Source organism: Dromaius novaehollandiae, chromosome W (genome assembly GCF_036370855.1).
Source record: "Dromaius novaehollandiae isolate bDroNov1 chromosome W, bDroNov1.hap1, whole genome shotgun sequence".
In the NCBI taxonomy this organism is placed as follows: domain Eukaryota; kingdom Metazoa; phylum Chordata; class Aves; order Casuariiformes; family Dromaiidae; genus Dromaius; species Dromaius novaehollandiae.
The window spans coordinates 22,407,064-22,695,421 of NC_088130.1; the positions used below are offsets into that span (position 1 = coordinate 22,407,064).

The 288,358-nt window shown below is 37.9% G+C and overlaps 2 protein-coding genes across 3 annotated transcripts; one reads left to right on the forward strand and one right to left on the reverse strand.

Moving 5' to 3' along the window:
* Positions 1–8,626: 8,626 nt before the first annotated feature.
* On the forward strand, positions 8,627–188,655 carry LOC135324501 (fibrillin-2-like). Its single transcript, XM_064501037.1, has 65 exons — positions 8,627–9,557; positions 10,605–10,687; positions 14,451–14,549; positions 14,814–14,909; positions 17,443–17,538; positions 48,929–49,126; positions 57,863–57,988; positions 69,894–70,019; positions 73,937–74,089; positions 74,857–75,090; positions 77,147–77,284; positions 84,708–84,827; positions 85,418–85,543; positions 86,208–86,330; positions 87,387–87,509; positions 93,756–93,908; positions 94,761–94,814; positions 98,086–98,211; positions 101,095–101,220; positions 110,230–110,349; positions 115,620–115,757; positions 117,091–117,141; positions 117,623–117,748; positions 121,781–122,008; positions 123,446–123,571; positions 125,755–125,883; positions 129,665–129,790; positions 130,530–130,655; positions 131,471–131,593; positions 131,728–131,853; positions 135,835–135,960; positions 136,832–136,954; positions 138,288–138,410; positions 140,171–140,296; positions 143,190–143,312; positions 143,700–143,822; positions 148,108–148,269; positions 149,316–149,384; positions 149,974–150,099; positions 151,299–151,424; positions 152,089–152,241; positions 156,525–156,593; positions 157,135–157,260; positions 158,213–158,338; positions 158,766–158,891; positions 160,551–160,667; positions 162,692–162,820; positions 163,110–163,229; positions 166,569–166,694; positions 167,083–167,235; positions 167,893–167,958; positions 168,247–168,372; positions 168,472–168,591; positions 169,440–169,562; positions 169,987–170,118; positions 171,506–171,631; positions 174,887–175,093; positions 175,877–176,002; positions 176,611–176,733; positions 176,884–177,000; positions 177,666–177,794; positions 179,496–179,615; positions 183,977–184,208; positions 184,900–185,071; positions 187,742–188,655. The coding sequence occupies exons 1-65, from the start codon at positions 9,331–9,333 to the stop codon at positions 188,114–188,116; spliced, it is 8,712 nt and encodes a 2,903-aa protein (XP_064357107.1). The 5' UTR covers positions 8,627–9,330; the 3' UTR covers positions 188,117–188,655.
* Positions 188,656–217,177: 28,522 nt separating this feature from the next.
* On the reverse strand, positions 217,178–284,086 carry LOC112992374 (solute carrier family 12 member 2). Of its 2 annotated transcripts, XM_064500498.1 has the most exons (27): positions 283,310–284,086; positions 261,573–261,692; positions 260,155–260,230; positions 259,473–259,568; positions 257,329–257,468; positions 256,321–256,431; positions 253,972–254,080; positions 253,357–253,484; positions 253,189–253,273; positions 248,469–248,617; positions 243,093–243,200; positions 242,243–242,366; positions 240,694–240,795; positions 239,226–239,381; positions 238,138–238,237; positions 235,145–235,256; positions 232,156–232,296; positions 231,848–231,954; positions 229,793–229,872; positions 228,506–228,646; positions 227,697–227,744; positions 225,964–226,086; positions 225,665–225,776; positions 225,059–225,145; positions 222,665–222,800; positions 221,064–221,131; positions 217,178–220,129 (listed from the first exon to the last, which is right to left on the reverse strand). In XM_064500498.1, exons 1-27 carry the CDS (start codon positions 283,928–283,930, stop codon positions 219,994–219,996), a joined length of 3,516 nt encoding a protein of 1,171 aa, XP_064356568.1. In that variant the 5' UTR covers positions 283,931–284,086; the 3' UTR covers positions 217,178–219,993. The 2 variants fall into 2 exon arrangements, with proteins under 2 accessions (XP_064356568.1, XP_064356569.1); XM_064500499.1 differs by lacking the exon at positions 227,697–227,744.
* Positions 284,087–288,358: the final 4,272 nt, after the last annotated feature.

Consider the following 288,358-nt stretch of genomic DNA (forward strand, 5'->3'; position numbering starts at 1 on the left):
TATCAAAGTTTACTTTTATTTATATTCCATAAACCTATTTGAATTTAGTAAAAATAAAGTAAAATTTGCTTTTAACATGCAAAAACAATGATCTCATGTCCATCAGAAAAGAGAAATGCACAAAAAATACAACAGAGAACCTACTGTCTTTTTTTTTGTTGTTGTTTAGAACAATTTTTGTTTCTCTAACACTACTGCTTAGTTTGGGGCTTACCAGAGATCCTTGAGACTGATGCCAAGATTGCTTCACTTTTGTGATTCCTCAGATGCAGTAACATTTATTAAAAAGAGAGAACATAGGGTTTAAGGAGTAATACAGCTACAATAACAGTTAGTACAAAATGGCATTATTTACAAGAACAGTGGAATTCAGATGGACTGTATCTAGGCTGCACTCTTCAGCATTCTCCCAATTCATTTAACATCAGGTATACAGAATTTCATGTGTTGTCTTCAGTTAAAATTTTCTTTGCCTTTATAAGGGCATGCAGATGCCCTGAAGTGTAGACTGGATCCCATTAGACAAGATCTGTCTTTTCAGATTCCTAATTTGTGGTGCAATAGTCATGCTTGTAGCAACAACTCCTAGAACTTTACCACTGATTGAAAGGAAGAAAACTGTGCCTCAGTGCACAAAATAACTGTGGAGCAGGTCTTAAAATGCTGCGTATGTATGTATGTATACTTTTAGGTAGATAAACAGCGAGAAGAATGTAGATTAGAATATATGGCGTCATTTCAGTGAGATTTAGAATACTCAAATCTTTCCTTTTTGAAGACATTAAAGAGAAGCTGAGTCAGAAAATAGTGCTTAAAGAAACCTATAAAAGAACAGCTATTTTAAATCATAGAGCTATAAGATTATTAAAGTATTTAAATAATTAAAACCATGCAGTCCAGGGTTTAGTGCCAGATGAAACTTCTCTTGAATAACTGAGCCCTTTTATGTGCTCCACCTACAGACTCCCCAGGGTAGAGGAGTTTCTAGAATGAAGACAAATCAAAATAACTAGAACTATAGACCCCTTCCTGGATTCTGGGAAGTACTGCATCAGCTATGAGCTTTTCTCTAGACAAAACAGAATATCCAAGAATATCCTTTGTTTCTTTAGATTTTATTTAACTGGACTCATTTTAAAACAGTCACCAAAATGTTTGAGCTCTAGGAAGGGATGACTTCAACCTCCTGCTTCATTTAAGACATACGTAAAGATCTTATTTCCACTGCTTATTTTTTTGCACATAAAATCTGGTTAACTTTTTCTGCATCCAGAGAAAAAGAAGAACTGCTTCACTTTATTTTTTTCCCCCTCCCTCAGATGGATTTCAGAGTTTAAAGTAGGATTTCATTTCTGATAGCTGAGATTTCTAAATTAGGAACACTTCACTTTTCTTTTTCACTTAAAAATAAGTGCTGAGAGAGTCACCTCACACCTTCCCTTCTAAAAAAGAAATAGAATGGGATTTCATAGGCAAAACTATCTAGTTGGTCTGTGCTGAAGGGATATGCTAAGATATTCTCCCTTGTTTACATTCTCATCTGTATTGTAAAGGTAAAATGGCTGCCATGTTAAAGTTACGAATAATGTTCTCAAGAATCAGAGACTGCAAAACTAGATTTTCTTTTTGTAGCACGGAATCATTTCTTGTTTATTTGCATGGAACAGTTCTCTTTCTGAAGCACTTCATTCCTTAGTACAGTTATGACTTTTTGGTTTGGTTCAAGTTGATATCTTTTCTCTTAAATATCTTCCTGTTTTTATTTTATCCCCATTTAGTGTTTTGATTTAACCTTTTCAATAAGCTTTAGATAATATATACTACTTTTTTTGTTTTGGTTTGGTTTTTTTACATCTGCAGTGAAAGCATTAGCTCAAAACCACTGCTGAAACCATTTTTAATTTTATGAATAGTTAACCCTGCAGTTCTGCAGGATGACTGACGTATATGTGAGGGACATCTTCCTTTTGACTAACACTGTCAGAGTCCTAACTATAGAGCAACTATAAGCAAATTAATCATAAATGTGAATCAGAATTACATCTTAGATGGCAATAATATCCTTTATATGCAGTGAAATTTTATGGATGAACATAGCTATGGAAGAGATCATTACTACTTACTAGACTTTTGTTTTTCATTGAGAGTAAATTCAGATTTAGAATTACTTAGTATTCTCTCTTTTCTTCCTGGGCTTTTGTTGTTTACCAAATTACAGGCAAATCTAGTGATCGTATTTAAAAGAGGAAAAAAAGTTAGGCTGACCAGGCTGTAATCCCCTGGCTTCTCAATTCCTGGACAAAAATGCTGAAAAAGAAATTATTTAACTCTGAGCAAGTTTTTATGTGAAAACAAGATCAAAAACAACTGAGATGGACTTGTCAGGACCAGTTTGCTCAAAAACCAAACTAATTTTATGTTTTAGATACCAGGGCAGACATATACAAAAAGAAAGACTTAATCTTCCTGATTCTAGTAATGTTTTTGATACTCTTTTATCTAACGTTCTCCCAAGAAAGCAAAAAAATCAGTCTAGATTAAATTATCATACAGCAGGTATATAACTGGTTAAAGAAAACCTATTGGAGTAGCAATTGATAGTTCATTGCCAAGAAGGAAATATATGTGTGCGTTTTCAGACAGATGCCTTCAACCCACTACTTTTCTATATATATATATATTTATATCTTTTTTTAAAGAGTGGATGATAGACAATGTATTCCATTTGCAAACTAATGCCAACCTGGAGGGAGTACAACTATCCTGAAGAACAGGATTAGAATACAAAATGGTTTGATAAGTTAGATAAGTGGCCTTTTTAAAAAAAGAAAAAAAGGGGGGTGAGTAGAATACAGTTCAATAAAGGGAAATGCAGGTTTTTGGTAGCAGTTTTATAGCAAATGATCTAAGTATTATGGAATACTATAAGCTAAAGTGATGCAATAACATCAGTACTGTTTTGGGGGTGAGAGGGAAGACAAGCACCCCGTATAGGTTTTAGAGTGGAAGATAAATGTATTGATTCCCTCCTTTGTGATCAACTTTGGCACAGTCTCAGCTAGAGAACTGTGAGCTTTAAGCACTTCCCTTGACTAAAGAGGTAGGCCCAAGAGAAGGATAAGAACAGCAAGAATGAGTAAAGATCTAGAAAAGCCTGGAAAAAGGAAAGGACTGGTTTAGTCTAGAGAAGTCCAAAAAGAGACAAACGGATAATCTTCAAATATGTAAAAAGATGCTGGAAAGAGAAAGCGAATCAAAGGGATGGGAGGTGGAGGTTAAAATATAGAAAGTCAGATTCAGATTGAATGTTAGTGTGTTTTTCTGGTATTTTTTGTGGTTTTTTTGTGTTGTTGTTAGGCAGCGGAACACTGGGACAGATTGCCCACAGCATTGTGGACTTCCCATACCTGAAGCACAGGTTAGATCTAGATGGCCTATTTGTATGAAATGGATCAAGTTGGTTGGGTTTTTTTTGGTTTTTTGGGTTTTTTTGTTTTGTTTTGTTTTTTTGCTTTACAGCAGAGAGGACTGATTAGAGGACTCTTCAAGGTCTTTTCCAGAAATCATTTAATTGTTTCTATGGTAAGGATACCAAAGAAAGACACCAGTTGAAGATTTGCTCCTGCCTGAAAAAAATGACTTGTCTTCCCCTTATTTTCATGTTTGTTTGCTTCATAGTTTTCAGTTCTTTTCTCAACTTCTGTTTCTTTACTTGTCTTCTGCCAATACATTCTTTCCTCTTTCTATTTTTATAATTTTTATTTGAGTCTTACAAGACCATTGCAGAAGAACAAAATTTGAGAAAGGTGAGAGGGATAAATAGCACACATTGGATGTGGTGGGGAAGAGGGAACAGCTGAAAGGAGTCAAATGGAAGGCTTCTGTAGTTAGAGATAATGTCAGTAGTGTTTTGAACAGATGTATGTAAAGTAAGGCCAGAAAGAATGAGATTGCAATAATGTAGATGTGAAATTATACCTGCAGAATCAGTTTTATCTTTGTAGATACTACAGCTTGAATATGAGATTCTGAAGGGAGAGAGGGAGCTAAGTCAAAGATGATATGGTCACAGAAGTGAGAACAGAAAGTTTACAAGAAGCTTTTTGTTTTGTTTTGGGCTTTTTCCATTGAAAAAGAGGAGGACAGTCTGCGCAGAACAATTTCAAAAACTCAGTACTCTATTTTGGCAATGTTTATTTTAATATGACAACTAAATGTTCACAGGGAAATGTCATAAAGGCAGAATGATATGTTAGACTGATTGGTGAGGGGAGGGGGGGGAAAAAACACGTCATCAGAAATGAGCAGTGTTTGTGAGTCAACAGCATACAAATAGTAGTCCAAAGGCCTGTCTTGTATACTTAGGTGTCTTAGTTCTTCCAGAATTTGAGTACCACTATGAAACATTTTCAGTGTGTTGTAGAACCTGGGAGCCTAGAATTTATTGAGAATCAATAGATATTTCATAATTTGCTTTATTTAAAAGTGGACACAGACCAACAGAAAGAGGAAAGAATATTTCACAGGCATTCCGCTCATCATGTTTATGATTTTACGATTTACTGTTTTCCAGTGTTTTCCTATTTCTCAATGTGCTCTGCCATGTTTAAAAAATGTTTGGTTAGAATAGTCCAAAACACCAGTGGTAAGAAGTAAGGTAAGAATATTTGCACTTCCGTCAAAATAAGGTATACTGAAATACTATTGAAAAGATTAATTTGTTTCACATGCAAGGAATCTGTTTTACACATCAAGTCAGTTATGTAGGTGGAACTTGAGATGTAATTAGAAAAGGAGGAAGAAAAAGCAAAATACTTGCATGTTCTTGAATGACTTGAATTTCTTAGTTGATGCTGGTCCCTTCCATCCAATTTTTATCATTTGAACCAATTTTTTATCTAGAACAAAAACAGACCATCTTGAAAGAGTAATTTGAGCACTTTTTCCTTGGAGGAAGTAGGAATGATTGCTTATGATGCCTAAAAATGAATGCCTCCAATTGTGTGTGATACGGCCAGGCACTCAGATCTGTCAGTTGCTACCAGTATATCCATGTGGAAGTACAGGCTGAACCAATCCTGCACCTTCACATACCGAAGTGCTTAGATCTGTAGGCTGGTGACTGTACCATACCACATGCTAAGGTCCTAAAACTAGTGTCCGGCCCTTAGCTGCTATAATATACAGAGCTTGTTATATCACTTTTACTGTAATGTCTTACCCATGCAAAAAGATGCTGTATTTTTTATCCTGTTGAAAAATCCTGTTAGTGAAGTAAATTCTTTCATGTGAAATATGTATTGTAATTTATATGACTTACACTTCCAATATACGGTCTTGGACAAAAAGATGGGCCCAATGCTGTAGTCTTTCCTTCGTTGATTTAAGAGAAACTTTTCTGTAGGATATGGCCAATCTACATTAATTCAGCTCTGTGAAAATAACATCACAGTAGTTTGGTTAGCAGCACGTAGAAGCAAAATTTGTTTCCTTAATCCTTACAGTCTATCACTGTAATTTTAGTACTTGTACCGATCTATTTAGGCATTTGTCATTGTTTGCTTTTAATGATTCAGGGGGATGAACAGGAGAGAATGTTTTTAACTGACAAATCAAATGTGGCCATTGAGAGACATCTACTTTTAAGACTGAAAGAAATGATTGTACAGCCAAGGAGTCTAGTTTACTTGGATCCTGTTTTAGCAAAGTGAAGTGTGACAATCCACATTTTTACTTTGTTTCCAAATACCAAAATAGTAGGAGTGCCCTCACTTAAAAATAACTCCCGCCCTTCTTTGAGAAGAAAAAAAGCCAACTACATGGGAAAAATGTGGATTCTAAAATAATCAGCATTAAAATAATAATTTTTCTCTGGGAATATTTTCTGTATGTAAATGTACACTTACATGTTACACTAAATATAACATTAGGAACTATTTTTATCAGAATTGGTGAGACTTGAAGTAGAACTTCAGCTAGAGCAAGTTAGATATCATTCATCTTTCTGTATCAGTTACAGTGTCAATATATTATGAAAGAATGAAAGAAAGAAGCTTCCATGAAAGCCTCCATGAAAGCAGCTTTTCTTTCTTAGCTGGGATGTAGGATGGGTGGAAAGTTCTGGGATCATCAAAATCAAACCCTTATTAACACTTGGCAAACACACGCTATGAGAACTTTTCTAAAGTAATCCAATTTCATCTTAGAAGTACTTTCAGTTTTACATTCTGCTGTTTCTAATGAAGAGCTGTATCCCTGTCTTATCCAAGAAACTATTTTAATTGTAGCACTAATCTATACTTGTAATATTTATTTTCCCTTGCTAATCCTTTTTTTTCTTGAGAACTGCTGCTAGTTAAAGAAGCCAAACTCTTTCACCAGTAGTTCTCTTCCCTTGACTACTAATGCCCTTTATCTGCAACTGTTCCAATTTTAATACATCTTATTCTAACATGGATGATCAGAGCATAAGCACTGTTTCAGATGCTGTCTCATTAGTGTCTTGCATTTATAAAAAATATTAATGCTTTCCTTTCTGATGAAAACAGCTCTCTTGGTAAGTATTTGATTTCTACCTATATTTACATGGTCCTTTTATATCACAACCTTACCAGAATTATTAAGACTCCTTGCAATTGAATATTGTGTAGTTCCATGTGCTAGTTCCTCTCAAATTTTGAGAAAGGTGTCATCTAGTCCTCCTCTGGTTTGACTGCACGCAGGTCTTTGAGTCTCATTTGCACCTCAATTGTGGTAGTTTCTGTTTTGATACCTTCAATCCTACTGACCAGCTGCCTTTATTCCTCTGCTCAATATCTTCAGTTTCATACTACAAACTAAAATACCCTAACTTTGGACCGTACTTATTTTTTCCCTAATTGCTAACTCATCCGTACTGCGTAACTGGTTCAAATTTTTTCCTCCATTGTTCTCTCCTCATTTTTTTGCTAAAGGTCTTTTGTGTGTGTGTTGGTTTCCTTTTCAAGGCTCTGTTTAACTTGTGGGAATTCTTTAATTTCTGTGCTTCCTGATACCTAAGGCCCTAAGCTTATCTCTGATCAGTCCTTTCTTTTTTTATTCTTTGTAGGCTGTCTGCTTATTCATTGTGTTCTTGTTGAGATAGTTATTCATCCAAATATGCTCGGAATCCTTCTGCCTCTCCCTATCTCTGTTAGGAGCATCTTGTTCACAACAGCTTTTATGGCTTCTGATCTGAAGAAATGCCAGACCTCACAGATATTCATGAGTTTCCTGAACTCTTCAATCCAGTTGTCTTCGTTAAATAGTTCCTTCATTATAGAGTTCCCTTAATTTCTCAGGGTTTTATGTTTAAAGATTGAGATCCTCATGTCCAGTCTTGCTTTTGTTCATCCTTCCAAATTTAAACAAAATCAAATTCTGATCAGTTGGAATAGAGATATCTAAAGAGAGCCTCTGCTAGGGCCACTGGACCATCAAAGTAGGACAGTGAATTAAATAAGAGAATGGTTTCCTGACCTCTTAGCTAGTGGGGTTTATTACAGAGATGATAAAACTTGGCTCTTGCTTCTCATTCCAAAATTAGAAGTGCCAGATAATATGCATGCAAAGCTTTAAAATTTTTTTTTTAATTTTTTTAAGCTACTTGAAAAAAAAGTCTCATGGTTGCCACAGTACAGTGAGATGCTCAACAGTACGGTTGTAATTCAAAGTGATAAATCTTCTTAGATGATGCAAACAGATTGTAGTTCCACGGTGTTATCAGAATGACTGCAGAGAGCACTCTGGGACTTTCAGTTACTGAGGTGTCTTCATTGCTTTCGTTTTGCTTTGGTACCAGTACCTAATTATTCCTCACATCCAGGTAAATGCATTGGATTGAATTGGAGCCAAAAAAGTAAGGATGAAATTAGCCAAACTACTTTACTTTTTTTTTTCATTGATTCTTAAGATATGTATAGTCAGAGAGAAAAGGCAAAACAAAAACAAGCAAAACTTTTAAGGGTATGAACTGTTTAAAACAACCTGGTTAGCGGGCTGCAACCAACTACAGTTCAAATTCTGAGCTCTTGGTGTTACCTAGGTGTTTTGAAGAAAGTGGCCACTGTGCTGATAAATATCAGTGCAGGGGGTGAAATGATTAAAGAAAAAAAAACGCAAACCAACCCCCCCCCCCCCCCCAAACAGCACTGACTTTCTGCTTTACGCGCCCCAGCTTGGCGTTGGCGTGTGGGTCCGCAGTGAGGACCCGCGTCCCTCCTGCCTGCCCCGAGCCCCAGCAAGGGCGGCCGCGGGGCCCCGCCGCCCCTCACCCTCGGCGCGGGCCAGGCTGCCTCCGCGGGGCGGCAGCCCGCCGGCCGGGCCTCGCTCCCGGCCTTTTCTTCTGAACCCCAGCTGCCTCCGTGCGCCTTTCGCGGGAGGGGCGGCATGGGGCAGGCGGGCTGAAAAGGCGGGTCTTTCCTGTCGGTCATTGCACGGCTCCAAAGCGCGGCGAGAGCGGGCAGGAAAGGGCCGCCCTCCCCCTGGGGCCAGCTCTACCTGCGTGTGCTCCGCGCCCCCCGGCCCGCCGCCGCCGTCTCCCCCGGCAGCCGCCCGCCCGCGCGCCTCGCCTCGCCTCGCCTCGCCTCGCCTCCACCGCCCCCTCCTCCCGCCCCACGTGTGCGGCGGCAGCGGCGCCCGCTCCGCTGCGCCCGGCTCGGCTCGGCTCGGCGCGGCCCCGCGGTGACAGAAGCGGCGGCGGCGCCGCCTCGCGTCCTTCGCCCCCTCCCCCCGACTCCCGGGGCGGCCGCGGCACCGGCCAGGAGGCACCGGCCCACCTCCGCCTGCTCGCTTCTCCCGCACGGCGAGCCAGCTGTAAAACCGCCGCCTCGTACTTGGCAGGAATTTTTGCTCTCCTCTTAGTCTATCTCGGCACGTTTCGTTTTTTGGCCTTAGTTATTGTTAATTAGTAATTATTTTATTCTTATTTTATTTTTTATCGGGAAATTCAACGTGGTCCTGTTGGATTTCCTTTTTCGGAAGGGGGAGAAAATCCCAGACCAACTTTTCTTTTCTTTTTTTCTCCCCTCTTTGGCGAGAGAGGAGGGGGGGATGCAACGTGGACCCCGCTGTTGGTATCACCGTGTCCTGCTGAAGGCTTTCGCGGCAGGGCCGGCTGGGGAAGAGAGAAGAAAGAGTTTCGTCTGCTGAAGCCTTCCCAAGAAGAGGGAGCGGAGCAGAGGGACGGCCGCCCCCAGCCCCCGGCCGCTGAGCGTTGCTTGCAGAAGGCGGTGCAGGAGTGGCAGCCCTTTTCCCTTCTCCCCGTCCACCTCCCCCTCCTCGTCCTCCGTTTTCCATCTGGCCAGCTGCAGGATGGGGAGACGGCGGTGGCTTTGCGTGCAGCCCTATTTCCTATGGCTGGGCTGCGTAGCGCTCTGGGCGCAGGGAGCAGCCGGGCAACAAAAGCAGCAGCAGCAGGTCCGCCCTGCGGGAGGAGCGGGCGGCATCTACCCTGCCGCGGAGTACCGGGAGGAAGGGGCAGGCAGCCCCGCCGCCGCCGGCCGCGTCCGCCGGCGAGGACAGCAGGATGTGCTCCGGGGGTAGGAACGCACCGCGCTGCGCTCACACCCCCACGCAGCCCGCAGCCGCCTCCCGGCGCGCTCCGCGGAGGCACCGCCGCCGGCCGTAGCACCCTCTGTGCCATTCCCAGTCAGCTTTAAACCACGTTAACTCTGCCCACGGCTACTTCCACGCAGCCCTTCCAGGCTGGCGGTCCCCAGGCACCCATCCTGGGCACCTCCGCCGAGTGCGCTCCCCAGCCATGCAATCTCTTGGCAGCAACTTTCGTGCAACCACGTAACGTCTCCACCCCAAAACTGTACCCGTGGTTTTCAGTTTTGTCTTGTGTATATGTTGTCTTTTCAGGCAGTTTATGATGAAGGAAATGTAATCGGTTAAATTCTATGTTTTGTCCGCAGCTATGAAACACAGTCTTATAGATAGTGTGACTATAGTAAAAGCAGTCATTTGTTTGCATATAGCAGAGTATGGGCATAAATTGCAAATAACAAATACTGCACATCAGTTTCTTATTCGAGGATATTAGAATATGAAGAGTTTGATGTAGACTTTACTTTGCATTTTAAGTGTTGTGCTGAATTGTTTTGTGCTGAGAAACTATGCAGAAAACTTGTTTTCCTAATGGTTTGGCGAGTTCTGGGTGATTTAAGTTAGTTTATTCATCTCTATGGCCAGTCATCCCTCTTGTCCTGTGTCACAGCAGCATAAAGCTAATTTTTATAGTAAGACTTTTAAGACTATATATGAATGTGGAGCCAAACTCAACCCTTGTGAATCTTCATTAGTTCCACCAGGGATGAATGTGGCCTATTGTTGCCTATTCTGCCTCCCCTCGTTATACTAAACATTTGAACTAATATAAAATAAAAGGGCTTAGAACTTCTTATAGTAGAGGAAGATTTTGTTCCTTTGGGGAGGAGAGTTTTTTTAGGCATCTTTGCAATACCATTTTTGTTTGTTTCATGTGGCCAGTAGATTTCTTCCCTTGTGTCTACTTAAAACTTTGGATTCTGTTTACATTGATTTATGTTTTTGTATACGTATTTATTCATGTGTCTGTGTGACAGGCCAAATGTGTGTGGCTCTAGATTCCATTCGTACTGTTGCCCTGGATGGAAAACGCTCCCTGGAGGAAATCAGTGTATTGTTCGTAAGTGTCTGACTTTAAGTTTTTACTGCCCTGGGCGTTATAATAAAAGTAAATATTCTTCTTTGAGTTCCTGCTCTGTTTAGGATGAGAAAAGAGAATTCATCTTGTAATTAATTTGGCCAGTTCAGTCTTTTGGCTTATGTTATTTTTTTAAAAAAAAAAGAAAAGAAAGAAAAAAGTGATAGATTTACTGGGCCACATTTCCTGTAATTGAAAGATTGGCAAATTGTTGTATTTTGTTCGGTGTGTTCACAAGAGGCATGTTTCCATTTAGTTAAAAAGGGGGGGGGGGAATAAAAAACCTTCCATAAATCAAATAATCAACACCAATAACAGGAAAAAAAGCTAAAACATCCTCATATAAAGCAAATGAGATCTGAAGTTTCATAAAACTTCTGTGGTAGGCTTGGAACTACAATCAAATGGAAAACTTTTCTACATCTGGGGTGCTTATTATCTTGCCTGTCATTTTTAGTTGTATTTTAATAGGTATAAAGCATGTAGATTGTTGATTACTGCCTGGTCATAATAAATACTGTGCTGACAGATCTGGCTGTTGACATGGCTTGGCAAGAAAGGGAAATCTACTGAATACCCTGCTTAGGAAACTTTGTCTACCTAGAAAGGAAATAGAAAATTAAGTAAGAGTTTCTGCCTGTTAGATAAAAGCTGTTATCAGATGCATGCTTTTTATATTCTTTGAATTTTAGTGCAAAACTGTACCTATTTATCTTACCATCTCCTCATTTGTTTTCTAGTAAGTATGTTCAATTTGGGAATTTAGATTCTAGGTTATGTTGCCCTTCGCGTAAGCAGTTAAGTTCTTTGCAGTTTGTTTGATGGAGTATTACTGACGTCCAGGACTAAACTAGGGAAGGAACGGGAGAAAAAACAAGATTTATTTAACCTAAAGGTGCTTATTGGCCTGTTTTTATCTCTTCCTTTTACATGGCAAAATAAGTCTTGCTAATATTCCTTTTAACTGTGTTAGGTATCACTGATTTTCATCTAAGATTGACCTTAGTATTTCCATGCAAAGTTTAGCTATGTAATTTGGAGTGAGGAAAATGGCAATATCAGACCTACTGTGGACTAGTAGGAAATCCTCAGAATGTTCAACTTGGTATTTAACATCTTTTACATATTGACTGACTTTAATGTAAAGCTGAGTTTTTAAATGGATTTATGTTGCCTAAATATGCCATTAGCATGTAATGGGATTTTCAAATTCAGCGGATATCTAACTTGACTGAAATCAGGGAGAGAGAGTGATTTAGGTACTTTTGAAAATCCTATTTATCATCTTTAAATAGTGTCTCATAATGCTTATTAAAGATCTTGGGCTCAGGTTGCTTCTCATCCAGAATAACCTTTGACTTGCTATTAGTTTGTATGCCCAAAGGACACCATCTAGCTCCCTTTTGACACAGTGGAGTTTAATAGTGGTTCTCTAAACTGCTTGAAGGGTGAGTAATTTGGCCAGGCCAGCAGTGAGATTGGCTTAGGCACTTTTGAATTTGTGTTTCTGGTGAAGGTTTAAGAGCATGAAATTCTACACTCATGTGAAACTTTTTTTTGTGATGATGGTTCCTCTAGCTAGAGCCATTTCACTAGATAAAGCCTCCTGCGCAGGGGGAGGGACAAGTTAGGAAACTTCTTAGTGGAGATGAGTTGATTTTAATTAGTACAGATTGTAACTGGTGATTTTGAAGTAGTATTTTGTGGAGTGAGGTCTAAGAACTAGTAGTAAGTCAACAGGGAGCTATTCTGACTTCACAGTGTTTTCAGTTGATAAGGTGATAATGATTGCAGGTGGTCTGTGAGATGTTTATGATTAAAAGTAATCAGTTATGTAAAAAACCAAGGTCTGTCTGGATTTACTTTTTCCTTAAACAAAGTAAATTGTATTGAAGGAAGCATGTTTTAAGTGTACATCTGTTGTAGGACTTTCCGTTGATAAAGAGTTATGCCCCAACAGATAATAAACTGACAAAAGTGTCTAATGTAGACCTTGCATAAATCAGGAGATTGAGCAATCTTAAGATGGTCTGAATAGTGATTTAGGGAAAAAACCACTGATTCCTTGTGCTTGTCTAGTGCTCTAAATCAGATTCCAGCTTCTCGCTTTTAAGTCAACTAATGGAAAAAGCATTTCACATCAGTCAGTGTTATGTCTCTAATTCCAGCTAAATAGTGAAGCCACGCAAACTTTCACCTCTCTTGCCTTCACGTTTAGGACGTAGTTGTAGAGAAATTTAATGACAAATGTAGGTGATCCACATTGCATCTTTTTGATGCCCATTAGAATTCCCAGAAGAGTGATGTCAGTGGACCGCTAACACAGGTTTGTCTGCTTCTCTTTGGTAAAGAAAATGTGACACTCAGTTTCAGGGAGGACACAAGTTTACAAAATTTTGTCTAGTTTTATCATGTTCATCGTCGATACAGAGCTTCTGGTTTGGTGAGAAAAGGGTAAAAGGGAGCATGTAAATTTTTCAGGAAGCATATTTAAACTTCTGTAATGGAGCAATAGAATGGTTGTTTCCCTGTGAGAAGTGGATCTCATTTACTTATGTTTTACTAAATCAGAAGTGGGGTGCAGGCATTATGGGAATGGTGTTGTCTCTGCTTGTTTAATGTACATGGACAAATATTTTAGGCACTCAGCATTTTCTTGGCAACTTTTCTACAGGAGGAATTTGTTCCTCTTGTGACCCCCCCCCCCAGAACTTGAGATGTGCTTCAAGATTATTTAATTCTCTCAAAACTCCAGAGTTATTTACAAAGGAACTGTGCTTCTTGCTTGCCCGTTTGCTTTTCAAGGTGTCTCCTGCAAGATGCATACCTTAAAGACTCCCCTGTGCTGTACTGGCTCTTAATGTTCTCAGGCTCTCTTTCTGTGTGTTTGCTAATCCACCAGATTACTTAGACGTGTTCATTTGGATCTCATTCAAAATCTGGATTTAGCCCTTAACTCTTTCCTGGTCCTGTAGTTGCTTTGTGCAATGGAACTCCCTTGGCAGGTGAGCAGGTAGGGAAGGTGCGACTGATGCATCAGAGGGGTAGCAAAACGGCAGGCACATTGTGCACACGTTACACAGTGTAGAGAGGCTTCCCTGAGAACTTGATAAAATTAGCATCTAAATTATAACGTGGAAATATTTGAGTACAGACAACCGTTTTTAGGGAAACTACACAAAATCTGGCAAACCCTGCATTTGGACATTGACTTAACACAAGAAAGCTTTATGTAAAAGATGGATAATCTTACAAAAAAGAGACCTTAAAATGCTTCTAAAATAGCAATTAAAAAAAGGCTATGCTGTAAACTGGGATTTATGAGCCATGCTGTTTATATGCATTCAAAACTCATATTTTTGCTAATTTTTTCTACGGGTCTTGTGGTCTAAAATCTGTAATTTTAATGCTTTTACATTGCCTGTTTAATAGCTGACGTTTCTAATCAGGAATGAAGTTGATTATCTGTTTTTAGTGGTCAGACCACCATTTGAATAGGCCGTATTCTGTTTGTCCTTAAATGTATCACAGATAACTGAACTTTGGTACAATTGGTTTCCTTTACCTAACTTAATACTTCTGCATGTATCTATTAGATGGCTCGGTGAACTGAGAATTGTTTTGTTTTGAGTTGTATATTCTTTTTTTCAAAGAGAAGCTGTTAACGTGTTTTGGTATTTTTTTCCTGTAAATTATGATTAAGGTCATTGTTAATCACTGTGTTTTTAAATGTGTTCTTCCTCAGCGATTTGTAGAAATAGCTGTGGTGACGGATTTTGTTCCCGGCCTAACATGTGCACTTGTGCAAGTGGACAAATATCACCTACTTGCGGATCAAAATCTAGTAAGGCTTACTATGTTCATTTTCATGGGAGATTTCTTTTTAAGTAACTTTCCTTACGTTGCCACTTAAAAATAACTACTATGTAAAAACCTTCAAAAATAACTTGTCATTATTGCATACATATATGTAATCTATAAGGAAATAAGCGTGTTTAAATATAAATATGTATGGTAATAACTTATGTATGGTTTTTATCCCTATTTGTTTCCTGGTATGTTATTAACACTTTAACACGTGTATCTGTCTCTCTGGGTTCCACCATAGTGCAGCAGTGCAGTATCAGGTGCATGAATGGTGGTACTTGCTCAGATGATCAGTGTCAGTGCCAGAAGGGCTACATTGGAACTTACTGTGGACAGCGTAAGTAACTTCCTTGTTGCATGTCAAGTTAATAAATGTGTAAATCCTGCAAGTTAGCTTTGTTATTTTAGATAGGGTAGAAAGGTAAAAAAGCTAATATGCAGAAACATAATAAAATGAGAGAGATTTAGTGCTATTTTGGGGCACTGTGTTTAGCTGAAAGTCAGTTCATGTAAAAAGTGCATTTGGATTCTTCAAAATTCAAGTTAGGGATTGAATTCACCAAATAACTTTGGCTGGAAAAATCCTTTGGGGGCAATGGCAGTATACATCCCACTCTGTTTTTTCCCAGAAGCTCAGTAATTTTTCATTTGCTTTGCGGAATAGCTTTTTCATGTCAGAAGAGCAGCCTAACGACTAGCTCATAGCATGTTTTTGTTTTCTATTTGAATGAAGAAAAAAATGCGGTTCAGTTCAAGCTTTTGGATGCTTTTTTGGTATGGCAAGCAAGCTAAGAAGTCAGTTATTTGCACAGCTCTGCCTATCACAGGACAGTGTTGACAAGGTATGCAAATTTAGTGACCAATAACAATGACTAAAAGTTATGGAGATGAAGAAAGACTCAAAGACCTAGTGTATTCTGAGGGCAGCTGATTACTAATTAGCACACAAAGAGCACCTACGGAATAGACTGTGTAGAACATCCTTTCGTCTGAGTCATTTTCACAGACATTGGAGAGAGAGCAGTCTTGTTTGGGCTTTATTGCTGTCTGGATGAAATTCTCTGAAATTTTAAGTAATAATTGTAATCCTAAAATGTGGCTCCAGTGACAATCAGATTTACTTTTAAGTGTTGCTAGCCTCTTCCTGCTCATTTTAAAGTGTAAGGTCAAAACCGGAATGTTCTCAGCCAGGGCATACTTCCAGTGAATAAATGAACAGAGGTTTGAATCTTTAAACATTGACTCTAAAGTGATCCTGAAAATCTGCTCAAACTGTGGTGATTGGTCTCAGTGTATAGGATAGTTAAAATTTCAAGTAAGATTGAGAGTTTTACTTCTAGACACAGTATGGATTTGAACATCTGAAAAAATGTAAATATATTTTTATTGATTTTACTAAAATGTATTCTTTTGTTAAATCTACTGTTGCTAATGCTTTAAAAAATTTAAGTGTCACTGTGCATTAATTCAGTAATGTAACGCATGCACAGAAGTATTTTCATTTTTCATATATAAGACTTGCATTCTTGGAAAAAAGTAGTTCAGTCTTATAGTTCTTGATAAGAAGTGAAGCTTTATTGTGTTTCCAGATAACAGTACATTTTTATGTTTCCCATTGCCCTTTGTGGAGGCATGTGTGCATTTTTTTCCAGGTTGAAAGATTTGCTGTCTCTAGATTCCTGAGTTTCTTTCACACTGGGTACTCAAATACTTTATAAACCCCATCTTTAATCTGAGGAGACCTGAGCAGGAAGGCCTAGAAACTTTTAGACCAAAATCTCTCTTTGCTGTTGTTCAGGCCCACTTAAAGACAGTGGAACCATCTTTTAGGTGAAACATGTTGATTTGGAATGTGTGCTAATTCTGAACAAAGTTATGTATCCTGGAAGCAAAGAGCCCGAAAATAGATAGAATTGATTAAAGAACTTTTAATGATATTTTTCGAAGTAGCTGATGAAATGTCTTCCTCTGTCTTTCCTGGAGGCTCCGTGAAAGTACTTTTTGAAATAAAAAGTGAAATTTTGCTTAAAGAAATAGCTACATGCCTGCAATATCATCTCAATTTTGCAAGGAAAGTAGGAATCCTGTTAATAGTATATAAATTCAGAAGATTTCAGTGGTTTGGAAGGAGACTTCGTGCTTAATTCACACCACTGATAAATAGTGTGTGTTGGTGCACAGAACCATAAGAGACAAGGATATTCTTCCATGTGTATATATTGTGCATTTTTACCAAGAAAAAAGTAGTTTTAGTTTTGGTTGGTATCTTTTAGGAACGATGGTTCTTGAAGGTCCTTAAAGATATGTTAAACTGGTGATTCTTTTCCCTTGCTCTAAGCACCCTTTCTTCTGACCAGCAGTATCTATTCTGAGAGCTGAATTGTGTCTTCCTGCCTGTTGTTTGTAAGGGAATTCCTGTACCTTATGCCATTTTCATTCTCCCTTCTTGAATGGTTTGACGCTGTTGTGACTGAGTAGCTTTGACATAAATTAATGTATGCCAGGCACGAAATACTTGAGTTTATATTTGCTGACTTCAGTGATAGTACAAGTGCTTATGATTGTGAGCAGTGGCATACAACTGTCTAATCTTTATTGCAAGCAGCTGTTTCATTCATCATATACACCAAAGCCTCTTAGCAGATGCTTAACTTAAGTGTATTTTTAAACAGGTGCAAATGCTACTGGAATTTGACCTGAAGAATCATTTCTATTGCTGATGGGTATTGGTGCTGGATAAGGAGATCAGTTTAGTCTTAAGGTCCAGAAAGAGTTAGAGCAGTTGAGGAAAAAAATTGATTTGTGAATACCACATGTGGGAATCTTTGAAATGTCATTAATTCCTTCTCCCCCCCCACCCCGCCCTCCAGCTGTCTGTGAAAATGGCTGCCAGAATGGAGGACGGTGTATTGGACCTAATCGCTGTGCATGTGTCTACGGATTTACCGGTCCTCAGTGTGAAAGAGGTAAGAGAAATATAAAGAAAGGAAATTATAAATAGGTATATGGTACAATAGTGCGTATTCCACATAGGTATTTTGTGTAGTGTATTTTCCAGCTGGGCCAGTAAGCTTCCAGCAAGCCATTTATTATTTAAAATTTTAGATAGTGTCTTCCTTTGGAGCCTGGCAGCAATGGTTCAGATTGACAAGTAAAGAGATGTCACAGTTGATAGGAACTTGAACTAATTTAGGCTGTGTATTCTGTTCGTATGATAGGTAATGTGTGTAAAAATGAGCTACATTTTGCTCTCAGCTATGTGAAATAATGTTAGGGCAAAATTACCAATTGTGCCAGAATTGCATAAGTGTAACTAAATGAAGAATTGTTTTTTCACATAATGCTGCTTCCTCAGGAGAATCTTGAGAAGTTATTTGTTCTGGTTAATTGTATCATAGGGGGAGGAGGTAAGGGGGGGAGGGGGAACCCAATTACCATAATATCTGAGATCAGTTCCTAAAACCGTTCCTATTAATGAAAAAATCTTAAACATGGCCTAACTTAAACTGCTTTTATGAACTGGGGGCTAAGGTAGTATATGATTTTAAAATTGTATTGAGAAATCTGTCAGCCGCCTTTATTATGGGCATAGAGATACTGACAGGGCCAGTTTTAATGATTCTAAACAATTTTTTTTTTTTGATAGTGATATGTGGCTAGCATACCAATATTTAAGGTACTAAGTCCGTATGTAATCATTTAGAATAAATCTGATTTCACTCTCAAAAAATGTTTTTGCTTGTTGCTTTCTAATAAATGGGAACACTGTTCATAGTTTGAAACCAAGAAGACTTCAGAAAAATAGTAATGTGGAACTGGTTAACTTTAGATATAATTACAGAATATATTCTATGTGCATCAGACAAACAAATATAACCCAAATTACTGTCTAATTAGAATGGATTTTTAATGAATGGATATACTATGGTTTGCTTTTCAAAACAATAATAAGAATTGTACCTCCTTTAATGTGAAGCTGTCAACCATAATCAAAGCTGATTCTGAAGAGTTTAGCAGAAATAGTGCTCTTTGTCTCTCTCCAGCTTGGCATGTTTGCAAGTATGAATTCTCATCAAAAGGGATTCTGAAGAACTGAGTGACAGGGGTGTGAAATGCAGAATACAAGAATATATTGTTATCTTACTGCATTAAAATATTCAAAAGATTGTCAAAATTTAGAAAATGTGGCTCATTTACATTAATAGAAGATAGAAAATGTAGGATCCTCATCTAACATCACATTCTTATTCACATCAGCGGTAGAAAAGATATCCACTCAGAGCAGAGAGAGACTTGTTAGAATCATAGAATAATTTAGGAAGGGACCTCCAGAGACCATCTAGTCCAACCCCTGCTCAAAGCAGGTCTAGTCAGATCAGGTTGCTCAGGGCCGTCTGCAGTTGAGTCTTGAACCACTCCACGGATGGAGATTCCACAACCTCCCTGGGCAACGTGTTCCAGCATTTGACCACCCTCACAGTAAAACTTTTTCCCTGATATCTAATCAGAATCTTGCATGTTCAAACTTGTGTCTGTTGTCTCTTGTCCTGTTGTTGTGAACCTCCAAGAAGAATCTGTCTCCATTTTCCATAGTTGTAGAGAGCAAAAAGGTCACCTCTTCTTAAGGCCAGACAAACCCAGTTCCGTCAGCTTCTCATAGGTCAACTGCTCTAGTCCCCTGACCAGCCCGGTGGCCCTCCCCTAGACTTATTTCAGTATGTCCATGTCTTTTTTTTGACCGGGGAGTCCAAAACTGGACACTGTACTCAAGATGTAGTCTTGAAAGTGCCAATTGGAGAGGAAGGATTATTTCTCTGGACCTGCTGCCTGCACTCTTCCGATTCAGTTCAGGGTGCAGTTGGCTGCCTTTGCTGCCAGGGCGCACTGCTGAGTTGTGTTCAGCTTGTTGTCTCTGAAGACCACCGTAATCCTTTCCTGCAGAACTGCTTCCTAGGTGGTAGGCTCCCAGCCTATATTGTTGCATGGGGTTATCCCATTCCAGATGCAAGACTTTGCATTTGCTTTTGTTAAACCTTATGAGGGTCCTGTCAGCCCATTTCTGTAACTTACCTCGGTTCCTCTGAATAGCAGCCCTGCCTTCCAGTGTATTGACTGCTACCCCCAATTTGGTGTCCTCTTGCTGAGAGTGCACTCTGTCCCATCATCCAGATTGTTAATGAAGACAAACAGTCATTGGCACTGGTCTTAATCTCTGAGGGACTGCACTAGCTGGACTTCGCACCGCTGCTCACGACTCTTTGAGCCCAGCAGTCTAGCCGATTTTCCACCCACCTTATTGTTCACTTATCCAGCCCATATTTCACCAATCACAGTCTCTCTATGTGAGACTGTGTCAAAAGCCTTGTTAAAGTCAAGGTATTTGACATCCACTGCTCTCTCCTTGTTAACCTCGCTGCTTTCTATCCTGAGGTGACTTGTGCTGTGGACAAGGCATGATTTGCTGTTGGTAATCCCATGGTGGCTGCTCCCAAACACTTTCTTGTCCTTATGTGTTTAGAAATGGCTTCTGAAGTGAATCCCATGTAATTTCTGTGTTTCAAATTCAGCTCAGAGACAGTGTTCAAAATAACATACAAATTGTGAAAGTATCTTGCACCATTTTAGACATTTGTTGACTGTGAAAATGGAAACAGATTTCCATGGTGATGAAGGAACTAAGTAAGTTAACCAACCCCTGGGAAAGCAGGAATTCCTATTTGCTATTTCAGGCTTGTTTTGCATACCCACTAGATGTCACAAGCAACAGAGAAATGTAAAAGATGAATTTGATTCTTTGTCTCTAATTGCTTGTTGCTTTCATTCTTAAAGCCAGATTTAAATTTCTATTCATGACTATTAGGTTAGTTATTGTTGTTATATCATCCAGCCTATCCTTTGTAGTACCTTCTTGTAAGCTGAACTCAGGGGTCAATTCTGGTATGTTTTGGTTAGTGTGGAAAGTAAGAAATATCAGTCTGTTAAGAACTTCAGTAATATTTGCAGCTGTTTTGAGAAATCTCTGTCTTCTTGGTAAAATGTGTATCTGCCTTCTAACTGAAATATAACACCACCAGGTCTGTGTATCTAGGATGGATTTTTAGAGGATTCTGAAGGGGTTGGATAGTGTTAGGCTGCTTTACAGCTTGAACCTTAGTTCAGATGGAGACAGACTCTGGCTGTGATGGTGGTTCAGAGTTTTTAGTAAGGATGGTTATACTTGAAATATTTCTCTTTCTTTAAAAGATTCTAGTACTTGTGGGTACTGCAGCTGCATTTGTGCTGTGTTACAGCATTGCAGTCTTTCTTGCAATTCATTGTGAAACTTCAGGCAGGAGAATTCAAACCACATAACGGATTTGAACACCTGTATTTTGACATCCATATTTCTTAGTACTCTTTGAAAGTCTTAGACTTAGTTTACAGAAACGTGATGTATAAAGTCTTATAGTAATATGAGATTTAAGTTACATTATATGATTATTTGGAAATTGAATTATTTTAATTAGAAGTCTCAAGTTCAGTTCTTGAAAATGGAGGTAGTAGGCCAGATTTGCTTCTGTTACCATCACAGAAATACAGCTGCTCTTACATCAGTGGACGGAACTAAGTAAAGTTTTGCCTAGTCTTTTATGCTACATGTTGTATAGACTCTCTCAGCTTGATCCTGATATCAGGATAATAAAGCTGTATCAAATGAATGAAGAAGGATGTATGAGGTCAGTAAAGTTCTGGCTTTGTGATCCTTATACAGCTTCAGTTACATGGTCATAATTCTTGCCTGCTCTGCAATAAAACATCATGACATGAATTGGTAATGTACAGTGGCAAATTGTTCATGTGTGGTTTTAGCTCATTAGACATTTTTAAAATAATGAAGAAGCCAATTGTGGGTAAGGTTTTATGATTTATTTTGAATAATGCATGCATATTAAATAGTGTGCTTGTCAGGTTAAATGGAAAAAGTGTACCTCATTGGGACATTGGTGCTACAATATGATAATCTAGTAGTGAGGGATTAACTTCTCCACTAACGAAAATATTTTCAAAACAAATAAGCAGCTTCTCTGTTTTTTACAGATCCCTAAGTCCCAGGTTTTTTTGTTGTGGAAATTGCTCAGTAGACAGATTCTAACCCATCAGATTACAAGAATTTATAAGGCTTCACTTTATTTTCCTTATGGCTAGTCTCTGTTGCTTCAATTTGCTTACTGCCTTTTTATGGAGGTGACTGCCAGCTTGAATGTTTTCTATATCTTTCCAAATATAAATGGCAAGCCATAAATATTCAAGAAAAAAAAAGTTATGAGTTCATATATATCTTTGTAAAACATTTCTTTTATAATGATTGGGAATGTTAATTTTATATGCTTTACATGAGCTGAAGTACATGAAAAATCTGTAAAAACAAACAAACAAACTAAAAAACTTAAAAGCCTGTTCTGTTCAATAGTAGTTTGTAATTTACACTTTTAGCCTAGTAAGATTGTTTTACAACAAGATGCAAAAGGCATTGATTTCTTCATCTATGGATAGCAATAGATGCCTCATTATACTTGACAGTAAAAAGGGCCTCTATAGTTCAATTTTAAAGTGAGTTTAGCAACGGCTCATAACTTTTTAACTAAAATTTTATAGTTAAAGGTTACATGAACTTCCCTTGCAAGCCACATAACAGTTATAAGAGATTTTGTTTTGTTTTGTTTTGTTTTTTTACATTGCTGTGTTTTAAATGCATACTTTTTATTGTTCTGTAAATTAAGTTCTTTTAAATTAGGTATTTTCTCCCTAATATAGAACATATGTAGCTTTCCTTCAGATTGGCCTCCCAGACTCAGTTATATGATAAAACGTGACTGCTTGTTCAGCTATCTGGGCTCCTAGCAGACTAATTTCCGGGCTGGAGACAGGAGGCTGAGCAGTAACTAATGACTGGCATGATTACAGTATTTAACTTGAGACTTGCTGCTGCTTTAACAAGAAAGCAGAACCTGTTTTGGAATGCTTGCCTTACTTTTTGTTTTTTATATATATATATAGAATTTATAGAATATATAAAGAATATATATTTTTTTATATATATATAAAAATATAAAAAAGACCTCTTATATTTCTTATCAAAACCTGGTCTTGTGGTCAGCTTCTCATCTTTGATTTGTAAACACACAAGATGCAAGCATTTGATTTTGTCTATTTTGTTTAAAAGAAGGAAAATTTAAATGCTGAAATGTTTCCCTCTTATGCACTAAAAAATAATTGTTAAAAAAAAGAAAAAGATTGATTGTAAAGAGCCCTCATCCTCTACCTGTGTGTAAAGGTAGTCTTTTCTAACATGACCTGTTCCTTTGACTTTCTCAAGACTGTCTGTATGAGCAAATTATGTTTGTATTTCTGCACACGGCCTGTCGTTTTTCTTTTTTAACTGATGATCTGTAGAGCTATGTAGCAGGAACAGAGTTTGTGGGGAAAAGCAAAGGTGTTTGCTTCACTCTTTATCATGGGTTAAAGGGAGGAAGAAGCAGGGGGTAAGGAGAATCCTACCACTATTTTAAATTTGCCTTCATCCCATGTAGGAGGAGGAGGAACAGTGCTGCTTGCTCTATGCCAGAGCATTTGGTGGGCTCGCTTATAATATGGTGGGAAGCAAAGGGTTTGGACTGAGTAGAAATGCATGCAGAGTTCGGGAGGAGCATCCTTTAGAAGAAGGGAAAAGACTAATGTACAAGTTTGGGCAGGTAAGAAAAGAGGAAGAAATAGAAATACAATAGTTGAGTAAAAGGCAAGAATTTTTGAAAGGGGGGAGCTTTTAGGCTGTTCTCAGGAAAACAGCTGTTAATCTATCTTGCCCCAACATTTTTGTCGGTATTCCCAGTAAAAGAGTTTGGATGTTTTCTCTGGGCTGTCAGAATTTTGGCATTTCTGTCTATCAAAGGAGCTGAGCGCCTCTACCTCATAATAGATGAAGAAAATCAGTGGTCGGGGTAACTGCCTCTCTATGGGTTCTCGCTGGGTTGATAGGTAAGAATCTCTGCAGGTGCAGTTAACTACTCAGTAGTGACCCTTCTCTGTACAAGGCAGTATTTCTTGTGCCTGCTCTGCAGTGCCTGCAGGAACTCGGCCTGTGCAATTTAAACGTTCCTAGGAGAGACCCCGACAGAGTAAGTGGAGGGGCCCTGTGGCTGGAGGAACAGGATGTTGTAGAGGATAGTGAATGTGGAGAGAATCCTGACATGACAAGGTGAGGGGCAGAGGACGTAACTGAAATAGAGGTTCATTATGTGGCGTAGAAAAATATACACGCGGCATCACCTTACATTCAAGATCAGTTGCCTTCATCTGACCCTCCCCTTACAGGCAAAATATCAGTGATCCTATGTCTAAGTTCAATAGAGGAGAAAAGAAAAAAAAAGATTTTCTTCAAGACTATAAGAGGATGGAGAAGTTAATCAGTGGAAAAGAGAAAGAGCTAGGAGAAGCAAAAAGCATATTCATGATAAGTGTTAAGATGTACAGTAGGTGAGGTAAAACAGAAAATAAAGAAATAGAACACTGTAGTAGAGGTTTGTTATGTGGGATTGGATGAGTGTGTGCGGGGGGGTGTATGTGCATGTGGGTCCCTGCTCTGAAGAGCTAACTAGACAAAGGAAGTATTATTACTCTCTTTTCCCTGGCCCCTGAAAGGCTGAGGCACAGCAAGATTGTTGCTTGTTGAAGGCTGAGCAGGAAAGCTTCTGCAGACTTAGCAGTCACCCAAATTTCCTGAGTCTCAGTCTGATGTTTTAACTAGGGGGTCATCCTTCTCGCTTTATTTAGGTAGTGTAAGACTGTGAAGATTTGCGTACTTCAAGAGTAAGGATAACTGAAAATATATGACATTTTATGAGAAGGCAGGAAGAAAAGTAAGTCAATAGGAAAAGTTTTTTTTTAATTTTTGCTGAACACTGCCGTCACATTATCCATCCAAGCCAAATATCAACCAGCATTGCTCTTTCCTTCTTGCCACAGGGCCATAATAAATTTTGATGTCCTGGTGTTTTGTTTGTTTGTTTGGAAGTACAGTGCATTTCAGTGCACAATAAGTGGAATATTTACCTGCTGAACATGATTTTCATTCATTTTCAGTCTGCTTTTAAGCACTGGGAAGTGGAACATGTGATGTTGAGTTTCTGCAAATCTGTGAAGCTGTCGCTGGGGATCTGTTGATTAAAGAAAAGAATATTAGTTCACTGGCATAGCATGACTACAGAAGTCTGTGCAGGTCACAGGAGGTGTTGGTCACTGCTAAGATAAACACAGAGTTACACTGTCAACTTGAAATCTAGTCAACTATAAACATAAGTTAAAGGTGGTTTAAAGCGCAACAAAAATGCAAGTTTTCCATCAATTTCTGATTTTTAACTAAGTTTTCCTACCTCATTTTCTAAATTTTAAAAAACATGTTTGTCAGCTTTTCCCACACAGAATCGAAGGTTGATTGTAAGCAAAATGCCACAATGGTTGTGTTATAAAAAAGCTTCAATTTAAGAGAAAAATTAAAAACAACAACAACAAAACCCTCTAATTTCCTTTGGAGAGAGTAATAGAGAATACATTACAAACACTTGTGGTAATGAGAGGTTAAAACATTTTCTGACAGAAACATGACAATTATATATATCTTTTGAAGTTGTCCCCATGCCTGGAAGAGCAGAAAGATAGGTATCTGAATCAAGGAAATAGGTCAGACTGTCTGTGTTATAAGAACCTGCTAGTTACTTTAATTATTTGTTTGGGACTAAAGGTATCCTCAGAGCTTTAGAATACATGCAATTAAGTACAATCCCTGTTCAGAAAACTTGTTTTCATTCTGCAGGTTCAATCCTGAAGATAAATGCATACATGAAAAGTTTCTAGTGTTATATCACCTGGTTTAGCCATCCATTTTTATCTCCAATTTTATTTCCTTCTCTCCCATTTCACAAGTTGACAAATAGCTGCCTAAAGCAGTAAAATCCCCATAAGATGTCTACAGAGTATGTCTTTATTTCTTGTTGGCAGGTAGCTGAAAATTTCTCTCTTTTGGCTATGCAGAAGATTGAACGTTTTGCAGTTTTAAAAAAAGAGGTGGGCAATGCTGAACATAGTGTTAGCAGTAATGATTAAGAAAGTAGCATAAGCCCAGTATCTTCCTCCTGCTTCCCTCTTTTCCTTTCTTTGGTGACATCAAACTTTGATAGCTGGTATTTCTTCCCTCTCCCTACTCCCTTCTCCTCTGGTTATATTATCACTAATACTTTTGATCACAGTCAGCAATCTGTTAGATAAGTATCTGGAGCAATGGGTACAGCAGACAAAGTCACTTTGTCCCCTAATGCCGTTAATATTTAGCATATACTTTTAAGTTGCATTATAATTCTCATAGTGAGTTTAATGCATGTTGTCTCTGAATGCAAAAGACCAAAGCTGGTTATGCCGTTGTGGATCAAAAATGGTAGCAGACTCAGTGAGTCTGAACTCACAGTTCTCCCAGATGTAATGTGAGCACAGTCCCTTAAATAAGAGCTAAAGTTACTAGGAATGAGAGGAGGGATGCTTAAATTGATTATGAGCCTTCAAGGGAAGATAACAGTAGAGGAGCTGTACCTTTTAAAAGGATGTGCTGTGAGCCAGGAAGGAGTTCCTGCCTGCGTTTTGCAGAGAACTCAGATATTTAAGAAAGCATATTGCTGTGGATCTCCTTAGTTCTGAATGAAATGACTTATGAACAAAATTTTTCAGAAGTAACCACTGCCTACCTTCTCATTCAAAAATCCCTGAGAAACTGTTGTGAGCAGTTACAAGTTCCTCCAAAGCTGAAATGGCGGGGAGGAATACCTAAAACTTGAATTACTGTGTATCTATCTACAAGTAAAAAGGACAAAAATCCTTCGATAAAGCAGATTTTTGTTTGTTGTGGGTATCTTTTTTTCCATAGCTGGTTTTGAAGCACTTGATATCTTTAATAGTTTTCTTCTAGTTTACACATATGACAGGTTACTATTTAAGTGTTATAGATGTAGGGTTATTGCACTTCATTAGAAATAAGGCTGGAAATCATATACCTTTAATCTGGGTCTACAAAAGGAAGATGAAAACATAGATTTGAATAACCTCTTCCAGATAATAGGAGAATTTTCACCGGAGAGTAATATAGAGCTCTTCTGCAACTTGAACCCCAGGAAAATTTTGTCACTTGAAGTCCAGGATCTAAAGGGGAAATGCCGTAGCCATACTGCTTCAAATTATGAAATAAATGAGTGAAAGAACTAGCAGAGTTGTTATACCCTGTGCTTATGGTGAAAAGGTACAATATTTTGATCTTAGGTAGTTTTTATGTGTGTTTGTATATATATGTATATATATAAAATAAATATATGAAAATTAGCATTTTCCATTACCCGTAAGAGGAACAAGTCTAGGAGAGTACAAAATATTTTTTGTTTGATGCGTCAGTGGGACTTTGGCAGATGCACTTTAAAATAGACTACCATGTTCAGCATCTAGAGATGTTTCACTGAAACATAAAATGAAGGGCTGGTAGTAGAGAGCAACAGTCCAAAAAAAAAAAAAAAAAGGGCAGGGAATGTGCTGTGGAGGAGAGGGAAGGTGACGACTTAGGAAAATTCTGTCATGTCTTTCATTCCTCTTCGTCAGATGCGTTAGATTATGAGTTTTCTTTTGAGTTAGTTGGAGCATGGGACTACAGGAGCTCAGCATAGCTGCAGATTGCTTTTTTGGAGCATCAGAAAAAAATCTTCAGAAAAATTTGAGGAAAAATTATTAATTCTAATAAAATATTTATTTAAAAATATCTCCAGAAAGTCAATCTTATTGGAGTTAGAGACTGCAGTTTCTAATTTTAGTTGAGACTGGGACGAGTGATAAGAAAAATGTATGCAAAATGTGGATGTGAAAGGCATTGTCTGGGAGTAGAGTGTGGGAAAGGCAATGTAAAATGTTTGGAAACTGCTGTTACAGAGGATATGAAGGGCTCTAAGTAGATCAGTTTGGGAGGTAGGGAAGAACGTCAGTTCCTAAGCAGCTTTGTAAGGAGAACTTTCCAACTGAAAAAAGAAACTAATTCATCTAACGGCAACTGCGTACCTAGGAGAGAGAGAAAATGAACATGTACAGCTAGATCACTACAAAATTGAGGCAATTGCCAACAGGGACAGTCTGTAACAGAAAAGGCGCAAAACCCCTTGAAATACTCAAGTGAACAGAAAAACTTTCATCTAATCTAGCAAGTGCTACGGTTTAGTATTGTTTATATGGACAGTGTATGCAGATTTAAGAACAGGAAAAACTGCAATATTTAATTTAAAGAACCCAGTTCTGAAGTACTGCAAAAATGAATACAAAAATAAGTTCTTAGCAGTTTTGTGTGTAGGATGTATTAGGACAAATTAAGACAAAGGGATGTACTGATAAATTTACAAATAGTGTGTCAGAGGAGGCTTGAGAGATCCACTGGGGAACCTGGGAACCTTGGAAGTTGCTTATTTATTTGCTATAGTGGTTACAAATGTTTGGAATTGATGTTTATATTGCCTATCAGTAGTTATGTTTAGCTTGGGAGAAAAACGAGAAAAACCCTACTTTTAGAGAGTTCCAGTTGAGAAATAATCTGAAACACTTTTTATGTTGTATACAGGTTTATGTTATGTAAGAACATCAGATGAGTGAAAAGAAGCTCTTGAAGATGACTGGACAGGAAGACATAGCAGGCGTGAGAATTGTCAGACAGAGTCAGACCAAAGCGCAGTCTAGCCTCGGATCCTGTTACTGGCAGCAGCCAACAGTAGGTGTTTAGCAGGAGAAGTAGTTAGTGATATTTCCCCAGAATGCTTTCCCAGAGTCAGTTAGTTTTGTGTTTCAGGATCTTTTGGAGCAAGTGGTAGTTTACTTGTTTTTAATACTTTGTTATTCATTTTTCTCCCGTGATTGCCATGAGCCTGGTTTGTCCCTTGCCCCATTTTCTAAGCCATTAAGGAAGATGTTAAACAGCATGGGTTCCCACACAGATTGCCATAGAACTCCATTCAATTCCTTCCAATGTGAAAACTAATCATAGACTCCTTATTCTTGTTTCCGGTTACTTACCCACAGAAGGAACTTCCTTCTTGTTTCACGTGGCTGTGTTCTCTTGAAGAACCTTGGCTGAGATCCATTTGGAATCCAGGTAGACTGTGTCAGCCTCCTTCTTTATAGGCTTGTTGATTCATTAAAGGACTTCAGTAGGTATGTAGGGTGTGATTTTCTTTTACAAGGGATATTATAGTCCTGCATCAGGTAAAAACCTGGCTGTTGAAAAAAGCAGACTTAGGGCTGGCTTCTTGACTCTGACTTTTTTTTTTTTTTGTTTTTAATACAAATGGGTGTATGGGGGGAATAAAAGGGAAGGTACAGGAATTCTGTATTTTCTTGCATATCTTTTGCATATCAAATATATGAATTTTGGTGAACTCAATGTGATCTGACTTGGGGGGGGGGAGGGGGAGCAGGCTATGTCTTCCTGTAACCTTCTGACTTCATCTGCTTTGTCAGGCTGTATTAATCTTCTTGTTTGTAAATTGCAGTAATGGAGTGTTTATATAGAAATAAATAATATTGGGGGGGGGGAAGTGGCACCTCCTACAGCTCTTCTCAATGAACATGCTTTTACTGTTATTTTTATTGTTAATACCACATTTTTAAGGGATGTTTTTGTTTTTAGATGGAAACCTTTTATTTCTCCTTAGAATACAGCATGGAACTACCAGAAGATGATTTTCAGTATTTTCCAATCTATGTTTTATTAGAAGTCTTGACTGGATAAATCAAAAAGTAATTTATTCTCCCATCCTTAATTAGTCATTGACCTATATGCTGGGAGTATCCTCAAAAAGCAACTGTTGCAAATACGGAAACTGGACAGAGGCCATCAGTCCAAAGATCCATTGGACTGTAGCCTCAGAACATACAAATCATGAAAACAAACCAAATAGTTCCTAAAAAGTTCCCCAGACGATATATATTTATAGGGGACTTTTTATTTAAAAAAGGAAAGAAAAGGATATAAATTTCACTTACAACAACAAACTGAAAAGCAAATCAATTAATTTAAATTCAAATTAATAAAATTAAAAATGTAATTGAATTATTGGTGCAGCATAGCAAATTGAAAACAGATTATAATTTCATCACTATCAGATGTATCTAATCTAAAGTTTTATACAGCAGTTTCATACGACTCCAACAATGGTTAAGCATTGGTGTCCTGAGTTTGTTCTGTAGTCACAGTTTCAGATTGTTTCATAACTACAAATCTTGCAGTGTTTGACATACATTTGTATGCCTAATGAACCACTGAAGGGGGAGTTAAGCTTTGTTATTTCAGTTGTAACCACACGATAGTTCATATATAATCGAGCATCTGAATTCTTATATAAAACCAAGAAGTTTCAGCAGTGACAAATACTGCTATTCTGATAATAGTGAAGTAATGGTGTTCTCCTAATTATTACACCTTTTGAAGGTTGTGTGAGGTGATGTTGGGCCTGTTCTCTTTCCTCTAACTGCCAGAGACCTGTAACGTTCTGCCTGGACTTTGCCATACCCAGGATGTTTTCATAGAAGGAGGTCTAAATGATTCTTTTAAATGATTGGGTGAACATTTATTATAACACTATTCATCTTATACAGTTAAATAGTTGATTTCTCTATGATCTGTGTAGTACAATGTCAATTCATTTATCTGTTGCTTTAGATATTGATGAACAACTACCCAGAAGTATTGTAAGCCTTCTTACTGCTCTTTTGCAGCAATATGAAATATATTGGTTCAATATTGAATGTATGTCTTGTGTAGTTACGACTTTTCGTTGTCTATTAAAGCTAGAAGAAAAAAATGATATTTTTGGACAAATATCTCTTTTAAAAAAGTTGATTAGCAAAAGCCTTTTGCTGAACTTTCCACTCTTCATAGAGAGGATTTTTCATTCTGAAATCACTACCTTAAATTAGCCACCTAATAGCTAATGATATGCGAAACGTTCAAAGGATGAAAAGCCCAAAAGAACAAGAAAGGAACGGTCAAAGGTAGTAATAAAGTGGGAGTTGATATATTCACTGTGAAGCAAAGAGCTGTTGAAAAGAGAGGAAGCAAAACAGTCAAGAATGAAACTGAATAGAATAGAAGCAGTATGGATAAAGGATAAAACCTGTGCCGGACAGGAATTGAGAGAAAGCATCTTGTCAAGTCCCATGGAAAATGAAGACATTAGTGTGTAAGATCAGTTCATAATCAAGTGTCAGCACCATGTCATTTCACAGTGGTAGGGCACTACAAGTCTGCTGTAACACTATTGGCATGTGTGAAAAAGCTGTAGTAAAAGAATTGGCTGGAAATCTTCACATGCTGCTAAACTCACTGAGGCGTTAAAAGCAGTGCAGTAACATTTTTAGATAAACTTCAGAGAAAGCAGAAGGGAGGTTAATAAAATCAGTTCTTGATAGTTTTAAATTGAAAGTGGAAAAAAAGAATAGGTAATAATCATCCTTAATAGAAACGTAGTGGCACAGGCCTGCCTGCTCCGCTCTGAACCTTTAGCTGTTGTGTGTGCACCATTAAGGACATGTACAACCTTCAGCATGCAGCTTACTGGTACTGTGATATTCTTGCATTCTTTTTATTTTTTTTCTCCTTTGTGTTTCTTTTACTACAAGTTTTCCAGCATGCTCAGTTAATATGCTGTAGCGTGAAGAATGAGTTAGCTTTTGAGCCTAAAAGTAAGATCAGACTTCTAAAGAAAATGATGATGTGAAAGGTTAGATATCACTTTAACTTGCAGATATGGCTACTGTACATTTGCAAGGTAAGGGCAAGCCTCACTGAGGATCAGAGCAATTTTACCATTAGCACCACAGCCACCTGCTCTAGAGGAGCAGGCTGTAAGAGGCAGTGGGCTTATTCAGCAGTTTCACAACTGAGGTATGGACTTTATTTTCTGAAAAAGAAGCTGTTGACTATTTGTGTTGTAGGTTACCAGGCAAATTGGTACTATGGCTACTTCATCATCTTCACATTCAAGTAAATCTTTCCTTATGATTGTATTTTTACTGTGCAGCTGAATACATGATATGGACTTTTCCAACATGTTTACAGCTTTGTATTTTATGTTAGCTTTCAGCTGATTTTCAAATAGGATATGGTATACATTATGTGTCCTAAACAAATGTTTGATGACAAAAATTGCCTTGCTGCAGTCAGTGGCTTAATAAATACGGTCCGCTACTCTTCCTCAGGATTGAGGAAAGATGGAGAATTTAGTGATCTGTAACAATGTGGTCTCTTCTCTGCTTGTTTTTTTTCTCTTGGGAAGCAGGTATGTAATGCCATTTTAATATGAGTACAGCATTAGAGTAGCTAACATTGTCTGCCTAGAAAAACTATTTCTCATCTGTCTCACATTTTATGGATTCTTAGCCTGTCAGAATCAAGTAAGATTAAGCATCCTGATTTTTAAAAGGTGATGAACATCCACATCTCTTACTGACTTTAATAGGAGCTCCAGGTGCTTCTTAAAATTCAGACTCTAATATAACTAGCAGGCTTGCAGAGTATATCCAATTCATTGTGCTTTCAAAGAGTGCAAGTCAACAAGGAAAAATATATGTGCAGCTGGTGTCCAGACCTTCCCTTCATACCTTAAAACTACCAAATGAAACTAACACTTTTCCTCGTGTAGGAATCTTTGCTCTCTTTCTCCCTTCTAGATAGCTGTAATCCTCTGGGTTCTGAGAAACCCATACCTTCCATGCCTAAAAAGAAGCATCTTCCTACTGGCAAGATAATGCAGCCCTGTAGCCTGCTTTTTCCTTTCTGCTCTGCCATTTCCTCCCTGATGTTTTCCCTCATGTTGGGGTGGGGCACAGTAGGCTGTTTCTGTTCTTCTTTCTTTACTTTCTGTGCAGCTGAATAGTTCCAGGATGAGTGTGCCATTCCTCAGTTCCCCCTGCATTACTCTGAAGCTGTAGTTTTGTTCATTTTGTTCTTAGGACTGACAGTAGGTGATCTTTGCCTTTGAGCTAAAATTTTGCTCTTTATCTGCTTCAAGACTTTGAACTGTGTCTACTCTTGATATGTTTGAAACCTAGCTTATATACTAGATATAGGGAGTATTTTTAGATTTTTTTTCAGCCGTTATTCTTTGCAGCATGAAATACAGGAAAAATAGACAAAGAGAGTCGTTGTTAATTTTTGACCTCATTTCTGCTATTTTAAGTGATGGATCATAGTGTAATGTAGCTTTCTAGACATTGTACTAACTGACACATCATGTACCTTCCTCACACTTAGCAGTCTGGTGCCCAAGAAAGTTCATTGCTTCTGAGTATTTGTATAATGCAAGTTTAATCTGAAGTATCTACAGTAAATGGAAAATTTAAGAAAGGCCTCCCAACTAAACCAAAAACATCTGAAAATAATAAAATGTAACAATGGAAGAGCCTTTTTCCAGTATAAAAATTAGATCATTTGAAACTATAAAATGTTTTCTTTTCTGAGAAACAAGTCTGTTTGAAACCCTGGCTGATTGAAAAGTTGGAGGTCAGTGACATTTTAGGCATGTGCATAAAAAGGTGTTCCTTCTCCATTTTGGAGTTAAGATATATAATGCAAAGTTCTTGATAGATTAGATATAATTTCCATGTATTTACCTAAGATTTTCACTTTTTTATGGTTCTATAGAGCTTTGGTTTCTGCTTTTAATCCCCTTTTCCAGACCCTTTCATTTGCTTATTGTAAATTCAGATTGTGCTGTGCTACTTTGTACTGCTCTAGAGCTATAATGATCCCTAAGGCCCTTGGAATCTTGCCAGTGGAAGAATTTTCACAACAAGCTGCAATTACTGTTTTATTACTGTAAAGCGACTTAAATTGCTATATATCCCTACCTCTTGCCCACAAAAAGGCATTTTGATTAAGACAGAAGAAGAGGCTTGAGTAAGTGATGTTTATGATTTCTGACAGTTGCTGGAGCAACCTTTCACAATCATAAACAGGTGTAGGTAAAATGATTAATGCTGTTTTAAATTTGCTAGACATTAGCTTGCTCACAGATGAACCAGGATCATAAACAATATAAAGCTATCTTTTTATGTCCCCTTGGCAAGGTATCGAAACACAGTTCAAGTATGGCACTGTGAATAGCTGGAGTTCTTTGTTCTTTTCTGCCTAGAGGATCATTTAACTTCATTTCTATTAGTGTATCTTAGATGATGAGAACTTTTATAATTTGATGAGTATCTTACAACGTGTAAAACACTATAAAAGTCTTTAAACTACAGATCTTCTCATTAGGTAAGCAAAAATTTTGCTAAGCAAAGAACTTTGTTTTGTTTCATTTTCTGAGCCAGCAGCTTTTTAAATTGATAGGGTAGTTTTCTTCTCATGGAATTGTATTTCAATACATTTCTGATTTATTAGTGTCAGAAAATGTGCTCCAGAGATGTCCTTCTATTCCTGTATTGTGTACATTTCAGAATTCCCTATTCTCTATTGCCAGTCCTCTGCTGAAGTTAGTCTGCTTTTTGTCTAAATTGAATACATAAAGTTCAAAATTATAATGAACAGAGCCATAAGCACAGATATTGAAATGATAACTGCCTATTTGTGAGGTATTTAACATCATAATAAGCAGTATGTTTTTAATACTTTCTTACATTTCATGGGTGCTTTAAAAATAGAACTGTGCCATGTTTCGATCTTTATCTCTCCTCATGCTTTACACATTAATAAGAAAAAAACAAATACAAGAAAATGCACGGAATGGATTAAGAGAGGAAACATGTAGTGACTACCTATAAAAGATATGGAAGAAACTTGATACACAAACTTGGACCCAGTCTAGCTATATTGAAGTCTAATGGGCAGATTTCTGATAATTTCAGTAGGGTTAATTAAGCGTCCTGAGGAGGAAAGGAAAAACCTTTGAACATAGGAGATAAGACTTTTCTTCTGCATTGTTTTCTAACATCATTTGACAATATACTGACATATAGACGCTGATTTAAGCATACTTAGAGGTGCTTTCTGAAGGAAGAGCTGGGGAGAATGATACTTCTTACTAGACTGGTTTATGTAATTAGACAAGACATGCAAGGCCTGAGCCTTTTTAGATGTGATAAGGGGACCCAGATCCCAACTGCTTTTCCATTTTTCTTCAACCATGTCGGCTTTGTCTAATGACTTATTCTACTAATTCTTTACTAATTCTTATTTACTAATTAAATAATTACTGATTGAGAAGTAATTATTTAAAGATACTCTTCTGATCAAACCAACCAGCCAGCCAACCAGCTCATCCCCATCAACAGTGCTAATTCTGCTTTAAAAGTTGGAAACATGAAGTGATAGAAATCTCAAAACGACTAAAGAGGTGTGAAGGGTGCGTGTTTGTCCCTTGAATTTTATAGTTTTAAGTGAGGGCTTAATTTATGCTTTGTAGTCATATTTATTGTTAATGTTAAAAAAAAAAACAGGAAATTTTGAACCATATTACATAGATGAATAGTTAAGCTGAAGTTGCTTCATAGCAGAAGAGGTCATACAGGAAAAATTGAATCTAAAAAAGCAAACACAGGCCTTTATTGTTAGTGTGCAGGCAATTAAAATTTCAAATAATACAGCAGTAGATAACTTCACGCTTTGGGTAGGCTTTGGAATTCTCATTTTGTTTTTTCTAATATTGGTAGCAAGTTTCTTGTAATGTACAAAGTTCGATTGTCTGTCTCATACTGAAAAAATTATCCTGCCAGACTTTGGAACAGATGGGAAATTTAGACTTAGAGCCAAAAGAAAAAGTGACACATTGTCAGTAGATTTGGAGAGAATTTTATTGTCAGACTGTTCAGACTTGCAGGGTGTGTTGGTAACATTAATTATGTAATTGTTCTGGGTGTTTTCAGGACTGTAGTTTCTGTATAATTATTCCCAAAGCCTTACGCAAGACTGTTCAAGCAAGAATGTTATAGATATGCTAATACAGTTGACAGTTGCATGTGTAACTATATGTTTACACACATATATATGAAAAATATATTTTATATATATTTATATATAAATATGTATATTCATATATGCTTTTACTCAGAGACAGGCAGACACATATTCTATGTCACTGCCATCACACAGAGTGGTCTCAATTACTCTTTTAGAGACCATGAAGAAGGTCACCATACAACCCAATTGTAGAATTGTTGTTTTACTTAGAGTATGTGTGTGCATATTCTATGTATGCACGGATGCCAAATCAAGAAGGTTAAAAGAGGACGTTGAATATTCCTTTGTTTTCTTTTGAAATATTGTACTGGGGTTCAACACTTGAGCAAGAGGTAAAGGTGAAAAATATGAATACAGTTTAATAATGCCTGAACACCTTTCGAAAGTAGGAAATAACAAGGGAAATTTGAGTTTGAGAAGTAAGAATTGGGAAGATATTTTTCAATTTTTTTACTTTTCCCCTACAGGGCATAGTCATTCAATATAAACCTCATATTTGTTTTGAGTAAATAATAAAATAATATAAAAATGTCTAAAATGTCTTTTTTAAATAAAAATGTCTAAATGTTGAGCCCGCAGGATCAGTGTGGAGGACATAAAACTGTGTGTGACTCTGGTGAATTTCTGTAGTTGGGGCTAGACAGTGTTTTGCATCCAGAACCTGCAGATTGCCTTAGATCTGCCAGATGTCAGATACTCAGAAATAATTTTCTTTTCTCTTTTCTCCTGTGTGTTCTGCACTCTCTCGTATTTCTCACTATGTGTATTGTGCTAACAAATTGTACTCTGCCTGGCAAATTTTCTCTTAAAGATGAGATTTTACAAAATGCAGGAGCTTGTAGCAGCCAGTTGATCTAGTCTGAGGAAATACTAACTTTGGAGTATCTTTACCACTTACTTCTGGTGAGGATGAAACGTGTAGTGCATATGTCCTTCCTCTTTGCCATGACTTAATCGCCTGTCTCTCTGTACAGCTTTCCCCCTCCATGGAGTGCCCTTCACGAGGCAGATAGTGTTGCAGTCATTCGTTGCGGTTGTGCTGGCGGAGAGATGAGGGTCTTCTGTCTCTGCAGGTTCCCAGGGAGTAGTTGCAGCCAATGAAAACAGACTTTTTGGGTTCAGTCCTGCACTACTAAATCTGGCAGAAATCCCAGGGAAGCTACTGGGAGTTTTGATTAAGAACAGAATGCAGATTTAGGGTCACTGTTTTGAATTTAAATATAGATCTTCCGCTTTTGCTACCTAAACGCTGTAGCACTGCCCCAGTGTATGAAAACCCTAAAGGGAAACTGAAAAGTAGAGGCTAGGAGATCATCTTGAAACAGTCAAAAAGTAAGCGTTGTGTGACTGGTGAAAAGTATGTTGGATTTTAGAATTTAAGTTTTAATGATTTTGACAGTGAAGTATGGCACAGCAATTACGCATTAGAAAGAAAACTTTTAATTTGAAACTATTCTTAAATTCAAAATGAATTAAATATGAAGGTTTAAAATTCTTTAAGCTTTATCTGCTTTAAATTCTCAACCATATCTGTCCTCATTAGCATTGGCTGGGCAGTGTCTTAAAGGCTATGAATACTCTAGTAAAATTGTGGAGAAGAGTTATCCAAGTATCATCAGGGCTATAGTTTTTTCAAGCCAATCAGTAGAACATAGCTCCCAGGCTTGAAAGATGCTGGAGTACTGTAAGAAATCTGGTTTCTTCCACTTGAAAGTAATAGGTTAGTATATGAGAAATGTATAAGGTATTTCTTAATCGAGATCAGAGCTGAATCCTCTGAATTAACTTTTATCGTATTTTTTGGTTGTTAAAAGATACACTGTTTTATGGTGTCCCCTTGAAAATATTGTATACTCCAAAGAGGTAGATCTGTGGTGGGAGTTTCTTTGGTTTTAGTTCAGCAAAACAAGAGATCTGAAGAACAGGGAACTATGCTTATGGCAGTCCTCTGAAGGAACCATAGTAAATAGTAACTGGCTGGGTTTTTAATGTATTATCAACTGCAGCAAAGTATCAGGATAGTCTAGACAGTCATCTGGGGAAATGTGTCTTGCAAGGTAAATATGATGTTTTAAGAGCCATGTATGAAACAGTTATTTTTTTCTTTTTTTTTCATTACATTAGCCAAAGAATTCAGCTGCATGTCTGTGGTTTTTATAGAGCTTCTGATCTGCTAGGGCTTTTTTGATCTTGCGTGCTTTTCTTAATTTACACAGGAATTGCTTCTGAAATAATTTCCCTCTGCTTCTTTGAATATGGATACATTTTGAAGGCCTTCTTAATGGCTTAGTGAAAAGAATACATTCAAGGGAAGAGATTCTGTGGCTGCATTAGATCACTTTTAGTCCTTCTATTTCTGTCTTACACCCAGCTTGAATAGAGGCTGCACTATGCATAATGGCATGTAACATCATTCTGCCTCTGGATTATGGCTGACTGGAGGCTAGCATGTAAACATCGTCTCCCTTTTTGTCCCTATTTTCTGACCTGACAGAGTAGTATGCTGGTTGCCAGAGGTTTAAAAAAAAATAAGCCACTTTGCCACTTACTACAAAAGTTTAAGTTATGTTTAGCTGCTTCTAAGTTTCACCAGTGTAGGAAAAAAATGTACATTTGCAGCCGTAAATTGTCCCGATTGCTATTTTGCATTTAGCTAACTGAAAAATGTCCCAATATGCCATGGTGAGATCAGAGTTACTGAGAATAATTAAATATTCACTGTGGACCTTTTCTGCAGACCTTTCTCCATGTGGGTAGTCTTAACTGGTATAAAGTGCTTCATTTTCATTAGTGGGATTGATTATTGGCATGAATAATGACACTGAACTCCAAAGTGACGGTTTTACACTACTTATTCAATGCTCCTAAAAGTTTATCACATCTGCAAACGTGAATATTTAAATTTCCTCTTTGCTGACAAGGGATTCTGTTCCTTTGAGGTTGAACTGTACTGAATAGCACTGATTTCCTGAAAAAAGACTGTAGAAGGTGTTCAATTCAAGTTTAAAGATTATGATCCGGAAAAGTCGCTTACTTTCTTTACAGGGATATAGCCAAGGCATTGGCTTCTTCGGTTGTTGAGATATGAAGGAATTCAAGGGTATGATATGCATTTCCTTGGCTTTTCAGAGTCCATGTTTTAACAAATACTATCTTTTTGTCATATGGGAAAATCTTGGCTTGTCGATGAAAACTGAATGCAGGGTTTTGTGCACAGGGCAGAGTTTCAGCAGAGGTGAAGATACTCCTTTGTGTCGTAGACGATAAGATGTCCAGCTATCAATCAGGCTGTAATGAAGAATCTTTCTGCCCTCCCATTGTCTACCTATGAAACTGTTGGTAGTATAGCACACTCTTCCAGTGAAATAAATCTGGATTTATTCTAGCTAAATTACCGAACCTGAGCCAGAATTTTACCTAAATATACTGATGGGCATTTTCCTTTCCAGCTTGCAGGAAAGAAATGGTGATAAAGGTGAAAATTGTTTGGGGAAAAAACAAAGTCTTGGATTGCTTTCTCTCTGCTGTGGAGGTATCTTTAGAAAGACCCTGATGTTAAAAACAGCCAGGAAGGTTCTGGTTTTGTTGTAGTTTTGTTGTCAAGGCAGCAAGGTACTGCTGGCATTTGCTCCAGTACAGATACAAAATTGACATAAGTGGTCTTACCCTCACTTGAGGTTTTTTTTAGTATTTTCTGGACTGAAGTCTTACCCTGTAGACTGCATGTTAGATAGGAAAATCTCTGGTCTCCCTTCCATTAGAATTGTATTTGTTTTCTTTTTGTTTTGCTTGGGGTGGGGGTGGAGGTTGGGAAATGGAACAGAAGAATTAGTTATTATTGGTCATGCAGTAGCTCTGAAGGACCTTCTGTTGTGGACCAGAGTGTCAGTATTCTGGGAATTTCTCTAACTCAAGGGAGAAACAGAAGAAAAGGAGGGAGAGTAGTAGGCAGCATGATGCACAGAATTCCTTAGCTGCTTTGAATTTGACAGACATCTCTGCTAAGTAAAGATTTGAGATTAATATTAGGATAGTAAATAAGAATTGCAGAATAGGGAACCTTACAAAAAGTTATTCTTTCAATTTCTTACTTCTGTGTACATCTTGCCCAGGGGGTAATTCAGTCTATAACTTGTTGTAATGGCGGGTGATGAGTATTTCTTTGTGTGTCAGCTTGAGTATCAAGTATTTGCTCATAGAGGTATTGTGTTAGAGTCCAAGATTCAAACTCAAATGCAAACTTTATATAGTAACAGTGGTTGTAGAATTGTAATGAAATATATAGACATATATATTTCATTATAAGTATATACAAAAAGCTCCAAACAAACCCAAAGTGAAGTCTTTGCTAGAATCAAGATTGAGATTGTTATTTCCCAATTTTTATTCTACACAGTAACAGTCAGTGTGCAGTACTGCAGTTGCATATGGCAAAAAGCTTCTTCTAATTTCTCCCACCATTATTTTTTTTATTTATGGGTTTTATTTGCTCTCAGAAGCAAAATATTTCCATGTATCTATCTTTCTCTGCTTTTTGTGTGTAGATTTATAAAACACTTTCTGAACTGTGAGTTTCTTATCTAAGATACTAGAAATATTTTCTTTAATGTTCATGTTAATTAGAGAAAATTGCACTTTATTTCAGAAGTAAAGTTGAGTACTTGGTGCTTTTGCTGTCTTTTCCCATGTGCTTAGATGTATTATTTTTAATTCAAAAAATGAGCTTTCTGATCTGCAGATGATAGGAGACTTCTACTATCCTTTGTCTGCTTAAGCTGACATAATATCAATTATGTTAAAATGGGTGTGCAAACCCTGGAATGTTGTTTTTGGAAAACAGTTGCTTTCTCTGTTCCAGCAAGAGGAAAATGAGAATGTGCTTAGAATGGACATGACAGCGGTAGTGGTGGAAACTGGAATTTAGCTGAAAGCGACAAAGCCCACATGGACTGCTGCATTAAACATGTTTTCTTCTTTAATTTAAAGCTGCCTTCCACCCCCTTTTTAATTGCCATGTGTATATTAAGTTGCCTAATCAATCACAGGAGTTTGTGTGATGGAAAGTATTGCATCACAGGAGTCGGTCAGAAATGGTCGTGTGGGACCAGTAGAATAGCAGTAAAAATTCAATCTGAAAATTAAAGCTGTCAGTTGTACAAAAATGTTCAAGCCTTCAGAACATATTTAGCATGCATATTCAACAACTTTTTCAGCTAAGCCACTTTTCTCAAATATTACATATCAAATAAATTTTATAAAAATTCCTGTTTCAGAAGATGACCAAAGAACCTTTAGGGATCCTCTTAGGGATCTGTCTCAACTTTGTTGCATTATCCACAGTTTAAAATGTTTAAAAGACTTTTGTGTTAATTGTTGTATCTTTTATGTGGATTATAAACTTAATTGTATTAAATGCTTAATTAAGGGCTTGACACAAATTTTCTTTAAAAAGAGTGGAGGGTAGGGTGGCCAGACTTTACTATTCAGGCTTTGGTTTATGTGAACTGCTTAGTCTAAATAGCTGTACTGCCCAGAGACTATTTTTTCCAAGAGAAATTAATAGCCCTGCCAAGTCTCTTTCATTTTCCAAGAGACTAGCTCTCATTTTCAGCCAACAATCTTTTCTCCACAACTTGTTGGATGTCACCTTTTAAAAAAATGCTTTTTATTTATATCAAGCCTGAATCAGTATGATCCATCTAACTTCTTGTTCTAAAAGTTTGAAAAATCCCTTATGGCGGACCCTCAGTGTTGGCAGCTAAGCATTACTGCAAAAAGAGTAATTTTCCGTATTAGCATGATTAAAATATTGAAGGAAAAACAATTTTAGATAATCTTTAATAAAACAAACACATGTACCTTTGTAATGTTTAAATTTCTTTTTGCGTACTGTGGCTTATGATCTGCAGATGGTGAACAAGAAGGATAATATTTGCATATGCATACATTTCAGGTTTCTGGTCTGAACTCAAGTACAACTGTGAGTATTATCAACCCTTTCTTTCATACAGAGATAAAAATTAATCCAGGAAAAGCCCAGATTTCCCATTTTTCAGAAGCATAAAGTTTTTGGCGGGGCTGTCATGCAGAATGCAGAATCAGTGGGAGAATGGGGTGTGCCTTACTCTGCCGATCTTGCTGATTGTGCTGTGAGTCGCCGTTGTAGGAAGACAGAGCATGATGATGCTTTCAAATATCAACGCATCTCGGTTCCCATTGCAAAGTGTTTAACTGAGATCCTGTCTCAGAAGAATCAGTAATCAGGGACAAGGTTTTGCAGCAAGCAGCAAAAGTAGACTTAAGACTCCTGGAGCTATTTGAATGTTAGTGGAAAGTATTGGGAAATTTGCCACTGCACCCTATCAAAGGTGTAATAAAGACAGTTGCTGCTCCAGCATATTTCCTGTTGGAGCATCTTCTAGCAGGGTGTATTTTAACTTCAGACCTTTTCCAGCACAGACTTAATCGTTCTACCTTGGAGGTTCCCTTACACAAAGTCCAGTTTCTTGGACTTTCTGGATTTCATCAGGTGTGATCATTTTTCTTTTGGAAATGAGTAAATTTCCTTGTGAACTCTAATGACAGATACTGCTTTTCCAGCCTTCAGGTTCGAGATTTGCCATATATTAAATTGGTTACCTAGTAATGCTGATGTATGAAATGGATTTTTGAGGTATCAGTAATAAAAAGCTGTTTACTATACTTCAGCCAACACAAAGAAGGGAGGGTGAGGTTGAAATGAGTTATTTTCTTATCTCTTCCTTAATTATTGCATGATCATACCTGTGAGAGAGAGGCTCTGTAAAAAGTCCTTTCAAAGGGCAAATTTGTTTGATATCAAAGTGAAACAGATTTACCAAATGTTAGGTTTTGTTCTTTAATTGCTGGGAAGGGAGGACGTGTTAGACGTCTTCATTAAGTCCATTACTCACTCCCCATGTGACTCAGATTGATCAACATGCTTAATGTTTTCAGTATGTGATTTTTAGGAAGAAAAGTATCAATATTCCAAATAGTTTATGGTTAAAAATATTTACTTGCAAAGACACAGTGCTTCCTTATTTTGTTATGGTTATGTGGAGTTTTGTTTAAACGAAAAAGATGGACAAGACTTCCTACTTCCTTCCTGCTAATTTTTCTAGCACTCATAGACACGAAATAGAGGATTTCTCAAAATATGTTGCTTCAACACGGCAGACTGTGTTCTTTTAGCCTTGTGGAACTTTTATCTAGGCTTTATGTAGGCACAGGAAAACTCCCACTGCACAGCCAAAAGTATTTCTGTGTGCGTAGCCAACAGGGCTTTATGCAGAAACAGTATTTTGGTTTTAGGAGCCTTTAGCTAAAATTTTAGTCTGTGCTTTCCTGTGAAAAGAAACTTCACAGTTTAATATTCTTCAAGATAACTTGTAATGGACGTTCCAAAATGTCTAGGTACCTTTTTCCTTTCCTTTTTCCTTCTGTTTCTTGTTTTCACTTTTTAGTTACCTGAGAAGAGGTAAGGATGTCCTGGTCAAGAATAGCGAAGTAGTTTTCACCATATGAAACTGTGGAAGCTAAGACGACAAAATCCAGATAGAAGTTGAATCTGTATATGTGTATCCAGATATCTAAACATTTTGTCCTTAATAAATATAAATTGGGATGTTAAACATTGTGTTTCAGGGCTTGAGCTAGTGCGTGTTAGACATCAGGGGGAAACTTAATGTGGCAGACAGATTATCCTATGTCTACTTACAGCAAGCTTTTTACACCTTCAACTGAATCATCTGATTTTGGCCAGAGGTACAGGAAGAAAAACAAAGTAGGTGGATCTTGGGTCATATCCAATACTAGAATGCTTATGTTTCTAATCCTTGTGGCAGACTCCTTGTAAAGCAGCCTTTTTAAAATTACAGTTAGAAATAGAATTAACTTACAATTTTTTAAAAAGGAATTAAAAAAGATCCTGAGAACACTGATACATCTCCCATGTAGTCTATGTGAATACAGAATGCACACTTCTATGAAAGGATAGAATGCTGGAGTGTAGTTCAAAATTAATTTACAAGTGTAGTATGCTATTTCTAGTTTTTATGTCAAAGCCAAGAAAAATTAACTCTCTTAAAAATTAATTATACTAACAATTGTGATTGCTGATAAAGGTTGCTATTCTTTAAGTCATAGTGCATGTTGAATATTGTTTTCTGAAGTTTGAAAAAAAAATGCATAACACGTGTGTGCTGAAAATCACTTTCTTTCACCAAAGCAGTTACCCTTTCTAAGCAACAAATGATTTATAACATATGTTCTAGCATATATTCTTTTTGGCAAAATTATTCCGCAAGGCAGCAATGCTTGGGAAGGAGCAAATGAAGATTATTGATACAGAAAGGATGATTGATTCATAAACTCAGGGATTTTACGGTGATTTAAAGTTTTTAAGATGAACCATTATGATAATTATGATAGTCTGATTAATTATATAGAAGAGACTGTAGAATCTCACTCAGTAATTGCTGAATCAAATCCACAGCTTCATTTAAAACTACAGAGTATTTTCTAGAACGGCATCTAGTCTTGATATACTTGCTTCGCATAAGCAAAAATATATTATGTGACTAATTGCTTTTATGTAAACAGTTATAGTTTGCTTTTAGTCTGGATATGCCTTCCTACAGCTTCTATTTTAAAATCTCATTTATGGTTTCCTCTTAGTTTGGAAAACTAACCACTACTGGGACTCTTTCATACTTAGAGTGTAGTCAAGTCACCTTTAGACTTCATTCTGGATAGAGTGGATGGATAAGGTTTTTTTTTAATGGATGCAAATTTTTAATTATTATATTGTTTTTAGTATTATAAGCCATGTTTCTGAGACCTTAAATTATTTGTCTGCTGCTTTTATAATTTTTCCAGTTTTCCAACATTCCTTTTGATGTGCAGGTGCCAGAATTGGGCAAAGAATTATTATTGCCCTGTGCAGAGATCGAGTTACTTTCCTGTTGTGAACTGCAAGTGGTCTGCTTCTGAATCTCCGCTTCTGTAGCCCAAGGTCATGAGCCACACATTCTGCTAGGAGATAGGATTGTTGATTATATGTCATTATCCAAAAGTAATGGGGATCACTGCATTTTGGGTTGAATTAATTTTTATTTATAAACCTAACTGAAAGTTAAATAGTAGTTCAATTTGCTATTCTACAATTCCAGTTGCAATAGTCAGACTTTCAAATGCCATCCTGCAGATTTCTACTGATGGAAGTTGCTTGGTTATAGAACTTGAATGTTAGTGCTTTTGCCTTCTCTCTTTATTAAGGCACAAGTAAGTACATACATGTAGGTGTCTAGAGCATGTATTTCCTACTTAATAGGAAATACTAAGCAATCAGGGTATTGGTATCCTCCTTCCTTGCTTCTAACTCATTGCTTGTTCTCCTGAACAGGCACTTTTTCCTCTGTGGTCTGGTTATATTCTCTAATGTTTCTCTCAGTCACATCTTCCAAACTGGACTTTTCATTATCAGGGTAGATAGAATACACACATAATCATTTGAAGTCTTACAGGAAGGTAGTGGAGGTCAAGTATACTTCACACCTCAGACTTAAGCTCCAGGTTGAGTCTTGTCTGCTAGAATTCCAAACTTCTTAGCATGGATGGTCTTCGTCCAAAATACCTCTATGGAACACGAACCTTTAAACAGACATGCACAATTTGTATTTCTATTCCAGTTGTTCCATGTTATCCAGGACTGGTTGTATATAAAAGTGTGCCTCAAAGAACAGATGATATAAAAATGCAGGACTGTCCAGAAGAACTGTTTTTTTCTGAATAGGAATTTCAAAGTCAGCTAGGATGTTAAGTTTAGCAGACTTGGTGAATACAAGTTTTGGAAATTTTAGAGATACATAATAAATCACTACTTGAGTTCATTATAGTTGGCATTCACCCATGAAGACGGCACTCTGTTTTTAGTGCATGGATCCATGTTTTTAGTGCCTGACTAGCCACTGCACGTAAGTCCCGCAGACAGACTGTACATTGAGTAGCCCTCCAGGAGTAGACCCATGCATATATACTGATGCAGAATACCGCTTCAGTTGTAGGACAGGGCTTGGTGTCCCCATGAAGATCTGTATGGATCCTGAGATGGTGGTGCCTTGCACAGCTGGAAGCCTTACTTCCCTTTTGATAGTACTTATATTTTATCATGGGACCCTTAGTGTTGCTAATGACTGGTAAATAGTCTTTTAAGGTTTTCCCATGCACATCCCTTTTGTCTTTTTCACCTTCATGTTTTTGAGAGTCTTACTGATGAGGGGTCTAAAATCAATCTAAAATTTCAGGGAAGAATTCAACCTTTATTGATCTGACTGCAATCATCACTTGGGCAAAAATAACCTGCAGTAGGCAGGTTATGGACAAACAGTTTTCAATACATAGAGTAGACTGTGGAGTTTTCCAGAATCTGTGCATTATTTGTACTTCAGTCATTAATGAAAAACTGAAATAACTGAAGTCTTTTTAATCATTTGTATTACTGTAATGTTAGCAGTGTATGTAGCTTATTTGACGTTAGAATGGGAATCTGCTCATTGAACAGTTGGTGGTAAAAGCTTTTTCTGTGCATATGAAGATCATTATTTTTTCAGTGCAACATAGAGAATATTTTTACAGATGATAGTAAGTAATAAATTATAATACAACTATTTGTGAAAGGGTGCAATACTGTTTTCCAAGGATGAAATACTGTTGTCATTGAATTCAATAGTCAGATTCCTATTTGCTTTTACTGGGCTCAGGATTTAATTCTATTTCTTTCAGCTCTTAAAATCTGAACAGTTCTGTTTTTCTTCTGGTAGCAGTCTGACTACTGATGATGATTTGCAGGTCAAATGCTATATATCACATATTTCCCTCAATCTTTGTGACACCTGAGTAAACTTAATATGAAAGAAGTATACAGTCATAATCTATGATGGAGTTTTTTCCTAACCCTCACCACTTAACTAAAATCCAGATGAGATTACTGTGAGCTCTTGGAATTTAAACCTCTTATGGATGGATTTTTTTTTTTTTGGTTATTTCAAATATTTGTCATTCTTACATGAGGCTATAGCGTGATGAGATTGCTGTCTTCTGCTATCAATTGTCGGGATCTATATTTTATGCTAAAAGTTTAGCTTTCTCGGATTTGGCAAGGCCCTTGGAGTTGGTTAAACTGAGATCACTGTGAAGCTGCTTGTGTTCGAGTATCTTGGAGGAAAGATCACTGAAGCCTTTTTTAATGTACAGGACTTCCTTTTTAAAATGTATGTGTTTTACCAAAAGAACTGTTTCAGTGATCTCACGAGCACGGGGGAAACTCAGAGGTGTAACCCTGAAGATTATTTGCTAATGAAAGTCTAGCAAGATTAAAATACACAATCTTTACAAAGCATTTGAAAACTTTCAATCTCCTTTTTTTCCTGTAGATACTTACATGCATGCTTAACTTTACGTAATGCAAACAGTACTGTTGCAGTTAACTCACAATGTGTTTAAATAACTGTGTGCAAAAGTCTTTCCAGGACTGCTATCTGAATGAAACTCATTAAAAATGGGGAGCAGAACACTTACTTCTCTTTGAGTTAATTTTAAGAGTGTTATCTCTTAGTGCAAAGAAAACTTAAAGTTGTTGTAAGTGGACAAATAGTAAGATTGTAAGAGAGTGGTAAAAATACTGGGCTGTGAGGAATATGCCACTTGCTGAATTGCAGTTCTGGCTCCAATATAGCTTATGACAATTTTGTCTATGGCAATGTGGGGTGATAGTGTTAGTGATAAATTTTTTGGAAAATATAAATCACATAACAGTGTTTTTCATGATATCTGTTATGTATTGGAATTCAGATATATTTATTGCATAAAATTACTGTAAATAATTATTTTCAAATTTCAAAAGCTTGAAATTTGGACTTTACTGAAGCGGATGGAAATTTTGCCCTTGACTGCAGAACATAAAAAATTTCACTACAGGAGGCTTAAGTTAGCTGAAATGGAGCTCTATTAAAGGGGACTATTGATGACCTGCAACAATTATCTTAAATAGCTTCTTGCCACACAAAATGTTCCGGTTTCAAAATGATCTGCATTCAGGCCTTTTTTACAGGTTTGGAAGTTAAAAAGAGGTGTCATTGGAAAGACAATTTTCTCCCTTTCTAAATGTGTCAAAGCTCTTATTTTTGCTTTTTTAGGATAAAAGTATCAGATTATTGAAAGCATCTATTGTCCCATTTATAAGTCAGTTGTGAGCCCAACTGCACACTCATGAAGGGGCAGAGGGCAGAATGTGAGGCAGCATTGAAATCTGTTTTCAGTAGGAAAAAGAAGGGAAAATAGGCAAGGACAACAGGAAGAGCAGCTATAACCCCACTGTTATGCCTTCTTTCACATGACTGAGTCTGAGTGGAAGCTTTGCACTTTCTTCTTTTCTCCCCTCCTAAAGTTTCCATAAGGATATGAAATCTGGCTCAGAGCAGCCATCTGTTTCTCATTTGTTCCTAGAGAATTTCAGCTAATTGTTGTCTCCTGTTTGTGTTGCCTCATAAGGTCAAAATCTCCCTCTCTTTATACAGATTGAACCTCAATGAATTAACCATTTACAGAAGTTTAGTTTTTCTTTATTTATATATATAAAATATATATATATATGAATATATATATGTATACTATATTCAGTACATTCAATACAGCTTGAATAGGCTGTATTATTTCATGTTATTCCTCTTTGAAAATAAATGATACACCAATTAGTCCTAAGTAGTATTAATTTTTCAGTAAGCATTCCAGCAGGAACGTTGTTTCTGTGGCAGTTTTTGGCATGGACCTGATTAATGTGAAGTGAACAACATGTGACTTCAGTGGTCTGGAGTTCCCTCTCATGAACTGCCATAAATTTGTGTAGAAACAAGTAACCCCAGTTCCCTGCCCTGGTTTGCTTAATCTGCCTTTTTTTTTCTTTTTTTTTTTTTTTTTTACTCTTTCAGTAATGGATTTTACTATGTGTACTGTCACTGCACAGATCAGTTTTGGGGTGCAGCTGCCTTTCACTGCTTGCATTTATCAGAAAGAAATAAACTGAAAGACTGTGATACCCTTGCAAAAATGGTTACCTTCAGTGGAAGGTGTCATGCTGTTTCTGTAAGCAGTAACATAACTTGCATTTCCAGGTCCTCTTGGTATTTTATTAGTACTGATATATACTGGATTAAAAATGGAGTCCTTCTGTAGTTATTAGTGTAGTGACTCATAATACAGTGATCTTTCCTCTTTTCCAGATTATAGAACAGGCCCATGTTTCACACAAGTTAACAACCAAATGTGCCAGGGCCAGCTAACTGGAATTGTTTGCACGAAAACCCTCTGTTGTGCAACCATTGGACGTGCATGGGGTCACCCCTGTGAAATGTGCCCTGCTCAGCCTCAGCCGTGTCGTCGTGGTTTCATCCCTAATATTCGTACTGGAGCATGTCAAGGTAAGCCTTCTGGTTTAAGTTGTGCATACATGTTGTGTTGCTGATACGCATCTTGAAAGCCTCACGTCCACTTAAAAAAAATTGCTGTTTTCCTTGCGTGCATTCTATATTTAACTTTTCATAAAATTCTGATGCTTCTAAATTTTAGCTAGCGTACATATAGAATAAATCTGAAGTGCCTAGAAAAAATGAATGCCAATCAAGAAGTCATAAATACAGAGCACAAAAGGGACAGAATGTCTGTTGAGCAGAGCCGTTGGCTAGTGCAGTAGAGCACCAGTAAGACAACTGGATTGTGTTGTTCTAGCCTTTAGCTAGGAAAAGAACTACATACTTGACTGTAAGGAGAAATTTGCTGTTTCTTGTTACTTGGTAATGTTCCTTGTGAAAGGCATTGGCACTTATTACATAGAATTTTTTTAAACCCAGAGTTTTGATGAAGCACTCAATGAACCTTCTGTTGGATACTCTGGATTATTTAAACAGGGCTAGAAAAGTGAATGAAATAGGAAGGGCTGCTGTTTTCTCTATTTGAATTCATAAAATGTAGCTTGAGAAAAGGGAAAACCTTCTTGCCTTATTCATTATCTCCTGCTATGGTGATAAGAGACTTGCTACTCCTCCCTTGTGTCGTTACTCCAATATGGCTATCCTGAAAAATAGATACCTGTTCTACTATTGCTGTTTGGCTAAATTTTAGAACAAACTGCATAAAGAATGCAATAACACTGGATAGCAGAAATTCCAAAGGAGAGCGTACTACTTCTCTTGTTACAAATTGGGGCACGACGTCAGTTCATAGGCTGTTTTGCCTTAGAACCTCCCCTACGAGCAATAGAAACCAAGTAGGCAAAACGCTAGAATGCATTTGCATTTTCTATAATTTGGCCCTAAGACACTGTTGGCAATCAGTTTCTTGACTGAGTTCTCAGACCTCAAGACACTTTTGTGAGACACCTATCGACAGTGCAGAGTAAGTTTAGTATTAGGGCTGAAATCAGGCATTGTAAATCAGCACGGTTCTTTGAGTTCCGATTATAATCAGTATAATGATACAAATTAATAAAGAGGACCAGATTGTTAATTTTGGAATAAATTATTAGAAGTTCAAATAATTTTGGGGGGATGTATTTTTTGTTTGTTTGTTTTTTGCAGAATCACACAGAATAGTTGGGTTTGGAAGGGACCTCTGGAGTTTTCGGTTTTCAGTTTAACAAATCATATATATACTGCTCTGTCTCTGTATCAGTAGCTTATGCCTTCCAAAATCTGTTTGAGGAAGCAGATCCAGGTTATTGTAGGCATTATATGCATAAACAGATCTCTATAATATAGCTGAGATAATTCTTAACGTAATGCAAGGGAAGTAATGAAGCTGACTAGAATGCTTTGCTCTAAATATTTATGAAACTTATTATCTTGTACAGCGCTGCAGAACTTTGAGATTCTGTATTTACAAAATAATAAAAAGCATACCGTATCAGGCTTTGTGTGTGTTTATGTATGTGTGTATCACCAAGGATTGCTATCATGTAATTCAGAAAAATGTCCTGATTCAAGCAGATTTTGTAACTCATAGTGGTGTAACAGGTTTCAGGAGAACTGATCTTTTATTGCCTCAAGAGAGGACAAGTAACTTCCTTCTTTTCTCACCTTTATTTCCCCATACCTTCTCTTTCAGTGGTTTTTTTTTTCCCCCTTGTGTATTGCAGCATTACTCTTAATGCTACTTTCCCCTACATCACATGTGGCTTAAAATTGCACAAATCGAACAAAATCAATGCTTTGTCTGGAATTCTACTTCAGGGCTCCTGCTTAAGAGTTCCTGGTAAGAGTTCTGTGCTAACCTGAGTTGAAAAATGGAGAGAAAATTGGGATGATGTAAGATTTTTAATTCTTCCGAATTAAAACAAGAAAAAATTACCCATTTTGATTCTTCCTTCAATTTCATTCACACAGTGTTATGGTTGACCCGAAACTGCAATTGAAGCTACAATTGAAGCCAGTTCAGTTCTATAGAACTTCAGTATTATTTTAGAAAAGGCATCTATTTTATTTAAAATACATAATTGCCTTAAAACAACCATAAATTCCTTCATTTTTCATCATTTCATGTTTGCATTCCTGTTTCTCTGACCGTGCTGCTTTAAACATCCAATTTGTACTAGGGAGGAAGAATGCACTTTTCCTTATATGTCAGAAATAGGCCTCTGTCTGCTTTTAACATCTTATGCCTTGCTGTTCATCTTGAAATGATTAATGTGTTTCAAAAGTTCTTTTCCTAACACTGTCATAAATAGGAACAGCGTATCGAAGGCATGGATGTTGGCTACAGTGTCACAATTAAACTCCTTTGGCTGGTGAAAACCTTGGCCAGATATAATGAACTCTTAAAACTTCTGTGCCAAACTGGGCCTGGCATAGCTTCTGGGACTTCATTGCAATTACATGAGAGATCAAAAGAGCTCTTCAGCATCCATGCCCTCAAGAATGTTTTTAATACTGTTTTCTTTTTCTGCCAGCTTATTTTGTGTAGCAAATATTTTTAAGTTATGCAGTTGACATCATTGCCGAATTCCACTGAGAAGCATAAAAACAACGTGGTAGTCTACTTTATATTGTGGATGAGCAAAAGAAGTTTGAACAGCCATTGTTTTTACCACTTTTTTGGCATGTTACTACTATCTAAGAAGATTTCATTGTATTTAAGTCAGCAGGAGTTAGTGTGATGTTACCAGATGATGATATGGCACGAACAGATGAATAAAAGTTAAATCTTCTGGGGAGAAGAGAGAGGAAGAGTTTCTTTGTTCCAAGAAATTGTTACTTTTACTTCCAACAGTCAAGACAATTTCTTGGAAGCTCTGAGTACCTGTAGTTCCCACTGACAAAATCTGTAGTATTTGCAGGTTGACAGTATGCTATATACTCCGTCTTGATTTGTCAGAGCACTCTAGTGGAGGTGGCACTTGACACTCTAGAGGCTGTTTACCATTCCAAACTCCTTGTTAGGATGTATAGTCTGTAGAAATAAGCTGAAAGATTTAGCTGCAGTTAGGTATGAGAATTTAAAGAGAGGCGATACAGCAGTGTTGTTCACAGGGGGTCCAAAAAAATACAAGCTACAATAGCTGGGTGAGGTAGAATCTTGAGGGAGTTAAAGGATATGCCAAAGAGCCAAACTGGGCCTGAGGCACTTGCTACCTTATGGCAAGGAAATGGTCAGAAAGGCAAGCAAAGAGATTGATCTGAATAGAAGGAGAAATGGGGGTAGATCTGTGACTTGTGCATAGACGGAAGCTTCAGTAATGTTCACAGGTGAGATTACATGGAGATCAACTGCGAAGAAGAAAAAAGAGATGTCAAGAATGGAACTCTGGGGAGTATTACAAACATTTTTACAAATGTGGAGTATCAGCAATTCAGGAAACTGTTTCTCCAAATGTGAAAACTGCTATCTGAGGAGGCTTCATTCAGTGAGATAGAAAAGTCAGAAGAGTGTGGTATTAATTAATTTCTCTAAGGACTGTAGAAACAAATACAGGGATCTGGTTAATATCGTCAGTACATCAGCAGAATGAAAGGCACTGACATAACATCAGACTTACAGAGACTTCTATTGAAGGACCACAAAAAAACTCAGCATTCAGTAAAACTGTCTCTTTGATGCATATTGATTAGACCAGACCTGTTCAGGACGTAGTTTGACTGTACAATTCCCTGGCGTATTTGAAGTGAATGCTCACATCTGCACAGAGCCGAGTTTGGGAGTCAGTATGAACAAGCTGAAATCAATAGAACTTGCAAGCCTTATTATTGGAGAAAAGAGCATAATTTCAGTATCCGTAAAATAGCAGAGGTTTGACAAGGTTTAACTACAGATTATGAAGTTGCTCCTATTCTTCACTGAATACGTATGTTGCATGTTGCTATCCTGGTGTATTTTACATGGCTCTTTTAACAGGAAAATAGTTGAAAAGGTGGATGATAAACCAGCTTCCCTTTCTCTGTAGTCAGGTCATTTCATTTCTAGCTTCCCATTCATAAATCACAATCTGAAACTTCCCAAATTAATTAATTTTTTTCAGAATTAATTATGTTTGCTGAGTACTGTGCTTGTATAGAACGTTATTACTGTTATTTTGCTATTACTCCAAACAACTAATAAATTAAAGAAGCAAAATCAAACAAAATTCAGGTTTTCTTTTCAACAGTTTCTATTCATCCATTGCTTAAAAAACAGGATTTGTAACTGTTCAGACATCCCTCTTCCCATGAATTCAGGCAAGAGGAACTTAAGTGTTCCACTTTAAAATGCTTTATTGCCATTGCTACACGCCTGTAGGAATAGCGTAATGGCAGAAATCCTATGTGGGACATTTTCTCAGTTCCTCCCTGCATTCCTCAACAGTCCATTTCTCAGCTACACCCTTTCCCTTCAGACAGCTAATTTTTTGCACTAAGGAGAGAAAAATAGTCCACAGCTGAATAGCTTTTGAAAATATGAAGGTGGTTCTTCCCGTTAGCATTGCTGACACTATTAAGAAAATAAAGCTATTACAGGAGATAATATCCCCCAAAACGTGTACTATAGTAAGAGCAGTGTGCACTGGATGCTGTAGGCCCTGAAATAGACTGAACAGAAGTGAGAAGACAGGTAAAATTTCAAATTCATAATTCAGAGCAATAGATAATAATTCTTAGCCTAGTGTTTGGAATTAATATGCCTAATTTAGTGACGATATTGACAGTCGTCTCTAGGATGCCATTCCGCTGTCGTGAAGATCAATATTACGATAGAGGGATATCAAGTAAGCTTATTATTTCTGTGGTATGTTTATATTTGTGGTATTTCTCTTCCTAGGATGTAGAGGGAGAAGCAACACTTTTACACTATATTGGTGACCATTTTGATTTTGAGTTCCCACATGCTGCCAAATCCATTGCAGAAAATCTCCCCATACATATTTATAGGTAGAATTCAAGGAAACATTGGTATTGGGGATGTTGTTATTATTTTGAATAAAGTAGGCCATCTCGCCTAAATTTGGGTATAAAACCTGTCAGGATTTGTTTTTCCTAAGCTTTTTTGTTCTTCACAGTTTTCTGAGAAACTGTCCACTCATCAGAAAGGGAAGCTGAATTTGGCTGTGTTTTCAAAGGTACATGTTTAAAGTTAGCTGTGCAAATCCTGCAGGCAGTTACCATTTACGGAGAAAAGTCTTTGCAAAAGCAAAGAACCTTTTTTCACTTGCCAGATAATATCAAGCCCATGAACACATGGAAACATTCTACCTAATCTGTAGCATATTGAACCTCTTGGTGTTACAGAACTGTATCTAAAGAGTTATTCATCTTATTTTGTGCTTTTGGCAAAAAGTTTATTGTTTTAATTTGGCTGGGATTTAAAAGTGTGAGTAAATGGGTAATTAATAATTCTAAAACTGCTGCATGGCTAAGCCTGGCTGTCAAAGATGTAAAACAGTAAATAAAAAAAAGTTTGATTTCAAATTTGTTGTATTTTCAGGCAAATTATTCTTGTGTCTTAAAATAACATTTAGGAAGCAATTCATAAAATATGCCTTTTTAAGAGAATGTTTTGTCCTTTCTAGATTTTCTCAATTCCAAAAGGCTAGGTATGTTACAACAAACTTGGATTAACATGGGAAGGCATCGTGCTTGTTGTTATATTTATTTTGTAAGCTAACATTGCATTTGAATGTATTAATTCCCTTTCCATTTAAATATGACTTATAAAATTTTCCATTTAAGTTAAAATATAAGTCGCTGCAAACTAAGACTGAATTTAGCACAGAAGAGCAAGATAGCTAATGTGATTCAAGGATTTGCAAGATCTCACCTTATATAGTGAGACCATTTGTGTTTTCTTCGCTGGACAAGCAACGCACTGTGTTGCCTCAGTGCGATTGGCATTTCAGGCTTCAGCAGAGCTTGGTATTTATTTGTTCTTTTAAAACCATAGGATTTTAAATAGAAGTGAATGAAATCATTAAATCTCAAGAATTTAACTTCAAGGCTTCACTGACACCTTTTCTGTTTCTGGAAAAATTCATTTCCTGCTGTTATTCCAATTAATTTATTATTATTTGATATCTTCGACTTACGGAACAGTGAAAGATACACGTGAGAGAGTCAAACAGATCCTTCTTTGTTGAAGTAAAGGCCACAAGTGAACTCGGATATTGCTGTTTCAGATAGTTGCTGCTATTGGCAACATCAGTAAGTTATTTTTAACCACTGATCTCCTGACACAGTTGGCTTAATTTAAATAAGCATTAATAAATGACACAAGGCAGAGCCATGCTGAATATCTTGAATGTGTTTTGATGTCCAAGGGTCAAAAGACAAAAATGCCATATTAGCTGTACAAAAAGGAAGTTACTGGTTGGGCTGGGTGTGATTAAATGATGAAACTCATCTTCTATCTAGATATTGCTAAATCATGTCCAAATTCATTAAAGTACTTCAGGACAGAAAGGCTTGCTTTCCAAGTAAATTAATCACACCAAACACTAGTTATTTAAAAGAAAAATGGTTCCAGAAAGTTTATGCCTCCAATAAAGTTCTTAATTCATTCACATCTAACTGATGCGTTTGGACACTGTGCTGTGCTAACTAGATCAGCACAGCTTCAGGAACAAAATGTGAGCATTTCCAGCAAATGTACTTAATAAGTCCAGTGATTTTAAAAAAAGAAAAAAAAAAGTTGCATTCTTCCTTCCTATAAGAAATTATGTCTGCTTAAATGGGAAACCTGGTGACTGAGCAAGCATATATTGTATGCTTTATCTATAGTACAAACACCAGGAGTAACAAGGCTGAGGAAATGCCAACGTCCACTAGCACAGGTGGAATTTCAGTGTCTTTAAGAGCTTCGGATAATGAATATCGTTCTGAAAAGGGTACTGTGTTCTACTATTAATACATTGCCCTACCCCATCTGTATCTTTATTTTTCCTACTTTCACAGTGACAAAGAGCTGGCTGTGGGCAGGGAAAAGGGTAGACAAAGCAAACATGAAAGCAAAGAGGAAAAGGATACTTTCTTCTGCATTTTAAACAATGCTTTACCAGCTACTTCATTTAGTAGTGCAGGCAAGCCAACAGGAAAACTGACTGAAAATGAAAAATAGGATAACAGTTAAAATTCTTCATTCATTTGGTACCTAAATGCTTTAAATGCATATGTAAAACAGAAAAAATGATAAAAGCATTTAGGAAAAATATTTTTCAAAGTATAATAATCCTAAACAGGTGTTTTAATCAAAGTACAGGAAGGCATGAAATAAAAGTGTGTCTTTTAAAAAGGCAGGGTATTGCTTTAACATTATAATTAAATTCCATATTTAATTGTAATCTGAGAAGAGAAAATGCTAGAAAATTGACCTCAACACAGAAGGAAGTTGTGTTTGGAAGCTCTGTGACCTCTTTTTCTATGGCTTATAAAGGACATTCTCTTTATTTCTGTTTCATACTGTGGACAGCTAGCAGAAGATGATGATTTTTGCCTCTTCTGTGAAAGGGTAAACTGTTTGACAAGAAAAATTACTAAAAATCTTTCTCACGAAAGAGCTTCTGCAGTTTTTGGAACAAAACTTTCAAGCTTCCACTTCCGTATGTGTATTTAGAAGCATGTTAAATTTTGTTGTGAAGGAATTACTACAGATGTTTAGTTCTGAGCTCTCTGATAGCTGTAGATTAACTAAACTTTTAAAAGACTAGCAGCTAGGGCTATTGAGAAGCTAGATATCCAGTTATAAATAAGTATGCATGTATGTATGTATGTGAAAGCTACATTAGTCAGAGGCCTATTCTCCCTTTCTTTTTGTACGAAGAGTTTCATTGTCTGCTTTAGCACTGGTTATTTCACAGAGTACTCTTAGATGCTCTGTATTATTTTAACTGCCCATTAGCACTTACACATTGAGTCATGTGATAGTTTTGTATAAAAAACTACAGAAATACAGGATGTTTTATGTATAAACAAATGAGAGTGGGGAAGAAACACAATTTGAAGTGGAAATAGCACATATTAAAATACAACTGGAAATTACTGAAAGTAAGCTGTAAAGCAAGACTGGCAACTGTATTTTTCCAAGAGCATTTATTGAAAGTCAGTTGAAAGTCCAGCCTGAAAAATATCTGTCTAATTCTAGTCATTCTTATTACTTCAGTAAATATGGTCTATGCAGATTTTTTGCAGTACAACTTATTCTGGTTGAATGGCACGTATTTTGTATTTACTTCCATAGTTTGATTTTTGTCCAGAAAGAATATCTTGCAAGAATTATCACATATAGTTAAGGTGGATATTAGGGTAGTCCATATGTATGGATAGAGGTGCTTTCAAAATAAGAATCTGCATATGTTGATGACCATACATAAGGAACAATCTGAGGGCAAAGGATACCAAGAGTAAGCAGTATAAATTTGACTTAAATGAACTTCTTAAATATTTAAAACTATGGGAGATGTAAGTCATTACATGGAAAATTTAAAGCGTATTTGGAATGGAGTAGTACATGTATGAAGGTCAAAGTCATATTAGTGCTGTTACTGTCACATCATATGGTGGTGGTGAATTGGAGAAATGTGCTGAGGCTTGTTCTGGTTATTTTTAAGAATAATTTCAGATATACAGCTGTTTATCTATCAGTAGGAGGCCTGTCGAGATTTTGTATTTTATGTCAAATAATCTTCTTTTTTGTCTTTGTAGATGTTGATGAATGCCAAGCTATCCCAGGAGTCTGCCAAGGAGGAAATTGTGTTAATACAGTTGGTTCTTATGAGTGCAAGTGTCCTGCTGGTCACAAACAGAATGAAGCAACTCAGAAATGTGATGGTAAGTGAACATTATTAGAGCACTTACACAAAATGTGATCAAGTAAAGCATCACTCAGTAGTATTTTAGAGTTATCATTAAAGCTCTTTGGTAATGAAAGAAAAATTTCTGAACAGTTGCAATGGCTGATCTGGATAGCCATAACAACATTGTTCTGCGCTTTGCATTCCTTCATGTTCATCATCTGTTTCTGTTTTGTTGTTCATACTTTTCATTAGAGATTTTTCTGTCCGACTTGTCAGATTGGGTAAACACAATGTTTATCCTGTTTCTAAATTTAAAAGTATAGATAAAGTGAATCTGCAAACAGCATATTACAGTAACCGGGCTATTAGGATTTTGTTCTTTCAGAAGTGTCCAAAATATTCTAATATGGGTAGATAGCATCAGCCTACTGACCACAGTATGAAAAGCAAATATGGCTGATTTGGTGACAGGTTTAAGAAACTACTCCTATGTACAATTTGTGTTGAAGAAGAGCTTGGGTAAATAAAAAATACCTAGTAAATGTCCTTTTTGAGATGCAAGCAGGGAGTTGTGCTTTATTTTACAGATCAGATTGAGACTGAAACACTACAAGTAGGGGAGGTTTATTCAGTAAATACATTGATTTAACGAACAGCAAAATCCTGTGTAGTTTAAAGCAATGTAACAGAAAAATGGTGAGTTCTTGTGGTTTTGATAAAGACTTCACTGTTATAATTTGAGCTGTTCATCTGAGAGATACTGCAGTAGTTTGCATAGGTTAGATATTTATGGCAGTGAAATTTGCAAGAATTACATATTACCTTCTGATGTAAATCATTGTTTCATGATTTGAGTCAACTTGCCGTGCCTTCAAAAGAAACTAGAACCATGGAAGTTTATCCAAACCAATCAGTGAAGATCCTTTCATATTTAAATTACATAGGTAAGAAGACTGCTTGTTCAGGGCTTTGGCTTCTGGATGGGCAGCAATTTAAATATGCTACCAAACTGTATTATACTTGGATTCAGTTTCAAACAAACACATGGTTTCTAGCTTATTTCTGAAGTTGCCTCGGAGTTTTCTTTAGTTTTGCCTACAGTGCAGACTTCTGTCATGTTTTAGGGGAAGCATGTGTATGTCCTCTTCTAAAAACTCTGCAAGAAACTGTTTACAAAAAATAGATCTACTGTCATAGAAATAGAGCTGTGAAGGCTTTTCTTATCATGGCTGAGGAGAAATAGAAGCAGCTCATGTGCGTGCCTATGCGTGGGCACATGTATTTATGCATGAGTGTGCTGATAGATTTGAAGCATATGCACAGAGGTTGAGGGCACTGCAACCAGAATAAAGAGGGTACAAGAGGGATGCAGCAGGGTATGTGCAGGTCCATTTGAACCATTTTGGAAGTCAGGGAATACCAGGAGCTTTTTTGAGACTCTGGGAGAAAGAATCTCTCCTATCTTGAAGAACTGTGTAGAGCAGTAGAACAGTATGGCCCCATCTCCATAACCTTTTGTATGGTCTAGGGAGAAACCAGAAGGCACCAAGTGGGAGGAAGAATCCTCCAAAAGAAGATGCCTAAAATGGGAAGCTGTAATTAGACCCACTTCCATTGGTGGAATTAGATCCAGGACATCTTACCAACCTGGTGCTAAATGACAACCTGTGAGGAAAAGGGCTAAACATAGAGTGGATGGCACATCTTAGAAAAATCTTTCATTTTTCTGTGGCAGACAGAATGGGAATGGAATCATAGGCAAGATGTAATGGGATTTTCCTTGCCAGGGAACAGAACAGGAATAAGTACCTGGGTAGGATACAAGAGACTGTAGGCCCTCCCTGAGGCATCAGCATACAGGAAGGAGAACTGTAATTAGAGAAGAAGGAGGAGGGAAGGGGACTTTGTTTTTCCCTCACAATCCCTCCTTTGGGATTGCATGTGTTGGGAAAAGCAGAAAAGAGGTAACTGAAACAGTCTCAGCTGCTGCTGCTGGTTCCAGAAAAGAACATCATGCTTATGAGCCTGTGACTTGAAATGGCTGCTTTCTCCTCTCCAGCTATGTGGAAAGAAGTCAAAGGACCAAGCATCCCTTTCCATCCTTCTCTAACTGCTAAAATCTCAGTTGCTGGTTAGTTGCCTGCACCTGGGTTACTGGCTCTTTAAATTCACAGTTTCCTTTTTGCTTTCTTGTTGGGTGGTACTGGCCGGGGTAGCAGCTGCCATTTCTGTGTCTGCATATCACTTGCCATCCATGATATGTTTAACTCCAGGAGAACTGGTGAAGCTTGCAGGACAGAAAATAGAGAAGCCCTGAACTGTGATTACTGCTCTTATGTGGTAGTTGGAAACTTAGGTGAGGGGAAAGGATAAGAACCACTGTTCTTGAGAAACTGTTGCCTGCTATTCAGCTGGAGGGTCTCTTCAGTGCCATCAGTTGGTAGATGCTCTGTATTGTCTTGCTCCTGTTTCATGTGATCAGGGCAGGGTGGCTTTAAAAGCTATTGCGTATCAACACATGAAAGAATTCTGTCAAGGCTGGAGCTGAGCAACTTGTCGCGACAAATTCTCCTTCTTTTCAAGGTGGATTGTCAAAAGTTTCACAGTGTTTTAAGTCAATGTTCTCATTGCTCAGGATGTCGTAGAATGTATTTAGAGGAAACATTAGTAATAGCTGAATCAGAATACAAAGTAGTAATAATCCAACGCTTGTTTCTATGTACTTTTTTCTGATAATGGGCTCTAATCATTTGTTAAGGTAAATTGGTAATTATTTTTTTAACTATTACGTGTGACTTAGTTTATGGCTTTAAAGATTTATAACAATATTTCTGCACAGGCATTACGTATTAATTCAGACATGGTGCTGTACTAATATGGATATGCAACTTACAGACCAGAACTAAGTTGTATCCCACCAGCTCAAAGCACAGGCAGAGTGAGCTTAGGGGCTATCTATAGCCACCTTAAATCCGTCATGTATTTGACATAATTCATTTAGTTAGTATCTTAATGCTGTCATTAGCTCCTAAGCAGTTCACTTCTGTAACAGTGGCTACACAGCATTTAGCAAGTGAATAAACATCCACTGCTTTATATTTTCTTTGCATAACTGGCTGTTTTTACCATCATTTTTGTGTTATATGGGATATGCAACTACAAATACTGTTATCATGGTTTTGAAAAATTCTGGCAGTACAGTTTATCTTTCAGTACAGTTCAAGCCTAGGTTTGATGAATATCAGAACATAAACTCCACAAAACTCAGAAACATTTGCTTGTAATCATACCACCAAAGGTAAACAACTATGGGGAGGGTGGGAGGGAAGGAGGGAGGGAAGCAAGTATTGAGTATTTTCCAAAGTGCAACTGTAATGTCTGTAATTCCAGAGAGAGGATTTGAAATTATTAGAACAAACTATAATCAACTCCTCATTTCAAAGTGGAAGCAAAGATAGCTGCAACTGCTAAACAAATTTGTAGTGTATTTGATTGTGTTGGCAATGTATACCTTAGAAATGTATGCTTTGTTGCTGTTGCTCATCTTGGCTCCATGTTTTTTGCAGTACAACTTTTCCTGGTTGAATGGCACGTATTTTGTAACCAAAAAATGTAGGTCCTCCATGATGCGTGTCAGGTCCATACACTATTCTAAAGTGATAACTTTAATATGGCATGTCAGCTGGATCTTAGATTTATTGTGCTAAAAAAAATTCATCAGCAAAATAAATCAATATTAGAATAAATAATACATGCAAATACTGAATATTTTCCAAAGTAGGTAAATCTGCAACAAGATTTATTGGTTTGAAAAACTCATATGGTAAATCAAGTCTGACCAGCCTCGTTGCCTTTTATGACGAAACCTAATAGCCTTATAGCCTTCTCTGATGAAAGCACAGATGTCATCTACCTTGACTTTGAGGCTTTTGACGTGGTATCCCACAGCATCCTTGTGTGTGAGCTGGGATGTTATAGTCTAGATGCATGGACTGCTTGAAGGATGAAAAACTGGCTGGATTGTCAGGCTCAAAGACTAGTGATTAAGGGTTTGTCCTCTTCCTAGAGGTTGCTAGTGGAGTTTCTCAAGGGTCTATCCCTGGATCTAGCCTGTTTTAACATCTTTATTAATGACCTGGAGGAGGAGGTAGATTGCACTGTCATCAGTTTTGCTGATGACGCGAAACTGTGCGTGGGGAAACAGTCAATACGCTCTTGGACAGGACTGCCATTGAGAGGGACCTAGGCAGGCTGGAGAAATGGGCTCATGGGAACCTCAAGAAGTTCAACTGGACAAATGCCAGGTCCTGCACCTGGGACAGTCTTGATCCCCTGCAGTGGGATGCTGGGCTGGGGAAAGTGGTTATTCCGCTTAGCTCAGCACTCATTTCACCACATCTGGAATGCAGCAACAAGTTTGGGGCCCCCAGTAGGAGAAAGATGTCAATAAACTAGAGCAAATTCAGTGCAGGGCCACCAAGATGGTCAGTGGGCTGGAGCACTTGCCCTGTGAGGAGAAGCTGAGGGAACAGGCTTGTTCAGCTGGGCAAAGAGATGGCTTTGGGTGGTCTTAACAGCAGCTTTCCAGTCCTTGCAAGGAGGTCATCAAGAAGATGGAGCCAGGCATTTCTAAGTGGTGCATGGTAGGACGAATGAGAAACAAGGGGCATAAGTTGAAACCAGAAAACTTCTGACCGGTTATAAGGAAAAAAATGCAGTATATCAATAATTAAGCACTGGAATAGGTCACCCAGAAAGGCTGTGGAGGTTTTCAAAGCCTGAACAGACAAAGCCATAAGCAACTTGATCTGAATTCAGGATTGACCCTGCTTTAAGCAGGATCTTTGGTTAGAGGGCCTCCTAAGGTCCCTTCCAAACTTTCTGGTTTTGTGGTTTAAGATAGATTGTATGGTAATGCTTGAGGCTATATTTTTAATTAAAGATATTTATTATTTTTCTTTCTTTTTGCATGGTATGTATAATGGAAATGGAAATGAACTTAACTGTGAGTTCAGCCTTTGAGGACTATGGATTTGGACTCAGAAGGATTATGTGGTAGTAAACTTCTGGAATTGATTCTGATAAGATCCAAATTGTAAGGACAACCATATTGTACTCTTCTCCCCCTCAAAGTTAGGAAACTAAAATAATTAATATGTTCATAGAAAATAATAATTCAAAAGTTCTCTGTTGAAAATGCATTTAAAGCAGCTTTTTTCCAAAAGAGACTAAATTAAATCCATCCATTCTCAACATATAAAACATTTAAAAACAAATTAGATAATTTTTATCTGTTTAATCTTTTTAAAATACAAATTTGGGGGGGGGAGTTGCTTTTTTTTTTTTTTTTTTTTAACTGATGTTTTAGGCAGGTTTTTCAGCCTAGTTTGGTCTGTGTGGCTTGGTGTTGGCATATTATTAGTTACTCTGGATGGCACTGCATACAAGTAATTGCATGTGTTTATATTGGCTGGTTGTAGATCAGAATTCTGTACACGTTACGTTTCTGCCTGGCATCAGCTGCAGTGTTTTGATGCCAGAAGGAGAACTTACTCCATGATATGCCTCCTTCTAGAATGGGTAGTTAAAGCATTCTTTGCATTCCGCTTTCTTAACCCATCTCCCTGAGAGCATCCACAGGGAAAGGCAAATATACCTTTAACACATATCTGGTTAAAAATTTGTGATGCTTAAGGGACAGTAAGTGGTAGAAGTGAAACATCATCTGCAGTCTGAAACATTTGCTGTTATTCCATAGTTGGGTAATCAGTGGTGGTGGATTTCCTGCTTGGCTGGCATCTTACTGCAGAACAGGTCATATGCCTTGGCTTTATTCCACGTAAGCCCCTGCCGCTTCACTCAGTGGCAGAAGTTAGATACTAATTAGTCCCTGGGCACAGCTTCCCCACAGAGGATTAAGTGGAGGAAGAAAAAAAAAACCCCAAAACACAGTATCCAGATTGTACTGTTTTTTAAATAACACTAGTGAAACTGTTACTTGTCCATTTCCCAGTGCTTCACAGCCGAGATGGTAATGCCAGGATAATACCATGATAATACCAGGGTAATGCCATGTGTAGATATTTCCAAGAGTGCTGCAGCAGAGAGTAAAAGCCAAGCCATAGTTCTGTTTGGCCTTTTTTAAAAAAAAGGCTTTGATAGTTTATAATCTTTTTTTTTTTTTTTTAACATATATATATAAAGGCTTTGACAGTTCATAATATCTCAGTGTGAGATTTATATGATAAAACAATACCCAGTCATTCAAACGATTACACTTTAAATTAGTGAGACTGGTAAAGTTAGTGAAGTTACTCAAGGGTTTTGTATATGTGCATTAGGCCTTTGGGAAAGATGCAAAGAATTGGTCTGCTATGAGTTAGAACCTGCATACCGAAAACTGGTTTAATAGAAACTTCATTGTTTTAATCATGATTTTGATGTAAAATACTATACAGAACTGGTTGTACTACTGAGTATTTTGCCCACTCCTTTCCCTTCCTTAAGTCTGGAAAACAAGATCAAATACGATTTGCTTGTTACAAAGGACAAAATCCAAGCTGGAGTCAGTAACCAGGCAAGGCTCCAGTTCTTAGAGGGAGAGATTGGAATCTTACATTGACTCTGCAGGCCTTTTTTGTTTAACAGTAAGTCTTCTGCTTAATAGGGAGGGATTTCAGATTCCCTGCTATAGCCTTTGGCCTTAAACATCCAGATGTACTTTTGTGGCTTAGTTTTTTTCTCTTATTTTTTTTCTTCCTGGAAACAATAACTAGAATAAGCAGGAATGTTCGTGTCATGCTTTTTGTGCCATAATGGATATTGTTAGGACTATGCCAAGCAATAAATAATTATTGTTTTGCTAGACTATTTGCTTGCATTATATTCCCATATTTCAGTAGAGATCAGTTAAAAGAGATGTATTGTGCTTACCAGATAAATTTTGAGCCTCTGATTACAGTTTACTGACACTAGAATTGCAGAACTTAATGGCAATTTTACATCAGTTAAAAATGTTTAAAGGATTTCCAAAACTTATGAGACCAACTTGTGTGTGCAAACGTGCATATATGCCCTCATAGGTAGAAATGTAAGTAGATAGCTTAGGATATTTGGGAAAATATGACCTTTAAAATTAACCCACCTCAGGGTTCTGACATTACTGCTTTTATTTATAAGTTTTTCTATATTCCTGATTTATAGACTTTCCACAGTATTAAGGACAAGTCTTTCCACTACTGGGCAAGTCAGGGAAGGATCCAAGGAACAGACACAGAATGAAAAATTTTGGAAAAGACTGTGACAAGGCTTGTACCAGATTCCAGATCTCCCAAGCATTAGACATGTCTTAATTAGCAAAAATACCTCTTTCTCTCTCTTTTTTTTCCTAGAAGTTTTGATCTACAATGTATTGAGTTCTCATTTTCTTTTTAGGACTGGAATACTGCCTATTTTTAGTATGTTGCCTTCCAATATTAGTGGAACTTGTGTGGAGAGGTTGCTCTGAGATGGATTTTACACAGAGGAACAGAGAGGAGAAACAGGCTTTCCACTGCGTTTGTCTGGTTTACATATGAGGTGGTCTATTGCTTATTTGTACCTCAAAGGTTTAATAAATGTGTCCTAATTATTCCTCTCAAATTGAAAATATGCCATGCTCCTTGACTAATTAGGTGTGATACCATTTGTAGTCAACAGCACTCTAGGAGGTCGGATCCCTCTCATTCTCTCCGGTAGAGGTGTGGTGCTGTGCTGGAGACACCAAAGGGCTCAGACTCTATGACACAGGCTGACTCTTTTTGCAGGGAAGCTTTTTAAAAAATACCATTCTATTTCTAGTTTTTCTCCTTTAACAAAATTTAATTGTACTGCGTACGTGTAATTCGGACTCTGTACTACAAGGTATTAGTATAGACTGAGAACATTTTCAAGGAACGCTTTTTCAGAATTCAGAAGTTGAGACCCCCTTTTCTGGTACTTCTAATTCAGTTATTCATAAAATCTTGCTTACTGTTGCAGTAAAAATCATGAATTCTGGCTGACAAGTAGCCAGGCTAGGTTTTTTGGCAGACAGCTCATTTATTAATACTCACACCTGCAAAATTTATTCCACACATTTTAAATTAATCCACACACTGAATGTGACCAGCTTTCCCATCTTAAGTGCGACATCAGATCTTTGGAGCATTTCCCCCAAGACTATTAATTTGCCTATTTTGGAGGGGGGAGGGGAGGAAATTGAGTAATTTTTTCAATCAGCTGTCCTAAAAATAGCTCTTTCTGAGGCAAAGTCTCAGAATTTCCAGGCAGAGTTGACGAAGATCTTGTTAAAAGAATTGCATATGCAAGAGCTAGGGAGGGGAAAGAGACAGAGGTTTAGGTCAAAAAACTAGTGAAACAAAAAAATCCACTAACTCGATATTGCTCCAGTAAATGAGAAGATTATTCTTTCACAAGGGTTCTCCATATTAATTGGTTACAAAAATGTTTTCCTCATCAAAAGGAGAAGACTGGAATCAGTCTTCTAGTCTGACTAACTGCCCAGATTTCAAGAAGGTACTTCCTCCGTTTCCAGCTCCCTGTCGTTCTTGGACAGTATTTGCGGGAGAGAGCCCTAGACTGCACTAAACCTCTGTGCCTGTAGCCAGGTGAGAGGGATGACCTACGTTCTGCAGCCCTGCAGAAATGGCTAACTGCCTCCTTCCTATGTCTTTCACTTGCCAGTGCTACGAACTCCACCTGCTCGTTACCTGAATAGGCTTTGTACTCTATGACCAACTAGTTTGGGATTCAGTTTTCTTTGATAGAAGATCAAGTGTTGTATTCTTGTAATAAAGTTAACTGCCTTTAAAATAGCAAGTACCTGTGCCAGAGTGAAAATGAATGAGAAACATAGTTTTCAAGAGCCCGCTATTTGGAGTGGTCAGATTTTTATAGCTCTGTTTTTTGCTATTTGCAAAGTATTTTGCTATTCTTTTGTATAAGAGCTACTGTTGCATCTCAATTATAAAAAAAATTAAACAAACGCTATTAAAACTGCAAGATTAAGACACACTCTCTGGGGAGGTGAGTGAGTGAAACATGCTTTCAAAATGTGACATGGCTAGTTGCTAGCACAGATATTCTTGCATTTCATTTGCTCAGGTATCACTGGTGGCAGTTGCTACCAGCTTTGTGCCATCCCGTTCATTCAGACAGCATTTCCATGCTGGTTAATATCTTTATCAAAGTTTGGGTGCCTCTGAACTTTACAATTGGTCTTGAATATATTTTTGGAACCGCTACAGTAGTAAGGAAGAAGAGTAGTGTAACATTTCCTTTAGATGGAAGGCATACTTCAAGAGATGGCAGAATAAGGGAGATTTCTTGCAAGAGCAGCCAGGGTGTCTGCCAACATGAAGGTGTTGCTTTCCAGAAAGAGTAAGCTCTCCCTACAGAATCCTCCTTTAGTCCAGTTTTCTTGCCCTTCTGACAAGATGTTTCAGACTTTCTGTGCGTGTGTGTACAGAAGATGATGTTCTTGTTTAAAAGAGTTATAGCTTGTGAAAAATATGCACTACATGAAAGATCTCAACAAGGCATGCACCAGGTTCCGGTTTGGTTTTGATTTACACACATGGTTTCATTTCATTGGATTAAATCAGATGGTAAGCAGTTCACCACATTATATATATTGTCTTTAATATAGTAAAATTATTGCAAGATTTCAGAGATTTCCTGGGGGATTATTTGGTTTTGATTTATACCATCATTTGGAATTCTGGAATCTCTGCAGCAGTTAGCTATGAAGTCTTATGTGAAAACGTTATTTGCTTTGATTTACCAAAAATGACCCTTTCTTTCGTACATGCCTAAAAAGTACAGATATCTAGAATGTGGGGAATAATTATCATAATTTCTTAACTATTTTAATGTAAAATTCTAAACTTTTGGAGTCCTCCAAAATGCTTAAATAGTCTCATTAAAAAGATACAGTTTTCACTTCCTCAGATTGCTCTTCATGGTGTAAGACAAACAACAAAGGCCACAGGGTACTTAAATTTATAAACTACTTTAACAATTTGAAGCAATGTTATGTGTAAGACAAATGGTCTTTGCTACAATGACACTCAAAATGACATGACAATTTTCATGGTTTTTTTTTTTAGTGTGTGTTCTATTCATACCTTTGCTTTAATAACAAAATGTACTTTTTCACACAAAGTGGCATTGTGCAAAACTTTGTTTTCCTTCCTGGTACTTGAATGTCATCTGTGGATTTATATCTAAAGGGAGTTCTTCATGTGTGGATCTTCCCATGGTGGGGCGTTACCTTTTAATACAGTCCCTGTGCATGCCAGATCTCTTCAGTGTCCTTCCTTTGTTTTAATTTTCCAGTGTGGAGAGTGTAGTGGGAGTAGAAGCACAGTATTCATCACGTAGAAGACCCCTAAGAAGCAGCATAGGCTGGATTTCCTCGGGTAGTCATTCATCTCAAGGGCTTTTCTAGAGTAACAGGGCTAAGGAAATGATAGGTCTCTGTAAAAGTGCAGTGAATGGTCTGTGGGATCTCAGGACTTCCTTTTAGGGAACAGAAGGACCTTCTCAGTGTCATCACAAGAATATTTCTGATGCTTTTTCTGATGCTTCTCCTGCATTATTTGCCATGAGACAGATAATCTGGGTTCAAAAAGCTGACTTTTTTTTAACCTTGTTTCGCAGAATAAAAGAGTCTTAAATTGATTTTGCACCCAGAAGTTTAGAAACAAGTTGAGGCAAAATTATCTGTCTATGACAACCTTTGGGATTAAACCGAACAAAACCTATGTTATCATACATTCCAACTGGAAAACATAATTCATCTCAAGCTAGTTGGAAAGTTGGCCCATGCTTTTCTGTGTTTTCTCAGAATTCCTCCCAGGTTAAACCTGGGCCACACTTCACATTTATTGAAAGTCACTCAAAAAGCAAGTGTACAGAGGTCACTTAAAAACAAAATTAGGTTCCTAAAATGACTCTAAAAATATTCAAATATCTAAAGATTGTTACAGCAGTATAATCAAATGGTTACTTAAAATAGTTCCTTTTTATATATGATTATGACACTTATAATAATTCCCATTGGCATTTCTTCCATTCTGGCTTGCTCCACTGTGCTTCACACCTTTAACATTATAGTCAGACTGCCTCCTCCTATTACTTCTTATTGCCTCAGCACCTCCCTGTGATTCAAATGGGTGCTGAGCACCACCCCGTGCTCTCAGTTCTGTTACAGAGTGCCCTAGCAGCTTCTCGTTACATACAGCAGCTCATTTATGAACTTGATGACATCTAAGTTTATATATATTTATATGCAAAATGGAGTGTTCAGATGAGACCACTGCTTTCAGTTGGCGGAAACATTTGAATGGATTAAAAATAACTGAAAAAAGTACAAAAAAGACATTTGATCTGTACTTCTGAAGAGACTGGCCAAAATAATATCTACACTCAGAGTGTTACAAGAAGGCCAGAAAGTAGTTAGATCTGATGAGCAAAATCTTTGTGGTCACAGAAGCTCTGAGCAGATGCAGAGCTGTCATGCTTGGCTGCTATACCATCTCCCTTCATTCAGCTCAAAAGCACGGTGGATATTTTGGTATCACGTTGTAGCTGTTGCAGGTTTCCTGGTGATCATGCTCAATATGTGTCATTCAGAGTAAGTCCCAGACTGCTCTAACATGCTCTAGGACTTGGAGCGGTGTGCAGCTCGAACATGCAAGGAAAGCCTCCATTAGCTGGCTTCAAACTAAATGGCTTGCAAATGCTTCATTGACAGCAGCTTCCAAACAACTGCAATGCATTATTAAATCTGAGCTGAATAAAAATTTCATTTCAAAAAAACCTTTTCCCTTCTTATTTTTAAAGCAATATAGGCAGGTGTTTTATAATTATCCTATCTTTTTTCCTTTTTTGGATAGATATTGATGAATGCAGCATCATCCCAGGAATCTGTGAAGGTGGTGAATGTTCCAACACCGTGGGAAGTTATTTCTGCATTTGCCCACGAGGATATGTCACATCCCCAGATGGCTCCCGCTGTATTGGTAAGAATTCCATCTGGTAGGCTTCTAAGGCTCTCAAGATTCATAGGGCAATTTTATAGGCAGCAGCAGAACTTCTGTCCCAATCGTCTGCCATTTCCCCAGGACGTCATTATGTTCTGACTGCCTGGCATCTCTGCCCCAACTACTTAACATTCATAACATCCTCCTCTGGTGATTGCCCCTGCAGAGACCTTTATCTGGCTTGTAGATGCCTATATGTAGACTGTATTGTAGCCTGCAAATTCCTGCCTTAGATCTGGATTTTTGTAGAGAAGAAGCAATGAGTATCTCTGTTGTATGGGCAAGCATGAGAAATGTTAATCACATTTCTTTCTCAGATCTGCATTTGATGAAATCAAAGGTTAAGCTCACTTTCATTCTAAAGGAGTAAATATCTGCCCTTACTTGTTATTTCAAGTTCCATCTCACATAGTTTAAATTAAAGACCAGCATTGGGCATGTGTATAAACTTAGAAGTCATTGAACAGAGTATATTGTGTTGCTGATAATTTGGATAGAGTGGATAATATAACAAAGCAAATAATAAATTTCAATAGACTGCAGCTTTTACAAAACAATTTATTTAAAACCCATTTCTATCTTACAAAAAAAGCTGTGTGCTTATTTTTACATGCGGTAATGCATGTTACAGATCTTTTCAGTATGCTTCTTTTTTACAGCTGCATGTGTGATGGTATAAACCATGTTGATGAGTTAACTAAAAATACTGTGTGCCTGGTTTAAGAAACCATTAACGATTGTTTTAATAATAGTGTTTTTGTAGCTCTCATATGGTTCTTCCTATTTCAGATTTCTCAAAGCACTTTGTTCTCATGTTATAGAATGGAAAATCTGAATTATAGGTAACTAATATGATTTGCCAAAACATCCAGCAAGCTAAAAGCAATACAAGACTTGCAAGTGATTTCACATGGATAATTTTTTGCACAGTGTAGTCAGTTTTTGTTATCCATGTTCATTTTAGGAGTGCCAAGCTTCAAATATATTGTGGCTGGTCTCAGAGATACTGAGAACCTATTGTTTCCAATATCTTCAAAATCTGTGGGGGCTTTGGCATGTTTTACAATACAGTTTCTAAAATTAGCTCACAAAATCAATTGCGCACAAATCACATGCCCTAGTCTGCTGAGGGAGACCCTTATATCACAGAGATGCATTCCCTTAAATGAACATGTGTATGAAGGTTCCTGTGCTCTCAAGTGTTTACACTATTGGAATAAAATTTGTTTGCATTACTTAGGAAGAAAAAGGCAGAATGAAATCCTTATTCATATGGATTACTTTCTTCTTCCCTCTTTAAGACAAATATTTGCTTTTAATCAAAATATTGAGATATACGTAGTTATTGTAATTAGTCTCATGTCTTTCTAAATTTGTTGAAGATTTTTTCCTAGTCAGCACTGAGGAGTATGACAGTAGAAGATGTAGCATATGCCCTTGGAGGAACTAGGGTATGATAAATACTGACATGTTAATAAAGAATAATTTTCACATTGCACAAATAAAATTTTGGTTGTACATTCAGTCTACCCTTTGCACATACATGGTTCCACTGAAACTTATTAGAGCTGGAGACACATTCAAAGGCAAATCTAAGTGGGCTGAATTCTTTCTGGCTTATTAAAATTCCGCATTCCTTTGTTTAGTTGTGAAGATTACCATGTAAACATACAATCCCTTATATTCTCTCTCTATGAATAATAGTTATCCACTTCCAAGCACTCACTAGAGCTTATACCAATACTGAAAATATTCTGCTAGGAATAGGTTTTTAAGAGAAGACTGGATGCCGTTTCTTCAGTCAGACGCAGGTACACCAAGGAAAAATAGATTAAATGAGAAAGTTACTGATGTTCATGTTATGTTAAATGTCTCAATTTTTGTTGTAGTAGGCTTTTTATATATTTGCATGTATGTTCTATTTGTGTTTATTTGTGTTTTTTGTATCAGCCCTATTTCCCATTAGCTTGAGCGGTCTCGAGATGTTATGTGTATTGCTAATACACTGAAGGTCCGACTTGAGGGAAGTCATTGATCTGTCTGCAGCTCAGTTGTTTACATCTGCAGAAGGGGGATTAATGGTTTTTTGCCCTAGCTCTGTCCTAGGAAGGTGGCTTGAATGGAAGAAGCCTGTTAAAGTGAGCACAGGTATTGCAGGGGGACCCCTGGGCCTCTTGTCCTGAAGTTTAAGATGTGTGCCTCACTGGCAACGCCTGCTGCTGCTTCTTGGCCCACCCAGCCCCTGCTATTGAAGCATTCATGTTAAGCACTGTCATATCTCTTTAACCTTCTAAGATTAGACAGTCAGAGCACTTTTCAAATCTTAATGGTTAAAAAGTTTGCAATTGAATGAATAATCCCTTAACTTTCTGAAATAAGAAGCTGGAAAGGAATTTTTTGCTGTCCCCCATGCCTTTCACAACACACATTTTGTAGTGCTGAGCTCCTTGTCTTACATTCTAGAGCCTTTTTCAGTAAAATCTTTTGGTCTTTACTTTTTTTCCCCCTTTTTTAAAGCTGAATAAAACTTCCTCTTTTCAGCTGAATTGTTCAAAAGACATCTTAGACATAGTTCTTAGAGTGAAGTGAGGGCCCATGATCTCAAGAATATTAGTCTTTAAGATTTACATTCTTGACCTTAATGATTGTTTGTCCATGTTGCTTATGTGGATTTAGGTCATATTTCAGGTTTCTTATCTTCTACTTCTTCTGTACTATGTTGTTCTTATTAAACTTTGAAAAGACTTTGAAAATGAATAGCTGATTTCTGTTGTGCTTACACATTTTTTTTCTTCAAATACTGTTCATTTCAGTGAAATGACTCATGGGAAAAGGTTACACTTGATATGAATTTCACAGAAATGAAGTGCATGGTTTTATTTTCTTTCTTGTATACAATTGCCTGTATATATTTGTCTTGTATGCCAAGTTGATTTTGTTAAACTGTTCAGTTTGGAGCTTTGAAGTGAACGAAGCAAAGGGGACTTAACACATTTTTTCCAGGTGCCTAGTTCTGGATACTTGCTATAGCCATTCTGAGATATATTTTTTAAGCTATAATGTGAGCAAAAAATTACAAATGGATCAATTCAGTATTTTTCCTTTAAAAAAAAAAAGAGCAGAAGTTTATTATAGTATAACACTGGTGACCAACATGATTTTTTTCAAGTATTTTGTTTAGCCAACTGAAAATATACTAATTGTTTTATTGTCATCACACTGAAACATGTACTTTCCACCCATTTTTGATTGTTCAGTAGCAGAGTGGGCTATGGCATACAATATTTAGTTGCTGATCTTTTTTTTCTTATTTTTATTTTTATTGGCTTAGCCTTGTTCTTACACAAGCGGAATAATTTTGTGCTCATTCCAGTGATGCTATTAGCAGGTGCTATCCACTATGATTAAGGATAGATGTGAACTAGATTGAATCGGAGTTTCCTTACTCAGCAGTTTCTCTGAAGAAGGGGCTATTTGCTTTCTTCTAAATACTAATCCACAAAGTCTGAAATATCTCTGTGTGGCATCCAAGGGATTTTTATTCCTTCCAGTGTTGCTGCACTGGTCTTTTACCAGGCCACTAGAGGTAAAAATATGTAGTCCATTCCACAAAGTAGTTTATGAAGGGAATTAAGAGTTTGTTATTACTGGAAGGAAAGATGAGTTTGACAGCTACATTCTGGATTAATGCAAGATTAATGCCACTGAAAATATGTGGTCCTGCAGTAAACCAAATGTGGAATGGGTTGGTGCTGATCAACTCTCATAGTTGTTGGTGTTTTCTTTTTTTAATACAACTTTTTAAACACTTTAGCGCTTACGTGAAATGAGTAAGGGAAAGACATACAGAGACTTCATTTTATTGCTTTTGGTTTTCTTTTTAAATTAACGTCCAGATCAGAGGGCAAGTACATGTTTCTCCAGCTTGATAAATGGTCGCTGTGCACAGGAACTTCCTGGGAGGTTCACCAAAATGCAGTGCTGCTGTGAATCTGGCCGGTGCTGGGCCATTGGATCTGTTCCAGAGATGTGTCCTGTTAGAGGATCTGGTGAGTGCCTTGTTTTGTTTTGCTGCTTCTTGCCGCCCATTCTAGTTGGGATGGAGGTCACTGGAATATTTTAGATGGCTTTAAAATGTAGGCTAAAAGTAAAAAGAAAGTCAAGAATTACATTATCATTCATTCTTGTGTTTTTAATGCGGATGTTTCCATCTGTGAACCATTTTTTTTCCAGGTCCGTTATTATTTGGGACTAGTTTCTTTAACCTCCTTTTGTTGACGTTGGAAATAGTTCTTGGGAAATGGGGAAGATTTTGTGGTCAAGCTTGAAGAGGAAATGACTTTGAGGGTCCATAGTTCATTTCGATTTAAAGGAACAGCTGCTCTCTCCATAAAATTTCATGCTACTTTGAACTGGAAATGCATCAGTATTTCATTTATTCTTTCAACACTTTGCTCACATAACAATGTTCCACATCCCTGGTGAAATGCATTTTCAGTCTATCTATCCCAAGATCTCTGAGGGACCCGGGGGTTGCAGTGCTCTTGGCAGTGCACCAACAAAAAGGTTTCAGCAAATAGCTAAGCGTAAATTATAGTATTTCCTATTGTTATTGTGAATGTTCTTCCTTAAATAACACCTGTCACAAGTGTGGAATCCCCTTGAGTGTAGGAGTGGAAGAGGGAATATACAACATTAAAGAAATGAGAAGCCAGTATTGTGTTTTTGCAGTACAAAGATTTATATGTTCCTTATAAGCTGACTTTGGTGAAGGGTTGATTTACTTTATGCCTTTCTGTGCTTTGTTGTTTAATAGATGAACACCGCAGACTTTGCATAGATGGAGTTCCTGCTGGAGGTGGTTCCAGGGGTGGCGGGACTGGAGGAAACGGATTCCTTCCCGGTGGCAATGGAAATGGCTACGGCCCAGGAGGAGCAGGATTCATTCCCATCCCTGGTAGCAACGGTTTCTCCCCAGGTGTAGGGGGAGCAGGGGTAGGAGCAGGTGGTCAGAGTCCCACTGGAAATGGTCCAATAATTACTGGGCTAAGTAAGTATTCATGTTTTTGAGACTTGTTTTCTTCTTTTTTTGGTTCCTCCTACTTTTTCCTTTTTTTTTCCTGCTCAGTTTCTAGTCTGGAAATGATACAGTGTCCTTACTACATAAAAATGTCTTTGTATTCAAACACATATAAGGTACTTCATATACTTTTAAGAAGTCGATGCTTTAGGAAGGTTGGGAACCCCTCCCTGCTTTTTGTTCTTCTTCATTTTGGTTGTAGAGTAATTTTCTTGAGCCTTTAGCAGCTTTCAGGATCTCTTTTTTATGAATTAATTTCACTTACCAGTCATGTTTGCCACTATTTAGTGATTTTCCCATGAAATTGTATGCCTGTGTGACCTCAATCTTGCATGACTGCTCTAAAGACTGACTGAAAGTCTGTAATTCTGTAAAAGTTTCTAAAAAACTGACTGAAAGTCTGTAATTCCCTTCATTCAGTAAAGGATATACATTCAGTTAGTGTTCATGTAGTACAACAGCCAAGAATGTAGTATGTATTTACCACATCCACTTCTGTAACATATGTATTCTATGTACTTGTACACATAGGTTTTATTTTAATGCTTCAAACCTAAAGCAGCTTTGGCTACCAGGCATTAAAAATAGTAAAAAGATTCAAATCAAAGATTTTATTTATTTTTTTAGGATCATCCCCTTCTCTTCCTGCCCATACGTGGGTGTTCCTTCCTTCCCTTGTCAGCCAAAGGTCAATCTACCTATTCATTTTTAATCTGGGATTCTTAATAGAGCAGTATCTTAGCGTATTTCTTACTGTCTTAGTTTATATCTTCATTTCATTCACATCATTAAGGTGTGTGATCTTAAAACCTGTCAGTTCTATAGGAAGGCATTTCCTGCTGTGAGGAAAGGGAGTTGTTTTGCTTCCCAGTATATATGTAACACTTACTTCCAAGACCTGGAAAGTCTAGCATAGAAGACTTTGAAACTTCTCTGCGTGTGTGTGTGTGTGCGCGCGCACGTGCACATTTTTACATAGGGGAGTTACATAGGGTAGTATGTGTATATGTATCATATTTAAATATTTTAACTTGGAAAACATGCTTTATTTTTGGATTTAATACTTGTTTTAAACTTTTACTGCCTTTAATTTTGTTTTCCCCTCAGCCTTGCAAAATTGTGGTGGCTCATGTTCTTCAGAGAACTAGTCCCACTTCTCTTAAGTGAAGCCTTACAGTATAGTTTTCAGTTACTTAGAGACAATATTCATGAAGGTAGCATGATTTAAATGTTTTTGTTGATCCTCCTGCATTCGACACCTTTAAATTTTGTTTTTAGCAGTCTCCTAATGGTAAGATTTTTATATCGAACTATCATACATTACCTTTATGTCGGTTTATCTACTGGTAATATCCACACCACACATTGCTTTCCTACTTCACCATGAACCTTTGAATTTTTGCTTGTGCTGTGCCTTCTGATCTGTCTTAGTTAGCACTAGTAAAACTCCAGATTTTGAAGTATTTTCAAAAAGCCAACAGCATTTAAAATAAACTATTTGCTTTCCTTGTTCTTCCAAGGATAAAACATACCCCTTCTGCAGACATACTGCCTTGGCTCAAAGCCCAAGATGAATAATATTCAGAAGGATGTCTCACATGTATAAAGTTATTTATAACATGTGTAAGTGCCTGCAGGATCAGAACCATTTTCAATAAAATACAAGGAGTATTAAGACAGGTATACCAAAAATAATAAACTCATAGGAACAGATTGCTTCAGCTTACATCCAAATGGTGGTCTATTCATGAGACCACTAATGATCTCATCAATCTAAAAGCATAAATGGTAAACTATAATCAAGACTGTTCTGTCTCATGTGTTTTTTTTTGTTTCTGATAGCTACTTGCATATGTTAGTTTACTGTAAAGTCAATGGATAGTGCTTGGAAAAATGCTTGATTTCATGGATTTATTTTTGCACCTGAGAACATACTTTTTGAAGTCTAATGTAATCTTCATATTTACTTCTATTTGAACATATGAATATTTTTCTCATCTTCTGCTTTTTTCTTTTTTTGCACTAGCAATACTCAATCAGACAATAGACATCTGTAAGCACCATCCCAATCTTTGTTTAAATGGGCGCTGTATACCAACCATTTCCAGTTACCGATGTGAGTGCAACATGGGATATAAGCAGGACGCAAATGGGGATTGTATTGGTAAGTGCACATTTCTAAAATGGTTTATTCACTTTTTGAATACTAATATTCTTCAGTTTTATACCTTTCATCCAGAAAAAATTTATGTGCATATTATTCTTCCTCCCTATATATTATTTTTAATAATATTGGTCTTGTGAAGGAGAGTCCAGGGATCATGATGAGATTACTTATACTGGAATAATGTAAAACCTTCATAAAAGAGCTTTTCCTGTTTGTCTGCTGCTTTAAAAATCTTCACTCACAGATATGGGTATTGAGTATTACTGTACTTCATGAGTATGGTACATTTTTGTCTTTACCTTTAGTGAGTTAAATTCTGCTCTCATTTACTCATATGTTATGCTTGTGTAACTCCCTTGCTGTCAGGGGAGTTAGTCTCAAGTTTATCCTAGATAACAAAGGACAGAATTTATGTTTTACCTACTTGTAAATATGAATGACTTATAAAACACGTCAAATCAATAATAGAATGTATTAATTCACTTTTGGTTACCTTTGTATTGCTTATTAAAATACTGAATACTAACTTCTTATAACAAGAGCTGAATTTGGGATTCTGTGCTTTTGTTCAGTTACTATGGACTTCAGTCTTACAGTGTCAAAGGGTCATCAAGGATTTCAGAGAAAAAAACAAATGTGGGAGTGTTTGGGAGTTGTGTGGTGAAGAATTTTGTTTGCAGGATATATTTTTGTAACCATCTAGGATCCTAAATAGAAAGCTCTGGTTCTATTTCTGATTGAACATTAGCCTACTGATTCTTTATAAAGAGATTTGAGATCTGTGAATGAAAAATATCATACAAGAGCTTATTAGCTATAGACTTTTCTGGCTGAAAATGTGCATTTAGAACTTGTTTTCTAGCATGCCTGTGGATTAAGGGAAAGCACAGAAAAAAAAGGAGCACAGAAAATTACAGCTAGAAGAGACCTTAAAAAATCTTCTGGTCCAAGATGAGGCAACATATAATGTGTAAGTGAGGATAGAGGCAAATTTTGAATTGCGTGCAGCAGAGCGGGTATCAACCAGCAGCTGGAACCTCAATGAGTTGCAAATTCTTCCACTTCCCACTGTATTGCAAGCCTGGCATCAGGGCCTCCCCGGCTAGGCACCCTGCCTTCTGCAGAAGTGAAATGTGACAGCTGCTGCCTAGTGCTTTTCTTTGGATGCCACTGTTTATTACCGCCTTTAACCTCTCTGTTTTCCTTTCTCAAGTCAACTAGATACACCACTCCTGAAAGTTTGCTGTCCCCTTAGCTAGTCCATTGTGCCACAGGGTGATCAATTATACTTACATCATTTCTGACAACTGTTTGTATAACTTGTTCTTAAAAACCATCGGTGATGGAGACTCCACCGCTTACTTGGGCAGTTGCACGGCCAGTTTCAGTGCTCCACTAGCCACGTTGTCAGATAGCTTTTTCAAACTTCCAGTCTAGTTTGAATACAATTTTGCAAAAACATCAGCTCATTTTTTGTTCTATCCACAGTGTATGAGGAAAGCAGCTTATTAGCCTATCTCTTTGTATATATCTTTTGTGCATTCGAAGACTGGTATGGCTCCTTTTCTGCGTGTCCTCTTTAGTATAACAAGCCTAACTTTTTCAGCCTTTTTTCTTTAGGTCTCTGACCCCTGGCTGGGAAAATCAGGAGCTTTATTCTTGTTCTGCATCCTTGGGCCTCAGGCAATATTGTCAGTGAGGAGTGGGAGTTTTACTATAAGTCTGCCTTGCTAAGAGTATGGGTATTCTTTGTTTGTAGTATATGGAAAATCCTGGCACTTTTGTTCCCAGCACTACATTTTGCATCACTGAAATTAATATTCTTAACCATGGCAGACCTCAACTTTTGGGGAACTGTCTTGAAATATGCTGAGCATCTTCTGAAAGCTGGTACCTTGAAATAATGTATTTTAAGACCTCAGAAAACCTTGGGAGACTATCTAGTTTGATCTTTTGTCTAACAAAGTTTCACCAATTTATTCTAGATCTAGTTTACAACCTCTCTTCATATTCTGTATTCATATTACTTGGGGGCGAGTTGAAAATACGAAGCATACTGCTGAAGCGTACAGATGTTTGTTAACTATTTGTTAACATGCATTATATTTATTACATTTTTATAATTTTTGTTTTCTAACTTTAAATGAAGGAACAAAGGTGATTACTGGCAAAAATATGAAACTACAGCTTTTACAAAGGTAGCAACTGAACAAAATGAAAGGCCTTTCTAAACTATACTCTTTTAGGCAACCATCCTGTGTTCAGATCATTAAAGAGTTGTGATAAATAGCACTGCAGTAGAGTGTGGTTGTGATAAACACTTTGTGCCTCTAACAAACTACTCTGCATGAAGAAATACACCAAAATAACAAGAGAAGTGGTGGTAAAAACCGAGGCTGAATACCATGAAGAGCCAAAGTTTCACCTGTCTTTAAAATCCTTTCCTCCTAAGGTGAGACAAACTTTTGACTGAGCTACTTTGTACTTCATATCAGCAGTTAGTATAAAGGTGACATGATGCAAATAGTGATTGATTGACTAATACTTGACTGTGGCATATTAGATATGAATGCTGTTAAACTTGCAGAGCCCTTTTTTAATTTGCAAGGCATGGAATATAAATGGGAATAATAAACCAAATGCACATATTGATAATGCAGTATATGTAAGTTAAGTGTCCAGGAAGAAATAAATTGGGGAAAACAAACCAAAGGAAATCTTGGCACAGGAAGTAAGGGTAACCCTCAAAGACTTAGAGGTAACTCGAAATTAAATACAACCTAATAATCCTAGGAAATTTTAGGTCAGGGAATGGCTCTTTGGCCCTAGGTTTTAATGAATACCAGCTTCTATAACCAGTAGCACAAATTACATGATACAGTCCATTTTGGCTTCCCAACCTGAACAGCCAGATATTCATTTACTAATGTAATCTGGGAGTGGGTTTTGGTTTTAGTCCAGAATAGAATTTAAACTCTGTGGTTGGGTTTACTGTGGAATGCTTTACTTGCTCTGTCTTTGTGCCCCTTGATAGGTTGCAGCAAGTAAAGCTACGTGGATTTCTTCTTTAATATAAGCTCTTTAAGCTGGAAGAAATTGTGCAGGAAAAAAATCAGTAGGGTGGCCATCTGTGATTTGGGAGGCCTATCGAATCTACATGCCTGGCTGATAAAGATGATTGACAAAAGAATGTAACGTGTTTAACAGCCAGCTGGCCATTCTGTCCCTCTCTCTTCCGTAGAGTCACGCTGTAGGTTACTAGCCTGCCATTCACCTTCCACTCCAGACCACTGAGAATAGTGAAGTTATATCTGATTTTCAGTTGAGGTAAAAATTCATAAAAGCTGTGAAAATAGATGGATGAGTTTGTGGAAATAAAAATTGTCGTCCTGCTTGATTCTCTAATGCGTAGTTACAGTGCTGAGGAAAAAGTGTGTTTGCTTAGGGAACTTAGTCTAGGCTTCATAATGCAGGACGAAAATAAAGACTTCAGCTGTCTTAACAGAAGCAGAAGGTGCTGTGCCACCTATAGCGATGTCCTAGATTGAAAGGAGGAAAAAACACAAAAGAATGGCTTCCAGGTAGTTTGAGTGTTACTTTGCCTATTTTTTCCTGGGTGAAACAAATCTCTCATGAGTAATTATTTTGACTCTGAAGTCGTTTGCATTTTGAGTAGCTATTCGCATTCAGGAGACATTTTGTAAGATATGTTGCTATTGTCATCACAAAGTAAACTTTTGCCAATACTTATCTTAGATAACTCAGCCTTGTTTCACAGTTATTACCTAATTGAATTCTAGAGAAATAGTTGGAATATCTTAAATGCCACATTGAACTGCTGATTTGTGAATGGTAGTTGCTATAAATCACAAAAAAATTTGCCTTGGGACTTTAAGCAGAAACTTAACTGTGAAATTTCTGCATGTAATGATATATATTACATTAAAGGCTTGCTCAAATCTAACTTGGATACTCATTTATGGAAGAACAGGCATGGGGCATTGGAAACAGTTACATCTCACCGTATGGGATAAGGTTAATGATAGAGGAATGAACACTCCTTCCATGCTACTCTATCTCTCTCGCTCCCTATGTCCCAAGGAGAAAGCTAGAAATTATTAATGATTCTTTAATGCAGTTAAAGAAAAGTCTTATTTCAGAATGATCCTACCAAAACAAAAAAGAACAGAGTTACGTACTGCTTTCTGACTTCACCTTGTATTCTGCTGCTTTCGTGATGGAACATCGCCTAGTGCAAGAACCGTAGGCAGTCGTAAGTGATCTGATGCAGATTGGTCAGTCCCTCTTCCCAAATTGATAGGCAACTGTATTATTATTATTATTACCTTTCCTTATTTGATTCTATTCCTAAAAACTCTGGATAAAACTGTAGAGACTTTGAAAGTGGCAGCAAGCCCATAGCTGTGTTGTTTTGGGTTTTGTATTTGCAAAACAACTAGAATTCTGTATTTCAGCTTCTGATACTTGTCTTCGAACTCAGCACAGTCAGTCTTAAGGGGGCTTTTGAAAGTTCCATACTGTGTCTAGTGAAATTTTGACGTGTTGCAGATGAAACATTGAAAAGTGGAGATATGTGTGATGTAAGTGGTGAAAGGGAAATATTTGATGCCAAAGAGGGGTGTAGTGTGAGACAATGAAATGGGTTAAATATATCTGTCTCAGATGTTTCCTGTTTACCCTGCTGGGATATGCATGCTTGCAACACCAATTCAAAGCCAACAACTTCTTTATATTAACACATATTTATCATTTCCCTCTTTTATCAACAGCTTATAAAAAAAAAGAAAAAGAACATCTTAGGGTTCATATTTTAAATAGAAATTGTCTGATGCACATGGCTTTGAGGATTTTCTAGGCTTAAATCGGCTATTTCATAGAGGAATGTTGCATTCCTACTGTAGAATTTATAAATTAATTTGTAGTGAGATCTATTTCTAGCATGAACAGATTTTCCTTAACAGTTTAAGCAAGTTGAAGCCCATATCCCTATCCTAAAGAAGTCATAAATGTCATCCTCTGTAGGAAAACTAAACAAAATTGAGGAGTGACATATGTATTATTTATAAGTTCCTTCTGTCCTCCCTTGTATTAAAGCAAGATAAATGTACAATAGTAGCCACTGGGATTAAGACACTTAATGAAATGTTCCTGCAGAAATGTGATTTAGAGATCTACAGTTGAGGACTTTGTTCCGAAGGAATTATGTGTGATTCTTTTCAGCTCCATATACTGGCTGAGCACAGAGCCACAGTGTCCAGTCTAGCACCCAGGAGAACAAAGCATCTCAGTGGCTGGGAACTGCAGAGAAGTGTGACAGCAAGAAGCTATTTATAAATGCATACAATCTCCTGCAGTATAAAGAGTAGTAAAGCTTACTCAAATATATGCAGGTAGCCAGGATGAAAAACAGATACGGTTACTGTTTTCTTCCTTATATTTAACACTCTGCATTTCTCTTTTCTTTATCTTGCTTCATTCTTGTGGTTTTACTGGAGTGGTGTTATCAGCTGCCAATGCAAATGTGAGTGAGCCGAATAGGTTTTTGCATTAGAGGAGGTACTGGATTCTTCCATTTCGCTTGCCTTTATTCATTTAACTGTTTACCCAAAAAGGTCTGATTGTATCTAGGCTGGTACAACACAGTATTGCTGTACAACACAGTAGTGTTGTAAATCAGCTCACTAAATGATTGATTTGGGTAACTCCAGATCTCTTTGACATGTATATGAACGCTGTGCGTTTTAACTGTGTGTGCATTCACACATTAAATCCTGTGAAATGTGCGGTCTTGTTTATGCTTTAATTAGAACAAAACTAACCTTTCGCCATTAGCTTTTGCCATTTTTAGATTCAAGTCATCCATGGTGTATAACGCTTTTGGTACACATTTATTTAACAGATAAATCTGCTTATAGGTGTAATTTCTCATTCTATTCAGTTATTTTGAAGATCTAATGAAATAAATTTTCAAACTAGACCTGATAAGGGTTGAATACAAATGATCAGCAAAGCTAAGCCAGGGGAAAACCACCCTGCTGGTTTTCCTGAATTTTTGATGGCTTACACTGCAAAATGCAGGGTAAACTTGTCATTACTGAGAACTGATCAGGTGTGGCCTGACTTAGACCTCGCTTCCTATGTCAGCTTGTCAGTAGAATGGTTTCCAAGAACCCACACAAATCAGCCTCGGCTTTGTGATATTAAAGCCCATGTAAATGAAGAGACAAGGCCATTTCGGACCTATACATGAAATGGAGGGCCTAGTTGGGGGAAGAGGTCGAATTAGCACAGGTGAGTGGCAGAGAAAGTGCAAAAATATGTACAGGGGGATTTCATCATGGGATCTATTCAGTTTGGAAGCTGTGAGTGTATCTGTAACAGAGAAGCTGCTCAGGCCGTCCTCTGGTAGCTGCAGGACAGACTGCTGAGCAGGCGGTCCCCCCTGCCAGAACAGAGGGCTGCATTTACTCTGCTCCCAGAGAGGCAGTTAGGATTAAGGAAGGCAGGGAACAGGGACCTCCAAGAGCTTTACAGATGGATTTAGGGGAATATAATTGGAAGTAACAATCATTGTTATTTTAGGGTTGGGAATAGCCAGGCCAGGCCAAAGTAACAGCTGACTCATTGCAAGCCAGTGGGGATCAAATCTGGGAAGGGTTCTTGAAAAGATTTCAGAGCTATGTGTCAAATGGATGAAGTTTCTGAGCAGTTACGTAAGACTTAAAGGGGTTAAAGTGTGTTTAGTTATACCCAAATACTAAAAACATTTGGAAAGCAGAATCAGGTACATTATAGGGAAAGGCTAGGTTAAATCTGGCATGACTCAAATGCAAGGGCTAGGGTTGAGGATGCAATGGGGCATAAATAACTGAGATGTGTTATACAGTCTGTGGTCTCATTAAGAATCCCTCCTGCTGGTTTGTGGGCCCTCCTCACATTTCTACAATAAACTCTCAATTTAGTAGTGTTTTTTTTGTTTCTAAGTGCCATGACATCTGCTTTTAAATGCCAGTTTTTTCTTGTATTGGTGTTATTTCAAAGCAGAATGATTGATTATTCAGTTAGATGAATATCATATTGAATAAAGAATTGTTTTGTTCTACTAGGCAACTGTCAGATTTCATGCCTCAAAACCCTCACTGGTATTTTTTCTTCTATCTTTCAAGATACCTATAAGTGATGCAGTAGGATTTCATTTCTTTAAAATATGGCTGCCTATTTATACTAAGAACAACTGTGTGCTAATAAGAAAGTAGTGATTTTGCACCAAGAGTGAGTTTTAAGATTTAGCATTTGACTGTTAATTGCTGTCTCTTTCAATTAGGAAATTCTAGTTGAAAATGAAAAAAAAAAATTGTTGCATACATTGTGAAGTCTCTAACATCTGTGCTTCCAACAGATGTTGATGAATGCACATCGAACCCGTGCTCTAATGGAGACTGTGTCAACACACCTGGTTCCTATTACTGCAAATGCCATGCAGGTTTCCAGAGAACTCCTACCAAGCAAGCTTGCATTGGTAAGAAAATTTGCTTCGTGTTTACTGATTTTACAAATGGTCTGACCTCTTATGTCAGATTCTGTTGGAATTCAAAAATAGTTAGTAATGTTATTTCAGTAAATCTCAACAGTTATATTAATGAAGTTCTAGTTCTGGGCTACCATTGCATTTGTTTTGTTGATAAAATAGTCATTTAATTTGTTGTCTTTGACAATTTGTTGTCCCTTCCATTCTGGAATATCTCTTACTTGCCAGTGTGTTCCAGTTGGGAATTCTACAAAAATTAAGGAAATACAAACCTGTCATACTAATAGGCTATTTATATCTATATATATATGCAGATGAATATGTGGGTAGGTTTTTAGAGGTATCTATCATGTAATTGTTGAGCATCATTAAAAAGTAGCATTTATTGTACAAGTCTAAAATAATGTTTATTACATCTCTCATGGAATAAGAGTGATTTCTTACCATCTTTGGGAAGGTTTTTTTCTAAGTAATATTTAGATAATGTGCCAGCATTTTTCAAAGCAGTAATTGTCACTGTATGATATTTTATCTTATCAGTGGTAATTATCTGATTATGTGATTTCTTTTTTTTAATTTAGATATAGACGAATGCATCCAGAATGGTGTTCTTTGTAAAAATGGCCGGTGTGTAAACACTGATGGAAGTTTCCAGTGTATTTGCAATGCTGGCTTTGAACTAACTACAGATGGAAAAAATTGTGTGGGTAAGAATTCTTCTTAATACTGGCAGGGACTAGCTTTGTGATTCTAGAAATTGTACTTCATAGTGCTTTTGATCATTAAGGATTACATTTAGTGAAATAAGATCTGGCATGAGGTGAACTTACAGCCTCTGCAGTCAAATAGACACTATGCGGAACTTCATGATTCCAAAGACAACTTGAAGTGATTTCTGTTTCTGAAGCTACATCTCTCATCAAGAGACCCAGGTAACGACCTGTCCCAGGAATAGCATTTTTCCCTAATGCTTCATAGGGAGTGTTTTGTATGTCAGCACTGCTGAAGAAATTCATGCTTTTGATTTGGCTGTACTATGTCACAGAAGCTTCCTAGATAAACAGTCTGTTGCAACAAGTTCTGAAATCCTTCATGTGATTGAAGCTTCTTATCCTTTCAGCTAAGAAAGAAAAATGCACCTGGTTCTTCCATACCCAGTCTTGAAATATGCACAGTAATCGATTGAGATTAATTGATCAGATTGAGTAATCTGATTGAGACGGGTGAAGAATGTTGCTGCTTTGTCTGTAGACTGAGAGCTTGTCAAATACTTGATCAGAGTTACTAGAAATTAATCTTCAGATGAGAGAATCTTTGCCACATCTGTCCAGTGTGTGTTTATACTGTGTCTTATGCTGTGTCTTTTTGCAGACCATGATGAGTGTACCACTACCAACATGTGTTTAAATGGGATGTGCATAAATGAGGATGGGAGTTTTAAATGCATCTGCAAACCAGGATTTGTTCTGGCTCCAAATGGGCGTTACTGTACTGGTATGTAGAATTGTGGGGTAACACATTAAGACAACTTTGATTGAAACCAGCTTTTCCTGTCCATTCATTCATGCAAGAATGGCAATCTTTTGTCATATGGATTTAATATCATACTAATACTTTTCTAGGTTATTACAGTAGATATTTTAAACTGCATAGAAATAAGTCTTTGAATTCCAGAACAAAATAACTGAATTATTTAGTAGTAGTGTGAAAGCAGCAATAGATGATAAATTGGCTTTTGAAACATCTTGGAGTCATCGAAGGTTCGGCAAAATCTGAATGCCTTCATGAAATGGTAAAGCGAGCAGCAATGTCAGAGGTTTAAAAGGTTTGAAAGATACTACATTGATAAGCATACACAAATACTTTTTCCACATCGCTATTCTAGCAGTCCAGAGTCCATAACATTTAAGACAATGTATCTGCCATACAACATTACAAACTTTTTAAAGCGAAGTCATTAAAATGTTGCATTAAACATTTTAAGAGTGGAGTCTGATTTTGCTTCAGCTAAAGTGACCTGATAGAAGATACCTATTTGCCACCACTAGAAGTAGGTTTGGGCTTCAGTCATTTCTGATAGGTGCAAAATCATCTAAGTCCATTGGATTTTTGCTTTGAAGTTGAACGATTTGTATTAATTGTGAATATCTTAATGTGCAGTCACTTAGATAAAAATTGACCATTAAAAAGGTCTTTGAAATGAAAATTTACCATTGTAAAGTTATGCTGTGATTAATGCTTCCTTAACCAGACTTTAAAGCAAAGTTGTAGTATCGTGAGATGGAGGAAGACAAGGGAGAAAATTTGTCACTTATTTTGCTTATTGTGGAGTATGAAATGTCCATATAGTTTTTCTGAAAATTGTCTTAATGCACAGCTGGAATTTTATTTAGTTTAATTTTAAGGTAAAAATTCATTAGAAATAAAACAAGGATACATTAATGATTCCTCAGGTATCACAAAGATATTAAGCAATGCTTTAAAAACATTAATTGTAAACTTAAGCTTAAAAGCTGTGAACAGATTGTTGAGTTGTGTTTCTCCTGACAGATATTGATGAATGCCAGACATCAGGAATTTGCATGAATGGTCATTGCATAAATACTGAAGGATCCTTTCGGTGTGAATGTCCACCTGGCCTGGCCGTTGGAGTCGATGGTCGTGTGTGTGTAGGTAAGGGAGACTCTTTTCTCATTGAAAAGCAAGTGTTGTCAAATTAAAGCATCAGGTTATTGAATGAAAGAAACACATTAAATGGCATCCTTTTCATTTATGCTAACATCAGTCGTAGAATTAAAGTGATTAATCACAGAGGAACTGTTCTCCCATAAAACTGGTGTGTTTGGCTTTCATTCATGTGTGTATATATATGTGTGTGTGTGTGTATTCACTTCTGCATCATTCATTGCAAGTCACTAAAGCAAGTATATTTTTTGGTTGAAACACTGATATTTTTGCACTCCCTTTTTCTTTTTTTCTAATATGAAAACATTTTATTCTTTCTGTACTGTAGTGTTCAAAACTCTAGGAGGAAAAATAGTAAAAACTAGATAGTCTTGTTTCTGTGAGCTCAAATATCATTATTAATAACTATTAGAAAATCTTGCATTATGATATGCTCTAAGCTTAATGTTAAAAGGCAAGAAGCTTAAATTTTTCTGTGAAATCAGACTGGCACTACTTCTTGCTTACTTGTTTTTTCTACAAATTAAACTTACAATATGTCGCTTCACTCTTCCTGGCATTCCTCTTTGTTGAGAGAATTGTTTTGTGAGTCTCTTCCTCGCTAGTCTACTGATTAGCTGCAGCCTCTTATCCCCTCACAAATTACTAGTTGACAGTTAACAGGTTCTTCACCCAAATCTCACCAGGAGTGTTTGCAAGCTATAGCATAGCTTCTGTGCTGGAACTCCCCCAAGAAAAACGGAGCATTTTGAACCTGATGAAAAATAAAGACGGCTAGAGGGCAAGAGGTATTCAACCCATTATTTTGTGCTGATTGCTATTGATGAGGGTACAGAGTGATGTGCATGTTAAAAACATCTCTGAGAGCAATGGATATGTGCTAGGGATTGTGATACTGCAATGTTTTTAAACTAACTTTGGTTTATCCACAGGGTATTCCATCTTCCCTTTCTCCTGTATATCAGAAGATCACTTCTACTATGTCTCTTAAGTTTCTTTTCTTTTTGCGTATGAACCTATCTGTCATCTCATCATTTTGGTGACCCAAGACTGAGTCCATGGATAAGCATGGTGTGCTGGTGTTCAGTTTCAGTAGAGGAACATGCTTGTAATGGGGCATCCTCGAGTGAAGGGTGCACGTCTAACAGCAGCACAGCACGTTAGCTTCTCTTTTGGTACTGACCTTGTGTGCTAGATGCTGCTGGTAACTGAGTAATGCGGGCTGGTACTGGATCAGGCCAGCTGGATATGTCATGATGTCCAACAGGTTCCTGGAGCAGTAAAGAAGTCCCATGCAGCACTGCAAGTGAGCAAACCATTTGCCTAGCTGTGCAGTAGTCAGATATGTTAACCAGTTATATGACTGTTACTGCTCATACATGAGACTTAGCACGTATGTCCTATCTGCCTGTGTCTAGGTCAAGAAAAGTCATACTTCATCCTAATATTTGGAGATCATCTCACAAGAAGGGAACGCAGGATACTATGTCCTTGTGTTACTGTATCATTCCATTTAAAATAAAATCTTAAATGCTGCAGAAGTTCATCACTCTTTAAATTAAAATCTAGTACAGAAGTAACTATGTAAGCTGACCCTTTCTGTTATCAGTTCGGTTTAATAAGCGCATTACTAAAGCTTTAACTCACGGCTTAAAAAAAAAAAAAGTTTTAGCCAAGCACCTTTGTAGACTCTCAACTGTAACCCAAATATCTGGTGGTGTTTTTGTTGTTTTAAATAAATGTGTTTTTTTCAGTAAGCAAAACTGTACTAAGGGTTGAACCAACAAAAACAAGGATTGCTCTCTCAGATGTAGTAGCCACATTGTTTGGGTTTTTTTTCTGATTTATTAAATGTTTGGAGAATAGTAGTGAAAAAATCATACACAGCGTGGAAAGCCTTGGTGTACTGTTTTTAATAGAGGAATTTCACTCCTTAGTGGCACAGCAGGAAAACCAGGTTTGAGTACAAGCTGTTCAGTACCTTTTGTGGTCCAAGTTGGCCTCATCTTTACCTCTGTCAGTGATACAGCTGTAAAGAATCAGTTCAGTGCTCCATTTTCTGTGTTCCCATTTACCTATTGCTTCCACAGTTGTAGCAGCTAAGGACTTCAATAGTTTGCTGTCAGCTGTGAAGAGTGTTTTCATTTGAAAATGTTCAACTCCACATGTCACATAGCTTTAAGATTTACCATAAATCCTTACATTTTCAATAGGAAATATCCTTAATATGGCAAAAATCATGAGACAGAATCATGATTTATTTGGAAAATTCATTTTAAAATGATGATGTAGTTATTCCAGGCATAAAGTAACATAGGAAATTTCAAATACTGCATAACAAAAATGTCCTCATATATGACCTTCAAAACACGATTTCAGAGCCAATCTGCTGTTCAGAATTCTTTTTTATATATGCTGTGTTAGCTACAGGAATTCTCTGTCTGGCTATTCTGTCTCATACATTGCATGAGCTAAATAATATTTTTCAGACACTCTCCTGCTAGAAATGTCTGTAGTCTGAAAGTTAATAAGTTACATGGGGCTTCATTTTAATAGCATTCCCACAAATATGCTAGGCAATTAGCAAAAACATAAAATGACAGAACCTACAGTCCAATTCTGTCACTCTCACTTTGAACAATAATTTATTTCATGAATAGTGCCGTTGATTCTGGTGGGACTATTCATAGAATAAACTGCTTTTTTATTTAACATTAATAAGTATGGCAAAATCAGGCACAAGACATCATACAAGTTTGGAAAAAAAATATGTACAGCAAAGGGGAATATATGCTTGGAGAAGGCCAGCTAGATAAATGCTTAGAGCCAAGCTAGTATTTGCAGGCATTTCAGGTTTGCCTATACCTCTGTCTGTAGCTTCATGCTCAGATACCTCAGCTGTGTGTGTGTGTGTGTGTGTGTGTGTGTGTGTGTGTGTGTGTGTGTGTGTGTGTGTGTATCTATCACCTCAGAACTTCAACTGAGCTATTGCTGTAGCTCTGTGTAATGTTGTTTATTCTCTACTGAGGTATTTTTAATTACGATTTAGTCTGCACTTCTTATCTCTGCTCAGAGCCATAGCCATCCAGGACAAAATAGCTGAGTCTTCTGCTACTCTGATTTTTTTGCAGAACCATGCCCCAAAGTACTGTCTTGAGCATTGCACAATTCTTCTAAAGCATCTTGAAGGATGCAGTGGCTCTCACTGAGTATAGGTCAAACACTTTGCAGCCTTACAGACCTTGGCCACAAAATACTGTGCTGACAGAGTTGCTTATGCTGAAGTACTACACTACAAAATTTAAGAGTCTGGAAACACATGACCAGAGGATGCTCCAGGAAACAGTGGAGTAGAAGCCCAGGAATGGGCATGCTGTTACACCAGCACCAGTGCTAAATCCTGGCCCACAGCACGAAATAAGATCTCTAGCATTCTGAAATTGGTAGGCCAGGACAGATCAAACCCTATACGGAGAGCAACGCAGGTCCATCAGTGCATGCTGAGAAGCATCAAGACACAGGGAAACTGAGCATGGCCAAGGTGCCTTCAGTAACTTAGCCATGGACTGAGCAATGGCTGTCTTTCTCATCCTTGATATCAGCAGAGGGAGTGCAGCCCAGGGAGGACTTCTGTGCTATCCTGCTCAGGTTCTGGAGGAACCAGTTTTTCATCCTGCGTGGGCTTTGCAAATCACTGCCATTCATAACATGGCAGTTGCTGTGATGATAGCGAGGCTGTGGAGGAGACTTGTGGCTATGGCCCTTTTTGTAGGGCTGCTTGATGGGTCATTGGATGCACACTGAAGCATGTGAGTTGGCAGAGGTCTAGATGGGGATTTATCAGGGCTCATGGGGCTGAAGATACCTACCAGTGTTAATTTGATTACACCATCGAGCGTTGTTTGGTGCTGGAGTAACAGCATGCCTGATCTGGGCTTTTACTTCTGCAAGATGGTGTTCCTAGATCCTTGTTTTTTGTGGTTGTAGCACTTCAACGTGAGCAAATCTGTCAGCACTATAATTTCCGGTTAAGATCTGTAAGGCCATGCTGTGGTTGACCTCTTCTCAGTAAAAGCCACTGCAATGCTTCAAAATACCTTAAAATGCTGAACTGCAAAGATCACAAATAGGCCCGTTCTGTGCCCTCTGAAAACAGTGTGCTCCAGCACAGAGGGGAGCCAGTCTGAGAGCCAGACAAATCTCTACTTCTCTTCATCACAAACAAATCCTTCCCTCCCTCTTGCCCCCCATCCTTCTTCCCCATGATAATCACCTCATTTTATGCCACTGATCTGTGTACTCTTTTTCCATTAGTCAGGCAACCCTACCTAAACTCCCTACACTTCTTTTTGATATAAAATGCTTTTTTAAAAAGCACTTGCTACCTTCTTATATTTAGTGCATCTGTGGCTTCCTCCAGCTGCTTCCCAAACTTTGCATCTTTAAAGGCTGCCTTTCATGCTTTCCACTCTTTTCTTCCCTGGTGCCAGATCCTTCACTTGAATTCCTTCTCCGTTCTCTCTCAGGCATGTAGATAGGGGAATGTCTTCTCTTCTGTGAGAGGATAGTGAGCCAAGCCCCTTTATTGATGGCAGAGTGGTATCTGGATTTTCTAGAGGTGGAGGGAAAGGGTGTGGTACAACTAATGATTTTGCAGGGTACTTGAACAGGCATTACTTGTGCAAAAATAATTGATTGTTGTCGAGCATAAAAATCCTTTCCTGCTGTCAAGTGAAAGCAAATTGCATTGGCTTCACAAAAGCTCTTGGCAAGAAACGAGCCTTGAAATCTGGGCCCCATTTAACCATACTCCAGAGCTGTCTGTTCCATGGGAGACCAAATGCAAGAGAAAATATTTATATACAGGCTATTCTGTTTTATAGGAGCCAGCTTATAGTGGTCAAAGAGCAGGCAGAACACAAGGAATTGCCAGTTCTTATTGGGATTGGCACAGGATATTCATCCACTGTAATAAGCTTTTTCATGCAACCTCTCCTCATTGTTTTGGGGCCAATTTTAAGTAGGCATCTATCTGGATTCTGTCAGAGCCCTCTCCGTTTAAGTGCACCCAGGCTCATATTCAGGCCACAGTGCATGGTTTTACTGGGAGATGGACAGGGATCATAAAGACAAGCCATGTTCTGGCCTGGTCCTTAAAGATACCTGAAACACAGGGCATTTCTGTAGTTCTCACAAGTGCCTGTAGAAGTACAGGAACCAAAACTAAGGCTGTTTGCCTCCTCTGTATCCAGCAGTTCTCAAACACAATTTTAGGTGGAGTACCAACTCGCATATTAAAAGTTGTCCAATATTAGTCTGTGAACAAAAAGGCGTCTAACCCTGGAATGACAAAAAGAAAAACACCTAAAAACAGTCTAAGAGAGATTCTTGTAAGTCCTAGAGTAACTATAACACAGCAGCAGATGGTGATAACCTTTAAAGGTAGGGCTAAAAGCCTACCTTAGGAGGAGGCATCTCACTGCTACTTGGTGGTGAAGCCAGCCAGTTTGATTTACCTGACTCAGTCATGGGATGAGAATTGCAGAATTGCTGTTGCTGAGCAGGTGGTGGGACTTTTTTGATATCCTACCCCTAATCCAGTGTTAGTGCCAGATTACCTTTAACTCTTTTAGGACTAACAATCTCATATAAATGTATAAACGCTGGTCTCAAGAGCCTGTCAAGATTGCATTTCTGTTCATGGTCTGTGCATATAGTAAGAGGCTATAGTCCTGCTTTTAGAAATAGATAGCATTCCAAATTACCAGCACCTGGTTGCTGGTGATTTATTCTATATGAAGAAGCATTTTGGAAGTAATTAAGAGTTCTGCGTGTCCACGTTATGATTGCAGGGCTTCCCAAAGGGAATGCGGAGTCATGGCATGGTGATACAATACATTCTTTGTTTCTTATTGAGATGCATGTTGATGGATTTACAGAGTTGCTCTAGAGTTGTGGATCACCTGTGACAGGTCCCATGGGATGCTCTTAAGTTTGCCCACAGTATCCTAGTTTAGGTGGTTTTAAAGTGCTCTGGAGAGTGCTCCAAGAGCTAACCTTTGTGAGAACTGGCCTTGAGGATGCCATCAGAATTGTAGTAAAGTAATGCAGATGTAGCCAATATAACCCTTTTATTGAACAGGATCTTGCTTTTTAGCTCCCTTTGCAATAGTATGCATTTATTTCACTTGGAGCCTAAGGACAAAAATTATTTCTTTGCTTGCTCTTTCTTAGATACTCATATGCGCAGCACATGCTATGGAGGCATCAAAAAAGGAGTATGTGTCCGTCCTTTTCCTGGTGCTGTGACAAAGTCTGAATGTTGCTGTGCCAATCCTGACTATGGTTTTGGGGAGCCATGTCACCCCTGCCCTGCCAAAAACTCAGGTAAAATTTCGTGTTTCTTCTAATAAAACAGTGAGCATAGCTTAAAAAAAAAGCAGGTTGCTTATTTATTTAATGCCTTTAAGAGAAATGAAACTGCCCATTCTTTCTGGAAATGTTTTTTTTTAAAAGAAAATCTCTGGTGTCTGATATTGAGCGTTTATGTATTTTTGTATATTGTAACATTTGAGGTGAAACAAGTTCCAGAGCTGGCCAAACTGTGACAAAAGTTAAGATGAAAGCACATGACTATGACATGGATGAAGCTGGGTCCCTGAATTAAGTTTTGGCTATAACTAAAAAGTACAGATTTACTGGCAAAGGTATCTGTAGATTTCCTAATCAAATCAGTCCAGTTTAAAAGCGCAGGCCATTTTCACTTTAGAAATCTCTATTTTGTCTTATAAGAATCAGTTCTCCAAACAAACCTAGGGATCAATTTAAAAAAAAAATGACTTGTAAATAGAACTCAGATCACATTTTGGGTGATAGTTCTATTCAGTTTCACTTTCTGATATTGTAGAAGCTGTTTTGAATTAAGTGAAGTAGAACTGGTATTGGGGTTGAAAACAATAACTTGAGACAGTACAGTCAAGACTAGAATGGAATTACGCTAGTGCTTCATTCTTATTATCAAATTTCATTTTTGTGTGTATGTGAAATTTCAGGATAGAATGGTACTAGACATATAGCTGTATTGTCTACAAATAGTTACCTATTTCATGTGAATGTTGGCGTTTCATTAGTTACATTGTTCAAAAATCATTTTAGAAAAAAAGATCAAGTGGATTTGGTCAAGCACTGCAAATAACATGTTTTTCTCTTTTTCCTACCTCTCTTTCTTCAACTGAGTAGCTGAATTCCATGGCCTGTGTAGCAGTGGAATAGGTATTACCGTGGATGGACGAGGTATGTTGCATTTTTTCTTTTAGTGTAGATGAGTCAAGGTTAAAAAAAAAAAAAAAAAGAACGCTCAGAATTAAATTTTTCTGTAAGATGCTAGAGACAAACTTTTCCCTCAAGATTAACCTGTTGCTTTTAACACTTTCATTGCTTTCTTAAAATAAAATAATTAAATGATGTCCAAAGGAAAAGCTAGAATTAATTCTCTACAACATTTTTTCTGACTCCAAAAAGAAAACGTGTCATGTCTGTTTTAAATGTCTGAGCCACATGTTTGTTTCGAGTAGGCACAAGTCAGGTCTCTCTTACTTTCGGAATGACAGAAGTCACTTACATTGCAACTGTTCTTCTGTCAGCTGGGATAATAATGGAGCCTTTTTTTCACTCCATACCCAGTATTCAGTACATGGACTCTTTCCATTGAGGTATAATTTCTCTGGTGAACTGGAGTTGGAAGGGAGCTTAATACTACTAGTAACAAAAAAAAAAAAGATACTCCTAAAAAAAATCCTGAAAGTCATTTAGTTTTAGGAACTAATTAGTATTTAGTAATAATTGTATTTAGCACGATTGTAGTATTGGGAACTCTGAAGCACCAACTCCTTTTTCTGGCTGCACAAAGAGGAGGATTTTGCAAATACTAGCTGAGCCATGTCTGAAATAGTTGGCTGCGCATGTGGCAGCTGCCAAATAAGTAGAGTGGGTTGAAGAAGGAATGGTGACACACAATGTTATGATTTATTGCTAGCTAGTACTCTGATGAGTTAATAAAGTGGCAGCTAAATTAAAGTGCATACTGTATTTTTGCATGCATTTAATGTGTATAGCTTTTTCTTAACACAATTGTTCTTATCCACATTAACATTAAGACTTCTATTCAGTCCAGCAGGAACTGAATGAGACCCTCTGCTGCTATGCTTAGTAGCAGCCTACATAACTTTTAAAAATAGTGCTGTAACCAAAGAAATTCTGTTTCTATTCAGTATGGTAAGTGCGTAGGCATAGTTTTATCTTTTTGGATGAGCTCATTCTTTCATGTCTTGCTAAGCTCGTAAGTAATTTGAAGTGTATAGAGTTTGTAAATTCTCTCAACTTTTGCTTCAGTGCAAGGTCCACTAGATTCTTTTTGGAGAGTCTCTACATCTCACGGAGAACTAATGGCAGTGCACCATAATATCATTTTACCAACAGTGTCTGACTAAGAGAATTTGTATGAAGTCTGGTAGGGAGGTTATGCGTTCTGTTGGGTACCTCAAAAATATAATTCCTCACTAAGAACATAAAACCAGTTTTTGATCTCCATAAAGTGGATGATGAAGACTATAATCTCTCTGGGGTTCATGTCTAAACTAAGCCCCCCTTTTTTTAGGTTTCTAAAGGAAACTAGTATTCTCTGTGGGTCTTGCACAGCAGTCTTGCAGAGGATTTTCTTGCTGCTGCTTCTACCTCTACTTATGGCCAGAGACCTTGTTTACCAGTTCCATTTCCTACAGGAGAGGGATAATGATCCCACATCAGATGCCTAATAATAATTCTGTTGTTTTTCTCATGTTTTCTGATTATCAAGGGTGAGTGAGAATACACTTTGTCAATGGAGGTCTTGTCACAGACTTGTTAATTTAACTGCAGGGCAAGTCACCAGATACCTACTCCTCTCACTCAGCTTGTGACTAACAAGCCCAACACCTTCGTGTCTTCACATGAGAGGAATCTGGACATAGATAAGGACAGAGATCTCACTCTCTGCTTCAATATGAAAAGTAAAGAGAAGGGCTAGACTTTCTTGAAGCACTGAAGTGATAAGTGCCTGATTTGTCCCCAGGATACAAACGAGCTTTGTAAACTACAGAAAACTTTGTGCTTAAAGGAAAACTTAAAGCTGAAAATATTACACTAATTTATATTTTCTTATGAAATTTTCAGATGTCTCATAGCTTTTCAGCTTAATCCAGAGATAGCGTGATTTTTCCAAATATGTTTCTGAGTAAATGTAAATCATAGGGAAGATCCTGATCTAAACTGCACCATGATTAAAGAGGACCATGATTAAGTCCTTTATAAAAAGTTGAGCAGTACAAGTGTAAAATAAGCACTTTACGAAGTCAAAACTAGGTCAGCCCCCCTACTGGTCTTTCCAGTGTTTGTGAAGGGAACTGTTTAAAGTAATGGGCCTACCATATTGGAAAAAATAACTGAATATTGAAAAACCCTCTTTTCCTCGGAGGCAAAAAAATTATTAAGAATAGTATGTTCCTGTTCTTATATGCATATTTTGGAATTTTCCAACTATAGCAGAAGTTCTATATGGGACTGTATATTTAGGGAATGTATCTCATTCATCATCCTATTCTGTCCATCCAAGAGAAATTTCAAATTTCCACTGAGCACTATAATTTCTATAATACTGGACTGAATATTTTGTGGTATTGACCTATGCATCAGCAAATATTTGTATCACCTAGTAAATTCTAACTTCTTACCTAGACCATTAAACCGTGGGCACTAAGTGCAAAACTAGATATTTTGCATGCTGGTTTTCTTACGTACACGTAGTGTCCTATAGATTTAGTTTGGAAAGTGTGTCTGGAGGTCACCCAGACCAGCCTCCTGCTCAGAGCAGGGCTAACTTCAAAGTTCAGTCAGGTTTCTCAAGGTCTTGTCCCACTGAGCTGGGAAAATCTTCAAGATTGGGAGCTCCCACAACCCCTTCAGGCAACCTACTCAAGTGCTTAACTGCTCTCACGGGGAAGAATTTTTTCCTATGTCCAGAGAGAATTTCCCTGTTGTAACTCCTAATTTGTCTTCTGCCCTGTCATTGTGTACCTCAAAGAAGAATCTGACTCCACCTTCTCTGTGACCACCTGTTAAATATCAGAGAACTGCTATTACAGCTCCCTCTAATCTTCTCCTTTGCAGGCTAAACAAGCCCAATTCCCTCAGTCTCTTCTCACATATCATGTGCTCCAGCCCCCTAATCATCTTAGTGAACCTTTGCTGGACTCTTTCCAATCTGTTGGTATCTTTCTTGGATTGAGTGGCCCAAAACTGGACACAGTGTTCCAGGTGTGGCCTCGCTGGTGTCAAGTGGAGAGGAATAACCACTTCCGTCATCCTTCTGGCTATACCACTGCTATAACCGTGCTCTGAATAGCAGTCCCGACCTCCAACATGTCAGATGCTCCACTCTGTTTGTCCACGTCTATCACAGAATCATACTTTTCATACCTTTTGGTATATGGTTATTTATCCTTTTGTCTTCTGTGTTGTATTAATACAGATATTAATGAGTGTGCATTGGATCCTGATATTTGCTCCAATGGAATTTGTGAAAACTTACGTGGCAGTTATCGTTGTAACTGTAACAGTGGCTACGAACCTGATCCTTCTGGAAGGAACTGTGTGGGTAAGTTGCTTGATTAGTTTATTATTGTCAAATAGCTCATTGCTAGACTCATACTAATTTGAATGGGTAGAATGTTAGGTTGCAAGGAAGACATCTACTTCTTACAGCTATAATGAAAACGCACAAAATCTTTGGTGAAACTACTTTTCTCAGTCATTGCACAGCCAATATTTTTACTGGTATATCTCCCAGTTATTTTGTTTTTGTTTTTAATTACTGTTTGTCTGGAAAGTGTAGGCAGGAGATATCACTGCAAGTTAGAAATTAATTTTCTCATATGCATGAATGCATTTGTGTACATTTTAATGCATACTGATTGTTAAGAGCTCCTAATGTGTGTCCTTTTCAGGGTTGGATGATAATTTGCCAAGATCTGAGGGTCACAACTTAGCTTAATAAAATGTAATAGGTGACTACCATTATCATAATTAATGACAGCTAGTGGCCTATGTACACAGTCTTTGCGGTAGGCAGTAATTCATAATTGTCCCCAAGTTCCATGAGTATAGTGGAATGGATTGCTGTGTGCCGAATCCTGTAATTTCTTAATGTTTCAGCTTGCGAAGAAAGCAATGACCCACTCTTTGAATTTCCCAAGTCATGGCTGAACAGTGGGCTCAAGCCCACTCTTTTGTTCCTCAGAATGCTCCCTCAGGTCGCCAGTGTATAGGAGCCATTCACTTAAAAGCCTTTTAGTTGTCAAGTTGTTTATAGTTTGGGTTAGGTTCACACCAGACTTCATTATAATATCTAGATACATTTTCTGTAAGTGTTTAGGAACACCCAGCAGAAGATGCGCACATTATACATTTCACTCTTTATATAATTAACTTTATTATTCACCTATTTCATATCATATGTGAAATTCAGTATTTTATTTCATTTGGGAATTCTTATATCAGAACAGTAAGTATGTAATACCATAGGCACATTGTACAATAATACAGCTTATAGAATCAATATAATTTTTAGCAGAAAACTGAAGTATGAATGTATTTGCATAAGTAACTAATAGAAATATATCCGAACCCATTAGAAAGTTTTAAGTATCGTCATGCCACCTGACCTGTTTATTTTGGGGAATTATTGCTCTTGACACTTGAAGGTTTACTGACTTACCATTGGTCTTTGTGGTCAACAAAACCGCACCATTCTTGGTAGGGAAAACCTGGGCTATTAATTGTGGTATAATTTTAATACCAAACATTCCTACCTCGTGATGCAAAGAAAACATAAAGTAATAGAAGTGTTTCTTTTCATCTGCTTGACTTAAGGAATTTTACAGCTAATTACTTTATAAAGGCCCTAAATATGACCTTTTGGCAGGAAATGCACTCCTGCAGAAAACTATCAGTGGTTTTTTTAAATAGTTTGTATAATATTCCCTTTTCAAGTTGATTTTTATGGCATGGCATTTTATTTATCTAGTTACACTTGGGATTATGTAAGTGCTAGTATGGGTATAGGTTTATTTAATTATATAACTAAAAATACAGTATACTGACTGTGAGGATACATTTATTCTTATATATGAGAATTTTACTCAAAAGAATTTTATTGTTACCACTCAGATAAAAGTACCTTAATTGTTTTGAAAACAAGCATTGAACAAGTGTCATGTTAATTTTAATAGTGTTTGGGGGTAGAGGGCTGAAATATTTTAATTAAAGATAGAGGTAAAGAGCTGCTAAGAAATAAAATTGGTCATAGACAATGCGGATAATATTTTCTCCCTTTTAAGTGTTTTTGGAGCACAAATGGCATCATTCTATGTTCTCATCATGCTATGCATATCACAACAGATTACAGTCCAAATCTGAAGTTTAACTGCAACTCTGTAAGGGAATAATATCTTTGTAATACCATTAGTTTGAGTCAAAGGATCGCATGACAGCACGCTGAAAATAAACATTAATCTATTTTTCTTCAAAACATCAAATTCCAAGTCTATTCCCCTTTATTTATTTAAAATTAGATGAGGTTAGATTAAGGACAGCTCAATTGAGAAGAGCTCCATTACAGCTGCCAAACTTAAATTTCAGAGTCATTGTATGTCATTCATCATCTGAATCTTAAAGAAATTTATAAACATAGCTTGCAAAATCTAGCAGGGTTGGTAAACTCTTCTCACACCAAAAGCCTTCAAACTGTAATAATACTACTTTCTTATTTTTCTTTTTTTATTTTTAAACTTAAACTCTCATAAAAAATTACTTTGAAGAGAACAATTTCAGGTGTGATGTTCAGTTTGGAGAATCAAACAGTCAAAAGATAGGAGAAACTGTGAAGCAGGATAAAACATTTTTGTCCTGTCAGTATTATTGTATAGCCGTAAGTATTTGTGATGTGGTAGGAATCAAAGGAAAGACAGTTAAAATCATGATTTTATATTTTCATTTTCCTTTAAAAAAAAAAAAAAAAAAGAACTGTGATAATGAACAATATTGAAAGCTTTCTGTTACCCGCATTTACAGCTAGTCTAAAAGAATTTCAGGGAATGGTGTTAATTTCTGAGTTTTTCCTGTTCAGTCTGCTTGATATCCTAGTCTTAATCCTAGCTTTTTTTTTAGTTTAATATACCTCTGGAGGGTAGGTATATGTGTATACTCTGGAGACGTTTGCAGTATATGGAGTATATAATTTAGATTTTAGCACAGCCATATTCCTTTCATGGATTATGAAACCCATTTTTGCACAGAAAACAGGTTGCTGGTTTCAAAAGAAGATAGACCTTAGTGAAATAGTGTTGCTGATAAAGCAACTATAGAAAACAATATCTGGCAACATGATTGTTGCTGCTGAAAGCAACAGAGGCTACTTGGGGAAGAGAAGGCAGCTCAGGGTATTCGCTTTCATTGATGCCTCCAACTGATCTTTTTCCAGACATTGATGAATGTTCAGTGAACGGACTGCTGTGTGATAATGGGCTCTGTCGAAACATGCCTGGAAGTTATAGCTGCACTTGTCCAAAGGGTTACGTGTTCAGCACTGAGACAGACACGTGTGAAGGTGAGAAATTTGTGAGTTGCAACTTGCAAGAGCAATTTTATTGCTCATTATATAAGATTAAAATTAAATGGTCAAGAAAGGATCAGGATAATGGTAAAAGCCAGAGAAGAAGACTGGGCTAAAATAAAGCATAAGTCATTGCATTTCTCTGTAGTGTTTTTTTTTAGTATGCTGAGTCTTGACAATGAATTTCTACCCAAGCAATGAGTTCATTTTTATGTGAAATATTTTGCTTTCTTTAGACAAGACATTTTGAAGTGAATATAAAAGAGAATATGAGCTTACCTTTGATCATGAAATGGAGAGACCTGGTTTATCATTTAGGGAAGTATGTCTGTTTTGATCAGAGTCTCTGCTTTCTAGTCTCCTTTCACTATGCAGTGATAGTTAACTCTAGATCAATTTCTAGTACTTGTGATGTTTAGGAGATGTTTGAGTTCTGGGATCTGGATATTACTGCCTACTGATATTAAAATTGTCCTTTATTTTCACAATATATATTCTCTAAGGAGAGTTACTTTCCTAATTTGCTAGAGGACACAGATGCTAGCTCAAAGAAAATGTTACACTACAGAAACTAATGGGAAGTTTGGGTTATGAAACAATTTTAAGAAAGGCCAGGACAAAAAAGAAGTTGAAATAGATGCATTAGCTTTTGTCTCATTTTTTGAATAGCATTCAGAGTAGTAGGATTTTGCTAGTCTTCTGCATTATTTGTGATTTTGTTCCATGATATGTAAGTCTCAATATTACTATGGAAAGAAAGTTTCCATAGTCAGTAGTCTTGTGCTGAGTGAATGATCTGGAAGTTATAATTCTTGGTTTTGGAATACCTATTATATGAACAAATGTCATCTTCCAGATTTGTCTGGAGCAGCAGAAGACCTTAGTATCTTCAGCTGCTTGCAATTACTGATCAGCCAGAAGTTATTGCTGCACAGCTAAACAAACAAAATGGAAAGTGGAAGCACTCTTTAAACCATTCTTACTGTGTAAGATCAGTCAGGTTAATGTAAGCCATCTTCAATAGCAGCGTATGCTGAGCGAGCTAACTTTGCACTGAAGCAGGTGAGGAATGCTCATGTGTTCTTCGCCGGTTTTCAGCAGAGGAGTGGAAGCAAGCAACATGGGGGCAATAGTGTTTTGAATGTCTCCAACTGTTTGGAAAGTGAACATGTGCTTACACTCAAAACATCTCACGAAATGGTTCAAATTCTGGACGGATCAAATCATTCACCTCTTCACCCCTTCCTTTCAAAAGGAATTATGTTCCTTTATATTTTAGAGCATGTGTGTTTCAGAGGCCACTTGTAAAAGTTAAAATGTCTTCTCTGCATATATATTAAAGATTACAGATTAGTAGCACTTTCTCAGGGCTTTTCTTATGTCACAACCCATGGATTTGTAGTGTTCTTTTTGCTATGTTGTCTCAATGCCTAGTATCTCTGCACAGTGCTCAGACGAAATGCTTTCTTCAGAATGTGTCTGTAGATTTGTAGCTGTGAAGATGGCTTACTGTGTTTCTTCAATGTGCAAGTGTTTTAAGGAATCTTCTAGCTATAGAAACTGGAATAAAATTACAAAGGGGAATTTTAATTATCAAGATGAACAGGCCATCAACTTCAAAGCAGGACACTGACCAAAAGTTAAATGAATGTGATGCCAGAATGCAAACACTCTAGCCCAAATCATAGGAATAATAGTGCATGCAGTTTCAAGGTGAGCAAGTAAATTTATATTTTAATAATAATAGTAATAAAGGGGCTCAAAATGAGGATTTGATCAAAACTTTGTGGTTTCATGATCACATTAAGCCACCGGTGTGACACCGGTGAGGAAAAAAGTGATCTCCTGGACCATTGCATATGTTTTCCCTTGTGCTAGCACAGATGCTTGGATCATGATGTAGTGAACCAGCTTGGGGAGCCCATTATTTTTTTGTCTCTTTTTTGTGAGGAGGTGACTTGGGATGAGCATGAGGGAGGGTTATTCTGGAGTGGAAATGAATTCACTAGTTCGTCTGAATGACTGGTTCACTAAGGAGAGGGTGATTTCTTTAGATGGCATTGCCAGCTGAAAATGGCTGCAAAGCCAAGGAAGCCACAGTACTCCCCACCACCCCCAATATTTTTTTTACAGTTGGGGTAAAATAGAATTTACAGGAAAGTATAGATACAAGAAGAGAAGATATTAGTAGAAGTCTCAATAGCATCTCCTCTCTTAATGGCACCTTAGATCATTTTTCTAAGGAATGTGGCCACTTTTATGTTTTATCTAAGTGAATCAGGTACGTTCCCAATATTACCAGTTTATTATCATGTGTGAAAATATGATTAGTGAACTAGTACAATTTGTTTAGACTGACACAGTACAAAGCTTGTGACAGTTGGCTTGTAAAACAGGTACCCCAGTTTTTCATAACTGGAACAGACCTGAACTGAAGGTAGAAAATGCACACAAAACCTTCTTTAAGTGGGTTGTTACATAAATTTAAATATATTCTATCATGAAAGATTAGTTACTAGAATGGCCATTCAAGCTCGTAAGTAAGGCTATTCGGATTTTTGTTTGTTCTTTTGGGGAGATTTTAATGCATGCATTTAATCTCATTTTCTTTTTTAACTAGAAATGTTCACATTTTTTAGATATTCTTAAAAGAACATGTATCTGTACATATTTGCAATATTTGTACTGTGACTAGTGCAAAGACTAATGAAATAATATAATTTAGTATTCCAAAAGATGCTAGAACAGTATAGCTCTGGCCTTGCCTCAGCTCCCTTTCATGGTGGTCATCAGGTTTAGTTTGTTACTGAAAAGGAGGACACTTTGCTCTCTCCTTCACAGAACAACAGTTTTGCTTTTCTGAGCAGCATTTCTGAATCCCGTATGTCTGCTGAACACTGAGTGATGATAATATGAAAGGGCATGAATGCTGCAGTAATATTTAAAATAATAAAACTGTGTTCTGTTAATTTTAAGAAAAATCTGTTTTTTCATTTCCAGAAAAAAACAAAATTGATCATTAACTAAAATTTCAGATTTGTAAGAATATTTTCTTTCTGAACATTAATATTTAAATGTCATCAGCGTAAAATACTTTTTGTTTGTTGTCTCTCTGCAACAGAATCTGAACGATTTTCAGTTACTTTAGCTGTTGCTACGTGTATTAACTTACATACTTGGGTTGTGAAGGATCTGTCATCTCCATCTTGAATCTAGCAGTTAGATTGAAATGTAGATTTAGCTGATCAGGCAAAAAAAAAAGATTCAGGAATGGTTTGGCATAAAACTGTCCGTAAAAACTATAAAATCTATTACACTTTTTCTAAAGTTGAGTGGCTTGGCAGTTTGAGGAAGAAATTCATCTCTTTCCATCCAAATTCTGTTTTCAAAGAAACACTAAGTAATTCACTTTGGAGTTACAGGCTCACTAGTTGTGAAAGATTGCTCTAGACAGTAGCTTTGTGTTGTGTTCTGAAATTGCTCTGATATGTATTACTCACCAGTATATTTTTAATTAATGTGACTGTCATCAGTAACCATGAAGAAACAACAAAACCCTTTGCTGTTTTCATTTATAGTTCAATTGAAAAATTTTATCAATTCAGTGCTGGGGGGTACAAGGGGGAGTTGTTTGAGCCTTCAGAGTCTGTGAAAGTTGAAATTTTTACAACAAGCTCTGTGGTTTAGATTGTGTTTCCAGTGACATAACTAGTTAAACGTAAACCAGATGTGCTTTGAAGTTTATTTCCAGGAATGTACAGTGGACTGTTTCAATTTTTGTTCCTATAGCATTTATAACGTACACTCACTTTACTTTAGAAAAAAAGTGTTAAGAAAAATCTCTGGTAAATATTTTCATATATAGTTGCTTTTTATTTTGAATATAAAGCAGTACTTAAAATCAATTTATTTTCTTGCTCACTGTTGTTAAAATTAGCATTTAATATTGTTATAAGAGGATGTATGGAAACAATTTTTGGAGTTTGTTTACATTGTGCATATGATACTCTTTTGCCCTGATTCAGCAAAGCGCTGTTGGTGGAGTGCATTCATCCTTAAATATTTTTTTCTGAATGAGGGTTTTGGGGAGTAGTCAGTGCAGTGTTACAAATATGTTAATACCCGAAAGTATGGGGCTTTTTTGTTTTTGGGGGGTTGGTGTTTTTTTCTTCTTTTCTTTCTTTTTTTTGGCTAAGATAGTGCCAAAGCATGTCAAATGCAGAAGGTAATAAACTGTTTTTTTTCAGGGTTGGGGGCCTAGAGCATAGTCACACAATCATTTTAGAAACAACCATACTGATTCAAGAAGTTAATGCGTCCAGATGTGCATATCCCAATCCTCAGTGAAAGCTCTCCCTGTTTCTAATGCATAGAAAGAAATTGGATGAGCGTTTCTTCATCTGTGTCAGGGCAAAGTGAGATGAGGAAGAGTATGGTTCGGTGATGCAGCTTCCCCCTTGCCCCATTCTTGGCTATATGCTTCTGCTGTTCTCATCCCAGAAAATGAATAGTGAATATTTTTCTGTAGGATCCATGAAGGGTTGGCACTGGCAATTAGGGAAGGGTTGGAACTGAGACTGGGAGACAAAGGAAGAGGAAGGGATGGGAGGGGAATGTCCTTGGTGGATGGCAGCAACCTTATAGACTGACTCAGCTGTATTGTCAAGGTACGTATTCAGTTCAACCTTTAGCTAGGATTTAGACTAAGTCATCTGACTTGTTTTGAAATGGAAGTTCTCCTGGTGTAAAAAGCAGAAGGGTCAGGTCTGACTACAGTGTATTATGATTCTGTTCTTCACCATTTTTGCTGGATGCTCGATTTGAGTCTTTTTTCCTCCTTTTATTTGCCTTTTGCCAGAGAATGAAAAGCATATATATAGCCCATTAAGTCAGGAGATCAGCTTCTCTCTTCATAGAGTGTTGTACTTTAGATGCTTTGGTCCTTCCATCTCTGTATATTCACTTATCATTAGTCTCAATTTTGGGGACTTCCAGCTGTGGGATTGTAGTGAATGGTGAGAAGAATGGTTTAAATTATTCTACATAGAGTTATAGAAGGATATTTGACTGCGTCCTGAAGTATTTTTTGTTAGGTTCAGGTCTCTTGTTAACTCTGAAAACCAAAATACAAGATGTGCTTTACTAGAAGAAAATTGCAATTATAAACTTAGTGAAAGGATCAGGGAGAGTTAAAAGTAGGCATAATAATCTAAAATATTTTACCATTATAAGTACAAAATATTATAAGTTTTATGCATTTTTGATCTTCTGAATATGATTGGAGTGATGTTTGGGATGGTGGTAGCTATCTGCTTACATAATGTTTGGTCTTGCACACTGGTTGTGTACATGCACATGTGTCTTGTTGGGCTACCAGTTAATATCATGTGACACTTTCCGTGAAAATCTCTTACTTTCCGTGAAAATCTCTTACTTTCAGTTTTAAATATCTTTGCTGGACTTTAACCATTCGACCTGTAAAAAAACATTTTGTTCACTTTTAAGAATGGGTGGCTAGCAAGAAAATGTTTTGTGTATTTAAAAATGTGTAAAACCTGTGACCTTTTCTTTAAAAAGCTGCAGCCTCTCTGTACTGTTGCAGCTTGAAATTTCTTGGGGTAGTTTTTGTGTTGGGACGATGTCTCTTTATTCATCCGAAAATCTGCTCATATTTGGCCAAGTTATAAGTCTGAGTTCACATGTGCTCCATGGAGACTTACTGAGCCCCAAAGATTCTGTGCCAGTGATCACACTCTGTTCAGCATGGGGATTTCCCTGTAGTTACCCCTTAGCTGAAAGTAGAAATCCTGCTTTTCTGTGTTGTATATGGGTCCTCTGATGGACTAAAGCTGATGCTATGACAAGTAAAAAGTTGTACTTAACAAGAAAAGGCAATAATAGGACAAGCTGACTGACCTATGCTTGCAAATAGTTTCAGATGATCTAAACTGATGGTGCTGCAACCATCTCTTCATCTGATTCAGCATGGAGCTTGTTCGAGAACCTCTACTTATCCAAAACAATCCTCTAAAAAATAATTGGTTTTCAGCTGGTTTAGTTGACTGAATTGATTTGCTGTGGGATCAAATGGGTATTGATAATCAATGTGAGGAAGTGGCAGGTGTGCATCTGGACCGACAGACAGTTAGAGTTAAAGGGATGGAAGATGGACCATGGTAACCCTTTATCTGCCTTAAGCTGTTGTGGAGTTTCTCACCTTGATGCAAGAAGTTGGAGGAGAAAATCAAGGCAGATATTTGTGGGGAATAAATGTAGTAATGCGTTGGACTTCATCCTTTGCAGAAATTGTGAAGTGTGCAGGTAGAGGAAACTTTGGCCATCTTTTTTATATGCTAGAGTGTAGCTGTTGAAGGTAGACTTCACTATGGCCAAATGCTGGAGTCTATGGCTATGACTGATGACTGAGGAAAGCGAGGAGGAGCACTTGCTGTTGGCTGGACAGAGCATCATGCTGTACAGAAAAGCAGCAATACAGGATCTGATCAAAGATCCCTTGTGTCCTGGTGTTAAGTATAACAACAGAGCAGGCATACAATATTATTTTCCACAAATACTTTTTGAATCTCGGTTTGTGGTTCAAGGACTTCCTGAGCCTGAAATAGGATCTTTGCATTTACTAAATCTCAGTGGATTTCTCTTACATGAACTTGTCCAGTCTACTATTGACTCATGCAGGGTTTTAGCATTCTAGGGCAAGGATTTCCAGTTTCCCTACACGTTATGTGAAGAACCGTTTCTTTAGTTGTTTTGTTACCAACGTGCTTCATTTGATGTCCCTTTGTTGTTGTGTCATAAGAGACAGTGAACATTTGATGCCTTTGACAGGGAGAAGCTACGTATAGCCTTAATGTAGTTCACCTATCCTTTTCATTTTTTGTCTCATTTTTTAAAGCTAGTCAAACTGCTGAAAGCAAGATGGCAGATGGAAAAGAAGAAAAAATGTATCTTTCTCCAAAATCATTTCTATACTGAGACTTATTCAACATATAGTACATATTTAAGATGACTTCTGTGCCTCAGTGTGATCTGTTTCTAATCGTGGGAACAAGATATATGATTTCTCTGTAAAAGCAGCACAGACTACTCTCCGTTACCAGGTATTGCTGGCTAGGGAAAGACAGGCTAGGAAGTCAGGGTGCATACCCTGAATAATAAAGCTTTGGGTGATACAAGTGTGAAATGTACTTATGGGGAGGAGAAGGGACGCAGAGCAGAGAAACATTGGCAAGCTCTCCAGAGGGCCAGCTTGGATAGACAGGGGCTTATTTACTGAGGTTTAGAGCAGGCTCTGCCAAAACTAAGATGGCTTTTGTAGATCTACTTGAATACCTCTGTGCTGCGCTTCTCAGCACATCAGGTTAGTACGTGAGCGGTGCCAGACCCATTCTGGCCCTATACAGCCCTATTCAGTGCTGCACTTGACTTAGTAAGCTCACTTTGGCTGTGGTGGGCAAGGACTGAACCTGAGATAATACGACCAACTGCCCAGTACAGGCAGCCCTGGACGCTGTGTATGTGTGTTCATATAATGCTCTGCCTTGTTGTAATAAGCTCTTACAGTTTTGATGTTTCTGCATCTGTGGTATGATTAATGTGTAACCTGGATAATCTACAAGTTTAGAGTTGACTTCACTAACATAAAACTCTGTCACTATTCAAAAACCTGCTGGCATCCAAGGACAAGTCCTAATCACACTATGTAGGTAAGTAAACCCATTAACTAGTGGGACTGTGAAATTTGGCCCTTGAATTAAGTGCTTGCTTTTGGGATGAAGAGAGAAATCAGTTTCCTAAGTTTTCTGATTTCTAGGTATTTTCCATCTTTTTTTTTATAATACATACGTGATTTGATGAGTAATTTAAACACACATTTTTTCCTATGACCTCAAAATTCCATGAAAGAATAAATGTCTAGTGAAATGCAGGCTTGATGCAACATAATGTACCAGATAGCAAATTGTACCTTTTGTGTGATTTATTCAGAATGAGGAGGGTATTTTGGTTTATCTTGAAAATGATCCATTGATGCTGTTAGTGTTTCCCATGATTAACTAGATGCTGCATTAATCTGTAGTTAATTTACATCAGGCTATTTTAGTTTATGGATCTGGCATTATTGCTTAAGCACTGCTAGAGAACATAAGCATGCACTTAAACAGTTTCATTTCTGGCCCGCCGAAGGAACTGTCTGGTTGGATTAGAATGTATGACTCTAATTTAGGATCCAAATCAAAAAATGAAATTGGTTGAGTTCAAGAAGTGGTGGATATGCATCCGCAATTGTTCTTTGAAAGAATTTGCTAGTATTGTTTTAATTTTAAAACTAATTTTACTTTAAAAAAACAAAATCAGAAAATAATACTGTGAGTAGGGGTCCTATTCTTGCATGTGAACAGTCTTAGAAAACTCACAGGAGCAAAAAGTAGGAGGAGTTAGTGGCTAGAGAGAAGTACCATTTACAGTATTCCAGTTTCAACTCATTTCTTGAACACTTTCCAGGACTAGAGAATCGCAGCCAGCTTTGTAATATTTTGTTTCTGACAGGGTTTTCTTAATTCTTCCAAAGCCTCCTGGAGCCATAAATGACAGAAACAATAAGGCCTTTGTTTGTGCACAGCATATTGTGGCTGCAGTACATTGCTTTCCATGAAAGAAGAGTTTTGATTCCTCGCAGGGCGGTTATAATTGATGCTGGAAAACTTTGTAGTCCAAGTTCTTGGAAGTTACTGTCTTTGTAGAAAAGAGACATTTAGTTAACGCTTTCAAAATATGTGCTCCCATACACGTGCGCATACATGCTAACTAGCTGTCCCAACATCCTTTGTATGTCATGCTTAAAAAAAAAAAAGGAAGAAAGGAAAGAAAAAAGCCAAGTATACCAGACATTCTGGCAAATCCTGGTCCACAGCAGCATTTATACTGTATAATATTTTCCAGAAGTACATTGCAGTCCTAAAACTATCTTTCCTTTCTGGATTATAGATATAAACGAATGCGAAAGCAGCCCGTGTGTCAATGGTGCCTGCAGGAACAATCTTGGTTCTTTCAATTGTGAGTGTTCGCCTGGCAGCAAGCTGGACTCCACTGGACTAATCTGCATCGGTGAGTCTTCTATTTTTTTCTTTTTCTTTCTAACTTGAAAAACATTGATCACATTGGTTAAATAAGCAAGAAAATAATGTGTTCTGGTAATTTCCCCTTTGTAGAAGACTACAACATGTCTAGTCACATAGTTAAGACTGAAGAACGGTTTGGTTGTTTCCATGAGAGACAAACATAACGCGTGTGGATGTCCTAATTATGGTGAAAGTGGTGAATTGCTAGTATTGATTCATGGGAACCATTGGGGAGATTTTATTATTAATAACAATTATTGTCATTCTCCCAGAAAACAGGGCGTGAGTAAAAGCACAGGTGATTAGTCCGATACTTGAGAATTTGCAATTGTAAAGGAGAAATGCCCATTCAGTTCTTGGGCACTGAGCGACTTTTAAATCTGAGATGAGAAAGCGAGTGAAACTGGAGGAGCATCTACTCAGATGAAGCAGGTGATATGAAAGCATGTGGCTTCCGGGATTCAGGATGTTCTTCATAAACTGTGAAGACTGGCCTTCCCAGCTATAAGGAAATGACTGTGGCTTCTGCATTACAGCACAATTTCACACTAACTCTTTTGTAGAAAGATGATAAATAAGGGAGAGTAAAACAGGTCTGGATTTATCAGGATCCCTGTTTCTAGAGCAGTGACATGAGTATGTATATATATTTGTGTGTGTGTATTTATCTATCTATATATAAATAAAAAATGTCTGTGTATATACATACATACATATATACATATAAAAAAATATTAGCATCCTTTACTAAGAATTCTATAGCACTGAAGAAAAGCGGAGCACCACAGATTTTATTAGAGCTAGCAACAGCAGTTGTATGCAAGATGTCATTGGCATTATCTTTGGCAGGAAAAATGAGGATGTTGACAAATGGCTTCTTTTTCTGGCCTTTCCAAGAGATCTTAAAGGGCTGAAGACAACTGCCCTCGTCAAGTGCTCACAAGCTGCCGTTGTTTCATCTCATTTATATAGCATAATTTAAGTCATTGTGGGATAAGTTGGATTGGAGTGCCACTGGTGTCTAGATGATGCTGATTTCTAAATCTTGGTTTTATTTGATGTTGGTTTTGTCTGGTGTCCTTGGTTCAACTTCCTTGCCTTGCCAAAATTTCCTTAAGATAGGAGATTGCATGTAAAGACTCATGTTTCCATCTAATGGTAGAGTGTGCCCACACCTTGTTAGCATGGTTTATAAGTGAATGTTACTTCTGTACCTAAGTCTTCTCTTAAATTTCCGATAGCATCACTGGCTTGTACAGTTTAGCATTGTTTTTGTGCTGTTTTACATCAGTATGTTTTCTCGATATAACCATACTAACTTAGGCTTTTTTTTGTACTGTTTATTTTTAATCTTTGTCCTGTTATCACATCCAAAGATGTTATAAGTTCATTAAAGGCCTAATTGTAGCTATGGTCTAGATTTACTTTATAGAGCAATTCCACTGGAATGATTACAGAGTGAGGTCTTACTCAGCCTGAGTAGGAGTGGTGCATAAAACAAAATGTAAACAAAATAAGCGTTTGAACAGTCAGAGTAAAACATTAAGGACAGGAGCCACCGTGAGCCTAATCATGTAATCATTCATGTTGACCAGCATTCTCTCAGAATGAGTTTTCTGTGCTACAAGTGAGAGTATGCTAGGACAGAAAGATTCAAAGTACAGATAAAGTTAAAAATAGGGATCTATACAGTTAGAGTCCCATTGTATGATGTTTTACCTTGGCAAAATTCCCATTGGAATTGGTAGTGATGAAAGAAGGGCAGAGTGACGTATTAAATCATTAGTAAGAGGTTGGAGGTTATAAGTAGTTTATTATGTGAAAAATTTACAAAAACTCTTTTCAAAGGTATGCTGTTAAATCTCTACGATAGAGAAAGTTGTGTCCCCATATTACCTCTGCAAAGGCTTGTATACTGAGTGTATTTGCCCTAATTTTCTTAGCTGCTTGCTCCTGTAAAGCACTATTCTAGCATCAGATATGAAGAGAGTGTGCCAACGTAACAATTATACAACTAAAATGGTTTTCTGGTATGGAAACAACATGAAAATGCATTCTGTTCTTCATAGGAATGATGAATCAGAATAAGGTAATATAAAAACACAAATGTATCAGCTTGATTCTGACCCCTGTGTAGTTTTACTTTGATTCCTAATTTGCTTTGATGTCAGAGATCAGAATCAGTCCTACATTATAAGAGTAGTTTTTCCTCTTTCTGTCATGGTGATGATCTAAGTTATTTAACTTTAATACAAATTTTATCAGTAAAATCATATGGCAACAGTAGCGTAATAAAAAAGATTAACATAGCATGACTATTAATTGTCAATTACAATTTATTGCTCATGTGTTTGCTTTGCTAGTTAGCCTTATTGCTGATTTGCACTGTTGTCTTGCGGATTCAAGTCATGTCTGAGGCACATTAGACTTATTTTGTATAAAGAAGTTGCATGGCTGATGGACTTTATTTACTCGGTTTGTGGACAGAGGACTTCGGTCTGCCAGTACCTCTGATTCCTTTGCTCGGTCTGCTCAGCCTCAGGGTTGTGGAACTGAGTGGTTTGAGCCATTTGCATCCATACAGCATGTAGAAACTAAGCATAGATGTACGCCGTTTGTCCCTTTCTGTGAACTTCAATAGGTAGAGGAAAAAATGACTTGTTCCAATTACGGCAGGAGTTCAAGTCACAACATTTGGGCTCAGAACCGAGCTCAGACCTCCAGCGGATATATGAGTTTAAGTTCAGCAGTTACTGCAAAAGCATTCAACAAAAATCTTGATTTATGTTGCATTCCTTTTGCTTTTACATCGACATGTTTGCAATACTGAGGTTGCACTCTGCTTACGTGTGAGGAGTGGAATTGTTTTTGAATCACACCTATTGGTGGTACAAGTGCTACATTGCCATTTTGAGAATTGCACATACATAGTGCATTTATATAACGTACGTAGTGATCCTGCCAATATTTTTTTTTGAGATATATATACATAATGTTTGCTTTGTATGCACTTTTCAGTCAATATTTGTGGAATTCATACAGTAGGCAGTAGGACAAAGCAGTAGGCTGCCATCTGCCTGTAGTATGCATATGTTCTTCAAGTCAGAATCAAAGGGATGGGAGCAGCAGAAAGAATGCTTTGATGCTGGATAATAAATAACTTTCTCACCAAAGAAAAAGTCACAGTGACTGCCCTTTGTAAATTTTGTCTGGACAAGAAGAGATTGTGTAAAATAAAGGAAATTAACTCATAGCCTGAACAAAGATAAGACAAGTGGACTTTGGCAGGATAATCTAGATGCAGCTGGTGTGAGGAAAGTCACCTGCTAATTTGTATAGTTTAAATCATTTTTGAGATATTATTTTGACTTTTTGGACCTATAAAGTTGGCTACCAAAAATGAATAACATTGTGTTCAAGGCATTTCTAGTGAATGAAGCAATGGAAGCATTTACATTTTGATAACATAAAGCAGAACCATTCAGTGTATGGACAACAGCCCACATTCAGCTTAAAAGAGCAGTTGAAGGGCCTTTACTCCCTGTCCCCCTGCAGGTCCCCCAAATGTGAGACATCTGACAAGAGGGCACATGCCTGTTCCATGACTAGCCAAGAGCAGATGCTGTCAGTCACTTTCCGCGTTACGTCTTCCTTTAGTCTTATAATAGTGGTCCTCTGGGGATGTTAATGCTCATCTAGACTATTAGCTAAAGGCAGATTGAGGACTGGGAAAAATGCCTTTTGCACTCTTCCCTGCCCCTCGTTGGTTTGTGCACTTGTTTAGTTGTGGTGTTCTGCTCCACATGTCTGAGACCAACATTAATAATAAATAAATACAACTGTTCTACACTTCACTATTCACAAAGTACATTGCCCAGTTTCTAGGACTGGTTCCAGTCACATTCTTGGGCCACATTCTCCTGTTACTTAGCCAGAGAATGGTTGTACTGTCTGTGATCTAAAGAATTTTATAACATGCCAGTTTTGAAGACAAGTTCAAGTTGTTTGAAAAAAGTACACTGAAATGGTTCCATCTTAAGCTCAGTGCTCTTAAACATAAGGTATCAGTAATGCCAATCAACAGTACATTATAGATGGTCTGACTTTTTTTTTGCATATATTATACTTAAATCTTAAAAGCCAAATCCTGTTCATCTTGCATTAGTCATCTCATTAAATTCATCTGGGCCATTTGCTTAGCTTTGAACTCTGAGCATGCACATGCGTTTAAGCCTTTTCCAAGCTGACCTCCAAATCTGGGTTAGATCTTTACAGACTGCTTTTGCTATGTGGTCACAAAGATTGTTCCCTGCTTCAAGGTACATTTTACCATTTGAATGTGTGAAATCACTAAAGGTACTGAGCATAAGTGCTGTAGACAGAACTTTCAAAAGTGCCCACCTGATTTAGGACCTAACTTCCGTTTTGAAAAGTGGCTTAGGCACTGGAAGTATAACTTTTAAGACTTCAAGATTTAGGTACCTAAAAGAGAATTTCAGAGGATGTCAGGCAGCAGAGCCAATGTGCAACTGAAAATCTCTCCTCTGCTCAGCGGCTATTTAGCCTGGGCAGCAGTCAGGAAGTGCTGCTTGATTCGGTTGGACGCTGATGGTAATTAACTTGTCTTGAGCTGCTGTGGACTCGCAGCCTGGGAAGCCGTTTCATGATTCGGGAATTTGGTGTGCTGTGGCTGAGTCCCCAGGAGCAAAGAGCGGAAGATAATCCACTAGGCACGTTCAAAGCACACCTAATACACCAGCAGGGCTGGACCCCTAAAAGAATATAGCTCTCCCCTGTCCCCCATTTTTTCTTTTTTCTTTCTGACAAACTTGCAAGGTTCACTGACTCAGACAGAGGTAAGGGCACCTGTATTTCATAACCTAGTGGTTTAGCCAGTCAGCTGTGAGGGGGAGTCCCAGGTTCTGATCCCTGCTTTCATTGATATTCATGTATTTTAGGTTGAATGACTGCTAGATGAAAAGAAAAAAAAATCCGTGGTATTTGCTGTAGGACCTCTGCTACCTGTGGAACCTGGAGTATAAAATGCCTCTAGCAGTGCTCTCTGTTGATCACTTTTAAGTGATCGTGCTCTTCCTTTCTTCCCCTTCTAAAATAAAATGTGTATAAAATGATCCTGATGGATGTCTTACTTTAAAAGGTGGGCTGTGTTCCCTTGGTACTCTGGCTACCATTGGGTATGAGGAGATGCCAGTTCTTTGCTGTGACAGTTCCATACTGTTTTCTGTTCTGCTGCAGATAGCCTGAAGGGGACATGCTGGCTTAATGTCCAGGACAGTCGTTGTGAAGTCAACATCAATGGTGCTACACTGAAATCTGAATGCTGTGCTACCTTAGGAGCAGCATGGGGCAGCCCCTGTGAGCGGTGTGAATTAGGTATGGTGCTGTGCTTTCATATCCTGCATCTTTTGGGAGAAGAGTGGATGTATCAGTAGGTAGATTCTCATCAGTGTATTTTTTGTAAAAAAAAAAAAATATATATATATATATATATGTACACACATATATATACATATATATATACACATATATATACATATATATATAAAAGGATGTCTTACTTAGCATGTCTTGTAATCTCCACCATCTGTGGAGCTATTTTCAAAAACATAGTTTGTGTACAATTATGTGCAGTTACTCGTTACAGAGTAGCGCTACTGTTTGATCATGGGGATAGGGCTAGAGATTGGGAGCAGGAATGCTAAATGTGCACAGTAGTTTTTGGAAGAGAAATTTTTTGGAAGAGACACCGTAAGGGCTGAATAATGCCACTTGAACCAGCGTCGGGATATTTTAACCTTTGGTTTTTAATTGGAACAACTGCAGGCATGTGTATGCTATCTTAACAGACATGATGCAAAGAACATTCAGCAGAGCTCTAACTGTGCAGTGCAGCACCAAGCAAAAGACACAAGTTTGGACTCCAGGAAGCAGCATGGTCAGAGTAGGCTGCTACACTTAATAAAGAACTAATTAGCTCAGACTGGGTATATTCAGCTATAAATTTTTCTATTCTAGAATTGGCCGAATTTCAGCAAGCTTTCATATCCCTACAGCATGCTACACTTTACATTTCAGGCATGCCCTAAGATAATGTCATTGCTCAGATCCTTTATGAAGTGAGAGTGGAAAAATTGCCTTTAGTGATAACTGGCATCACTAAAGCTCTAAATCTTCAGGGAACTCTACAGGAACTTCATCTTTCAGAAACATTTGAGTACAGATTTTCGGGTAGATGTCTGCATATCTTACTGGAAATTATTTTGCCTTGCAGAAGTTTGCATATGCTGGCAACTGAGATGGCACTCTTATTGCTACACAAATTGTAAGAAACATAACAGGCTAGAGTGAATACAGAGAGAGCAAAGCATTCATCCTGCATGAGTGGTATTTGTATAAAATAAAAAGTTGTCATAATCTCCTTATCTGCCTTACAGATTGACCTGATTAGATGCTGAGCATTCTGGTCTCTATCCAAGAAAGCACATAAGAAAGTAATTGATAAAGATCTAATTTCTTCAGCTATTCACTTGTTTCAAGTAACACGTATGAGTCAGTAGTTTTCTTGACTGAGGTTAGGGCACTTACCACCATGTACAAGATATTAAAGAGTGTAGGAAAACTGCAATGGTGCATTTATTTTTAAATTATTTACTCTTATGTTTCTATAATTCTGAAGCAATGATAAATCTTTTTGGCTTGATTCCAGACGCAGCTTGCGCAAGAGGATTTGCCAGAGTTAAAGGTGTTACTTGTGAAGGTGAAGTTGTTGCTTCTTACTCAAGATGTCATTTTTTTCCTTCTGGAAATGGGATAAAGGGAATTATGTTCTTTATTTTTCTGTTGGGCATAATCATATTGACCTGTGGTAACTGCCATCACAATTATTGACTGTTAGGAAGTGTTGAATGTTACACTGTTTCTTGGAGGATATCAAGAGAATACAAAGCAGATGGAACTGCTCCTTCAAAATGTATTTAATCCTTCCTCTGAACCATTTCCAACATCATGCAAGAAGTCTTACTTAGAAAAGAAATGTGTCATTTTTATGCCCAGTGGCTTGCAGATCTTGAAATTGTCCCTTGAGATCACTGGGAGCCAGACACTTGTCCTAACACAGTATGCATGAGAGTGTCTTGCTTTCTTTCACATAATTTAAATTCTCAGTAAAGTTGTAGCTCTCTGCTCAGTAGAGGTAGCATGCATCCTGAAACTTCTTTCCACTCTTCATTTCCCAACAGATGTAAATGAGTGTGATGTTTTTCCGGGGGTCTGTCCCAATGGGCGATGTGTTAACAGCAGAGGCTCCTTTCACTGTGAGTGCCCTGAAGGCTTGACGCTGGATGGAACAGGGCGGGTGTGTTTAGGTAAGAGCCCAGTCACCTCTGCCAACTCTTTAGTTGTGTAAAACAATTGTCTAATACCATTTTACGTGTGAAAGGATGTTTTGTTTGTTTCTGAATTGCACTGTTTCTTTAAGTGGTTTGTGAAGTGTATATGTTTTAATTTATGCCTGCTTAAATGTCAAACTCTTTCTGCCAGTTCAGGAAAGAGTTGTTAATCACTTGATGGAATACGAATGTTTGTGTTCCAGCTCGTTTTCACTGCAGTGCGAGCTATAGGTACTGTTGGAGTCCTGCCCTTACTCTGACTCCCATTCACAAACAGAAATGCGTAGCTCACTGGGAACTAGTTAATAAGCAGTTGGCTGGGCAGCCAGGAGCTTATAATGTAGTGTAAATTGTGCTCTTCTCTACTGCTAACCCAGGCATTTTTGTGAAACTCGGATGCTGTTTGGTAGCATGACTGTTCTGGCACAAACAGTTCTGTTCGAGGAAAATCAACTTGAGTGTAGATAAAGATAAGATTTCATCTTGTTGTACAATGTTGTACAGTGCATTAGTGTCTTACACCCACAGAAGGTGATGTCTGCAAAGACAGTAGTGTTCTTTACCAGGAAGACTTCAGGTATAAAAATACCAAAAACCTATGTAAATTAAAGAAAACAAAAATATCCTGTAGCAAGTGTAGTTAGTGTTATTGATCTGTTAAGCTTTTTGTGTTGGCATGGAAATAAGGAAAGAGCTAAGACTTAATTATTGAGGTTGTAAGATGAAGGCAATCAGTAGAAGAGATTCCCCACAATTCCTACACTGTAACTTAGCAGAGTGTGTTCCCCTTGGCAATTTTGTATCTTTTCTGCAACTGTTTTTTTTTTTTTTGGGGGGGGGGGGGAGTGCAGGAGTAAATGTGTCCTAGTGCTTATTGCAATATTGGGTATTATAAAAAGCCATATTGCTGTAAATTGGAGCAGTATGTGAGTTATTCTAATAAAATGACAGTGTTTGTCAGTGAATATGCTGATTTGCTTTTTCTTTTTTTTAAGGTGCAATTCTGCCCTGGTGCCCTCCTAGAGAACCTGTATATATTTTTAAAGCTGAGAAGCTATAAAACCCATATTCAGATGCCACAAATTGTTTATATGGTATTAAATATGGCACACTTAGTTTAGAATGACGTTTCTTTATAAAATTATGGGAAAAACCCTAACCATGGATTTATTATGATTTGTAATATGTTACATAAAAGTGTGTGTGTGCTTTAACTGAAATTATTTTGTGCCATGCTCAGCTTCTTCCTCTAGGAGTTCATTGTTTTGCAGTACATCTTTCAGACTGCCTTTTTCAAATCTTTAGAAAATGATAGTCAGAGGTGAAGAAAGATACAGACAAGGAAGTGAATTTTTACAATAGATTCTGGAATTCATGTTATTTTGTTAATCAGTTCTGAGGAGTGTAAATATGTGAATACTGGCAACATTTGATTTCTTTTGAGAAAGCAGAACAACAGAGCAATTAAAGTTTTTCAGCCCTTGCTTCATGTCAACCAAGAATTTGCCTGCTCTCTCTTTTGTTTTATTGCCACAATGGTCACATTCCTCAAGCAAATTCAAGTTCAAGCCAGCAGTTTTCATTTAATTGCACTATGCCTAAGCAGTAGATGATACAAACAGTTACTAGGTTTTTCAATTTTTTTAATGTTAAGTCTAATTTTAATGTATAATTATAGAGACTTTTTTAAAAATAACCAGAACTTTGAAGAGGAGCAGATGTGTGTAATAGGTATAAATGTCTAATAGAAAAGAGAAATAATTCGAAACCAAGTCTGCCAGTATGCATGTGTCTGTTTATGTATGCACATATCATAAGCCATTGTGCAGATTAGGTTTTACTTGCATATTTTTTCCCATACTTAGTAATACCCTTGCCAGCCATTGTTGTCTGTGGTCATCAGCCCTGCATTGCTTCTCAGTGAGAAATTTGATAAGAAGTGTGAATTTAGGTGTGCTTGGTATAGATAAGGAAAGGCTGAAACAAAGGAGCCATTTTCAAGCAACATACACAATTCCGTCACTCTCAAACTCATGTTCCACTTTCAGATTTTAATAAAAAACTGTCCTTTTATATTACAAGACATATGCCTTCCCTTATGCTACATGAGCACTTTAGACTATGTGATGTATTTCTCAAATATGTTTATTTCCTGCAGAGTCCACTACAGTGGTTTAGTGAAAACAAATATTTATTAGCAGTGTATTTGCTGAATCTCTTGAAATGAAAATAAATATGATCTTAATGTGGAATGGTTTACAGGAAACCATGAGTATTCTTTAAACAATTTCCACTTCTTATACTTGTTTCTAAATTGTTTAACTTAAGATGTGCATAGAGTAAATTTATATTGTAAATCTGTACAACTTTGAAGGACTTGTATGGAAAACAGTTCAGCAGCTCATCTGTGTTATTTTTAGATCTTGCCTCTCCTCCAAAGCTTTTTGTGCGAAGCATTTCAAAGAGTTCTGTTAGGTTCGCTAAAACCTAACTTCCAGTCCAGTATATCATATGAAAAATGAATGCCATGTATTTATTCTGAAAATACAGCTTTTTAAGTTACGTTATCAGACACTGCATTATCCTTATGATCTTCCTTACACACCAAAATTCACTACGTTTTCCTGGGACTGTGTACTGTTTCTTAAAGTGTGAATTCTGTTCCTGTCAATCTCAATGAAAATCTTCCCCTTGGTCTCAGCGGGAATTGGACTGAGGCTTTAATGATCAGTGACCAAAGGTCTGTTTTCCTGAAAAATATTAATTTGGCTATTGAGCTACAAACAAGACCTCTTGCAAAGTAAGTTTGTAGGAGAAGTGAGAACTGGAGTAAATACAGTGGTATAAACTTCAAAAAGTTAAGCAGTCATTGATCCTACCCGGCTACCTGCACTGAGTGAATTAAAAGCAGAGATGTTGGTGGTGGAGAGTAGACATGTCCTGTCTTGCCTCCACTTTTTCAGTGCCAACCGATCTCCTAGGATTTTTTTTGATTTTTTGGGTTGAACAAATACATACAAAATCTGGGAGTTTTTTGTAGTCTGTATGTGTGGATGTCCTGGAGATCATTAAGCTACCAAAAAATCTCTGTATAAATGTCACAGACATCTTCTGTAGCTGTAATCAACACTGCCCGTTTTCTGTTATTGGTAGTATTTTCCAGATTTTTGGAATTTGGGCATAGAATTCTCCTGCATTGCAGAAATTAGCATGTAGGGACTTAACCACTGGCCCTCGGCCCTGTTTTTTAATATCAGATTTTTATTTTAACAAGTATAAAAGTTCTTCCAAATTTTTAAAAGACTTAAACTATTTTTGTTTTGATGGAAAAATGTATACAAATTAATGAAAATTGTGAAACGTGCTGATGCTATCAGATGGGTTATTATTGGTGTTTTTGGCTGTATGTGGAATACAGCAAAGCTGATGTTCTGTATGTACAGACCAGTGTGTGATACTTTTTACTGGCACACTTGGTTAATCTGTCTTTTTGTGGGCTTACCCTATTGCAAATGGGACCCTGGAGTATGACCATAATTAAGTTTTCCGGAAACCATATTGGTTTTTCCTGCTATCTAGTTTTAAAATAAGCCTAACAATGATCAGCAAAATGTATTTTTTCTGCATTCCATGTATTATTAATGGAATATTATAAACATAAGGTAGTTGGGTTTTGGTGTGTTTTTTCCCCCATAAATGCAGGTCAGTTTGCCAGTTAGAATTCCTGATGTGGTAGAGAAGTACGTATCTCTGTCCTATCAAATACACAAAGAAACCTAAAAATCACATTCACATCAGTGACACAACAGAGATCTAGAAACTTGCCAATAGCGCAGTATTAGCAACTTCAAACGACTCCACATCATGCAGAATTGTCAGTCTTGAGCAGAAATCTGTCTCCCAGAAACTAAGCCTCATGCATACATGTACATCAGAAGTAGCTACTTTTGAAAAACAGAAGCATGCAGCAAAGGGTAAAATTCCCCTTTCCTTTTGTAAAATGAGCAGATATCCGCATGGAGCAATGCTACCTGAGATGGGACGAAGATGAGTGCATTCAGTCTGTGCCTGGCAAGTTTCGTATGGACGCTTGCTGCTGCGCTGTGGGTGCTGCCTGGGGCTCCGACTGCGAGGAATGTCCTAAGGCTGGCACCAAGGAATATGAGGCTCTGTGCCCCAGAGGTCCTGGCTTTTCCAACAGGGGAGATATCCTAACTGGCAGGCCGTTTTATAAAGGTAAGAAGTCATTTTTGCCTAGTAGGTCTAAAGATGAGTCACATGTACATCTTGGTGTATATTCTAGGTAAACGCCAGAATATGTATCTGCGTTTATTACGTGCTTGAGATGGGAGATATTGTAGAGATGTTTGCCTTACAGAGCTAACAGTACCGGTAGGAAACTCAAAACTTGCATGGTGTTCAGGAGTGTTACAGGAGCCTAAAAGGAAAAAACAAGTATGAAGTTTGAATTTGGTAAGGAGAAAAAGGAAATGGCAGTGACATGACTGAAGATAAGGGAGCTCAAATTATAAGAATAACAGAAAATGTACATCTTTTTTAAGGTACTGCTTTGCAAAGACTGAACCGAGGCTAAGAATTGTGTGAAGTCAGGGAGTTTAAGATATAAACATAAAAGATCACTGTGATTTGACCAGAGTTCTCTGAAAGTGAGACTGGAGAATACTGTAAAATCTGCAGAATTAGTACTAACAAAGGGATTAAAACTAAAGGAAGTCTGAGATTGCTCTCAGATTCTGAGGGCAATGGAGTTGCAGTGATAGAGAAGCAAAAACCTTCTGTCCCTGCTATCCAGTTGTTCCTGTCTTCCCCACCCCAAAGGGTGTGAAAAACGAAACTGGATAGGTTGGAAAATGGCTAAGAAACCAGATCTGAGATACTTTTGATGACTGAGATCTGAGAAGAAAACTTAATTTCTCTGTGTTCAGAAGCTAAGGTGATCCTGAAATATTTAAATGTCTGGTTTATTTTTTTAAAAAGATATTTTCAGAAAGGTTTGTCTGAAGTATGTCGAGTTGCTTGAGTGAACTTTAACAGGTTGGCACTGTATTTCACCATGAATAAGCTCTGATTTTCAAGAGTTACTATTCTTCTCAAGCCAAAATCTGAAATTTCAGTGCCAATTTACTAAATAAATAAGGATTTCTGTCCATGCCATGACTTTTGTAAGGGTTTTGTGCTTGTTTCTGGTTTTGTATTTGCACCATATTTTCTTCTATTAACACTGATACCCATGAGATAGAATTTTGTCTCTTGACAGATTATTCTCAGGTAAGGACATTCATCCAATAAATTATATTCATGGATTACAAGAAAGCCCGTTCAACTTTGTAAATCCCCTTATAGGCATATGAGAGAGGCTAACGTACATGAAGACTCTTCTTTTTTATGTCCAATGAAAGGTCCTTGCACAATCAGTGTTATCCCAGCTATCCAGCAAAACGGATTTAGGAAAGGTGAAATATTTCACTTGAAATTCTACGAGAGAAAACCTATCCTTCTATAAGCTGGCACAGGAAAACTGTGTATAACTATTACGTTAGAAGCAAAATGATGCACAACACGCATTGGTAAGAAGGAACAGGAAGTTACCACTGAATGAAGTGTATTGTTAAGCATTTAAGAATTCTGTTTTCTTTTGTTTTTATTTTATAGATATCAATGAATGTAAAGTATTCCCTGGTATGTGCATGAATGGTAAATGCAGAAATACAATTGGAAGTTTCAAATGTAGATGTAACAGTGGGTTTGCTTTAGATATGGAAGAAAGAAACTGTACAGGTAAGTCTTCTGTTTCCTCCAGTTTTTACAAGAACTTGTGCTTGTTGCATACCTTGGTGATCTGGAAATATACTGTCCTTCATTTCCTTCACTTTTTAAAAGCTTTATCTTTGTGCAGAATGGTCAACTTTCTACAAGTCTCCCTTTCGGAAAGTTCTCTAATAAATACAACTTTCTTCTGATACATGTACCTTAGAAATTTGATAAACTGCTGTTAAATTTGCTCAAATCATGTCCTGTCAGTACAACCTGAAAAAACAATAAGGATCACTAGCAAAGTCAAGTTCAATGTTTTAACATACCAATTAATTTAACTTACACTCTTCACTCTCTAGACATTGTATTACCAGATGAACTGAGAGACTTCACTGCAAATTAATTTTCATTTAGACTTGATTGCCAAGCACACACATAGGCACCACTGCAACTCTGACATTCAATGCAGTGTTCACTCAAGAAGAGACATGCATTTAATTTAAAAGGTTAATATTTTGTTCTTTACTGTCTGGAAAAACTGGAATTGATAGTTTTCTGGTTATGAGAACCTAGGTGCCTGCATTGTGGGTGGCTCTGTGCTGAAAATGAAGGAGGTTTTGTTCTACAGCTCAGGAGCCTGTAAGTGTGTCTGAGTAATACAAAGTGTGGGTGGTAAGGCATGTGAATTGAGGTTGGTCTGGATGTTAATGTTGCCCTAACTGGTGATTTCCTTGTTTTTATAGCGATTGCATTGATGAGAAATGCGTTGAAGCAACTTTATTTCTAAGTTAACAAGAGTAGGTCAGAGAACTTCGCCCTACAAAGCTTTTTTTTTTGTTGTTCTGTTTTTCATTGAAACTTTGTTCTGATGAAAGTGTTCCACTGAGCAGCCTTAGAGACTCAGTTTTTATTAAATGGGAGACTTTTTGTGTTTTAAATTAAAAACAAAATGCTTTATAAAGCCTATAGGAGGCCAGATATTCTCTGACTCTCCAGGCCCACCACATGGATTGCCATCCCACAGACCTCCACACATGTGTACATGAGGACTGAACTGTCCTTGCCAAGCAGAAACCTAGCCATGGGGAGTGACACAGAGGGAGGGAGAAAAGACTCTCACACATGTGAAAAACGGCACTTATATTTGTTTGTACTTTACTAGTTTCCTGGAGCCACTTGCACAAATCAGTCTCCGGGCTAGCTCATTGCCTCATACATACTGATGCCTTTTGTGTTCTGTTATTCCTTGCTCCCTGGACTTGCCCAGTGTCAGAAGCAATTCTATGCTCTGTCCTGGACTAATTTTGTCACCATTTTAAGCACTGTTATTTTTGTTCCCTGTGACTTCTCTTATGATTTGAAACTCTTCAAAAAACTAATGACACAATAGTGAATGGAGCAGAAGGTAGAGGGTGTATTAGAGAGCATGAGACAAAGAAGTAGAACAAGGATGCGATACTGGATGAGCAATAGACTATGGAAAAAGAGAAGACTGGAAAAGTGTGAGGAGATAGGGAGGAACAGGTTATTCAGCTTTTCTTTCCAGCCTCTCCTTCCTGATCTGTTTCACTGGATCCTATCCATACTACAAATTCCTCTTGAGCTTCCTGCCTCACTACCAAAGAACGCTTCCAAACCAGTTTTTCTTCTCTTTTTCATCTTCTACAAATTTGCTATGGCTTTCCAGAATAAGTTGCATTCAAATATAACTAATAAAATATACAAGCTATAGGGAAGCCATGAACTGTAAAGGTAGCTTTCAAAGGAGTTATTTTAACTTCATAATTGCTAAAGGAAAGGATAGAAATAAGTTTGTAATGCTACTTCTTTAGAAATAACTTCATAAGAAGTGATTTAATATCAAAGTCACAAGTCATTTGGTACCTTCATAAGAATAATTCAGAATGTATTACAGTTGCTGTCCTTAGCAATGTGACTGTAAATTGCACTTAATCGAAGCTTACTTGTTGCAGAGTTTACTCTCTAGGTGAGAGATCTGAAGGCATTGCATTATGAATCTTTCACAAACAAATTTTTATGTAATCATCCTTTTAAATTATAAATGAAATATGTATTTGTCTATTGCTTTATACACTATATCTGATTTCTGTGGAATTCATTTACCATGGCCTCATCTTCATTTCTGTGAAAAGCAGGATAACCTTAAACTCCGTTTGATTTTTCTCCCTCCATTTACTATAAACTAGACATTGATGAGTGCCGGATCTCCCCAGACTTATGTGGAAGTGGTACCTGTGTCAACACTCCTGGAAGCTTTGAGTGTGAGTGCTTTGATGGTTACGAAAGTGGATTTATGATGATGAAAAACTGCATGGGTAAGTGTTGCCAGCATGACCTGGAGTCCTTCCATTTGCTGTACAAAGCCTCACTCTGTACTATACTAAGTTCTGCACCACTGAACACTTTATATACATTATTATAGTGATTTCATGAACAAATGAGACAGATATGCAGTTTATAGGACAGATAACCAAACTATGCATCTAGCTTTGATTTTCTTTTTACTAATTTCATTTATGCATTTCTGTATAGGTAATTTTGGAATGTCAGCAACTACGCATTCATGTAATGGCTAATGAGTTATCAAAAAACTTGGTTAAACTAAGAACACAAGAATGGAATTTCAAAAACAACAAGTGATTTAAGTTTCCTTGATTTTCTTAGGCCTTAAGATAATCTGAGAGTGTTTTCTGAAAATGGCATCTCTTTAAAGTGTCTGAAGTTGTAAGAACAGAAATTGAGGTACCAAAAGTTACTAGCTACCTTCAAAAGTCTTGTGAGGTTCTTCTGCATACACCATGAAAATGAAATCTGAGATTTTATTCTTGGATGAATCCTCTTATCCCTATGTTGCAAGATCATTTTTATTACTATGGCTCAAAAACCTCACTTTTTATTTTTTGTTATGCAAATATATCTTTGATGATAAAGGCATATATGATAAGGCTATATAAAGAAAGCAATGCTTCTTTGCTCAGGGGTTACTGAAACAGAATCAGAGAGGCTGGAAGGGACCTTTAGAGAGGGTATAGTCCAACCTCCAACTCAAAGCAGGGCCAGCTAGAACAGGTCTCCCAAGACCATGTCCAGTCGAATTTTGAATTTCTCCAAGGATGGAGATTCCACAAACTCTCTGGGCAGCCCATTCCAGGGTTTGACTACCCCCACAGTAAAAAAAAGTTTCTTCTTTTGTTGAAATGGAATTTCCTGTATTTTTCAATTTGTGCCCTTTGCCTCTCATCCTGTCACTGGACACCCCTGAGAAGAGTCTGGCCCCATCTTCTTTACCCCCCTGCCCACACCTTCCATCAGGTATTTATACACTTTGATAAGATCCCACCTGAACCTTCTTTTTTCCAGACAATTCCAGCCTTTTCTCATACAACAGATACTCCAGTCCCCTGATCATCTTTGTAGCCCTTCACTGGACTTGCTCCAGTATGTCCAGTATGTCTTTTTTGTACTGAGGAGCCCAGAACTGGATACAACTTCCAGATGTGGCCTTACCATGGCAGAGTCACTCTTCCTAAACCAGCTGAGGGATGCTATTGTCCTTCTTTGTTGCAAGGACAGGTTGGCAGCTCACAGTCAACTTGGTGTCCAGCAGGATGCCCAGGTGTTTTTCCGCAAAGCTGCTTTCCAGCCGGTCAGCCTCCAGCCTGTACTGGTGCATGAGGTTACTCTTCCCCAGGTACAGGATTTTGCATTTCCCTTTGTTGAAGTTCTCAAGGTTCCTGTCAGTCAATTTTTCCAGCCTGTCAAGGTCCCTCTGAATGATAGCACAGCCATCTGGTGCATCAACCACTCCTCCCAGCACAGCCATCTGGTGCATCAACCACTCCTCCCAGTTTTCTGTTGTCTGCAAACTTGCTGAGGGTCCACTCAGTCCCATCATCCACATCATTAATAAAGATGTTGGACATTTACTGGCCCCAGTATCAACCCCTCAGTACACCACTTGTGACTTCCAGCTGGCCTCCATGATGCTGACCACAACCCTTTGAGCCCAGCAGTTCAGCCACTTTTCAGTCCACCTTGCTTACCTAGCGTGTGCTTCTTCAATTTGTCTATGAGGATGTGATGGGAAACGGTGTCAAAAACCTTGCTAAACTCAAGACAGACAATATCAGCTGCTCTCCCCTCATCCGCTGCACTAGTCATTTTGTCATAGCAGGCTATCCGGTTGGTCGGGCATGGTTTCCTATTCATAAATCCATGCTGGTTGCTCCCAGTCATCTTCTTGTCTTTCATGTGTTTGGAAATGGTTTCCAAGATTATTTGCTCCATCACCTTTCGAGGGATTGAAGTGATGTTGACTGGCCTGTAGTTCCTCAGATCCTCCTTTTTGTACTTCTTGAAGATAGGAGTGGCATTTGCTTTCTCCCAGTCCTCAGGAACCTCCCCTGACCACCGCTACCTTTCACCTTTCAAAGTTTATTGAGAGTGGCCTCGTGGTGACACTGGCTGACTCCCTTGGCACCTTTGGGAGCATCCCATCAAGGTCCATGGACTTGTGTTATGTTCAGTTTGTTTTAATGCTCCCTAACCTGATCCTTCTCCACTGCGGGTGAGTCTTCATTACTCCAGACTTTCCCACAGGTCTCAGGGACCTGGGATTCCTGAAGGCTAATGGTAGCAGTAAAGACAGAGGCAAAGAAGGCATCGAGTGCCTCAGCCTTTTCTGTATCCTTTGTCGTCTGGTCTCCCATCCCATTCAGCAACAGGCCCACATTTTCCTCAGTCTTCCTTTGACTGCTGATATACCTGTAGAAGCCCTTCTTGTTGCCCTTCATGTCTGTTGTCAGGGTCAACTCCAGGTGTGCTCATACAGTGTCTCTATATTCCTCCTGGGTCACCTGTCCCCGCCTCCACCTCTTCTGTGCTTCCTTTTTATGTTGGAGTTTAGTCAGGAGCTTCCTGTGCTCTTGACTGAACTCAGACATGTAATCCTGTGGTCCGGAAGGCCATGGCAGGCTTGATTTCCTGCACATTGAGATGGACCGTCTGACATCTTCCAGGCTCAAAAAGTCACTGCCTGAATCACAGGTGAACGTAACAAGGAAGCTAAGCCATGAAAGCTGAATAGCCTGCATGAGGGACAGAGTACAGATGCAAGCAACGTTTCTCAGAGATATATCATCTGAGGGACAGAGTCAAGGAAGCAAAATGTCAGGTAAGGAAACAGAATAAGAAGATAGGAAATGAAATTACTTCTTCAGGGCCTTTTGTGAAAACTAAGAAAGGAAGGCATAGTGTTGGATAGAAACATTTTGGAGCTGTGAGGATTATGCAAGCAGGAGTATATCAAAGAGATGTTTGATTTTGTCATCAGGTAGTTTCTCCCCTAATGTGATTAACCTGTAGGACCCTTTGATGTCTTTCCTAATCTCTGAGGCCGGAAGAAAGTAGCACTTGTCTGTCTAAATAAACAAAAGTCTCCAGTTTCAAGGATAGCTGGCCATAATGCTTTCTGAGACTGAAAGTATGAATGTATCTTGAACCTTGAATGTCTTTTGTTCATTTTTCTGTTCATCCATGACTATAGTATTAGCTCTTTTTATCTGTTTTGAGTCAAATAAGCAAATTTCCATTATAAGTTGTAGCAAACATGGTTCTCAACCACATATCCACATACGTGGTAGTTATCAAATGGAAAAGCTGTTTGGTTAAAAGTTTACATGCACATCTCTACTACCTGCATCCACAGCGAACAACGGCAATGCATGAATAAATGGGCTTATAGTTGCCTTAAGAAACCATTTTTTTGAAAATTACATCATATTAATACATTGTTCTAAATGGTGACCAGCTAAATAGATGTTGTCTTTTCTGGTTTCCTATTTCCGTTAGAATATTTAGTTCTGAAAGATGAATTTCTCTTTTTGCTTGAGGGGAAAAAACTTCCTTAGAGTCTAATAATGCATGCTTTTTTGTTTGCATTGTTATGCAGTATAAGGAAAGGAGGAGCATTGCTTCAATAAAACCACCCTTTTATTTGTGATCTCTGGATTTTGAGTCACTTGCAATGAGAATTGCTTTTCCCTTTGTTGCTCCTTAGTAATGGTTCTGTACTTGTTTATCACGGTTTCTTTTTAGATATCGATGAATGTGAACGCAACCCTCTGCTGTGTAGAGGTGGCACATGTGTGAACACAGAAGGTAGTTTTCAATGTGACTGTCCTTCGGGACATGAACTGTCACTATCACGTGAGGAATGCATAGGTAAGTTTCTAGTAAGATTAGCAGTTTTCAGCTTTCTAAGAAGAGGAGTCATTTGTGCTGTGGAAACTTCTTGTCACTGGCAAGAATGAAGCCTCAGGAATATCCGATAAAAATTAATGCTCCTCCTTTATGTGAATACCTTCAAATTAAAACCTTACAACAGATCCTGGAAAATCTCCAATGCCCTCAGTACTGTTGACTTCAAAGAAGAGTATTTATCAGGGCTTTTGGGGGTTGTTAAGCAGCCCAAAGGACTATACCACTCATGTTGGCAACTTTCAGTTAAAATATATAAAAGCACAAAGCGAATTGTGTTCCTACAGGCACAAAAAAGTGGCTTTGTCACTTAGTGCAATGCAGCTCTCCTTTTTGCACATACTTCATTGAAGTGATGAAAAAAATGTAAAAAGCAGGTCACCTCTTGGTTTTCCATTTGGTGCTTATTCACTGTAAGAGTTAGTCTAGAACAGTGGACTGTAGTTACATGAACTATTTCTGAGAGGGTGTGTGAAGTTAATGTTCACAGACAAGAAACTCAGAAAATAAGCTTATTGTCACTGGCTTAAATATGCTATTCAGATGTCCATACCTTGACTGAACATGCTAAGAACAAGAAATTGTAACCGTGTGGAAGCCGCTGGTTTAAAATATTATTACTCACCCTCATTTCTCTGACATTTGTATAGTTAGAGTCAGCCTTCTGAATGATAAGAAATTGTTATGACCAATTCTTTTCCAGATGTAAATGAATGTTCATTAAGTGACAGTCTCTGCAGAAATGGCAAGTGTGTGAACATGATTGGAACATACCAATGTTCCTGTAACTCCGGATACCAGGTCACTCCGGACAGACAAGGCTGCATTGGCAAGTGTTGTATAGCTTCACTTATGTGTTTTTATTTCAACATGTATTTTTTCATCTATTCTTATTTTCGTTTCATTTCATTTCATACTTTCCTTCTGAAACGAAACAGAGCCATCTTCTACTATTAGGCATATCATGAACCGTCAGGGACCCCTCTTTAAAAGTATTGAGAAGGGATGAAAAGATTGTTGTTCTATTGAACTCTGTAGAACACTTGGAGAAAAAATACTCTTATGATACTACTTTATTACAATCAAGAGCTTGAGATAACATGCAGAAAAGATTGTTCAATTTTTTGATCAAAGCAACAGAGCCCCATGCATTGCTAGTTTTTCTTTCACTTTTTCTCCTTACTGCATGCATTTCTAAAATCCTAGAGTAACTTAGACTAAGTTATGACAGCTGTCAGCACATTGACAAGAAGAAGAGAAGGTGTGGGCAGTTTTTTATTTGTTAGTTTTGTTTATTTTTTGCAAAACTATAAATCTGAACTGCATTTCAAGCTTTCACGAAGCCTTAATTTCTCAAGGGCTTTTCTTTCCACATGCTGTCTTTTCTGCTTCCTTTACATTACTAGTAATACATAGCAATAAAATCAACAACTAAAAGGCAGCTACTTGCTCCTGTAGATAAAAATGCAGTTGAAAGAGGGAAGGCTGAACAAAGTGTAAATCAGAGACTGTGGAATGAGAATAAAAATTCAAAATCATATCGCTGATAAACTGATTGATCCGCCAAGTAAAATGGCAAGAGAAGGTGATTTTTCTTATAGAAGCAGAATTGCTAAATAACCTAGTACTGATGATATTTCCCAGATATTGATGAGTGTATGATAATGAATGGAGGCTGTGACACCCACTGCACTAACTCAGAAGGCAGCTACGAATGTAGCTGCAGTGATGGCTATGCTCTAATGCCAGATGTCAGGACGTGTGCAGGTAGGTTTTAATATCTTTATGAGAATTCATTAAAAAACAAAAGTTCAAGAATCATCTTTCTGCTAATATGAATATGGTACTCTTTTAGCCAATTCCTACCTGTGTGACAGTATTATTATCTGCTTTTATTCCAGATATTGATGAATGTGAAAACAATCCAGATATCTGTGATGGCGGACAGTGTACTAATATTCCAGGGGAGTATCGCTGTCTCTGTTACGATGGATTTATGGCTTCTATGGACATGAAAACTTGTATTGGTAAGTAGCTGTATGTACCAAATCTAGTCTAGCTCTAAAAACTGTGCAGCTAATGTTTTATGATTTTATGCTGAAACTCTGAAAGCAGGTTTAAACTATGTATATAAATTACAGAAGACAAAAGATCTATAGACTTTCCTTGTCTATCAGTATAGATGTTAGGAAGGATCCGTAAGGATGTTAGGACTTATCCATAAGGATGAGCCAAGTCATGGAATTCCAAAAATAGAAGTGATTTAATATTGAACTGTATAATTCCTATAAAGCATCACTACTGAAAAGAGATTATTTGGTTGCCTCAACATTTTTTTCTGTCTCTTTTACATTTTTAGCATCTTCCCTCACCTACCGAAACTTATCATGAGTGATTACAAAGGAAATTAAAATGAAAAGTATTTCCTGAACTTAACCTGATCTTAGTTTATCTTGGTGTTTATGTTTTCTACAAAGTTTTATGTATTTTATATTTTAAGTTTGGCCATACTAATAAAATCATTTTATATATTTTGAACATCTGTCAAACAAACCTTTCATTACTCATTTTACACATGCACGTACGCACAGACAGACACGCGCTCCGAGGAGAAAGTAGTTAAAGGAAACGCTGAGCAAAGCTGTCCTGACCTGTTTGTGCCTCCTTTCCTCCAGAGTTGAATCTGAGATTTTCTTTCGCTTTCACTTTTAAGTCATTCCAGGTTCTTGCTTTCAGTTTGGGCTCATGCTCCATGTTTACCTAACCAACTTGAAAGTTAGAACTGACCTTTTCAATGAGTTTTTCACATTAGTCATGTTAGTAGCTATAAAATGAGCTAAACTATTTTCATTTTATACTGCTTTTAACTGTCCTTCTCTTAAAAAATAAAAACTACAGTCTAAGGCTAGAATCTGCAGTGAGGGAGTGTGAATTTCTGCCATATATGTAATTGTTTTTCTTGCTAGCAGCATCATGCAGCTTGTCAAAAAGTCTTTGTGGTTCATTAAAGTTTCTTGCTGGAACTAACACTACTTTCATCCAAGTACTTGCATTTTTTCTGTAGAAATATTTGCAATATTTTGTATTTATTTGATAACATGCAAAATTAGATGCGCTTTGTTATTTAACTGGTGTAAAATCTGAGCTTTTTGAGTAAGGTCAAAACATTGACGTAGGTATAATTGATGATAAGACCATGCCTTAAGTACAAGTTTTTAATCAGATCTGTAATTATAATCCATTTAGGTCTCAAAGCAGGTAAACGCTGGAATCATGTTAAAGCCATGTACTATAATTGCAAGCCTATACTGAAGATTCAACATGCAGTATAAGAATCTAAAACACAGCTTTCATACAAACTGCATTATCTTGCTTTAGGAGGGGTTTTCTTCCTAATGGAAAGTTTTCATCCCATATGCAACACTCAGTGAAACCAGGAAGAAGAGGGAGCCATAAACAGCAAACTTATCTCAGTCTTGAAGCTGCTGTCTGCATCAAAGCAGCAAGTGCTGAACAGTCACACTGTTGAGGTGCCTGGGAAGGGAGTCTGGCACAAGAGCACTTCTACACTTGTGATATGCCCGTTTTTCCTTGTCACTTTTTTGTCCTTTTATGGTTGTAGAACAGCTGTTCTGGTTGTGGCTTATGACTTGTTATTTCATCAAAGGTCTTTTTTTTCCCCCTGCAGCCTGACTTCTCCTTGAATGTTGCCCTTGTGGTGACTTTCTGTTTTTGCATGTGTCAGAGAGCTCCAGGTTTTGGAGCATTTCTTCATAAGGGCATATTCTCGTGCGTCTGCTCTTCACCTCTTTCCCAAACTGACTTTTCAGCAGCACAATTAGGAGAACAGTTCTTGACCTTTCCTTTCACTCACCTCAGCTTTGAGAGACAGACTGTGAGCATTTTGATTTTTTCCCCCCTCTTGAAATTTCTTTCACCTCCTTTCACAGTCAGAGTTTTTGTTTGTTTGTTTGTTTGTTTGTTTGTTTTGTCAGCAAGGAATTATAACACGCTTGGGATCATTAATAAAGATCATCTTCTAGCTATCCATTTTCCAAAGGTAGAGCAGAGTGATAAATACAGGTCCGTGCTAAAGAGCTGCCTATAGTCAATAGGCAAACACTCTCAGAAACATAAATGGAAGTGCCATAGCTACTCTCAAAATATGATCTTTCACTCCAGTAAGAAAAGGGGCTGAGAGTTTCTCAGCTGTGGTAAGAGTCCCACGTCTGACTGCTTTGTAGTTCAGACATGTCCAGTGAGATTCTGGGAGAAACAGGTCGATCCTCATGTTCCAGGGGAGTCTCAGCAGAGCAGAACTACAGGGGTAAGTCTGCAGCTCCCCAGAAGCTGAGGAGATTTAGAGCGTGGAAGCTTTCATCTGCTTCCTACTGTTACTACTGAATGTATTAGGAGATCTGAGGTTGTTGTCACGTGAGTGTTTAGAAGACTGACAAATCAGGCCAGTTTTAAATTGTGAAATTAAATTTTACTGAATTCATTCATTAATAATACAGTTACTAATGGTCAGTTCTTACACAATATTGATCATTATCACCAAATATACAAAACTCTTAGTCTTTAACAATCATATTCTAAATTAGCTGTGAGCATACAGTACCACGGAGATGATGCCATGCGGTTAGCATTGGTGTTTGCAGGCTTTGGCAGTTCTTGATTGCAAAGGTTAAGGTGATCAAGCTCGAGAACATATTGATGAGAAAAGTTAGAACTGAAGTGTGCTTGTCATCTTTCTTCTCCAATTTTCCTCAATTATGTTTTTATGCTATTGCCCCCCTCCCAAAAAGAGCAGGCCCCTGTGCTCCGGATACAGCTTATCTCATTTTCTTGTCTTGCCAGTCATTCTTCTGGTGTATTCGGGAGGATTTCCTGCCTATTTGCAGTCCCTTGTGCTTATCTTGTCCCTGCTCCAACAACTTTTGTTACTCGGATGCCTCCTACATGTAGCTCCACCCTTCATTCTTTGCACTTTTGATGGTCACATTGCTCATGCCCTTATGCAGTATGGTGCCTAGCCATGACATCGCAGTGTTACAGAATACTTATATTCTGTTGCTAGTTATGCTATTTTAGTATGCTTTTATTGGGGTTTAAAGCAAGCTAACATTAATTATATCCTGATTACACTTTCAATCAATAGGTGTCGCAAGCCTCTGTTTCGTCCACATTACCATATACATGCCATTTTACCACACCCAAACAACTGCAAACACCAGAAATGCCTTTTTGTTCTCAGTACAACAACTCTCTTCATTATCATAGCATGATATTATTATTTAATATCATTTTGAGGGCTCTTTGAGGATATTGGATAGTGTATTTGAAAAGTTCTTGGGACATGTGGCCTCACTGTAGTGTGACTCAGAACACATTCGTATAAAATTGCTCAGTTAGTTGCTTGACAGTTATCTGATTTTAATCTATTTTTCTGCCAGTTTCATTATTAGACAAGATTTATTGTCTTTCATGTATTGAATTCTAATTAAAAACTGCTTTACTTTACTTGTTTTTATTTTTTGTGTAACTTTATCTAATCATATTCAGAGATATTAAACATATACATGTATCATTAATTTTAAATAGTGAACAAATTGTGCAAATTGAAGCCTGTTGATATTTTGAGACAGAAAAAGTAATCAATTTACTGAATACATGTTTATTTGGAAGAAAATTGTAGCTATTATGATGGAGAGCTTATTTTTAAAGAAGCCATAGAGTGTTTCTTCTAGGAGGTAATTGACTTCATAGTCTAATAATTAGCATTTCAATCTAATTAGAAAATATTGAGCTGATTGGACGGTAGATTCATCTTTACTTGTTTTTCTTTTATTTGAAAGAGTACAGAATGGAATGTCTGAAACATATTATGATGAAGAATAATAAATGACGTGTCAGGGGGTGGAGGACGCTTCTGATGTTTTCAAGACAAAGTGTGCTGTTAAAAGACAGTAATGTTCAGCTAACAATGAAATTGTGTGTGCTTACAGATGTGAATGAATGTGATTTGAATTCCAACATCTGTATGTTTGGGGAGTGTGAAAACACTAAAGGCTCCTTCATTTGTCACTGTCAGCTAGGATATTCAGTCAAGAAAGGAACCACTGGATGCACAGGTAAAGCATTTTTCTAGCATATATGTCATAGTGTGCATGTACCTTCTTTGGCTTTTATGTAAAATATATGCATGAGTGTTCACAGACAAATGAGAGGCTGTTATTTGTATGTATGTATATATAATAATTTGACTACATTACATATGTCTGCTGACATGGATTCAGAAGTTTGGAAAGGTATGCTCCTTGACCGCTATCAGTGTGATATTAGAAGTCCTTTCTGTAGCTGTCATTTTACAGGCAAAGCTTTTATCAGAACAGGAGAACACCTGTGGTACCAAATGCAGTTTGAGTGGGTACAGCTGCATTTGTATTAGAAATATACTATCAGTACTCCTATACTGATTAAAAAAAACCATTTCTCATGCATATTTTAAGTATGAACACAGTCAAGTTAAGGTAACTTGGAAAGAACTCATCTGTCAACTAGAGTTGCAGGAATTGACTTACAGTCTAAGAACAGGACAAAAGAAAAAAAGTAGAAGAATGAAAAAGATAAAAGGTAATGGAAGATGGTGGAAGATGTGCCTTGTGTATACAAGGTCTCACCACATTTTTGGATGTATCAAGATCAGCCTATATTAATGTGTCTGAAAGACAGCTTTAATTTCACACTAAGAAGCAATTATATGAAAGCAAACTAATTTTAGCATGTTTACAAAGAACAAAAATGAAACTAAAATTTCCACTATTTTTTGTTAGTTTATAATAGAAAGTAACTTGCTTTAAACTGTTATACAGTCTTGTAATTTGTTTTTTAAACAGGTGTATAACTCTGCAGTGACATGTTAGAGGAACATCATTCGTAGAACTCCAGTGCTCCTATGTATTTGTATTGAGCTTTACTAATCAGTTTATTTTGTGATTGTAGATGTGGATGAGTGTGAAATCGGTGCTCACAACTGTGACATGCATGCCTCATGTGTCAATGTACCAGGAAGTTTCAAATGTAGTTGCAGAGAGGGATGGGTTGGAAATGGCATTAAATGTATTGGTAAGTGTGTAAAAAAATTAAGCTTTTCTCTTTTTTTAGTCCAAAGCATGCAATGTGACCATGTGATTACTCCATTAGAAACAAAGTAGTATTCTTCTACCTACCACACTCTATTAATGAGAGGTAAATAAGATCCTTATATTTCAGGGGTTTGCTTTTTTTAAAGAAAGAATTGGTTTTGTCTTAGAGGCATGTCTGTCTAACATCTTACTGAATTAAATATGTATTTTATGAAGTATATACAGCTGCTAGAATGTGCAAAATACAAAGTTCAGTTAAAAATAAAATAGATTTTATTTTGTAATTTCCTGCCAGTAAATTACTACTTCTGTCATTTAATACTATTTTTGTAAATATCTTGTAATATATCTATTCAGATATATTAGGCAGAACATTTTGGAATCTATGGAAGAAGAGTTTCACATAAGAATTAGGCTTTATTGGTGTAACATGTAAAAGATAAAAGTACTGTATTACGGGATTTCATTGCAGGCCTAAGATTTTTAAGCCATGTCTGAAGAAAAAAAGGAAAGACTTCATGATCTTTATTATCATTATTTTATTAAAGAGATGTGAGATACTACTAAAAACGACCCACTTCAAGGAGAAAAATCGGAAAGGTTTTCCTAGTAGTATATTCATAGTTAGACTAGTTCCTTGATACGGTATGTTAATTCAGAAGAACTCCTTACAAATGGGTGTGGATTTACTGGTCACAGGGTAAAAGAAACCATAAGCTAACCCATAGCACAAGGTAGTGTGAGAGGTGGTCCTGAGTCACTCGCCATGCACCTGCATGGCTGCTTCCATCAGATCAAGCTGCATTTGCCCTTTAGGAGCAGGAGAATCTCTTTTTTTGATCCAAATTAGCATCCGTTCAAGTTGAGGAGAAGCTTACATTGACTTTCATAGAACTTGGGTTAGGCTGCTTGTGAATGATTTTATTAATTGGTAAAGACTCACCAAATGTTTGACAGGTTTTCACCGTACCATATTTCGTTGTTTTATTTTTAACTCATTTTGATTCCAAGTTCTTTAACGAGATATTAACATTCAAGTAATGGTATCAGCATTTACTCTAACGGTCAGCTGAATGCCATCTGTTGCTTGGAAATATTTTCTCCAAGCCCATACAATATGGAAGAAATTTTAAAGGAAGAAATTTTAATATGAAATCATTGTGTATTAACCAGCTATCTTTTCATGAGAACTTAATGCATCTCTGGAGACATAAATCATCTTTGCATTTTGGCCTTACAGCTTGACAGTTCATTGTAAGCAAAGTATATTAAGTGCTCTGTTACTATTTGCATTCTTTTGCCCCGATGTACAGATCTTGATGAATGCTCCAATGGGACTCACCAGTGCAGCGTGAACGCTCAGTGTGTGAACACCCCGGGGTCATACCGCTGTGCCTGTGCAGAGGGTTTTACAGGGGATGGATTTACTTGTTCTGGTAAGAAGTTTCTGTAAAACCTGATTTGTCACCGATTGTTTCTGTTGTTAGAAAGCTTTGCAAAATTAGATCTAACTCCAAAGTGCAAGAGAAAAATGGTAAGAGTATCTTTCAAGGTGAATATTCTTTCTATATGCTGTGGAAATACTAATGAAAGCACCTGGCACCTCTTTTGATTTGTATGCCAAATTGGGCTGATATGTTAGGGAAAGCTCCTGTCTGCTCTTTCCTTCTCCTCCTCCTCCTCTTCCCCCCAAACAGCCAGTGCATATGCTGCTTTCCGCAGCAGGTTCTCCAGCCAAGAACACAAAGCTCCAGTTCTCTGTTTTCTATGACTCCTGTCTTGTAGACAGGGTCTGTTTTTGGCAGGGAAGTCATCATCTATTTTGCCTTCACTATGCTAGTTAGAACAAGTTTTAATCATTAACTTAGTTTTTAAAAAAATATACAGTTGAAAATATTGCCCATTATCTCTGCACTTAAATTTGGTGGTAGCTGTTCACTATTTAAGAATGAATTTTGTTTAGCACGCAGCAACTGATTCAAAATAACCTGAAGTGTAAAAGATTATACCAGCTTATATAAGCATTAATGCTTGTGCACTGAGTTACTGTGATTTTTATCACTTGTGGAGCAGAGATGCAACAATGTCTCTGCTCTTGAGTTCTAACATGTTCTGTTATGTGGGCAGTACATCCAGTGGTTTGGAGGGACGCATGATAATGATATCGAAACACCTAGGAAGTAATTTCAATGCTCTTGTTGGCTAACTAGGAAATTTTAGGTCAAAATTAATTTACATCTTAAATAGACGCAGTCTTCTCTCTGATTAATATTGTCAGTTTTTTACTGCAGAAGTAGGATCTTCAAATATTGTTTGTTTATGTATTTTAAATTGGGAGGTTAATAAACAAGAACTTTCATCCCTGCTATTGATACACTACGTTTTCAGATTTGCTTCTTCTTTAAAAAAGTCAGATTGGATTGTAGGTATTGAGTAATAAAATGAAGGAAGCATATTGAATACTTTTTTTTGAATACTCTTTTTGGACTATTGGAAGTATATTTGACAAAATTATGAGTATTTATGATGACTGCAATGTAGTATCCCTTCCCTATTCATTCTGCTTTTTATAGCTGTCAAAAAACTTAGAAAACTCTAAACAAGCCATGCCATTTTAAAGGACTTCTGTTCAAAGAAATGATTGCAGAAAAACATCAGATAAAAATCTCTTTGGGGCATACTATAAGACGCCCTAGCAGTGTGCAAATAGTACTTGTACACGTAATGTTTATAAGATTCTCAAGCAATATTGCCCAAAATACATACAAAAATAATTTTCTACACATGGTTCATGTCAGAAAATGTGCCTTTTGAATGTGTTTTGTGTCAAAGCAGTGTAGCAATATATACCATAAACAAAGTTTTCTGTAAGCAAAGCATTCAGACTTATTTATCAAAGCAATTTATTTATCAAGTGAATCTGAAAACCTTGCATTGATTCAAAATTTTTAAAATCTATTGATGGAAAGAAAAGGTAAGGAGTCTTAACAGGATAAAAAGAGTCATTTTGGAAATGGCATTATATTTGTTTTTCTGCATCCTTTCAATTTACTCCATCTTCAGGTGTATGGTATGTCGCATATCTTGTTTTATGTCAACGATACTTAGCAGTAGTGTTGCTTCGAATGGCAGGATAAAAATAATTATATTTTGCTAGTAAAATATGTAGTGTTGAAAAAATTTCTCTTTCTCATAGATGTTGATGAGTGTGCAGAAAATGTTAATCTGTGTGAAAACGGACAGTGTTTGAATGTCCCTGGTGCATACCGTTGTGAGTGTGAGATGGGTTTCACTCCAGCTTCGGACAGCAAATCTTGCCAAGGTAAGTCACCAGTACTTCAAGCTCATTTTCTGAGTTTGGATTGGCTGCTGTAAAGGAAACCACAAGAAGTTTTGGAAGGACGTCAGCCTGGAAGCAGAATACTCAGCACATGCTTCACATATAAAAGTAATTTCTTCAAGCAAGGATTATTTTGCAGTGTGAATTATGTTGAAGGTAGCTTTCATCTCTTTATGAAGTTTTCCTGGCCTTGGTCCAAAAATCCCAGAGTAGAGGTTTGGCTCAGTAATTTTGTTTTTTTAACCATTTCTCTTATTTTTGTCACTAGTGAATAGTGTGTGGAAAATACTGTGCTCATCACTATTTTATTTAATGTGTTTACATAGGAAATATAAACTGCATCAAGTGACCTCATTTTTAAATAAATGTTTTCAGGAAATTGGAAGTAGGCAAATCATTGCTGTATTTAATGAGTTTGTAACACTCCTTAAAAAGTATACTTGAGCTTTTTTATCATCATCCTTTCTCTCTCAGTATTGTACTGGATCATCTGAAGCAGAGAAGGAATGATGCTCTTTCTAGTCCAGTTCAGCTTCTGTTTCCCGTTGTGCTCTTATTGTCTTTTTTTGTTGTTGTTTAATATAAGACAATTGCATTTTAAACTAAGTCTTTTTAATTGATGCTGCAAAGCTTTTTAATTTATTTCATCTTTAATGATGGAAACCTCATAACCTCTTAGGAAATTTAAATTCTTCATGAGACGTTAAAAACAGATTCCAAAATGTACTCTCTAAAATTCAGTTCATAACTTGGTGTGTTCAAACAAACATGCATGTATGTGCATGAATCAGCTTTCTAAGAGTAGCACAATTGCAGAGGCTTCTGAAAAATCAGCTGTGCAAGTCTTCTGGTCAGATGTATTATAGTTATCAAGTATTGTTAAGTGTCTGACTTAGTGAATTTCTCACTGCAGCTCATTTAGCCATTTTATAATCATGCCAATAAATAACAATCCCCCCAAATATATCAGTCAATCGGTATTTTGAAAAACAAGATTCTAATTCTTGTGGCAGCAATGAACCAACATTCAGCTTTTCAGCTGGTCCATAATGATGCTCTGAAAAATAAATGGGAGAATTTGGGAAAAAACCTTGGTATATTGCTGTGTTTTCAACAGAAATCTGAAAGCATTCTTTATATTAAATTATGCTGTAGGAAAACTAGAAGACTTGGGTGCTCAATACCAACATATATTTAAAAAAGAATTTTGAGAAGAGAGTAATTTGTCCTATCAGTGGTGACTCCTGGGCTGATTTCTGCAATGAAAGAATAAAATCCAAAGCTTGGAATTGATACAATAATTATGATGTAATTAGTGATCCAGTTTCTTCCAAAATGTCCTTGGAATTTCAATACACTAGCTTCTCAATGATACTTTCCTTTCCATAAATTTATAAAGCGTCATCTTAACACAATTTATGTTTATGACCTGATTTGGAGGTCATTCCATGGCTCCACAGGTCCTTAGAAACGTTCCTTTCCACTTCAAATTTATTCAGGACCACTGGAATTTAGGCCCTTATCCTATATCTAATTTTCCCTTTACTCAAATAATTATTCCCCTTGCCCCCGAGAGTTACCAATTTTTGTAATGTTCCTATAAAGAGGCATTATATCACTTCACAAGCTTTGGTTAGGGTAAGCAAGCCAAGCTCACAATAGATATTTCATTACTCATTTTAATATCCTTTTTTTACACCTATTCCAATCTTAGTTCATCATTCTTGAACAGAGAACTGTACACAGTATTCCATATGAAGTTTTATCTGTGCTTGGTAAAACAACACTAACTCTTTCCTGTCTCTTCTAAAAATAGCTCACAAATGCATGCTAGAATTGCATTAGTCTTTTGCACAGCTGCTGTGTTTTGGCAGCTTGCAGGTCTTGCAATCAAACAGTACCTCCAGACTTTTTTCTTCTTATGTTACTTACCTTCAACTTGAAGTCGTTTATAGTTTGTCTCTGAATGCATGAGTTTTCACTCTGTCCTGTTATATTTAACTCCCCTTCTAGCACTGTAGTTGAAAAGGTTATTAATTTTTTTTATATTACTTGGACTCTGTCAGCATCTTTCAATTTTATTTCATCTTCAGTTTTCACAAGCATACAGCCAGTCCTTTACGTGCATTTTAGCCCAGTGATACAAAAATACATATTAATGTTGCACCATTGTGTTTTTGTACTGCGATACTTTTTGCTTAGCATCCCGTGCTACTAAACCACAGAAGATATAGATGAATGCAACACTGATTTACTCTAGTTTACCCATTCTATACTAAAGTTGTTTTAACATAGGCTTGATAAAATCACAGGTAATTCTTATTGCCTCTATTCCCTTCACCTATATTGCCTTTCCAAGGAGATACAATTAACTGAGGACACCTAGTCCATCTCCTTCTTCTAAATATAATTCTCCCTGGGAATAGTATTTTGAAAATCTTACATGCCCTTACTAATAAGTGTTGCAAACTGAGCTAGCAAGTGACTGGTCCGTTTGTTACACTTCAGTCTACTTAATGCATGTTTTGAAAGGCACTTACTGGCTTTTTGATTTAGCTTTCATTTGGAGTCCTGAGAATTCAGTTTTCTACTGTTACTTTGCATATTTAATACAAATTGTGAAAAGTTTATTGTATCAGGTAAAGTTTATTACACCAGGTAAAACAGGAATATGTAACGAGTAGCATTAAGAATGCCTCACAAATCCCTGACTACAACTTTCTAAACAAAAACTAGTGATTACTCACAGATGTTACATCTGATGGGGTTTTTGTGAGTCACCTGTGTCTTTATTTGCACTTAGCAATACAACACACTATTATAATACTGTTATGGTAATGATACACTACTTACTGTTCTTGATGTATTCCTTCAGATATCGATGAATGCTCCTTTCAGAATATATGTGTATTTGGTACCTGCAATAACCTACCAGGAATGTTCCATTGTATCTGTGATGATGGGTATGAACTAGATAGAACTGGGGGAAACTGTACAGGTATGTTTCTTCTATTCAGAAATAGGTCAAGACTTGAGTATTTTTTTTAATTGTAGTGAGTTAATTGAAAAATGAGTCCATAAAATGTGCATTTTGTTCTCTTAGAACAGTATATACTGTGTATTCATTCTCCACTAAATACGCAATATTTATAATTGCATGGTTTGGAGAAGAGTAAAGAACGGAATAAAAATAATGGTTTCTTAATATGTAGCTATGTAAAGGTTATTCCTAAATGTTTGATAAATTGTTAGTGGTTCTTTCCTTCAATTTCAGCTAGAAATAACTTGCATTTGAAATGTTCTTGCACATTTAGTCCTAAAAAGTAATATGATTCCTCTTTTCTGTCCAGTGAGCAGATTTATCAATGTAGCCTTCCTGTTTTAGATATTGATGAATGTGCTGATCCCATTAACTGCGTTAATGGTCTCTGTGTAAATACTCCTGGGAGGTATGAATGTAATTGCCCTCCAGATTTCCAGCTGAATCCCACTGGAGTGGGTTGTGTGGGTAAGTGAAAGCTACCTGAAGTATCACTGTGGAAATTGCATGAAGAAACCTGTTGCATGGATACTAGATGTATTAGACATGGGTAATTTGGCCTCTTTTCAAAGCCAAGGGGACCATATTGATGCAAATGAGGATAGCAGGATTCAAGAATTATATTTCCACATGCTGCATATGCTGTCATATAGTCTTTGAGAGATGGATTTAGTTATTTTAACTGCTTAATGGAGTTTATAGTTTCTTTAAAATACATCTTTCTTTTATTTGCCCAAGTGTATTGTTTGTGTTACTGGTTCCATTCTCCTGATAGTCAACAATTCTCATTTTAATAATTAAATTTTTAAATCCCAGACTTGCCTTAGGATTGATTTATGCTTTTTCTGAGATAGATGCTCAATGTTTGGTTCACTGTTTAGCTTAAATCTAAACTTGAATTAAAACTGCTTATGGCAGTTGGTTGGCTGGAAACAAGCTGCAAAAGATGCAATTCACTGTAGTGTAGGTAGTTTCCTCTGGCTTATGCAGGCTGAAAGTGAATTTTCATTACTTTTTTACCCGTGCCACTTGAGATAGGACTGTCATGTGGTTACAGTATATACTAGCAGTCAGTCTGTATTGGAGAAGGGAGGGTTGAGAAGAGGGGCGATGACTCAGCTATAACGCTTTGTGTCTGTGACCCTTTGTGTGTGACTTGACTTGGAAAACAGCCTTTTTATTTTATCGTCTTGGAAGGCAGGCTCTGCTAAGTTTGTACTTAGATTTTCATCCATTTTCTAAATGTTTACAATATTACTATAGTATGATGTCAAATAAATATATTCTAAGCAAAGCATTTGTGAAAAAAATTCCTTCAGAGCAGATTTTGCTGTTCATCTTTTCTATATTTCTCCATTTTCTGTCTTTGTATATTCTCTGGTGCTTCTGTAGATGCTAGAAGCAGGTCCCATTTGAGAGTTTCAGATGTCCACAGTCTTGACCAATTTATTCTAAAATCTTAAGCTGAAATTTTTAAAGAAGTTATGTAATCTATTCCTATTGAACTGGAAATCTGTTTCTATCTCCTATAGACTCTTCTGAAAATGCCTGCCTCAATAACTTTCTCTTATGGTTGCAGTCTGACTTAAGCATTTGGCTTTGCCTCAGCTGAAGACTCGGTTGGAGCACTGAAATCTTGCCTCTTGTGCTCCGCTTCTGCAGCATGTAATGCTCAAATCCTGATTCTTTCCTACCAGATGCTGTGTCTGCTAAGTCCTGCAAACCATGAACCGTGACCAAGGTTTTAAGAAAGAAGCTTATGAGAATGGATTTCCCGACTGCTAGCTGACTTCTGTTTTGCTGAATAATGAGGGTTTGAGTTGGAACTCTACTTTGGGACCAGCTGTCCCAAAAACATTTTGGGCAGGAGTCCCAGGTTTCCTCAAGGAAGCACTCCACAGTGGAGGGCAACCCCCTCAAGGGTAAATCTAGCAACTCCAGAATCCCAAATGACAGAGCGAGCTCCCTCTCTGAAGAAAAAAATGTTTAGTAAGAAAGGGTCAAACTATTAAGAGCAGTAGTTGACCTTTAATAAGAAAGGTCAAAACTTCTTTGACCATTCTGCATTTCTGTCCAGAGGAAATACTGTAAGAGCTCTGTCTCCTCTAAAAAAAATTGCATTGTTACTGGCAATGAAATTTGTGCCACTTGCTGGTCCTAAATGCTGATGGGCGGAGTGCCAGCTGCCAGGGCAAGTGAGGTGCTGTAGGTGATGCACCAGAGCACAAATTCAGCCTTGCTTCCAGCAGGAGGGAGATGTCTCTGAGCTCACCACTTGTGCACAGAGTGTGTACCTCGACTCCAAGCAAAGCCAGTTTGCACTAAAGCAAACTCATACCACCAACAGTTCCTCCCTGTAGTCACTTGGAAAATAAAACACAGAGGCTAGCAGACCTCACCAAGAGAAAGGAGAGTTTCTTGCTTCTGGAATGCACAAGTTGTGCTGCAAAAAAGTTCCAGAAACAACTTCTCAGAGGACAGCAGCTTCTGGTTCTCTTCAATAGCACTGTCTCTTGCATGCTTGAGCAAACAAGGAGGAGGAATTTAAATTCCAGTTCTTCTCAGAAGTAACAGAAATATTGCCCTTGGCAAAGAAGAACATGGTGCCTTGTCAAGACAGTTCACACAAAGAGCAAACTGAAACCTAAAACCCGTGACAGACTCGGTATCAATAGTCTGCTAGAGAATTTCGTGCTCTGCCTTCTTTCCAATGACTATCATCTCCTATTGTTTTTAATGGGCCTGAGGTCTTAGGCTGAAGCCGTCTTCCAGAATGGTCATTGTTTTTCACTTCTCTCAAGGAGAATGAAGCCAGATCTCTTCCTGGCTTCTCTTAAAAAGGCAGATGTCTTGTGCTATTGCAAATGGAGAGGAGCACGCAGTTCCTCTGAGACCAAGAGGAGGTGGGTGTTTGCAGAACATTTGGGTTGTTTCAGCTGAAGTCCCCAGTGAGAACAACAGGGCGGGCCTGTTAAGAAGAGGCAGTTCATGTTACCTTCTTGTAACACCGTATTATTTTTTAGCCTTAACAAATTGTAAAACTTATATTTATTACCAGTAATCTTTTAAAAAAAAGGAAAGAAAGAAAGACTGTACGTCTAATATATGGTGGTCAGTGATGTCAGGCAAATCTTGCCTCTAGAGAATTAGGGAAGATATCCTGCTTGGAGCTTTTTCTTTTCTATCAGAGGCTCAGAGGTACAAAATAACTATTTGTGCCTTTGCGGCTCAATTCTTAATCAAGTGTTTTAGCTCTACCTCAGTGACCATTTATGTTGAGATACTGAAATTTGTTGTAGAATATCTGGGGCATGGAATATCAGGAACGTACTACTATTTTGTAATCTCTACTACAGAGCTAGTACACTGTTAAAACTGTGCAGAAAAATTCACCCAAACTTGCCTATTAATGCTTAAATTTGAATATATTTAAATTATTTGGGAAGTTTAAAGATGAAGAATCAATCCTATTGATTGATTTCAAGGGTGCTTACAACAAAAATTCAGTCTGAAAATTTATTTGAAGTTGTGTTTTTATGCTGTACTTGCTTAACTAACCAAGCTGAAACAGTGAACCTTGAGAACAACCAATTCTTAGTAATCCGATTTTCTTTAAGCTTTCTTTTTTTAATAGATATGTCCCAAACGTCAGCATAATTTAAAAGGCCATGTTATATCAAGTCATTTGTAAAGCTCTGAAGATTTCAAAAGTATGAAATACCCACATTTATCATACTCTGTTCATCTCATTCCATGTAAAATTCTAAGGCTGTAGTGCCTGGTCCTTGCTGCAGGCCATAAGTTAAAAATGTGATATCTCTTGGTAAAATATGCATTTGTGAGATCATGCAAAAATAATTTATAAGTTTCCTAGTGATACCATTAACAGAAATAGTTTTGAAGAAAATATACAGAAAGATACTTAGGCCTTCAGAGAATGAATATATCAATTTTTTCTAGAGTGAGTTTCTGCTCTTCTGCAGAGGCATCCTTCAATAGCACGTTATTCCATAGGCATGCTCTTTAAAATTACAAAGTTAACATTGAGGAAATTAGTGTTTCTCTTTAGTTGTTTTCCATTTATAAAAAATGAAGAAATAATCTGTGCAGCAGAAAATTCCTAGCTTTACTTCTCTTAGCAAATTCCCTACTCATTCCACCCATGCTAGCACTTGTCTGAATAAGTTATAGTTCGAGTGAACTAATAAACAAATTTTCCTTAAAGCTACTGCGCATTTCAATCATTTAGATCATTTGTTTCAATACTGCAGTAATAATTTTTGGAGAATTTCTTTGAATGTGGAAGAACTCTTCCAGTTACTTGATAGATGGGACTTCATTCTATAATTCCATAGAAAAATGTTTTTAAATTCCCGAAGGAAGTCATAGCCTAGTCACAAACAGGATATGGAGGAGAACTACCAAGAGATAACTACAGCAAGATTTCTGATATTTTCTGGATTAAAAGACTGGGAAGGGTAAAAGTGCTACATTAGAGTATGGTGTGGCTTCTTAAACCACTTTAAACTGTTCTCTAGCTATTCAGGAGACTGAGGCTATTGCTTCACCCTGCCATCTCTCAAAATCAGTAACCATCAGTGTACGTGAGCATTTTCAGCTTGCCAGTGACTTTAAAAGAATGAAGTAATCTTGGTTTCCTGCTTTTAGATGTGGAACTTTAAAATGAATGCCTGATGTTCCTTTGTCCAGACCATTGGGTACAGCTGTGTAATCCTACATCTTTTATATGTAGATAATCGTGTTGGCAATTGCTACCTGAAGTATGGCCCACGAGGGGATGGGAGCCTATCCTGCAATACAGAAATCGGAGTTGGAGTCAGTCGTTCCTCATGCTGCTGCTCTTTGGGAAAGGCGTGGGGAAACCCCTGTGAGACTTGTCCCCCTGTAAACAGCAGTAAGGAAATCTTCCTTTTTTTCTTCCCTCATACAGCAAATGCTAACAAGAAATTAAAAAGTATTTGAGATATTCTACTGTATAAATTTATCATTAAAGGAACTGATGAATTACTTCACAAGGTTGTGTTCTGGCCCAGTTGTTGGAGGGGGATGCAGAGGGTGTGAACTTTAGTCTTTTGTGACTGACTTGGAGCCTATTCTCATGCTATTGAAATCAGTGGGAACTTTAGAAGGTGCTTCCCATTGGACGAGGCCCCTGCACTGTGGGTAACTTTGGGCACATCGTTTAACTTTGCTTGGCTTTACTTTTCTCCCTGGAAAAAGAAAAGAAAAGGTATTTGCTGATAATTTTTTTAGGGGCCGATGCGCCTTAGGAATCTGAATAGAATACATGCATCTGTTAGGAATTTTTATTTGTCAGCTCCATGTTGGTAGGGAAATAAATTAATAGTGCTTAGAGCTTGAGTCATGCCTTTAATCTGGAGAACTGCAATAGTTGACAAAGGAGAGTTAATATCTTTGGGCAACTATTTCTAAATCACTCCTAAGTACTTTTAAAAATGTTTCCCAGTGATACTTACCACCTCTGTAGATGTTTGAGGTTCTTTGAATGAACAGTGCAACAGAAATGTTAAGCACATTATGTTTAATAATATCATAATAGCATGAATTCCAATTTTAACACTCATATATTGTAGAAAGAAATTTTACATTAAAAAAATAAAACTCAAAGTGGGGGATATATAAATACCTTTATACAGGCACCGTATGCAGAAAGCAATGTTCTCCCTTCCTATGGGAATATCCCTGGCTATGGTACTCTTTTAAGCAGGGCTCTCAATCTTACCTTTGTTTTCTGCAGAGGCTAATGCACTTGCTTTATGCACTGTGAATAGACTAATGAGGGTAGAAAGCCAATGAGTATATGGGAAAAGAAGCCTTAAAAACACAAATGGAATTTTAATTTCTGAAACTGTGTTTCTATTATTAGGATTTTCTTCTTCAAATAACTAATATTCTCTCTTTTATTATATTTTACTTCAGCGGAATATAATACTCTGTGTCCAGGAGGGGAAGGATTTAGACCAAATCCCATCACTATTATTTTAGAAGGTGAGTTCATCCTAAATGAGTAAGATGGTTGGCAATAAACAAAGCGCTGTCTTTGGAAAAGTCTACGCAGAAACTAAATTACGAAGAAGTTGTTACATTTAACTGCAAAGCAAAACCTGTGTATTAACGTGAATTAAACAACATGATGAAAAGGAGTATTGTAAAAGAACCTTGAAAAAGTCCAACAGTATTTCAGTAGGAAAATGAATTGTTGCATACCTTTTGTGTGTCTCCTTACTTGAATTGGCCTTTGAAATTGGCCCCTGAAGAATAAGTCATTTATTAAAATTATAGCTTATCAGTGGAAGGTTTAAGTTTCAGGAAATATTCACTGGACAAAGAAACTCTGGTTCCAATGAGCGTGCAGGAATGAGAAATTAGATGCCAAATTCCTGTAAACAGTAATGGAAGTTGAACTCCATGTGCTCATCAAGCTGAAATGTGCTCCAGAAAAGTTAGCTGAATGCTACAGAATGAACATCTCATCCATGCTTTCATGAGCTGTAATTTAGAGCAAAAAAAATCCATGTGACAGAAGATGCTAGTTGGTTAGATTTCAGGGGATATATTATTTTTCTCTGTTTTTCAGACATTGATGAATGTCAGGAGTTGCCAGGTCTCTGCCAAGGTGGAAATTGCATCAATACTTTTGGCAGCTTCCAGTGTGAATGTCCAAAAGGCTACTACCTCAGTGAAGAGACAAGAATCTGTGAAGGTTGAGTCCCTTAAAACTTTATTCTCTAACACAGTGCACTTACTCTGAAAAAAATGTGGTTTTTAGCCTTAAATCCATAAAATGGATATGGTACCTTATCTTATCTAAAATCTTCTTTAAAATCATTGGTCTTTAGTATTAGTGATATGATTTAGATAAACCTTGAAATGTTACATTTGAACATACTAATATTTATTCTTATATATTAGATCTCAGGTAGGTATGTTAAGGTAAGGTGGTATTCAGGATTTCTGGGTTCTCATTTCACCACCTAATATTGCCTGCTAGTTTCATGAATTTTCTGCTATTGTAAATGAGAGAAGCTGTCCTCTCTGTGACAGTTCAGAGTAGCAGCTTAACTTATGCAGTGTGTTGTAAAGTTAACAGTGTGTGTAATTTCTGTCTTCCCTTTCTCTTTGAGAATTGTCATGAATGTTAGGCCCAAAAAATGGAACTAGCAAATAAGCTATTTTAGAATGTCGTAAGTCAGCTTTCCATTCTTCATTCATTTTGGCAGAAAGAAATTTGTCGTCTTTCAAAACAGAACATATGAATTCTGTGGCTTTGCTAAGCTTTGGTGAAGAAAACAGACAAAACTGGGTTTGCAGTTAAATTGTTTATAAATGGGGGGAATAAAGGCTCACATGCCAAATAACTGAAAAAAGAAGGACCCAGACTAGAGCAGCAAGGTTATGTAGTTACTCAGCATGCATATTTCTAAGTAGCGTACTTAAAATATACATGTATTTTGCTTCTCATATGGGAAGTGGAAGTGAATTTTAAAGGGCGCTTTTAAAGAAAAAACAGCCATTTTCTCAGTGGAGCAGAGAACACATTAACAGAAATGAGAAGTGACAATGACATTCCTATGGAAAGAGCACCCTACTGAGACATTAGGGCTCACATCTTCTCTGGAGCTGATGAGGCACAAGATGCTCCAGTTTCACTGGTACCTTTAGCAACTTTAATTAGGGTGTTTTCTTGCAAAGATTGGACTCAATTTGGCTAATATCACTTAGCAGCAGCTATTACAATAGCTGCTTAATTCAAATCTGAGCTGTAAATTCCAAACTATCCTTTAAATGAAACCTTTATGTTATCTTGAGGTAGTTTAATGTAGGTATACTTCCCAGAAATATTTACTGGGGCTTGGTCCTCCTGTCGTTTTGTTAACTATAGTGCTTTTGCTTGGTCTGTAGATATTGACGAGTGTGTTGCGCATCCTGGAGTCTGTGGTCCTGGGACCTGCTACAATACCTTGGGGAACTACACCTGCATTTGTCCGCCTGAATACATGCAGGTGAACGGAGGACATAACTGCATGGGTATGCAAAATATCTTATTTACTCGATATGTCTGCTTTGGAGATAGACTTTGGATAGACTGCTTTGAGGCCAAACTCTGTGCTTAAAATTTCCTTTTTGACAAGGCTGATTCCGAAGTCTTTCAAGCGTATTGTCAAGAACACTGGACTTCACAGCATTGGAGTTGCAGATATTCACATTCTTGAAAAGTTGAAGTTCTTGTGTTGCATTTTCCTACCTTTAACTCCCAGACAGTTGTGCCACATAATCAGGAAAGAGATCCCAATGGCTGACATGCAGCGTTTACTGCTCTTACTCTCTAACAGAACTCAGAAGTAGTTTTTCAGTTTCACCAACCATGTTCAAATGCTACGCCTTGCTAGACAAATGGATCCGGTGAGCATCCACATTTTGTCTCTGTTTTTCGGGGGAATTTTTCCCCCCCCTTTGCATCTTTGAATGAAAAATAATAATCTGTAAATTTCAGACAAATATTTTAGGTAGGCCTAATACAAAGAGAGTAGATGACTTCAATCTTTATGTTATTTTTAAATGCTCTGTGCACATGCTCAGGTTGCATTCAGAAGCCAGAGTTAATGAATCAGTGTTTAGATCGGAAGGGGGTTGATATTTATTTAGGTGAGTGTGCTGGTTACTTTGTAAGTCATTCTTACCTCACATCTAGACATGAGAAAGAGCTTTTGCTACAGAAGCTATAATGGCACCTCCTGTGAGAATGAACTGCCCTTCAATGTGACCAAGAGGATGTGTTGCTGCACATACAATGTTGGCAAAGCCTGGAACAAGCCTTGTGAACCATGTCCAACTCCAGGAACAGGTAAAACCTATCGTAATCATCCCATTTTGTTACTTTCTTTGCTTATCTATTCCTTTGACATGTTAGCTGAAGTTAAAATTTCAGCCCCAGAACAATATCTTTGCTGTTGTCCCAAAGCAGAGTGACAGTACCCTACTGTCTGTCACTGGCTGGACTATTCTGTCTTGCTATGCTACATTCTGCTGTTGTAGTGTTAGGAATAGGTGTTTCTTCCACTCTTTAAGTGAAAGAAATAGTCACTCCATACTGAGTGGAAAGATGCAGCTTGACTAGTGGCATGATTTTATAAAATCAATCTAGAAATGAGTATGCTATGGTCATCTTGTCCTTTCTTTCTAGCAAATATTAAGGCTTTCAGAGGGCTTATATGGACATAAAGTTACTTTCAGTTATATAGATTTATGTAAAAAATCTACTTTTGTGTCAGTGGGAGCCACCAGGGCGATAATAGTTGGCCATAAGCAAGTCTTCTAAATACATGACTGCAAAACTCCCATCGCTAAAGCCATCAACTGGAGGTTTTTGGAAAAGCAGTCACCAGGCAATAATAGTGGAGTTGATGATTCAGACTGACAGAGGATGCTTGCTGGCTGGTGTGTCTTGCAGGATAATTAATTTAGGAAAGTATAATTTAGTAAGTATGTAGCTGGGGATACATTTCTAATATCAGAGCAAACTGATCTCTGTCAGAGCAAAAGATTATGTTTCATTACCAAGTGCATTGCTGCTCTGGAGCTTCAGTCATGCCCCACATCTGACTGTGTCCACTCAGTTGCTTTTGCATTTCCTCTGCTGAAGATGATGAACTTGCAAAAGCTCAGTAACCACAGAAGTGTAAAGGAAAGTAAAACTTCCCTTTTGTAAGGGAAGAGAAAATAATATGGTAGCCAGTCCTTTGTCAGTTAGTCTTTGTGGAGTGGCTTGCCTGGAATGGAGCACCCTGGAAAGAGTCGATAAACTCAACTCAGGAGAATCATCGTCAGGAAAATCACCACCTTTGAAATCCAACAGTATTTCTCTCCCACTTGTAAAATAGCAGAGATGCCTAAATGAAATAACTGTTTAGTGCAAATATGTTTTACTGTGTAACTGACTCTGCCCCAAGCTAAGTGCAACTAAACCCATAGCTCTGGTCCTGCATCGTTTGTGGTGTTAGTGTAAGTAACGTTATCCTTTCATTCCACCTGGTTTATCCTGGTGATGTAAGGGAAATGGCAGATAAATTAGGAAATGCTGTCCCCCACAAGTAATTAGGAAGAGGAAAATGGCATTGAAAAGAAAAATATCCTTTTCCTTTTCTTTCCTTAAGTAGGAGTAGGGAGAATGGAAGAATGTTGCTGGCAGTCAGGAATGGAAGATGGAAATAAGCTTGAGGGAGGAAGTACATGATTGCTATCACAGAGAGCTCATAAAATCTTTTCTCACAGTCATTTAACTCTATGCCATAAAATTGTAATCATGATGACAATGCAATGAGAAAAATACAGCAGTGTAATAGCAGGGATTTGCGCAATTAATGTTCTTGGGTGGAATTCTCCTTTTAAGCTGGTAATGCTGAAGTTCTCAGAAACTTGTGCAGCTTTTAAAAATTTGTGAAAACAATTCCACTTGGGCAATCTGCAAGCAGTTACAGGGTTAAAATATTTTCTGTTGGGTTTTGCCTTGTTAGCTCTTCGCTTTTAAAGGCCTTTACTGTATTTGGAAACATTGTTGAGCGTCTTTCACTATGAAAAGAGATTGTGCGAGGGATCAAACACAAATTCCAAGTGTAAATGGTTGAATAGCTGCACTTATGTGGTATAATCAGTATGTTCTGAAATCTGGATGGGGGCTGCACATCACAGACAAGGGTTATGATACACTGACCTTAACCAGCTTGCCGAAGTGAGCCCAGTAGCTCATTAAAAGCATTATTCTGCTCTGATGAGAAGTATATTGTTCCTCTATATGAACTTCACATGCCAGTGCATTTGCATTTTTTTCTTTGAGAACAGTGCTCTCTTTTCTTTTTATAAATTTACATTGAACAATTAGTCACTGTTTGATGACTTTAAAGATTATATCATTTGGTTTTACACATTATACAGATCATATTCATTATCAGACATGCCTAAATAATCAGAAATAATAGTTTTTGGTTTATTTTTTTTTCACCCTAAGGAGTGGCAAAAGCCACTTTGCCACTAAGAAGAGACCAAATATTTGTAGAACTCCTTCATGGTTTGATCATTTTGGGAGTGCTTGAACTCTCAGGGAGTGTTTTTCTTGTTATAGGACCTGTTATATGATCCTGTTTTATGATGCTATGATCTTTCTGTGCCGTAAAAATGACATAGTAATAAGGGCATGGTATTTGGAAATATTTTTTTTAAGTCATGGTTGCAAAGTCAGGCTTTCAGAAAGCAAATCTCTGAAGTGCTAGCTTATTATTAGTTTGGCACTGGGTATAGATGCATTATGATTTAATTCTTATCTAGTTATTTTTCTATATGGTACAACTGAAAGAAAATGAAAGAACTCCATTAAATGGAATGCATGGCCTACGTAGGTAGCATGCCATAGAGATAGAAACAGGTCAAAAGAAGGCCTGGACCCTTCATACCTTATTCTCGGTCCTCCCAAACTTGACCTTAGGCATAATCACAGGAGCAGACTGTCATCATCCACAGAGCCAGGGGAGAGAACATGAGGCCCTCTTTTTACCTAGTATCTGTTTTTCATGTTTATTTACTGACAACAGGAAATGTCATAGATCTGCCTGTAGAAAATAACAGTTAGAAGGAAAACCTCAAATCTTACACATCCTAGCAGAAGCTTGCTGGATGATAAAACACTGTAGCAGGAACCTCTAAGACTCAGTATTCTGTAACACAGAACTAACATCAGTGGGCAGAGACTGGCTTACCCTACAGTCATTAGGCAGTGGAACAGAGAAAAGAAGAAAACGTTGAGGTTCAGGTATCTTGGATCCTGTTCTCCTTCAATAGAAAATAACAATGAATTTCTGAATGTGAGAAAAGAGGTACTTATTTTTCTATAAGATACATTCCCAAATCTCATTCTGAGCAACGATCAGTCTACGTTTGCTGAAATTTTAATAAATAAGAACATTTGGTCTCAGAGAGACAAGAATTATTCAAGATATAACCCCAGTGATTTTTACCTTGGCTTAGTGCCCTGCAGGTATAAATATCTACCACATACCTTGGAATTTTTCATTAATAACAGTATGGGAACTTGATATTGGAAGATCCTTACTGTTTTTCTGGAGATTTCGAATGCCAATATGATTTAAAAAAACGCTGAACAGCAGCTGAGTGTTTAGTGTTAGCAAGCGCATAGTTAAACCACTCGTTCATATGGGTGGTGCCTACACACTGGAATTATTTTGGCCCCTCAAACAAGTGGGATTTCAGTACAAAATGCTATCAAAAGTCATGTTTTTGCAAATTCAACATAGTGAAAAATAATTACAATCTTGTTATTTTCCAGATTTCTGTCTGGATCAAAATTTCTCACTGCCTTGTAAATGCGTTGCATGATTTTTCTTGCAAGCAGTGTTTTACTAGTAAAATCACATGCTGACGCAGCTACTTTTTAAGAAATTTTGTAGTAATTTAGTTTAGTTAGAAGTAGTTATTCATTTTTCACAACCTGCAATAATTAATGGATTCCATAATAGTTAGAAAAAGGTACCTGTGCAGAAGTAGCTGATTTTTTTTTTTCTCCATATGCTGCAAATCCATTCAGCAGAAGTTGTACACCTTTCCTGGAAAAGAGGATGTAAGATGAGGATACTAAAACAGAATGCTCTTTTGAAGGCATCTTTTTTAAAGCTGAGCTTCCCTTCTGCTCCCCGTGTCAGAGGAACTAAGCTGCAGTACTCTTTGCAGAAAAGAACACAGACAGTATTGTCAAAGAAGGCTAGGTACGGTTGAGTTACATTTATTTCTCCATTCTGAAACTGCCACTGCAGATTCTCTCTATAGATGCCTAGAAAGCAGTAATAAACATTAAAAGGGAAGTTATAGGTCCCATTTAAAACAAAAACTGAAGTTCTGTCTTTTCAAACAAAACATTTGCTCTTGTGCCAAAGTCTGCAGAGATTTGAGAAATTTGCATTCTTTTGTTGGCAACCTGAATTTTCAATATGGTTTGTACAAGAGGCAATGGCTTCTCTCTTCTGAGTAGATTTGGCTTGTATTGGCTTTTGAAAGCTGAGGCATCTTACAAGTAATTCTTGGGAGATCATTAAAAATGCATTTTTCCCTGTTTTGCTCTAGCGGAATTCAAGAACATATGTGGGAATATTCCTGGCTTTACTTTTGATATTCATACTGGAAAAGCTGTTGGTAAGTTTAACTAAATATTTTCACCAAAAAAATACTTTGCCCAAGTTCTTGCCACAGTATAATGATGCTAAAATGAATATGTCATATAATAAAATTCTAACTTCATTGTGGAGAAACAATGATGACATACATTGTGAGAACAAAGTTAATGTACTTTGTTAAAAATATCTCTGATTTCTGTTTTTGGATTTCCATATCTTGTTAGGAACTTTTGCTCCTCCATTCTGGTTCAGGGGGTTGAGTTTTAATGGATAACATAAAAGGTTCTGGCTTCAACAATTTTGCAGAAGTTATCTGCATATTTGACACAGTTCTGTATCTTGTCTGACATAAAGTATCACTCTGTTCTGATCATTTCCTGAACTTCACATAATTTACTTTCTCGCATAACAGGCATATGTTTAGTTTTATATCCTATAAATAATTTAAGTAAGTTAAATGGAACTTCTCCAACTCAGTTTTAAGTACAATGAAATTGAGAATCCCTGCAGTACAAAAAGCCACGGAGTGTTGTATTTTGACTAGCTCATCGCACTTTCAGATATCGACGAATGTAAGGAAATCCCGGGAATCTGTGCAAATGGTGTTTGCATCAATCAGATTGGCAGCTTCCGCTGTGAATGTCCCACTGGATTCAGCTACAATGACCTGCTCTTGGTCTGTGAAGGTGATTCAAAGTGACGTTATTTTCTATTGAGTCCCTATAAGCATGTTCATCTTAAAGGGAACAGAAATATTTAATTGTTTTTCAAACTCTTAAGATACAGGCTGTAGGCTTTCTCACAAGTGCTCAAGTCTATAAATGAGTTTGGGATGCATTTATCTTTAATATGTATACACATGCACTTACTAATTTTTTTTATAGTTTTGTATTGTTACTGCTTTTGCTTTCAGGTAACCTTAAGTAGGACCAGATTTTTTTTTTTTTCCTCATTTTATGCTCCAAATTTACTTTGGGGAGGAAATTTAATTCTTAGGAACAAGTTTTCTTGATTTTTGCCTTTGTGTCTTCTTCTGTGGCTTTATAAGTAAAGAACTGCCAGATATTCATAGATATGCTATGTTTCTGTTTTGATGCTATAGGGGAATTGGAATTAGACTGATAATGCTTTCTATTTACAACCTAATCTGGAGTTTCTTTCAAGCTAGTGGTGAAATTTTATCTGCTCTGAAGCTAACAGGAGTTTTGTCACTGGCATTCAAGGATCCTGTGCTGACATTTGTGCCCTAGAACACTAAAATTGTGCCACTTACTATTTTAGTTCAAAACACTATTTTGTTTAAAATATATAAAAGCACAGGGGAACAGAATTTATTTTTAAAAAATTTCTTTCTTTAGCCAGACCTTTAAAGTTTCATCACCACTTCAGTGCATAGGAAGTTGGATTCATAGGATTTGATTTCCTCCTTCACCCAAACATGTTTTATTGATGAAACTGTATTGATTTTGCTTTCAGTTTGCACTTATGATAGCGGAAACTCAAGGTCAGGATCTTTTCACTTTGTTGAAGACAACCTACAAAGATCAGTCCTGCACAGGACTCAAAATACAGTCTAAATTCTAGGCAGAAATAACTATCTTGTGGTTTCTGATTCCTGTGTGACTCTTGATATTTCAGATATTGATGAGTGCAGTAATGGAGATAACCTCTGTCAGAGAAATGCAGACTGTATCAACAGTCCTGGTAGTTACCGCTGTGAATGTGCTGCTGGTTTCAAACTTTCACCCAACGGTGCCTGTGTTGGTAAGAAATCAATTGATTTTTCTAGTCTGTTTGAATTGGTTTGTACATAAGCAACAGTACATTCTTCGTTCTCTTAAAGTGCAAAAGAATCATTTATTTTCTGTTGCCGTGCATGTTTTGCCATGTGTTTTAGGTACTAGCTTTTGCTTTATAGTTGTGTTTCTCTGTTCATGGGAAGAAAAGAGAGGGTACAATTTTTAAAGAACAGTCTTGAAGTATCAACCAAATACTAACAGTAGTTTTGACCTCGAGGTGTGCAGGCAAGAAGTTCCTCTAAAATGAAGTTTTGTTATGATTCAGGTTTAGCTATGGATAATTTTGAGTCTGGCTTTAATAATAATAACAGATTGTAAAAACATGTTTGTGTAAAATGAATGAATAATAAAAGTCAATAATGTGTACCATCTGTTTTATATTTTTCTTATAGATCGCAATGAATGTCTGGAAATTCCTAATGTTTGCAGTCATGGTTTATGTGTGGACATGCAAGGAAGTTACCAGTGCATATGTCACAACGGTTTTAAGGCATCCCAGGACCAGACCATGTGCATGGGTATGGAAAGAAAATGCTTTTGTGCTAAAAAGGTGGAATGAATCTGGATTTATTAATTGTATGAGGGAGACTATAGTGATATTAAAAGGCTGATTCGTACAATCTTGAAATTCCATGAAGGAAGTGTGTGAAGTTGTCCTTGCAGTAATATATGTCAGTTGGGGGAAAAAATCGCAGTGTTCTGGGGGATAGCTCCGTATTATGGAAGAGTATGGTAACCCCATTTTCACAAAGAGAGTGATAGTGACTCATTTGAAAGAGAAGTTTGTAGATGATATCATGGAGGGATAGAGTTTGGAGAGAAAAGACTGATTTTCAATTATTTAGAGTTTTATTGAGTTCATGTTTCATTTTAAAAAACGCACACATAACTTAAATCTATGCTTATTATGTAGTCAAACGATGACATGATAATGATGATACTGAGAAAAAAGCACAGAGACTGTTCTTTTAATGTCTCACGTTTAATTCTGAAGTGTTTTTTAAAGAAAAGGTGATGCATATATGAATTCAGTTCTCTTAATGTCTTTGAATAATGTTTGAGAAAAAGTAAAAAAAAGTTTTTGCTTTTTGAAATAACAGTCATGCAAATGTCAGCTCTACAGAGAAGTTCAGTGTTCTCTAGAAATATAGGTGTATTTCGATTTCCTTTTTAAACAGACATTGAAAACCTCTTCACATCCTGTTACATATTTATATATGCCTTCATCGTTCTCATATTTGAACTGAATCATATTCGTCATACTGCCTGAGGAGGACACTTGGGAAAGTGACTTGTATTAACAGTACAAAATTTCCAGACCATGGTTACTCAAAATAGTATCTCTAATAATTCTAAACTGAGTTTTTCTAGTCTGAAATACAAACCTCGATAATGATAGGTTATGAAAAACAATCCATGCAACAAAATATTTACCTTCTGTAAATAAATAAAGATGTTTCAGGAAGTCCACGGGAAGTCAGATCCCCGTGAAACTCCAGAAATTCCTAAAACACACAGTAGGAAAAAATACTGAATTCTAGTGCTTTTAAAAAAACTGATTCATCCAAGAGCTTGTAAGTGGTCTCTATATTTGTGGATACACTACTGACAAAATATCGTATTTACATGTATAAACTGACCTGTGAACAGGGACGTATAACTCCTTGACAGAGGCATTTTCAACAGGTTTTTATGTGCATAATTGTAAAAGGTGTATATAAAACTTAAGACAGTTTCAAGCCTGTCTGTGATGCTCAGTCCATTGTACTAACCATTGGATCACAGACATGTCTCACAGGTTTAAGTTGTCTGGCAGTGCATTTGCAAGTCTTGTTTCTACTAACTCACTCCTTGCATGGCACCCTTTAAAAAGGAAAGAGTGTTCGCAGGGAAAATAAAAGGAAAGAATGCCTCAAGATACTGCACACTGCACTTATTTTGATCTTTGTATGTAGCAGTACTTTTTATTAAAATACAGATAAAAAATAAATATCATACATAATGTTTTCCTACATCTACCTAGGAGCTTACATGCAATATTGTAAAAATCAGCATTAAAATGTGACAGATGAAAGGAGAGACGGAGGTTTACAGTATTGTCTCCATGTCCACAGGTGTCACGTTAACACATACCTGGGAAAATCAGATCCAACATACAGTTTTGTTTCTCTTTGCAGATGTTGATGAATGTGAACGCCATCCATGTGGAAACGGAACCTGTAAAAACACAGTTGGATCATATAACTGTCTGTGTTACCCAGGATTTGAATTAACTCATAATAACGACTGTATGGGTAGGTGATGTAATCCAAACTTCACTTTCATTGCTGCTGGCTTGGTGTGCCAGGGAGGTTGCATATAAAGTTAAAACTCAAACAGAAAATAGTTCAGGCTACTAAGAAAGGTAACTGAGCACAGTAACTGATACAGTTACCTGCCTTAGAGATGAATCGTTTTTATCATTTTTTAGATACTTCAAAATATTTGCTATTGGGCAGCTTGCAAAGATATCAACCCTACATCTCTCAAGTCACAGGGGCAGCCTTACCTTCCCTGATGGTTTAATGCAGCCCTCACCCCTGTCAGGTATCCTGGGGAATGGTAGCACGCAGCAGTGCAGGCCTCTGACACTGCTGCCTCTCCTCGCTGTTGGCTCTGTCAGTCCCTGACTACTGGCATAGTCCAGAGAGGCCACTGGCAATAAGCGTAACCTGTATCACAAAGGCAGCGTCGCCTCATGCATTCAAAATCATTTATTTCGCTGTATCACTTGAGACTCATGCACAGTGTGACAGAGAAAGTAGACTGGCAACGAAAGAGCTGGCATAACTAAACTCCTAAATCTCCTGCTCTCCCAAGATGAACTTTGCTTACATAGAGGCATTGCTATTTCCTGTTCCCCTAAAGCAGAGGACAACAGAACTATTGATGGTTTTGGACAGCTTAAATTCCAGGATACATGTAATAAAGAAAACTAAAATCTTCCTGGACTGAAGAACAGACTTGTAAGTCTCTGGAGATCCTCTCCTTTGTGTGAAGCATCAGCCAAAAGTAAAAAGACTTTACATTCCTTCCTGCTACAGAAAGAGACACAAAACAAAGTCTACTGATTCCTTTCTGTATCAGGAGAGAACTAAAATATTATCTTAAGTATTTTAAGTCCTTTCCTTGTCAAGGAAAGAGAAAATGCAAAACTTGCTCAAGAAGGAAAACAAGCTGCAGCCAATGAATGGCACCATTTGCCAAGGAGTTCGTTTCCTCTGTGCGGCAGTACAGCTGCCAGTCTGCTCCCGGGAGCATCTGGTACCTCAGTGCTCCAGGCTCTGCCTTCAAGGCGGCCACGGAGCCCAAGCTGACTCATAGACTTGGCCTTTTGTTAACACTCCCCTTGACAGTCTGGAGAGCCGCAGGGCTTTTCTCCAAATTACCCCAGTCATTCAAAGGCAGCGTTGCCCATCCCAGTGTAATACTCTGTTGAGGTATTTGTAGTTGTATAACTGTAGCACAGAAGAAATGCACTATGGAATAAACTAGTAACACAGGAACTGCTGTACTGGCTCAGGCAGGAGGTACATCTTGTTCAGTAGCTGTTACTTAATGCTTCTGAGAAAGACTAAAATCCTCTGTAGCAAAAAACCATGTTAACCGTCAAATTCAAATACTGCAAAACAGTAAAGTGTAAGTTGTCCTTACATCATGATACTCATCCAGCCTCCTTGATGTTGATTTGTTCTGACACTTTCTCATATGTATTTTTCGCTTTGCAGTCTTGCTTTCAGTTTGCATTATTAAAGTAACTCTGTAAACTAATAAGCATTTTCAAACCTCATTTACAGAACAGTTGTGAGAGAGAAAAATCAGTCTGTGGAAAGCAAATGACATATTCCAAAATTTGAAAAATGACAAGGCAAGTTTTAGGGGAAACTCGAGCACATATAAAATCCAGATAAAATCCAGGACACTCCATGTAGCATTTTCCTTTCTGTGTCTGGAGTTAGTATCACACAGTCACTTGGCAGCAATTGAATGTCTCCAGATGCAGTAGCTGAGGTAATGCTGCAAGTTTAAAAATTGTAATACCCTGTAAAGAAGTGTTGTTTAAATAGAACATATACCTTAATGCACTTGAGTGAGAGTTACTTTCCACGAGCCGTCAACTGTTCCCTTGCTGCTTCAAGATTTACCCTTTCCATGGAAATATATATTGCAACTTGAGCGTTTATAACATACTGTATAAACTGAGCCTGCTTAGACATTCTAATGGTTAAACTCTTGGTGGGACTCAACTCTCACTTGTGAAGTTTTTTGTTTTCTACAGATATTGATGAGTGCAGTTCCTTCTTTGGCCAGGTGTGCAGAAACGGACGGTGTTTCAATGAAATTGGTTCCTTCAAATGCTTATGTAATGAAGGATATGAACTTACGCTAGATGGCAAGAATTGCATTGGTAGGTATGATACCACATGGAGAAGCTAAAGTACTGCTGAGCCGAAATAATGTAACTGCTAGCCCCTATGTAGAAGGAAACGTTACAGTCTGCATTTCTAAGTTTAAAAAACAATTGTCAGTGACTTTAAGGAAAACACAATAGAAGTATCTGGGTTTTAGAATGCTGTTATTGATCTTTATGAAATTAAATGCCTTAGATCATGAATAGCACTGTTTTCTTCTGCAAGAATAATGCCATGAGAATTACGTAATTCTAAACCTTTTCCAATTCCATTTACTCTTCTAAGATATTAACGAGTGTGTGGCACTACCCGGTTCATGCTCTCCTGGTACTTGTCAAAATTTGGAAGGATCATTCAGATGCATCTGTCCACCAGGATATGAAGTGAAAAGTGAAAGTTGTATTGGTAAGGCGAGTTGCAATTGTTGCTTCTGGACAATTTATCAATGAGAGAAAAATATCTGGTGCTAACTTGTTGGAAGGTAAATGTACATTTATTGATGATGGTGAATTTTGCCCTCCTTAGAAAATCACGAGGACAGGGAATAAGTAATTAGAAGTCTTCAGGAAAAGGTTTTAAGAATGGAAGGCAAGATATTTTCACACTGTGTTGAGGGGAAAGTGTGCAAGGATTCTGTGATCTTCATTAATGCAAACTGAAAATACTTAGTCTTGCTGTTCAAAAAAAATCAGTGTTCTTTTGGCAATCTTTTTTCCAAATATCATTGATAAAACACGTCAAGCTGTGTCCTGCATTTACATAATGTTTACAAAAAAGGCAGGTTTTGGCAATCAGTTTCTGGTTTCAGAGGACTGTGACCTTTAAAAATGTTGATAAAACTATTGAGCTTATGGGAAGAGTTGCTTAAATAGGTTTCTTCTAACAATTGTCTTATGATTTGCAGTTTTGAATAATGTGTCTTAAGTGCTAAGATTCATGGGAGGGAAGGGTACAGCAGCCCTTTTATCAGTTTGCATGTACTTGTTTTTTCATGGAAGTATCTTTTAAAGCCTTGCATATTGTTCAGGAGCTAAATATGACAGATTTTTCTGTTGTTTGCATTAGGGGCACAGGAATGAATTAAGCTTTGGTGTGGCAGGGAATTAGGAAAAAAATTAAAGTTACAGCTCTCTCTTCAGCAGAGCAAAGCAGAGATCTACTGTGAACTTAGATATTTTTATGTTTAAATCAACTATGTGGGGCACTTGGCAAGGAAGGTGCACACTAGTTTTAGACAGCTGACCTAGAAGCCTTAGGTTCCTGCATGGTCGGTGGACAGAGTAAGAACCTGTCTCTCCACTGACTATATAAAGAAACCTGGTTCTCAGCTTAAATGACTTAGCTAGTGCGAATACCCCCCCTTTCCTCCCCACCCAACTCATACTCAAAACTCCCAGTAATAAAGGAAGAGTTTGTCCCTTCTGCAGTATGGACTGCAGAAAACACTGGTGTGGATTTAAAGATTTGGCCTACAGCCGCCAAATCTGTATCAATCCAGGAGCAAAGACTGGATCGCAGGAATCATTTTGAATTTTTTTCTTGAACAGCATTTTCTAAGCCTGAAAGTTCCCTCATGCCTTTGTATCATACTGAAATATTCAGTTTGCTTGCCAACTTTATGGTTTCTTTTGGCAGCTGCTGTTCCCACATTAGCAATTGTGTTTGAGATTAATCTAAATCACCTAGTTGTAAAATCGTGACAATGAAAGCTTTTGGTTCCCCAGGAATGTTACTGTTTATGGCCACTTTTAATATCCTGACAGTATCTCTTGAGGTTTATGACAGCACTTCAGTGACTGCCAAATAGATTTTTGCCAGAACTGAGGAAAGGGCACTGAATCACATTCTTTCTTTCTTCATTCTGCCATGTTCAGAAAACTGGTAGATAAAATTCCCAGAAAATGCCTACATAATTTTAATCAAATGTTAGTACAATCACACATGATTATCGCAGCCCTTGCAACCTGTTTTCTCCCTTATTTTCTATTGCTCTTATGTGCAAATACCTTAGTAAGACTCTATTTCTTAAGTCTGCAGTGGGATGGCTGGCAATAGGTAGATTACTTTTTGAGCTCAGGTTAGTTAGATGCAAGAGAAAACCAAAACAGATGGGAGCCAAGGAAGAATTGTCAGTTTTCAGCTTCCTGTTTAATGTATTACCTTTCGTTTTATGGGGTATGGAAGGGAGAGGCCTCCTAGTTCCCTTCCTGTAATCTGGTTAACAGCCTGTCTGTCACAGCCATGAAAATGGTTACTACCACTAGTCCCAAACCATTCATTACAGTAATAATCAGTCCTTCAAAAGAGCAGTTTTTCCACCCCATTAATGCAGTTGAATTGCTAAGCTTTGCATAATATATTAGCAACTGCCACAGTAACTAGGAAAGTAATTACCTTTCTTTACTGGAATAAGCTGACTTAAAATGCTTCGCATTTACCACCTAGTAAGAGCTTGTCCATGGGAAGCTACTGTGCTTTATCTGGTATACCTAACAGTAGCTTCTGAAAATAGGACTGCAAATAACATTTTTCAAAAGTAATGTCACAGAATTCTACTCCAGCCTGACACCTCATTCTACTTAGCTTTTCCTAATGAGAAGACTTTATTTCCGTTGTTTCCTTATCTGCTAAATATAGGTCTACAAAGTATGATACTGAATCCTAGAAAACGGATGGGATATTAAATGGACAAATTCAAAGTCTGATAAATACCAGGAAAAAAATGACACTACTGATTTGCAGCTCAGCATCCGTGAAGCTTACTTTCATGGAAACCATCAGTTGCTGCCTAGTTTCATTAATATCAATATAGATACTCTTGACAGAATATGTATAGCACCACAGGTCGCTGTGATGTCTCTTTTAATATCCTTTACTAAAAGATTTGAGGGGGTTTTGTACTGCACATGTAGCTTTGAAGATTTTTTAAGGTACACTTTAGAATTTATTAAAGTAACTAAGAATTAGTTTAGCAAAGCTGGGTTTTTTTGTATTTGTAGAAATAATAGAATAAACTAAAATGTGGTTTAAAATAGATGTAAAAAATTAAAGGTCTAGTTAATGTATTACTTTTCTTACTCTGTCTATGTAGATGCAGGACATGTGGGCACAATTTTATTTAATATAAATAACAGATGCCTATAATCTTAAATTTTGTTTTCAAAGTTTTTAGTATTTATAAAAAGATCTTAAATTTTCTAAAAAAAAAATCTCACATGTAGTCATAGCAGCATTTTCTAAATTATGTGACAGGACAGGAATTGTTTTTAAATGATGTATCAACAGTGGCTATTAAACTTTGATAAATACAAAATGTGTGTCTCATAGGCTGCCCTCTACTATTATCTACAGTTCCATTTCACAGTTAGTCAATCAGCATGAAATATTATACCTTTAATTACTAAGTGCCATCAACATACAAATTTTTTAAAAATTATTCTTTAGATATTTTATGTTTACAGAGAAATATTTTTCTTCTCATAAAGATGTCTTCTGTTTTAGCTTGAACACATTTAACATTTATATTATAAACATGACAAAACTGATAAGGGTATTTGGAAAAAGGCAGTGTCAGTGAAACACTAATCACTCTTTCAAAAAGGTGTCTTTCTTTAACTTTCCCTCTTTGCTCTTTCATATTTGAGGAGCACCTCTGGTTAAAGTAAAATAAATGAATAATGTTTCTTATTCAAGGAATTCACAGCAGATGGGATTATGATGAACTTTATCTCCTTTATTGTACAGATATTAACGAGTGTAATGAGGACCCCAACATCTGCCTCTTTGGCTCCTGTACTAACACACCGGGCGGTTTCCAGTGCATCTGTCCCACAGGTTTTGTGCTGTCTGATAATGGCCGGAGATGTTTTGGTAAGAAGTTTACTGGTAAAGGAATGTTGTAACTGATGCTAACAGATACTCTGTAAGACGCAGTTCATCATGGAACTCTAACTGTACTAGATCATAAAGGTAGTGTAGTTCTGCAGACAAACTGAGTGTATGTAGCGAAGATGCTTCTGGCTTTCAAGGCCAGATGGGATAAAGCCCTGAGAAACTTGATCTGCCCTCACAGCTGCCCCTGCCTGCAGCATTAAATGACCTCTAGGGGATTCCTTCCAAACTAAATCCTTATGAGGGCTGGAAGATGCTTTCAAAATAATAAATACAGGCCTATAGCATCATTCCTTTCAGGATCAGACACTCATTGTCCAACCAGGTAGCAGTTGCTAGTTCCATATACCTATATTTTCTTTCTCAGATACCCGCCAGAGCTTCTGTTTCACGAACTTTGAGAATGGGAAATGCTCAGTGCCAAAGGCTTTTAACACCACCAAGGCAAAATGTTGCTGCAGTAAGATGCCTGGAGAAGGATGGGGTGATCCCTGTGAGCTCTGTCCAAAGGAAGAAGAAGGTACAAATCAAGATTTTAAAATAAAACTATTTTTAGGTGGGAGAAAAGAAAGAAAGAGGAGCACATTTATGTTTTATGTTTTTTGATCAGCATAAGGCTAAATCTGCTTGGCATTATCTCTTACAGCAATTTTAGCATCATTTTGAGGTCAAAATGCCACACAAGTTAACAAGAGAACAAAATGAACTAAACAGAAGAAACCACAGAAAAATGGAAATCCTAAATTATTCTTTTCGCCTACTGTGGAAACAAACTAGTAGCCTCTAGCTATAGATCTATCCTGCTTTAGGCAAAGCAGAAGAGAAACATGGGTCAGTGCCCAGAAGAACTGAAGCAATCAGTAGTCTTCAGTCCTTGGTTATCTGTGAGTTCCAAGTAAACAAAAGGGAAAAGCATCAAGCGAATACATTGCAGAACAGAAGCTCAATGCTGTCCAGAACTTTTACCCAGGCTTAGAATTAATGTCGCTTCTGGATTAAGGAAGACAGTGTAACAGCCCTGATTTATTGTTTTAACTAACTACAGCTAAAAGAAAAATGTGACACACACAATGTCTGATTTTGGATGGCTTTTAACCATTTATTTAAAGTTCTCTCTCTCTCCCTCTTTTTTTTTTTTCTTCTTTTTTTTTTTTTTTTTGGAAATGTACTTCTACAGTTGCTTTTCAGGACTTGTGTCCATATGGTCATGGAACTATTCCTGGAATTGACGATACCCGTGAAGGTATTCTTTTTCCTGATAAGTATAAACAAAATTTTTCCAATTAAAACTAGATCTGGATATTATAGTATGTATGTGATAACTCATTCCCTGCAGCCCAGAAGTAACAAGAGACTGACTTTTAATAAATGTGGACCATAAAGAAATGATAGGCAGACTAGATTATCCTTGAAATTGCATGGCTAGGGACAAAAGTGAGGCTTTTATTAATTTTTAAGAATTGCCTTATTAAGACTTGATACAGATGTGCATAAGCTAAGATGGGGTTGTCAGTATCTTTCTACTTTTTAGATGTTAATGAATGCCTTGAAAGCCCAGGAATTTGTTCAAATGGTCACTGCATCAATACCGACGGATCATTCCGCTGTGAGTGCCCCATGGGATACAATTTAGATTACACTGGAGTACACTGTGTCGGTATGTCCATATTTCATAAATGTTAAGAATTCTAACACTTGAATTTAAAACACAATTTGGCATGTGTCCCAGTTCTCTTCAGTTTTCATTTACTTACAGATACTGATGAATGTTCAATTGGCAACCCATGTGGAAATGGTACGTGCACTAATGTGATTGGCAGTTTTGAATGCAACTGCCATGACGGATTTGAGCCAGGCCCAATGATGAACTGTGAAGGTAACTTGTTTCCTCCTTTTTTTGCAAGTATCTTTCCATCTTGAGTATTCAGATTATTTTATTAACCAGACCTCTGGTGCTATAAGAGCTAAGAAGAAAAAAAAAGTTTCTCTGCCTGAAATGTGTCACTGAGAAACAATGTCCTGAATTCATTTAAGCAGCAGCAGTATTTTTAGTTTATCAATCACATTATTTACCAGACTGCATATACTGTGGTAAACCATGTTACAGTGTTCAGCTGTTTGCTGGAGAGAAAAAAAAAGATATGACACTAATCATTGGGTCCCCCAAATATCCTTATAAATACTATGGCTAACCAATGCAAAAACACCTGAATTTGCAGAGTGCTTTAGGTACAGTAGTTCAGTTATGCACTACCCTCCCACCACCATCACAAGTTAAATAACAAGCAAATTATAATTAACATAAGAAACTGAAGTCAGCTGACTGGTCCATCCTGTCTAGTATTACATCCCCTCCAGTCAAAGTGCTATTATTTCAGGACAGCATGCCGTCATGACTATTTTCTGCAGTTCACACCTCTCAGAAGAGTTGTGGATGTAGGGGAAATACGAGGTAAACTGGAGGGAACATCACTGCAGAGTGGGTTTAGTATCCATTTATGGATGTGTTGTCAAAGGGTCTGTCTAGTTCAGTCTTGCATTTGTTGGTACCGTCTGCCTCCAGCCACCTGTAGCAGCTCAAGAAACACATAGGCAAGGTTTTGGGTTGAATTACTACATTTCCAGTATTCTTTAGCTGACAAGAGAAGTGCAGGTATTAAAACATTTCCCGGTGATAGTTTTAAAATTTAATAGAGCATGATGTTTTTGTTCCTTCCTGTTCAGATATAAATGAGTGTGCTCAGAACCCCTTGCTCTGTGCTTTTCGCTGCATCAACACTTACGGTTTCTATGAATGCACATGCCCAGCTGGCTATGAACTGAGAGAAGACCAAAAGATGTGCAAAGGTAATGACTGAAATATAAACTTTTCCCCAATTTGTGTCACCCAGTACTGGTCAAAGCATAATCTGAAGTTTTCCTGTGCGTCTTGCATTCATCCTCTCAGTGAAATGTAGCAAACAGCTGAGGAGATGAGGATTTACTCTTTCAGAACTCTCCTGAAAATGACCACAAACTAGTGCTCTGCATATCCCTTGCTGGGGAACGTAAGGACAAGGTGGGCCAACATGCTGAAGTTCATCTTTAACACGATAAGATGCTACAGCTCACAGAGATTAAGACAACTGTGATTACGCATAGCTCTCAGATTACTTGTTAGTGCTTATTAGGACAGTCCAGATGTCCTTTTTCTTGAGGACATACTAGTTGTCTTCAGTAGCTGAAGCTACTGAAATAGATTTCAAACATAAAACATATATATTTTTTCCAGACCTAGATGAATGTGCTGAAGGCCTCCATGACTGTGAATCAAGAGGCATGATGTGCAAAAATTTGATTGGTACCTTCATGTGCATCTGTCCTCCTGGAATGACTCGCAGACCTGATGGAGAAGGCTGCACAGGTAAAACTTAGAAAGGGAAGATGACACCTACTGCAACACAAAAAGAAAAAAATACACACACACAATACATACACAAATAATACATATGCGTGAATTTTTTACATGGATATATATAGTACAACAAGGAAAGAGCAATTCATGAAGTCCAGATCAGACAGGCGATGGTGCCCAGCATCTTAAATTGTACTACTCTGTTCTAAGGTTTGAGCCTTATCTTAATATATAAGTAGCCCTGAACTACTGCTAAGAAATGTTTCAGAACAAAAACTGCTTCTGTTGTACAACAAAATCAAAAAACTGTTCAGAAACTTGTCTGGATACCTAACGCTTTAAATCTAACAAAAGAGACCTCATCTGACAAGAGTTAAACAAGACGCAAAATTATAGTTAATAAAAAAAACATTAACAGTGTTTACAAATAATGTTGCAGGTCTTTAAAGAATTAAAACTGCAAGATTCCAAAACAACATATAATTGCCACCAACAGCAAGCAATGTAGAAAACTGCCACAGTTCAAAGTAATTATCTTATCTGAGAGTAAAGCTGATTACTTACATATATTTTTAATACAATTAAATTTGGGGGAGGGGGAGAGGAAGGGTAGTCATATTTTGGCAGGTAAGATATTTTTCTGCAGAGTAAGAAACCCAAGAGCATTCCAAAGTCATTGTGGAGAGAAGTCACTGAGGCTATCATCAGTTTAAAAATAAATTCACTTTCCTGAGTGTTTTAAATGAGAACATTTTAAAAACAGTGATCCCTCAGCAGGAGAATGACTTTTACAAATCCTGCTTAATTTATTCAGGGGAAATAGCTTGTATAACAAGAATTTTGCCTTTTTACCCATGTAGGGCTACCTTTAAAGCAACTGAGGTTTTTTTCAGTTTTATTTTAAGCATCTACGGAGGTGTGTAATTGCTTACAGTTTCTACTCCGTTAGCTATAGGAGAAATGCCCTGAGACTGTAAACTGTTTCAGGCAAACAATTAATTGACTGAAACATAACTGAATGCAATAGAGGTTAAACGTGTTCTTTCTTAATTATTACTAAGTGAATTTATTTATTTTTATTTATTTACTCAAATCAAGCATCTCTTCTGGTTTTAAGTGTTACTCGTCATGTGAAAGTTATGACTAGAACTTGCTCCCCTGCAGATGTTTCTCTGATTCTTGTTTTAACTTCCAGAAAGTGTATAAAGATTAAAGCTTTCTTCCTAGGATATACTACAGGAGGCATTGGATATCTTTATTAGGAATTACTCAGTTGTTGATTTTTTTCAGTTATTGCAAGTATTAGGTATATATTCTGAATATATTCTAAGAGTTCATACATTTTTCTTGCAACAGTAACCTGATACACATCTGTGCCTTTTGTATTTTTGTAAAGATGAAAATGAATGCCGTACCAAGCCAGGTATCTGTGAAAATGGTCGCTGCATGAACATTATTGGGAGTTATCGATGTGAGTGTAATGAAGGATTCCAGTCAAGCCCATCAGGCACTGAGTGTCTTGGTAAGTGCTTCTTTGGCATATATTTCATGCTAAATGAAAGAGTATAAACCCCATACAAGGATGCAGAGCATAAATTAGGCTTCTGAGTACCTAACAGCTCTCTTACCTACAGAATTCAAATAATGATCCTCTACAGGAATGAGGAACATGTTGAGGATGTCAACTGGGTCTAGCAATCAGGAGCCTCACCTAGGGCCATCTAAATCCCAAAGAAGTTTAAGCATAAACATGGTGCTGAGCAATATCATCTAGACAAAATGCAGTTTTTTTGCAGAAGCAGCAGAATTCAGGTACCCTAGGTAAATCAAAAACTGAGATGCATGACAAACTAAAGGGCTTCCATATTCAGGACATCGTTTTAAGCATCACAGTACTGGAAGCAGGCATCCAAGTTTTTTGGACCTTTAATGTAGGCAGCAATTATGAATGCAAAATACTAGGATTTCACTCCCCCCTCCACCCTCCCAAAAACAAAACCCACTGTAAGAGATCTTAAGAAGTTATTGAGGCAAGCCTGCACATTAAACACTGAAAAAGGCCTTTGTATTCATCAACCTGTATTTCCTTTTTGTACTGTAAAATTCTGTTCCCTTTTTAATCAAACAATGCAGCTGCAGAATCTTATATTTTAATGATTATTGTTAAAGTGTAGATACTTTAAAGTGCCAACACGTGAAACTGTAGGAGTATTTGTTAGCATTCTTGCATTAAAAATACTTAGATATTGTCTTATCTACGTACTATATAATCAGCTCCCCATAAATTCTCATCAGTAGCATGCCAATTCCATGACAGAGCAATAAGATTCAAAGTTCAGGGCATTTCCTGAGGATTAATGACCAGATGGGAAGAGGATGCCACAGGCCATTAACTGCAGCTAGTCATTAATGCCAAGGAAATACCCTGCTTGGAGTTCATTATGGCTTGTTTATATTGAGTATATGAAAAAAACATTTTTCAAAAACAATGCTTTGGGCAAGTTTGCGCATTTCTGCTTTTCCTTTAGGCCTTTCAAGGTCAGAAATGACCCTGAAAATCAAATTTGCCTGAAAGCAAGTCTTTCTTCAGAACTAAAGCAGAAGCATAAAGTCTCATCAGATCACTGTTTTAAATATATTGTGCAAACCTTTATATTCTGTTCAGCTTAAAGAATATTCCACATCTCAAATGGTGAGCAAAGCATTATATGGTCTTCAGGTCAAAACATACATAAGGACCTGCACAGTATACCTATTTAGGAGAACAGAAATTGATCTCAATTCATTACTTTTCATGCAAAACATGAAAAAAAAAAAAAATCTAAGTAAGTGTTAGCATGTACGATAAGAGGCAACAGTAAAATTCCCTGTGACAGTTATTTTGCTACTTAAAATAGCTTGACAGAATTAAGATTGCTTACCTGCCCGTAAACTTGGGTGTTCAAGTCTTATACAACTAAGTTTCATTCAACTATAATCTCTCTTATACAACAGCTAATCCTCAGAAGCAGAGAGACTCCAAAATAGCAAGAATTAAGGAAACTTAACTGTGAACATAATGGTCAACATCTTAACTCTCAATAGAAGACTGAATTAAACAGGTTCAGAAGTGCTTAAGTGATTTAGACCAACAGCTACTGCATTTCCTAAATAGCTTTGAAAATTTAAGTCTATACTTACAGTTGTTAAAGCCAGATTATAAGTAATTTTTTTTTTTGAGATCCCTTTAGCTAAGCAGTGGATATAAACTACCATTGAGAAAAATAAAAACAAACCAACAACATACATTCCCACATTCCAATTATATATACTGCATAGTAAACCTGCCACTTGCCTTTTTTACCATATCCCGCAGTCTAGTAGCTTCATGGAAACTGTGACATTGTCTCATTCAATGTCATAACTCCAAAATTCATTTTAAACTTTTATGTAGACTGTGAGATAAATGCAAATGTCCTATTACAGTGGATATAGTCAACCAAACGTTGCTACAGTTATTTTAACATAAATTAGTTCTGTAACTTTTGATGGGAATTAGACTTCTAAAAATAAAATATAAAAAGCTTTTAATTACTCAGGAATATTTCCTAAGGAAGTAAACACATTTCCAAACAAATTAAACAGATTTCACCAACTCTTGCAAAATGCTACAATCACAAATACACTGTCTCACCAAGTGACACCTTCAGTGAAGACAGTCTTCTTGTTACCTGGCTATGCAAAGTAAGTTTTGCATAAAGGCAAAGACCTCATTTTTACCTGATTCATGTAAGAAATCTGCTGGTTCTACTCCCCTCAGACTTCTAAAACACAAAGTCAGCAGACTGCTGAGGTATGTTCACATTCTGAGGGATGTGAAAAGATTTTAACGTCATTTAGGCGACATTAAGGGCTTCTGAAGGCTTTAACAGAAAAAGCGTAAGATCTTCTACTTAAAAACACAAACCTCTGTCAACCCATAATTGAGAATGTGTCCATTAAAATTAACAAAGATGACAGGTAGCATAATTATTTAGAGAGAGGATATTGTCTCTGCAAAGAGTTTCCATATGCACTAGAAGCTGGCATCTCTCCTCTCTTCACTAGCCTGTTTGAAGGAAACTTGTAGGACCTCAATGGCTCTGAAGTTTCAGACCTCTTTAATGTTTGGTGGGTATTAAACAAGAGGTTCAAAAGTTAAGAAAAATGGATTAAGAAAGGGTTAGATAACATTGTGGCACTACAAATCTATTTTTTCTTTTTAATAACCAAACAGAGTGCCACGAGAAAGGCACCGAACTGCACAGAAACTTAAGCGCTAAGGATTCTGTCATTTAAACCACACCAGTGTAATTATATTGCTGAACAGACGCACTATTTTGGCCAGTAAAACAAGCAAACAGAAAGCCCAACCTTACTGTAAGTAAATCTCTTAAGCACAAACAAAACATAGGCAGCTTAAGTGGGAGCTTAGTTTGGCTTACAGCCCATTTTACTATCAAGCAAGCTTGTCAGGGATACCCCAAGGGCACATCTTTCCTAGATGTGTAACTCCTATGAGACTTAGGCAGCTACTGAACTTCTGAGATGTCCAGAATAAACCTGGAAGGACAACAAATTATCAGAAAACACGACAAATTTTTTGAAAGGCTAAGTCAAAATATACCTCACAGCCTGTTTGCTATAATCTTACAGCACTTGCACGTGTTGATACAGAGCCAGAATAACATATCAGCTGTTCAGTGGATCAGATGTTTAACTTCTACTCTTTCTTGACCTCTCCCCTTCTCCCTTGCAGATAATCGCCAAGGGTTTTGCTTTGCTGAAGTTTTACAGACAATGTGTCAGATGGCTTCAAGCAGCCGCAATCTTGTCACTAAATCTGAGTGCTGCTGTGATGGAGGCCGGGGCTGGGGTAACCAGTGCGAGCTCTGTCCACTTCCAGGAACTACCCAATACAAGAAACTCTGCCCACATGGACCAGGTTATACTACAGATGGAAGAGGTATTTGCACGGGTGAAAGGAGGTAGAAGAAGGGAAAGAATACTCTCACATATTTAAGAAAATGCAGTTTTCTCTTTGAAGTGCCTTTGAAGAATTTCCTGCAAAATGACAGAGTTTGATTTTTCAAATGTTGCTGAGTGACCAGAAATTAAAAACACCTTTAAACAGTAGCTACAACAGAAATACTCACAGCTGTGCAGAATTTTTAGGGTTGGGATCTAAAACAGGAGGCATCAACAAATAAACAAATGCTAGAAGCCATCCCAGAGCTTTTGCATGTTGAAAAGTTACACACATGGCAAAAGACAAAATCAGTTGGTGTTTGTCTTACTGAATTCTTTACAGTTACTATTTCGATAGAGGGAGCAGAAACTAACATATTTTTAATTGTAGTGACAACTTTTTAAACATCATCTAATCAAGTCTTCAGAAAATTCACTTACACAGTTTTTGCATTTTAAGTTAGCAAAACTGGAACCTGATTACCCACTAAAGTAGCAGAAAACTTTTGGTGCAGAGAACAATAATGAAAATTTGAAGGATGTTTGACTTTTGGTTCTGGCCCATTTTCAAAAAGAGAATCATGACAGTGAGGAACTGGAAGAGGAGGACATTTCCCCCTCCGCCCCCTTTCCAGTATCATTTCCATAGAATTAAACTTGCTTTTTTCATTCACTTTCTTATTCAGAAGGAGAATTCAACTGCACTGTCACATTCAAAACCAACACCAATGAACTTCTACTTGTTTTTTGAAAAATGACATACTTAATATTTTCTGTACAGATATTGATGAATGTAAGGTCATGCCAAACTTATGTAGAAACGGACAGTGTATCAACACCATGGGCTCCTTCCGATGCTTTTGCAAAGTTGGGTATACCACTGACATAAGCGGGACAGCTTGTGTGGGTAAGATTCATCACCGTAATCCTCGATTTTTTTTTTGATTGGTATATAATTACACAGTGCAGCTCTCAGTCAACCTCTCTAAGCTCTTGTATCATAGCAATATTTTTTTGTCTCTTTCCCTTTCTTTCCCTTCTTCTGCTAATACACCTTTCTGCTTTTATATACAATTTTGCAAATTCCAGCAACAGGCTATATCAGCAATATTCCTGCAGTAGAACAAGCATTGATATCATCGGGACAGGAAAATACGTTTCAGATATGTAACCATTTTGACCGACAGAATTCTTCATTGCTTCATGGGCGACATTTTGCCACTTTCCTATTGGTTAACACAAATATACTATGGTATGCCTGAAAAGAAAGGTTTAGTCCTTAGAAAAAAATACTAACATCACTGTCATTCCTTCTGATATATTACTGCTTCAATGAAGAGACTCAGTTTGCCACTGTAGTTGTACTACTCTATAGAAAAAGAAAGAGAAACCCTGGAAAAAAAAAGAAAATGGAGGACCTTTTCCTGCTAGAATCTTTCTTGAAAATAGTGCCATTTAGGAGACTTCTTTTAAAGACAGTCAGTGCAGTAAATACTTACCGCTTTGTCTCCTTAGATCTTGATGAGTGTTCCCAGTCTCCTAAACCATGCAATTTCATCTGCAAGAACTCAGAAGGGAGCTACCAGTGCTCGTGTCCCCGGGGCTACATCCTTCAAGAAGATGGAAAGACATGTAAAGGTAGAGTTATACACAGTAACTTTAATTTTGTTGTGCTTTGACTTAACAGGAGATAATTTCAAAGTATGGTAATTTTCACACGTTAGATTAAACGCGATTAAGTTATTTTTTGTTGAATTTTCTTAAGATGATAACATCTTTTACTTTCAGATCTTGATGAATGTCAAACCAAACAACACAACTGCCAGTTTCTCTGTGTCAATACCCTTGGAGGCTTCACATGCAAATGTCCACCTGGTTTTACTCAACATCACACAGCTTGTATTGGTAAGAAAAACATGATAGTTCCTGCATCAGTTTTTCCTATAAGAAGGACATTCTCAATTCTCATCCCTTTCTTTTGCATTATATAAACAGCATTAGTACAGAGCAATAATGTCAGTAGTCCAAAAATCTAATTTTGGAAAGCAGCAATTATAGCTAAAGAAAAATCAAAGTTTATCCATCGTTTGTATTTTCTTGCTTAGTAAACAGTTGTATATAGTTAATGCATGTTATTATATTTTAAGTATAACCACATGGAGATATAAGGGGTAAAATATTAAAATCTGATTTAAAATGTAGTTAAACAAAAACAGACTGCTTCTTCTTTAATAGATACAGATGCCTTAAGCTCTTGAGCATATATATAAATCTTGCCAACTGAAACCATTCTAGTTCACCTAATACAGAAGTGCAGCCTTTTTCGCCCTGTCAGGATTACATACTTGGATCTTTTGCACTCATAACTGAATTACAACTTGCACTTCCAATTTATTAAGTACTCATAGCTCTGCATGAGTCATCAAGTCATCTGACATTTGATTGGTTACATTTTCAAAACACACTTTTGCACCTCTGATTTTCAACCTCTAAACAAATGTTACATGGACATGCCTAATGTCTTACCCCAAGGTCTACCAACTTTCTTTTCTATCCTCTGCATTTTTAAGATAACAATGAATGTGGTTCTCAACCGTCACTTTGTGGATCAAAGGGAATTTGTCAAAACACTCCTGGAAGTTTTACCTGTGAATGTCAGAGGGGATTTTCTCTGGATTCTACTGGATTAAACTGTGAAGGTAACTAGCAAAGGTCAAATTCTTTTTCACTGTGCAAATCCTTACTTCTGTGTCTAGTGAATCCTATGATATCAAGGACAAATCACAGCAATAAAACAGAGTGGCAGACATAGTAAAAGTGAGTATCAAAAAAAAAAAATGTATAAGAACAGACTGCCCAAGTCCTTTTTTTTTTTTAACTGTAGATTAGTATACAAAATGATTATCCAGTTGAAGTCTCAAACAACTGTTTCCAGAGTTGTTTTAACTTCATAGTTTTATGCATCTAAAAGTCCAGCTGTTTTCCATTTTTCTTTTTCATTCTTATAAGGTCTAGCACTAAATACAACTCTCTACAATTTTTGTTTTAGCTAACTGTAATCATTCACCTGAAGCACCTAAAAATAAAATTCTGAATTCCCTACTATAAATCTTCTACTACAGAGATACCAATAGAGAAGGGCAGTTCAGTACAGTTAAAAATACAAATTATATGCTTAAGCTTTGGCCAGTAAAGATGGACAAAAAAGGGAGCCCAAATCAGAAAATCTCTATGCGAGAGTTCCAGCATCTTCAGTGGGCCTCGGATTTTGAACGAAGAAGAAATAAAAAGGCAGTATTAGGCCATCTGGCTGCTGAGATTTATAAATGCAGAGGTTTATTTGCACAAATCTATGGCATCTCCATGTCTTCTACCTTGACAAACCATTTAAAACAAGAGTTGATATTTGGAGCCTATTTCTAGGCTAACAGTGCAAAATAAACACAGACAGGCTTTAGAAAACAGTGTATTTTGTCACGTTTATTTCTCATAAAGCACATGCATCCTTCCTGTGTACCTCACCCAATACCTGTGGAAGAAAACACCAAATTACACATGCCAAGGCATTCACAAGACATACATGCAAGTAAAATGTCACAACTGCTCTGTCATTATTGATGAAAGGACAGCTTCCAGTTCCTGGCAGTATGGTTTTCTGGACCTCAGGCTTTTAGACAGCCCAATTCTGTAGAATTTGCTTCAAATTACAGACAGAGTGTAGCTTAGAATCTGTGATGTCATGCATGATTTTTTTATTTTCTGCTAGCACTACATATTGTACCTGATGCATTAGGCTGCTTACAGTAGCTTGGTAGGTATGTATTTCTTATAGCAGACACCATTTCAGATGACTGTTTTGGGGGGTTTTTTGTTTTTCGCTTTTTTAAAAAAAACTTTGGTGGTTTTCTCCTTCATTTACTCATGCCTCAGAGACTTTTTAGATAGCTTTTTCTTTTTAATTGGCAAAGATGAACAACGGCATGACCTCTGGAGTCGGTATGTGTTCCTCACATTTGAACACTTAAGCAATCCTGAAGACTGGAGTCCTATTCCTACATAGCTGGTTTGAAAACAGAGATCCAAAAACATTCAGATTCTAAATACTGTATCAAAGCAACATCCTACACAGTTACTAGGAATAGTGTTTCCTCTCCAAATCTGACTAAGGTAGTTAAGGTTCAAAAGCTGCAATTATATTACTGACAGAGGTAAAGAACCACTGCATGAAGTGAGCTTAAGGCTTTCCAAAAGACTAACCTGGATGATAACTCCATCTTAGAACAGTACTGTTCTGTCATAAATACTGATATTTAGATGACTATGATCAAAGTAGAGTAATATATTTGGCAACATGTATAATAATGTCTTCATTCATGTTCTACTCCTCTCCCCATGCAAAGATGTGGATGAATGTGATGGAAACCACAGGTGCCAGCACGGCTGTCAAAACATTCTGGGTGGATACAGATGCGGATGCCCACAAGGGTATATTCAGCATTACCAGTGGAATCAATGCGTCGGTAAGGAAACAAAGCGCTTAGAATACATTGAAACTGCAAAGGTGTCGTAGTCATTACAGTGACAACTACCAACTGGGGACAAGAAGGAGCAGAGGCAAAGCTTTTACAGACGCTGGACACAGAAATTTCCCTCCCCTCCCCGTTCCCCCTACTACTCCCAATACCCTTGAATGACACGAGATAAGGCAACACACTTGTCCTGTTAATACTGTATGACGAGGTGTTTTTCCTAGTCAGCCTTACATGCTGACTCCCTTCTCAGAAAAATCCTCTTCTTAGAAAGGTGAAAAGGTATTCACTGAGTTCCTGATGTTATGGAAATTAGGCTTGTCAGCCACCATAACAGGGCCCGACCCTAGGTTCCCGCAGAAAAGTTCAGAGCCAAATCAAAACAAATTAAATTTTAACCATGCGCGTGCCATAATTGCAGCTCGAGCTGGGTGCCTCCTAAGAGGGACCCTAACATAAACAAATCCTGGGCAATTATAGCTTTTTCAGCTTATATTTCCCACCGCTCACGTAGTAGTTAGACCAATAGTAATTTTTTGGTCTGGGGTCTCCTGCTCCTCATTGGGTCTCATCGTCATTCTGAGGTAAGCTGTTTTTCTCCTTAATTTTGTTTTTTGCTGTCTCTGATGACGGTTGTACCTCTGTTTTTGTTGGGTCTTACTGTTTTGTCTTAAGGTCCTGAGGAGGAGGTGATTCTAAATCATAACAATTAACACCGTCCCAGCAGTGAGATAAGGCTTTGTCCCTCAAGGTCCTAATGCCCTGCACTGGTCTTATTTCAAAGCCTTGACACCCTCCCTTTCGGAGTGTGAGACGCATTCCTGCAGACACCCTCCCTTTCGGAGTGAGAGACGCAGGAATGCAGACTGCTTGTAACTTTCTTATCTTCCTAGCTTGAACCAGCTCTGAGGCCCTTTTCTTACTGGACTAAGTAAAAGTTCATTATTTTATCTAAGTGCGGCCTAAGGCTTCAGCAAATTTAGCTACTCATGCTAAGCAAATTTTATATAAGTTGTGCTATGCGGCTACCTCTAGACAGTTTCAGTTCACTATTCTTTAACACCTGAAAAGCATCAATACAAACACCTCTGTTGGAAAACAGGAAAAAAAAAAAATCAAAAAACCTTCAGCAATAATCAACCCTGCCACCATTCACATTTTTAGAATACTACAGGATAGCATCAATAGTGAACAGAGGGAAGGAAAAAATATCAACATGAACGTTAAGAATGTCTTAGTTTCAGAATACAGTCTTAAGGCCAATACTAGTTTTCTCTAAGCAGACTACAGGGAAAACAAATCAATCAGCTCAGTAGTTTTCTTGCAGGTTTAGCTCATTCATTTTATCATTTCTTTTCTGTGTTTCAAGAACTTGGCTAACTTAGTTACCAAATGGAATGTGGGAAATTAAAAGAAACTCCCCCCACTAATAACCCCACCATATGCTGTTCACTAAGTGCCATAGCAACATATTTACTGTTTCAAGTTTGTTTTCAGCAGTTTTCATAGCACTGTCATCATCAGATGGTGCCTGTGGACACTGCCATAGATCCCTTTTAGGATCTATGGACAACCTTACATCCATTTTAAACATGCAGTTTTCCCTGAAGTCCCATCACCACCACACCTCACTTAATGCTGCCCTCCAACAAAGTAAGCAAAAGAACTGAGCAGGAGGCGGGGAGCCACACAACACCCAACTCTCACACAACTCCACAACAGCTAAAGTCTCTGAATATACTGGACAGTCCTCAAGAGAACATGTCTTCTGTTAAGTGCAGGGAGGAATGCTAAAACATGCTCTAATGACATTGGTGAGGAAAACAGCTATAGGGAAGCACATCCTTGCCAAGACAAATGCAACATTACCAATGCCAATTACCAAATGCACACGATCTTTCATACAAGAAACTCGCTCACTTTTCACAATATCTGGACCCAAATCAGTCACACTGCAATTGACACAGAAAGAATGCCGGAATACATACAAATGAGAAGGGAAGAGATAGGGGAAAGACTATGAATTAGTGGTAACACTTCAAAAAAGTAAATTTTATATATCATCACGGTACAATACACAAAAAAAGTTCAGTATAGTATTAAGACTGAAACAAACATTTGCAGATGATTATCGTGTAACAGCTAAAGGCCAACAGCAACATAAAACGCTTTCATCAAAAGCTAAAGAAACACAAGAATTCAAAGGAAAAACCCCAAAGTATGCTAGTCTGTCAGACTATGTTTGACAGAACATACAAGAAGAGAAAGAAGCTAAACAAACTAATATCAAAGCAAGACAAATAGTTCCAGCAAAAGAGATCACATCAGACATAAAATAAATATTATCTGGACTCACACTGGGATCTAGCATTAGATTAGGAATAATACAGTCCCTTCAGAGAAGGAACAGCACTAGTTCAGGCATCTGGAGTCCTTACAGCAGGCTTGATGAATACTGTAGTCATTTTGATGAAATCCCTTATGAAATGGCAGACCAAGAAATAACAAAATGCAGAAGAGCGGTCATAGGGGGAAGCCATAAGAGGTCTACCGCAGCGAAGTCCTACCTAAGTTGCTGCATCCTTACGCGATATCTCCAATTTGTAAGTAGCACACAAACCCACTTCAAAATTAAAAACAGGAAGGTAGTAAATAGCAGCTTGACTACACTGAGCAAAGCTGCAACAAGCACCAGACAGGAATGCCTTCTGTCACCCATGATCTTCATAATGGTAGGAGACCGACAATGGGAAAATACTAAGTAGGAATTAGAGGAGATCCTGATGGATCTCATGAACAACAGGACAGTCTGCTTTTACAAATGATACCTACCACCATCAGAAGCATTCAGGCCAAAGCACAGATCTATAAAGGTACAATTTAAAATAGGAAGGGGGGGAAAAAAAAGTTTTGGGAGGTAGTGTTTTGAAAGTCATAATGTGCAGTAAGTTATTCAACTGACATTAGAAGAGGCTGAGTACTGCAAGTATCTGTAAGCATTCTTTAAGAAGGGAGGAAAAAAAGTCACTTTTGTAAGTAAATTAAATCTTGCTTTTCAGTTAACTAACTTTTGTATATTTTTGTAAGATTCTGTGCGCTTAAAGGTAGGAGAATTTGATACTTAACTGTCCAAACCTTCATAATCAGCTTTAGACAACTTGTTAACCTCAGAAAACACTTGAAAAGGATACCACAGAAAGTGTGATGGCAACAACAGACATCAGTGCAGCTTCAAAGTAGCTGGGTAAGAATATTATAAAGGCAGGACAGACAGATGGACACATGTGTGTGCGCACACACACAAAAGCGGACTGAAAAAAAATTGGGGAAGACAGTAGACCGGAATCATCAAGGGCTGAAGCTCTGAGGCAAACCAGACAAGTTATATGGTGGTACAGAAATGAAACACAAGTCATCATAATGCTGTGAGAAGTGGCGGAGGTAGCTGAAAGACACGGCTAAAACAGAAGGGGGTTGGGGGGGGGGGAAGGAATGAAGAAACTACACTTCAACGAGAATGGAAGCGTAACCGACTTGCATAATGCCCACTTCAAATTTAGTGGTAGCCTTGGCAGCTACTGTTTTCACACCAAACTGAGTAATCTTGCAGTTAATACTGCAGAGTAATGTTCAGGAGCTCTGCTTTCTTCTCCTGGCTAGATACCTGGAGGGAATCCTCATCTCTGTATAAATACCTGTAAGATGAAGATAATGCTTCCTTTTTCTCCCTCTTCTCACTTGGGTTGACTATTTAGATCATCTTCCCCCTCACAGGACCTGTAATACATACTTGCAGCATAAAATTAACTTCACGCCATCATGTTAAGTGCCCAAAAACACCATCATGGTCAAAATGTGACTGGGGTGCCAGCTTGTTTCCCATCTGTGAATCTCATCTGGGAGTATACCCTGCCAGGGAAAAGTGTATTGACAAGAAGCCCCAAGCACTAGAACAAGAAATACGCCCTGGAGGAAGGGGAGGTACTGAGCATCTTCAAACACATCTTTGGCTCAGCTATGCATCTTTGGGACCTCTGGCAATGTACTTTCCCCTCAGGAGATAAAGCTGTGAGGGTTGATGAGGTCAAAGATGAAGCAAGCTTTCCGTTTCCATGCCACCCTCACCTAAACTCCTGCACACTACACCCAGGGCTGGAGAGGGGACACAAGACATTAACATGTTAAGATGGGTCATGTTTAGCACACACAGGCCAAGCCCTGCTCAAGACTTCTGCTAGAGCCACAGAACTTACCGCTTACACTTACATATTAAACTTACACTTTGCAATGTCATGCCTTTCTGATGTCTATCCAGATCAGAAAATACCAATATACTTTTGTTTGCTTACTAGATGAAAATGAATGTTCCAATCCTAACGCATGCGGCTCTGCTTCTTGCTACAACACGCTCGGAAGTTACAAGTGTGCCTGCCCATCCGGATTTTCTTATGACCAATTCTCAAGTGCATGCCACGACGTCAATGAGTGTTCTTCTGCCAAGAACCCCTGCAATTACGGCTGTTCCAACACTGAAGGTGGTTATCTTTGTGGCTGTCCACCTGGCTATTACAGAGTTGGGCAAGGGTGAGTATTTCTTGTGTAGTTCTCAAGAGAGACACATTCAGAGGGCCACAAAAAGTTTGGGCAGTCGTCAGACTGAAGAGCAGAAGTGCCAATGAAGGACAGGCTCCTAAGTCATCCTTTCCATTGCTTTTGTGCACAACCTGTATAAGCTGCATATAATAATCTGTAGCAGTAGAAACATCAGTATTTGTATAAGCAGCACAGCACCCTCATTTTACATCTAGCATACAAGCAAAATTAAACAATTAGTTCTGTTCTGCCCCCTCCAATATTAGCGCAACAACTCCTTCACAAATCTGCTAATTGAAGAATGTTACTACATAAGGAAAGGTACAATCTTCACTCAGATAACTAAGAGTGCTAAACCATACCGATCAACCCAAGAAGTTAAATCAAGATTTCTTCCAATACCTTTATTTCAAAAGTCAGGGGAAGCTGTTTTTTGGTGTTCCTTCACAATATCTGTAAATTGAAAATTAGAAAAGCCCACAGGCTCTCAGCCTAACAGCCATATTTGGTTGAGCACATCACACTACTGAGAACAAAATTCATTCACAGACCTCCTTATGAGGGAAGGGAAATGGAGGGGAGACAGACCTTGTGGGACAGGTTACACACACTCGCTTTCCATCTAACGAGAGAGTTCATAAAACCGAAAGAAGTCACTAAAAGAGTTACTTTTAATCAACAGCCACTGTGTCTCAGGGATGGGATTTAACAAAGGCCAGTACCTGCCGCTGGATGGAGATGCTGATGAAGAGAATGCTTTGTCCCCTGAAGCATGTTATGAGTGCAAAATCAATGGCTACTCCAAAAAGGACAACAGGAAGAAGAGAAGTGTTAACAACACTGTACATACTGGGGTAAATAAACACTGTAATGTACTTGGAGGTATATGTTCAAAGATAGCATACTCAATGCTGTCAGAAAGCGCAGGGAGTTTTATCGTAGGCCACATTCAACAGCCAGAGTATTCTTCTCCCATGTCCTCCCTGATATTTTCACGCTTATGTCCTGTTGGCAGGAATGATGAAACAATTAGAAAGACATAAACAGTTAGGAATAACTGTACTTTTTAAAGCTTGTAAAGAATCCTTTGTAGTGTGAGATGTGGTCTAGTTCCTGGAAATATCTCAAATTCAGGGAAGTAAGTTTTCCATAATTACAGAAGCCTAGGACACTGATGATGTCTGCAGTCTGTTCTGCTGTTGGCCTGTGATGCATCATATTTATGATACCTTAGATCTCAAGTTTTATTTTCTAGGAGGTTGGAAAGCATCTTATGGTCTGGGACAGCTAAATAGATCTGCTTGTAGCAGACTATTATAGTCTAAACATCTGTTCCATGGTTACTCACAACTGAGGGAACTGGACTCCATGACAACTGATATACTTAAGCCTAGATTTGCAAGATCACTGAAGGTATTTGAGAATTAGACTTTAGGCTTGAACATTTCTTACTGCTTTTTGCAGGCTTATGAAAATAAGTAATGGGATACTCATGGAAGGCCAGCAATAATGTTTACGCCTTTTAGATGCCCCCCCCCTTTTTTTTTAAGTTAAAATGAGTATACCTGTGTACATGTTGTTGGCATTATCTGTATGATACAATGCTGTCTTGCAGCACTTAGCCCAGGTCTTGAAAGCTGCAGTGATAACAGAATTATTCTTTGGGGTGGGGGAAGAGAGAGGAGAGAGAGATTTTCCCTTTAGTTTTGCAAGAGGATCTGTGCCTAAAGAATACAGCAAGAGGATTCTGTTTCTTACCAGATCCATTGACCAAGTTTCTTCAGGCAAACCTTCAGCTAAAATGGCAAGGTATACTGACCACAAAATTTACATTCAAGGAATGGGGAAACAAGTCTCCTTTCTGAAAAGATAAGGACTTGCAACAATCCAGAGTTACCACCACAGTACCTACTACTATGCACGCTGCTGCCAGCAAAGCCAGTTCTTGTCTTGGCAGAATTTCTAAAGAGGTCAGCAATCCTGTAATTCCTGCTTTAAAGGATATAGTGTTGGCACTTCGAATCTAAATGTTTGACTTCCTCATACATATCCACAGTCCACACAAACATCCCTTTTCTTTCCTCTTCCTACTGGACCTGTTCCACGTGGAATTTAAGTATTTCACACATCTTACCAGAACATGGTAGTTACACAGCCTTCACCTGAGCAGGGCAAGAGCTCAAATTCCACAGAATATTTTAAAAGCAGCGGTTGGAGGGTGGGAGGGAGGGAGGAAGGAAAGAAGTACCAATCAGAAACTGTTATGTACTTTGAATTGTAGCACTAAGCTGTTCAGTTTCTAGTGCTCTAGCACCAGGACTACCTCAGCAGTTTAATAAAAAAATAAAAAATAAAAATAAATAAAAACAACATACACACACTTTCATGTTCATAAAGCCACATGAAGAAGGTCTCATGACCATGATTTGTATGGGCTGCAGTATTTAACAAGCTTTGGTAGTTGCTCCCATCCACCGATTTTCCTTGCTTTTACCATGCATTTTTAATTATACTACATAGCAGTACACATATGTACTCATATGTGACTGGAATTCCCTCAGGGCAAAATCCTTTCCCATCTTTACGGCTGCAAGTGGATCCTGACAAATAAGCTAGATACCCACATAGTGTCCGACTTCCTAAAGAAGGCCATAGCCTATGCTTTTTCTGTAGCAGCACTTCCAAAAGCTGCTTCTTGTTAGGGCTTTCATAGGAATGCACTCATTCTCACCCCTGGCCCCTAAGTGTGCTCACAGCCAACACATCAGGACAGATTCACACCTGCAGCATAACTATTCTGAAGCACTCATTAAAATTATAATATTAATTAAAAAAAAAAAAAAAAAAAAAAAAAAAAAAGACATTACTGATCTGCCAGCAAAACAACTGCAGGAAGTTTTTCTTCACTTCTCTCCGTGGTCAAAATAAGGTGCAACTGGACAACATGACATACCAGCCATTTATGCAGGCAGCAAAGTACACAGCAGTTCTCTCCTTACTTCAGTTTCTTTTTTAATCACTGTACTCCCCCTGACCAAATGCAGAGCCTAATTGTTTGCAGAAGCCACAATTCAGGAAGACTGTTTTACCAGAAGTTTCAGGGACAGTATTGTGGCGAGGGTTCTATTTTATAATATTACACAGTGAAGCACATAACTTGCTCAATAAAACAATATAGTGCAGTAAGGGCTATAGAGAGGCACAACTAAACATATGCCTCTTCTTTACACGGACTTTTTGCAAGCATGAAGTTAAACAGAATCCGAGAAGAAACTGAAATCTGAGCCCCTCCATAGACTTGATACTGTAACTTTAATTATCCTGTTAAGCCTGTGTGAGAAACCTTTAAGATTTACAGGGTGTGTTATATGGAATCAGGCAGTTCTCCCAGCTGGAAAGGATTTACAACAGCTTTTTTTCACAGTTAGTTTCAGAAATGCAGAAACTGTTAATAATCATTTATTATTCCTCTCTCAATGCAATGCTCCTCTCTTGCTCCAAACTTGCTTTCTTCTTTACTTCAGATTGAGCAAATTAGCTTGGAAAGCCTAGACATGGATAGTCCTTTGAAGATGAGAGTCAACATCTCCGGGCTCAATGACAAAGAGCACATCCTAGAACTTATGCCAGCCATAGAGCCCCTTACCAACCACGTGCGCTACATCATCTCACATGGCAATGAGGATGGCATCTTTCGAATCCATCAGAGGGAGCGACTCAGTTATTTGCACACGGCCAAGAAAAAGTCAGTGCCTGGAACTTACACACTGGAAATCACTAGCATTCCTCTATATAAGAAAAAGGAGCTAAAGAAACTGGAAGACAGCAATGAGGACAACTACCTCTTAGGTGAGCTCGGAGAAGCTCTCAGAATGAGGCTGTGGATAGAACTCTATTAGCCCTCTTCCAGCCTCAGTCCAGTTCTTCAGTCCCTTCTGTACACCTATTTATCCATCTGAGCATGTCTGCTTTCCAAAAGCTTTGAGAAAGTCACTGACTTTGGGGGGAGGGGGGAAGAGGGGAAGACCTCTTTCTTTCCATCCTGCCGAGACTGCAGAACCACCCTTGCAGGAGGGGTAACTTAGACTCCGCCATGGCCAAAAGTTTGATTATGATGGCGACCATGGTTACTGTATCTTTTATATAACCTCAATTTAAAAGTATATTAAAAAGCTAAAGTTCGAGGGGTCATCATATGGCACTAAATGGCACAAAAAATGTGAGCTATTTTTTCCTGTTAGCAGTCTGTAACACTTTGGGTATTTTGCTATAGTTCCTAATTAAAAATATAGATGTTTATTTATTTTTAATGCAGTAATATATGGAGAAAGTAACAAATTATGTAAACAAAAGGGAAACTTGGTTGTTTTTCTTTAGATTTATAAATTTGAGCTATTTTAGAGGTGCTTTCTTAAAAAAAAAAAAAAAGAAAGAAAAATTCCAGTAGATTTGAAAGATGTTTCCTTTCGTATTTGTGCCAGTCATCCAAATAGCATACAAGTAATTTTAAAAGGTATCAGAACTGAAAGAGCACTATAATTCATCCTCTAGATATTCTAGAGTGCTCTTGCAAAACTCTGAGTATTTAAAAAAGTCTTAAAGGACAAGAATTACAATATTAGTCTCTGCAAAGATAATGTTTCACAGCAGGTCACTAGGATTGTATTCTGAATCAACCACATCAAATACTGGAAGCTGAGGCACAACCACTGTAGCAAAATACCTTGACTGCTTTTAATACCATTAGAACTGCAGAACCAAACTGTACTGTACTTCCAATAACCTCAAGGAACCACACATACCACCACAACACCTCATTCTCAAAAAAGGTGCTCTACATACTTGCATTACTGTAGGCAGCTGAAGAAAACAAGTCTCTCTTTGAAGGGAACGTCTGATGTTTCATACTGTTTGGTGCTGGCTTGAATTAATGGTGTATTTACTAAAAATTGAGAGCTGTATCAGGACTGCCATATGTGCAAACTAATTATGCAGCGAAAACAAAGAAAATGTGTATTTGAAATCCATTTGTTAGAAGTTTCATTAATACTGTAGTTATACACCGTACGCCTCATTTTATCATAGCTTATTTTGTAAGAAAGATGTTTGTACAATGAGTTGACATTTAGTTTACTTTAGTAATTTTTTTAAAAGATGTTGTACCATTATGTGTTAAGTGTATGTCTCAATGGTGCTTTTTTGACAGCTGGTGCCTGTAACTAGTCATGTAACAGAATCTCCTATGTGAAAACAACCGAAGCACATGCTGACTCCAGGTTTGTTTCAGTTGCATATCAATGCTGACCAAAGATTAGCATCAAGTTATACTCAGTGGTTGTTCTTTTATTTTATTTTCTTCAGTTTGGGTTTTTTTGACAAAGAAACATTGTAAATTTTTAATCAAATGTTTGTAGGAAAAAAAGTTTTGTTTGTAGGTCAACAAAACTTTGTAGGTACAACAACACTTTTCTTGCAATAAAGCTTATTTTGGGGTAGTGGGTTGTTGGGTTTTTTTGTTGTTGTTTTTGGAAATGTCTGCGTTCGTTACAGAAAAATCAGCATCCAGCTGCAGACCTGGAGAGTTTCACTGACACAGAAAAAGGAGCTGTATAGCACAAACTTTTCTTCTGCCACTTACAAGTAAGGTTATTCAGCACTTACTGACCTTCCTCTGTCAGCGCAAAGCTGAAACACAGCCATTAAACTGTCCTTACGCAGTTAGATCTCTGCCTCAATTCCATCAAAAACCACCATACATTAGATTCAAGTGCACTGACCTGACAAAAAGCTTTTGCTTATCCACATAATGAAAACAGTGGCACCATCACAATTTTGATATTTCAGCTCTAAAAAAAAAACCAAAAAAACAAAAAAACATACATTTAGGAGTAAGTACAGCATAAGACTTCCATCCTAACTAAACACCAAAGAAACTGCTAACACTTAGTAATATTAAGTCTTAAAGATGCAATAAAGATATTTTTGCTAGCAGGCAGTCTGCTGCTCGAGTGCCCTTCATCAGATACACAGTCAAGCCTGGTAATGCAGAAATGCTTTAAGAATGCTCCTTAAAGCATTCAAGGTTGCTACAAAGACCTTACTAGAGAAAGTTACACAGCCTTTTTATTTCATTCTGAGTTAATGGAGGGGTTATTTAATTAACAGCCACTACTGAACATGTATTTTTGTCACAGCAATAATAGCCAGATAAAGGGAAATCGGGATCAATAGAGCATTGAACTAAAATGCAAAATATTTGAATTGTCTCATTTCAGATGTATTCCTTGATTTAATTTTATAGGTGGATATAATAAAAAGATAAAAACATTATGCACCAGCAGAATTAGCCCTGCATATTGCTGCTCTTTTGAAGAGGTGACACTTTAAAACTTAATTATGTTAAAAGGCAAGTTCCAAGTCTAAGGATCTAGTAACTGGATGCAGTACATTTGCACTAGCAACAGGTTTCTCTAGAGGACCAGCCATACAAAAAAAAAAAAAAGTCTGTGTTCATAATACATGTGTTCATAATGACAGCCAAATAACTACCTTCACCAACTAAATCAGTATCAGCTTAAAACTGGTCTCCCCCATGTTTTCAAAGAATGACTAACACAATTTGCCTGCCACCCTCTGCTCTTCCCTAAAATAGTCATAAAGAAAACCACAAGTTTTTAAGCAATCATACACTTTTAATGCCATAATTCCTGATTTTTTATGATTCTCATAACTACTGACTGCCAATTAGACAGTATCTGTCAAGAATGATGGACTTATTTGCCTTGGGTATTCCTTGAAGCCTACACATGTATTCAGATTTGTCTGACATTTAATAATGCATCAATTTAAATAATGCCATAAGAAATTACCTGGAATCAAAGTTCTCTGACACTGCCTTCAGATACTGTCATGTAAGTTTCATCAAGGTTCATACCTGCTTCTGGGTAAAAGGACTGAAGTCCACAGAAATAAAAAGTCCTTTAGAGGTCCGACACTTTAAATATATGCAGCATGGCAATGACTTCACCACTCTAACAGCTACTTGCCAAGAAGGCTACTCTGTCCCAATGGGAGCTTTCCAGGAAATGCTTATTGCAAGAAAAGCCAGCAGAGTGAACGAGTAGAGCATAGCTCTGTGGCCAGCTTTCAAAAAATAGAAAATAGCAACACTTTTGTAACAACTCTGCCCAGGCTACAAGTTTCAGAGGAGTTTACCAGTATAGGGAGATTCTTTGCACGTTCTATGAGCACTAAATAGGTTTAAAGGGCCAAGCACAAATCAGGGTTACAGTCTTTTTTTCTAAATAAGGAACTACAATCAGATCCACCTGTGTTAACTAATGATACAGTAAGTACAATTAAAATTTATCCCTTCACTAGAAAGACAATATTATCCTCTACCTCCTTATAATGCACAGGACAACTGTGCTCAATATTCACAGAAACGCCCCTGGTTTCACATCCGGGTGAAAAATCTCAGATAAAGGAAACAAACTAATCCCACCTACCCCCCCCCCCCCAAACAACCTAGCACTGTAAATATTTGGATACCTATTTCTCCATATTACTGTACCTCTAGCCTTTTCATTTCTAAGTATTTAATGAGAAAACTGATTACACATGCACAGAAAGAAGATTAGTGCTCCAGCAAGCTACAGAAAACCAAAACCTGCTGTTAACAGTAAACTGAAAATTGGCTTGCTATTTAAGAGTATGCAAGAGGTCTCTTGACAATCTGAAGCTATGCTTGTAGCGAGTACAGGTAACATCTAAGGCCAGCTCTTGCCAGAGGGGATGCAGCACTACAGGCTACGTATGCTAGTAAGTTTCCAGTGTGGGTGCAAATGCAGAACTTGCTTAGGGTATCCAAGATGACCAGATTACAGGAGCCTGCAACCACTCTAATGCAACTCAGATACAACCTTATGGCAAGACTTCCTTAATGGAGAACAGAAACCATCATTTCTTGAGTCCTGGCTCCACTTTCAAGCTCTCTTCTTCTGACCCAGACTTTTTCTATAATATACGGGTTCTTTCATTTTCCTCCTCCCTCCTGTTTAAGCAAGAAACAGGCGAGTGGATTCATTTCAGTGCCACTGCTCCACTTCATCTGTATTTTTAACAGTAATCTGACAATGTCCGTTCCCCACCAAGAAACAATCTTCTTACTATCATACTTCCTCGCCATCATTGTTTAAAAATATATATTAATAACATAAGATTTCTTTTCAGAAAAAGTGTTTTGGTTCTTTCCAGCTTTCCTGCAAGGACTCAGTCACTCAGGTCTAGATCTGAACATCAGCTATCCCACCATGCAATTCCTAAAGTTCAGCATCATTTATCATCTTCCCATAACATCGCCAAAACCCGTCAAAAATGCATGCCTCCTTTTCTATCCCCAAATGCTCCAAGGTGTTTGGCCTCCATATATGCATTAATGCATACAAGAGCCCTCCTCAGGGCTCTTCCTCCTCCTTTGAGCATGCCTCCAATTCAATAGACAAGGGAGCAGGTACCGCTGAGCCCAAGCGTCCAGTAATTATTTCTGAGCACTCCACGTCCTTTCTTGGTAGCCACACTTCTTAATCTATCCAGCAGCAACACCACAACAATTCTAATAGCTGGTGTTTCACATTCCTTCTCTGACAGGAAGGCTGGGTTCTTCATCTAGCATTCTAAAATGGAACATTTTTCAAAGGGGGCTTATTTGACCAACTTGGGATCACCAGTTAAATTTTCGTTTAATGGATGTGGCCAGCAGACCACATCCTGCCTTTGTGCTAAACCCAGAAAAGAACTGAGGAGTAGCAATGTACTGCAAAAACTAAATATAGCAAAAATCTCACTGCCCCGAGTGTGTCTCTTAATTCTTCCCATATGTTATGCATGAAGCCTAAGCACCTAGACTAACCAATGCTGCAAGACAGACATGTTTTAAATTCAACTCTTTTCTTGGCCTTAGGAGCTTTACTCTGAGGGGATGAAGATTCACAATGCTAGAGTCATATTGCTTAAAGTAGGAGAGAAGGAAAAACTTGAGATGATAGAAGGACATTTTATACCTAAAGCTAAGTTTTAGTCCCTCCTGCAGCTGTTCACATATTTGATGGTAAATCACTATGGCAGAGGTAGGAAATAAAACCTTAGCTCCTATAGCCTTACAGGATATTAAAGCCACATTGATGGAGGAGGATGTTTCGCACCTGACCTACGAGGTTTATTCCAAGAACGTCAACATGGGTGACCAAAGAAACATTTAACCTGTGGATTAGGACAGGACTTCAGCATGAGCAAGGTCTCATTGCTTCAGCTTGTCAAGAACGACATGTTTCTACCCACAGCTAAAAATGAATCTTGAGACCCCAGCAGAAGCAGCTGGTGTCATGCAGTTACTTCAAGGCCTCCAGAAGTACTGGCTACCCAAACAGTGATTTTGAGAACTAGAACTCTGAACTGCAAGGCGAAAGCAGGAGTTCAGCAGCACTCCTGTATGTGGAAAAAGCGTCCATGACATACTGCGGCATACTCTAAGCAGAAGAACCAGAGCGAGCTAACCCTGCGCTCTAACTTGAGAAGCTACTCCTAACGAATGACCTGGGGAAGAAATTATGAATGAGTGACAGGGTGAGCATCACGCATAACAACTGGGAAACACAGGCCTCTTCCTCAAAAGATCAGAACTCCAGTCATAGGAAAAGTAACTGAATATGCTGAGACATCAAAACTGCAAAGTATACATAGCTCTATAGCAACTTTCAGCAAGCAATACTCACATATTTAAAACTGTAACTATCCTCACCATTTTAATAGTAGGAGTATTAGAGCATATGAAAAGTTAAGACTGTCAAAGTCCAGGCAGGAAGACTACCAGATGGGAGCACTAAGTTCCTTGTGTATTTGAACTAGAGAAGAGAAACAGAAGACTATCAGGTTTTTTGGTGCACAGTACATTTTAAAATCCTGTCTAAGGGAGATTCTTACATAAAGTAAATCTGAAGGACTTCTATTAAGTTTCCATTAACAGCAACACGTCATCTATCTTTTCTCAGGCATTATTAGTGTTCTACTGATACTCTATACTTCATCCCACAGCATTTCTTGCCCAATATAGACAACAAAATCCTGCCACCTATTCAACAGATTTGTCCACGGCAAGTCTACTAAGAAGTTGCCAAAAACAACCCCAAAACCACAAGAACTCCAACTCCACCCCATAAAAACCAAAGAACATGCACATGCATGTACAGCCACACACACACACTCACTCTTTCATGCTGTCAACTAAATTAACTGCAACAAAGAAGAAAACTGAAGAGTTGCTAACAGTAAACCAAGATTTTGAATTTCAGGCCAGATGACAAAACTGACATCCAAATACCTGACACACACTAAAGACCTGGCTTCCAGTCTAAAGTCTAAGAATACATACACCCTGAAGATGACAAGACCCCCAACACAAGGATATTTATTTAGCTAAAATACTATATGGACTCTCTAAGTGAGGTAAGTATAAGGGCCTAAGCCTGGATCTCTGAATTCTGTAAAACCTCTGCCATAGCTCTAGGGTTTATTGTATCCTGTGCTTTTAAAGCTGCATTCATCACTGAGAAATGAGACACACACAAAGGGAGAGGGTATCAAATAACTACTGACACACACAGACACACAAAGGGAGGGGGGTATCAAACAACTACTTTCAATATTAGATACTACTAGGCCATGCTTTAAGCGTACATTCTTTTTACTGCCAGCCTCCATTAAAGTAGTAATCTCCCCACTAGTTAAGTATTATGAAAACATTTTTTTTCGAGTAACATTAGTTCCAAGATAAAAATCAACACAGATATCATAACACCCAAGGGCACCAGTTCCATTGCTGTTCTATTTCAGAAAAATCATCTAGCCGAAAGCTAAAAACAGGCAAGAACTAACTTGTTAAGAAGCCGCCAATTCAAAAGCCTGCAGAGTACTTCACCTCCACACTTAAAGGGGTCTTCCTTTAAAGGTAACTGCACAATCTCTCCCCATGCACTCAAAGCTTCTGAAAGCCATATATTCATAAAACCTTGAAATAGAAAGTTACAGGCATCTGAGACAGGAAACTTAATAATGAGAACACGTGGGCAGTGTGGCTCCTACATGCCATCTCTAATACTTCAGTCAGGGTGCCTTAACAGGCACAGATGAGGCATGGCCAGAGTCACCTAGAAGCATTTCAGTTTAAGGTCAACATGGAAGAGTTATTTAGCATAAATACAACATATCTAGTATGCTATAAAGAGGCAGAAAATTTACATCATCATTTTAGGCATTTTTTTTTCACCTGGGTGTGTGCACAATTAACTTGCAATTGCTTTTCTGCAAGGAGGTTGGGGGTTAAAACCCTACAAACAGTAACACATAGCAAATGATCATTCAAATACCTGTGACACAGATCAGTCCAGAGACTGGACCGACAAGACTGAACTGCCTTATTTTTTGGAACATAAGTGGTGTGGGAAACAACCTTCACTACTTTGGTTATAAATCTTGCTTAAGGAAAGCCAACATCAATCTTCCATGGGCCATCTCTCTTCCCTCACCCCAAAACCTCAGGAACAGATAAAAGGACATGAATCCTTTCTTAATCATTGCTTCTCCACCCAGCCTCTCCAGTACATTCTCTAAAATAATTCATTTGCACACCCACACTGCATGACGTAAAAATAATTGTGCAGCCTCGGAACTAACTTAAGTAAATTATACAATGCCTGCATCATGCATTCATTCCATATTACATCCCTTTCCCTATAGTATTCCCAACATCCTCAAAAAACCTCTGGTTTCTCCCACATGCTCTGTGTCCTCCCACAGCAATACCTCTAGCCCCTAAACAATCTGCATCTCAGAGGTCTATAAGAACATGTATAGCATGCAGAAAGGTGAACTGTTCATCAACTGTTCATCACCTTTTCCAGTATAAGAGCTAAAGCATATCAAAGAAATCTAGCAGGTCCAAAATAAGAGGTATTAGCTATTGAGTAAAGGACTGAGTTGCAGAACTCCCTGCCACATGATGGTGTGCTCGCTAACAGTCTTAGGCATTTTCAAGGGAAGATGCTTAAATTCATAGAAGATAAATCAGCTGGAATACATTAAATCCCAAGATACATCTATTTTATCTCAGGAAATTCCCAAGCTGAGAATTTTTGAAGATTGGTAAGAGTATTTTGGAGAACTTTCATTGTACAACCGCTCTCCAAAATTTTTTTCAAAGGCAACCGCAGATGAAACAGTGGTTTGACAATGGAGCTGCTTTTCAGCACTCTGTGCCCCTCCCCATGAACATCCTAAGCCACCCCTGCATCAGCCACACCATAAATACTATATATATTTTTTAATCTTCTCCCAGAGGTACACACATGCAAATTTATTAATGAGATAACTAAGAGCTCAGAAGCTGGCTAGCTGCAGCTTTGTGCCTGCTGCTGGGCCAAACAAAAACTTTATGTTGGCCTAAATAGGTGACCAGCTGACAGCTAGCTAAGTCAAACTACAAGCGTTTGCAAGTACCATAGCAATATGAAGCTACTCCAACAGCAAAGTGTGTCAAGAATGAGCTGTTTCTACCAAAAAAAGCTTACATTAGTCATTCTATTGAGTAAGAAAAGAATGAATCACATTTCCGAATGTAAACAAACAAAAAACTACACACCAGTGCATGCTTTGCTCAGCCCTAATACTGCAGCACAGACATAAACAGAAGCTGCGGCATGTCTCAAATGCAACACAATCTGTGTATTAACACATTCACAGAAAGCACAGACCAAAAGCAAAACAAAAAACAAAATTAACATGAGAACAATTATTTTACTAAGCAAAATTTATTTGATGAGCCAAAAGCAACAAGCAGAATAAGAACATGCACCCTGCATAAATGAACTGAGATACTAACACGCAGGAGCAATAGGACTTACACGCCCAGTACTGTAAGTAATACGTTTGATTGCAAATACAGAAAATGGTGATACTCATCAGATAGAGAATGTTTGAGCAGCAATTGCAGTTCCTAGGATTTGTGTTTAATCCAAGATGTAAATAATGGATTTTAAAACAAATTGTTATAGACCTTGTACTCAAAAATTCAGCAGACCCAAGCATTTATCAAGTTTGGCAATTAACAAGGACAACAAAAAAGCAGACCCAGATTAAGAGGAGAGGAATATGCATATAAAAGCATCTCTCTCATGTAGCACTGATTAGCAAAGTTTGTGATCCCTGTCTTTCTTCATCTAGAGCATATGTGGGGGGTGGGAAAGCATGCAGAGCTGACAAGTTCCAGCCAGATATGCCTCCTTCCCTAATTCCTCAAAAGGAATATGATTATATACAGAGAAGGAGAATCCCTGATGTTCTCCTTTATATCCACAATACGGACTCCTGCGTGCAACTGAACAAACAGAAGACTACTGCTGTGTGAACATATAATCAATTATTTCCATTGTTTCTTACATGAAGAGAGAACTGTCCTAAAGCTGAGATGATATACAGGTATGTAGGTATTTCAATTGATAGCCGTTAGTACTATAAAACAGAAGCAGGATCATAACAGAAGTTATAATTCAGATTACCATCATTTAAAATTAGCAGAGTGTTTTATTTACATGTTCTACTTCAGAAAACTTGCATCACATGATAATCATGATATGGACTATAAAAGGCAATGAAAGGAATTTCCCCAAACTGGAGACACCAATACATTTTTAAAATAGATAAATTATTGAGAAACCATCCCTAAACAATTAATGACGACGCGAGTCAGACATGAGATATTTTTGAGATGAACTATGTAGGAAAAACAAAAACGAAAACACACACACCTCACACCGCCACTTCCTCCATCTTCCAACCTGGCTTTCAATATCATATAACCTTCATATTATATATGCAGGCTCTCAAAACCAAGATTATAACGCCATAATCAATCTCCCTCTCAACCCTACTGACCCATATTGCCTAATGCATAGCCCCAGCCTGTTCATGCATCTTCAACATCCAAGCTGTCCTGATCTTATGGGATCACAATCTTCAACTTCAGAACTAGAATGAACTCTGCAATTGCAAACCACCAGGCAGTCACAGAGCTCCTCTCTTTTCCTATTTAAATTACTCATGGAAACACTAAACTAAATTTGGGGTACACATTTTTGGAAGTCATCATACTGCCACTAGTACAACATGACTGGTCATTTTAGCTTAATACATTCATTCGTAAGTCTGCTGTGGTCATTCATTTTCCTCCTGTGCATCTTCTCATCTTGGCAAAATCCTTTTCTAAGTGTGAGATGTGATCTCCAATAGCTTAGGCCACTGCACACATTAAGATTACTTCTTTCAAGGAAGACTTTGTGAATTAAGAGTTACTCACCCAGACAGTCAAGCTAAAAAAGCAAATCAACTAATAGATCTGCAGGAAACTTCCAGCTCTACTAATAGCATCATCCTGACGCTTTCACGACAAAAGCATGCTCATATGACCTTCAGTTAAATCATTTGTGCCTATCTTTCCTGAAGACTTTTTTTTTCCCCCCCTACAGGAAGCCTACAAAACCCATGAAGTTTCCACTTCTCCACAAAACACGTGGGCACACTGGCGACACAAACTCTCAGCTGCCATAGAGCTTAAAACACATCCTGCTGGACAGGCACCCCACAGGCCCCCAAAACCACTTCTAAGCTTAGTACCACATGTTCCTGTTTCAGTGTTGAGCACAGTATCTAGAACTCAAAAAAGAAATCTCAGCAACCTATGCAACAGTGAACCTACAAATCAACCAATACCTTTAAAGAACATGATTTGAACAGCTCTCACGCTATTATTTTTGTCCTTTTTGCCACATTAACCAAATAAAATGATCTGGCCCTTGACCTGCATTTAAGTAGATACTTACAACTCCCACAATACTAATTGTTTCAGCTAATTGTTTCTACAACTACCTTAGGTACATCAGTATCATTAACCTTGTGTATTTAACTGTTCAACACTTATTTTCTCTGTAAAAATCATTTTCATGCATCTGTTTCAAATTGATTCTGTGATTTCCATGCATGTCCCTGTCTCCTAGTATCTTCTTTAGAATGAAAGTAGTAACTAGGGTTTACATCAGCTATGCCTACTAAAACCTATACAGTTTTTCCCACATTGGAAGGGAAGGTTAATAAAAGTATTATTTTAAAAGATACCAGCTTATATACATCAGTCCTAGCATCAGCTTTTATTGCCTTCATATCTTTATACAAGCAGTGGTGAGAACAGAGCATAATCACAGTGGCGTCATTCCTACCACAATAATCAAGCCCCTGTCAGCATCTCCTAAATAAAATCCTATACTTGGTCTTGTCACACAGCTGCAGTGGTGCTCCAAAACAAGCATACAAGACAGATGTGGAAGCATATGTGCTCCTTCCCTTTTCTACTCCCAGTGGTGCATCAGCTCATCAAATGCCTAATGATTACAAACAGAAGTAAATTCGTCTACTGAAGAATAGTGCATTCAGACACAGATCAATATAAAAAATAAACCAAGTTGGCTGATAATACCATTATTACCCCTCTCCCACTTTTAAAAATAAGTTTTAGAAAAAATACTTTTCAAATGGTCAAGAGGAATCTATTTCTGGATCAATCAAGGTTTTCCCAACTAATCTTCGAAAATAATTTTGAATTCTGACCTAATGTAAATGCACATCCTTCTACCAAGTCAGTAACATATGCTCCTGCTAACAGATTTAGAGAAATTTAATTTAGCTGCAAAACTCTTCTAAGAGAAAATAAAAATTGTTCTAAGTCACAAAACCAAAATGAAATATAAAAAACACGAAAAGATCTTATGTTAGCTCCGAGACGAAGTTAATGGTTAGAGATCAAGATATACCCTGAAATACCTGTCATTAGATTTATGGATCGTAGCGTAAACCATAGTTTAGAAAAGACAAATTAAAAAACAAATTAAACTGATCAAGTACAAAAAGATAGTAACAGAGAGCTGGCCTTGAATCAGAGCTCAGCTTCATTAGGACAGCATCTAATATAGCACACGTAGAATCTGCCATGGAGTAATGCCAGTATACCAGACACCCTGTTAACTAAATGGATTGAAATTCCTTTGCCTGCTTACCATATGATGCAAACACACACTGTTTTCTAAGTATCTCACAGAATAATAAGGTCCCTTCAACCCTAATGCAGCTGTTTTCTGGCCAAACAGTAGCTGTCCTGGAATCCAGTTTTAAAGCCAGGATGAAAGCAGAAGAGGAGAGTTTGAAGGGAAATTTGATAGTTATAAGTCATTTTTCAACTGGTGAGAACACAGACGTAAATTTTATAAATGCGCCCACTCCAAAAGACAACAGTTTGCGGAATATGAAGCTAACCACAGATGAGTCTTGTTCCCTCCTGAATGGGGCAAGTTACATCCACCACTTCCTCAGTCTAGCCTCCTCGCCTAAGAGGGGAAGCAACACTTGCCTCATGGAGCACTGAGCAGAATACGATAGCATTACTCACAATCACATTATTGACACGACTCCAACATGCTGTAAAACATGTCTTCCCTCCCTTTCCTCTTCTTTTTGAATGGCCTGAACCGGCTTTTGTGTGCATGTATTTGTATTTAACACCCTGTCTATTCCTAGATGTTCTCCAGCTTCTTTCAGTGAAAGGAAAATCAAATTACCCTTGATCAGGACATATGCTCTTAAGGGAGGCACAGTCCAGAGGAAACATCCAAGAAAAACAAACCACAGTAACCAATGCTTGAATTGAACACAACCAAACCAAATAATTAAAAAGGTTTCGTTCCCAAAAAGTTACACTTAAAAACCACCAAAACATTGCTGCTTGTCAGACAAAAAGCCAGCAAGAAAGAACATAAAATGGACCTCAAATATGTACGTAACTTGGTATGGTTAATACGAAAAAGAAATCCTTTTGTGGAAAGCAGTATTTTTTTTTAAATAATATTCCTGAAGTTTCAAGACTGATATCCACAGAAAATTAGGTCATACCTATTTGTCCACAGACATGCAAATATGTCTGTCAGTGCCAGTTTTACCCTCTATACTGCTCAGACAACACTCCCCAAAACTAATCCAAAAGAAGCATCTTCTAGGCATGAAAAGGAATTACTCTTAACGCTTTCAGTCATTGATCTCTCTTCAGATTAACAAAAGTATTATATTAAGTAAATCTTTCCGAAACAGTCATCAGCCTTTCAGGAAAGCTACTACTCGGTTTTGCTACCTAGCAACCTAGCTAGCGACTCAAATTTTCTAAATATTTCATTTCTGTTTTCAAACATCAAGTTAAAACAATTGTCTCTGGATTTCCCAGCGTCAGGATTTTTCCTCTATATTTCCTCATAATATCCAGAAGTCTCACCTACAAAAGCAGCACATCCACCACCAAATCTCACAGACACTGAAAGACCCCACTACATGCCACTATGGCAGCATATCAAAGAACTACGCATTCAGATGTGGAATGTGCTCTGTATCAAACAAGCATACATGGACGAAAGCTGGTAACAAATGCAACCAAGAATAAATATTCTCAAGTGACCAGGAGTCTCATAACAAATAATATATATTAAAAAAGAGGAAACATACTCCAGAATATGCTCCACGTTCACCATCAAAACCCACAATAGCACTTTCAATAATGCAAGGAATGTCGAGTATTCCACAAACAAATGGTTTATTATGAAGAAAAAGGATGCTAAAAAACCAAAATCTATAAAATGCTATATGCAGCTCCCTAACGTACTATGCATTTCTCAAAAGATTTTTAGTGTGCATAAAACGTGTTTGTACTCTCCACACACTAGTTCTGATGGAAAAGGGGGAAAAAAAAAAAAAAAAAAAAGGAAAATCATTCAAAATGTCAGACTGATTACCTCTACTACAAAGTTCATTCCTTCCGATACACCCTCATTCTAATAAAAGTCCACATCTGCACTTCCAGGTATTTACCTTTAACACATTTCTCAAATGACTTTTAATGTTCATTTTTCTTTCCATGCAAGACCTCATCTCTCTCCAAAAAGAGAGGAAAAAAACTGACAAAGTAGGTGACAAAGGCACGGCTTTCCCCCTCTTCACAGGGGCAAGAGTTCCTTATTCAGTCTGCATTCCTCATCCATTTACCCCAGTCATCTCCCTCGTTCCCTCCCCACACCCCTGCTTAGCCTCCGACTTTCCAATTTTCTCGCACCAAAAGACATGCGCTCCACTGATCTTTAAGCCCTGTTCTGCCTTCCTTTCAAACTTAAGTGAATTAAGTGTGCCATTTAATGTTTTCCCTCTAAACATTCCCCTCCATCTTTGCAGTCACCTCAAACTATTCTAGACAAAGCTTATGACGACCTCTCCAACACAGAGCTCAGAATCATTGAATCTCAATCAGAGGCATCCACCTCTCACGAGCCAGCTTCAACACATTACCTCACAGCTACTCAAGCAACAGACTGATCTAAATTTGCCCTTCTCCTCCAAAGTCTAGACATTAATGCCTCTAACACTTTTGCAGGTGACTTTTTCACTCTTCTAGGAGAATACATACAAGTGTTTCAGAAACACACTTGAAAATGAGATAGACAACTGGAGGAAGCCACACAATCACAGGCTCCAGTGCTTACAGGATATTTTAAACCCAACAATGTAAGGAGGACAATATAGCAGGACAAAAGCAATCCAGGAGATTTATTGAGTGTATTGATCATTATTTCTTGACACAGAGAGTCAACAAGCCAGCTAGGACAGACTCCCTGCCGGACTTGTTCCTCACAAGAAAGAATGGCCTGGGTATGCAATGGTGAAGAGCAGTCTCAGCTGCAGCGACTACAACATGGAGTGGAGTTTAAAATCCTGAGAGAAGCAATCAATATAAGTGGTAGAACTACAGCCCTAGACCTCAGGAGCACCAACTTCGGCTTGTTCAAAGATATGTTTGGCAGGATCCCGTGGGAGACTGCTCTGCAGGGCAAAGGGAGCCAGGAACACTAGCTGAACTTCAACAACTACCTCCTAAAAAAGCAAGAACAGTCCATTCAGCTATGTGGAAAACAGAGCAAGCATAGCAGAAGCCAGCATGGATAAACATGGAACTCCTTCCTAACTGAAGTCAAACACAAGAACACAGAAAGTGGTAGTGGGACAGAGGGATACTAATACACTGACCAAGTGTGCAGGGCTGAAGCCAGGAAAGACAAAGGTCAGTTGGAGCTGAAACTAGTGAGGGATGTGAAGAACAGTAAAATGGGCTTAAGTACACTTGCAGCAAAAGACCAAGGAAATAAGTAAGTCCAGCAGGGTGACCAAGATGATTCCAGAGGACTAGAGCAGAGCATACAAGAAGTTCAGAGAACTGGGTTTGTTCAGCCTTAAGAAGAGAAGGCTATGGGGAGATCTTTCTCTTGTCTTCAGTAACCTCATGGGAAGATATTCTTCTTGGTGGCGCACAGCAACAGGATGAAAGACAACAGACAAGTTGCAACATGGGAAATTCTGATTAGGATTAGAAGGTTTCATCACGAGAGTTGTCCAATACTAGAACAGAGGCCCAGAGAGGTTGCAGAACACACATTCTTGCACATGTTCAAAACTCAACAATGCCCTGAGCAATCTGATCCATTTGAACCTGCTTTGAGCAGAAATTTGGACTAGATGACCTCCGCAGGTATCTTCCAAACCAATTTATCGTGTAAGTCTGAAAACTCATGCAAAAGAGCCAAGTATCTTACGACATGACACATTTGGAATGATGACACACAGAACAGGTACATTTGCAAAGACAGAAACCAAAACATAAATTAATACTGGAATGCTTTGACTGGAACGTCATTCTGGGACAGAATGAGTTTTCTGTAATGACATAATGATTTCAGGGTCAGCTAACAGTAAATATAGAAAAACTTGGGTCTGTTTTCTGGCTAGAGAGGAAGCTCAATTCCCAAAGATGTTATGAATACTCATAACTTTGTGGGTTTTTTTTTTTTTTTTAATCCTTTGGAATTATTTGCATGATGGTGACTCCCAGGTGCCACTCAAGAATAAAGTGTCATTCTGCTAGGTACAACACACATAGCAAGAAAGGACCTGCCACAAGACCCTGCAATCCAATTAAAATAAAGACACCACAAATAAAGAGTGCTTAGCTGGGTTTGGCAGGTACCTGCCAAAACTTGAGGTTTTTCCCCCAATAAACCCTACTATAGCTGAGATAGTATTATTGCTAGTTGAAAGATACACAATCATTTTAATGAGAACAAAGACTCTTAAAATTAACAACACTCAATTGTGCAATTGAAAGTAGAATGAAATTCTATATGAGGTTAGCCAAAATCCCATGGGAAAGCCCACACTTTATTCTGTGGTTAGCCTTCATTTCATATGTTAATACTGTGAATGGCTGTTGTTGGTTGACTCCGTAAAATGTCATTTCCTTTGAGGTGCAGGCTTCTGTTGGCAGGAACCACGTTTTGATCTGCTATGATTTCTAGGTTACCGGTGCTTAAATTACTGTTTTAGTACAAGCAACGATGCTTCGCTTTTGTGCTTATGCTTTCGCAGTTTACAGCTAATGTTCTGATCTTTTCTTTACACCAACTACTCATCAGAGTTGAATTACATTAAATAGACTGACATAGTTAGAAAATAAATAGGCAAACACTGAATTATCGGGCACATTCTTTTGCGCATATGGCCCTTCCTTGCTTCAAATATGTATTTTTATAATACAGTTCTACCAGTTAATCTATGTAATCAGTAGAAGCAGTACAAAGGAATTGTTCAAGAGACCATACAATTCAGAAAACTGTGGTTAAAGCATCAGACCAGGCAGCTTGGACTGACAGAATAACTATATAGGCCTGGAAGAGAGGATGTTTCAAGGCTAAATCCAGCTCTCTGATTTCTAACAAAAAGCGCGTGCAAATCCTTTACTTCTGACTCCATTTTAACATCTGTTTAGCAGAGACAAATTTTACTGCTGAGAGATGTTCCAAGATTTAGTTATTAGTTGTAAAACACTTTTCAACAGAGTGATAAAGTTATTCTCAAGCTTAATAAGCTTCAGAATGCCAAATGCTACAGTACTCAGTCTCCCCCAGTGCTTTAAACAGCCAGAACCTATTCTATTCAAAAAAATATTTTGGGATGATAGGAGACAAAATTTTTATTTTCTCGCTCCTACCTCTGTATTGGTAGAAAGCAGTTGGGCATTTCTCTTCCTTGTTTCTTATGAAGCAAGGATACTTTGCTGGAATGCGACAAATCACTCTGAAACTAGACAGGACCTATTAGTCAAACTATTTTGTATTTAAAAGGTCTCCTCTTTTCTCTCTGCCTAGGACTTTCAGCCTTTGGCTCTCCCAGGTTACCACAGCTGGAAAGAGCCACTAACAGAGAAGCAAGCCCCACCAAGTGCTTCATGGAATGGCAGCAGCACCCGAGATGCTGTTTGAACTCGACAGGCAGCATCTCCATGGAGATTTCTATACCCTTTAAGACAAAAATGCAGTAACCCTCCCCCCCAGGAATAAAAAAAAATTGTATATGAAGAGTTAAACAGTGTTTATTTCCTTTCCTCCAATCCACAGACAAAGCTATAGAAATATAACATAGCAGTATACTATTGTGCTGATATGCACTAAATTTACTCAAAGCACTAAACATCACTTAGCCAGAAGAAACAGCACAAGAAACGGTGAATGTGTCTGACGGGACAGTCTAATTTACTACCCGAAACACCGAAAGACAACAGTGCCACCTAGTGGAGTTATTGAAATCTGAATTCCTCGAAAACTATCCACAGAAAGCCTTCCCTGTTTCTTTCATCACTAAAAATCAAGTCTTATTAGCAGGCTTTTAAAATCATTATTCCATACAGGAACTGAAGGACGAGGAAGAGAAGGCCCCTGTTCCCACAAACTTGCACACTAGAATCGGATCTGACTGCACTTTATCAGGGTCTATTTCCCCATAGCCACCCCCTGCTCGGGGGCTTGGAGGGGGAAGGAGATTTGCTCTAGCTTTCTTAACTCCAGACACTATTGCTATTAGATTCCTGTTAATATCGTATTTTCCAAGATTTCACTTAAGTGCAACAAAAACGTATTTCCAACACACACCAGAGCACCTTTCAGGGTGGCAGGTGAATGGAGTTAATACTTTTCCAGCTAATAAGTGTGAGCAGGTGAGTGAAATTAGTACTTTTCCAGATAACTGCAGGTGTTAAATTGGCAAGCTGCTCAACGGTTGCAGAACAAACAGGCAAAACTACAGCCATATACCCAAACAGAACTAATGTTAAACTTTATCCAACCCACAGAGGATCTAATGCATTAAGAGAAGATTTAGACATTTCCTTCCTAAGGAGCATATAAGTAAATGGACGTTTTCCCTTTCTGCGGCCGTTTACAACCCGTGCTCCCTACCGTGAAGAATCCACAATCGGCTCTCTACCGAAGAGCGGCTAAGGAGGTGTTACAAGACAACCCTGAGAAGCTCAGAATGAATGTTTGAAGTAGGTAGATTTGGATAATTTCTATCTTAGATAGAATTTGCTTAGCATGAGTAGCCGCACACTTGCTTAGCATAAGTAGCTAAATTTGCTGAAGCCTTAGGCCGCGCTCCTAGTTTGTTAAGAAAAGGCCTCAGAGCTGGTGCAGGCTGGAAAGATAAGGGAGTTACAAGCAGTCTGCATTCCTGTGCCCCACTCTCCAGAAGGGAGGATGCCAAGGCTGAGAAATAAGGCCTGTTTGGGTGCCAGGACCTTGGGAAGCAAAGCCTCCTCTCACTGTTGAAACAGTGTTAATTAAGGGGTCTGGATTATGTCCTCTTCGTCAGGACCTTGGGAGATAACGTCTACTGACCTAGCTGGGGCAGTGTTAATTGATCAGGACCTTGAGAAGCAGGGGTGGGACCCAGGGAATGAAGAAATCACTAACCAATCAGTGTACAAGGGAAAGTCGCAAATCTGGCAATTTGTTTGTATAAATGCTACCTGAAAAGTTGGGGGGGGTGTGCTCGATTTGTGGGAGACCACCGAGCACCCAGGCTTGCGCAACTCTGAAATAAATAAATAAATAAATGTCTCTCCTGAGTGTGTAATTATTGGCTCATTGCACACCGGGCAACGAATCCGCTTTTCGGACAACAGTTTTCTGGCGACCCAGGTGGGACCCTCGCTGTAAAGCCTTGCCCGGATCATCTTGCCAGTTCCGGCAGGGAGACGCTGCTCATCAGACTCCAGCGCGCACCGACCGTTTTGTTCGGGGACTCCGTGAGCACCCTCCCTGGTCGGAACAGGTAAGCGACTCAAAGGTGCAACGCAGTAATTATTAAGAGACATTGCATAAAGGGTATGATACAAGGGTAATTGGTTGTGGTAACCAAAGGTAAGCTTTGTACACGTTTGGACAGTGACGACTGGAGTGTACGAAAGCGTAATTGGTAAGAACGTTCTTTTAAGGGTGGTAATATGGGAACAGGACAATCTGTGGGGGTATCCTCCTGTTCTCCTTTAGGATGCATCCTGAAACATTGGAGAAAGTTTGGTGGGAATCCTTTAACAAGGAGAAAATTAAAGGAATACTGTACTCAGTGGTGGCCAATGTATAAACTGGAGGATGAGGAAAAATGGCCAGAAATGGGAACGCTAAACTATAATACAATCTTGCAACTTATGTTGTTTTGCAGAAGACAGAACAAATGGGATGAGGTCCCATACGTAGATTTGTTCTTCTCTCTGAGAAATGATCATGAAACTAGAAAAAAATGTAAGCTATTGATCTCTGACTCAAATGTGTTAATGATGATGGGAAACAAAGAGAAAATGCCTCGGTGTTGCTCTGCTTGTAGCATTGGGAAAAGATGTTTAAAAGTGGGTGATGAGGAAGAGGATGTACAATTATTGGTCTCTCCGGAAAGAGATCAAGATAGTGTCGATAGCAGAAATAAGGGAAGTGAGGCATGTAGCCCAATTGCAGGCAGAACTCGGGCTACTCGGGCTCAACAAAATCCTGTGATTCAGGCCCCGCTGCGTCAAGCAGTCGGACCAGACGGGATGCCTGTGTATGTGAAGGTCCCTTTTTCAACTACAGATTTAATGAATTGGAAGGAGTCTGCCGGGTCGTACCGAGAAAATCCAGAAAAAATGTATCAATCCTTTAAAATGATAATTGAAAATCATAATCCAGATTGGCAGGATTTACAGGTGCTTTTAAATACTTTGCTTTCACCTGAGGAGAAAAGAATGGTATTAGATAAAGCTCAAGAGGAAAATGAAAGGCAAAATGCCAGAGACGGACCAGACCGTTTTATGCCGACCCGGGAACCGGGTTGGGATCAAAACACAGGGGCAGGCAGGTTAATGACTAAACAGTACCAACAGTTAATACTATATGGGGTAAAGCATGGAGTGCCTAGGCCCAAAAATATTGCAAAACTATATCAAGTCGCACAGGGTAAGACTGAGGATCCCTCTGCATTTTACGAGCGGTTATGTGAAACTGCCCGAAAATGGACAGACTTGGATCCCGAGGACGAAGCAAATAAAATAACTTTTACTACATTATTTGTAGGACAATCAGCACCAGATATAAGGAGAAAGCTTCAGAAAGTAGATGGTATGTCGGGGATGTCGATATCGCAATTAATAGAAATTGCATATAAGGTGTACAATAATAGGGAAGAAGTGGAGAGAAAGGAAAAACAAAAGGAGAAACCGAAAGATAAGAGGCAAAATGCTGCAATCTTGGCAGCTGCATTTGCCCAAGCACAAACTCCCTCTCAGGGAGGGAGTTTTCCGAAAGGACAAGGACGTAGAAGAGGGTATAGAGTAAGAGGGAATTTGGGAGATGGAATTCCGCTAAGGAGAGATCAGTGTGCAATTTGCAGGGGGAAGGGGCACTGGAAAAATGAGTGCCCGAAGAGACAAACAGATCATTGGAAACCTGAGTCTGCATCTGTTCCAGAGGCAGATTTGCTCATGATTGGTACAGAGGATTCAGACTGACGGGGACCGGGGGTTGAGGAATTGGATTCCCCAGCCAAACCCCTGGTTTCAGTAAAGCTGGGGAACGAAACAGTTAAATTTTTAGTAGACACTGGAGCAGCATACTCAGTACTAAATAGCTGTAAGGGACCAATGAGTAAATTCTCTATGCCAGTAATTGGGGCCACGGGAAAGCGAGAGGTTAAACCTTTCTGTCAACCAATTAAATGTGAAATAGGAAATAAAGTGTTAACACATGAATTCTTGTACATGCCAGAATGCCCATTACCCCTAATGGGGAGGGATTTACTGAATAAACTGGGGGCACAGATAACCTTTGATCAAAACAAAGTTAAGGTGCACATTCCACAAAGAAACGCCTGGAAGGCACTAGCATATATGTTGCAGAAAGCACTGGATTCCGAACAGGTGGAGGATGGACCAAGTGAAATTCCCTCTGAAGTAATGGACGCAGTAATCCCTTTTGTGTGGGCAACGGAGAAACCTGGAAGAGCCAGATGTGCAGAACCGGTAAAGGTGGAATTAAAACAAGGAGCTAAACCGGTAAGGCGAAAACAGTATCCCATGAAGTTAGAGGCCCGTGTTGGACTGGAGCCTATGATTAATAATTTCTTAAAGTATGGACTGTTGAGAGAATGTCAATCCGAGTACAATACTCCAATCCTGCCTGTAAGAAAACCACATTCACAAGAATATCGTCTAGTACAGGATTTGCGAGCTATTAACCAGATAGTGACTGATGTGCACCCGGTGGTACCCAATCCATACACTTTGTTAACAACGATAAATGATTCCAACGTCTATTTTACAGTATTGGACTTAAAAGATGCTTTCTTCTGTATCCCTTTGGAGGAACAAAGTCAGCAATTATTCGCCTTTGAGTGGGAAAGTCCTACAACGAAACGCAAAATGCAGTTGTGCTGGACAGTACTCCCTCAAGGATTCAAGAACAGTCCTACAATTTTTGGTAATGTACTTGCAAAAGAATTAGAATTATGGCAAGGTAAGAAAGAGACCACTACCTTATTACAGTATGTGGACGATATCTTACTGGGGGCAGACACTATTGAAGAATGTAGAGAAACAACCATCAGTTTATTAAATTTTCTGGGAACAGCGGGATACAGGGTATCTCGGAAAAAAGTACAGATCATGAAGGAAAGCGTAATCTATCTAGGATTTGAAATATCCCAGGGGGAGAGAAGATTAGGAATCGAAAGAAAAGAAGCGATTTGTCAGATCGCCCCCCCAAAATCAAAAAGAGAACTCGGGGGATTTTTAGGAATGGCTGGGTGGTGTCGCCTGTGGATACCTAATTTTGGATTAATGGCAAAGCCTTTATATGAAGCTGTTAAGGGGCCGGGAGACTTGCTGGAGTGGACTCCAGAGTGCCGAAAAGGATTTGATGAAATCAAGATTGCTCTCATGAGTGCCCCTGCATTAGGACTTCCGAACCTAACAAAGCCATTTGAGCTTTATGTACATGAGAGAGGGCACCAGGCTTTGGGAGTGCTTGTACAGACTTTAGGAAATTGGAAAAGACCTGTGGCTTATTTTTCAAGACAGCTGGATAAAGTGAGTGCAGGGTGGCCAGGATGCCTCAGAGCAGTTGCAGCTGCTGTGCTGTTAATACAAGAGGCACGGAAATTGACATTGGGACAAAAAGTGACTGTTTATGTGCCACATGCTGTTGCAGCAGTTTTAGAACAAAAAGGGCATCACTGGTTATCCCCAAGTAGGATGGTGCAGTACCAGGCAGTGATACTTGAGCAAGAAGATGTAACCATGAAGGTGTCTAATACCCTTAATCCGGCATCTCTATTACCAGTCCATGAAGAGGGGAGGTTGGCTCATGACTGTCTGCAAACTATTGAGCGAGTATATTCCAGCCGTCCAGATTTGAGAGATATTCCGTTGCAGAATCCAGACTGGGAATTATTTACCGATGGGAGCAGTTTTATAGTAAAGGGAGAAAGAAGGGCCGGATACGCTGTTGTCACTTTGGAAGGAGAAATCGAAGCAAGATCGCTACCAGCAAATACATCTGCCCAGAAAGCAGAACTGATTGCTTTAACCCGGGCTCTGGAATTATCAGAGGGAAAACGAACTAATGTGTTTACAGATTCAAAATACGCCTTTGGGGTTATACATGCCCATGGCGCAATTTGGAAAGAAAGAGGATTGCTATCTTCTCAAGGGAATCCTATAAAATACAGTAAGGAGATTATGGGACTACTCAAAGCAGTTAATAAACCCAAAGAAATAGCAGTAATGCATTGCAAAGCGCACCAGTCCGGACAGACTGACATAGTTAAAGGGAACAAAAGGGCCGATGAGGCTGCAAAAAGGGCAGCATTATCCATGTCAGTGGCAGCCTTAGTTCCAGAAAGAATGTTAAAAATGGAAATTCCAGTATACACTGAAAAAGAAAATAAATTAGCAGAAATACTGAAATGCATAAAAACTCCCGAGGGATGGTGGGTGACATCTACTGCACAATGTGTGGTAACTTTGCTGATAATGAAGAAGCTGATGAAGCAAATACATGATAGCACCCACATGGGAGCCGAGTCACTTGTTGAAACAGTTAAAAGATTTGCTGTGGGAGTCAGTATGCTAATAATTGCAAAAGGTATTACACAAAAATGTGAAATCTGTCTTAGAAATAATCCCAAGATTCAGAAGAAGCCCCCCCCAGGGGAAGTAAAAAGGGGCTTTACGCCCGGGGATTACTGGCAAATTGATTTTTCTGAATTACCAAAATGTAATGGATATAAATATTTGTTGGTAATTGTTGACACCTTTTCAGGATGGCCTGAAGCTTTCCCGTGCCGTACCAATAAGGCCAGGGAGGTAGTAAAAATGTTATTAAAAGAAATTATACCAAGATTTGGGGTACCAGAAGGGTTTTCTTCAGATAGAGGACCTCATTTTATAGCAGAAATAGTACAGCAAATCTCAAAAATACTACAAATTAAATGGGACTTACATACCCCCTGGAGGCCACAATCCAGTGGAAAAGTGGAAAGAATGAATCAAACCATTAAGAGACAGGTAGGAAAATTGTGTCAGGAGACTCAGATGAAATGGACTGATGTTTTACCTCTGGCATTATTAAGAATCAGAATAACCCCAAGGGTTAGGGAGAAAGTTAGTCCATTAGAGATTCTGTATGGTAAACCTTACACTGTAAATTTAACTGGAAATGAAATTCAAATGCACGTTAAGGGCGATCAAATTTTAAGTGATTATCTCTTGTCTATGGCAAAGGTTCTTACTTCTCTCCGTAGGTACATCCAGTTAAGATCTCCTGTACTTTTAGATTCACCTGTACATTCATTCCAGCCAGGAGATCAAGTGTACCTTCGGACCTGGAAGGACGAGCCGTTGGTAGAAAAGTGGAGGGGACCGTATCTTGTACTGCTAACAACAAATACTGCTGTGAAACTGCAGGGAATTGATTCCTGGATCCACTACACCCGAGTGAAAGCAGTACCTCGAGAGACGTGGAAAGCTGAACAAGTTCAACCTTTAAAGTTAAAAATATATAAAGATATTTGAGTTGTATTGAAAGCGAATCGGTTTTAAATTTAGATTGTATTCAGGAAAGAATTGCTTTAATCTGTTTGTTAGGAATAGGGTTAATATTGTTGTTATGGTATCTATGGTATCTGTGTAAAAATGATGTTCTCCCAAATAACCAGGAGAGAAATGTGGTGGTTAGTTTTTCTAAGTTACCTGAGCCAAACAATTAAAGGGAACCAGGAAGGATTTTGGAGCCATAATCTCCATTTGGAAGTAATTACGAAATCTATGAAGATAATTAACCAGAAGGATTGCTGGGTGTGTACCCACTTCCCTGAACATTCTAACAAGGGCTTCCCCCTAATTGGAGTGCCTCTTAATTTTTCCTTTATGGAATTTATGAAACAGATAAGAAATGATAGCAATCAAACAAAATATAATGAAACAACCGAACAGGAATGGGAAGTCCAGAGTGTGACAGGAGATTATTATCAATGTGTCCGAAGATGTAATAATAGTAATAGATGGTGGGAAAAAAACTGTACCCTATGGAAAGCAACCGATCAACTGTACTGGAGCCATTAAGGTGGGAGGTTATAAAAATTGCTCTCATATACCTGAAATAGGTTATAAATGGCCAAGTAAGGAACTAAATGGGTGGCATGTTCCGAAAGGTAGTGGATGGTATTGGTTGTGTGGGAACAAGGCACGAAAAGTGCTACCTCCTAATTGGTCAGGGACGTGTACTTTAGGGGCAATAATCCCTAATGTTACTATAAGAAAAGAACTAAGTAATAAATATCAAAAATCCTGGCTAAGAACATTCATGAGGAGACAAAAGAGGGTCAATAATCCTTTAATAGATCGACCTACTAGGTTTCAGTCATTCGTAAGGTGGCTGTTCCCACAATTGGGAGTGAGTGAACTTGAAAAAGCAATAGTAAATATTTCAGCAGTTATTGAAAAAAATAGGGAATAAAACCTCTGATGCCATTGCAGCTTTACAAGAGGAGGTTTCAGAAATTGCTAAAATAAGTACCCAAAACCGAATGGCTCTAGATATGTTATTGGCATCTCAGGGAGGAGTATGTACAGTAAAAAATACTAGTTGCTGTGTATATGTGGATCAAAGCGGGAGAATTTCTACCGATCTAAATGAAATCTGGAAGCAGACTGAAATCTTACATGAGGTTCAGAAAGATGATACTTCTTTCGGATTTGAAGAAATATGGAAATGGTTGACTTCCTGGTTCCCTGATGTGAGCTCATGGGTTAAAAAAAAATGTTTAACAATTCTAGGATTGATGCTAGTAATTTTTGTATGCGTTTATGTAGTGATTCAATGTATTTCTAAGTGTTATATGAAACTAATATGGGAAAGATTTTAAAAGAGTGAGACTAATATGAAAATGATCATATAAGTCTCAAAGGGGGGAATTGTTACAAGACAACCCTGAGAAGCTCAGAAAGAATGTTTGAAGTAGGTAGATTTGGATAATTTCTATCTTAGATAGAATTTGCTTAGCATGAGTAGCCGCACACTTGCTTAGCATAAGTAGCTAAATTTGCTGAAGCCTTAGGCCACGCTCCTAGTTCGTTAAGAAAAGGCCTCAGAGCTGGTGCAGGCTGGAAAGATAAGGGAGTTACAAGCAGTCTGCATTCTTGTGCCCCACTCTCCAGAAGGGAGGATGCCAAGGCTGAGAAATAAGGCCTGTTTGGGTGCCAGGACCTTGGGAAGCAAAGCCTCCTCTCACTGTTGAAACAGTGTTAATTAAGGGGTCTGGATTATGTCCTCTTCGTCAGGACCTTGGGAGATAACGTCTACTGACCTAGCTGGGGCAGTGTTAATTGATCAGGACCTTGAGAAGCAGGGGTGGGACCCAGGGAATGAAGAAATCACTAACCAATCAGTGTACAAGGGAAAGTCGCAAATCTGGCAATTTGTTTGTATAAATGCTACCTGAAAAGTTGGGGGGGGTGTGCTCGATTTGTGGGAGACCACCGAGCACCCAGGCTTGCGCAACTCTGAAATAAATAAATAAATGTCTCTCCTGAGTGTGTAATTATTGGCTCATTGCACACCGGGCAACGAATCCGCTTTTCGGACAACAGAGGGAAGGCAGGCTAAACACGAAGGAGCACAGGTACGGAAGCAGCCGTCGACACTGAGCAGCCAAGGCCTAAAGTGAGCACCGCCACCCAGCAACGGCAGCGCCTCCCCGCGCCGCCGCCGCCGCCGCCGGGGGCGCCACGAGGCTGCCGCTGCCCCAGCCCCGCCAGGCTGCAGCGCGGGGCGGGCTCCGCTCCGCGCCCTGTCCGTGCCCCCACGCCGGCGGGCCCAGGCCTCCCCCGCGGGAAGCAGGTGCCTCCCGCCACCCAGCGGCGCCAGCCCCCGGGAATACGGCAGGCCTACGAGCGTGGCTCCCGCTCACCTTCCTCCCGGGGCGGAGCGCCACCACCGCCGTCCCTCTACCTGCCTCACCCACGCCTGGCCCAGGACAACGGTTTAACGGCCGCGGCGCGCGACAGGGTGAGCGCCCGCTCCCCCACAGCAGCCAATAACAAACAGGGCGAGGGGAGACGCTTGCAGCCCATAGGAGCGCGGGGTTGCCACGAGGGGCGGAGCCCGGCGCAGGGGTGTTAATAAGCCGCACGTGGCCCAGCGAGGTGCCCGCCTAACGGTCGCGAGCGGCGGAAGCCGGGGCTGTTGGGGCGGAGGGGAAGTCCAAGGCGCTAGATACTTGGCACTTTCATACCATTCCCCCCTCCCGTTCCCCTCCCCGCTTTGAGGAGACTGGATTTCAGCTTGCTCTGCTGTGAACTTCACACGTTATAGCACGTGCAGACAGTATGTTGCAGGCAGTGTGATAATAGCTTACCATCCTCATCAGCCTTGCACAAGTAGCATGATAAATACGAGATCAGTAAAGAAAGGCTCCTTTTTTCCTAGGCTCCTTTTTCAGCTCGCAGTTCTGTATTTATCCACACCAGTGACCAGTCAATGCAAGGTCACGCAGGTGACTTCTGGCTACACGTATTGCCCAGTGCTTTCACTGTGTACTGCCCCGAGGATAGCGCAGTTGCCACCTCCGACCATGAGATGGTGTTTAGACCACGCAAAGCTTATTTTGGTTTAAGAGAAAGGTTATTCCTGCCTCTCGTTTTAAGAGGCGCATACTGCTGCCTGAACTGAAAGTTGAAGCAATGATTTCCATCAGTGTGTTTTCTCCCTCCCCCTCTCCAAGTTCAGGCATCAGCCTCAGTCAACTTAAGAGGCAAGACTTAAAGGCTCCAGGAGAGTTTATACAAGGAGGAGCATGACTAGACCGATGGTAAGAACGACATGCACCAAGGTGAAGGGAGTCCTGCTGTCCTGTTTAAAAACAAAACACACAAATGAAACAAAACAGATAATTATACAACATGAAGTGCTCCCAGAACTTGGATCCTCCGGGGTGTTTGATGTGGTAGCCACGTGATGAGAACAATCTTCATTTGGCTTTTGTATTTAGCTTGGAAAGGTACATGCGAGAAGTTGTCGCTTGCTTGCAAATACATTTATGATACTGCATGATTGAGATCAACAGGTTTTCCAGCAAATAAAAGCATTTAGAAGAAACATCATATACCTACTTCTATGCCTTTACATACTAAAAACAGGCAAGACCCAAAGAAAGTTGCAGTGCTCCTCTTACAGGTGTTCCTTTTCAGTTGGCCTCCAAACCTCACTTTCTCAAGGCCTAAGTTTAAACACATAGATACACTTACTCAGGAAGTTTTAATAAGTACATAGATTTTTCAGGGATTAGTTTTCAAACAAAATTTTTCTTTCATTCAGCCATATTAGGAAACACCAAAACTGATGAGGTTAGAAGTTCTCCAGTGGTTCCAAGTATGATTTTATATGAGGAAGGAAAAAAAAAAAAAAAAAAAAGAATGCCAGTTCTGATTATGGGGTTGTTTTTTTTTTTGAACTTAAAAAAAAAAAAGTTGAAGAATGTAAGTCCAAGTTCAATGTATGATAAGGAAATAAAGGTCAAATTTGCCTTACTAGTGGCTTTGATGCCACATAAGAACACAGGGAAGTGTGTGTATCCTCCAGTAAGTTGTGAGAAATTCCGGGGAGACAGCAAAGCAAGCCTTCCTTTTCTTACACAACCAACACTATTCCTAATTCAGTAATGGCCGGCATTCCTCTTGAGAACAAAACACTCGTCTCATACCAGTCACCTGAACAGCTTTTAAGTTTAAATTCCACAATAAAGATAAACATCATCAGATGCACACAATATACAGATTCACTGTTTTCAGCGTTAATCAGTTAATTTACGAATGAGTCCCCCTCTCCCACCAATAAAAAAGGCTTTGTTAGACAAGACAGTTGTATTGAATTCACTTCCTTTTATTGCAGTGACCCTCGGTACAAAGTAGTAACTGCAATAGTTACGTTAAAACATTAGAAAAGCATCTTGTGTGTGACAGTTACAGTACAGTATCAAATATTACATCTTCAAACCCAGTGGATCATTACCCACTAACGCTCAAATCTTTAAATTATTTTCAGTTATTTTTAAATATGTCAGAAAAGCATATAAAAAGAATGTATGTAAAAGGAAACCTAAGTACAAACATAAGTGAACAAACAAATAAATAATTGATTTCTTCAGCTATTGCTGTTTTTCTCAACCCATACAAAGAAACCTAATCTAAAGAAGTTATGAATTGCCATGTGTCAGTGATATTTCATTTTTCAAGTCATTAACAATGATTGGAACATAACTATATTTGGCGTCAAAATCAAAGCAGAAGTTGAAGTGACTGCCACTAACTGACATCTGTTGCTAACAATTACCATTAACCACTGAAGTTTTAGTTTAACAATCTTGAAACTTGACCTTGTATCTAGTGTTAGTGGACTTCTCAGAGTGCATATGTGAAAAGCATCCTACATTATTTCACAGACATTACCCGCCCCATCCCCATATGCATATTTAGATATATTTTATATAATTTTATACACATATATGCATGTATACACACACTTCATTTGGTTTCTGTGTTACAGATCACAAGCAATGGTTTCCTGAATGGGCAAAAAAACCTTTTAAATAAGTGTACCTGTGCACATTTTTAAGATAGCAGCACTAAGTCCATGCCTTACTGTCCATCTGTTTAAAAAAAGGAAAGAAAAAAGTAACCCACAAAACAGTAAGAAAAATGGCAATGATTCCATATTCACAATGTGACATCCTTACTCCCCCCAACAGCCACTGTAAAACCTGTAATAGACACAAGGGTAAGTTTGATTCCCACCCCCTCACCCAGAAAGGAACAGTGCTTTTACTGCAAACTGTCTCATCACAATGTTTATCATAACAAGGTGGGTCCATGCTGGCATCAGTTACCTCACACTTAGCAGCAAAACCTGATGGTTTGTTTCTCTTTTTTAAAAGTGAAATGATTCAATAGATTCAAATCCAACTGATAGAAACCAGCAGGAAAAACAAAACACATTATTTTGCAGTTTACCGATAACCTGACCACAGTGTATACTGCACTATGTAGAACATTTTTATCTTGTATCCTAACAACCTACAGCTCTATCTTGTGACACAATAACTAACTGGCTTGCCCTTCAAAAGGAATTATTACATTTCAATTTGATCTTGTATTTAGCATAAAAAATACACATTTTCTGTGCATCCTTAAATGAAAATCACTGAAGCACTGGTAAACTGAGCCAGTAACAGGTCCAATACTAATATCAAAAGCTTGTGAAATGTTTTTAGGCAATCCTTTCTATCCAAAATATATAGGAATTTTAAAAATAGTTCACATTATTAACCTTTGTATATAGGCTCAAGTGAAATATCTTGTGTAGGTGTTCATAGCAGAACAAATTATGCATTAGTCAAAACATACAATGAAAGGGCACATAAAATTGGCAGTTTCTTTATTAAACATAGAAAAATGTATAAAGTAGGATGTATGCAATAAAGTTAAATTGCAAGATGATCAAACCTGAGTATTATTTAATGGGACTAAGTGTATTTGCTGACAACTGAACGAATTGACCTAAAAACATCTCCCCTAGTAACTAGTGGTCCTTTTAACTATCTGTTGAAAAAAATGCAAGAGAACTTCAGCTTTTGTATTTAATATTGGATGGCCTAGCAAGATTCCACATAGTGTTTACTGTTTTCTGTTAGATGGCATCACATTGGTCATATTTTCCTCATTCAAGCCTTAACTTGAGTTTCGTTTCAAAATAAATTGTAAGTGATACCAAAATGTAAAAGGCCAAGAGCTAGGACAGGTCTCTGTTTTCTTACTGTTTTTAAATGAGAAAAATGGCCTCAGCCTATAACATCAATTCAGTTTCTTGTCAGAGCTACAGAGCAAAGACTGACACACCTTCATCAAGGTAGCTAATGTTAGCTGTGTATCTCACACCAATGCCAAAGAAATACACAATGTCAAATTTCAGAAAAAGATCCTCTCAGCTAGTACAATTAGTTTTATTTTAACTATTACAAAATTTAGTAGTACACAATCTTGACAATAACATCAGGAATTTGTCTTACTCCAGCTGACCTGCCCCAATCCTCACCTTTATTTTAAATCTAACAGATGTAAAAAAACATTCCAAACAATAAACACATACAGTACTAAGAACTAATAGCTCAATGGAAGACTGAAAAGCAGCATTCATTTTTATTGTAATATGGAAGAGACTAGAAACTAAAGGAAGTCTGATCTAAACTCTTAGTTGAAGGCAGATTTTGACATTCTATATAAATTTACAAAATAGGATGTATGGATGAGATTTGGTTAATTTCAGAAGGCACCTCAAGGCTAAAAGGCTTTTATAAATCTATAATCCTTTCATTGATCAAAAATAAAACACTTTTATTGCTGCTATTCAAATAGCAAAGAAAAAGCTTGTCTTGTTCTTCACTCTAACAAGGAATCCTCCCCCATTAAGCAAGATTAAATTACAGAAGATTTAGAATAAAACTGAAGATGTCACAACTTTATAAATACAGTGACTTTCCTTGTGTGCTTTCAAGTCAGTGAAATAGTGAAAGAAGAGTCACTTTTTGCCTCTGTGATGTTAATAATCTATAGAACATCTCAGTCACTCTCCTCTGGGCACTGAAGTACCTTTTCATCATAGCTGTCCCATTTGCAGTACTCTTAGGAATAGAAGGTAAGAACACTCTGATGGTTCCCACGAACAAGGAGAATTGGCGGCAGATCTTTAGACAGAGCTTCTAACCAGGCCATGTATAATGCACTAGAAACTGCACCTTTCCGTGCAACTGGCAAACTCCTATAATTCACAAGAGGAAGGGAAAAGAAAGAAAAAAAGAACAATTAGAAAAACCTTGTAGAGGTCATACATGTAAATATGATTCTGCAAAGAGGTGGGTATTATGTCCAGTTTCTTGTCCCTTTTAGTTTTTACTTTTTACCTCAGAATTCAATTAATGAGTTAAAGAGTTCACACCTCAAGCACCACAGGCCTTGCATCTACTAACACCTGACTTTTGGTCTCTTATCACCATTTTATATTCAGAAAGCTTCATGGAGGATTTTCCTCAGTTGGAGCAAATTTCTTTTAAGACTCTTCAAGTCTTCAAAATACAGCTTTTACTTATGGTGCCAGGTTGTTGCAGTCTAATTACCCTTCCCACAGTCCTTCCAAAACATGTGGTATTGCTGTCTTTTGAAAAACTACTCCAAGTTTATTTGCATTGCTCAAACCTCATTTGCTGCACTACTTCATGGAACTCTGAAACAGGCTCCTGAAGAAAAGCACTGAGGAACCTGCAATCTGCATTCTGCTTCTTTACAGAAAAAGGAATTCCATGGAAATGCATCAGCAGATAACAACGTTGATCAAAGGTAACTTTATCTAGAGACATTTTAGAAAAAGCAGAGTTGAAAGGAAGGACTTGAAAGATAAGGGAATAGTTGGCATGCAAGAGTGGAGGAAATGTGAGAATGCCAAGCTGCATTACAGATGCAGAGTTAATCATCTGAAATAATGTATCAGAAGCATGAAACCACACAGGCCATTCCATATGCATTGGTGTAGTATCTCTGCATTGCTAATAAATTACTTCCAGAAAAGAAACTTGCTTCAGTATGTCTATGCTTCATTGCCAAGGCAGTGTCTTTTTGCTAACCTGTATTTACATATATTTACAGTTCAAATTACAATACTGTATCAATTAGGATAACCATAAAAATCCTTTACTTACATAACAATTATGTTTGCTGTACTTGAATGTTCTTTAAGCAACTCATTTAGCCTAATCTGGCGATAAGTCTGCAATTAAAATGAAACTTGTTAGGAAGATTTTTTATTTATATAAACTCTAAAAAAGTTCATTTATTCAAGAAACATAAAGAACAGTTACGATCAATTGCTGTGTGCCATTAATAGAAAGCATGCATTTCCCCCTCAGTTTGATAGCTTGTTCATTTTTCTGAGATAGCTAGGGTTCCAAGGCTTTGAGAAAGAAAAGTGGTAAGCTTAAGATGTGCAAATAAACCAAGTACTACAGAAGCTAAACCAAAATTTAAGATAGTCCCTCTATTAATGATACCATCCTCCACAGCTGCTGTAAGCAAGAGTCCCCTAAATGCTCTCAAAGGTTAACTACTGCCTGTAAGCTATTAAAGTTACAGAAGTGAAGCCCCACCTGCATTTGCCAAGCTTCTCTCCATAATGGACCCCCTTTTTATACTACTCTATCCTTTCTTAGCATCTTAAGCAGTTCTCCATGTCCTACTGCTTAAGATGACTGCTTAAGATTGTATGAATAGAGTCATTTTTCAGTTTTCTCTTTCTGGTCAACTTTAGTGCTTGTTTCAGCAAACATTTCTTATAGTATTCTTCTCAGATCAGCTGAAGCCTTTAAGCTCTGCTGGCTAGTGTCTGCAGAAACAAATAAGCTATCAGCAGACAAAAAGAATGAATCACTGTAGTTATCTCACTGAAGAGAACTGTGGGGGTGTTTGTGGACATCAGGAATAGCAAGACTTAACTAGTTCATTAACTATAAAATCTTCCTTCCCTTTGTACCTCTTGGTAATATGTAGATATCTTGTCATCAGCTTCTAGTCTATCTGTGCCTACATCTTAGATTCCTGCTTTTTAACACTTATAATGCAGAGACACCAGCCATTCCAATTTCTTCTCTACTGCAAGTCTTCACGCAAGATATCCAAATCCAGACAGAAAGAAAAAGATAAGGGTGAAATACACCCAGAAACATCACTTCTTGAAGAACTTCAGATAACTGAAGCATTAGCTAGCCTTTCCATAGACACCTGTCCATATCTGCATCCTGCTTCAGGATGCTGCTCGAGTTTCCTCCATAGAAACAATGCAGAAGGGATGACTGATATCTCTAGAGTATATGACTGCTTGGGAGAAATGTCAAACCTTTAATTGCTCCTTAACACTACAACTATTTATTTATTTTTAATAATGAAGTGCAAGAAGGTAGTTTGGACTCAGGTTAAAGATCCCACATGCACAAGAGTCACCAAACAACTGACAAACTGTACAAAAGCAGTTTAGGCCCACATTGCCCACATTCATAGAACTCATGTTGTAGATAGTAGAAACATATCCCCCTCAACCCCCCAGTGAACTACCTAAATGGTTTTAGATGGTGCTTTCCACCAGCTATTCATAAAAGTAGCTATGGAAGAGAGAGAGTTACAAGTGTCAGCCCATTGATACTGCATCCACAAATGGCAGTAGGAGACCAGAGGGGCGGGAGGGAGAGAGGGACAGGGGGCCTTGGTGTGTTTGACAACATTTAACACAGCAGTTTAAAGAAAATGGAACCTTTGTTTTGTAAAGCTCCAGTTCATTATCTGTTATCCTCCAAGGTTCATCCTCCTTCATTTTATCTGCAGCTTCTTGTTCTTTATCTTCTTCATGAAGTCTGAATGGCTCTATCATTTCTTCGAAAGCTGCAATACTGAAAGGATTAAGTGAACAGCCATGTTAAAACAGATTTGATACTAGCCTGTACATCAGCAATGACTTTCATGCTGCAGGAAAGTAAGTTTTACTACTATGTAAAAGTAGGATGAACTGAAAAATTTTCACTCCTTTTTGCACATAGAATACCAAATCAACTATTTGCATAGGCACATACAAAAGTTAAGGGTAGATGTTATGATCAGCTGGGGACAACTGTAGAAGCTTTCACTGTTCATTACACAACTAAATATAAAGTTTTAGTCTGTTTTAAAAAAATTAACTTTTGCAAGGGTTTTATGCTATAGCTGCTTGAAAATTGAACAGTACTATCTTGCAAGGCGTGTAATAACATAACAATGACTTATTCCAAGTTAAGTTCAAAGGAGGAGTTTAATATGTCATGCCAAAAAAGATAGTTCGGGTCTCATATTAGTGCCATTAGGATTCTGGCTTTGATATTTTTGTTTTCCTTTTAATCTTTCAAGTATAGTGTAAGAACTGTGTTCAAATCCAGATAATCAGAGCTATTTTGTCTACAGTCTTCCTGTTGCAGTCTTTAGGATGTCAAATGTATTCTGAAATTACTTGGATATTATAGCAAGGACTACAAAAGAAAACCTTAGAACATGAAAGAGTCATTCATTTGTATTAGAAGGAAGAATCACTCTCACTCTACTTTCTTTACCCACATTATAATTTTTGAACAGCAAATAAAGACTGCCATAAATCAGGAAAGACAACTTGTCTTGGAATTTCTCCAACATGTGAGGTATGTGAGAGGTTAAGGAAAAAAAGCCTGAAATGCAGGCCTTATGTCCAATGAAATAATTGATTTTGATGCTATTTGAATGGCTTTTATAAAGAAAAAGAGTTTTGCCGATCTTTTATGGTTTCCCAATTATGCATTGTGAAAGACTAAAAAAAGCATTAAGTAATACATCTCAAGATATAGTGTAATATAAGCATGTGAAACATGTTACATCCAAATAGTTAAACACTCTCCCCTATCCATTTTCAAACTCAGATGTTCCCCTTTCTTTTGGAAACCCCCGCACAATATAAAGAATAAGTATTTTTTCTACCCTTAACCTTAATAACAGTGGTGTTTACTGAAGTTAGTTGATAGACTGACTTCACCTTCATCAAGGGGAAAAAAAAATTAAATGATCTGCTGTTGTTTTCTGGCAGAACAAAAACAAGTATCAACAATATTCTATTAAACAGCACATCAACTGTTAAAAAATAAATAATAAAAATAATTGCATGTAATTCTACAATGTCAACTTTTTATGCACAGAAAAGTGCTACAAATAAGTTTGTGCATTTTACAATAGCAGGCCCCTATCTCAGGGGCAGAAGATATCCGAAAAGCACCAGAGTGCCAGAAGTACCCTACCTTTTTTAGTTACATGATGTATTCTATAAATTTAAGAACAAGTATTTAAAAATCAGGGTATAAAAGAATGCATACTAGCATTTAGATAGCAAGTTGTGAAAGTTGTGAACAGTTATTTCCTAATTTGCATGACTCAACTGAAACCTAACTCAAATTATTCAGAATAAAAAAAATAAATAAAAAACCCACTATCTTAAAATATATGCAACTTTAACTTACTAAAGAAAACTTGACGAGAAGAGATCATCCTTAGCCATCCCTTGATATTTTTATGTTTTATAGATACATTCTATTATTAAAAAATAAAATATTGAAAAAAAAAAAGTATTTGTACCAGAGGCCATCTACAATTCATAGTTTGTTGAAAACCAAGAGTATCACATGTATGATCATTCCCATGCAGTTTAGAAGTCACAACTTAAAAACTATATATGCGTGTGTGTGTACGCACATATACATACATATGTATATATGTTTGTGTATAAACACACATGGGGGGGCGTGCACGAAGGCTATTTAAAAACCAAGCTTCATTACCTTAAACTGAACATCCAAGTAAGATTAAGACCATTTAAAATTTGTAAGTAATCCTCCTTTGTTTAGAGAATACTGCACCACACAAATTGGATTTTTCTAAATCTAACATTAGAGTCTAAAGGCTAGAGATTAAAAAAATACAAAGTTCTAGATTACTGGAAATAGGAGTTATTGCCTAGTTCATTTCCTGCATTTTTCTGAAGCACTTTATGTTATGGGGTCTCCTCTATTAAAATTTTTATGTAGGAAAGAATGAAATATTCAAATTTAATCATAGACATCAAGAATTCAAGTAACAAACAGTATTTTATGAGACTTACTTTTCTTTCTTTGGCTTAGTATTAATATCTCCAAGGACCATGATGTCTGAGAAGTCTATCCGAAACTTACTGAGCAAAGTAGCCATCCTGTATCAGGAAAACAAGCCTTTATACAGTAATTGTATTTCTAATTCTTTCACAGGGTAAATAGACAGGAACTTGGTACTAAAAGCACCAGTTTGAAAGAAAGAAAAGAAAAAAGCAACATAAGTGTGATAGACAGAGAGAGAAGGCGGGGGGACCTCTGTGTAGCACTACGTTACACAAACTAGGCACACTACTATGAATTGACAAGATGCTTTGGGGGAAACATATTTAAAAGCTTACAGTAAGAGAAAAACCCTCCCTTAAAGCCAACCTCAGAATATATCTGAGGAAGAAAGAAAATGCTTGTGTTAGACAATGCTACAGAAGAATTGGTATAACTTGAGCAATCATCCCATCCAACACAATCTGGGGGCAATGAAACTATTCCAGGAGGAGGAATAGAATATGGTCAAACCCCTGCTAAATAATTGAAAGACGGCTAGTAGTAAGAGAAAGTCACCTACTGTGCACTGTTTCATTTAAATTGTATTTAACTGAAATTTTAAGAGGTAAACTTACGCTCTTCTGTCATGATCAATCCTGTTTATTTTTCCACCAATGAACACTCTGATCTTACAATCTTTCCACTTTTTCTTGGTTGTAAGAAGATAGGGAATCAATAGTGTCAAACCTGCATTTTGACCAGAGTTTAGAAATGTATCAGAAAAAACAGAGCAACGTCTAAGAAGAGAGTTTAATATTATAAATTTGTAATATATATGTGAGTTGACTGAAAGATATCTATTAACAGATAATTAAAAATCATTTCAATTTTTTTTTTTTTTTAAAACTTGTTGATAAAGTCTAAAATACATTACCCCCATCATCAAAGAGCCACCAGACATCAATATTGCTTTTGCCTTGTTTCTTCTGGAACTGAGTACTGGCATCAAGAAGTCTTTGGTCAGCCAAGTTTAAAGGAGAAGATGTCCTCTTCGAGCCTGGAAAACAAAACAAAACAAAAAAGCAATTTATTTTTAAAATATTTTGCCTAATAACCCCAAAATTCAAATGCAACATCAGTATTTTGTGATATCTATAAGTTTTAGTCAAAAAAAATTTCTACCCCCCCCCGACTAATTTTGATTGAATGAATATAAACGAAGCAATATTTAGGGACTTTGCAAACTCACATGTTCAGCACTTAAAGATTTAGAACTCCAAGTCATTTAGCAGAGATTTGCTAAATAAATGATTTGCAGGATCTTAAGTTGTTCAGACAAACGATAACATCACATACATACTTCAGAGCATTCGATAATGTACTGTTGCATATGACAAAGATCTCACTTTCCTTAAAACACATGTACACACTAATTTTCTGTTACTTTAACCAAGTAAGAAGACATTTATAAATAAGAATCCCCTCTGAAGCACTGTTCTTCATTTCTTAAATCCATTTTTTCTTTGAGCATGTGGTCAAAAGAAAAGCTAGTTCTAACTGTAGGAATTCTACCTTTTACAGGAAGTAATGTTTTGCATGTGCAAGGTTCTGAGCCACAACATAGACTGTTTTGTGTACCAAGACAATTACTGCATCTATTCCATAGCAGAACAAGACTACAAGGGCAGGTTCAATGAGATTAATATGTACAAATACGCTTTAAAAGCTATGCAAAAAAATCCTAACTCCTTTCCCTTAACTCAAATCTAAATTTGAACAAGAGGCAGGAGTTTGATATCCATCTCGGTCGTTATTCTAGGAGGAATTTTTAAAATTTACAGTACATCTGTGACCGATTTAAATAAGCATACTAGTTTACTGCATACTGGGATTTCTTCCCAACTGTTCTCTTGTACTTCATAACCTCAGGTTTCATTATTAAAACATAAGAGCTTCTAGCTGTTAAAATTACGAAGAAAATATCAGAAAAGTTGACAGTGAGGCAAATATATCACTTAGCTCTCATAAAACCAAAAACTGCTTAATTCATCTCTGTGAAGTAAATATTCAAATAAACAGTCTTCATTATTTCAGATGTTAATCTCACTGATTAGTTATTTTATCTCTTGCTTTGCAAGCTACTGAACAGTCCCAAATACTGCAACAACAACTGTGGCTGTAGATACACTCAATAGACTAACGCAGCACTTGGGAGTATAACACTGGAGAATCCTTCCCTTACTCCTAAATCAAATAATGACCCAGTAAGGTATCTGAGACCCAGAGAACTAAGCAAGTTCCTGAACACATTTCAAATGTCACTTATAAAGAACAAAGTTCAAAAAAAGTCCAGCATGTATATTTTAGACACATGTGCAATCCTTTCTGAGCAACAACTTGCTCTGGAAACTTGCATAAACTTTCATTTTACCACAGCCTAATCCCTGAAAATGAACTGTATTTCAACTCAAGTACAGAGAAACAAACTAACGTTATATGGTTGATATTTTCTCTCACTCTTTCTCATATGTGTGTATATATATATATATATATACATACACACATTTATATATGCAGGGGGGTGGGGGGAAGGGAAGGAGGGGCATGAAAGGAAAACCAAAATTAACAATGTGAATGATTTAACACAAAAAGGTGAAAAATGCCTGCCTTTTTTCAACAGTGGTTGTGTTGGAGTCTTTCCATCCTCGTCCTCCTCTGGAAAATGTTTAAAGATACAAAATAAAAAGGTTAATTTCTTTTGTGATGTTAGTGAAAACACAATTCGTGTATATTAAAACAAAACAAACAAAAAACAAGAAAACCCAGAAAACTTAGAAAACAAAAGGTGTGGAATGAAATGCTACTTCATATGAAAAAGCACACAAATACAGTCTACCATGTCCTGAGAGTGATTTGAACTTCAGGGAGCTGGGGGGAGGGGGCAGGGACAGGGAGGAAACCACATTTCTCACTTAACTGTAAAGTCTCTGTAGGCTTGTTCTTTAAAAAGAACTTAAAGTCAGTTACTGTAATGTCAAAGTTTCTGGAATTATTTTTGTCTTTTAATATGTATATGATAAGCTAATCTGAGATGAAAAAAAATCCTTCCTACATTTAGCAGGCTTAAAAAAAAAAAAAAACAGACTTTTAATATATAGCTTTGTGGCCTGATTCTCAAGCAATTTTTAGTGCCACCCAACCTCATTAACTATTTAAAATGAACTAAAAAAATCCCACATGCTTTGTAGTCCACAAACTGTTTTATTTAGGAACTTGGATCTTAAAGATTTATTTTATGTACTGGTGTGTTCTAAAACAAAATATTTAAGTGGTTAGACATCAATGGCTAGGAAAGCATGAGAGGTTTCTGTGTTTCCCAGACACATGCACCCACCCCTTAAGCATTACCCCCATAAAAAGGGAAGCAGAGAGAAAAATAATGAGAATTCAGATTTCATTGCTAACTAGAAAGTTACCTTTATGTAGAACATGAGTTTTTTCACTGGATGATGGAGCAAAAGCTATAGAAGTGTCTGTTTCAGTCTTTTTGCTATAATCCACTTTTACTATGACATCCTTGGAACATGGAGATTTTTCTTGGGATGATAGTAACTCTTCTTCAAGGAAGGAAGGAAATAAAAAAAGAAAAACCAAAGCCACATTATAAACCACTTATTTGTCCCAAATGGTATCAGGCAGGAGGCATGCAATTAGAACTGTGACTGTTTGCAGTTGGCTAAACTCTATTATGACTGCCTTGCTATAGAGAGAACAAAAAACTTGAAACAAATGAGAAGGAACTAGGAAAGAACAAAAAACTTACTGTGAAGTACAAGGAAGTGCCTCCTCTGAAAATATCTTCAGTTTCCTGCTACTTCCTTCCCAGGTTTTTGGGCACCCCAGCTGTCTGAGTTGAAGTAAACTCAACACCACCCCCAACAGATACCAGTAAGTCTCTCTGACACCTTTGAGTCCCAATTTCCTGGTCTTCTCAGCATTCCCCTGTTCACACTGCAGGGTCACTCCTTGCTGTTTCTCATACTCCTTTGCCTTCTTGCACACAGTAACAAGTTCACTGCCTCCCTCCAAATCCTACCATGCTCATACACTTCCAGAAAAGGAAAAATCCTCCCCTCTTTCTGGAGGGTACCACCTTCACAGCATGTGTTAGGTGTCACGAGCACTCCTCCTCTTTGTAGCCACATTGCATGTAGCCACATTGCATGGAGTGGGCTACAGACAAATGAGACACTATCAAGTTCAGTACACAGTTGCCAACAAAGCTCATGGGCTTTCTTTGTTTTTCTGCTTGAGAATCAACAGAAGTTATGCTGATCAGCTTAAGACCACTGCCTACAAAGTGTAACCAAGTCTTCTACCTTGAAAATACAAAACCTTTCCAAACTTAAGGCAGACTGCCTCAGTGAATGTAACGTCTAAGCGGTGGCAGTCTGGAGAAGGAAGGAAAAAAAAAAAAAAAAAAGAAAAAAAGAGAGAGACCCACAGTTTTCTTGGATCATGCAACTTTTACTACATGAATTTTCTGAGTTTCTGGAATGGGATCCTTAGTACTTCATATCAATTTGCTAGCCTCTTATATTTGTGGCAGTAAACAGTAAATCACTGGGAAGCTGTATATATTGTATCACACTGTTGAACACGGTTTATTCTTATTATAGATATCTTCCTTTAACATCTTCAGAAAATGGTATTAAAAGTAAATTAAAACAGCTGTTCCCCAGAGGAAACGAAATAAATCTTACCTTGTCCCTGAAGGTGAGAAATATCCAAGCCCTCCTTTAGGCGGATGACGACTACACCATACTGAATGTCAAAGGCATCGCTACACAAAAGGAACAAAAATAAAATAGTGTTATAACCTTTTATAAACTTTTCTTTCCCCAAGCACCTACTTTACAACCCTCTTTCACCAAATTTTAGAGACTAAACATTGCTATTTAAATTCCCAAATCGACAATTTCAGTTGCAGTTCCAAATCATCAATTGCATCCATCAGTGAACTGAACACTGTATCCTGAAAAGCAATATATAGCAAGGATATCCGTTCCATTTCCTCTCTCTCGCTCTAACATATAAAACAGTGATAAAAAAAAAAAAGCAATATGAACAAGCCAGTCAAGTTCTGCAGAGATGATGACGGGATCCACTGGGAAATATACATTTTTTTTCTTCAAAAAAGCAAATTATTTTGGGCAAGTCTCCTCAAACTGAAAACTATAAATTCCTGAAATGTTCCAAAACATTTGGGGATTTAAAGAGCTATAAAGTTGTAATTTAGAATCAAATTAGATACAAGTTAAACTTGCCTATTTTCATTATATATGATGGGGAAGAAACTTGTTCCTTTAAAAGACAAACTAAGAGGAAAAACTTGATTATTGTAGAAGCAGGCAACAAGCCTGAATAAACAACTAAGTAAAAGTCAGAGTAAAATGAAGGACAAAACCCAAGATTTCAGCAGAAAAATATGGACTTAACCATATCACACAGTTTGTGTTAGCATTTAATCAGTGTTTTAAATGTAAATATCTCATTACAAACAGTTGTAATTCACAGAACTCCCATGTCATTTCCACAGATAGAAATCCCACAAATTTTTTTTACACATTAAACACTTTTTTGGAAGTAGCAAGATCTGATGTGACGTATTCAAAGTATCAACATATATTATAGTAAATGCAAGGAACAAGTTAAGGTTCACGTAGAAGCAAAGGTTTTTGGACATTTTTAATCCATTATTTAATTTTTCAAATCTCTATAGATTAGATGCATTTCTATCACGCACTTCAGAAATTTTCCATCCAAAAATACACTTGACCTACAGCTACTATCTGCTGGGGTTTCTCTGTAATGTATGTGAAGAGCCACGTGACTTTCTTGGCCATAAGGAGTCCTTTTAGTACAAGCCATTCCAAATCAAAACAAACAAACAACAACAAAAATACCCCCTCCAACATTTCCCCCTATTTTTCCACTGCATTTGGTGTTCCTCCTTTACTCTTAGGGCAGACGGAATTGTCTTTTTCCACCATGTTTTAATCTCTACTCGTAACCCCCCTTCCCTTCCTCCTCCCCCTGGAACAGTAAAGGAGAAGCGTAAAGCACAGTTAAAACCAGTTAAGCGGCGTACAACAAAACAGAACACGTATAAGTGTGACAAACAAGTTTTGCTTTTCTCAAACATGTTTGTAGCACAAGTTATTCTATGAAAGCTTTCAGCCAGAACTGGACTGCCTTTCAGGACTGGCAAATTACACTGGGCTTTCCTTTCCCATCTGCTTTGTTGGCTGCTGCATTACTTTGTGTGTCCAGTGCTGTGTATCATCTACAAGAAATACTTTACTTATAACAACACTAACTGGAAGATACAACTTTGGCATAAGAACAGATTCATTTTTTACACTTAATCCATGCAAAAATTGTAGGAAAAACCCTGCTTTCAATAGAACATACGGTTTAATGCATTCAGCAGACTGACACATGAAACACTAGTTCTAAAGACAGTAACTCTTGAATCTCATACCATCACCCCAAATCTCTCTAGATGCAGAAGGGGTTGTTATCTAGAAACCCAAGCCATTTAAACTATAAAACAGTTGCTTATTAATTTCCACATCAGAAAAAATACTGTATTGAAGATTGCTGGATCAGCAATGTGGAAAATTTGAGAGTCTTTCTGAAAACTCTTAGAGAACTGGTTTAACTAAGATCTTTAGGAAAAAATTCTTTGACTTATGTTCCATTTCAGTACATTTGACAATAAGACAGTTATCTGCACTTCTGCATTTTCTCCTTACTGGAATAAATTGATATAGGTTTCAACATCTCTCATGTCAGCTTGTCTCCAGTTCTTCTTAAATCCAACAACAAGGGTATTAGGTCTCATTCTACCCAGACCAGCAGCCTATGGAGAACACAAAAATATTTTTAAAGCCTAAATTACTTAAACAAACTTTAGCTTCTATTTTTCTTTTAATGCAGAAAACTTCAAGTCAAGGTTTTAGGATAAAATTGCATAATGAAAATATTTCAACATGCACGATATAAAAAACACTTCCATTAAAAAAAAAAAAAAGAAAAAAAAAAGAGGAAGAGACAAGTGTACCTGCATTAAGTACTGCCCTCCATCCCTCAGGTCCTCTGCATGCACTGGTGCATAGAAGGCCTTCATCTTGTTTTTAATAAGCCATCGCTGATATTTGGCCAAATCAGTTGACAGTTCCTTCACAGCTTGCCTCCGAGGACCCTTTCAAAATAAGCAAATAAAATGGGAGAGGGAACAAGTAGTATAAGTACCAGCAGTAGTAATGCTCAATTTCTTATTTCACTGCTAGGATCCAAATCAAACTTGAAGAGCCTCAAAGCATGCTTCCCCACTAAAACCTAAAAAAAAAAAAAACCCTAAAGAAATTAAGCACATTTCCAACAGCAGCAAAAAATAAAGAGTGGACCAGATTCTCATTTTAAGGAAAAGTTTCCTGAAGTTTAAGCATTCTTGTCCCAGCAGAGCACAACCAACTCACCAGCAGGTGGCACAAGCTTGTCCTCGAAAGCATAACATAGTCTTAAAAGAAAAGGATTTTGTAATTAAAGATACACGGTTAGAGGATGACTTAATATTAGGTTTTGTGGGACTCTGTTTCAAGCTGTACTAAAATTGAGTTTGTCTCCCTTCATACATAATCCTACTATTGCTATTTCAGAAAACCTTGGCCAGAGTCGCACCTCTACTGCAGTTCTATGAAAACTATTTCTTGTGAGATTCAACACAACATGCAGAAGCACAGTGTGAAATCTGCATTGCTATTCCAAGATCATCGGACTGTGAAAGCAAGGTTAGAGGAGCCAAAGGCATCAACTGTCAAACAGCAAGACTACCACCGTGTCCTATTTACCATCAAGGGAGTGTCAGAGCTGCCCCAGTCTCTTATGTTTCTTATAAAACCAGTAATTTGACTACATTTACTCCCTGGCTTGCTAGCTTCCACACACCTATCAAATTCTGTCAAATTACTAAGCTACTTATTTTTACATTGTTTTACCCTTTTATGATCTGCAATAGCCATTTCATCTATAGCAAAATGAAAAAGGTGTTCCAGTCCACCTCAACTTCTCTTTTACATATTTTCTTTTTACTACCTCCATCAGGAGGAATCAGTGTGCTCCTCCTAGACAGCAAAATGCAGAAAACAGGATGAAGTATGATCAAGAACACAGGAGCCCCATTCTTGCAAACGGAAACAGCTGTGGTGCAGCTTTCAAAGAAGACAGCATTAACTTAGATCCAGACCATTTTTAGGATAAGCTCCCAGTAAATTCTCAATTCAAAACTGCTTTCCTACAAGAATGATTATACAACATTATTCTTTTCAGGACAGCCCTATTTGTGAAGGGCAGTGATTAAATTTATAAAATCTTGTATCTCAGATATTCCTCAGCTTGTCCTTTGCGCTCACTGTGAGATTGTAAGTTTATAAAGACAGTTATAATGTATTAGCTGGGCCCAGGCGAAGACCTTAAAAGAATTGACAAAAGTCTTCATATGCAATATGAACAACCTACCTATTTAACAACCTAACTAGTTTAAGTTTCTGAAGATAAAACTGGCAAACACTTGCTTAATTAAGAACACAAGTTCTGTGTTGCACTAACTCAATTTGCTGTGAGCTGCTAGTTACATCAAAAGCAAGTCCTATTCATTTAGTGTGACAAATTTAAACACATAAGAGTATTCAAGCTTCATATTTAAAATTCACACTCCCTTAAATGTTGTTACTGATGTGATACAAAAGAGTTTCTCCTTAAAATATAAAGAAAAAAAATAAAATCACACAATCCTAATATGCTAAAACATATTTACCAGTATTTACCAGAGATGCAACAGCCTCTCTACAGCCAACTTAAGTTTCGGAACAGATCACAGAACGACATCCACCTTAAAACACAGTTAAAGACTGAATTCATGACAGTATGATTTTGAAGAACAGTTACTTGAAGCTTGTTTCCGTCCCCCTACCCCTAAAAATGCACCAGTCTGGCCTAGAAGTTTACAGATGTATTCTCTTCCTGTGCTTAAAGGGACCATAACCTTGTGTTTAAAGGGACCTTTTTTTGAAAGAAAAAAAAAAGGGAGAGAGACAGAGGACTGCTGAAGTTGCATCGATGCAGAAAAACAAACAAACAAATCCTTTTATCCTGACAGAAACCAGGGAGGAATGTTAGCAAAATGTTAGGGGCTGGGCTGAAAGGGAAGAGGGGATCAACCTATCAGATAACTGAAGGGATAAATACTAGTTCAAAAGTATGAACAATTGGCTAAATTGATATTGAATTTACTGCTCAGGAAGGTTTACTTTACACCGGGATTTATAAGAAAATATCTATATAGCAATCAATCTCCCCGAAACAATAACACTGGGAAGGAAACCTAGCATTTTCCCAGTTTCCATTACCTACTTCTGTAGAGCCAACTGCAGCAGCTCTGCAGTTTATGTGAGAGAAGAATGACAAGGATTTGTAGGTTTGAATTAATCCAATGTGGCTACAAGTAACAGCAAGTTAAGCTGAAAATGTTGAGGTAAGCCATGCTGCCTCAGCAAGTGCCTCGTGGCACCAAGGATGGGTTAGCTGCATGCTGCTAGTCATTCTGACTGTACTCTGTCTGAAGTATGAGCAAGTACACGAGATTGAAGGACACAAGGACAGAAGACGCTCAGACTGTAATCCAACTTTACTCCTATAAAGCATTTACTCCTAAGCATTTAAGTGCCAAATGATCACAGATACTAATTTTGCTAAGTTTTTCCCTCTCCCATACATATCATGCATATCCTATAGCACAACTCCTATTTACAAGGCTTTCCTCTATCTACACGTGGATGGAAAAGATGCAAAGCAGATGTTGACAATTATGTTAACTGTCATATTAACTTTCAAAGCTTCCTTAAAGATGTAGTACAGCTAACTGGAAAGGTGAGGACCCCTACCTGAGCAGATTCCACAGGAAATTTCAATTTTTGCACTTCTTTCATCTAAAAAAGACAGCTCTGTAAAAAAGACAAGATAACTTTAAAATAAAAAGAGAATACACTCACCATATGCACGTGGCCACAGATCATCAAGCCCACATTTTTGGTGAAAGCATGGACGAGGTGTAGCAAAGCTGGACGTGAGTTTGGAGCACCTGTCATAATTAAGCACTGAGGTCTGGAATAGTGAATTGAGGAAGAAAAGTCAGAATTCATTTCCTGTAGAGTTTTGTTCACTTATTTTCACACACACACACACACACAAAAAATCTTCAAAATATTGGGCATCAGAACATAATCCTCACAGAAGAGGTAGTATACTCCTGTATTCTTACATTATGTTAAATTAGGAAAAGATCAATCTTTCACAGTTGTCGGTGTACCAATGATTATTCAACTGTTTTCAAAGTTAATAATCCCTCTAAGTTTGACAATTTAAACATATAAAAAGATGAGAAACACAATTCAGACAAGACTAAGTCAGAGGGATGAATTTCTTCACCCCATCGGGTCGCATCCTTTTCCATGTTCTAGCTTAGATTCTTCTCTATCAAACAGAAAAACTGGAATTACAGGCTTTTGTATCACTGTCATTCAGAAGGCACAGCCAAACAACTGCAAATTATTCTGGACAGTTTTCTAATCAGTTTTAAAAGTTGACGTATCCAGTCTTATTCAATTCAGAAGATTATAAAAATCACCAAAGTTAATTTGCTATTCTGTCTAAATTCATGTAACAGCTCCAGTTCATTTTCCATACTAGAACTAGTCATTTTTAGGAGGTACCTCTAAAATCCAAAACACTTTTTACCATACATTAGAAACGACTATCACGCTAAAAAGGGTAACAAAGGAGTACTCCTATTGCCAGTGTGCTTAAAATTGGCTTACATGGAGCTCCAAACCTCTTTTGGGAAACAATTGAAGTTTACAAGTCAAAAAGCTCTATACTAGCTTCATAAATGAAAAAAACTAAAGTACTTCCAATGCAACCCCAAATGCATGCTGATCAGCAGAGCATTGACAAGCTATATCAGCACAAACAGAAAGTCACAATTACAAAGAATTTTCCTATAATATTTGTTCATATGAGAAAGTTTGCAATCCAAAACAGACTCCCAGTAGACAGCAATGAGGTTGCAACACTTGATAACAGTTAGGTATTATCAAATATTTATGCCAGCCTTTAGATTTGCACTTGGAAAAGTTTGAAAGTTTCTGCTCTTGATAGCTAAGGAACAACAACCAGGTTTCTGAAGTCAGACTTCTGTTTTCCTATTAATGATAGAACAGGATGTAAGAGACAGTAAAGCATTTGTAAATAATGAGGGATTTTAATGTCATATAGCCTTAGAACTTCAGAAAGAACAGCCATTTCAAAATAAGTCTTCAATTTTTGCATTTTATGCTTACAACAACAGCCAACAGTTTTTATTTTGGAAATAGTAAGTTCTGTTAATACTCATCTGTACACACAATACATCTGTAATTTACAGTTTTACTGTAATAACCATTGAGGTTGTGCTAGTACCTATCATGACTGGCCGACACATCTTAATTCAACTGTCTAACACAGACATTGGAAATACCTCTCCCTGTACCCGTTTAAGAAAGTTTTAGTCACTTCCAAGAGAGGCTAGAGTCAGAACTGGAGTACTTCCAAACTGACGTAGAATACCATCAATCTTTTCTTTGGGAGTAACTCCATCTCTGCCAGGTTCTGGGTTGTGGAATTAAACTCAGCAGAAAATGGCACCTGTATCGAGAATCTCTCCCTCACCTCTCAGTCCTTATTGAATTCTGCCATAAGGAGGCAAAGTCTCCCTCTGTACATAACAGAAGATTTTAGTAGCTAGATTCCCTTGCTAACACACTGACCATGTTCCAGCTATGACAGAATAAGATATTCCTTAGAGCTGCAGCTGCAAGGGTTGATAAACCACCATGCTGGGCATGGGCAGCACATAGGAAGTAACTGTCTAATCTGAAAAGAGACAGGTCAACAGTAAAGGATCACCAAGATTATCAGGAGGCTGGAGCACACTATGCACAAAGAAAGGCTGACAGCTAAGTTAATTCACTCTTAAGAAAAGGTGGCTAAGAAAGGAATCTTATTGTTGTCTTCAATTACCTAGTGAGAGGCCAAAGAAAAAGACAGAGTCAGACTCTTTCTGGAGGTGCACAACAAAAGAATAAGGGGCAGCTGACAAGAGATGACATGGGACGTTACAGTATTAAGAAAAAAAAAAAATGAGGGTGGTCAAACATTGGAAAAGATTGCCCAACAAATCTGTCTTTGGATATACTCAAAGCTTGACTGTATATGGCCCTCAGCAACCTGATTTAACATCAACGTTCGATCTAACTTTGCATCCAGCTCTGCTCTGAGCCAACTGAGTGCAGGGTTGTAAAAGCTCGCCTGGTGACGTCCTGTCCAATCTATGATTCTCTCTACTTGGAGGGAACAGTTTAAGTCGTCAGTGACTTCTGTTAATATTTTTTGAAGCACTTTTCTTCTGGAATAGCGTACTCTGTAAAAGCAGCATATATACTACAGGATAGGCAATTACCTACTTCAGTAGGACACTTTCTGGGCAGCCATGCTGGCTGATGAAAAATCAGTTCTCTTTCAGTTATGTGAAGAATGCTAGTGTAGCCAGTCTGCCATTAGCGCAGTGCAGTAGGAGAGTATCTCTAATGTGAAACGGTTTTGTGTTGAGGAACCAACATCCACATTATACATTCTCATAGATTTTACTTTTGACCAGTTTTAGCCTGATCATGCGGACTGAATGCCCATTAGCAGTTTGAAGCATGTCTTCCAGTTCAGTTTCATCAAAAAAGAACCCCATTCACAGGCCCCAAGACCAGTCCATGATGGAAACCATAAACTGGCATCAAGAGACCTGCTTCTAAAGTGCACTTGTGATCAGAAATAAAATGCTAATGCAGAGATCCCAGAGCCTGTCCAGAATAGTGCAATTCAAAGTTTTTACAACCCATAGGAAGTGAATGGGCAATTTAATGGAAACCATCTTTAGCATTAGCATAACTGCTACCTGAAGTTTTTCACATGATCTTCCACTCCTGAGAGACGAATAGAATGCTGTAGTGCATTCAAGTAAGTCAGAGCTTGTGTTGAGGATCCCCAATTCACATCTGTGGGAAGATTTGAAGTTTCAATATTTTATTAAAAGCAGTTCAATATAAAACTACATGATCACAAAAGGAATGTTTAATACCAACCGGAAACACACAAGATTTAACCTACACCTTAGTAAATTCTGCACAATACTGGCTAACGAACCCTACTGCTAAACAGGTAATTCTATTTAAAGATAACATTTCTGTAAAAGTTCTCTAATACAAGTTGCAGTTTGATATTTTACAGTTTAAAAAGAAAGAAAATGGAGCTGAGTGGTTTCCTATATTTCAAAGAACGTGACAACTTCAGAGTTAAAACTTCACATGGGGGGGGGGGAAGGTGTTTAGTCATTCTATGTCACAGCAAAGGAAGAGTAGTTTAAAAAAATGCTGTATAAGATTAAGTCGAATACTTTAATGAGTAACTTCTAATGAAAAAAAGAAAGAGGAGAAAGACTAGATTTAGCAGTTCCTTTAAGATTTTTACTTTTATGAGGAAATGAAAGTTCCCGATATCCCCCTCTAGTTGTTCCCATACATGTTCTATTTTTGCTAGCTAGAATAAATTTATTATCCAAGTATTTCTTAATCTTCACAGCCCAGTATGTTGTCTTTTCCTTATTGTCAACTTCAGGAACACTTTTTGACTCAACTCTGCTCCATCTGACAAAACATGCTTTTTTGGTGCCTTCAGCACTGCAACCCAAGCTCTTTTCATATGCACCTTTCAGTCTTGCCTTCAAATGTTTATGTTTAAGAACAAACATGTCTGATTTAGATGCACTTTGAATTTTTTTTTCTTTTTTGTGGTGGTGGTGTTGGGGAACAGGGAACAGCTGCAGTGAACATACAGGCATTTCACTACAACTGGAAGGCCAGAAACAGAAGTTTGAACTAGCCAGCTAAACAGAATCAAGTTCTGTTTCCTCAAAAGGCCATGACTTTCTCCTTCCTCTACTTCCCTCCTCCTCCCACCAAAACTAAAAGATACTCCCATACATACCTGGTTTCTTGTAAGTGACATAAATGTAGAGTCCAAGGACTATGACATATGTTAGAAGTGCTGCCCACCAGTTAATGACAAACATCACAATGCAGCACAAAATTGCTCCAACCAGAGAAATCCACATATTGTAGTATTTGAAAGCAGGGCGCCAGCCTAAATCAAAATATAATTTGAAGGATGGGGAGGGAAGAGGGGAAGAAACATTTAATCACTACTCCAGGAGAAGGCAGCAGCTGTTCTTTTTCTCCTTCCTCAGTACTCTGCATTGCATTTCATGGTAATGCACGACAGTTTCAGCAATGTACAAAATAAAGACTTTGACACGTTTACGTTTTGATTTTCCAACACATTTCAAATTAATTTGCATCCTTCTTACAAGGAGGGCAGGATGAGAAACATTTGCATGCCTAAAAGCATGTCTCAAAAGGAGAGTTTGAAGATACTCAGGCCAGTAAGTCTATTAAAACATTTGGCAATAGCTTGCATTACAGTTGATTTTTGTTTTCAAAGGGTTTCAGACATGGATTACCAGCAAGTCTCTCTCACACACACAACTAGAACCAGTTAGTAGTATTTTTACATGACTAGAAATTTTCACCATATTAGAAGAAAAAGGACAGACATATCCAAATAGAATGTGAATATGCCAAAGTACTGGACTGTCACTGTTTTATGCCCCTGTTTGTCACAAGTTAATCCCAGATCAGGTAAATACACCAAACGCCCACCAGCATACACAAGATTAACAAGTGTATCAGACATATACAGCTGTTGCGTAGATACCAAGTTAGGCAAATGCTCCGAAAAAAATCAGGATGTCTACCAGTTCAGTAAATAAGAACCTTTTAGGTGTGTTATTTCAGCATGAACCCACAGTGGAAGGAACAAGAGAGCCATCTGTTCAAGACTGAGTTCTTCAATTGTCTTCACTTGGCTCATTCCTTTATTCTAACTAGCATCCCACACCAAACAAAGGCTATAAAAATATGGCAATACCATCTGCAATTCCAGTTTCTTCTGCACTGGGAGACTATACATATTAAGAGATAAATTCAAAGAAGAGAAAAGGGTGAGTCTTGAACTCCTGATACTGAATCAGCAAGAAAGCCTTCAAGTTATAGCCCTTAAAGGCACTTCATCACAGGATACAGCAACAGCAGATATCACCATAGATCTATTTGAGAGTTTCTGAATAAAAACCTGAACTATCTTGTGCTCCCTCAGAAAAGATGACAAAAACAGTAACTCCCAAACTTTACTAGTCATGGATGGCTTAATCCTCAAAATTTCAGAAGCCCCAAGCACACACCATATTAAGCTTGTAATTGAGATGTACCATGAAAATCAAATAAACATTTAATAAATAAATTAAACAGAAAAATTAATTTAAATTAATATCTTTAAAATATATTTCTGCATCTAGAAATTGCAGGTTAAACTCTCACCCCCAAAGTGTGGTTCCTACCTGGAGATTTTGCAAGAGAAGCATGGAATACAGAGAAGTTAATCAAGGCATATGAAGCCAAGAAGAAATTGGAGATAATTGGAGCAATGACATTCAATTCAGCTGTAAAACCAAAAAACAAAGCAAGCTGTTATGAAACATACCAAATAGTTTTGTAGATTCTAGAGTCAAAAATCTGCTACAAAACAACCTTATTTTATGATGCTCTCTAGGGCGTAGTTTGCCCTTTTTGTACAACAAATAGATTAAGTTAATATTATTAATAGTATTAAGTTAATAGTCACTTACTGATTCTGAATTATCTTCCAGTAGTCGGGAAGTGTAACTTTCAGTTAAAAAAAAAAAATTCCATACTATCAAGTTTCCACACCTGTATAAGTGCTACATACTTTCTCAAAATAATTCAATATAATATTCAGAATAAGATTTTTTTTCCCTGTGTGGCTTGATCAAACAGTGCAGCTATGTACTGGATTCTGAAGAACCTCAGAACCAGTCGACAGAGCATTAATATGTATGTAGTATGTCTCTAATTAGCTAGTCTCAATTCTCAAACAGCATAGAATGAGAGCCTAATAAAATTAAGAGAGAGTCAAGCATAGCAAATAGGAATAGCAGACAAAGTTACTGTGGGCAGTTTGACAAACACCTTCATCCAATTTTATTAAAAAAAAAAAAAAAAAAAAAAAAAAAAAAAAAAAAAAGGAATTGAATCCACAGTAACTGATGTTAGTGCAGTATTCTAAACCACTACCTGTGGCAATATTGTTGGGGGTCTCTTTAGGGAGAGACAGAAGAGCCTGACACTCTCTTTTCCTTGAGGCAGTACGGTATGAAACACTTGTATTTGTACTCCCCCCACCACAAAGAGCCATTACAGTCCAGTTTTCAAGTAGCATGCTGCGACAGAGACAGCATGACTATACTTACCTTAAAACAGAGATAGGGGAAAGGATGAATGAGCAAATGGGGAACCAAAGTTAATAGCAGCAGCACAGAGCATGCAGGTGGACAAAGTACAATTAGTTTGCCATCTACCAAGACATGTATCACTACCTAGACTACCCTTTACCTTTGGCAACAGCAGCAGTCATCTCTAGTATTTGTAGCTTAACAGAATACCACACTTTAAAAAGTTATGTTCATGCAAGTTTGCCATTCACCGAGGTTATTATTTGTAATTATTTCTGTAATTATATCTGTTTGTAACTATTAAATACAAAAGTTTACTTCAGATATTTATATCATATGAAATCTCTCTACTTCAGGCTAAGGATATATTTTCATTGATTAGCAGTATCTAAAAATAAAGATCTGAGATGATTTGGAAAAGCACAGTATAGCTACAACTCGGATTTATTCTGCTTCTACGCAGAGTTAGATCTAGAAGACAGGAGAAAATAATCCTCAAACTAAACAGATTTAGAAATGCAGACTTAAAACAAACTGTGCCTCAGGCAAGGCCTCAAGGATGCTGTCATTAAGTCATGAATAAAATGCTTCATAAAGAACAAAAGGATATTGAGATTTATTATAATTTGAAACTAACCAATTAATATGAATCCAAGAGCAATTAAGAATGTTAGAAGATATCCTCTCAGTGGTTCGTTGTTCTTCCCATAGCCTTTAGCAAACATTAGAAATCCTGGATAAATGTTGTCCTTGCAAAGCGCCTAAGAATGAAAATTCACAAGTTAGCATTTTGTTCAAAACGTATCCTTATTAACACTTACTAATGCTCTCTTTCACTGTGTATATTGCCTTCCTAAAAGGTTTGTAGCCAAGATGTACAAATTCTATTTGCAATCATCGTTGTATTTTGTGTTTCCTACATTCTATCCTTCAGTAATGTCTATCAATAACAACAAGCTTCACTCTTCTATATCTGGTCGACTAGTGTACTTTACTGGCATCTTACAATCATCACGATTTTAAGAGCCAAAACAATGTTTCCTCAAAGTGGAAAGTTTGCCTAATGCTACATTAATTCTTTGCTTCGACACTTGCCTTGATCTCTGCAACAGAACTCCTGTGTTTGGCTCCCTACTGAACTTTTGGGGAAGAGAGTTTGTTCTGAAGTTCATTAGAGGATATAAAGCTTTACTGAATGAAAGAGAACTCCTAAGATCAAGAATGAGATTTAAGTTTTAAAAAGAAAAAGGAAAAGCAAAACACTTTCAGGAACACCAACAAAAATCAATGTAAATTGACTTATACAAGAATTGGTACATAGTTATATTGAGTTTCCGATTCCAACAAGTAGATATTAAAAATCAATCTACTGACCTCAATTGGTACAAATCAAGATGGCAGTATACCAGAGTCCCCTTCCAAGATTCTGACTCAAAACTTGATTAAAATTATTCTTTAAAAGATTACAGTTTTGTTTCCATACTTACCTGGAAGATCTTCGGTGCACTCACAAGAGATGCTAATGCGGAAGAAAGGGTGGCTGAAAAAATACCTGCAGAAATCAGTGGTGCAAATCCTGATACCATGCTCATCACCTGAAAGCAAAACACAAATCTGCTCTTAAAAGAGTATGAAAAAGTATACTGTACAGATGAATGAGAACTACACAGTAAACAGAAAGATAGAATGTCATGTACCCTCCACTTAAAAGCTGTTTGAACATCATGCATTCATATCAATGCCTCTTCCAATGTAAGAGCTAGGGAACAGCTCAGGTAGGATAAGCAGATCCTAGTTTCAGAACAAGAGAAGGTGGCTCTTCACACAACACATAGTCAAACCACATAATTCTCTGGTCACAATGATGTATGCCAGAAATCTCCAAGGGCTCTTAAGAGGATTGGAAAAGAAATCACACACGAAAAAAAACGCAATGGAAGTTGTTACATATTGTGGCTAACCAACCCACTGAATAACATGACCTCAGGAAGCTCAAGTGACAAAACCGCGCAAGTCAGAGAACATCCTGGGAAAGTTTATTGCCCTTCTACCGATCAGTTTTTCATCATCTCTACCACTGGAAGTTAGGGTTGTTTCCCATTCAAAACCACAAGGACAGGACAAGTTTGCTTCCTATTCTCCCTCGCCTTTCCCCAAAAAAATCTCCCACACCAAGATCACATCCTAGGATGACTTTGTAACCCCAAGGAATGATCTGCAATATGCAACTTTTAGTAGACTGGAAGTGACAAATGCTCAGTAAGCTGAGTATACAAGGTCAGTGTTGATAAGACCAAAAAAAAAGAAAAGTTAAAATACAAATAAAAGCAGGCAGCTTCTGTCTAAAGACCATATAGCCTAAAGACCCTCTTATACTAGTCTACTGTTCCAGTTCCTTACATAGCTGCATCAAGCTCTGTATGTGTCAAGTGAATTAAGGTACAAAACTGTATCTAACAACAGTCCTGGTTTAATACTTAGACTTACTGTTCTTTATGAAACAGAAGCCTCAGCTGCTTGAAGGCACTCAGTGTTCAATAATTTGGTAACATCTTGAAAAGCTGACATTTTAGTCACTGGACCAAACCCAGCATGATGCCTTTCAAGCAGAATATCAATGTCAGAATGAGGTCCTGCATCATTTGCACTAAAATACATACCTCTCATCCTGGCAACCTCATCTAGGATAGCAGAACGGGGACTGAAGGGAAGAAAGATCATGCAGAAGCATCTAACTTTTAAATCACTGCCACCTGAAGTTGTAAAATCCAATTATCCCAAGCAATCTCACTAGGTAGGACATATTCCCAGAAACAATATGCAGGTGTCTGATGAAGTTTTATTGATATTCCTAGGGCTAAGCCAACAGCAAAATTTGGCATTTTTCTCCAGGTCAGACTGAGAGAGCCTACTAGATCTCTCAAATGGGCAACCGAATCTCTAGGTTACATTAGGTTTCATCAGTCAGTTTAAGGCATGCCTTGGCTAAAGAGAAGTGAAAGAATGACATATGCATAAGATGAGTGATAAAGTAGCTGTTAGTCGTTTAAGGAATGAAGGATAGGATTTCCTGTAGTATATTTGCAGTTCACAAGAAAGAAGGTTAAGGTAGGGCATGCATTTATTCATACAACTCAGATATATAGATATATATATATATAGACATATCTATCTATATGCTATACTACCATATATAATGCACACATGTGGTAGTTAAAGGCATCATGAATGTTTTCATGATACTAAAACTTACCTGCTAACACATTTTTAACCTTTACCCTTGTATTAACTCATTGCTTTGAATATTTTCATACTTTTCATACTTTCATACTATTTCTCCTATGCCCAGGATTAAATTAGCTGTAACTTTCTGTTGAGTATAAAACTCTAAATGCCAGAATGTAACAATCCTATATTTCCAGAAGATAAGAGTGTAAATGCTCTACTGACAAATGTTTCAGAAAAAAGTTTTGGGAATATAATACAGAATAACCTTGGTCGAAGCAGTATGAATTTTTTTCCCCTGCAAGGATATTTGATCAATCTTCCCTTGAAGAATTTGTTGTGGATGATACCTATTTACAAGTTTTACTCTCCCCCTTTTCTTCCCATTCAGTTCAAAACATTTGGTTATTTCAAGGCCTTCATTCTACTACATTCACGTCAACTCCTTGCACTTTAGTTCTTCCTTTTTGAATATTAAATCTTTTTTATAAACTTGAGAGAAGTCTGAGCAAGGTGTATGCAGATAGCATTTGCTCAATTTAAAAGCTGCTAAGTTACAACCTAGGTTACTAATGTTAAGACAGACAGACAGACAGACAGACAGACAGACAGACAGACAGACAAGGAAGCTTCTTCTAAAACTGAAAGAAAAGTACAACCAGTTCCAGGAGAACCATGGTGTTAAAAACCACCTATGGCCACAAATCCAAGAGGCCTACAAATGCAGATGGCTATAGCAGTGAAACTTCCTATCACACAGAATTGGAAGGGCAGATATGCAGCAAGAGCTGTCCTATTACCACTGGTGCAGTGAGAAATATATAGTCACTGTTGATAAGAGACTTATTTTTGTTTGGCACTTCCTGTTTAGACAGTTCTCTAAACAAAATTTCAAACATCTGAGATAATGAAATGTCATATTTTGACTAGTTTCAGTTATTTGGTTCAGCCGTTGTGGAGCACAAAAAAAGCCACACGAAAACAAACACCAGCTTCTTTATAATCTTTTAAAATTTTACAATGAACATGGACAAAGTGTTCCTCCACACACACACACACACACACACACACACACACACACACACACACCCCTGCTTATCCCCAAACTATTTTAAAATGTTTTACAGCCTCCATTCTTTGCAGTGTTTTAGCAGAACTTTAACACTGCTTCTGGAACGTAGTTTTGTGCTACTTCTGACTTTCATTCAAAGTTAGACATTTTCATAAAAACAATTTGTATATATGTTAAAATAGGAATATGACCTCCAAATAGGAATATGACCTCATTCTGCATTTAAATTACCTACAGCTATAACTAATAATAGGCAAGTTCTAGGCTCAGGCTTAGAGAGCCCAAATGAGTTCTTCAAATTACTCTGCTACCAGCTGACAGTCCTTATGACACTAAGCAGAGGAATGTCCAAGGTCTGCCAGGAATTGTTCTTCACTTGCAATGACTGAGACAGGAACTGAAGATGGTCATCTTATGCAAGCCTGCTACCATCCCACAGAGTCTGATTCTAAGCCTCTCTCACACATGGCTCTTAGTTTAAGTTTCTTAGCATCACCTAAGCTTTCCATAGGTAAATCTTACTACAGGTCATCCATTTTCTGTTCAGCAAAAACACTCAAAATCAGATCCATCTAAGCACAAAACACAAATGGATTCTTTGCTGAAAGGACTTAATGCAGCCCAAAGTGCAAGGGAATGATAAAATATCACTCATTTTTCAACCAAGTCGGGCACACAAGTTGGTTGACACTTTCAGCCTTAGAACCTATATGCTTACAAGCTGTAAGAAAAATACAGACATCTTCACTCATTTTATAGATTATTTTATGTTTATGAAGTACTACTCCTCAGCTATTTTATATATTATTAAAGAAGCTATGTTTGTATGAAAGGCTTGGGAGGTGCTAAAGCCTGAGGACCACACGCACTGACTGTGACTTGTATATAGAAAACTCTCTCCTAACAGCTATTATTCAGAGACAGTGAATAAGTCAGGGGAACTTCAAAACGAAAAATGAACGAAAGTTCACAATTTCTCTATAGGTAGATAGCCTCTCATGCAAACAATTTCATTGTCATGTCTTCTCAGAAGTCAGAATCAGATTTGTCTCACAGGTGCACAGGAAAGGATGAGAGGCAATGGGCACAAGCTGCAGCAAGGGAAAGTCTAACTAGATTCTAGGTAAAAAAAAAAAATTCACGGTGAGGGTGGCTAACCCTGGAGCAAGTTGCCCAGAAAGGCTGTGCAGTCTCCATGCTGAGATTTTCAAAATTCAACAAAAAGAGAGGCACTATGGGGAATGCATTCTCTGTGCAGGCCTTGGCTTTGAAACCTACTTTTCCCATTCAGAGCCTACTAATTTTTCTACAGACAGTGAGAAGTATGACTAGTTTAGGAGGCTGTAGTACTCTTTTAGACCAAATGGTGAGAAACTACAGCATCAGTGATTAACTTATTAAAAATAAACGTTATATTAATAATAAATAATAATACTATAAAAGATTATAATATTATAATAATAAATATTAAAAATAAAAATAACTTATTAAAAATAAAAATGTCAGATGTGCACTGGATGATGTACTGGGCTCTTTCAAGCTTTAACAAATGAGGAAAACGATCGACAGATATTGCAGAATATTTACTCCCACAACAGCAATTTTGAAATATTTCCAATATAGACTTTTTCTAAACCCAAACAAAGTGACACCACACACACACCCAAACTATTCCACTCAAGAAAATATATTTTACTGTAACAGAGTGGTCTGCACTGGAACATTATTTTGGCATGTACAAACTGTAATTTAACTTCTCCAGCCTGCCTTGCTGACAGGTTGACAACCTTACCTACATATAGGTTTCCAACCAAAACATACAAGCTGTTAAAACTGACATTTTTCTCATTAGTGAATTTCAGCTTTATCTCCACCCAACTGTTTTGTATGCTTATTACAAAAAAAATAGGCAGAGACAGATTACTATAAAGCAAATTTCTTTCACAAACCCTTATTAGTAAGTCCACAGACATCCCAATTATCTGAAAGTATAGGTTGAAGACAATGAAATACCCCACATCTAGAAGGGGGTCTTTTTGTTTGTTTCTAATACAACAATATCAGTTTTCACGAAAACTCACAAAATCCTTACCATTGAAGATGATATTATGATAGATGTATACAACTTTTTAAAAAGTCAACATACTTTCTAAGAAACTTAAAAAGCTAGGAAACATACAAGTTATTGGCAGAAGCCACCTACGATTGCTACGCCTCACTATTTAACAGTGAAAGCATCTATACCCATCAGTGAATGATGACATTCAAATATCTAAACAGAGCAAGCTGCAGTCTACCACTTAACCTAAGCAGTTTACTCAGGAGAAGTGTAAATATTTATATCACCTGTGTACAAATACCTAGAGGTTTTTAAACAGTTATCCGGCTGTTCTACACACTAGAGTGCACCACTTAACTATTCCACATTAACCTTATAGTTATGGAGATAAGCATTTTTAGCCAATGATTTCTTTGCAATTCAAACACACACACACACACACACACACACACACACACACACACACACACACAGCACATTAAACTGATTTAAGAGAAAGTTTCATACCTGGAAATTGTTCATCAGCCCATAGTGACATTCTGTCTGACAGGATGAGAAATCATAGTTTAATTTGCAAGCTGCAGTAGTGCAATTTGTCAGCTCGGTGATAAAAGTGCTATTAACGTTCCCTGTGGCATCTCGAACAACACAGGAACCTAAAACAGACCCAATCACAAAAATAAGCATTAACAGACTGACCCTGCATTTAAGACGTGTCAAGCTCAATTCCCTGTTTAGGTAAGCATATTTTCACAGAGCACCATTAAATAAGGCATTCGTATTTTTAACAGATTTCAGTTTCAAGCACTTCTTCACCATGAAGAATAAATACAAACAAGCAAACTATCTGCTTTCTTGTTTGAGAACAGCATCAGTTTTACAAAAACTTGAGTCTAGTAAATAAGAAAAGGAGAAAAGGAAAATTCTAGTACAGAGGAAAGCTGTAACTCACTAGAATTGCGAAAACTTAATAGCAGAATTTTAGCTCAGTATTTTATTTCTTTGAATCAGGAATTTCCCACAGCACCTTATTTGAAGTTAGTATTATAAATGATCATTTGCTTTTATGGTTTTTCTTTTTTCAGATTTCTTAGTGGAGTGCAGTTTTGTTGTGGTACGTATGTATGCATATACATAGGTAATGCACAGTTTTGAAGACATTTCTTTTCCTAGATGTTGAAGTTCGATGATTCCACAGTTAAATATTTCTGGCTACAGTGAACAAAGAGGTTGGCCTGACAGAGCTAAATCAAGCGAGGAAGTCAGCCTTCCCAGATTATTTCATGAATAGTTTTCCTGGACTTTCCCCTTTTCTCTCTATCCAGAATGAGATACTAAGATGACTTACGTTATAAAGCTTCACACACATACTTCAGTTTACAGTCTACTATTACATACTTCCTATAGCAGTATGCTTATAGAAAACACTTTCACAACTTTTAATCTCATTCCGACATATTGATTTCTAGTTTTGCGTAAGTATACAAACAGATTCTACAACTCAACAGTCAATATGGGTCAGCCATTAAAAAAAAAATATCCACACACAAGGTCTTTGTCATGAAACACTAAGTGTCGCAAATTGGCATGCAACAAACAACACACTTCCATCATAGCAGTCTCTCTTGTATTTTAAACACTGATTTCTTAGTGAAAAAGAAAACCCCATAGTCCCATAACTCACGCTTTGCTTTTTTTTCCCCCCAAGTTCTACCACTTCAAAACGGCTGTCTTCAATTCATTTATGATTATTTATAACCTTTATAATTCTACTGTTCAGTAAAATTTTGAAGACACAGCATTTCAGCCTCTAAGAATAATCTCATTTGATTAAAAAGCCTGCAAGTCTTTCTTCAACAGGTTTTGTTTGTTTAAAAAAAAAAACCCAAAGACAAACTATAGGAGATGGAGTTGCAGGTTTAACGATTGAGGTAGTTAATTTGTGTCTGGACACCAGACAATGTTTCTAGGAACAGGAATTAAATAAATACTGGGGAAGAGAACAGGGAAGTCTACAGATGAGTAAAAGCCAAGAGAATTCCCATAATTTGGTCTTTTCAGAACTTAAGTGACAAGGAGGTCCTGGGAACAGAAGCATATGACTACTGATGACTTAAATGACTTATTTGCAAAATACAAACAAAAAGGAGGGTACAGATGTATTACAAGCATAGAATTTAAATTTCTCAAATGACAGTGCCTGTTATCTATACAAAATAATTTCCTTTTCTTTGACAAAAGAAAAGTCCCTAAATACATATACCATACTTAGATTGTTTTCTAGCTTTTAGAAGTTAAGTAACAGTTCAGAATAACATCTGGTCCTGGTAGATGGACACTACTTAACACTTCCAGTTTTCAGATTTATTTTTCAGTTGCGTATTAGGTCCAATTTGTTAAATTTCAGTAAGTTTCCTATACTGATCCCTTGGACCTTTTCTTGTGGGTATGTGGAGGGATCGGGGTATTTTTTAAAACTGGGATGAAAACTTCTGTACAAGAAAAATGTTTCTCTTCCACTACGTGGGTATTCGCCCCCACCATTCAAGTAGTGTATAATGAATGTCACAATATACTTACTAGTTGAAGTATTTCTAGATAACATATATTCAAATGAACCTATGTTGCAGAAATATTTTTGTTGCTAATACGTTGCAGCTGCAGGCTTATTTAAGCTGAGCATCCCATTAAATGGCTGCGGTGCAGTATAACCACCCTGCTCTTTCTTGTTTCCTTTTTCCATTCTCCAAGTTAAGCTGGCTGGCAGGTCTTTCACACATGGAGTCAAAGCATGACAGGAAGGAACAAGGGTACTATGAACAAATCTAATGTAGCCTTACTACAAGAGAATGCAGAACAGAAGCCATTTGGTCAGGCTGCATCCTCAGTAGAAGATACTTAGATATACCTAACAATTCAGACATTTTGTTTAACTCTAATTCGGAAAGGTTTTATTTATAACAGTTTCTGGAAAAATTATCTATAAGAATCTCTAGGTCCTCTTTCTGTAAAAAGAGAGTTTCACCTTCTTATAGCCATTCAAAAGTATGCTCCTGTCAAAGTCAAATGAAATTTTGCTATGCTATAAGCTTCTGGTAAGTTTAACAGAGCATTTATAGCAAGTTCTCTAAGTACACGCAAGCAGGGAGATTTTCAGAGATATCACCCTGAATGGTCTAGGGTACAACTAAGAGGATTTCTTAACTTCTTTGGTGCTACAAATGGCTACGATCAGCCTCTCATTGATTAGCCCTAGAAGTTTGTTCTTATTGGAGTTTTGTACGTTTTTAAGCAAATACACTGCAATCTAAATGCTGTTCTTTTAAATAAGTCATTCAAGAATCTCAGTATACCAAAATAAAGGTTGCTTATGCAGTCTTAATCCTGCCACCTGCGCATCTGCATGATTCCCTTGCTAAAAGAGGAATTGCACAGTCTTTGCCCTTACAACTGCTATACTACTGAAACAGGCCTTCTAGCTCTGGCAGTTGGACTAGCAATTGTCCCTTCTAAGCCAGCTTTACTCAGTTTCCTAAGCCTGTTACTTACTACACAGCATGCAAATATTGAAGTACATCTAAAATATCTTCAACAACTTTGTCACCATGGTACTCAGATACCTGAAATATGAAAGTAAGCACCCTCACATACAAAGTGAGCACACACCATTTGTTCTTGTCCCCTTCAGACATCACTACTCAGTAACATTTGTAGGTTCTTCAAAGTTTTCGTGACCTGCTCACTGCTACACTGGAAGCGCATAGTGGGTAATAAGGGTGGATGAAGGGAACACATCTGTCCAATTCCTGACCCAATGCCTCAAAAAAGCTTAACATTCACTTCCTATCTTTCATTTCATAACCTCTAACTTCTGATAATAGAATGGTTTTTTTTAATTACCTGAATTCTAATTGTAAATTATAGAAGGCAAGTAGAACAGAATATTGTTATTCACTAAACAATTTCATGTTTGGCTGGTTTTGCAAACTGTTCCTTCTGCAATATGAGAAATGAAGTTTCTTATGTTTAAAAGACAACTAATGTATTCTGCTAGGAAATGAATATTAATGACCATTTTGCTCTCATGTGGGATCAAGCTCCAAAACATTCAGACTGGGTACAGAGGTCTTCGTGGTCAACCTAATTAGAAGATAAACGTAGCAGGTCATTATCCTGCATAGGACACAATCACTGGAGAGCAACTATTTGGCAGAGCTACAATGCGGTGTTAGCCAACAGAGGCAGACTAGCAAGATCGGTATCTTTAGAAAGGAAGTATCATTAGTGGTAAGATCAATGGTACTCTTATAAAATTCATTCAAAAAGCAGCACAGCTAAGATAAGGCAAGGTCTTTCATATAAGAAAACTGACTACTACTGCCAAAAACTCATTTATGTGGTATGTATAAAACCATTTAAGATCAAGGGCAAGAAATTGGCAAGACATGATTTTATGTTCTTGAGATTACTAGAGTAGAATTCTTTTAGGGAGGGGGGAAAACATGAGTGCCCACTGGAGCTCTGGAGTGAAACAGACTTAGAAAGCATCAAACCCTAAGGCAAATTCTACTCAGAATATTCAAACCACTGTGGGGTGGGGAAGAGAGACAGAAGAGAGGTTATACAAGACCCAGATCAGTCTATGATTGTTTCATCTCCTTCCAAAAGTAAATCTACAGATATTTCTGAGTGCGACAACACTCCTGGAAGTGGGTTGGCCAGATAAAGATGCCACTCACTCTTCTCCCTTTACTGGGAAATATTGCTTATGCACCCTTGCTAGGGAGTTGGTGATCATCCCATAATTTGCTTCAGGTAAAATAGCTGGCTTCCATCATCTTCAATCAGCACAGCTGTTTGCTAAGTGAATATGTTCCGAAAATGCAGCTTTCTAATTCAAGGATTATCCCACCAAAAAATTCTAAATACAAATTCCAACACAAGTATCTGCAACAGTGTAGGAAATATCAGTGCGGAGTCTGTGTCATTTAATTGTCATCTTTAGTGTGAAGCAGTCACTAATTTTGGAAAAGTATCACTCATTTTAGAGAGGATAAAAGCATCTGAAAACTGAATCTCCCTCCCACAATAAAGAGCAGAAAGTTTTGGCTCTGGCTTGCTTTCTTATCTGTGAAAGACAAACTGAATTACATAAGTTACATCAAAGCACTCCCTCAGAATGAATATGAAAGGATAAAGTTAAAAAAACCAAAAATCCATCCTTTACCTACAGATACTGCAATTCCTATGTAAACCAATGTAGTAATTAAGATGGCCAACAGCGTTCCTTTAGGTATGGCTGACTGAGGATCCTGAAAGAAAAATTTCAACAGACAGTCATGATACAGGTATACACTCAGTGTTTGTGATCAGAATTTGCTAATTCACTACTCACCGCAAGATCACCTGAGATATTTGCACCAGCAAGTATGCCAGTTGCAGCAGGGAAGAAAATAGCAAATACAGAGAAGAAAGTTTCCTCATTTCGGAAATCTGGTCCAAAATTCTCTGCAAATATTTCAGCTGTAGAGAAAGATTTGTTAATTTAGATCTGTGCTAATATTGGTATGAAACCTATAGTATTAGCCAATTCTACCTGTTCTGCCTGACCTAGCTCCATGAAAAAGCTCAAAATCACAGCAGTGTGCCCTACTCACAAAAGTATGCAGAGACCATTTTAAGCTAGGTAAGTTCTAATTCATCACTTCAGCTCAAAATAAAAGTCAACATAGTAACCTTAAATAGCCTTTAAAAATAGAAGTAGTACATACCCTATTACCCTTCCCCCCCCCCCTTTTTTTTTTTAAGTTAGTATAATCGATACTATAGGACCAATTTTCAGCCCTGTAACTTTAAGGAATAAAAACCAGAAGTCTGAAAGTATGAGGAAGAACTATCTTTACAGTTGAATAGGTCAGACTATAAGCTATCTTAGCTATTTCATTCAATTACAACAGCATGCCTCTTCTTTGCAAAGATATTAGTTAAGATATTAACTGTTCCAACATACCTTTATAACCAAAGAAACCTTTAGGCTTCTTACTGTCCAAAGGAATAAATGTTCCTATGACAAAGTCTCCAATAGCAACTATGAGGATCACCAGTAAGACTATCTGTGCCTGAAATATAATGATTGCAGTCAGACAGAAAAACCTACTATTTTTCACAGCTCTAAGTTGCAATACTAAGAATATATTCTAAAATATAAATATTTAAAATTCAAAATTCAGCTATGCCTTCTAATATTTTCCACAAACAAATAAGGAATGCTGGAGAGAACAAGTTGTAGAATTTTCAAGAGAGAAGTATGAACAATTTGAAAATTTAACTTTTTTTCAAAATGGAATTTGTTATTACTATACTCCCCCCAAAGTTATTCCTCTAAAGACAGAGTAATTAAGAGAATTATTTTCTTCATAAGCCTACTAGGAAATAAAGTATTTGAATAGGTTGAGCAAACTTAGAGGAAAGAAGGTAAAATGCACACAAACACTAGCAGTATAGTCTCATCAACTGTGATCATAATACTTTACTTTATACTTCAATATATTTTACTAAAAGTTCTATTATCATCAGGAATCAAACAGCATTTGTTTGTTGTTTTATACAATGGACTAGCTTATACTGTTCAAGTCTCATGATCTCGAGCCTTGCCTGTGAAAATAAATTGCAAAGATTACCACGCATTGCTTTTTTACTTCCAGTTCTCCTGCGACTTTTCTTTTTTTATTACAACCTAGGTTTTAAGCTAAAGTTGGTTAAAACCATCATAAAATCTACCATACAAATAAAACAGTATTTTAAACTATCCAAGACCTCAAAAGTGTGAGCAATGATAAATCCAGATATTGAGAAGATCAAGATGTTTTAGGTTTTATATTTGAGTAAGTAACCACCCTGCCCTATTATTTTCTGAGTTATTTGATTCCCCATGAAGGCATAGGCCAGTGTCTCAGGGAAAACTATCTCTAGTTTGATTTTTTTCAGGCCTAGGATCAGAACCTAATATACAATAGCATTGCTGTTGCCAGTTCACACAATCTCAACAAGTAAAGCAGGGTAGTACAGAGATAAATAGAGCACGACAGCCAACAGTAGAGTTAGAAGACCACTTGAAGAAACCAATTTGTCCATCACATTTAGCTCTCTCCACTGCCAAACCTACAGCAGAACAGGTGAGAGGTGCAAGGATTCCACTGGGTGCTGAAAGAAGTCTTCAATAAGCCCAAAGATATTCAACATGAAGTTACCACAGAGCAATCGGCACAGCTGGATTTATTCAGTAGTGAACCTAGGCTTCTCCATGAGGTAAGAGTCTTTTCTAAGTCACTTCCTTACATTAGAAAGTCTCAGGCATTAGAAAAAGAATGAGCTCCTATGACTTCAACACAGTTGAGCGGTAAGAGAACAGGAACTCTGCAAAGTCCTTTTCAGGGCATGCTTTCCTGGAATCCCAGCCTTTCTTTATAAGCTTTTAGGTCTAATTCAAAGGCATTATTATGATAGAGTCCCCACGTCCCATTTTCCAAGGCATTTTATAGGTCATGGGGAAGGCATAGGAGAACATCGTAGATAACTATTATCAAGAAGAAAGTATTACTGATTACTGTTTTGCTATGCTAAGCTGCATGTTAACCCACATGAAGTCCTTGCTGGACAGGTTCAGCTGTTTACTGCAGCTCCTACCTGCCTTCTTCCATGTTGCAGAAGGCAAGCCAACAAGCCTTGATGGTTGCATTGAACAGGATTTAAAAAAAAAGTTACCTATTTCCTAATGAGGAGGAGGTGATAAGGAGGCAGTGATACCACAGCTCAGGTTTGATACAGAGACATTAGAACAATAGGGATATTTCTATGCAAGCTATTATTATGGAACTGTTCATGCCACAGAGCAAAAAGCAAGATACCTCTAGAGGTTTTAAATCACAGTGGCCAAATTATTAGTGACCTAATAAATAATTCCTTCAAACCAAATACCTAAGTGGCTGAGATTAACGAGCACAGCGCTATCTGAAGTTAAGTGCATGCAGATACCATTGCAAATCCTTCACAGACAGTGAAGGATTACGTGAGAAAGCTAAATAATTTTTACAGAAGTGTGCTATTTAATTTAATGGTACATGCCAAAGTTAATTTCTGTAGATTAACTTCTGTAGATTCTTTCCTCTAGATTCTTTCCTCCTTTGTGGTAGATCCAAGTAATGCATTTATCTTCATTCCCCGCCCCCCCTCCCCCCCCCAATCCTTACTCCTGAGTGCACTAAATACAAATATATTCAAAATAACTCAGCCAGCTGAGGTGGAGAATATAGATAAAAGTATGAACCAAAGAATAAAAAAGAAGGTAATGGTTCCTTACTTTTGCTTCCCATTCCATTCCTGCAACGGAAATACCCAGCAGTATAACTACCGTGATAGCTCCTATGATTCTGATGTCATTCATTTCATCAATCATCAGTGTTCCATTTTCCTAGGAAAAAGTATACACAGTCATATACTTCAATAAGTGCTTATCTCTCCTAATGCAGAACAGAATTCTATTATTACCACCTAAAATTTATTAACAGAGTTAACCTCTATACCACAAATTTGCTTATTTTATATCCCCTGTGTGAGCACAAAACCATACTGGTTTTGCCTTGTTTTAAAAGTCACTGAATCATCCAAAATAGAAACAATCTTTTTGCTTCATAAGCCAACTCCAAATAGAATGGCCTGTCTTCAGCTGCCAGAGAACTAAATTAACCAGCAAAGCAACAGCTACCATCTTGCATTTATGAATACATTTTATTTGATGTTCACTATTATTCTTAGTTCTTTTGATGCATTCCAGAATTCTCATCTAGGAAGGGTATGATTGGGTTCTTCTCAATGTCATATTTTATATTAATTAATTTTTAAAAAGCAAATACCACTTTATTGTGTTTATCTTAAGGAATTATTTCTAATAAGCAGAACTTCTTTAAAAAGGAGCTTAATGTAAGCTGCTATCACTTAGAATAAAATGCTCACTGATAACAATTCAAGCATTAATTCCTCTGATTCCAGATCATGTATCTAGCCTTCTCCCCTCCATCTCAATTGCCAGCTTGGATGTTACCGTAGATTTTTGCATTTTGTCCTTTCAAGGATGAGATGAGCAGAGTGGGAAGCTTCAGTCTGACACCAATGATAACCTGTTTTATATCAAAAAGCCACTGAATTGCAGCAATAGTTTACTAATATTGTAATCTTGTACCTCATTCCATGTCTTTAAACTGTAATCAGGGCAGAGTATCTCAGCTCTCAGTAACTCCTTCTCAATAATCTCAATTCTCAAAAACTCAATCAATGCTCAATAAGGGTAATCAATAATCAATCCATTTACCTTGAGCAGCTCCACAACTGTCTCTGCAAAACCAACAACATACATTGCTACTGCAACAGCATTGGCAAATGCAAAAATCAGACCTATGGCACCACCAAATTCTGGTCCCAAACTTCTGGAAATTAAATAATATGCTCCTCCTAAAAGACAAAAAAAAAAAAAAAAAAAAAAAAAAAAAGAAAGAAAAGAAAAAAGAGACAAGAAAAAAGGAGGTGGGGAGAATGCTATTTAAGACTAAACGGAAGAGCTTATGAGGACTGGACAGGAATCAACAGAACTTAAGTTTACACAAATGTGACACTATTCTTGCATCTTTCAAGATGTATGATAAAACACATTGAAGTTTCAGGAATATATTTCAGGTTTCTAAGACAATACACAAGTTTTAAGTAATCACCTGACCCACGCACCACATCATATTATTCAGCTATGCAACCAGTTTCAGGGTTAAAAAAGAAGGTGTAAAATACAGAAAATGGTATTCAGTTCCCCCCCGAAACTATTCAAAGTGACTATGTATAATTTTACTATTACACATTTTAATTAGCTATAATTCAGGAAACTCGCAAAAGATACTGAAATAAACCCCCTCAAGTTCCAAACCTACATGACTTGTTTCTTAAAGCTCTATTGTCATGGCAATTTTCTGTACTGCAATGAGACTGTCGTAACGATCACATGACAACTCTATTTTTTCAGCACCGATTCTTCACATTTTTGAGCTTGAAAAATGCACTGTCTCAAACACAGCATATGACAAACAGAAAACTGAGTATCTAAAGCTTTAGGGAAGGGTAAATTCCAACAGAGTTAGCAAAGGCACATTCCAGTGTAAGGCTAAGATTTGTGCAATCAAGGAAATCCTCCAGTTCCAGATTTTGAGATAATTGAGTGACAGGTTAAAAGAAAAAAAAAAAAAACATGAAATCCTTAACTCCACTGCATTATAGTTACTGTGGAAAGCTTGTAGGTACTCGACTTTGACACACTTCATGAGAATGCAACATTAAAAACCATAAACATTAAACCATCATCAACATAAAAAAACATAGCACATAACAGAAAAGTTTCACAGGAACAGCTGTGAAATCATTCCCCAATTCTTGTCATTAAGCACTTTGAAGCTTTCAATAAAGCACTATTTTGCAAAAGTGATTCAAGAAATACATATCCTATAAGAACAGGAAAATCAGAAATGCATAATGCAATTCTTAAAAAGTGCTGTTTAGAAACCGACACTAAAGATTTTTCACAAGCAAATAGCTTGAAAGGAGAAATATCTACTTGACATTTCTTGAAGGAATATTTACTTACTTGACATAAAACTAAGACTCATAGCTGACATTTCCTGTTGCATTTGTTTACTTTGTGATAGATTTTTGTCTTCATCCTTAATCAACTGACTTGGATATGCACAGAATGAACTTCAGTGCTTCTATTTTAATTCTGCCACAGATTCTACTAATGACCATTTTACAGGATCATGAAGCAATTTAAGTATGTTAGACACTGGTCATTTACAGAATCATTCTGTAGGTACAGGATTGCTGACAACAGAGCAGAAATCATGAAAGTGAACAAAAACCATTATCCTCAGGAAACCTGGAGATAATTGAAAGAGACTGAAGAACCTCTTTTCAGAGCAGATTTTGTATACATATATTCATGATAGAACTAGAACATGTCTCTTGGTATGTTCTCATATAAAGTCCAGTTCATCCTATTATAGAATGTATTTCTTAATTAGTAAGTTCTTTTTCAGGACATGTACACATACAGGCACACACACCCCCTAACCAATGCAGATCCTGGAGAATATTAAGCCCCTATTCATTCCTGGACAGGTCTTTCTGAAAGTACTTATATTCCAAAAATTAAAAATAGATAATGCTTCTCCCACCACGGAAAAGCAAGCTACTAACCAAATCAAATTGCTAGACTAACTGTTGGCTTTTCATTCATATTACAATTACTTAAGAAAACTCTGCTCCTCAGAAAACCAGCTCCTCCCTAGTCTTTACCCATACTGTCACTCATTTTTCCCCACTCTAAAAAACATTAAAGATAGAGCCTCTAATTTCTTCTGAGTGTGCACTTCAGAGTGATGACAAAATACTTTGAAAGATTTACGAAAGTAGCTTTACCTCCTCTTACAAACCCATTTGTAGCTATTGCTGAAGTAGATAGTCCCGTTATAGTTGTCACAACAGTGGCCATTGCAATAACTAGGACAGACAGACCTTTTGGAAAAGAGGAAGAAAAGTGCACATTCAGCAGTATTAAAACATACAAATCTTCAAATTAATTGTGTTTAAAAAATTAGTCTTGCAAATTTGACACACTTTTGCTGTATGCAGCCCCACACACTCAAGTGAGAGGCTACTGTACTACAGAGGAGTAAAGAAAAGCTTCTGGATACGACCAAAACTTATCAGACTGGGTAACTGTGTCCTTAATCAGCAGGGTAAAAAGCTGCATCCTAGATGAGAGATTTTTTGCAGTTCAATGCTAAGTTGAGCCTTCAAAGAAAATTATTTATATACTACACAGTCTATATGCAGATTTCAGTAAATGGAGATCAAAAGGATTTTATCTCTACAGTATACTGAAGACCTACAGGTCAGTTTTAAATGATATATACACTGTAGCTAAATGACAACAGGTAAGTAACTTTACACTGGTTAAAGTTTTGATAAGGTTGAAATACTGGCAACATTAAGGTCATTTTCTGCCCCTACCTCACAACAAGTTCAGGATCAACACTTCCTTTGGATTGCATATTTAAAAGTCACTGAAGTAAAAAAGTTACAGCATTAGTACACATACCTATCCCAGCTTGTCCTACAATCCATGATAGTCTGATGAAGAGCATCACACCCCAAATATTTAACATACATCGTACCTGAGATAATAAAACATACATATTACATAGGCTCATACCTGCAGTCATTTCTACTAATTATTCATTTCAGTCTTTAATATTGTCTGAATTATCATAGTCTTCCCTCACCGCTTCTCAAATTGTTTCACAAGAACAGATTCTTTAAACAAACAAGTTTAGGTCTTAAATTAAAAAGAGTAAAAGGGAACCTAAACGTGATTAAAAAATTACTGCCTTCACCAAGAAAGTTACAGTACTTTAACAACTGACACTACTAGCATTTCTTAACAAAACAATAAAAATAAATCATTTGGGCCTCCACCTTAAGGATCCAAAATTCATACTAAACAGTCTCAGAGCCCTGTTTCAGATCCTCCACTACCTGTCTTTCAAATACTAAAGCAATAATATTTACTATGTTATCTTCAAATAAAAAGCAAACAAATACCCAAGCAGGAAATACTCACCCGAGCAACTTACGCCTACTAGGCAATATTAGTTGCAAGTTTCAAAACCACTGACAAGGAAGAGACTGTCTTCCAGAAAACTTACAAGTGAGAAGACTTACAAGCCAGTTGCTAAACTTAGTTGAAGAAGCTTACTGAACTAAAATTAGGTAATCTGAGTTCAGTATTTGAAAACCAAGTGCTGCATATGCAGCTTCCACCATAAAGTCTTATAGGTTTGGCTAGTATGTATTAATTGTAGTTTCTCTTTGCCAAAATACTAAAAATAAATTAATATGTACTTGTAATGAAATCCCTCATATCACCCTTACAAATTTTCATTACTCCAAATGGTCTCAGTTTTTAACCACCATGACTATGCCAGTGTTCAGTGTTAGACTTCTACAGCTTAAGAGAAGATGACTTTTTGTAACAGCTTCAACAAGACTTGAGTAGTTGATCCAAGTCAAGTTTTGCCATATGAAGATACTCTCCTCACAGTAATTTTTGCTTTTCTAAGAACAAGTTTTCTGTCATTTCAGACCACAACTTCACAGATCCAAACTGAACACACAGCAGTTTATTCTCTCTATAAGGCCTGTGTGCCTTAAGATTCTTGTGTAGTAAAAAAGTACAATTTATTTTCTTTTTAGAAGTTATGCAACTTCAAAACTCTAAAACCTGTGCTAAGACACCATGATCCCTTTAGAACTTGAAGCCTTGAAGAATTTTTCTTAAATTTCCAAACAAGGAAAAAAGTGACCCTTACTAAGGCTATGACATTTTTCACAAGTTTCATACATGTGATTTTTTTTTTTTTTTTTAAATACAGAGCTAATACAGTCCTCCCCCCCAAAATAAGGCTGTTAGAAAGATTGTATCTTTTTAAGACACTACAGTACAATATGTCAACTTACCAATACACCTTTTATCCAGCCAAACTTGACTACCCCTTTGCTATCTGGTGTGTAAGTGGCAGCTGCTTCCCCAGCTGGTGTTCCTTCCTCTCCATTTGCATAGCCATCTTCAAAGGGCTCCTAGGAAAAAGGGATACTGTTTATCTTTTATGTGCTTAATCAAGTTCCAAAGGAATTTTAAACTCCAGTTGTAAGAAACAGTCTGCTTGGGCAAACAGAGAAAACAAATTAAAGGATGGCAAGGCAGAAGTTACCAAGGCTTTCCTCCATGTTCCTTGCACGAGACACTGCCCATGTATTTCAAGAAATGTAAACCAAACATACAAGGACAATTTAGGCATTCTGTTTCAGTTAATTCAAATAGATAGCGGTCAGAGTAATAAATATTTTTAAGAAACAGTCCTAAAGCCCTAAGAAAGAAACAACTGGTCTTTTTCTATGAGAGTTACAAAATTTCACTTTCAGTGAGTTCTATGGAACAAAGTTTTATTTCTTAATCTGAAAGTGTACACTGTTCTACCACAAATTACTGGTCTCAGCTACAGCATTTCCTGTAGTCCAGACTTAGCTGTCATTTGATCAGTTTTTCAGGAAATAAATTATTCACTTCCCTGTAGACTGTTCTACTATTCTTTGTAAGATGATGCTGCTGGAAAGGAAGGTGGGAGAGCAGCATTTCAGGCAGGAGGAGGGAAGAAGTCTCTTTCCAAAACTCTTCCCCATTTAGAAGGGGAGGATGACACACACAAAACACCAGTCACACGTGCAAAGGCCAACTTGTGGCATTCCTTTACGATTCAACTGTTAGTCATTCAAGGCAGAAAGCTTGACTGTCTGACATGCATTAAAAAGAAAACAAAAAAGAAGTTGCATGCTTCTTTTTCAAGAGGCCATTTTGTTTTGCCAAGCCAAACAAGCCTTTAAATACTTAACAGTTAAGTCTTTCCTACACTTACTATAGGAAATCTTCAGGAAGCACTCTGGGCAAAGTATGGTAGTTGTCCAAGGCAACAAGTATAAAGAATGAATACACTAGAAGAGAGCCCGAATATCATCCAGGGAATACTATTCAATAAACCAGCTCAAGCTATATTTGTGAAGCAGCTTGCATCACCAGGGGCTTAAGAAACACTTAAACACTTAAGCAATTAGAGGCAGAATCCCAATGAGGTAAAGGGCAAAGCTCCTGTTCGCTAAATAAGTCAAAATATATTGGACCCAACTCATACTTAGGAAATACGTTTTGTGCTGAAAGCATACACAAAGTCAGGAAGCTTACTGTGAGATATTTTATTAACTTCCCCCTCCTTCTCTTCCTGATACACTAATACCAAATATACACCAACAGCACAGAGTCCAGAGGAAATCTTATAGAACAGGCACTTACGAAGGGTGCCATCCATATTCCCCCATGATTAGAAGTAAACCTACAACCAGATTAAAATAAATAAATAAATCAGATCACATCAACACAATCCAAAGGCATTTAGCACAGATTCACGTCAGTGCCTCTCACCCAAATTCTTTGATATGCAATTCTCAAAAACAGATATACCTGAAGACAAGTATATATAACAAAAACAGATATACCTCTAGATATCCTGTGTGGCATAAGCTTTCTACCACTAGGCAGGATCATCATCAGTTTACAGATCATTACCTTTACCAGAGAGCTTTCTTAAATGGTAGATCGTCTTGTCTCCAGGAGGGAGAAAAGAAACAGAGAGCTACCCAATTTGCTGAACTGTAACTTTTCTAGTAGGAGAGAACTAATAGCTGCAACTTCTTGGAGTTCTGCATAGCCTTTGACCTGACCAATCTGTTTATTTGCCAATTGCTCCTATCCAAACACCCAAACTTGAAACCAATTAAGTAAGAAATGGCATACAATCCATTTAGAGTAAAAAACCTGTGAGGACCAAGAAGAGAATTGAGGAGCGGCTACATTTAAGATTTTTCATTGAATTAACTCTTGCATCTATATGTGAGAAAGGAGAATATTAATTAGCCAACTTTTCTGTAATACATACAGCTACAAGCTGCTCACCCGCTAAGCCTATGCTGACCTGCCTAAACCTAGAAGATCCGAAGAGATGGAAATCCTAATCAGGTTTCTTGCCCAACTAAGGCACTCACAATAGGAAAGAATGAGTCTGCATATTGCTCTGATATCCTTTCCCCCAAATACAGGAAGGTGGATTTATTAGTCAGAACTCTCTTAGGTTTTAATGCCTCAATTATCACTTTGTCTGATAGTTTTCCTCATCAGGTACTGCCATCTCCAACAACACTTAACAGAAGTTTCTCTCCCCTTCGTTCCCCGCCCACCTCCAAAAATGGAGTGGGGAGATTTGTTAATGATGTCCCTAATCTGTCCCATGCAACAGAAATCTATAAGCCAAGCCCTTCTAAAAAGAATAACATTTTTTTGATATTTGACTTTTCACATACACAAGAACTTTTGAAGGCAATTCAAGGTAGCAAGATAGTCTCCCACAGCTGTGGGGACGGAAGAGCCCGATATTCTCATTGCCACCAGCTCATCTGTTTGCTTTGTAAACTGAAGAATCTTCTTTGAGCTCCCCCTAGCACCAGTAAACAGAGCTAGTGCGCTAACAGACTGCACAGATCACTACAAGGACCTTTCCAATTCCTCAGAGAAAGTGAAATTAATTTATCTGCAGATAAAAAGAAAACCTAGAAGGAACAAACTTCTGACTACAAAAGCCAGGGTCTGCTATCTCTGAACCCTACACAGAGAAGGCTTTCATACTTTTATTGAGGCTCTAACAAATCTCGGTTAATGAGGCACAATCAATTGCAAAAACAAGAGCAGGGAACTCCCTATTTGACATAATGCACTTCTATATCTATACTATGCTGCATTATCATGGGAAAACTTAACATGGGGCATGGAAATTTGTCAGTGTCTGCAATTTAAGCTCTCTGTAGACTTTCCACGCTAAAGTTTACTTTCCCATTGTACTCTACATTACTAAATTAAGCAGCCACAGCAGCCTGAGAACAAAGAATCTCAAGATCACCTTGAATACTCTCAAACACAGCCCAGGACACAAATGGCATCCTAAAGCTAGTTTAATAAACATGTTCTCAAGCATGCAATTGTGGAACTGTATATTATTATTCTTTCATGCAAAAAACATTTGTGTTACTATAGAAAAGCAGCACATTATGCTTGCAATCAATTTAATTTCAAAATCTGGCATGAAGGCAGTCATGTTTATATTATCTAAGCAGTTTTTAATACTTTGGCCAAGACAAGTGCCAACATTTGATAACATCTTTTGGTATTACAAAAGACAACGTCATGTTTCTAATAAGAAACAATAAAACCGTTCTTTGAAAAGATTGGTTAGAGGAGGAGCAGGGAAGGGCTGGAAGAAATCTGTATCTTAGTGTCCTACAGTGTTGAAATGTTATACGCGACTAAAGTAGTTAAATGCTGCAATACTGAGTCACAACACTTTCTCAGAAAAAGCTAGAAACCTTAATTTACTGCACATTCAGGTTTCAGAGAAGGTTGAGAATACCCTAGGATGTAGTGTAACAGACAGTTAAATATCTCGGTTTATATGACTGGCTGAATATTGGTAGAATCTACACACTTGAGAAAGCTACGGATTTTAGTAGAACGCGCAACCAAGTCCGTAGCTCAGCCTGTCTTATTTTGTGAGGCTGATAATGGACCATTACTGAGTTATCAGTTACCACATCAGTTCCAAGTTATGCACACTACAAATACAAGAAAGTTTTGTGCTGTAGGTCTTGTCTCTCTCCACTATGCAATATTTTTAAAGAGGATATTGTCAAGTACATGCAAAACTTAATAGCCAAAAGGTTATTGCTGTTTATCAGTGCTAGTGGGTGCCCGATAAAGCACCAGTGAGAACACAGATATTACAAAGTGTGGGCACAAAAGAATTACACTGTGCAAGGCTCCAAGTTTAGCCCTTTAATGCCAGACTAATAAAGCACTGCTGTGGTGTGAGCTGTAAATAAAGCAGAAGTAGTATTCTTCATGCTTGTGCTCATGAGGAAACACAATGCTTTTACTCAAGTCACACACTGAATGGAAAAAAACCTCACTAGCACTATTTTAAAATGGCAATGCACGCACAGTAAGATCTGCAGATCTCACTAGCACTACTTAACAACAACAACGCATGTAGAGCGAGATCTTTGTAAACAGTCAAAATAACACTAATATACCACAGAACTGGGGAGGGGAAGGGTATGAGGGGAGGGGAAAGAAGACTGAAGGCTCTAGCACTTCAGATCAGAAACACTGGCACAAGAATTTATGACAAAACATTTTGTCTTCTGTTATCTAATAAGTCTAAAGAACACAGAAAGTTTCAGTGTTCACTTATACTGTTTGAGAAAAGATAAGACGCATCCACATGCCGATGGTTCCATTGTACACTGAATAGGAATTTAGGCCAGAAACAGTTAAATTCTCCTTCTACACAGAAATTTCCATTGCTGTACCACAGTGTACCCAGAAGTATAGATAATCTACTATTTCATCTCCAGTACGAGTTCATAAGTACAACAATAAGTTATTTGTGCCAATCATGAATAGCCTCTCAATTTATTAGAAGTGGATCAGAAAAGACTTGCTAGCTGGAAGAGATTTTTCATACACAGTTTGCAAGATACTGTGTCTGCAAGAGTTTCTCGTCAAGTAAGAATCGCTATTTAGCTTTACTGAGAGCTCTGAAACACTTAATAGTTGTGTAAATTATGCAGCATGCTTATTTGTGGTGAATTTATTTAGCTTCCGTTTTAGAGGCAACATACTGAGATGTCGTTGAATTATATGAGGTAGTACCAAAATGAATGTGTATGAACTCATTTGCTCTCATTTCTTTTCCAATATAGTAACAGGGAAAGTTCAAGGAAAGGACGACATCCACTAAAGGCTAGGGATTGCTATTAAATGCCCTTAGAGCACTTGAGTTATAAGGGTTTTTTCACTTTTTTGACAGAATAGTTTAAGTTTACACATTTTTTTTAATCCGAGTATAACCTCTGTGATTCCACACTTTAAGCAGAAAGCTATACCTGAATACTCTGTGCTTTTCTCACAGTCTGCCTGCCTGGGAACATCCTGTGTAGTGAGTAACTTCTTCAACTAATCTCTCCTGGTTTCCATTACTCTCCTGCAAGATGTGGAGGCCAAAGAACCACCTGGACTAGAGCATTTAGCTTTTTTTTTCTGCCACTCCAGTCTGACCAGCTACCAATCACAAATACCATACAGTAAGGGCTCTTCCACACGCACAAATTCCTTAGAAAGATTTCACAGCTGTAGCTTCTTCTCATCTAAGTAGGATAAGGCACTGAAGCTGTTCAATTAGCTAGCACTATCAGGAAAATCAAACAAAAAAATTCTCCTCCTTTCCAGTTCCAGTTTCTGCAGCAGTATATGAAAATGTGGTTCCATTAAGTTTAGACACTTTAATAAGAGAACAGCCATTCACATTCAAAACTCTTTCACCTACACATTCTGCTACTCAGCATGCTGCTGCTGTCATTGAACTGCAGGACAGAAAATTAGGCAAGCAGCTTCTTCCATCAGTTGAGCTATACGCAGAATGATTCAGTGTAAAAATAGATCTCTGTCCTCACCAGTTACAGAAGCAGCCTAGACAACTTGCTTATACTTTTACCTGCCTAGGAGTCCTGTGTTTAGAGATGATTAATCATCACTGACAGTGCAATTCATTTTCAAGAGAATGAGAGACTTCCACACATCTACAGTCCTCACCACAGCTTCCATAGTTAGTGGCAAGCTGTTCGTTACATCTTCCCACAACAATTCGTTACCGTCTAGAAGGAGGTCAACTTTACAGGCATCCACCATTTTTAAGAAATTTCAGTTTGTAGGAGGAAGGACTAGCACAATGTATTGATCCAGATGTAGCATGCCAGCTATCTCGACAGCCAAAGAATCATTACTTGTGCAGATTACACTCCTAAATAACCACACTTTAAAGTTACAGACAGTTAAGAGTATGGCTGCTAAAATACAAAACTACAGAAAGACAGTATAGAAAATTTTCAAAGAGTTAACACAGCTCAAAACAGGGGTGGCAAGAAGTTTTAGTTAGTTTCAGACACATTCCTCTATCCAGAGTGTCCGTAGGAAGAAAGTGACCGGTGCTTAAAAATAAAATTATCAAATATTGCAGGAAAAAAAAAAAAACAAATGAGCAAAAAACCCACTTTGTAACTTCATTGGTGAGAATTTGATATTTTTTGTTTGTTTCTGAATTTAAAGGTTTAAGATTTCTAGTGGGAAAGTGCTAGAACTTTTACCAAAGGACTTCTTTTTCCTTAGGAGAATCCCAGGCTTCTAGCTTTACATATTTTGGGGAAAAAACTGTGGAAAGCTCCATGGCTGTTGCAAAAGAAGAAAGGTCACTACTCTCCTTAGAAGTGGGAATCAGTATGATTACTAAGTCCGTATCTCTACCGAGACTCATGAACCCTCTCAAGTAATAGACACCAGAGACCTCTACTGATACTGACCCAGAGTTGAATGTAAACACTGCTGGCTACCTGGCCTATAACTACTGTAAGTCCAAACGTGTACCTATTTTTACCAAGAGCATAGGAAGCAAGAGCTTCAACTGCAACATGAGGCTGAGGTTGAAGTACAGAATTTAAATGCGTATTCAGTAACATCCATCTAGAAGGACACGCACTGCATTTACATTGCTAAGATCTAACTACATAATGACAAAATTCCTCAGAGGTAACTAACAATTTGCACGATTGTTAAAGAAGCCATAAATCTTTCCCTGAACAGACAAGCCCTCCGCTTTCTTTTCTGGAATGACCTTTTGGATTCTTCCTTCCATCCCTACCCTGCGATATTTTTAAAAGGCTGAAAAAAAAAAATTTTTTTTTAATTGCCGGATATATTGTATGCATAGAACAACCCTGCTGATGCAGCCACTTTATTGTGAGGCAATGACAGTGACTACTTTTGTAAACAGTTCTTTATGGGCAGAAGTATTTAAAGTGCAATCCTATACTAGCAAAGATATTCAGCCAGCTATTAAATTTTGATCAGATGACACTAAACTGTATATCCAACACATCTGGTCTTTAAACACTGCATTTGCAGCATGCTAACATTTGCATTCACCATACAGGAGTGCAGATTCATGGTTTGTACTTGAGATTCTTTGGGAAAAAAAAATGGTTACATGTTTTAATGCTTTTATTTAACCAGTGATCAAAGAAATTAAGCACAAAGGAGTTGTGCTTCCTTTTTAGAACTTTAGTCTCTATGGAACGATTTTAAGCATACTGTTGTCCAGACAGGCTACTACAAATAAGCTCTGTTGTTGTATTATGTATCTAACAGACTAGACTGATCTGTTTGCTAACCTTTGAAAATAGTTCTGGTCCACCTATTAAACTGGAGTAAAAAGAAGATGATGGCAATTACAACCTATGTAAGAACATATTTCCTCAAGTCTTCTACTCCACAGTAGCTTCCCATTATGTTAACAAATATATATGAAAATAGTTTTCCTAGGATCTTGCAAGTGCTATGGACATGAAAATATTTAATGGCATTTTCTTTAGAACAGTTAGTCCATTCTGATGGACTAAATCATAAGTGCTAGTGATTAACCGAATTCTCCTAGGAATTACGATTTTATTCAAGTCTCTGGAAGACATATTATTAATCTTTAGACTTTATACAGTAGAAAGGATATATCTTCCATTAATCAATTTTCCTGTAACAGAGAAAGTCTGAAGAAGTATATCTTGCGTTTGAGTCTTCATAGTTCTTCAAGAGAGAAAAACAAAAGATGAAAAGTGTCCTGGTCCTCTCCCTCCAAAAAGCAGCAATCTTTGATCAATAGTTTCTTGATTATCTGGACATATAATCTCAATTCGCATTGAAGCACAGGTCTATTACAGCAAAGCTGACCCCAACAGTCACCACCCTTTCAAAAAGGAACTAGCAAAAAACAGACAGTCATAGAGAGCCATGCACTTACATCACAGCCTGATACTCGTTTGCATGAACTCCATATGAAGCAAAGTTTCAAATCAGATTGTCGGACTGAGAATACAAAGTATCTCAGTATTTAACTATAGGAGAGGAAAAATAGTTCTCAGCAGTCTTTCAGTTGATCCGGTGACACCGATGTATTTTTATTCACTTCTTTAACCTACTACTACTGTTCAAGATGTCTCAGATAACATTCAGTTAACTTTGCTCTGGAGACTAACAACAAATCATAGTGAGCTTTTAACACTAACTTTGAAAGACACTTTAGCCAGCTCTAACAGCTTTCAGATGTATTCTGTAAGGGAAATAAACATGTCTAAAAGAAAAGTAGCATTATAGGTAACTACTCAAACAATATTTTGCTCCACTTAACAAAACTCTCTTAAGGAGCAATCAGTATTGGCACAGACAATTTCTTTTGTAAGCTAGTAACACTAGCAATACTGTTGTCAACAAACAGCTAACTTCTCTACACTGAGCTATCCATTTCAAAAGTACTACCCCTAAAACTGTTACATATTCTTATTGCTTTCATTTATGCCAAAATACAATTCAAGTGGACCTTCCGTTTGAGAGATATTAAAGTTTTCCCAAGCCTCCCTCCTGTTAAGATACAAAAACTACAGTCTGTACCAATATCCAAACCAGCTTGAAAGAGCTTCTTCTTTAAAAAGAACATCAATTTACTATTTAGAACTGTAAAATGATGGCTGTATAGCACAAAATACTTATTACAGGAGGGATATCAAAAACCTTAGCAATGAGCTTCTAAAAAACAACATGGAAGTCCAAGAATCCCCCCAAAATTACTTACTATTTCACCTGAAATAGCACCAGATTTAAAGATTCTAAATGTTCAGCAACTTGGAAAGAAGAGGGGCAGGAGAAAGAACAGGCAACCTGCTTTACATTCCTTCCTGACCAGCAAGCCAGAAGATGGCAAGAACATAAGTAGCCAACAAGTGACCTGCAGTAAGCAGTAATCAAAGCAAAGCTGACTTATGTCAGAGAAAACAGGGCCACTCACGATAGTTAAAAAACAAAACAAAACAAAACATAATATAGCTTTTTGCCTAACTGGAAACCATTCACAATTCTTTTAAACAAGCATCAACAAAAAGATGCAATACAAGCACCGCCACACAATAAAGTTCATTATATCTGAATTGATCACACAAACAAACAAAAGGCACAGGCCCAAGGATGTAAAGAAGTCGCTGAAGAATCTCATAAGACACAGTGACTGGAAGTTAACAGCAGACACTCAAGGCCTGTAAAAGCAAACACAGTGAGAAACCCTACTCTGCCTACATCTCTCACTACTCATGAAAGAAGTCTTTTCTGAACTACCATAAATAATTTCACAGAACTACCATCTTGTTACTCAGTAACAGTTGAATCAGAACCCTGGGAATAGAATAGCTCTTTAGTAGGAAAGAAACAGAAGATAAAACCAGAAAATTGCTCCAGAATGGCTAAACCATGAAAAAAATTGGCATTATGACTGCACTTCAAATACTGTGTGCAGTTCTGGTTCTTCCTCACCACTCCTCTTCAAAGATGAGGATGGAAGAGATATCATGAGTTAGCATGGACATGTTTGTTTAGGGTTTAAATACACGAGCTTGGAACCATCAAGCAAAGTTCTCAGGTAGCAGTTTCAGCACAAAAGGAGAAACTTTACCACATAGCTTAGGGGTAAGCTGTGCAACTCCTTGCCACAAATTATGTGAATGCCAAGAGGCTGCATGGGTTCAAAAAGAAATTAGAACTGAGAATTAAAAAAAGAAGAACACAGAAGCTATTAAACACAAGAACACTATTTAAATTGGAGATTGCTGGAAGAGTCAATCATTATATGTTTGCCTTGTTACTTATACTCTTCCCTGAGCAGACAGTGTTGGAGACATGATACTGTGCTAGACAGACTTTTGGTCTGACTTAATACAGCCATTCTTATGTGCCCAAGAAGTTTTAAATTTATGTCCATCAAAGCTAGAAACTTGAATTATAAAGTAAAAGAGTTGAATTTTAAAAAGGGTTTTGAAAACATTGGAAGGACTTACATGATATAGAAGTTGCTGATCTACTTCTGAATTTCATGGATACAATAACGTAAAAGGAGAGTTTTACCAGTTACAAAGGTGAGAAGATACTCAAAAGCTGGTAATACTCGCTCAGATACAGACTGCAGTGTCTTAAAATGGAAGTATTAACATATGACTTAAATTCTCTAGTCTGAGAGCCATTTGCCTGTTAGAAGATTTTTTGTAGGATATGTCTGCTAGAAGTCTCATCCTGCCACAGTTCTAAGTTTAAAAAGACATTGAACGAGTGAGCCCAGCCATAGATCCATTCTTCGTTATAGCCCTCATTCTGATGAAAGAAGAGTGAGGAAAGAACAGATCCTAAAACTGGAAGTAGGTTATCACTTCTTACATCTTGATTACATCTCTAATTACATCTTATCTACAGATATAACACAATCTGGCAAGTATATTTAATGCTTCAGGCAGGGTAATACCCAACTGAACATAGTTATCTTTCACTTTAGGACTGCTACTCATAAAGAGAAGAGCTTCCATAGACACATAAAGCAGCTTACAAATTCCTGATAATTCTTTGGTTAAAAATAAAGTTGCCAAGTTCAAGAAACAGTTTTAGATGCTCCACAGCAGGTTTTTCAGGAGTTAGACTGAAAGCTTGAGTGATCAGTATTGCTACCAGTAAAAAAACACCAGTCAGGTAGCAAGTATAGAAGAAAAATGACAGAAAATACATGTCAAGACATCTCTAACCAAACCCCCCTTTAGCATTTTAATTTAAAAAAGAAAGAAAAAAGAAGAAAAAAAACCCCACACACTTTCAAGGAATTTTGGGAAAAGAAATCCTACCAACCAGTCTTTCAGAAACCATTTATACTAAATAATACATTCATAACCAGTGGAGCTCAGTATCAGACTATTTTTTTTTAAGGGAAGTATTGTTTTACAGAATTCCAATCAATATAAATAATGCAGATCAATGTCTGAGCATTAGCTCTCAAACACCAAAAATAAATACAAACATTTGGCCATATGTAGCGTTCAGTCACAGCTATTGATTGAAGATCAAAACAATTCAGCAGTCAATGCCTCGCATATTATGTACTTCATTGATTAGTTTTAAGCCAGGAATGAGCAACTTGCTCCTGGAATTTATAATTCCCATTGTCTCTCCACTGCAGTGTGCTTCTCCTTGTTTTAAGTGCATATGAAATGCTGCTACCATGCACTCTGGCTCCAATACCTTTAAGTCATAACCTAAAGAAGTCTACTAACCTATTCAATGGCACCCAGAAGTTACCTACAGCAACAGGAAATACATTACCCAGATAAAACATGATCTGTTCTTAAAACTTGGATTCCTTGAATCCAACACAAACAGCTTGAAAAGGGTTTTCTTTGACTGAGACTAGTAACCAATGGTTCATGTTTACAGCCAAGGGAGCAAAACTTAAGTGCTTTGGCTGTATTACCTTCTCTACAACTACATATTTTAAATATGGCAGCAAATGCCTTTGGCTTCCACTTTCAGAGATTTTAAGCAATTGCAACAAGCACAGAACACTAATGTTATCTTAAGCCAAGTACTGTGATCACAGTGGAACAGTTTTAAAAGGCAGAAGAAAAATTTACAGTTACAATTAACATGTCAACTGGAGAATTAGTCAACTACAAGTCTCTGCTATCAGCTTGTATTTCAGTGTCTTGCAACTCAATGCCATTTCTGACAGAGAGACATTAAGCAGTATTTGTACAGATGTATATTACATACTATTCAATTTTAAAATCCCTTTTTGCTTTAATTCTTCCAAGATAGAGAGCTATCCATTCTTCCTCCCAACTCTTAGCAGCAGAATAAGCCAGGCTAGCAAGACTTTATCAAGAAACCTACTCAAGCGGCTGATTTCAGCTTAACAGCATACCACTCTCATTGCATGATAGCATACTTATACAGGACAGACAGGAGTCATCTTTATTAATCTCACCATCACTTAGGTCTTACGTGCATACATTTTTATCGAGTGCTCTCTAATACAGCTTACTAGCCACACCAAAGCAATGAATTTTTCACTCTGGTGAACATTTGGTTGAAGAAAAAGGATGGGAAGCAACTTGCAAGTGAAGCAACAAGAAGAACCGCCCATACATAAGAGCACTTTAATTGGTGAAAATAAAGAGAATCTTTTCTTTGGTTGATCTTGATGAACTTGATCTGATGACCTCAACAGACAGACGTGCAGAGAAGAACAGAAAAAAAGTGGAGTTGAAGGAGATAGAGAAATGAGTTTACCTCCTCCCTGCCAAGCTACACAATTTAATCAACGTTTGTGATAATCTCTCTCCACCCCTTTTTCTTTTTGTTATTCCTCTGGATATTTTAGGAAAGATTCCTTCTGAGGGAAAGACTTAGGGCAGTAGATGGCATAGCAATATTCCACAATCATTAAGTCACCTCACATTAAGTAATCCAGGCATTTGAACACTGCACAGTATTCCAAGTTTGATCTCATCCCTTTCTTTGCCTTCTTCCTCCAGTGTATCATTATGAACTTCACTTTTTTAGCTTTTTACAAGGGAAAAAAAAAAGCGCAATGCTTACTTAAGTATCCGATCAAAATAAAGTCTCCATCAAGGCAGATTGCTTGCTAACTCATCTCGAAACAGAGACAGGGTCAACACTGTTTCGTCTAATTGTTATAACAATAGTATAGGAAGTTCAGATTCAAATCTTTGCATTTCTTTAAAACAAGTCAAGGTTTAGAAGCTTTGTGATCTGGGCTTCAATAAACAGAGGAAGACTAACTATATTTAGGGAGGGAAAGTTGCAGGGGACAGCATTCAAGCCTAGACAGCAAGATTTGAAAGCTTGCACCCAGCATACAATAACGAGGTCCAAACCCTTTCAAACATGGGGTGCTGCAGGTACACAATAGCCTGGTCTCCTATTGGCAATTTAAATAGTTTTTTTTTCTCCCACACCAAAAACATTACTTACAGAATAAGAGCGTTTTGCAGCAAGATTCAGATTAAAAAACAAAAAATAAAAAATACTCTCTACATCCTCAAGTCTCAGTTCACATGCCCCTCCTTGGGTACAGGAGGGAATGAATACTCTGGACAAGTTGATCATATGAAAATGAAAGCCAAAAGGGAATTCAGCATTCAGCAGCTGTTCAATGTGGCCGCCCTATGATAGATTCACAGTGTTCATGTTCCTCACTCCTAGAAATATGCTAGGAAAAGTCTGGCCTTTCTGACAAGAAATAATCTGCCACCATCAAAAAATAATTTAAAAAAAATTTTCCTTTGCCAGGAAATACCTGGAAAAGTCTCCACTTATCCTAGCTATCAGGAAACTGCATCATTAACATCTAGTCACAAAAAAAGGAGGCATGGCTTATTGTACAAACTGCAAGTGTGACCAATCTGTCCAAGATAAGAGGAAGAAATACACATACAGTACTTCACCCCTGGAAAACGCATCCTAGCTAGAAAGAGCATATGCATTAATGTTTAGAAAACTCACATCCCAGTTCTGGTTCTCGTGGATCACTATGTTTAATAAATGTTCCTGCTTTTTTGTGTGTGCGTGTGTGTGCGCGTGCACGTGCGTGTGCGCACATTAAGCCCTTTCCAATTTAAGTCAAATCTTACCCTGCAGATGTTACAGATCTTTACAGCAGAGAATTAGGACCGTCTGGTGAGGAACATAAGCTCAAACCTTTAACTCATTCCCTGCCCTCCCCAGACCCAAACTACTAGTTCCCTTAGTACACTAACACATTTGATTTTTTCCACAAGAATCATTGTACTGTGAATGATAACCAAAGTAATTATTCATCACTGCATATTGATTGTCATGTTCGCTTGAATATCCATTGAGATGAAAAGAGACATCACACTTCTCCAGACAACAGATCCAGTTCTGAACACAGATAAGTCTCACTTGATTATCTGAAAAACATAAGGCTAATACGTCTCTAACAGCTAGCGAGCTTTTAAGTGTTTCAGCAATTTTCCTGTTCTCCAGAATGAAGCAGATGCAGCATTTAATTGCTTAAGAGTTGAATCAAATTCTATTAGCAAGACACTTACATAGCAGTTTTGCATATTTAATTATGAATCAAGAAATATGATGTTCTGTAAATACAGCTAAAAGAATTCCTGTTTGTCTTGCTGAAAAACTTGTTTTCAATACAGAGAATTTCCAAGTCTTCTACACCATCCCCCCAAAAATAGGTTAGTTTGAAGAGTTCTTGCTCTTAGCACCTTATAATTTTCATCTGTTTCTGCAAAACAGAATATTACATATTTCTCATTCAGGAGTTGAGGGGGGAGGGTAACCATATGACAGAACAGCATGAGTAACCTTATTAACACTTCATTTTCTAATTAGAATTCTATTTCTAAATGTAATGAGCTTGTGAAAACCACATTTAAACCATAGTCTTATAACAGATAAACAGCCTACAGAAGTCATTTAAAAAAAAAAAAAAAAAAAAATCAATTCAGCATTGGTTGAACTTTTTATAAGTTATACCACGAAGTGGGAGATATGGCTAAAGGCACAGTACCCTGAGCTAGCACCAAGCTGGTAGATTTACACAGCACAGCACTTGTACTGGTGCAACATTACATTCAAGCCAAAGCTGCCAAACTGCTTCCAGCTCAAAAGTACCCTACTAGGAACAGTCTTAGGGGTTTCTGTACCATGCAAACCTTCAGAATAAGAGTAAGTTGAAACACTAAGCTGGCACTGCATTCTCTACAGCTACAACAGATGTTGCTATTTTCTTTGAATTCAGAAATCTGAATAATATGATACAGTAAGTTTTCAGAAAAATTAACTCGGGAAATGAAGATGTAAGAGAGAAGCTTCCTTGTTAAAAAGGCTTCAGACTGAGATTGGATAGGAATTATTTTGTTACTTGCCAGAATCCCAAGTCAGCTAAATTCATCAGCCACAGATAATACATTTACTTAGTTTATATACACACAAAAAAAAGATTTAGTAAGTTCAACATGCTGATTAAGCTTCATAAAGTAGAGAAATAAATCAAAGGCATTCCATGTTCTCAAGCTGCAAGGACTGGACTCCCAAAGTACTGAAAGAAAGGTATAACAGTTTTAAGTCTGGTAGTAAGGTTTTTTTTTAATAGTTAACAAATGAGCATACTGTAACTGCTATTACCTATAATCAAAAAAGAGGAGAAAAGGTTGATTTGTGTTTGCCCATGTCACTTGAATATTGTATGAGGCTTTAGAAAAAGTTCTGAAGGATGCAGAGGAAGACAGCATACCAGTTCGAATTACTCCAAGATATTGATCTTGCCATTCTCCTCCTCTGCAAGGATTTTTTTTCCCCTCCAAGAAAGGAAATCAGAGGAGGTCTAATCAAATACACTACCAAGAGGGGAAAAGTTAATATGAAGATGAAGATTAATATTCATTCTGCAGCTCCTTCCTCTTTAACCAATTTTGAAACAGCTTACACTGAAAGAAGTCCGTCAAGCTAGAGAGAAATTATTGCTGTTTTTTCAGGTTCTGCTCTTGAACTAGTCTTATTGATAGTGACAGCATATCAGCTAAGATTAGTTTATTAAAGGACAGGCTCCTCCAAAAGGGCACTCTCACCTTCTCTAGTTGTACTCTTCTCCACCTGCAAATTACCAGGCCTTCTCTTCTGCTGCCATTAGTGCTTATGGGGCACAGCAAATTGGATCAGAAAACTGACCCACCTTATCTAGTCGGAGCTTTCTGCAGGTTTCGGGTTTTTTGTTTGCTTTCTGTAAGCCGGACCAGTTCCCATATCCAACTCAAAGCTATGTAAACACAAGTGTTAGCCCAAGAGAGAGCACAAGAGTTTAACCTTTTCAGCAGCAGCCCACCCTCAGGCTGTACAACTATAACTTGTTAACACCATTCAGTTATCTCCAGCTTCTCTGCAATAAAACAGAAAGAAAGTAGTGTGAACAGTACTAGTGGTTTGCTGAAGACAGTTCAAGGATTCTGTTGTTCCACAGGCATTTTGGACTAAGGACTATGATCACAAAGAACAGATCATTCATTATGCAGTTTACAATTACAAAATGCACATGGCCTTATAAAACACAAATCCTGGAGGACTAATATGAATTGCTGCTGAGACAGAGCAGTATATTAACTATCACCATCATCAAAGAAAAAAAAAGAAAAAGGGAGAGAGCGAGAGAGAGAAAGAAAAAAGGCAGGTGTGATATCAGGACAAGTAAAGTGAGGATTTTCTAAACAGAGATAAAAATAGCATTGAAATGCCATTTCATGTGATGCTGGTAAAACTTCTGGCACAGGTGCATGGAGCTCAACATTTTTAAGAATGATGAACGAGAACAGTTACAAACTACAGGCTTCTAAGAAGTCCTGAAGTACAGAAAACAAGACTAAAAGAGCTTGCCTTGTTTTATTTTGGTAAGATGATGTTCAGAAAGAAAACTCAAATATTCTTTAAAAATATAAAGAACAACAAGAAAGGAAAGGAGCTATCTGAATTAAATTATATTGACTCAAGAACTGAGAAGCCTACTGCCCATGAGTAAGATGCAACAAGACATTAAGAGACTCTGATCTGCTAGAGGGCCTCAGTCTTCATTTAACAGGGGGAAAGGGGAGGAAATAGTTTTTAAAAACACAGACTTTACATGATATGGTCAGCTACCCTGACAACCTAGAAGCAATCTAGAATCACCTTTAGTCTTATGATCCTAGTAAAGAATTTCTAAAGTTTCTTCTGTGCCTCTTTAGTTGATCTCTGCTCTTTCTTCAGATATTGTACTGAAACAAATCAAGAATTAAGAAAGGTTAGATGTGCAGCAGTCATTTACCATTTTCAAGAGCGTATACATTCTTTGTTAACAAGCAGTGCTAAATGCAACCTTTCCACTAAGCTTAAGTTAACATTTTAACAGTTACCATATATGAAGATCACAATGCTCTTTCAAGAATGTACAAATCAAAGCTAGAAAGATAGGTTGGATAATTATAGTTTTTTAAACTGAGTCAAAGTCAATCCATCCTGCCTCAAAACTATCAGTAGTGTTGCCTTTTTTCTTACTTCTCTCTCCAAGATCAGAAGACAGATGCATAGATTTCTGTGTGGGAGGAAACAGAGTGCACAGTTGCACTTTTAAATGTCTTTTGTTTTGGGGTGATGGGGGAAAGGAAAGTGAAGATCTTTCTCTGAGATCACTGCCTCTAGTCTGTCAAGGGAACCAACTAGTATGCTCATTAAGCATTTAAACAGCAGAACAAAACTACCAGTAGAGGGCTTGGTTCACATACTATCTACTTACTGCAGCTGTAAGTCACTGAACAAAAGACGTGTTAAGTCAAAACCCTTCACATACTGCAAAGTGTCGTCGTCTTCAAAAAATAACCATGCCAATTAAGGTGATGCTAGTCTAAAAACATAATATACTAACTCATGGCAGTGGATAACTAAAACACTGTCCAATTTTGAATGTTTAGAAGCATTCGCCTTCTAGAGAGCAGAACAGTAAGGTCTACAATATTAGGGTGATTCTTCCATTTAGGAAGATATAAAGGCAGATTTCAAAGTAAAGATGAAACTCATTTTACATACTATAGTTGTACTTACAGATTTAGCTGACCTAGGCAGAACGGATATTCCTAAACTGCAAGATGATCTTTTAATTAAAATAAATAAATAAATAAAAGCTAAGCTATTAATCTTCTTGATGTCTGAAGACTGTTCCCCCCATCACGGGAGAGGACATTGCTGCAACTGCAACAAAATCCTACAGCACATAATATGCGGTTGCTGTTCAACTTCTTTGCCAATAGTCGTTATTCTCAACTCTAAATCTCTGGAGGCTGATACTACTGCAAAGCAGCATTTTATCTATGAGATTAGTGATTGTAACAGAATCACCAAACTCCCTCTACCTTCCCTCTAAAGACAGGGAGAATTAATTCATACTAATTGGATAAGCAACAGACTGATCACCTTGGCTATCTACAACCAGTGATAACTAAAGACAAGCCCCTTTGCTTGAAATGGACCATGGTAGATCAAGTTCAGTAGTATGCAACTCATCCAAATTAGAGCATCAGAGCAGCCCCTAGGTGCATTTCCGCACAGTTTCAAGAGCAATTCCTCAACTCTCGTGCTATAAAAGTTACTGTTGTAAGGACTACATAACACTTGAGGTGATTAAACAGCTATCCTACCATGACAGCAAGACAAAATCTTGTCATAAGGTACCCCTTGTGTATGTATATGCACATCTTCCTCAAACAGTGTTTTTCTGTAAGAACAGAACCAGAAGAACAGTTAAACACGACTCTTGTAAACAAAATTAAGAAAACATTTTTCTGCCCTTTCATTGGCACTAGCCTCAATATTACTGGAACAAGTCCCCAGATATATTTACCTTTTAAAAGGAAAAAGGAATAGCACAAGCTTTAACTGTAAGATGAAATAGCTAAATTCAGAGCAATGAACCACATTATTAGCAAACAGAGTTCTGGATCAATCTTGACACAAAATAACTGCCAACTTTGATGTGCCAGGTCAAGCAGCTAACCAAATCAAAAACAATTATATTTCCTACAGCAAATCAAGCATTTTGTAGGCATAATAGTAATCTTCATTTAGTGCCAGTTTTATTCAATGGTATTAGGCCATACCAGTTGCCGTACTAACTCTTTGACACACATGCTGTGCAAGTTAAGTTAGTGCTAAATATCACAGCTAAAGGAAGAAGTTTAATTTTTCAAGTTTGTAAAAGTCAGGAAAATATCCTATCCTTAATGTAAGGTATTATTCAACACTAGAGACCATGACCAGTAATTAGCAGGAACTGATGTCACTTTGTGAATGGAAACAAGAGATCCCCTGAAAGTCTGGATAAAAACAAACAAAAATGCACAATGGAGTTTTGTAAGCATTAAAAAAAAGAAAAAAACTATGGCACCTTTCTGATTTAAGAGTTGGTAGCTCTCTCTGGCCAGAAAGCAAATGTAGAATCACAGATGTGGTGTATTTTATACTCTGGATATGGGAAAAACACAAGTATTCAATGCTATTATTATGTTTGACACACCCTTATTAAGGCATGTGTTCGCAACATTATTTCACACAAACTACTATAATTCTAAAGTAGAAAAAGTGCTTCCCTTCTTCATTTTAAGTCTCATTGCTTCCTACCACATTAATTGCTTTGGAAGTGAAACCTCTTACAACAGAACGGCCAAGTTACTCACTACGCGGAACACCAACTTAACTTTTGACGTTTATGCACATGACAGCTTTTAGAATGAATAGTGAAATATAATATCAAGCATTACAAAAAATTGCAGGCTGCATTCCCCTTCCCTTTTCTTTTTTTGAAACAACACTTTAAAAAAAATAAGTCTTCTTCATGTAGATACCTATCCATACCACAAAAGACATACATGACATTTTAGAAAACAGTAATTTGACTTAAATAGTGCTTATAATGCAACTACTCTGAGTGTGATTCAGGAATTAGGTCCACCCACAGCTCCTGTATACCATAACCTACCCAGAAAATTCCTTGCTATGCTTTCTAATGAAATATGAAAAAACCAAGCTTTTTAAAAACTATACTTTTAGAATATGTTAAATTCTGTGCTGAAATGTCTCAATAGTGTCATGAAGTGCTTCCTTGACTGCTACAATATGAACACATTCAAATCTTGTCTGCCAAGGTTAAAAATTCAGGTAATGTTCTGCTTACAGGAAGAATAGCTAAGGACTTGCACACTTCTCCCTCTCATCCTTGTGTATGCCAGAAGTCAGAAATTTGGAAAAATTCAGCCTGCTTTCATCTATGTTGTGTGGCTTTATATACAGTCTATCTAACTCTATGCACAAAAGAGTAATTGGCCACTCCCATTGAATACTAATTTATAATCAGACTAAAGAAGAAAGTAACTCTTAAGGAGGAGACCCAAAATGCAGCAGTAATTTATTGTTACAGTTAGTAATGATTTTGATATCTAATCTTAGACATTCTATAAAGATACTTCCTTGCGACACCAAAAGTGACTTCTGTCTAAACAGATGAAGAGTCATGGTTTCAAGAAACATACTTATGGAACGAAAAAAATCACAAATCAGTTCAGCTGCACTTCACTGCCTTACAGATAGCTTGGAGCGGGGGGGAAACAGGGCAGGGAGGGAAACGTGTTCAGAACAGTTTCATTCAAACCAATATGAGTTTATCCCATTGACTTTAAAGGGCAGGAATTTCACCCTTAAAAAACATGCAGAGTAAGTACATCTTTCTTCTTGCCTCTTTCCAGTAGTATGCGGGCTACTACATTATCTTAGGAATTATGTAACTACAGCATAAATTATATATAAAGAATAAAGACGGAATCTTATCAGTGCCACATATTACACAAACTAATGTCAAACACAGCAAGATATTAAAAGAAACAGGAGAGCCTTAAAAGAGCATAGGTGGAATTCCATAAGAAAACACATAAGGAGTGAAAGATAAGATGAAAAGAGTTCTGGAAGAAGAATATTCTTCACTTCATTCAGATGTAACCCACATGTTCTCTTTTTTCACTAAACCAGCAGAAAACCCTCTAAAATATGTACTTATTAGAGCATGGCCAAGTACCAAGAGGCAATATTCAGACTGCATGAAAACAGCACTGTGATAGTCTAATCTGGCTTCCCTTTTAATAGGATCTAAGAATTGGATCAAATTAATTCCAGGTTCAGCAAAAGCTTGTCTTTTAATAAAGACAATGCAAATAAGCTTTCATCATACCTCATCTCCAATAACATGCCGACTACTCCAAAAAAGAAAAAACTTGACATGCACAGCTTGAAAATTTTTGAAGTCTTCTTCACAAAGCCCTCACAGGCAGGGCTATTTAACGAGACTGAAGGGATTGCTTAACATGAAGGAGCCTCGGCTCTTATCTACGCTACCTTCAGCATCACGCAAGACAACCGTTTGGTTCAGCATTATATGTGCAGAGGGAGAAGAGATGGCATGCCTTTTCAGCAGGAGATAAACATCTCATCACCACTAAAAGCTAGTGCATCCTTGTATTTTTTTTTAAAGTATCTCTTCCAAACATTTTCATTCCCCTCCCCAACCTAATACTCCTTGCAGACCTGGAGCTTCCTATTTGCTGAAGGCAATACAGACTAGAAATGAAAAACTGCTTGATCTACTCCACAACAGACCCTCTTCTCAGTTCTGGAGAAGACATCTGCCCTGCAGACATACAATTATCTGTCTCTCTTACGTTGGGTGTCTACCTCTGAGAAATACAGGGGAGAAAAGACCCACTGCACCACTGAAAGAGAACAAAAAGATCTAAATGACTCAATTCAATTGCACTGCTGGTATCTTTCGGAGCACGGCGGGCTTTCTCCTCCTACAGAAACCTACCCACACTGCAGCCCAGAGGAGTCAATATGTCGCCGAGATGTCACCGCCGCGGCCAGGGGCGGCCCTGGCGGGCGGCGAGGGCGCGCCGGGCCGGGGGCTGCCGCCGCTCCCCCTGACAGGCCGGGCCGCGGGTAACGGCCGCGCGCAACGGCCGCCGGCTAACGGCGGGCGGGCGGGGACGCGGCGGCCGCTCACCTTGTCCAGCTCATCGTGCAGCTCGGCCAGGCTAGGCCGGATGAGCTTCTCGCCCAGGTCGGCGGCCGTGTGGCGGTAGTGGTCTATGCGGGGCACAGCGTCCATGGTGTTGTGGCCGAAGGTGCGCAGGTAGTAGGTGTTGGTGTGGGTGTCGTAGTAGTAGTGGTGGTGCCCGCCCGAGTGCAGGCTGCCCTCGCTGAGCACCGTGTCGCCGCCGTTTTGGAAGCTGACATTGCCGCCCTCCGAGCTGCCGCCGCCCGGCTCGCCGGGGCTCTCGTCGCCGGCCGACGGGTCCACGAAGTTCACCCGAAACCGGCCCTTGGCTTCCTCGCTGCCCTTCCCCGCCGCGCCGCCTTCCCCGCCCGCCTTCGCGGGCGCTTCCGGCGGGCGGCCGGAGCCCTCGGCGACCAGGTCCACCTGGAAACGGCTCTGGCTCGGCGTGGGACCCAGCGGTCTGCCCAGCGCATCGCCCGCTGCTGCCGCCAGCCCCGCGCCGGGCTCCGCGCCGCCCGCCGCGGCATCCTTGCCCTCCAGGCGCGGCTCCTCATCCACGGCCCCAGGCACGGCGACCGCCTTCTGCTCCGCGGGGCCGGGCGGCGGCTGCTGCTGCTTCCCCTCCATGTCTCCTCCTCAGGCGGCCGAGCTCAAGCCGCAGCGGCTGCTCTGAACCCTCCTCGCGGCGGCGGCGGCTCCGCTGCTTTAAACCGCCAACCAGCGCCCGGGGCTGCACCGCACCGGAGACAACGCAAGGCGCCGCGCGCGCCCCGCCCCGCCGCAGCGCCAGGTGATGATGCTGCCGGTGCCGCCGCCGGCGCTCCTCCGCCCCCCGCGGCAGCCCCCCGCCCCTTTCCGCTCGCCCCGGCTTCCTCCCGGCACGAGCCAGCCGCGCCACCTTCCTCTCGCCCCGCGCGACCCGCCCTCCTTCGCGCCGGCTTCCTTCCCTCCCTCCCGCGCCTTCCTCCCGGGGCACCGCCGCCCCCCGGCCCGCCCGTCAGCCCCGGACGCCTCCCCGCGCCCGCGGTTCTGACAGCGCCACGCGGGGAGGCGCGGCCGGGCCGGGCGAGCCACCCGCGGCCGTCAAGGCGAGCGGCGGGGAGCCACCGGGAAGGAAGCGGCCGCTGATGCCCGCCCGCTCCCCCGCCCTCCGGCCGCTCCACCTGATCCCGGCTCCGCAGAGGCAGGAGCTCGGCGGCGGAGGCGCCCAGCCCAGCCCAGCCCAGCCCAGCCCGGCGCAGCCTCGCTTCTCTTGCCCGCTCGGAGGAGGCGAGGTGCGCGGGGCCGGCGAGGCCGCGAGCACCGCCCGCTCCCCAGGCTCCGCCCGCCCCTGGCTGCGGCAGCGGCGGCGGAGGAGCGGCGCCCCAGCCCGCTGGCGGCGAGGGCGGCGGCGCCTCCTCCCGCCCGAAACTATGGCCGCCGGCGCATCCGCCCCGCGGGGCGGTGGCGAGGCGAGGGGAGCGGAAGGGAGCGCAGCGCGGCGGTGGCGGCGGGGCCGCGGCGCTCGCGGCGGTGTCAGCCCGCCGGCCGCGGCGGCGGCGGCGGCGGCGCGGCCCGCTCTCGCGAGAGGAGCGGCGGCGGCGGGGCCGGGGGGGCTGCTCGGGGCCGCCGCCCGCCCCCGGGAGGTGTCGCTGCAGGCGGCGGCGGAGCGCGGTCACATGGCGGCGCGGCTGACACGCGGCGCGCTCGGCCCCAGCTGCGGAGCGCCCCGGGCGGAGGGCAGTCGCCGGGGTGGGAGGCGGTGCGGCCGCGGGGCCGGCAGCAGCCCGCGAAGCGCGGGCAAGGCGGGACAGCGCGCGGCGGGGGCAGCCGTCCCGGGCAGGAGGGCTTCGCCGCCGCGGCTGCTGCGCCTGCCAGGCTTGCTCTCCTGGTCCCTCCCTCTCCAAGCGCTGCGCAGACACCGCCAGTCCCCGGTTGCCCCTCGCCCTCGGGCACCTGACCCTTGCTATCCTCCACCTAGCCGCTCATGAAGCAGTCTAGATGTAGGAGCAATTAAGTACGGCTCAGCTAAACGAGGGCGAAGATGGGTGTGTGCCTATGGATAACCAGTAAAGCAGTAAATGCTGGCGGATGCGTAGGAATGTTTGCACAAGGATATCTGGTAGGAGGAATGAATGAGGACAGCAAAAGTAGCTGGTTATTGGTGGGGTACTGTTTTCCCCTTCCTAGCCTTCCCCATCTCTTCCAGGTGCCTACTAAAACTCTCTTTCTCCTCACATAATAGATCTAATGTAACAGGTCTCTCTCGTGTGTCCTACATTGCAAGTCTTTTTCCCTGTTCTCTTAAAAGGTATTATTTCCCCAGCAGTCTAGATGGACAGTTATATAAATCAAAAAATGTGATAGTGCCATCTCTTTCCCCTCACGTAGTGGGGGATAGGCGTCTGGATAATTCATTAAAGTATGGGTAGTTACCACTGAGACTGGAAGAGAAAGCTGAAAGGTGAATAAAATCCTGCTCCCATAGTAAGAAATGAGAAAGGGACAGGCCAACAAAAACTTTTATCATTTGTTTTTGTTTTATTCTGATAATATAATAACCTTTCTGGACTGACGATTCTGATCAATGTGATGGATTTGCTGAGAGAGGGGTAACTTAGCCTAAGTACTTCAGTACTGTTCTGGTTGAGACGCTGGGACAATCCATATTTATACTTGAAGGTAATAGCTGACAGAACACGGGGGGAGTTAGGCAACAGTTACCAAAACTTCTACCTGATTTAGTTGCTAAAAATCATCACGCTAACATTCACCTAAGTTAGTCCTGATAAGTGATGGCACCTGTTTGTTTCAAAAACATTTGGGTTGATACTCCTTGTTTCCTGCTTCCATGCCACAAAATTTGACACAAAAGTTTGAGAACTTTTAGTTAAATTTTGTTCCATCTAAGCAAGGACTAGAAGGGTACCACTTAAAATGTTTTTGAAACAGTTTTGAGTAGTGTACACATAAAAATTGATTCAGCTAACATTTTTTTCCACATAAATTCACATGCAGCTCATTGCCAAATGAGTACCTAAATTTCCAAAGTATATTAATTGAACTGTTTTTCCTTATTATGTGATTTTCTTTTAATGTTCATCTCCTTTGTCTAGAAAGTCCAAGTGCCAACATCTGTTTTCTAGCTCACCCCATCTCTATGTTTTATTTAAATTCATAGCAATTTTGGTGACATAATCCAACAGAAAAGGACTGGAGTTTTAAAACAACAGTATTTTTTCTTTAACAGTCACCTGGAGGAAGAAGTGTTTCAATTTTAGGGATGTATGTGTGCATGAAAAACATGAGGACTCTTCAATAGTTCAAAAGATGGGGACACTGATCCTTTTGTGAGTGTTTCACCAGTAGAAGCGAAACAGGCAAATGGAGTTCTTGTATTTGTTTAACTAAGTGATAGCTTCAAGAAGGGGGTTCCTGATGCATTGAATGGGGTGAGAAGGAGAAGGCCTGCTACTGGGAAGATGTCAGGGACACAGAAAAGCCCTAAGAGAGAAGAGCACATCATTCTAGTGGGAGCACATGAATCCACATGGGGGAGACCCTTATGCAAATGAAAGAAAAGGACAAGACACAGAGCTCTTAGTAGATGGAGTTTGTGATGTGCACCCATCTATTGTAATATGAGATAATGATAAATCCTGGCATAGGAGAAAGTGAGGACTTGGGGATGCTACTACAGTCCCCAGTAAAGACATGGAAAATCCAAAGAATAGGAAGAAGATGGATGAGGAAAATACAGGCCCCACAGAACCCAAAGCATGGAGGAGAACAGAACAGAACAGCCATACTGGGTCAGACCAAGGTCCATTTAGTCCAATATCCAGTCTGCAGCAGTGGCCAGAAAGAAAGAGTGCCAAGGGAAGACCCTAAGAACAGGGCAAGCATATATGATAGGTCTTCCAGGTACTTTCGCAGCCTCCAAGCCTTTGCAGCCAAGGGCTAAGCAAGCCAGAGATGCTCTCTCTTCCGTGAACTTGCCTAGTCTCCCCTTGAAATTATGTAAATGTTGAGCCTCTGCAACATCCTGCAGCAGGGAGTTCCACATGTGAAAAACAAGGGATGAACTGCCTCTTTTTCTTTGTTTTGAGCTTGCCATTTGCTAGCTTCACTTCATTTGATACACCTGTGAAATACTGGAAAATGCAACCTCTTTACAGCCATTTGGTCCTTGCCTAGAGTTCTCTCTTTCTCTCATTTGCCTCTTTTCCAGGCAGAAGAATCCTACTTAAGTCATTTCTCCTACGGACATTTTCCACATCTCTGATCATCCTTGTTTGTCCTCTTTGGTTCTACCAGATCCTTTTTGAGATGGGGCACAGTATTCAACATGCAAGTGCACTGTGGATTTATATGGCTTTATAATGATGTTCTCCATTTTGTTCTCTATTGCTTTTTTCTGCTGTGGAGTGCTGACCTGACATTTTCATAGAACTAGCATAATCCCAAGATCCCTTTCCCATCATTTTGTGAGTGAAGTTACGATTGTTTTTGTGTGCATCACTTTTCCTTCATCTACATTATGTTTCACCTGCCATTTTATTACCTACTCAATACATCTTATAAGGTCCTACTGCAAATCTCCATAGTCAGTGCTCAGTCTTACTACCTTAGATAACTTAATGTCATCATCAGCCTTTATCAGTACCCACCCCTTTCCTGGTCATCTGTGAATAGGTTGAACATCAGTGGTTTCAGAATCCCCATGGAACACCCCTGTTGATCTCCCTTCATTGTGTGAAATGACTGCTTAGTCCTGTTCTATTTCCTACTTTTAAATCAATTATTTATCAAAGCAAGGACCTTCCCTCTTACTTCATGGTTGCTTAGTTTCCTTAAAAGCCTTTGGCAAGAGATCTTGTCAAAAGTATTTTGGAAAACCATGTAAATCATTTCAACCTTCTTATCTACATGCTTATGAATGCCTTCAGAAAACTCCAGTGTGCTTCCAATACAGAAAAGCTGTGCTGATGTGCCAAAAAATCCTATTTATCCTTGTGGCCACTGACTCTATGCTTTATTAATAGTTTCTGCTAATTTGTCCAGTACAGGCACTAG

Coding starts and splice junctions, on each gene's coding strand:
- LOC135324501 (XM_064501037.1), top strand. CDS start 9,331: ATGGGGAGACGGCGGTGGCTTTGCGTGCAGCCCTATTTCCTATGGCTG. Junction 166,695..167,082: donor TAATGGCCGGAGATGTTTTG/GTAAGAAGTTTA, acceptor TTTCTTTCTCAG/ATACCCGCCAGAGCTTCTGT. Junction 167,959..168,246: donor AATTGACGATACCCGTGAAG/GTATTCTTTTTC, acceptor TCTACTTTTTAG/ATGTTAATGAATGCCTTGAA.
- LOC112992374 (XM_064500498.1), bottom strand. CDS start 283,930: ATGGAGGGGAAGCAGCAGCAGCCGCCGCCCGGCCCCGCGGAGCAGAAG. Junction 261,693..283,309: donor TGCACGATGAGCTGGACAAG/GTGAGCGGCCGC, acceptor CCTTTTTCCTAG/GAGCCCTTTGAAGATGGCTA. Junction 242,367..243,092: donor GTGCACCGAAGATCTTCCAG/GTAAGTATGGAA, acceptor TTTCATTCTTAG/GCGCTTTGCAAGGACAACAT.